We start from the raw sequence: 236551 nt of genomic DNA, 5'->3' as shown, positions 1-236551 counted from the left end.
ATTATTATTACCTTAAGTTTAAAGGTTTATTTTTGCTCCTGAGTGAAGGCTGTGGTTTCAATCTTTTCTCTGTTAGCAGCATTACATAAAAACGACCATGAAACGTCAGTGGAGAACCAATTCACTTTTTCAATTTTTCACCATTTCCTTAACATTATGAGATAGGGCATTTTGACATTGTCATTGATTTTAATATAAGAGAATAATTCATGGATCTTGATGTTCAAATATCAGACATGTTTAGAGAACTGATCTATCACAAGCTTTAGAATATAGTAAAGTAGCCCACCAACATTAAAGACATTACCCTGAACACTTGATTTACTAAAATGCCAAAGTGAATAATGTGTTGACATCATTTTTAATGTTGCAGCCGGATGAAGGTGAAGCTCATTTTGATTTCATTTTTGATCTCAATCATTTGTCTGAGGAAGTCAGGTCAACAGATTCAGTCAATTCTTATGATGCCCTTTTTAAGATGTAAGAGCATCTTTTTCTGATTTTACTTGAATTTAGATCCTTACTGAGCGATTTGAAGTTATAAAAAGCTTAAGAGGATAAAACAAGAAACATAAATAAAACAAATGACAAAAAATCTAGATTTCTTTAATTTGCTACTGATGAAAATTACATTAATATTAATACTGCATGTATCAGCAATCAAATAACAGCAAAATGTCACATCAATAAAACACTGCAATTATAGGCTATCAAAACGAGTGTAAAATCAACGATAGTAAAAACAAGACCATTGCAATAATTATTGATATCATCTTACTGCCCATCCCCAGGAGGACTAAATGACCCTGGTTGGTTTTGATGGGATTAAACCCACAACATCATTGACCACATCTGGATCCGTTTTTCCGTGTCTGTGGATGCGAGTGTTTCTGTTTTGCTGTGTGAGGCTCAGCTGCTCGACTGGAATGTAAAGCTGAGTCCATTAGATGGTGCAGTTGTAGGAGAAGAAGAGAGAAGAGGAGGGGTGGGGGGTGCAGCAGCAGCAGCAGCAGCCTGTGCGCTGACGTCAATAAAAACAGTCCTTTCCAACCAGTCTGCGCATCGAGCGACCATTCAAAACATTACGCACAGCACCGCGGCCGGACCACGCGACGACCCCTCCACGGAAACACGCTCGTTCCGGTTGTTTTTTGACGCGGAGCCCGGGGAGAGGAGGCGAAGCGGATCACCCCACTGCAGGTTTTTCACCGTTCAATGTTGTCTGGGTGTTTGCGCGCATTTCTTATCAGTGTCATGTCTCGTCATCTCCATCCCCGAGTCCGTTGCGCCGCTGCCCAATCCTGCGTCCTCATGTCTCCGCACGGAAAGAGCAGCGGCGCGCGTGTGCACGTTGATTGTCAATGCAAACGAAAAAGAATAACGAGCTGATTTTGGTTCATTATCTGTGAAAAGGAAACGTGCGTCGAGACGCGTCTGGAGGAAAACATCTCCGTCCTCCTGCAGCCTCCTGCACGTCCCTGCCTCCACCTTCATCCATCTGGGGCATTTGGAAGCAGCTTCATAATAAGAATGATGATAATAAGAATAATCCTTGTTCGTCTTATTTAAATATATATATTTTTCGATTGGTCCTGTTTTTCCACTCATAATGTGGACCCTCCAGCAGCTTACAGATGGGGGCGCAGTAAACCTGCACAGTTGGGGTCTGAGATTTTCATGCACCCCCCCACCACCCCTCCATCACCAGCCCGTGGTTAGAAAACCCACAGCCCCGTTACTTAGTCTTCTCCTGTGCGCAAAGCAAGAGAAACGGTGTGTGTGTGTGTGTGTGTAGCAGTGTAATCACATCCTTTTACCCATGCACAAAAACATAACCTCATTTGCCTGTGTGTGTGTGTGTGTGTGTGTTTTCGTTGTTGGCATTTAAGGACATTTTTCAGCATAAAGACCTCACAGGGACCAACTAATGAGGCGAGACCTAATTTCTAAGGTCCTGGTTAAGGTTAGGGTTAGACATGGTTAGACAATTGGTCATGGTGAATGGTTAATTGGTTAGGTTAGGTCTGTGTGTGTCTCTGTGTGTGTGTGTTTGTGTGTGTTACTGTTGCCTCTTTAGGATATTTTCCAGCATAACCACTGATCTTGGGAAAAGCCAAGTCCTAAAGAGGCAAAATGTCATTTCTGAGATCCTAGTTAATGTTATGGTTAAGGTTAGGTATGATTTGGTGATAGGTCAGGTAGGGCAAAAAAATATTTGGTCCACCTGGCCACAATGAATGGAAGTCAATGCAAGGTCCCCACAAGGAAGCACCACAAACCATAGTGTGTGCATATTAACATCTTTGTTAGGACCATAGACTGTTTACAAACACAGACCTTACAAAGTGAGGACATTTTGACCGGTCCTCACTATTCAATCGGCTGTTTGAGGGTTAATACTTGGCCTCAGGGGCAGGATTAGAGTTTAGGTTTAGGTCAGGCACAGAGGACACCTTGAGTGCAGAGAGGAGCCAAGCAACAAGGTTCACATTAAATATACCTTTTTAATTGTTTTAGGATTATGTTAACACCTACGGTAATGGTTGGGGTTAGGCATTTAGTTGTGATGGTTAAGGTTAGGGGCTAGGAAATGCACCATACCAATGAGTGTCCTCACAAAGATGTAAATGCAAGTGTATATGTGTATGTGTATGTGTGTGTGTGTGTGTGTGTGTGTAGAGTTTCTCTAAATGATCGATGTGGTTGTTATATCACAGGAGCCTCCAGAGCGATCCAGGCACAATGTGACGGCAGGAAAACTCCCCTTGTCGGATGAGCACCATCATCACCACCTCCCTGCTCTTCGCTTTTAGCCTCTTTACAGTGCTGCCTTGTCTTATCATGTTCAAGCAGCATTGTACAGGGCTATGACAGCGCAGAGAGCTGAGCTGCTCGGGCGCCGCGTCTCCCTGACCCCCTCGGATGGAAAGACACTGAATGACATCATCCGTTTAAAATCCCACGAAGTGACGAGGATTGCATGTGACCTGCAGGGATTGTGAGCAGTAGAGTGACTTGGATGGTGATTTTATATAGTTAAAAAAAACTGGAGCACATGAAGTTCTGGGCTGAATTATTCAGCGCAAACCTACATCCTTTAGCAGCCAATACATTATTGAACCAATTAATTACACTGCGCTGTGCTGCTTCTGGATTAGTCCCACTGTGTGCATGTATGAGCGTTGCATGTGAGTCACAGAGCAACACATCCCATTGAGCAAAAATTCTTCTTTCAACATCCAGATGAAATAAAAAATATCATATTTGCTCCACGTTAAAGTCGATTTTCAATCTATTTCCCAAATTGCAAAATTGAAGTTTCCTAATCCAAACAAAGATAGTTACCACAAATGTCATAGTGTCCCTTCATCTTTAATTTGTATTGAGTCATATTAGTTTATTATTAGTTAGGTTGTGTTATTGCTGCAACATCTCTGGGTTTGTAAATAAATAATTGACTATGATTATATGTACGTTTGTTAAAAAAACTGAAATATATAAAGTACAATTCAAACATTTGAGTCCTTTGATTTATTTGAAACTTCAAGTGTGTGTAAATGTTATATTTGATGTTCGGTCTGAATGAGCCACTGTGACGACATAGGTCCAGTTTCAGGCCATGTGCTGGCTGCAAATTGAGCCCTTGACTTTCCCTCTCTGTCCTGAGTGTCCGTTATCCTTAACTCTGTCTGATATGGGATTAGTAATGAGAGCATCTTTAATGAAGGAGCCTCCTCTCTAATTAACTAACACGCTTAAATTTGCCTGTGGTGAAACAAGTTCATCTGTGTCCACCGACCCAGAGAGAAACTTTTTGGGAGAGAATTTAAATCCAATGGGAGAAAACTGATGTTATTTGCTTTATATATATAAAAAAAAGAAATAAGGGAATTACAAGGATATCCAATACACTCATAGCATCAATACCAAATTCACAGATTTTATTACAAATTCCTTGTTTGTTTGACTAACAATGGCCATGGAAGAAGAGACCTGCTGTGTTTCACGTCACTGCCTGTGTTTCAGTCCAGTTCAGGGTCCTGTCTCAGGTCCCAGAGAAGTGAGCGAGGACGTAGGGTCAGGCACGTTACGTCCTCACCGGCTGCAGCTCACACAGGGCTGCAGGCCGTTCTCGTTGCAGGAAGTGCACTTGAGGGCTTTGAAGGAATCCGTGAAGCAGTTGCGAAATATGGACATCTTGCTGCCGTGGCACGTTGGGCATGGGATGAAGGCAAAGCCCCCACAGGTCTGGCACGTCTGGGGATGCTGTACCCTCTGTAGGGAAGTGGATAGATTACATGAAAATAAACACTTAATAATAGACATTTCACACTTGGATTTACAAGGTTTTAAATCAGCTTCATAGTCTGAATGACCGAAGAGATGAGAAGTTCGATGCTGCTACTATAAAATATAAGAATATAGCACAATGACTGAAAACAGGGGAAACAACAATCCTGGCTCTGTCCAAAATAACCAAATTCATCTACCAACACTTATAAAGCCAACCAAAGTATCACATGGTATCTAATTTAGTCTGTACAAAACCCAAGTGTAAAAACACAATGTAGCCTCTTCACCATGAAGCAGAAAGTATCACTTAAGATACATGTTATATCGTAAGGATCTTAACTATGAGCGATCACGTTAGATAAACTACCAACTCTGAGGTACTGATATTTTTAATCTTAGCTCCTACTTGAGAACATCATCTTGAAATGTCAACAAATGTGTTAAAATGGCTGCCAGTTACATCTATACAAAATATTGTTTCAACCATTGAATTAAAAATACAAGTCATTAGATATAACATATGCTAATCGGTGAGCTTCAGCGGTCCTGGTAGGTGTTTCCCTCCATTTCCAGTCTTTGTGCTAAGCTAGGCTAACCATCTCCTGTCTGTAGCTTCAATTTTAGCAGAGAGAAGATGATATCAATTTTCTTCTAATCGTATTTTACAAAATGTCAAACTGTTATTTCAGTGTACAGCTGCAGATATCTACTGTAAACACACAATAACATCATGTTGCTGGCTCTGGACTAATTAGTGAATGCATGACCTTTCAGAGCGGCATTCTTCAGTAACGGCCTGCAGTGACGGGGAGTTATGACGTAAATGTCATCACACTGCTCTCACTTACGAAGTCTAAACTCCAGATTAAAGCTAAAGCCTTTGAAAAGGCCAGTGGCTGCGTGAGCGACGTTGCTGCTGCAGCTCAACGTGAAAAATAGATTTGCACAATCTGGGTTCGCAGCTCAGAGCGATGTGCTCCGTGTCCATTTGTATGTTTGAACAAATGTGTTGGAGGCACAATCAATAACAAGCCCTCCATTACTGATGGTCACTTATTGATGTGCATGCATCTTTAACATTGCTCGTGTTTTATTGATGACACGACTAGTGATGGGGAACGACTGCTCCTGTTTGCATGTGTTCATCTAAATGGATTTGGACAAACACAGAGTGTTGATTTATTATCTCGACTCTATAATCACCTTTAATATTACATGTGCTGCAGAGTAAATCTAAATGTAGGAACGATTCAACGTCAGCATGTGTCAAACCAAGTGGTTGATCGTACATTTAACCACCATCAATTATTCAAAGTGTGATTTTCAAAGCAAAAAGTGAAAACCAACCTCGATTTTTATCAGAAGATCTTGAAGCTCTCCTGATTCATTCATACCGAGTATTTTCTCAGCACCCTGCAGAACAAGAAATGTCAAAATTCAATTTTTAATAAACTCAGTGTGGGATTTAGAGCATATTGATATCAGATATCATTAGGAAGAAGTACTGACCCCTAGGTAGTGTCCATCAATGAACACAACTGGTAACGAAGGAGGTTCTCCCACACGTTTGCACCGCTCCTCCAACTCCTTCCCGTACTCGCTGTTCAGGGCGATGTTCTTCTCCACGAACCTCACCCTGTGGTTCTGGAAAATCTTTCTGACCAGCTCGCAGCGCTCGAAGGTCGTCCTCACCACACGGAAACTGGTCGTGTAGATGACAATCCGCCCAAACTCAAGCAACAACTCCAACTACAAGGGAGGAAACACAAGGTTAATTTAATATATGAACATTTAACTAAACCCTCAGAGGCATGGAAAGAAGAAATCAAGTTTTCTAGGCAGCAGTAAGATAAAGATATAATAATTTGTTGTCTCCATTCTTATGTTTGACAAAGCGAAAATGAAATACTTCCTGTTATTGAATCAGTTTGAATACAGTTATGATCTTTAGGTCTTTCCTGATGGAGAAAACTTTGAAGTTTGCAAACAAAGACACAATTAGACAGAAGATACTGAACCGAAAGGACAAAGATTGTACAAATATTGATGGTGAACATAAATGTTCAGTATGAAGTCCTGTTAGAAATTCAACACAGTGTGTCGGTGAAACTTTGATCTTAAAATACTAACATAAATAGTTTTGTGAGACTATAATGTTGTACAAATTTGAAAACAAGAAATCATTATGTGGTGGTCAGTGTTGATATTGTGGCCTCAAACAAATAAACATATGGACACAGAAGCATAAGAAACAATGATTGATTCATTGTGAAACTGCAGCAGGTCAGAGGTCATCAGCTGAGTCGGCCGTTCTGTATTTGTGGCCCAGGAAGGATTTGAGTTCACACAGCAAAAAGAACATGGTCACATTATTCCCAGACCACCTCTGAATGTGGTCTGAGATGCGTTCAGGTCCCCTCTGGGTGCACTCAGACTTGAACTTGAGATCAGATCACTAAGGACGGATGTTAATGTCAAGTCTGAACGGGGTCAAAATGCAACGAGGATTCCACCAAATGACAAATACATTAGCTGCCATTCTCAAGCCTGCGTTTGTGGAAGTGTGTGTTGGGTTATGACTTATTCCCTTATTAGAAAGTGGTGCCACACTTTTTTAAAAAACACTTTACAACACATTATGTGTTATCTGAATGGCTTTCAGGAATTAAAACCACTTCAGAAAAGTACAGCACTGATTTTGAGACTTTAAATGTGTTGGTCCTCTCCTGCAGGCAGCTTCCTTTGGCCGGCATTTACTTTAGTGGAGTTTAGAAATCAATTCACTGTGCAGAGGCTGGAACATGATTGAAGATATTGTAGGTTGGTGCGCCCACTCAACCAGGTGAGCTACTGGGCTTCAGTTCTCCTGGAACGGCCGCAGGTTCCGTTCCGACTGTGCTGCATGTCTTCCTCGCTCTCTCTCCCACTTCCACACTTAAATCTGCTCTATCAATTTATGTATAATGCCCAAAAATATCTTTAAAAAAGAGAGATACTGTAGGTGGACAGTTCAAAGTAGCTACTGAATGTTATTGCAGATGAAAATGTGGATTGAGTTGAAAGCTCTGCACAGCATTACCATTCAATGACACATTATCAAAGCAACATGTCAAATCCCATAACTACCTCAAACAAGTGACAACAGAAACATTGCAAAATGTAATCAGAGTTGTCATGTTTTATATTATAACCGCTGACAATAAAACAAAGGAGTTTTTTTAAACAAAACAACGGCATCACTTAGATTTTCCTTCAGGACCCGGATCACACCGCTTCACCTTGATAAGCATTTAAACGTCACCCTTAAAGAAAGATTATCTCTCTTAATCACGGTGAGGAGCTTTATCTGCTCTGTCCTGTGTCTCCACCTAACATCACACAGCAGTTTCTTCCACACGACCTTCTGTGTCACCTCTGAATCAGCGTACGGGACGACCAAGACGTACATCAGAATAACAAACACTTCTTTGTGCCGGGACACTAGAAAGCGAAGTGCAGAGAATTCATTAACCTGATTAGTTTCTCTTGAAACACTTAACGAAATGCATCATCAATCTTTAATTGCTCTGCGACCTTGTCCTCTATTGTGAGCTTTTATCCCGGTCATACACCTACGTGGAGCTCATACCTGTAACTAGACTTGAGGACAGGGACTCGTACTGATGGGAACTGGAGCTAAAAAGAAAAGATGTGGTTTATGAAGCAGGTTATTTTGAATCAGATGAGTTCCAGCCGGATGTGGTCTACTTACACTGTTGCAATTGGGAAGGTTTTCAAACAGCGTCTGACCTGCGCTGACTTTGTGCTTGACCCCCCTCACAGTCCCATTTTTACTGAGTATGTTGACCCTCTTGGTGGTGAACGACCAGTCCTTGGTGGCCCCCGCATACATGAGCAGGTCATCGGGCTCGCTCTCGCTGTCGTCCAGCTCCGAGCCCATGTATCCATACAGGTGTCCGTGCGGTTCTCCACTTGTGGAGGGGGTGCTGGCTCTGTCGGCGTCAGAGCTGCTGGTGCAGTCTGACTCCAGGGAGTCCGAAGGCCCTTCATCCTTGAAAATCTCCTTCAGCACCCGGCCGCTGTTCCCAGAAGCCACTCGGAACCTCACCCGCTTCTGGGGCTTCTCCTGCCCCTCCGTCAGCATCGTCCCCTCCATTGCGAGCCCTCTGCTACATTACATGCTCCGCACAACACCGCAGCTCCCTGCCTCCCATTCAGAGGTAAACATGCAGCTCAGACACACTATTTTGTTTCCCATGGATTACTAGCAGGTTTAATCCTGGCTGCTGGAACAGATCTAAAAACGACTGAGCGTCTGTAAGCTGCCTTACAGTCACACTCACACTGCCAGTAAATAATACATGCATTTCCTCCATGGCAACCCAGCAAGCTAATCTCAAGTAAAATGATCGTTGTCTCTGAATTATTCATCACAGTTTACACAGTTTTCACCAAAGCTTTGACAGAAGACTTTTAATGGTCTGACTTGATATGCTTTAATCAAACAAACAAACATGTCTGCCTCTTGGGATAAACTGTGAGGCCAAAACAGCTTCTGCATCGGTCACATTAAAAAAACTTATTACTGTCATGTTTTTAATGTGGGTGAGATCTTTTAAAATTTAAAACAAAAATGACTGAATGATTAAGACGTTAAACAGCTGAACACACACAGCTACTCGGCTCAGCATAAACACACACAAAAATAACCCTGCACTGTAACACCTTGCATAACCTTTAGCTACTGGATGGATTTTCATGTCTTGAGCAATATCTCAACATTTATGCTACTAATTATGGAAGAGGCACTTGGAGACACTTATGGTTCCCAGAAAATGTTTCCCAACAACTTTTGTTGATCCTTTGACTTTTTATTCAGCGCCAAATTTTTGATTAGTCCAACATTTGGGTTTAAGACCATTTGCCGGGCATCCACTGCTGGCTGTAGAACTGTATCATGTGTACAAGGACATCAATATGTTTATTTCATCTTTTTTATTCTTCTATTTTGACTTTGTCTGAACATTCACAGATATTTTATAACACTTAAATATCTGTACCCTTTAAATGTTTTATGTTTTGGCTTGTTGCTTTTATTTTATCAGGACATTTTGTCAGTTTTTTTACACTTTAATTTAAATGGTTTTAAAATGTAGATCTTGCTTTATCTTTATTGTCATTGCATACACCACCAGTATGTGCAGTTAGCATCTTAATAGCACATAGCAAAAGTGTACATAGATATTCAGTATTTAATTTATTTACTTCTGCGTGTAGCTTATTTATTTATGTATTGTTGAGTCATTAATTGATTTGCTTATTTATTTTCAATTTTGTCGATTTTGATCTTCAATAAAGAAAAGCAAATATATACAGAATGACCAATTAACTAACAATGCAATGACAGTATAAAGGGATGTAATTGTTTGTACAAAAATATACAAAAACAATTCAGTATATCATTATGGCTCCAATTTCAGTAACAAACTGGAAGTTTCCTCAGGTGCAACAACTTTTCAGTTTTTATTATGAAGTAAAATCTCCTGTGACATCTTCCATGTGCATGAAAACATGACGTCAGTGTGTATTCCAATTGGCTCATTACTGTGTTACACCCAGAGTGGAGGTACAGGTGTTCACTGGGTGTCCTCACACAGCAGAAGGGGACCAGACCATATAATGTGTCACAGTGACACAATACCGCAGCGTGTCCACTGAGACGCCACCGCCAGTTCTTGTTTTTATGTGTCGTGTGTGTGTGTGTGTGTGTGTGTGCGTGTGTGTGTGTGTGTCACAGGTGATGAAGCAGCTTCCTGGAGATGTGACACATCAGCTCATAGCAATGACAGCACCACTCTGCTTGAGTGCTGCAGTTTGGCCCCTGAGGTACAAGCCTCTCTCTCACACACACACACACACACACACACACACACACACACACACACACACACACACACACACACACACACACACACACACACACACACACACACACACACACACACACACACACACACACACACACACACACACACACACACACAGCATACCACCACCTGTTTGTATCAGCTCGTGCTGATCATTAGAGAAAATCCATCTCTGTCTAATGTGTCACACTAAGATTTAATGTCGTCCTGAGGCTGTAGTAGTAATATGAGTCTGGCTGTTTTTCTGTCTTTTATTGATCCACACTGACTCTAATTCTCCTTTAAACTGTCTTTCATTCTGAGAGCTTCACAGCAGTTATTACAATGTGTCCTGTAAAGGCTCATTGCATATTATTGCTGCTGTTAGCCAATGTTAGAGGCCATTCAGGTGTCTAGACTTTCCCATTACTGTCTGAGCAGCTGAGGCTGGAAAATGCATCGAGTGTGTTTTCAACATCATCCTAGAACTTGACTCTGTTGAGTTTTTTCTTTACATCTTATTTAGCTCTAACTATGTGTGACCGACTGTATGTCTGAAAACCGTTGTCTTCTGTTGTTGGTGCATTTTTTCATGGTTTTGGTTTAGTGGTGCATTGCTCCATTACCCCTGTGGACACATGGAGTAGTTTGAAAAATAACTTTAATGACCTCAAAAAGTATAATTCTGTATTGTTGGTGTTTGGAAACAACAAACATGGAAGTGGGTAAAATATTTCTTCTTTCATCTTAACAATATTTTATTTTGTTGTAAATAAACTATATGTCAAGGACAGTGGATCATACTGGTTTAAGTAATGACCAGTTTGTGTTTCAATGTTTGATTGTGTTTCAGTGTTACATGACTGATGCTGTTTGTGCTTTGTGAATTGCTCAAAATGAAAGAGATACTTCACTATGATATGATATGATATGATATGATATGATATGATATGATATGATATTACAGTCGTCCTGGCTGGATTAGAAATTCTCAATTTTGGCCGTCAGTGTCTGGATAAAGCTGCTTATGCTATGAGCTGAACCTACCAGCTGAACATACTGTTCTTATAAATGGAATAAATCAGTCACGGTCTTTACATATCATTTTCATTTTAATTAGATTCTTTTTTTTTTTTAATCATGGAGGAACGTTTTCTCTATCACTGCTCCCCTCTCACACCCTGTAGCTTTCTGAGACATTATCCTCATTTGTCTTATTACAACAAAAAACCTCCCATGGACTCAGTTAAAGTGACACAACAGTCGATGAGTTGAGATAGAATATATATGAAAACAAGTGTCTCCACTACTGCAAAGACAGGATGGGGGGGACAGGCTTATCTGAAAACACACCCATGTCATGTTGAGTCAAGCAGCCATTTTATCTCACTTCAGCACATTTGGAACAGACACCGCTGAGATGGTGTCTATTCACGTCTGTTACACAAACCTAACATGCACTCTCAACCTGGAGAGCTTATCTCTGCGCTCCCTCATCAGTACTGCTAATGTCGCGTCGCCTGCCACCTCAGCCGCTGTTAAAAAAGCCATTTGAAAAGATGAATACTTCGGCGCTCTGTAATTCCACTGCTGTTTGTTTGCTCGGCTGTGACTGAGAGGGAAAAGTCAAACAGTGCGGGCTGATGAATGGCTTTCATTTGGTGCAGCCTGGATAAAGGATTGCCAGTGGGATCTTTGTGTCTACTCCACAATATGAGTGATTTGCATGATATTTTTGAATTTGTTGTAATGAGACAGAATCAGACTGATCTGTCCATTTGAACCAATCTCTTCCCTCCGTGAAATCTGTCGTTGCGTGATGCTGACGAGATGAGTCGCACATTAGTGATCAATAATTGTGAACAGGGCTTCCGGACAATGACTCCACAGTGATTCACCATTCGGGATTAGTTGGCCATCAAACCATCTCACGCTTCCCTGACTGCGGATCAACATCCACAAGGGGGCACAATGCAATTCAATTACAGCTATAAGCTTCATGCTGCCCAATCACTCCCTCAAGAGCTGTATGCAGGGGGATGAAGATGCAGGGGGATGAAGATGCAGGGGGATGAAGATGCTGCTGCGGCTGCTGTGGGCCTCATGCCTCATGGCTGCACCCATTGGCTGGGTTTGATCAGAGAAGTGACTTATAATCAAATCAATGATTCAAAGATTAATTTTTCCCATCAGACCCGCTCCGGTGTCAGTGAAATTGAGAAATAATCTAAAGCGCTGTCTTACTATGCATAAAATGAAGCATAAACTGAACCGTTCTGTGCCAAGCTAAATGTAAATGTCCCTGAAATACAATTAACGTATTAATAAAGCTGTTATTGATGAATTACTATGCATCTTTTAAGCACTACAGCATTGAGGTTACCTCCAGGAGTCGTTTCACTGCAGCAGCTTAAAGGACCATGGGAAAGATACTGGTGAGGGCACTTCATCCTCTATAGTTAACTGGATGCCTTTTTAAAATCATCCAGGAGCCACAGAGGCTTACATGCAGAGTTTAGGCTGAATTAGTTTTTCCCTATTTCTTACTCAACGGCAGCAAAGAGGCTCCAAGTGTTTGTCTGCAGAGACAAGAGGCTCCAACGTGGAGGGTTTCACTCATCATCATCAAACAGGCCATTCAACATCATCTTTGTTAACTGCAAAGTCACTGCAGTTTGATGTGGAGAAGCTGGCAAGAAGAACACATCAAAAAATTATAATTATTGTGATCATTAGGTCTGTAGATCAGTCGCAAGTTATCAGAATCAGAAATACTTTATTGATCCCGGGGGATTTGGGGGTTTCATTACAGTTCCTCCAGCCAAGATTAGAAATATATACAGACCACGATAATGAGAATAAAGAGAAATACAAAATACGAAATACAGATAAGAGTATAACATTAAGAGTTTGTACAAATATGTGCATCATAATACTATATATAAAAAGAAGCCAAATAAGTACATGAGTGTGTCTTTGCTACCAAATTAATTTAGGGCTCCAAATGGTTTTGAGTTTTGTATCACAACTGTGGTGACTACAGTGAAGGTAAAGCACTTTACAGCCATAAATTCTTCAGATAATTAAACTGAATTTTCTCAACCTATATAAGGGAAAACTTGGTTCTTTAGTTTGTCTGAAAAAAAAAAAAGCTAAATAGGAAGATTCTTCATTTTTTCCTGGAGGGTGGTGTTTTGAAAACTGGGTCAACCTGACTACAAATGATCAGACAGCATTCTTTGTAATTGAGTCATAAAAAATTAATCGATTTTGATACTTGAAAATTTTATAGGAATTGAAATGATGTCTCTGAATCTGGAACTGATCTTGAGCTTAAGCCTAAAATTAGTTAATGTATTTTCATTTTTGCCTCTATTATATAATTCAGGGACAACAACTAGGTCATCAGGACGCCCCATACAACTTTTGTTTTCGATTTGGAATGAATAATGCAACTGCTAATTTATTTTGTAGACAAAATGAAATAAAGAGCAACTGATTCTACATCAGTATCAGTTCACTGTTTGTCGTCTGGTTAGCTCTTTAGTATGCGCTGCAGTCACGTGCAGCCAAAGCACATATTTACAATGCAATATAGCAAATAAAAGCATATAATTGAACAAAAGTGTTTTCAGTTAAATGTTTTTAGGTCACACTGATAAGAAATAAAACAAACTGCTGCTGTGTGTAACTGACACAGATTTTTACAGTGGTAGAAACATGGTTTAACGACTCTTTGTTTGGGCTGGATTCGCTGCAAAACACAACACCAGTGCGTGCGCACACACACACGCACACACACACATACACACACACACACACACACACACACACACACACACACACACACACACACACACACACACATAATCGAAGAGGCAGGCTTCTTGTCACTGTTGCTTAGCAACGGCGAGAGCTACAGAGCCAAATCCCTGTGGTGGCGAGCTGATGTTGAATTAGGTGGAGTGGGGGGAAAGAAAGGAAATCTTTAGGAAAGATGTGTCTGTAGCAGGCGCAGGAGGAGGTGGAGATGTTCAGGTGCTCATGTCTTATTTTTGGATGTGCTGAATCTTTAACTCCAATGTAACACAATCTGTGTGAAGAGGACTGACAGCTGCACTAACATTTAAAGAAAAAGGAAAAACATGCTGATTATTAACATTGATTAATTTTGTAGTTACTGAATATCTCTGTTGAAAGAGGTGTGAACACTGATATGCCTTGTGTTGTTAAATTTGCTGTACTGCATAGCTCATGCACAAATACATTGTTTTCAGGAGCAGCAGCATAATCTCATTCCCCCCTAATCCTCCTCAACAATAAATACATTTCAATTTTCACAACAAATATGGAAATTATTACCATAGATTACCTGATTAGTTATTACGAAAGATCTTACATTGTGAGAAATGTGCAAAAAGTCTGGCATTAATCTTTCTTTAAATAAAAATGCACACACACAGGACTCATGAAAAATTATGAAGACACTGCCGCTGCATCACACACACATCAGACAAACTGTAGTGAGTCTGTAACACTGCAGTTCTCTCAGGCGACTGCAGTGGTGCTGCTGCTGTACAAATGCTGTCTCCAGTGTCATTTGCATTTCAACTGCAGTGGGGATGAGAACCTTACTGTGTGTGCAGCGAGCGAGCAGTCACAGCAGAGACACCGCTGTTGCAGCTTTCTTCTTCTTTTTTTTGATTTGCATGTATACCGCTTTTTTATGTGCCCTATATTTGGGAAGCGAGAGTCTCTGTGATGGAGCAGCTTGGTGACAGGAGAGTGACACACTGATGAGGGATGTAAAGCGAGCTGGAGTAAATCACCCTGGATTAGACCTTCTGCTGAGCTTGTCTCTGGACTATAATCACATAATAGCACAGTGACTGATACTAGTGTCTATTACAACTGCTTGATAACATTGTTTTGGGGAGTAGATGCTGAGGTCTGCCACTGCAAAAACATTACCTTTTACATATTTGTGAGTTCAGTTCTTCCCACACTTAAACTGCTTTTTTATGGATCAATCATTTGAGTTATTTGTCCGTATCCTGGAGAACAAAAAACACTATCCTGGCTAAGGAGAGAGATGACACAACCTCTGCCATATTGAACTATTGAACATACAAAAACCTATATCTGACATCAGGCAGTTTAAAGAGTAAAGTGAGCAGTCAATGAGAGATAGAGTGCTGTGAAGATGTTTTGTTTGTTATTATAGGCCTAGACACATGCTTATTTAGCATGCAATTCTTATCTGGCTCTGCAGGGTGCAAGAGCAAACTCCAAAGTTTGTTCTTTTTTTTATTTTTATATAGACTGCATAAGTGTGATATTAGTATAATCTTACTGTAATTTAATAATATACTTCCACTGGGTTATAGAATATATATAATAATTAGTGATGGAAGAAGTATTCATCGTTCACAGCTGAATAAAGTGCAGAAATATTCTCTTAAAATCTTGCATATAATACTGTATATAACATACATCATACTTTATTTGTTTATTGTGTTTTGTATTATATGTATCTGAATCTGCAAACTACATAATAAATAAAGCTGTAGAATAAATATGGGTTATCAGTATTTCCCTCAAGTGTAGTCGAGTAAAAGTGTGATAGCATAAAATGGAATTACTTATGTACTTCAAAATTGTACTTACTATAAGTATCGTATCCGACCGAATACACTTTGCTACTTTCCACTACTGCTAATAACAGCCTACATCATGCTTTTTGTTTCGTTTTTAAAATATATTCCAGAAATAAGTAAATCAACCATATATATATATGTGTGTATATTTGTACCTACAGATATGATTGTAATGATACTTATTACATGTGAGGATTAGTGCATGTCATATATTATATTCCCACTGAAAGAGATGCAGATATAAGGTCATATTGTCAAAACGAGTATATGTGGAGACTTTCCCTCAATGAGAAAACACTCACAGAGTATTAACTGTGGCGGAGGATATCTTTCTCCAGCACTGCAGTGAGTATTAATACATGAATACTTGTATTTTATATACAAAGAAGGCTGAGATGTGGTAACTCCCACCCACTGTACTATTGTTGTGTCTTCAACATGTGAACATCTACTGCAGAGGGGGGAGCACTCACACCAACAACTACGTCCTTGCCCTGTTGTATAACAGTATCTAAATATAAACAATGATTCTCTATACAGATTCAAAGAACTACTCTGTTATATTTTCTATTCCCAAAAAACTGTATTTTTTGCGAGTAATGTTTAAATGGCTGTCCTCATGTTTACTCACCCCCCCTCGCTGCGGCTAAAAGTGGTACGGTCCGTCCCCCTCACTTGACTGGATGGTAAATCCGACTCCGCTCCTCCAGACTGGCGGCGTGTGTCGACTCCTTAATCCGCCGTGCGAACCGGGATGCTGGGGGAGATCCGTGAGGCGGTGGGCTCCTGTTCACGGTCCTCTCACCACCGGGAAATGAATGTTGACTACCTCCCGTAAACACCTTCCACTGTGCTCGGCGGTACGCGCGCGTGAGAGCGACTCCTCCGCTGGTATTTCACCCGTTTTCTGTGAGTCTTCAACGGCAGAAGCAGCAGCGGCGGCGGGAGCAGAACTAACGGCCGCTTTGACAGGTGCCGTCGCCCGGCTCTGCGCGGAGAGATGCCGCCCGTCCAGAGAACCGTGTCGGATCTCCGCACCCGGTCTGAAGGTACGTAGAGACGTCTTGACTCCGCGGTGTGTGTCGGAGGAACGGTGCCGAGCAGCCCGGTCACCATTTCACGGGTGTTTCCTCGGCAGCGCCAGAGGGCCGGCCGGCAGGTTCAGTGGAAGTACAGTAAGTTGCTACTAGCTAAAAGCTGTGATGATCCACGGCCGGAGTTCAAGGAATCCCCCCCCCCCCCGAGGGCGGAGGCTCCAGAGAGGATCCAACCGTTTGATAACTAGTTCTAATGCAAGTTGTTCTCAGATAAACACGAACCCGAACACAAAGTGATGCTGAAGTGTGATGCTGTTGTGTCATGTCTGCAGAGGAAGACATGACACTTTGTCTAGGGTTTCCTAGACAAAGGCTCTTACCGTAGCTTCTTGCAGCTGTGGTAAGGTAACTGTGCCCCCCCCAACCCACCCAGCAAACCAGGCACCCACAAACACAGAGGGACACCCCCACCCTCCAGCACTGCTGTGTCCTGATCCTACCCTCCTCAGTGGAGTAATGCAAGCTCATGCTTAATGGTAGTGGCCACAAGTATGACAGCACAGAAATGTTGATTTAGAAATATGAGGGTTACAAGTAGAACAAGTCCCACTATGAGGACATTTACTATGTTACAGCTGCAAAAGAGAGGACAGTGGAATAAACACTGAGTTAAATCAACAAATTGGTTAAAGAAATACAATAATAAACATCAGGAAGGAACTTACAATGTTCAATGTAGACAGAATATATACGTGCAACAGTGTTGGACATAAAGAAGTAATGGTTTCAAAATGTACAATAAGCATAATTTAGTACTAAAAGTGAAATTACAGAATTTCAGAGCAATATATTGCATTACAATTATTGATGCATTCATGTGTGTATCACTTTAATGTGGCTAAACTTTTTCAAATAAATGCAGAGAGGTAAAAAGTGCAATATTTGCCTCTGGATTGTTGTCTAGCAGAAGTACAGCATCGCAATAATCAAGTGGAAATATGCGCATCAAAGTAAAGTGCATGAGGAAATGTTCATTCCACGTCTGACGATAACAAGTGTCCACCAAATGCCATCTCCAGCAGCGTGGGTCTAATAATACATCCATTGTGATTCGGCTGGGACCCTCGCTCCTTCACTGCACCAGTAACTTTCCACTGCATCTCCTCTGTGTTTGCCAGGGAAGGAGGATGCGGATACAAACACATTGCTGAAGTGATTTGAATACTTAAAAAGGGATCTGTTTATTTTAGTGCTGCTCAGTAGCTTCGGATGTCAAGGTGTGTTTGTTTAACCAGGGGAGTGCCTGTAGCTGCTGGACATGACACAGGCACATTACTGGCTGCAGGTGCACAGTCTGCGCCGGGTTATTTTATGACGTCTTTAAATTCGTCCTCTCACTGTTTTGTGGCTGTCCCTGACCCCTGACATCTCTGGAGAAGGAGAAATAATTTATCTGCAGGGATCAATAACATCACAATATTTATGATGCTTACTGCAGCTTCTGTTTCTCTGCACAGTAAATTCAGTGGGGCTTTCTCATTTTGATTTTAGGTAGTTCGAGTTTGATTAATCACTATAGGCTCAGGCTTATATCTCAATCTGACATACTGCTGTGGACTATATTTTCTGGTCACTAAAGCAAGCAAGCTGGCCTCTTAAAGTGAATTAGAAAGAACTGTAATTTATAGTTAATATAATTAAAGTCAAGCTGTTCTGTGTCTTAAAATATTGCGGTTAAGGGTGCATTAAACCTGCAAACCTGAAATGGGATTTTCATCAACATTACAACACAAATGCACCGTGTTCGTTTAGATTTACCCCAAGTGACGCTGAAACTTCTCCGTATGAGACAACTGTTGAGTGTCTGATCATACAGGAAGTCCTCAGGAGTTGCGTCCTTCATCCAAGTAGCGGGAACTGCAGAGAGAAATACATTTTTAAAGAGACATGCGACTCGATTTAAAAATTCAGTATTTGTGAACGTGCTGAACCTTCTGCAGGCTGCTGCGGACGAATACAAAAAATACTAAGATCAATCTCTAATATTCTCAAGATGTGGCTCTCAACATGAACTGCCATATATGAGTATTGGTCATACCATACCTTGTTATGGTACCTGCTCGTCATCTGTATTCCCAACATGTTGCCTTGATGTCATCATTCCTATGTCTTCCAATCAATGAAAATCCAGCAGTGCACTTTATCTGACAGAACCAGTTATGTGTCAGTGAGATTGTATTTCTGACTCATAGCTGCAGGCCAGATGGTTGGGTGTGGGATCAATAAGAAAATGCGCTGAAATTCAGCTTTACCCAAATTTAAATGATGAAATTACAGTAGATGCAAGTGCAGCAGTAAAAGCAATATCTGTGCTATAAAATTGAGTTTTTCCTTACATGAATTCTCTGTTTTGAAGTGTGGTGTCAGCACAGTGTGTCTCATAAAGGACATTTCACATCATCTTGTCATTGTACATGGTGGTAGTTAAGTCTTGGGTTTAAAATAGCTCTTAAGCCATATACACGATGAGTGATCTTTTCATCCCGTGCACCACGACAGGAAAGTCATGGCGGTTTTCCACTGAGGAACCATAGATCTTACTGGGAGAAATCTAAATAATTAAACACCAAGATAGATTTGATGGAAAACTGTTGATCAATGTGGCTGCTGCAAGAGCAAATACATGAATTATGCAGCAGCTAATGCTGTCATCCCCAACCCCCAACTACCCCACCACCTTTTTAGGTTACAAAGAGCAAACAATTCCACTGCTTTCCCAATCGGCTCCATAGCTATCATCCCCCTGCTTCACCAGGTTTTTCTTGTAAGCATCTCTCTGAATATAGGTTTCCATCACCTCCTGTAATATGCCTGGTTGCTGCTCCAAATGTCCAGCCTTATACAGCTTCCTATCCATATTTTGATTAATCTGTTTTGTGTCTGTTCTGCCGCATGTCTTTTTGGCTGTTTTAATGAGAACCCAAGGAACCTTCCCACCCTTCAGTTTTATTTTTTAATCACCACAGTGCATCAGGCAGGCGTCCATCTAGAAAGGGCAGCCCTCTGCCAGGCTTACCACCTAATCCATCAGCAGCCTGTCTTTCAGCTCTCCGCGCTGCACACTCCCCGGTCTTGCCGCTCCATTCCTTGTCACTCTTCTCGTCCATTCTGTGGAAACATCTGACATCACTGCCAGCCGGTTCCTGAATGTGTTGCCAAAATAATCTTATCTGGGACACTTGGGGTAGGCTACAGGTGACGTCAGCAGCTATCAGCATGTATAATGTGTGATCCTGCTGTGACAGACAGGCACCTTTTTAGACATTGATCTTTCTGATAGAAATTTCCATGATAGGCAGGAAGGTGCCTAACACCTGCTTCCACTGAAAGCTCATTGACAGGAGCCACTCGAGTTAAGGTTAGACACATAGCTACAAGCATCCCGTTTGCAGTCTTAGCTTGCGTGCTTATCCGCAGACCGACCAAATCCCTGCTCACAATTGACACTTAAGGTGAAAATAGGCAGGTAAGCCTGTCCTGTGTGGATGAATCTGTCCACACACCCAAAGCTTATATTTTTCTGATTTAGCTGACAGAAGGTGTTCTTGAGCTTCCCATCGCCCACCTGGTAGTTTTGTAAGACACAAAGTAGTCCGCTTCTACTTAAAGCATTATATCTCTGCCATTTATTCATGTGATTGTCGAGATGTTTTTTTTAATGTGTAAGTGAAGCAGGATGCTCCCCCCCATAACATTTCAGTAACACCAGCTAAGCCCAAGTCTGTCTAAATAGTGGTTACAGCATGGGTAGGGAGACTGGAGGGGGATAGACTGCTCCCTTCTGAAGGGATCGAGGGCTGCCCATGTGCCTGGCGGATCATTGCCTGATAATAATGTAGCACAAAAGCCCAACACGCCACTAAATCCCCTGTCTGGGGCCACTGGTGTGTAATATCAAGTCCCCTTAGGCCTCTCTTCTCTGTCTATGTGCCGGCATGGGACGTCTCCTCTGCTCCATTTTCCACTTCGTGTTCTGCCTCCATCACTAACCTGCAGCCAGTATAATATGTGTTTCTTTAGACACTCAATTTCCCCCACCTCAATGATTCTGCTCTGACTGCGAGGCAAAGTGGATGTGGCAGGTCACTTTAAGGAGGGGTAGATGTGAAAATGCTCATGTGCATGTGTTCATACAAAAGTCGGATTCAAAGACACACCAGTTCCTCAGAGAAAGACACTTTTCCAAACAAAAGCTACTGAACAGATTTCCATGAAACTTGGTAGAAGGATGGGACATGGGCCAGGAAAGAACTCATGGATCTTGATGAAAAAAAATCAGGCATATTTAGGAGACTGACATCTATGAGTGAGTGCAATTTGGTACAGCTTGCTTGATTGAATTGAAGGGGAATATTGGGCCTTGGCGGTGGAATGCACTCTACAGAGTGCCATTCTAGTTTCTTCTATGTTCATGTCTAATGTCTATTTTGAAGTGGTTTACAAAAATAATGTAAGGTTGTGAAAAGAAACTTCTTGTGTAGCCCTGAAATCAAATTCTGTAATGTCACCATGAGTCCTTGTACCATCCTTTCTCTGGAATTGATCCTCTGATGTGCTGCTCAAGTTTAGATCCTTGCTAGTTTCTCCTCAGATTTAACTTTCTCTTCCCTAAACAACAAATAATGAAAGCCTCAAACTATATATGCCATCCTGCATATGCCAGGAGATAGGCGATGTTATTGTGTCACAGTGGGATGACAAGGTCAGATGGAGAGTTGTTGGCAGGCGCTCAACGGGAAAGCAACACCATCAGTGGTTGGGAAGATGAAACTCTCATTGCCCTTGACCCCAACATCTAGTGCGTTTGATGTTCCCTTTCTTGTCTCAACTTGATGTCCAAGTAGGCCACAGCGCTGCATCCTCGGATTAATGGTTATGTCTTAATCCTTAAGAAGTAGTCAGGACAGATACAAAGCCTACATTACTGTGCTATTTCTTTACATCCTACTGAAACCCTGTCTTGTTATCATATAATATTTTACATATAGGGTGTTTTTCTTTAGATCATATAATATTTTACATACAGGGTCTTATTTTTTAGATGGTTGTGCTAATGAAACATGCTTTCATCAGGGCCGTCACGCCCTTCCACACAAGCAAAACTGCAATTGATCATGCTTTTAATAGTTGGTCAGAGCACATTAATGTTCAAGGAGGCCTTAATCAATAATGGACAATAATAGCACCCACATTATTATTTCCTCTACAGAGCTCAAAGAATGTGTGTGCTGTGCACATGTGATACTTTATGGTTCTGGGTGATGGAGGTGCCAGTTCTGCCTTTTTACACCAACACATAAAACATGTCAGATCAGGTCAGTGAGCATCACTGAAACACTGGGATGGATTAATTGTCATTGCTCAGCCATTTGGATATTTCCTCTATTTTTAGAAAACATATGATAGAAATGACTCTGGTTGTCCTTACTAAGTACAACCAACTACAATGAGCTGAAGTAGTTATTATTTTATTACTAGTATTATTATAATACTGAGTTTTATCAGATGTTGATTTTCTTAACAAATGCTGCTGCACATTGCCCACTCAATCAAACGAAGAGCTATGATAAAATTAGTAAAGCTGACATCGTTTAGAATGGTTTGACAGCCAGCAGGATAGATCTGCCTTCCTCACAGCAAGCAGGAGACAGATTTGGAGCAGATTTGGTAGGCCTCTCTTTATCTACATCTTCAAATAAGGACACTGATCCACCCCTTTAATGAAGGTATATTCAAGTGTGGGTGACTTATATCACATGATGCAGCCATAATGGTCGTCTGAATAAACAGCCAATCATTTACTTTCCTTCAGAGCAGAGTCTCAGTAAACCTGTCTAACAGGAAATGGCATATGTTGTCTCAACCAATTCATATGACCTTATAACAGTGAAACAAACAATCACTTACCCATGTGGCCTGTTGTGTCTATATTTGGAAAAACTTGATGAGAAGCTGTGCAACATGAAGCAACTGCTAAAAATGAGAAATGTTGACTTCTACAATGTATGATAATCCTCTACATGCTAAACATTTTAGTGTAGATAAGATTTCAAAATTTTTTTTTGTGTACAGTGGTTATATTTGCATCCTAAGAAAAAAGCAGGGCTCAAGTAAGGAACAGTTAAAAAAAGAGCCTTTAACAGTTAGTCATGATACAAAAGAGGATTTCATGCAGCAATGGCCACTGTTGATTAATGTGGTGATCATAAAACAAAAAAATTCATGAATCCTCACATTTGAGAGAGTAGAAATAAAAAATGTTTGGGCCATTTTAGTCACGCTAAAAAGCAGGTTGATATTTTAGATTTTAGGGTACTATTTCTGCGTGGTTTAGTATTCGTTGGTTATTAGATTCAGTAGAGACATTCATGTTTCTAACAACTTTTTATTCAATACCATGGCCAAAATTTGCATTTTCTAAAAGTTGATTGATAGATGTAGTATTTTTAAAGCAGCTCTCAAGGACCTCAAGCAAAATATACCTCAACAGTGGAACCTTTTATTTCTTACTTTCGACAGGGACAAGGGATGCTAGTTTGAGGTCAGACACAACACTGACATAACACTGAATGACTGGCTCTCACACAATCAATTTCCTGTTGCACAACAAATGCCCTTCCCTTTTACCATTCATAAAATCGCACACAGTGGAAAGGTTTCGTCCCCTGCATAATCTGTGCTAGGCAAGAATAGGCCTGCCCTGTGACGTCATAGCAAGTCCCAGCTGCTTGTGTCGTCCCTGGACTGTCCGTCCCACTGTAGCCCGCCTGAGCCTATGGGGAGCCAGACAGACCCAGTCTGACAGGGTGGGGGGATTAATTCTGCAGCTGCCCTGTTGTTGTGAGGGCTGGTTACAGAACTGTGATCTGATAAGCGACTTATTGATGCTACTGTTGCTTAGATTGAGGATGTATCTATATCCCCCTCCAGCTGGTCCCCCACAAACACAAATGGTGGAAGATAGGGGGAGCTTTCATCTCTGTGACTTTGATTCCCACGAGAAGACTGTGGCTGTTCTGTCTGCTTAAATATTTATCTGGCATAAATGAATCATGTACAGATCTTTCTTTGGGGGTGATGAACAGATATAAATGCCACATTAGGCTCAGTGGGTTGTGAGATCGAGAGATTCCAATGCCCAGGGATTTGGAACTTATTTGACCCGAATATCTATAGTGGCTAGCCTCGAGTTAAGGTGAACAATGAAGACTCACGACACTGAACTCCGTTTTACACCTATATCCTTCTGTCTTACTTGTTTTTAAGTACTTATTACATGGTGGTCTATGTGTGTGAAACATTTCTACTGCAGTCAAGTCACACATTTTTCAGCACATTATTTGATGTGGTTTTTCTTCACAAGCATCTTGACTATGGTTTGGCTGCCGTGCATTTGTTTGTTTTAGATCAATGTCAATAGCCCCGAGCTGTCTGCCCCCACCCACTCTGCTATTATTGAATGAATCGTGTGGCGGCAGAACTCTGGCCACATCACATGCCTCCTCATCAACACTTTATTGACCAGTCTTCCCTCACAGGCTCATTAGTGCTTGTTCTGTATTTCTACAGTTGGATGGACTCTGCTTGGACCTATTTCTGGAAGAACAAAAAGCCTCTGTACATCTTGATTAGCCAGAAGATGGATTTTATATTCTCCTAGGGTTGAATGATGGGCCTTTTCTGAAGAATCATAAGTCATAGATGCAATTGAATCCTCACTGTGTAATCGACTGTAGGTGCTGACTGAAATAAGTTGAAGAAAATGCAGCCAGGATGTGACATGGTATCTGTTATGATTTGATATAACAGCCCTATTTGAGGTCACATTAGTATCCAGAATAAGATGCTGTTGCTAAAAATACCCCGACCACAATGACTATTTCCAGTTGATCCTCTTATTTTAAAACAAGGATTAGTGCTGTTTTTGTGATGATAGGGAGCCAGTCTGCAAACCATATTTTGGGGATGCAGTTTCTAGTGCTCAGCTGTACATATTTGTTGGATTTTTAACCCTTTGGGTCATGCGCTGGGTATAGTATGCTTGAACATCAGATCATAATGTTTCCTTTTATTGCTGCCATTAGATGAGTTTAATCTTGCTTGGGTTGGCAGCAATAATTCTCCAACCCAAACCCCCCCTGCCAACCTGAGCAAATACATTACTACCTAGAATTTAATAAATCTGCAGCGGACGGGTTTGTTTTTTATCTATGATCTTTATATCACATGAGTATTGAGAAGCAATAATTTAGCGGGTCAAAATGGCAATTGATTGTGATTTTGCTTAAATTCAAATGCCTTAAGTGACTATGCTGGCCTTTTGTTGACATTCAAAAGTTAGCATTGAAATAAAAAAAAAAAAAGGTTCTAGTCTGATTTAAATAGCACCTTCACAGGGGTGTTTTAGAAGGGATTTTCCGATTGGCTCTGAAAGACAGACCGGGGAAGACCGGGATGCCTTGGCCAATGCCAAGCCACGCTGGGTCGAGTTTTTCCCATTGGGCCTTCGCTCCAAAATACGTGTCCCCTTGTGACTATTGTTCCACCTGTCCGTGTCTCTCTGTTGGCTGACACAAGCAATAATCCTGACATCTGGCCAGCATCCAAACCCATTACGACACTTGGTGGCATTGATCCTTTCCCTAGAGGCTTCCCCTCCAGAGCTGTGTGCTTCTGTTCTCTACTGCCACTGAGCTTGAATCTTCTAACTCTTTCCTGTCGTCTTTTTAAATGCATCTTACATTGTTTTGTACAGGCAGTATGGGTAATATGGTGTGTCCATTATTAGATTAAATGTGTTGTTATGTAGCCTAATAGAACACAGATTAAGAACTATGTCCTCAGGAAGTATCCACAGAGTTTCCCATTCTTGTCCCCTTTATTGACGTCAGGCTAGTTGAGCCGTGACACACCTGCAGTTAATGAAATTAGTGCAGAGGAAATGCACAGTATCCACCAGGGAACATTAACAGTTGTTGCCGCTGAGACATTTGTGGAAGTGGCCGAGTATATCATCCTAACACACAGTGTGTTAGAAAGGAAAGGAACTGGATATGGGGGAGGGAGATCCCTGAAATGCTTCTGTAGTAAAAGCTGCGAAAGGCTATTTTGATGACGGAACCTCCTCCACCTCTCAGCCCCTGCCCCTTGGAGTGTAGTGTTGACGCATCACGTGTGGCCTTGTGTGCTAATTTTAAATTTGTCTACAGTTACAGGAGGTTTCGTATGAATGTTTCCATTGTTGGTTTTGTTTTTAACCTTGACCTTAACTGTGCTAATATGAGTTGGAACTGTGAAATGATAGAGGGTAAATTTTTTCATCCTAGTCAACTGAAATTGTGGGATTGATGGAATGTTACACCAACTCCTCAAGCCCATCTGACTGAATTCTGTCTCTAGCTCTGCTTTTGCTTTTCAGATCCAATTAAAAAGTTCAATGTGTAGCCTTTTAATAGGATCATGTGTGCGAGAATAGTAGCCATAAAAACCTGGAGATCAGGAAGCTGTTAAAGAGTTGAGAGGCATAACTTGTGACTACCTTGTCATGAGAAGGTATTCCTGCTACCAAATTGTTGTGGTCAGAGTAGGTAACAGTATACACTCCTAATGAAAACCAAAGAGAGCAAATTGGCATATATAGCAACAAATTGTTGGTAAGGTACAAGTGCACGGCAAATTGTCCAAAAAATATATTTGAACTTTGCATACATACAAAGCAGGGTGAGCCCCAGGACTTGGTTAAACAGAAGCAGGTAATGTACTAGCTGCAACTGGTGCATTGCAGCACCTGGCCTACCCCAGCACAGAGTCTCCTGCTGCGAGGGCTCATTCAGAACACAGAGCAGCAACATCAATCACAGCTGCTCAGCCTGTTCCTCCGGCCTGTTATTTCACACAGGCCTAATGCCGCAGTCACCAGCTACGCCAGTCCCCTGTTATTGTTTTCTTTGTAGACACTAATCCCTTTATTAACAAAAGATTTAGTTTTTATGACTTACTTTTCTTTTCTGGCTTTGTCCCTTGGTGTGCAAACCGAGATCTCTCTAGGGCGTATAATCTATTATTACCCACATTGAACAGTGCAGAGGTTTGACTGTCACTTAATAGTCCGTTGGTATTTTTTCTAACTGCGATGCAAATTTCCCTTCAAATGCTTCATATCTTTAAAATCTGTACAACCTAAGCTAAAACGGTATTTATGTCAATAAAACATAGTAATAATAGCAATGAAACAGTGTTATAAATTCAAATATTGAATATTTATAGTATAATATATACATTTTATACCTGGCAGTTTTTTTCATCAGATTTTGCTGATATCAATTCAAAAAACACTTCTTAACACTTGATATGTTACTTTACATTATTTCTGCTCCTCTCCTGCTCCTCTCTGCCAACTATCGTCTTCACAAGTGTACAACATGTTGAGTCAGAGGACGGAGGCCTTGGCTTTCTGTTGCCAAAAGAATACATTTTCTAACTTTGATGGATTTTTGTAATTTTAGATTGATTTGACCAAGATAATGGAAGCAACAATCCCCTGCAGCCATTTTGGGTGGACTGCACATAACGAGACAGAATGATGTCATCACAAGTATATAACATGATAGGTATCCCCTACAAAAATAATGGACGTTTTAGCTATTTTGGTTTTTATTTTAGATACATTTAAACAGGATCATGCATACAACAATGTCCCACAGCCAGTCAGGGGCTGCCTGCGGGATGTCCAGTTTCAGAGGGTTAAACACTGGCCTGAAAAAAACAAAACAAACAAACCTGTCATTAGCTGTCATGATAAGTTTCTTTACTTAAGCACAAGTCACCACCCTTTAATCTCCGGAAGCTGCCTGGATCCTTTCAGCCTTTTGCCAACACGCTAATCCAATGAACCACCTATATCGATGTGATGTCTTGCATAACAAGGCTAGAATAGCCAACCCATGTTTTCCCCTGTGACCAAATTACCACAGGGGGTGGTTTAATTTTAGCCCTAGAGCACGTGCTAAGGAGAGGAACTGTCAAGAAATGATAGTTGGAAGAAGCAATGATTGGCAGTCACTCTCGTAATTCTGTATGAAGTCAAGTGGATCATTACATTAACCAGCACTGTAATTTAAGACTCCAGGTTTGTGTATAAAGAGTTAAAAAGTGCAGAGTAAGGCGAGAAAGAGAAGAGCAGATCGTGAGAAAGTGGGAAGTGTGACTTTGAAGATCGAGCCTGCCTACTACTTTATTTCCTCTTGACTTGACATGACAAGGAGGAAATACTGTCGGCAGGGGGATGGGGGCGCAGATTGCGACTGGGGCATCCGGTTGGGACTCTAGTTACAGTATCCCATGACACTGCGTTTTGTTGTTGTTGTTGATGTTTCAAGCCACCAGCTTCCCTTGCTCCCCCTCCCTCCGTGTCTTTGAACGGCACTTTCCATTTTTAAACTGTAGGGTTTATTTGCAGTCATGGAAGCTATGCTTTGCCTGCCCTTACCTCATATCCCCTAAAACCACCACTACGGGGGGCTAGGGAAGGCCATCCAGCACCTACTCGGTCACATGCATGCAATTTGAGAGTCTAGGAATACTGTTGAGTTATGCGTTTTACAGGAGTGCTCTCTTGGCAGTGCAAAGGACACTAATCTTGACACATCAATTAAAATAAGAATACAGGGAAATGTGAAACTCAGGAACTCTCATAAACATCTCTATAGGTTTGTCAGATATTTCAACTTAAAATGTTACTTTAGTTTGATAGAACTAGATTTATTTCCCAGCCTGTCCAACTCCACATCAGTTAAGGAGATGTCTGTCTCAAACATGAATTGACATATAAAGGAATAAGGCTTTTTGCATTATTTCTTCAGTTTTCAAAGTAAGGGAAAACAGTTGTCTTAACTGTTAGACTGCTAACTCTAACTCTATCATTTACTGAAGGTGTGCTGAGCATTTACCCAGAGTTGACACAAAATTATTTGACACCTTGTCAAAGAAGTAATGCATGTAGCTCTATTTTATGAAAATGGGCGACCAAATAGTTGAGTGTAAACTTTGTCAATAGCAGTTTTCTTATCACAGCTCAATAAGCAACCAATGACACATCATCTAATAACAGGGAGATAACTTGTATATGTTAGGATGCTCCATATGTTTGGCCCATTACTGATTTAATCTGCTGCGAATACAATCTTGAAAATATTATCTTCGATCAATTGATTGGCTGAAGAGTAGGTAGGATTTTAGCCCATATATGACTGTTAAGTTATCATTTTTACAGCCTTAAGTAACTTAAGGACAGCTTACTGGGTCATTAGGAAGATACTGTGGTTTTACATCCACTGGATCATGCCTGACTAGTCCTTGTGCATCTTTGCAAATCATTCTGTCCAAAAGATTGATTATTTGGTGTGTTTTCTATTTTGTATTCTGCACTGCAGTAAGCAGCTTCAAGCTACAGCAGAGGCTTGAGATATTCTTGACATATCCCAAGACATTATTTTTACACGACGCAGCACCTCTTCTGCATGGAGAACATGTCTGTGTTTTTAGTCCTACAACATCTGAGGGATGCCCTGTCCAGCTCAGTTACTCCGGTTAACAAAGTAGGAGGCAGAAACCAGTTGGTAAACAAAAACGATGGTGTGTGGTTGTTGAAGAAGATGGAAAAAATCTGTTACATGCGACCCACGTACAAAGCTGATTGGATGTGTTGATTTAGCCAACGCAGCTCCATCCTACTTTGTTGAACTTGGTGGGAGCAGAGCAGCGCCTTGATTTTCCAGGGTTGGAAAAGCTGAACTGTGCTGATTCGTGGCGACTATTATGCATTTTTTATCATCAAGAAGTCAGGATAAAATAGATTAATAAATGGAGGAATGAATGAGCTCAGTTGTCATCAAAACAAATTGGGTCTGAGGATTTGTTTTAGGATATTTATGTCAACCTAGTGATGTTGTATTTTAAGAATACACATTAAGAAAAATGCCTATTATTCAAAATCACAGCTGGGTAAAGGTTTTGCATGTATAGTTTCTGTCACCTCATGGCTGTGGCTGAACCACAGAGCTAAGCATTATCTACTGTTGCCAGCAGGATGTTACCCGTGACAGGAAATTCCCAGCTTTAATGGCAACACATTTCCAGCAACAAGGCTTCCTGGAAAATCCTCAAGGGGACAATCACTGAATTGTAAAATTCAAATGGACTACGGACATTTCCTGAATTTTCCACCAGGGTTTGTGTTGTTATCGTAACGCAGCTGTATTCACACATATTAAACCCAACTTGAATGTTGACAACTTGACAAACGTCCAAGTTTCACTTATCCTGCTCAGATAAATCTCTTTTTTGGTCTATTTGTAATACAGCAGGTGATTCCTTGCATTGATAGATGCAAGGGTTTAATTTGGCATTTTACTATGGAGGTGATAGTAAGAGATATATTGTCAGTGTCATATCATTTGGCAAGCCCACTGATCGCCCACTGACCTATTTTCCAAAGCACCTTCTCACTCTATTAAAACATGAAATTGAGCATTATATTAACATCAGATTATTGCTCCAGAGCAAGTGTCTCTGCAATGTGTTGTTTAGGCTGCTATCAACAGTTTGACTAATAAATTGTGTATTCCATTGTATATGCAGTGAAAATCAGAACACTATGAAAGATCACAAATCCTATAATAATGAATCTTTGTATAATATGTTGTATATCTAAAGCCTTTAAATGTTGACTCTATTCTTCATAGTTTTCCCTCTGTGTAGAAATGACTGACTTGCCTTTTACAGACTCATTACATTTTGACACGCACCGACTCAAGCATGTCACAACACTTTTTCATCTTAATTTTGGAATGCTCAAAGCAGATTCTTTTTTCCCTCACAGAGAATCTTTTCTCCCCTTTCTGCAGGATATGAAAAGACCGAGGACACAACAGAAAAGACGTCCTTAGCTGACCAAGAAGATGCCCGAATGATATACCTCAACCAGCCGCAGTTCACCAAGTTTTGCTGCAATCGAGTCAGGTAAGGAGATGTTGTGTTTATGGAAAATTAGGGAAATATTAATGTATCGTGTGAACTGAACAAATTAAATAAACACTGTTTGGTTAATAGCTTCAGTGTGTGGCCATAACCAGGGTATTAAGTATTATCGACTTTCCTGCATATCATGATACATTGGATGACAGTGTGCTTGGCAACTTAACTAACAGGGAAATGTTGATGCAAGTCTAGTGTTGGCGAAGCCCTTGTAGCAGCCCTTTGTATCCCCCTAGCAGTGGTAATGCTAGACCCTGATGAAAGTTCTCGGTCTGAGGTGGTCTGAGGTGGTCTGTGTGGTGGTTGGTACCCGCTAAAATGCATACTTGCCGTCTTCCATGCCACTTACTTACCTATTAGGCTGGACATAGTGCTATTTGTTGCCTTGTTTGTGTGCTGGGAAACATCGTTGGCGTGGTAATGGCGACCCAGAAGCCATCAGTGCTTTTCATGGTGACCTGCAGCATAACTTGCCGCTTTACCTTCAACCTCACATTAACCTTCAGAGTTACAGGCAAAACAGTATGCTTTGACTGTGAAGCAGCTCCTTAAATGTCAGCCTGAGGAGATTGCCTGGTAGCAAATTATTTTTATTTTTTATAGTTTGAACTCTTGCCTTCTCTGGTTTGACAACAAAGAGGAATTTAATGGCAGTCTGAACTGTATTTTACCATTTTAAAATAATCTCATATTCAACATACGACTTTTGAAGACATGACAGTCAGACAGTGTACACTGCAGTGTTTCTGATGTGGGTAGCCACTACTGCTCCACAGGTAACAGCCTCCTTAACCGTATGATATCTGATAAGTAGCTTTCAAGATTGGTATCACCAGCAGTGCATTAGTCCAGATCTTGCAGTCCGGCCTTTATCCTGTTGTTCCTCTCGGAGGCGTGCAGTGCTTTTAGCATTAAAGGTCAAGATTTTTGCATCAAGCCGTTCTGTCAAGGAACATTATTGTTAGTGTTCCTGCTGCATGAGCAGTTTGAGATATATACAGTACGTGCTTACACAAACACAGCCATAAACTGGATGGTATTAATAAATGAATAGAGACTATGAATGCAAGTGTGCTAATGGCCATTCCATTTGTTAAGCCAGCTTCATGTACGTAAAGAACGCAGATATCTTCTTTACTCCACTTTGTTTCCTGGAATTATTCAACTGTATGAAAACTGATGCTTATTCTACATTACTTTAGCTCTTCTTTTTAATATCTTGTTAATTAGTTAGTTAGGTAGAAACCCTGTGAGCATGATCTACTCAATACATGAGTTTTACTTCTAATTTGATCAATTATTAACGGACACTGATGACTTTGCTTCTGCAATCAAGACTTTATATGTGAGCATTATTCGCCTGTAGTAGATGGTTAATGGTTAAATTATATTGCACCAGAGGATAATAAGTCATAATACTTTTACTATCAAACAGCACCCCTGCCTTTTTTCGAAATAAAAGTTTAGTACATTTTTGCGACCTTACTAGAGACAGTCATTAATTCAATAGTTGATCTGCCCCAACGGAAAAATACAAACAAATACTACTCGAGTCTCATGCAACTGAAACTCATCTTGTTAACATGACAAACACAAAAAAGTAAGCCGGATGAAATTGAATATTCTGAACTTATTATGATAATAGAATATTATCACAAAGATATGATGACAGTTGTCCAATGAATGCTGGAGGGGGTGCATGTTAGCAGGAACGTCCCATGTTGATCATATTCAGATTCCCTGGACTTTTATTTGATTAACAAGCAATAACACTGAAATAATAAAGAGTTACTGTAATAAATTGTTTGATTGCTTGCAGCACAGCTTTTACAGATACAAATAATTACAGCAGGCACAGTTAACTGCATGCCAGCTTGTATGTTAATGTCTTTTCAAGCAGCTTTTGTTTCAAGACCCACCAGTTCTTGGATGTGACTATAATGCATTCACGCTGGGTCTTTTTAAATGATTTCAGAGAGTGTTACTGCAGTATTTCAGTACACAGATCGTAGATGACAAAGAGTTCCTCTTTCATTTGTCCTTGTAGTTCCGAATGTGCCCAAACATTCGCCGCAGCCCTTGAAAGTCTCAGGCTTTAGGGCTACTCTAAAGATCTAATTTGTTCAACAGGATTGGTTGCTGTCTCAAAGTGACCTGTGGAGACACCAACAGGAGCAGGGTCTGTGATAAATGGTGAATCTAATCTTACAAGAATACAAAGATCCCTCGCTGGTCTCCTCCTTTCATTTGATCCAATTCTCCCTCTGCAGCAGCATCAGACCTGCAGAACACAACACACATGCACACACGTGACTCCTGCCTTGTAACAGAGAGGCACCTTGGTCTTACTATTATGTCTAAGGACTGCTGTGTATTCAGATGTAGTGGTTTATGGCAGATGTAGTTGTAATGTAAATGTGAATATTGTCTATGTTTCCTGTGGTAAACAGGAATGGCTTTACAAACCATTTTGTTGTTGTGTAACCATGAAACGCTGATAAAGCATGTCTTGTTTGGAAACAATAGACAATTGAGATACGCATAGGCACAAACACGTGACCCACATTCTCATTTACTACACAAAACTAGTATATCGATATAGACTGGGTTTCTTAATACGCCTTTCTCCTAACCTTATCAACATTCCACTAAGTGGTGTATCTTCCTCACCTACTGGGTGGCCTTTAAAACACATTTAAGCTTTTCATTACAATGGCAAAGAACAAATACATACTAAACTGAACATGACGCACACCACATACTAAACTGTAGCTATAGTTACTTAGTGAAAGCAATACTTCTTCCAGACACATCTTGAAAGGAAGGACACGGCAGGTCATTCATCTTTAAACACGACTGGTTAAACCAGCTTTTTATACATGTGATAATCCTCATCTAGCAACAGCTGTTTTCCATTTCTTAGCTCCTCAAAGGAGGTCATGTTTTCAATGGTATTTGTTTGTCAGTTGGCAAGATAACTCAGTTATCCAAGATAACTCGGATTTGAATGAAACTTTCCCCAGGGGTGGAGCATGACCCATGGAAGAACCCTTAAAGCAATTTTTTTCTCTCTTTCTTCAGCACGGCAAGATAGGGTGCTAGCCTTGGCGGAGGAATGCGTTATCTGATTGCCCTTCTAGTTTCTTTCGAATCGTAGCCCTCTGCACTGGAATCTAATCGTGAGGCCTAGAGATTCCCACCCCTAGTGATGACAATGTTGATAGATAGTGTGACAAACATTTTCTGATCCCTGCTGCCTGGCTTTATAACCAGGCTAACTGTGAGTAACTGGAGGATGTGCTCCTCTTATATCGTCTTTATCCTTAGGGCACTGCCGGGAAATAAAATGCAAGATCCATTATCATCCATTAAGGAGAGTTAAATGAGCTCTTCATCTTGCCCCACCTCTGTGGAAAAAGTGAGTGTACTAGAAAGTACAGGACATGGCATGCTTTACACTTCTACCCCCATGAGTATAGAGGGAAGGGTGGAGGGAAGAAAATAAAAGTGTTGAGCAGAAACAGAGGGATGATCTCAAAGGCATGATGACAGAGGGATGATAAAGCCAGGGCTTTTAGGATAACCGGCAGGAGAGCTTCCCCGTTCCTTTTAATCTCCAGGGGTAGACTGAGCCGGTAGCTACACATTAGCACAACCAGGGTTTAATACCCAGGGGGGTCACACTTTATAAATGTGAGTGTACTGATATATGATATATAAGTATTTCACAAAAGGCTACTGTACGTAGATTATGACTACACATCAGAATGAAAAGGAAAAAAAAAGAACACCAGGTTTCATTAAAACGTTCTTAATGAAATATCTTCAGTTGTATTGGATTCGGCTGCCAAACTGTTTACCCCTGAAACTCCAGCAGTGTTCTTTGTGAACCTGAGAGAAACAAATATTTGTGTGAAATGGCTCGACTTGAAATTACCTTCATTCAACGCATGAATTCAGTAATATTTAATGCTACAGATCCAGTGTTTAAATTAAATAATTTCAAATGACAACCTCGTCCTCGTTTACAGATGACTCATACATAAGGGCTTTTTTCTTCTCGTTGACATAACCAGACCAAAGACTAGACCTTGTCGAATAACACGAAGCTGGTCCATTCTTGACCGTTGTCCTGACAGCGCTCTTCACCAGGCTCCTCTGTGACGCTGGTATTACATTGCACTGCTGTCAGAACAATGCCTGGCGCTTACTCACTTGGCTTTTTCTCTGTATCAGATGGCTCCGCTGTACCAGGCAGCCACGAGGACACTGAATGTATAACTCTTTTTCTTTAATTGACTTCAATACACTGCTAGCCCACTTGCATAATTTCACATTGTGCTCGTGGGATGAGCTGTAAGTGGAAAAATTCAGGATAAAAGTGCTCGTCAAGTAAGATTCAGTCCAACAGAAATAAAACTGTGGTATCCCTAATGTTAACCTCCATATGCTTTGGCCCTTTAGACGAGTTTGAGGCTACACTCTGTGATATTCTGCTTGTATATGTGTGACAGCTCTTGTGCGCGTGTGAGTAAGCAAAGCGCTGCCAGCGGCTTGGCATACATCATGGCATATATCTTCCCCCAAAGTGGCTGTTCTGACTGGCCCTTTAATGCAGCTGTAAATCAGACTGCTGGAGGTCTGGAGTGTGGTGCTGTTCAGGGCTCCACCAGCCTCAGTGTACCACCATCACCACCTAACCCACCTACCCCACCCAACGCCACTGCAGCACAGCCGACATCGCTCACGTCTGCTGGGAGCTCTTTACATCCCCCTTCCTCCCAATTATTCTTTATGATCACTGTGTCCACTCCTCCTGTCTTTCACTCAGTTGTATACACCCGCACACACCTCTCTCTCTCTCTCTCTCTCTCTCTCTCTCTCTCTCTCTCTCTCTCTCTCTCTCTCTCTCTCTCTCTCACCTGTGTCTGCAAAAAGGACCTTAATGATGAGTAGAAGGGGCAAGGCAATGGTTATGTTAAATATTTGCATTTTATTAAATCGTAAAAATGACTGTCTGTAACTAAGCCTTTTTTTCTCTCTTGTGTCCCCTCTCTCCTTCTTCCCCTTCCTCCACCCATCACCGTGTTTTCCGCTTGATCCGCTCTCCAGCACAGCAAAATACAATGTCCTCACCTTCCTTCCCCGGTTCCTCTACTCACAGTTCAGGAGGGCAGCCAACGCCTTCTTTCTCTTCATTGCACTCTTGCAGGTAAGATATAGTGCAGCTGCTTTTTTCCCCTGTGCTGCTGTGACACATATTTATATCATTCATTAATATTAAAACTGCTGCTCGTCCCAGCTTCATTTCTTTTTTTACTGTTTGTCATAACCTACACACCATTTCCAAAGGTCATATCTGTAATCTCATATGCACACAGTCAAGCTTATACACACATACACACACTAGTACTTTATATATCCTGATAATGAATAATACATGTAATACTATGTGTGCCTCCTTTATAGGAAACTAGATGTGCCTGCAGGCTCAGTACACTACACTACATACAGTACCACATGCTGTGGATAGATTTAATTTGGTCCATTGCTGTACCAATAACTCTACAGTGCATTGGACTGAGGAAACACATACAATTAGTCTAAAGCCAGAGTGGCTGTAGATGAGAATGCAAATGTCGGAGGCAATCGCTCTTCACATTTTGCAGAACTTTTGTGTTTAACAAGGACGCAAATCCAAGCAGGCAAACGAAGGCCCCAAAAAAAGATCCAAAACACATTTGCAGGCAAAGAACAGATAGCTGGAAAACTAAAGCTCGTACAAAGTCAATCTGGCACAGAGCAAGTGGAAACTGAATGATGTATACATATACCACTATGTGTGTCGTGACATACTAGGAAGCTAATGAGGGAAAGGGGTACAGGTGAGCAGGTCAGCTGACTCTAAAGGCAGTCAGGGGAGAGTCTCAGGGTCTGTAATGACGAGCAGAATTAAAACATCTATGCATAAACAATGAACTAGATAAATGAAAGGATAAATGAGCGGACTGAAATTCAAAACCACGACAGCAAAGGGCCCCTATCCAGTGACCTTGACGTAGCTGCTTTGAAAAGCAGCCAGTGTGAATCTTCATTACCTGCCCTGTCAATTCTGCGACCTTGAATAAAACATCCATGCAGATGAGGAAGAGAAAAGATCCATTTCGTTTGAGTTTCCTTTGAGCTGTGGCCCTGGCTCTGCATTAAACGGGACTCATTATGCTTCTCCATATCTTCTGTCATGTTGTGATGTCGGATGCCCAAATTAAACTTTGCCAAAGTTTGAAATAATGATGTAAACTTATTTGATGTAAGAGACAAAAGCTCAGGCGTCAAGTTTCAGTTGACACTAGTTGTTTTTTTATACTTAAGCTCGTCATGGATTTCTTTATACAGCCGTCCCCAGTGGGCACAGCTCCTGTAATACCATTTGAGTATTATAGGCATTAAGTGTTCTCCAACATACAAATATATTATGTGCAGGTTTACTTGCAGGTTAACAGTCGTTGGCGACATCAGAATAACATTTTTCCAGCAATGTTAGCTGTTGTATTTCCCGATAGCAGCCATTTGCCTCTTAAGTTTAGATTTCTGCCTGTATCCCATACTCACAACTTTTTGGTTTGTTTGTCTGATATATCCAATTCACAATCTTAAACCATTTCAGAAACCCTAAAATGAGCCAACAGGTCCATGCATTTAATTCTGTTATAATATTGCAAACGTATTTGCGTATTAGCTTGATTGGGTTTGGCACTGCTCGGTTCAGTTATTGTCTCCACCAACCTGGAAATTTGGCTTCTGGAGTTACTCTTATACGCAGAAAATAATGCAAGGACTTTACTTAATATTTCTTTATTGTGTCTCTTTCAGCAAATCCCAGATGTGTCTCCCACTGGTCGATGGACCACACTGGTGCCACTGCTCTTCATCCTGGTGGTGGCTGCTGTCAAGGAGATCATTGAGGATCTAGTAAGATAAACTTTAAATAATACTTGATTGTATCCATAAAGAGATGTTTGTTCTTATGAAGACTTTTTTATTAATATACAATGTTATGGCAATGTTTCCCATTAATTATCTTCACTGTAGTGGCCCTTCATATTCTAATTTGTCCCACTGAAGTTTCATAATGAAGAGAATTTTTATTTAAATTCCTTATAACAACATAAGAGATCACTAAGTTAGTGTTGCTCCTCCATGACTGCATTGTATAGCTGTGTGCGGTCCTATCTGCAGAGCTATTTGCTGCGTGCTTGCTCGTGCTATCGTCTAGAAGTTTCTACGTTATCCACGTTAACAATCAGACCTCATAGATTCAGCTGCAGTTGTGCACGTCCTTGTCCTGGCATGCGATGCAGTTCTCCCTCCCTCATGAGACCTTATTTTTCACTCTTTAGTCCTTGTACGTGTCACTCGGAATCTGTTCGTGCAACCCGTGCACGTGCAACCCTGCTGCCGACATTTCATTTATTCTATTGGAAACACTGTCTTGATGTAACCTGAGACCACTCATCTGGCCGCACATGTCAGTGAGACCCTGATTTAACAACAAGCTTTCGAAGACTCAATGTCCAATTGTCCAACAACTTTGAGATCTTACTCTTCTTTATATTTTCCAATCCATTTTTTCCATTGGCATCCTATGCCACCAATCAGTTAGCTAGTTGTGGTAGCCACCTATTGGATGAAAGGTATCTGAGTACATGAAGTTCATAACATAAAATTGAATTCCTCGTGAACTATTTTATTTGTAATGAAGGTCATTCTTACTCTCCTCAGTCAATTTACAGTACAACATACAGACTGTCCGCCTGTAGAAAGTGGGCTTTTGTTTAGTCTCTTACTGTACAGCATGTCCTGGACTGGTCCCTGTGGAGACAGGAGACAGTGATGGATACATGACCCCAGCAGGATGCTCCCCAACATATAGACACGGCATCAGACATAGACGTTCAAATGCATAAGCACATGCTGATTTTAGAGGTCACAGCTGTGACGACTGCACCAAGAGATCTCACTGAGTCAATTAAACAAAGGCAGTTAGTACTAACGAAACAAAACCACTAACTGTTTGCCCTGGAGCAAGGCTGAGCTGTTACACAGATGCTTGAAAAATAGACAAATGCAATTTATTTAACACAATGTTATACGGTTGAGTGTTTTTAGTATACGATCTCTTGTTTAGTTGCTTCAAAATGTGTTTTGTTACTCTTGGTCCACGAGTGATCCTCTCAAGTCCATCTGATCTAAGTCAGTGAGTGTTGCATTCTACTGTATTGCAGTGACCCTGCAATGCGATCCTCTGTGCAGGTCCCAGTGGACAGTTACTCTATACAATACGCTTCTATCTCACGCTGAAGGGACCAGCGCAGCACTTTTTTTTCCTCCCAGCCTGTTGTGAAAAACATGGGAACAGAGTGGTGATGACTCCGTCTTTATTGCTGAAGGTCACCTGCGCACACGTCTGCTCCCTGTACTGCGCTGTCCCTCACAAGTTGACCTGCCAGGGCAACATCGACCCCCTAACTTCATGAATCATGCACTAGGGACACACACACGCACACACACACACACACACACACACACACACACACACACACACACACACACACACACACACACCTTACCTTGTTGCCGGCTGTCTGTGCTGCAACACACTCCCACTGTTTGCTCTGTTTGTAGCTCTTAAAATGTTTAAATACTTATTTTTTACAATATGATACAAATATTAGAACGCTGTAATAAAACTACAGACAAGACCAACATGGAACTGAAAACTACAAACACCCTGGTCAGAATTCTCGGACTCTGATATTCCTTCATATCTGTCAAACCTTACAAAGGTCTTAAATTTAATTCATTATGGTCTTTAAAAGATAATTTAATCAAGGTAACATTGCAGATGCTCTAGCTTTTAACTCTCGCTGCTCGCTTCATTTCCCCCCTCCTCTATAGCTGAGGTCTACAGAGGCCTGATACTGCAGTATTCATGCATACGCTCTGTGCCCCACTCGCTCTCCACTGCACTGTGATTACACACATCATCTAAATACAGTACGTCTCCTTTGCTGCTTGTCCAACGGGACAGATGGAGCGAGAAGGGCGGAGACACACAGGATATGAGAAGGACGAATGACAGGAAAAGTTGTGGAGCAACTGATATAAATATATTAGAACTGTTTCTACACATTTATGAATAGAGGAAGGTCTGTACAGTGAGCACAGAGAGTATAAATGAATGAAAGTAGCTGACAGCTACAGCACGAGGGATGATGAATGAGCTGTGTAAAGGTCTTTACTAGCAAACTTTATTTCTGGGCATAGTGGTGCTGATAAAAAGCTCAAACTATGTGACACAACCAACCAATTCAGCAGATGCTATAGCATGTTGCAGGGATATTTAACCTAAATTTGATTCAACTGGAGCCTGAAGAAGAAGAAGAAGGGTGGGTGCAGATGGCAGGGGGAAAAGAGAGATGGAGCTGAAAGAGCGGATCAAACTAAAGTGGACTTCGGACCAGATTCAGTTTGTTTGATGCTCTAAAAGGGTTGTTGTTCAAAGGGCGTATACGCTTTAGGCTTTGATGGGTCTGAGATATAACAGCTCTAGCATTAGACGGATATATTTGAGATTGCAAGGCTGCTAATCTGCAGGTCACAGGTGAAATCTGGTCAAGGAGAGAGAAAACCCATCCTATTGATTGCTTCACCCTGAGCTGCTCTAGTTTCTCAGTGAGCGACTTGTAGTCTTTCTTTTTCTCCGGAAACGTATAGCACAGCGCTTCAGATTAACAGATTAGCTTTAAAGTCATTATAATTAGACCAAATTTGAGCAAATCTTCAAAGTAAACAGATAATTAGCAGGGATGCGAGTGGACATGTCCTCACCTCAGCAATCACTCAGAGATTATTTAAGTGAGACGGACTCAGCAACACATTATTACTCAGCGTGATGCTTGTTGACAGGCTGTCCCTTGGAATCAGCTGTTGAAGTCACAGCTGACTGCATGACTGTTCAGCAGACAAGGAGGACACGAGGGAATGTAATTCTGCTGATCTGGATGTTGATGTGGTCTCACTGAGGAAACACAATATAGTTAGTTTTTACTCTGTACTTGACTGTAAAATACTTTACGTACGCTATAAAAGCAATAAAGACAGGCACAAGAAAATGTATGCCAACCAGTTCCCTATTTTTGGTAATTCATGAATTTCATTAATAATTTGTAATCATTTGGAGCCAGAGTATTGGAAGTAGTGAGTAATGGTGCTGAGCCATGATCACAAGATCCTGCTGATACACAACCAACCACGAGTCAGTCTCGGCTGTCAATCCTGACATTTCACCCTGTTTTTATTGCATCAAAAAAAAATTAAGTAAAACAAAACATACAGGGAAAATGAGCACTTGAATGTATGTCAGTGTGATACTACATAAACTCACAGATACAATCTTTGGTAAAAATGTATTTGACGTGAGGTAGATCCGTGTGACGTGGTCCTGTTGGCTAACATTAAGAAGGCAGAACCAGCCACCAGGGGGTGATTGAGATGGTTTGGGTCATGGGGAGCTGTCATATTGTCCATCTTTATATAGACTTTATAAAGTCTATGTTTAATGAAATTAGTTTCTATCTATTACATATATTAAATGCTAAACTGAGTTCACCTAGTTGTCACCTAGTTGTTGGCGGAGGTACAAATCGGTTTAGCTGGACATTACCATTACTTGGATTTGGGGTCTCATTGGAAACAGCCATGCTACATCTCTGTGCTGTCATGTTACTGTAGGGGTTTTTTGGATAAAGGCCATACTGCATGACATCAACGTGTGAAAAGAGTGTGTGGCCACAGTGAGAATATTAACAGCCACTGTGCAGTCAGTGAAAAGGTGTTATCTTTCTTCAGCTTGTGACTGCAGACTTAAACCTCCCTCTCTCACTGTAGAAAGTAGAGCTGTACATTGCCACGGTCCTCATACCGTTTCCTGCTATAGAATCAGAAGTGGAGTATATATATTCTCCCTAGTTTGTTTTTAACACCCTGAGACTATAAATAAAGATGGATGACATGACAGCTCGCCAAAAGTGAAGCCAAATGATCTTGATTGTCCCCTGGTTGCTGGCTGGTTCTAAACTTATAGCCTCCTCCATGTTTGTAGATGGGACATGGATGTGACAAAAAAGTCAGAATACATGTCAAATAAATCTTTCCCAAAGATGGTGATACATACATTATATAAAGTCTTTACAAAAGATGGACGACCTAACGGCTCCCCGAAAGGAAGCCAAAGCGTCTCAGTCACCCTCTGGTGGCTGGTTGCGGTACACGTCCTCGCTCACCTCTTCCATGTTAGCCAATGGGACCAATCTACATCATGTCACCGAAATATTTATTTCATTTTCTGATGCTATAAAAACGGGGTGGAACATCATGATTGACAGCTGAGACTGACTTGCGATTGGTCGAGCATGTGTATGGGCAGGACTTCGATTCTCACGAATTCATCACGTCTGTGTAGACCATGGCTTCAGATAATGTCAAGATGGCGGCCTCTGTATTTACTCTTAATACATCTCTCACTCAGGTATAGTTCTCCTCCAGGACTATACCTGGGGAAATGATCTTATCTGGTTTTCTTTGTGACTGTACTTTTATCAAGTGGTGTGAATGTTGTTCTTTTTTCCCCCCCACACAGAAACGTCACATTGCTGACAATGTTGTCAACAAAAAGGAATGTCAAGGTATTGTAAACCATTAAACATGTTTTGAATAGAAAAGCCAGTGTGTTGTATATTAAGTGTACATGTATTTGATTTGCCAAAAGACAAGTAGACCTGGTTGTCTGCATGTTAACATCAGTATAATCATCAGTTTGTCATGTGTTTTTGATCCTTCCTCATTTCCATTTCTTCTTCTCTTTGTCTCTTTTCTCTTTTACTTTCACTTCCCTCATCTCTCTCACTGCCTACAACAGTGTTAAGGAATGGCGCCTGGGAAATTGTGCACTGGGAAAAGGTATGTAAGCACAACATGTCACTACATGTCATTTGTACCAGTTCCCTCATTTGCATCTGGAGCATAACACAAGTCATTCTTTCTACCAGCTCACCATTCATTGTTCTGTTGTCAATTAGAGAGATCTCACATACAGTCTATGTTACACACACACACACACACACACACACACACACACACACACACACACACACACACACACACACACACACACACACACACACACACACACACAGCTTCTGACCCCTCCAGTATTCAGCTACTCATTAATCCAGTGTTTCCATGTGGACGGTCATTACACAGCAATGCTGGAGGACAAAGAGCGGCTTCCACTCTTCCTTCATAATGAGACAATTTTATTACTGAGGGTGTGGAAGAGGAAAACACATCCGACAGTGCAGCAATGAGGTTGATTTTACTGTTGAATAATTAGTAATACTACCTCGTCCATTAGAGGGTAAATTGTACCACTGCAATATAAACTGAATGTTTCCTCCTGCTCTTGGGGAATATGAGAGGAACAGAAATCAGAAAAGATTTACTGCATGAAGTATTTGTTGGTTTGCTCTTGTGAATTAAATTAGCAGCAGGATAGTGATGTTGTCATCTCAACTCCGAGGCTGATAATTACACTCGCATTATTATATCGTAGTCAAAATGTTATAATTATTAGTATGAAGACCAAATGAACAAATACACCAAAGGATAAATGAGTTGAGACACGACATGCACCATAAAAACAGGCTAGAAATGTGTTGAATGTTACAGATGCTGAAGGGTTATGAGTTAATGGTGTATGTGTGGTTAGACTGACTGGAATAGAGATGTTCTAATACTGATACCAGAATCGGAAATGCTTCCGATCCTGACAAAAATGCCAGGTTGGGCATCGGTGAGTACGTTTCTCTAAGTAATGGTCCAATTTCCTGTCTTTAAAGTACATTAGTTTCACTCGGATAAAACTGCAAGTTTATTTTACCACAAATAACTTTTTATTTGCTGCTCCAAAACCCCTAGTTTCTCTGAGCTGCCACTGTACTGCTTTAAGAGCAGTGTAGAAGAATTGTTTTCTGGTAGTGTATCTGTTTTCAAAGGCTTTAACCTGAGCCACAAAACAATATAAATCATCACTTCTGTGAAGGGATAGTAGCATACAGCTGTTAAAATACGTTAAAAACACTATTTTTCATTTCCACATTTGCGATTTAGAGTACCAATTCGATACCAGTGCATTTACAAAAACAATGACAATTTATCAGAACGTCTCTTGACTGAAACAACACAACAGAGAGAACACACTCTGAAACAGAGTATTTCTGTGACTTTAGATATTCACTAACAAAATATTGGATTCATGTAATGACTTGATTCCAGCAGGAAGGAAATCACTGTTACTTGCTGCTCTGTTAATATCGCTCTCCTTTTATACACATAGAAATCTTCTCTAAAAAGCAAAGGTTTTTAAATAATTCAACTTTGTACATCTTCATCATGCATATTGTAACAGCAGCTTCTCTACCACAGTTCTGCTTGGTCGTAGCGACTCTTTCAGGACAACTTGAATAAGTTCAAATGCACCAACTTTAAATTTTCTTTACTTTTTACCAAATGTCGAGATCAGAATTATTAATAAAGAGGCTGATCATCATGGTTTTGGAAGCCATATTGTTTTGTCAAGATTCATGTTATATAATCCTGTTTTATTGTATGCAGACTAGCAATTAGGTTTTCACCTAATCTTGTTTTATAATGTGTGAAACAAAATGTTTGACTGTTGCTGACTAACCCCTATTTTCACACAATCAAATGTTTCACCTAAAGTCTTCATATACCATAGTACTTGTCATGTGAGTGACATAATGAACGTGTTAAGTTTTAACATGGTTCCTACTTGAAGTTTTCCCATACCACAAAGTAAATTCTAATGGCTTTCTCTTTAAATCTTTGATATTCGATTAACGCTATTTGTATTAATTCTGCCACAATTTTTATTATTATTATTTTAGGATTGACATCATTGGCTGAAAAAATAAATATGAAAGAGAGATTGTTTGTTCACGTAGAGCATGTTGTTGTATGGAATATATGAACGTCGTATCTAATTTCCTCTCAATACATTAATTATACCATTTTGGTGAATTATGATTATTGGCTAAGCGACTCCACTTGTTATGTAGCAGTAGTAGAATATAAACCTCCAGCTGTTTCCTCAGTGTGTCTCCTCATCAGAATTGTACAATATGTGCTGCTTTAATGTATTTAACCTTTTCTCTTTCCAGCTGTGCGTTTTAACTCATGAACTCATGTTTACTTTTCTGGTTTTTCATCGGCAGCGCACAGCAGTAAACATTTTATTTCCACAGGTTGATGTTGGCGATGTTATTAAAGTAAATGGCAGTGATTTCGTGCCTGCGGATGCTGTCATTTTATCGTCCAGGTATAGGAGTCCACCCTGATGCCAGACTGTGGGGAACTTCTCTTCCTTTCTCCTTCTCTCTCTCTCTCTCAGCTCTCCCTAAAAGAAGTGATGGTTACATGATAAACACTGAAAAATTCTGCATTTAAATATATCAGATTTTTTCTATATAGTCGAGAAAAAGTATGTGATGCTATTCATTTTAATGTGACACCCATCATTTCTGTAGGTGGGACAGTGGTAATGTCATTCTTGGATTAGAACTGACCAATCTACCTCCCTCCTTCACCTTTTTAAAAACCATTTGGATGTGCCGTGGCTCAGGCTTTGGAGCCTAATGGTTCTCAAGCTAAATTTGAAGAATCTCTTTTTTAGATTAAGTGCAAATTGTCGTGATATTTCTCTAAAAATGCAAAAACCTCGAAATCTTGATTGCGTTAGAAATTCTTTATTTGCTCTGTCTATTAAACTTCCTTTTAGTGTGGTTTATCTGAATGGTTTTGTGAAAAGGAGAACTGATGACCACACCGATCATACCCTCTAAACCACACAGGACTGATCATTGTGCTCTTCTCATCGCCCTAAAACTATAACAGTTGTCTCTCTCCCCTTCTGTGTTTTTTGTCTGTCTGTGTTTTATTCCTTTTTATCCCCTTCTCCATCCCTTTCCCCTCTCATCCTCTCCTCCCTTGCCCCTTGTGCGATCAACTGCCACACCTTCTCTATCTCGCCCCCTGCTTGTGTGTGGTAATATCAGGTGGCTGTTGGCGAAGTGGTCAGAGCTGCAAATGGGGATCACCTCCCGGCTGACCTCGTCATTCTGTCGTCCAGGTCAGCAAACCAGCAACATTACCAACAAAACAGCAGTGGGAGAGACAGGGGCAATGTGTACTGACTGGGACAAGACATCCTTAGCTCTTCTGTCACTCCTGACGCAAACACAAAATCATTTATTTTCCACACTTGGGGATATTAGTGGCCTCTGATCATTCTGGCAACAAGCAGATATACAAGTGCCACAGTCAATGATCACCTTGTTTTCTGCTACTTTGTGGTTTGCCTGCGACACTGTTGGCCTTTTATTCGGTCATTTTATCGACTTATACTTTGTTTTACAACATAACTTATACAATAGATCCTTTTCAATGTTGCTGAGGCTGATGTTGCTCAGGCTGAAACCTCCTAACACTGCAAGTGAATGGATACATTTAGTATCACAGCACAGAGATGCTGTCTTTTAGGTGTGAATAACGTGTCCATATCCCTGCCCTTGCATGGCTTGTACGGCACCATGAATGCCACAATTTATTTTGATGTGACAATTTGCATGCAGTCGCATCCCAAGATGAAAAGGTGAAACCCATCTTGGAATTATTGTTTGGCTAACTTTCCACGACTTGTTTCTGCTATTTAAGCCATATGTACGTAGTTAAGTAATGCAGAATGAGCTCTGAGGCAGTATTTTCCTGTTTTATGAATCCACTTCCTTCCCCATACCTGGCAGACATCTGCTCTTTTCAGTTTAACAAAACTCTCATTCAGAAGTTAATAGAAGCAGAATCCAAACCTCTCATTGATTGTGGTCGGGCTCCAGTGTCCAGATCTCTTTTTGATTTCCCCCTCCACCCTGTGTGCGTGTTTGGACTGGCTTTCCGTTTGAATAAATCACTCTATTAAAGGAGTAGCTAACCAGCAACCCAGCTCACCTTAAGCACCAGCATGCTCTAACTCTCTGTCCCGGTGCCCAGAGTCTGTTTGAGGCCCATTTGTCTGCTGTGATTGTTGTGCTCAGCGTGCCTGCTTGCTCACATCACCCCACCGTCTCTCGCTCTCTCTCCACTCTCCGTCCCTTTGCAGTATATTTCTCTTGAAAGGCCGTTAACCTCTGGGGTAACGTTAAACAAAGGTGCCATGCCAGCCCCAAGGATATACCCCACATTAAATGGCCAACTTCCACCCAGTAAAACTTTGATGTAGTTTTATGCTGCTGAGTGGCCTTTAGGCTGGCATGCAGCATCTTTGTTAACATTGCTCTGGTGTGATGCGGTTGTTCTGTTTTAGTCCCTGTTTCATATTCAAATTATTTTTGGGAAATAATCCGTATCCTCTGTGCTAGTGCTAGACAATATTTTGTGTAATTTTAGTCAAGATAATGAAAAACAGAGGTTAGATACACTATGATATGACTTTAAATTATTTTACTCCTGTTGTGTTGTAATACTATTCTAAGTACCTGTATCCTTTCTCTCCACCACAGTGAACCACAGGGTATGTGCTACATAGAAACATCTAACTTGGATGGAGAAACGAACCTTAAAATCAGACAGGTGATTTAATTTTGTATTCTTAATTCTACAGACAAGAACTGAGAGGAATCTTCTGCAGGTTTGCAACACAAATTAATTAAAAAATGTGGTTGTAACTGCATCCCCAGGGTCTCCAAATGACTGCAGAAATAAAGGACATCGACAGCCTGATGCGTCTGTCTGGACGGATGGAGTGCGAGAGCCCGAACCGCCATCTCTATGAGTTTGTTGGAAACATCCGGCTGGACAGACACAGGTCCGCTGCTGAGCTCCATCCCTGGCTCTCTGTCTCTCCTCTCAACTCAACAGACCATTAGGCAGCAGCACAGCCACTGTCGGTGCATTATGAGATTTTAGGGATTATTGAATCTTCCTGCTGAATAAATCAAAGCACCTGCTTCAGTTATATTTAATTATGAATTTGAGGTTTGATGTAGGTTAATCCACTGAGTTTGGAACAATATAACTCACCTGAATAAACACTCTGGCTGATATTGGAAGTTTTATATTAAACTTATGTTAAAAGTAAGAAAAGAAAAGTTTAAAAAGCAAGTATATTTTGTCGTGTCCAGATAAAATATTGGCTTAGTCAATTTTTTTAAGTTCATATCATAAAAGAAGCTTTCTCAGGGCACTCAATTATAGAGCAGGTCTAGTCTGTACTCGCTACGAGATGGTGAAATTTTATTCAAAGAGATGCAACATACTTCAATGGGCGAGACGGCGGTAGTTGGAAACCTGGACTCTATCTACCACAAGTGTAAATGCATCAGACATCGCTGTCAACCAAAGACAGACTTCTTTCCAGAGACATTGTCATTCTTTATTATCGTCCTCTTGTGAGATGAGTGACTATGATATACTCATGCCATTGATGTTCCTGTACAGCACAATGCCACTGGGTCCAGACCAGGTCTTACTGAGGGGAGCGCAGCTGAGGAACACCCAGTGGATCCATGGTGTGGTGGTTTACACTGGACATGACACAAAGCTCATGCAGGTAAAACATGCTTGTATAGTATGGAGTGTATTATATGCAGTTATAGAAATGTGTTGATCTAAGAGGAAACTCAATCAGTTGAACTGGTGATATTTTTAGGATGTTTTCACCGTCACTCTGAACATATTTTCTCCTGTCATTGTTTCGAGGCCACAGAAATAGAAAACCATCATCAGTCGTACTTGCTCATGTGTTTACCCAGAATTCCACTCGGCCTCCTCTGAAGCTCTCCAACGTGGAACGCATCACCAACTTTCAGATCCTCGTGCTGTTTGGCTGGCTGCTCGCCATCTCTCTGATCTGCTCCATCGGCCAAACCATCTGGAAGTACCAGTATGGCAATGATGCCTGGTACATGGATCTCAACTGTAAGAGTCCCAACAGCCCACGCTGCACCTCTTATTCCGCATACTTTGTCTCACTTGTCCATATCAGCTTATTTCTTTATCTTTTTAAGTTCGTAAATGCTGGTATGTGTCGTGTCATTTTTATTTTCCCTCAGTTAAACTATGTTTCGCATTACAAGTGAAATATGTGGCAATGTGGGAATAGGTAAATTCCCTGTTAACTGAGACAAGACAGCTGTGACATGCATAGATGTGTTGTGAATGAGTGAAAAAGAAATGGTTGAATATCACTGCGCTGCTGTACTTTTTTGTTCTTTTCTAATGTTCTGTTTGATTTTGTTGTTTTCTTTGTTGTCGTTTTTTTAACAGCTCCAGGTAACAACCATTTAAAAGCCTTGGCCATCCGTGAATGACCCTCCCTTACTAACCCCTTACTGAAGCTCTGCCTTTGCTAAGCAAATGAAGCCCCCTACCCTCGCCCCCTATATGGTTGCCCTACTTTGTATGGGCCCATGCCATGGACAAGCACATACCAGGGATCCAACAATAGGTTTTTCCCCTCCAGCTCTCTTATACCTTCTTCTAGTTATTTTCAGTGCCTGATGCAAACAGTGTCTCACTTTTCCTCCATTTTTTTTGTGCCGCGTTAAACGCTTTGCAGTTTCCAAGCTTCAGACCCTCATCTTATTTTTTTCCCCCCCTCATTCTTTATAACAAATGAGTAGCAGCATTTACTTTGACTGCGAGGGAGACGAGGTCGTACTCGGGAAGGTTTTCATAGCAGGAGGCTGATATGTGTTTATTGCTTGAACACAACATGTGGTGCACCCCAAGGGGCAGGAGCTGACATTTTCTAAATGCCTCTGCTGCCTTCTCTCCTGGTGTGGATTTTTTTAAAGGACAGACAAAGAGGGGAGGGACGGGGAGAATTGAAAACATGTTTCTTTTTTTACATGTATTTTTTTAGTCTTTGTAGACGGTAACTCTATTTAGGGTTTATAATTATATAATACAAAAAAAAAAAAAACACGGGCTGCTCAGTTACTGCAACAGATAATATGTGATGTGATGAAGCTCTGATTCTGGTATGCAAAGTGATTATCGTGACACTCTGGCCATTACTCTGTTCCCTGATAGGCCTGTGTAGGAGAGGTTGTGCCCTGGTCAATTAAAGCCTGCATTACGACTTACACTACCCCTCAGATATTAGATGTTGTATTGGCTTCCATTGGTTTTTTGCAAGGGATTGAAATGTTGTCCTCAGTGGCACTGAATCCCACATCTAAAACACCACCGACATTACACTGACGAGGGGAGTGCAAGTCATAAAGCAGGTGTCCATCTTGAGACTGACTGTACTTCCATAAGGAGCTGTTGAGACTCTGTCTAGCGCATATTATCCAACCTGTGACAAAAGAGAGAGGTGGGGAGATTGTCAAATCTTAAACATCAGAATTCAATGATGCCACATTAGTTCCTAAATTATCCTAAAGTCACTCTCAAACCTGCATTTGGACGATAAATGCTGACAGGAGCAGAAGCATCAACGTTACACCACCACACATCACACAGGCTCACATGTCACAGAAGCCTGCTATCATGCATGCCTGGTGAATAATTCATTTGACTTTGATCCCTTGTAAAATGCAGACACTGCTCATCGCTGGCATGAAGACCATATATTGTTCCAACTTAATTTCATGCAGATTGAGAGAAAAAAAAAAAATCACCTACGACAATTTATTCAATTACCACGGCTAGTTTTTGTAGGTAGTTGTGCAGTTATCTCCATATCATTGAATTTATGCTGACTATAAACTATACTGGCAGCATGCTGAATTTCTCTTTCCACTTCTGCTTTAAGCTCGATTTGGCCTCCGTGCTGTTCACTTATTTAATCATAAGAACAGTCCATGTCCTGCAACAACTTGATAAACTGTTATTAATTTGCTTGATAGTTCTATGGACTCTTGCTGTTACATTGCAGTGACACACACATAAGATAACAGGTGTACATCTGTACTTGTGTGACTTGTGCATGTCCTGGTTTCCTCTGATTTGAGATTCCTTTTTTTTTTTACGACTCACTTGATCCAGCATAGTTTCACCCTCTCATCTGACAATAATTCTCGCATAACGCCACATAACAAGCCGTCCTCTAGAAATGAGTGAAATAAGGTGATGTAGTGATCATCATTAACACCCAAACTGATCTGCTGGCATAATCCACCCACTCTTTTCCACTACTTGTTGGTTGAGAATGTGCCTTGGACTGACTCTCCCTCCTTTGTCTTGAGAGCATCCAGTACGTTTGTCTTCCTCCCCACATCTGATAAAAAAAAAAGGTGTTCCCTCCTCTATGTGTTGTTGTAGAAGTAGCTTCCATTCTGCCACTTTCTTTATGCCATCCAGTTTTTTTGTTTTGCAAATCGTTCTGTCATGGGGTAGGGCTCTCCATTTCAACTGCAATGCTAAGCTCAAGGCTTGGGTTGAGGAAAGTAGCATTTGCACCTCCTGCAAGCTGAGGAAAGGTAAATCACATCCCTCCTGTTTTCATGTTTGGTGTCAGTGGGGTTACATGTTGATCATTACCAATTGTTTGGGGCTTTTTGGGGACCAGCATCATTTTGCATAGTGCTTTGTGGAATTCATTGCCTGGATCATGCTGGATGCCAAGGCTGCTGCTGTGACACTAATGACATTTGAGATACTTCAGTCCCTGTTCGCAACTTTGAATCTTTGGGACATTAAATTGGACTGCTAATCAGTGCAGGATGAGGTTGGCTGGAAGAAAAGGTTAATTCCAGCTAATGCACAACGTTAGCCCAAAAACATTCCTCTGCATTGGGATAATGTTGATCATTGGCTGAAAGTAGCTTTGGGCATTTTCATTGAAACTAACCGATATTGCTGAACCATCACTGATGAGTCTCCTGTGTATCACTCCCCTCTGTCCAAAACTCGTCCCTGATAGATGGTGGGGCGGCTAACTTTGGCCTGAACTTTCTCACCTTCATCATCCTGTTCAACAACCTGATCCCCATCAGTCTCCTGGTCACACTGGAGGTCATCAAGTTCATCCAGGCCTTTTTCATTAACTGGGTGAGTTGAAGTCTGAACTAAACTTTAAATTTAAGATGGATGCACTCGCATACCTTTTGAATGTGTGTGTATTTTTGCTTAATGTTTACATGCATTACAAAAGTAGATACTCTTGCAGCACAATGCATGTAGCTTGATATTCTGTTGTACGCTATTTGCACGAAATGTCCCGGTGTCCTGTGACAGTTCCAATGCATTAGTCAGCATTCAAAGGAATTATATCATCAATGAATTACAGCAACGGTTTGTTATATCTTTTGATTCACTCTTGCTCCTCTCATTAACATGTGCTACCCGCTTAGCACCAAATGAAAGTTACCATCTTAATTATGAAAACAGTGCAGCATTCAGCAGCCAAAGAGACAGATATTTCCTTTAGGAACTGGTAGAGACCAAAACCAAGCAAAAATAAGTTTGAGTATTGAACTGTACTAATTAATGTTCTGTGTTTGCTTACTATCCTAAAAAGCCACTGATTGCTTAGAAATTCACTATATTACATTTATAACGTCACAATGTTATGTTTACAGCTTGTTGCTTTGCCGTCAGGTGGCCAGAAATTGGTTTAAGGTCCTGATGTCGAATGAATAGATGCTGCAGCAATAACATGGTCACCATCATTTACAGTGTATTTTTAGGAGAACACAAAAAGTTAAATTGAAATCAGTGAATTCTAAACATACATGAAACCTGAATGACAAAGTATATCAGGAAGCTGCCAGAATATTGTTCTCTTTTATCCATTGCAACTAGGTCAACCCCTCTGACTATCTCAGCTGAGGAATTGTACACTTTCTTTTTAGCCTGAAGTTATTCTGAGCCCCTTTCATTCATTAAACTTTAAATGAAAATCTTAGCGAGGAATTTTTAGCAACATTTAGGGCATTTCTCAGTTGGTCCCTCTTCTCGCAGCGTCTGCAGCCTTTTTTATTGGGTTTGTTTGTTATTTGAGGGGGAAATTGCGATGCAGCTGAGAAGGGTTTGTTTTTCCCGTTTTGGATTTTTGTTCTGGTTTTTTTGTTCTGGTTTTTTTGTTCTGGTATGAAGTTTACCTAAATGAAGAAGTGTTATTGCTACCAGAAATGTTGTTTATTGAGTGAAGTTACACTTAACCTTTTGTGATTGCTTTCAGGACACTGATATGCTCTATGAGCCCACAAACACACCTGCCATGGCTCGCACCTCCAATCTGAATGAAGAACTAGGCCAGGTAAACAATGTGGTTTGAATTCAGCTTTACATTCTGCTTACTCCCCTATCTATCAAACTGTGTATACCTGTGAAGTCACTGTTAATCTGTCCTTCTCTACACACACAGGTGAAGTACATCTTCTCTGACAAGACAGGGACACTGACCTGCAATGTCATGCAGTTCAAGAAGTGCACCATTGCGGGCGTGGCCTATGGGTGAGTTCCTGTTCCCTCCCCATATTTAATATTCTCTGCCCCTCCCCCTTTGCCCCCTGTACCGTTGCCTCCCCCATCACCTTCATTAAATGCAGAGTGTGCATCATAGTACATCTGGCGTTTCTCCCTCCTCCCTCGCCTTCTCATTAGCAGCTGCCTCAGTGCTCCTCTCAACATAAACTATAAATAAAAGGCGGACAGACATTTGCTAGCAAAGGCACTTTACTCTCTCCTTCACAGCCTTTCGTCCATCGTTTTTTCATGTTGAAGACGTTGACTGTGCTTTTCAGTTTTTCCTCAGCAAAGGTCCAGAGCTTGACAATATGTTGACATGAGTTGGAAAAATAATATTGGTATCATCTTTGAGGACACAAATACATTTTATTATTTCCCTCACCTCCACTGACATAAGAACGGATGCTGTTGCACATTTTAATAAATCAGCCCTTAATGTTTTCTTCCTGTGAAAATACTCTTGTTTCATTTTAGTGCACAGATAATTAGCCTCGTTGGATGCAAATCAAGTGGGAGAGCAGAGTATCTGTGCAGAACCAGAGCAAGTGCAGGTGTGACAGTACATGATTAATCCCATTAGGATTCAATTAAAAGCTGATTGATGAAGTGCAGACTGAAGGACAAAAGTAGAGTTCTCTGTACCAAAGCTTTCATCATGCTGTGATTTGCAGTATGAAAACATTTGACTGTTGTTCCCTGGTCAAAAATATAAAGTCACTTCAAGTAGTGATGTATACTGTACATGCTGCTGAAGACCTGTTAGTTTCACAGAGAGATATTTTTTCTTTGTAAACTAATCCTGCTGATAAAAGGCGAATGCATCATTTTTGTTGTTAAGATGTTAATTTGTTTGGTCTGTTTTTATTTGACAGTATTTGGGTCAAGCCTTCTGGTCACACACTCTCCTCCCTGCTTAGATTGAAGTTAGACATCAGTCTTTTTGCTCCCTTTGATTCTTTGAAACCAGGACTCCCTCTTATGCAATTGATTTATTAATATGGATGAATGTTTCATAGCAGAAGGAAAAAATACAAGTTCTAATGAGGCAAAGCTTCTTCGTTTTCCTCCTCACAAAATAAGAAACAGGAGGTTTAGTTTCAGAAGCTGTTTACAGTACATATTATTGTTCTTTGTTTATAATTCAACAGACAATTACAAGGTCAACTGTAATAGTACTGTAATCTATTTAATTTATTCACATCATAGAATATATCCTGACATTTCGAAGTAGTTGTAATTAGACCCTGCATTTCAAAATATGTCATCAATTTATCACAGCTGCGGTTTCACATATTTGCTCACAAATGGAAAATTGCCGTTTTCTGATGACTAACTTCAAAATACTCCCCAGCAGAAGAACCATCTACTCCTGTTGGACTTGTATCTTGTAAAAGCCGGAGCAACCAGCTGTTCAGCTGTTCCATTTGGAACTTATATATTTTCTTAGCCTATTTTTAAAAGACTTACATAATACATTCGTAGGAACCAGTGGTCTTGGGGCTGAGTGCCAAATGTAGGGATGGCAGAAAGTGCTGAGAGACAGAATTGATGGTTTTTAAATTATCAGTTAATTTAGTTTTATAAAAATATGTGCTGTATATTTAATTATATAAACACATGATATATTCCTTATCATCATATCTGTCCAACTCTAGAACAGCTGAAATCTGTTTGACGGCTGCTACATCCTTTTCATTTCCTACCACAGATCTGCTCTGGTTATATTCAGTTGTCAACTGTTCTATTATTAATGTAGTTTTCAGGTAGATATTTTAGTGATTATGTTATCAATTCTCTGTCAGTAACATGTCATCACTTCTGGAATAAATATACTGAAATCCTTTTTTCCAGCACGACACATTTTTAATTGTGTAACTCTACTTCAGATGTATCTGGGTATTCTTGATTATTTGAGTAAAAACAAACTCTTTTTTTGTTTAGTGTGTGCAGAGACTTGTAATTTGGTACACACACACACACACACACACACACACACACACACACACACACACACACACACACACACAGCCCCCCTGATAATGCCGCCTGCATGTGTTCCTCGCCACATATTAAGTGCTGCTGTAATTAATAAAGCCAACCCCAAGGGTGCAGACATTCATTAATTCCACTGGATTGGAGTCCAAATCTCAAAAAGAGATATTGTGCAGGTCAGAGAAGCTCCCAGAATCCTCCTGGGTGTTATTTTTTAGATGTCCTCGAGTGACAAAATTCACAAAAACATGTAATATTTTTTGGTAGCACAAATTTGCATTGTTGATTGGTTTAGTGTAGTGTAGGTCTTTGCATTTATACTGGATCCAGTTGTTATAGCTCTCTCATTTTCTCCTGAAAGATTTTTGGCAAAATGGCCTCATTGTAATATCTTTATTTTATCATAACTCTTATTATATTTAGTTACTTTTCACTATCAAATGTATTTATTGTTTTGTTAGTGCATTACAGCTCTTATCACTGCTGTCAACCTAACCCCTGCACCTCAGCTACAGTCCCTCCTGGCTGTCATACTCCTCATAAACTATCCTCATCTTTACTAAGATCCCGGCACCCACACAATCCCACCACATGTTAATGGTCGACTCTGTCAACAAGATGATTTTTTGTTCTCCACCTTCGCTCCTACAGTCACGTCCCTGAGGCAGAGGAGGGTAGTTTTGCGGAGGACGACTGGTAAGATGACCGGTTGTGAAATAGTGGTTGTTGTTGTTTTCCTTCACTCTCCGCTTCTGTGATGTAGTGCTGCCTTGCCTTGTGGAAATCGTGACTTTGAACACAATATTTCAATATATGTTCGCTGTGATTTTTCTTTGTATGTTCAGTGCACTTGGGATGTGTTGTATGTGACTGTGGCTCGTGATTCCGTGTGTGATCGAAGGGTCTCAAACAAATGTTCCAGGATCGTGACAGAATTATTATTGATTTGTTAAACTTCCTACTTTTAGCAGGTATAATAGGCAGAGCGTTCTAGTGTTCACTGTGTGTTGTGTAGGCTGAAGCTCTGCAGCACATCCTCCTTCTTCTTCAGTTAACATCAAGCTGACTTTGGAGATGCACCCTCTTATTCTCTGTCTGCACGCAACACACACACTCACACACTCACACACTCACACAGTCACACAGTCCTACTTCTGAGATCCATCTGCTGTAGTGTTGAGATACGCAGGAACAGCATGGGCGTGTCTCTTCAATTTTGCATGGGGCATTGGGGCCTGTTTGATAATGCCCATTGTGTCAAATTGTTGAACCTTGCTGCTTTAACAGAAATGATCTGCCTCAGTGAAAGCATGTTTCTACTGAGTTAGAGGCTTTATTCATACACTAAACAGGTTAAAGATCCAGGAGCAAATGAAAAGTCTGTTGCGTCGTTTGATGATCGATAGAAAGCCAAAAAAACAAATCAGTCTTATTCTTTTATTTTCTTTTAAAAACTCCTTTCAATGTAAACTAGGTTAAAAATGTCTACATGTTTTTTTTGTTGTATATATGATACAAAAAATACCACGAGCAAGTGGAATATTTCTACCTCGGAACTGCAGTATTTCAAAAAATAATTCAGACAATCAGGGTTTATTTGCAAGCTAAATTAGCTAAGGTTGCTAAGCTAGAGCTTTTCATCAGGACCAAGGTTGATCTACATTAGCAACACATTATTAGCTGTTTGGTAATGTTATATATATATATAGAGTCAGTTTCTGGTTTGAGCACATCTACCTGAATTACTCCTATATTACCTCTTTCCACTGTGTAGCGTACAGTAGCTAACAAAATAGAAAGCAAGCAGAGGTTTGTTTGATGTGTTGTGTCGGAGGGATGGGTGGAGATATGGATGGAGCTACTTTGTACATTCATAGATCTGTGAATACCAAGGAAAAGATGTAGAGTTATTAGAGTTAAAATGTGGAAACCATGAGAAGAACCTGTAAATAGAGGTCAATGTAAATCAAAGCTTATCTCAGTCCAGGGTCAAAACTGAGAAAACCTTTCCTCATCTTGACACAGGTCAGTTGTAAATGTGTTTCTTCCTCCTCCTAACCGAGCAACATGGTGTGTCATACGTTTGATCTGGAAGCGGTCCCCGGTTATTGACTGTGAACAGCCAGCACCCTTGTTCCCATAGTGACGGGACCTGTGTGTGCTGGCAGATAATCAATTACTGTCCGTCCTCCACTCCCGGCCTCGTGCCTCAGAAATCCACCATTGCAAGGGAGAAGAGATTCTGTCTCTTTGCTGTATTGGGATTACTACGTGTAATAATGACTCCATAGATCTTCTTAGCAGTTTCATCTTTGCTGCAGAATTTGCACGTTTGACGAATGAATACTGGAAACAGAAGAATAGCTTAGATCTGTAGAACCAGTGTGTGGTCATACAGGTTGCATAGAAAACAAACTGCTCTATAGATTTATTCTACCGTCTATGATGGAAAACAAAGCTATCTGTCCTCCTTAGTGTTTAGGCTCGTGGAGCATTTAGAAATGCAGACTTTGTTTTCCGATCCTCCCCTGACATATTTTAATAGAGCCTCTGAGTGTGATAAATTCCTCTCACCTCCAGTGTATGTCGTGGAACACAATATCGATTCCAGCCCTGGGTTTTAATTGCACCGCTGTCTTTTTCCCTGTATTTCCTTTCCTCCCAAACCTCTATTTGCCGCGCAGTAGATGGAGGTATTACTGGCCGGCTGGCTGCTCGGCTCTCGGGCTTCCGAACAGCGTATCCTGTGGGATTAGAAAGACTTAATGCCTGCTAATGGCGTCCTCGGTAACATTTCTATCAAGCCCTGGTGCCACTGACAAAGCTGCTGTCTACCTGATCTATAGGACTCTATTTATCACAGAATCATGAATCGATCTCTGCTGGGGAGCCAGTGAGCAGCTGGTGGCTACATAGAAAATCACTGGCCTCAGCCACTGTCGGAGATAAAATCACATCCTTATCTTTTATCAATTAAAAGCTCCTCTCTTCAATCTAATATCTTTTTTTTTTTACAGTTCAGCATGACGTTCTCCTGCAGATGATAGTTGAATGCGTGTTTTCTTTTGCATCTTGCCAATAACAAATGTAATTTCTGCTGCAAGTGTGAGAGACTAATTGTGTTTCCTGTAATGTATTAAGGGTGTTCTTTGAGTTATATGGTCTGTTTTGTCCCTGTAAGCATTTTCTCTTGCATTGTTTGATTTCTAACGCAAAGGGCAACATAATTTATTATTTATGGAAATGACAGAGGTGAATATGACGTGCAAAGGAGAAATTGAATGAGTGGGTTCTTTTGTGCTCAGTGAAATAATGTCCACATTGAACATCACAACAAGCTGAAGGGGGGGGGCTGCATTTTCAGTCTGTCTGCATTGCGGTTGATACTTTTCTCAACAAACATCAATACTATTGGCACACAGCATGGCTCTGTAAATACCTTTGTAAGACCTGGTCTGTTCAGTCTCACTGCAAAGTAAATTCATCAGGAGCTGAAATGGATCTGCAATTATTTTATCAGTTTGTTGAAAAGATAATTTAAAATAAAATTTACTCTTAGTTATTTTGATAATTTTCACCTTTATGTCATGTACAGTGCGATAGTAAAATAACTATCGTGCTTTGGTGACTTTGAATACATCATATTGGGCTCCGAACAATTAGAATGTGCACTTTTTTTTTTTTTGCATTTTGGTAATTTGACAAATTGTAAGTAGATGATTTTATTTTTAGGTTTTTGCTGGAATGCTGTGTGTCATTAGAACCCAGATTCAAGTCCTCTGCTAGACTGCAGAGTAACACACAGTTCATTATAAGACATAACATTTTCTATGCAGACTTCAAGAGGTTTTTTATTTTTGCTGTTGGTGCTTGAGAGATACTTTTAATCTGGTCTATTTTGTATTTGGAAAATCTGTCAGATGCTGCTACACAGTTGTACTTTTATTTAAAGGCCTGTCAGAATGTTCTCTGATTACGATGCAAATTATTTGTCTAATCTACAGTCACGACAACACGTTCTAGTCGGCTGTCAGCGCCGTCAGTGATGCTATCGACTCCTCCAACCCCTTATTTTGACTCCTTTGTCTCCTCTTTCCAGTCACAGCACACAGTCGTCAGAGGAGGCTGGATTTAATGACTCGAGTCTACTGGAAAACCTCCAAAGTAATCACGTAAGTAATGTCAGGGTTCCCCGCCGCTCGCCTGCAGTGACGGCTGCTGTTTAGGGACAAGCTCAATGTGTGTGGTTGCATATTGCCATTTTTACTGGATCTCAGTAATGTGGTGTAATCGTGTGTTGGTTCGTATGTTATGTTTTTGAAAATAGTGAAAAAGATGTGACTTTTCATGGCATGTGAACCTGAGGAGCTGGGGATCGATCCACCGACATTCTGATTGTGGACGGCCCACTATTCTGCCTCAGCCACAGCCACTTTAATATTAGTTTGATTAATATATCATCATGCTGAGCAGGTGGATTAGTGTTTCTTCACTAGACATGTAAACACAGGCAGGCAAACAAATACCCAATTAGTCTCTTCTGACTAGATAAACACCTTCGTATTTGCTTATCCACTATGGAGAAGTTTGCTGCTGTACAGTAATTACATTAGTCTGAACTTGTGAAAATGAAAACTGACGAACATGTAAAGTAATTAAAAATAGTGCCTCTGTGTCCACATTGGAACTCGGCGCATGCATTTGGCATCAGTCACAAGATGTCAGCGGGAGCATTATGGGTCACCTGTATTAATAAAGTGGGTGATTGATTGGCTGGTTGAGTACCTCAGCTGCGGATCAGCGTGGGGGAGGCAGAATGTCACATCTAATTACCAGCAGTCGCACCGCCCATGGGAAAGCAGTAATCCCACTGTGATGTTTGCTTTATTGTGACAGCCCAGTCTCTCCACACATTAAGTTTGTCTGGGATCTTCTTTAGCATCATGTTGATAGCCCCGCGCCCACCGCTAATTATTGTTCATGGCCAACTGCTGTTTAGAAACCACAGTCTCTCTACGGCTCTGGTGGGGATTCTGCTCATGATGAATCCGTCGGGCTGTAGTCGCACTAATGCTCTGCTGATGGTGGATGTCTCTGTTCTGTCACTTCTCTGATTCATACACTCACCTTCTTCCCTCTATAAGAAGAGGGTTATAAATATAGGAATTAAACATTTTTCAATACAGATACTGTCAGATACAAACTGGTAATAATTTTGCAGTGATTCCTAAGATGTTGTTATTACTCTTATGACCAAGAAATGTCATTGAGGTTTGATAGTTTACAGTTTAACCATACACTTTATTATAGATATCTATAAAAAAAACACAAATACAACCAAATATATACAACTTGGATTAAGGAAATAACAAATACTTAACACACGAATGTAAACATATAAATGTAAAACAAAAATTATCTTTTTTGCATTGTTCATACTGTAAAATATAAGTTTTCATATCAGATCATATTATCAAATTGAAACATAGATACCAATATGTCTGTGAAAGGCTCATAACAGGCTCTATTTTACCCTTCAGTTTTTATATGGATAGAAGAGACAAAATATAACATGTTGATTAATGGGCTCGAGGGTTCTCGTCCACTTTTAAATCTACAAGAGCAAAGGTATATTAACTCCACCCATTTCATTTGGAACCTTATTAATAACTATCAATGCTTCTACTATAGACGCTAAACGAAGTGATTCATTTTATTTAACACTTGTTTTCTCACAGTTCAAACACGTTGTCCTCATGGCCGTCAGAGCATTTCTGACTTGAATGTTACTAATCCTTGTCATCGACAGCAGTTTTGCGTGGCTACAGGCTGCTTGTAGGTCAGAGTAGTGTTGATACAATATTGAGGGGATGGCCGACCACAGGAGAGGGGAATTAACAGCACTGACAAAAATAAACATCCCCTGCGGTGCTTTTCGTGTTCTCTTGAGTCACTGGACATGTTCTCCGCCCTCAGAGCCTCAGCCTCGCTCACTCGCCCGGGCTCTCTGCTTTATTTTCTCTTGACCCCTCAACTTTTACCACACTGGCCACATCTGAAGTGATGAACGTCTGTCACTGTTGCCGTGACACTGATTACCCAGGAGTCAGTGGGGGTGATAGCTAGCAGCACGGCATTAGCTGTCACATCTAATTGTGCCATCAGAGCAAAGCTCGTAACATGGCCTGCAATCTGCTGAGGTTACCACCACCAGGGATCGCACACACGTTTGTCTGACTTGGCAAACAGGAATCAGGGGATGCAACTTATTTGGTTTTGTTCAAAGGTAGACAAATTCCTATTAGCACCTTGAACCTACCTGTGTGTATGAAAGCTGCTTTATTACAAAAATGTCCTTGCCTTGCCTATTAGCACCTTTTAAATCGTATTAATTAATAGAGCCAGACCGATTAATACAAATTTGCCAAAATGAAACCTTCAGTATCGGTATGTTATGCATTTATGTTTGAAGATATGAAAACATTTATTTTACAGAAATATATCTATGCAGAAGAGATGAATTAAAAATGATATAAATATTAAGTAAAGTTCTATATATTTGGTTGTACTTGTGTTTTCTCTTTATAATTAAGTTTAGGGTTGAACTGTAAAATGATTTTGAAGAAATTTTCAGAATCATTACCATCTAAAAAACTTCACCGCCATTAGATTCCCAGCCAATGAGCAGAGGCCTCTAAATCTCTCTTAATATGTCTCACACACACACACACACACACACACACACAGACACACACACACACACACACACACACACACACACACACACACACACACACAGACACACACACACACACACACGTCCTTCAGAGGATACCTGTCAAGCCCAGCCAGATTAGCATGCTGCTCGGAGGCAGAGGGGGCTGTCTCAGCCACCTGGACTGTAAGGGACTCTGTGTACTTTGATTTAAGAGACGCTCTTTGATTCGCCCTCTCTCCGAGCTCCTTTGTTTCCTGTTAGAGATCTCTCATCAGAGCAGCCATGGCCGACTGGAAGAGCAAATCTAATAAAACTGTGTGTGTGTGTGTGTGTGTACAGGTTTTGTTTTGTGTTTTTTTGAGAACTCAGCAGTCGGAAATTAATTCATCATACCATGTTGCATTAGTTACAGTTAAATCTGTATATTCTCTCTGTTACTTGAGAATCTTTCCAAAGCAGCTGTATTTATTATCGGTTGCTTCTAATGTTGCTGTTAGTGATGCGAGTTCGTCTGCCATTGATCTTATTGTTGGCAATCCAGTCTACAATCCACACTGCTGCTGTACTGTGTGATTCCGGCCTGTCGTAGCCCTGCAGGCTGCTGATCTCGGCCTCAGCTGGAGATTGGAGCTGGTGGTCCTGCAGTCTCAGACAGGAGCCTCAGCAGATGCCTGTCCGAGTGAACCCTGTGGCTAGTTAGTCATACGTTTCCCCTCATTACCGTAGAATGCCCTCAGTATGTAGGTTAAAGCTTTTTTTTCCCAGTTTGTGTTGTATGAACACACACAAGTAAATGTTTCAGCAGCTGGCGAGTTCTGTTGGATCCTACTGGCTTGTTACCAGCATCCGTTAGTCTGGCTGAATCTAACGGTTTCATACTGAAGCCACTTGTGATCCAGAAACCGAATTCAGTTGTAGTTGGAGCCGAGTTTCGTAGAAAATTTGTTAAGGGTTGGAAAAAAAACAATAAGTTTGAGAATTATTTTCAAATAGAGAGAAAATGTTAAATGTTTGTGGTACAAACAGTATCTCCAAATCATTTTTAATGTTTTATTCATCGCCTACTTGTTGCCCTGGATGATTTGAATTTCTGTTCAAGGTTGTTCGTTCCCACATGATTTACATTATTCGAAAAAATTTGTTTGATAAATTATGAATTCAATTTACAAAATGTTTGACTTTAAGAGAAAACCTTGTGACCTGATCTGAAATAAGTCCGTGAACATTCATGAATAGATGTTTTCTGTTCTGTTTGTGTGTGTCACATAAATGCAGTTTATCAGCACAGATTTAATGATTCCTGCAGGCAGATCCAATGTCCTTTAAATGTCCTTTCTGCAGTAACTTTAGGCCCCCACCGGTTGTTTTGTTTGTGCTTTGTTATGTTTTATTAAAGAACATTAAAAGTCAAAGTGCCCTTTCCTCTTCCTGTAGCCTACAGCTTCTGTCATCATGGAGTTCATGACCATGATGGCCATCTGTCACACTGCAGTCCCCGAGCGCACGGATGGAAATATCACCTACCAGGCTGCGTCTCCAGGTACATCACACCTACATGAACACATGTGCCCGTCAACATCCTAAATTTAAAAGTGTTGATTAGTGAGACTAGAAATTGTGGAAAGTTGCAGCTAATCAGATTTGAACTTTTATATTCAAAGCACATCAATGAAAGTGTTGGTCCCACATTCACCCTGTAGTGTAGTTTGAGCCATCTAGAACTGGAGATGTATTTGGTATCACACTCTGGCTCATAATGCACAAAATTGCTTCATATCTGGAGGCTATGAAGCCATCAGAAACAATTAAAACTCGCATTACTGATGCTTCAGAAAACGCTTTTTTAAAACGGGACATCATTAATACCAGTTTTTTAAAAATATGTTATTGAATAACATTATAGCTGATCAGTGTTTGTTCTGTCTCAAACCTGACACTACATGTAGTACAAGCTGTACACAGCAAACTCTCTGTCGTAGGCGTAGAGATCCTTGACAGAAAGATAATCAAATCAAGATCCTCGCTGTTTGCTTATCTGCCAGGACACAGTTCATCCTGATAATAGGAAGAAATAATGCTCAAAGGAAGAAAGTCCTTAAATTTTGCAGAGTTACAATGTGAAATTTTAAAACCTGAAACCCACCCACAAACCGACATCAACTGCAGTCCAAGCAGCAGCACCTGTTACTGTTCTCTTGTGAAAGGAGGCACGAGTCGCACAAGAGCTGCAGGTCTGAAACTGTGGGTGTTGGATTACAGTCGCTGCCTCTCTGCAGCTCTGGGTAGACCTTGGTCCGGGTGCTTTGCATCAGTGATGCCGTGTGTCCTTGATATTTCCCTTTGTTGAGACGTTTAATTTTCCATCTGGTGACGTCTGTGCCTCAGTGAATGGAACACACCGCCACAGCCTGCAGGCACCAGTATTTCACAAAGGCATTTATGTAATCATCAGTGCATGAGAGCCGGTAATCAAATAAAAGAATGAAATATCCTGTATACAAATTTCATGCTGTGTGTCACTTTGATTCTGGGATGCTCACTGTGATCTCTCAGTCTATCACATCCACAGCTGAATGTGATAGACCGAATCTCTCGCCAGTCAAGAAAACGCCCGAAAGCATGTTAGAGGAAGTGAAATTAACTGAGGAGACTTCACCATTCAGACACTGCATATGTAGTTGTTTCCTGAGTTTGAAGGAAAAGTCACAATGCTCGATCCATGGTCCAAATGTAAAAGAAGAAGTAGCTCTATTGGGAAATATTTCAAATGACTATTATTGCCAAATTGTCTGTCATCAAATAGACTGATTTCTTTTGCATTGATTAAAAAAGGAATGCCTTTAACACGTATAGATTGATGAACAAGGTCACTCATTTCTACAACTCAATTTTATTGCTTTTAAAAAGTGAAATTCCTTCCTTTTTTTGCCTGATTGCGTAAAACAATCATGGCCTCATGGAGCTTTGGGGTTTGAAGCAGAGCGGGGAAATTGCTGCAGAGAGAAAGCTCGGCAAGTGAACTGTAAAAAACAAGCGGAGAGCTTTTTTCTCGCCCTGCAGCAGCCTCATGCGAGCAGCCTCATGCGAGCTGTAGCATAAGTTACCTGGTCCACAGCTTTCACTTCTCTGCCCTCATTGTGGAAATGTGTCGACATGAAACAGTGTCACGTAACAAATATGACTGTGGGTTTAACCATGAATGTCAGGTTCAGTATGTGTGTTAGTACTGGTGTTGATGTGTTATTGGTATCTGTGACATTGTGGGTTTTGCTCCCTTTCTAGATGAAAGTGCTCTGGTGAAAGCGGCGCAGACCCTCGGCTTTGTGTTTTCTGGTCGAACCCCAGACACCGTCATCGCGGAAATGGTGAGTTGGACGAAACAGGTTTTATCAAAGGCGTTGAAGCTATTGCGCTGATGGATGGATTGACTTAATCTTAATGCTAGCACCTTGATCGTGTAGCATGACCTCAAACAAGAAATGAAAAAAAGCCTGTGTGCTCACACGCTGATTGATCAGGAGATTAACAACAAGGATATTTCTCTCATTGATGAATTAAACAAGAAGCTAGGGACATAAAAGACAATGTGACTGTGTGTTGAGGAGAAACATTGTCCAAAGTCATGGCTTATCTAGGTGAGATTATAATTCTCTGTTTTGCAAGAACCGCTCAGATTTGGTGATTGTAAAACAACTGTTAACTTTCAGTACACCACACCTGAGAATAAATACTTCTGCTTAAGACATCATCCATCAAACTTCACCCTCCGACATTTCCCTCACAGCCTCCCAAAAAACAAATATCTTGATGAAGAGCAATTTGCCAGACAACCAACAGAGTAACTGCACCTGAGCAAGAAATAGCCCCGCTCAGAATTGCCTGTAAAATATTAAATTGTGTTTACACCTACATTTTTATGTGGATGAAACAAACAAGATATAAGAGCTTTTGAGGTGCTGTGATGCTAGCTGTTAAGTTGTTATGCTAAGCTAAGCTAACAAGCTGGTGTTCACATGTACTTATTTACTGCCCAGACATGACATTTTAAGGATTTTCTCATCAAACTCTCAGCTTGAAGTTAATTTTAAGTAACTCTTTAACCTCACTGCACATTCTATTTATTCTTGTCCACGAAGCCATAGTAGAATACGCGATCTGTAGAATATCTCAAGGCTGTAAACGTGGTGATTAATTCACTATCGTAGTTGTTTTGCTCAGATATTCCAAAACAGACCTTGACCTGAAACTAATAAGCATAATACCAAAGAGAACTCAGCCTTCTGTATTCACGTGGGTCGCGCTAATGGGAAATAACAAATGGCACCTTGGCTGCGATTATATCCTGTGCTGATGCAGCGTGCGTCCTCTCCAGATTGTTCCTTTAATTGGCTAGCCTGATAATTGCTCTCAAAGAGGCACGAGGCTGAAAGGCCAGAGGCATTAACAAAATTTTCCACTGCTGAGACCATCTTGTCTCCAAGACGTTTGGCCATTTTCTTAACCTTTATTAGGCCCTCTAAAGCTCTCAGCGTCTATTTAATCACTCTGTCTTGTACCTAGCGCTCTCCACAATCAAGGAAGTTAATTGAATTTTACCTTGTTACTCTCCCTCCATCAGCTCAGTGCAGGCAACTGATAAACACATTTAAAGTGTAATCAGAGCTGATTGGAGCAGAGTAGCAGGGTTGTCTTGTGCTACTTAAGATAAGTTGTCGGAGAAGAAGACGCCTTAGGTTGAGATTTCTCCCTTTGGGCTGTGTTAACTTGTCTTTCTCTTTGGATTTAGCTCGGAACAGAAGAGAGGTACGAGCTGCTTCATGTGCTGGAGTTTACGAGGTACGTCTAAGACGCTAGCTTCTTTTTTTGTAATTGTTATATTTACGACTGTAGGGTAATTTGTCATGCATACAGAAGATATTTGCTATAACATGCTCAATAGAATCCCGTGCTATCAGACTTCATCATCTGACTTTAGCTCCTGTGATTTGCACTAATTAATTGTGATGGAGGTGTGATATCTTGTCACCCACCTCTTTGATTTCTAATTTCAGCAGACATATGCTAGCTCAAACAGTATGTGATAATTTGGTGTAGCAGCAGTAACACCTTGTAATGTGATTTCTCTCACTTGCCTCTGCTCTTTCTCTCTGACTCTTCTCTTTCTTTTGCCTTTTTCTATCTCAGTGTGAGGAAGAGGATGTCAGTCATCATGCGCACCGCATCTGGGAAGATCCGCCTTTACTGCAAAGGAGCTGTGAGTGTCTGTCTCTCTCCATGGCAACGCATGACAGCTCGTCACCATCACCATCTCCACCACAAACACAAATGTCGAACGCTCCGCACCCCTTATTACCTCTCGCTCTCTTGTCAGGAAATCTTTGTGATGAGCAGCGGCATTAAGCAAGAACAACACATTTCACACATGTGTACTGCTCTCAATTCACAGTAGCAGAAGTATCTAGAACGCTGCTGGATGTAGGTTTATAAGAAAACAATATTTTTGGTGCAATTGTAATGACTGTGGAGCATGTACTCAATATTCTGTTTGAGGATCTGATCAAATTGAGTCATATGAAGGAATTGGTGCATGTATAGTTACATAGCCTTGTCAAGGTTTATCGAAGGTTAGTAATGTTCATGTAATATCAATATAATAATATTATATAATCTTCTCATCAGAAGAAACGGACGAAAATGGTTTAAAAAACATAAAGAAAACATAAAGTGTAACTCACAGTATTTGTTTTGGAGGTTCTTCACTTTCCTCTGTGGTTGTCAGTAACCAGTGAGTGTTTGTTTCTGCTCAGGACACGGTGATCTATGACCGACTGGCAGACAGCTCCAGGTACAAAGAGATCACATTGAAGCACCTGGAACAGTTTGCCACTGAGGGTGAGTGGAATAACATTGCCCCCTGTCTGCTAAAAGTAAAATGTCTCAAATGTCTGCATTCCACCATTTCTTACCCTTACCTCATCACCACTTTGTCGCCGACTGCAGCAGAAGAAGTGGTTCTGTTTCCTCAGCTTATCTTCATGTGAAATTATTAACAATCAGTCTGAATGTGAGAGTAAACTGAAGGAATAGTCTGAGGCAGTGGAGCTGAGAGAAACTGCATCAGTCTTCCTTTTTCTGTGTCCATACTGCCCCCCTGTGAGACACATGCAAAATGATGTCATTGGGAATAGTTGATATAGGCTAAATATAGCATCCAGGACAGATTGTGAAGATCTTCAGTCCCAGTCATTTGAAGAGGCCTGAATAATACATTACAACTTTTAGCCTCAGCGTTACCACAGAGAACAGAGGAACAGAGTTATAATCACATACATTACAGAATCAATTTCAAAATTTGAAGTCATCGTCATAGACACATGATACATCTGTGTCTATAATGTTTGTAATTGCTTCATTAGCATATTACATTTTTTATCATATTGACTGTTGGGGAAGGAAATTAACCTCTGTTGTGGTTTTCCTCTTTAATATTTCAATCTATTGATGCACTGATCTAATCTAGTGATATAATCTCAGGAAAAAGGCTCCTTACTAATCAAGAATTGGTGTAAATGACTAATCTGTCAAATGTTGTCAATGCACTCTAAAGTAGAATAAAATGTATATTTTGAAATGAATATATATATATTACACACACAGTTAATGAATAAGCACAAGACCGCACACATGTTTAGTAGGAAAGTCAGGATATGTACAATAAAAACTTGTCTATTAATTTGTGTACATACACTGCACAGATCTGACTGACATGTTTGACATCTGCTCCATCCAGTTAGACATCAAGGGTTTGACATAGAAAATGATAAAAAAAAGAAAAAATCTAACATTTGACCTGGTGCTGTTTCCTTCATCCAGGGCTTCGCACTCTCTGCTTCGCGGTGGCTGACGTCAGTGAGTCAACCTATCAGAATTGGCTGGAGATCCACCACAGAGCCTGCACCTCCCTGCAGAACAGAGCCCTCAAAATGGAAGAGAGCTACGAACTGATAGAGAAGGTTTGTAAAGTGAAATACTGTGAGATGTATTTTACAGGCCTATAAAATCAGCTGAGTACACAAAGTGGATAAAGTTTGTGACATTATGCACTCTTTATTTGTGGCTGCATGCACTCTTTACCTCGTACACATCATACTTTGTATACATCTTTATAAACATACTTTATAGCCATCTGTGCATCTGCAGCAAAACAAACCTGAAATGACGACCTCTTTTTAATTAAAATTGTTTCGTAATCAAACCTTGAAACCTGTAAAACTTCACAAAAATATCTGCTTATTTGTGTGAGGGATTCAAGCTTTGAGCAGCAGGTAGGTTTGTTTTTCTGCGAGGTGGTTTCTATGTGGAAGCACGAGTCAAACACAGGAAGCCGCAGTCATAAATCAACCACTTGGCATGTTCACGGCCGCTCCTGGTCGTCCAAAACAAATGGAGGCAATCAATCATGAAACCAACACAAAAGCTCTCAGAGAGGTTAATGTAATGTGCAGTGCTTAATGGGCAGAGTGTGGCACCGATGCTATCGGGGGTTTCAGGGCGCGTCGCTCCTCAGGGCAGCTCATACTTAAACATGCACACAGTGAAGCCACAGGGGGGCACAATGGAGCTGCAGGGAAATTTGCATTCATCTGCAGTTACTCCTTCACAGACAAAATGTTCATGTATGATTATTTATTGAATAAAAATGTTATACATTACAGATTGGGCAGCCTTGATAGGAAATAGATGATCATTTAAAATAATCCCTTTTTTATAGTATTTTGTATTGAAAATCCGTTTCATTTATCTCCTTCAATTAATTATTATTCTCAAAAAATATATATTAATAATTTCCATTACTTTTACAGGGTTTCTACAGGGTCTTGAAATAGTTGAAAAAGTCTAAAATTTTATAATCTGAATTTTCGCCTTAAAAAGTAAATATGTTAAAATATTACACACTAGGTCTTGAATATGTTCGTGTAGGTCTTACCTATGTTAACGTTAATTTAACGCCACTTCCACTGTGTAAAACTACAAACAAAACCATCATGGAGGTGATAACTGAGTCTACAAACAACATGGTCAGACTTTATCTCAGTACACTCAGTTTGTCTGTGGGAAACACTGGATACCTAGTGTCTCTGTCTTTGTAAGCATTTCGAGGGTTATTCTCTACTAGGCGACTTCACCTTATCTTCAATTATTGGAAAGTAATTCTGGGACCATGACAAATCTGTTGTACAAGACATCGGTCTTAAAGTTAATTCATTGTGGTATTGTATAAGTCTTAAATTCAACTTATTAAAACCTGCAGAATCCCTGTTTTTACTTTAGGGAGCTCTAACATAGTCGGTTGGTGAATCATATCCCCTCGTCAATCATCAGACAGTGACTGTGGGTTTCCAGATTCCTAATTTGGCGTAGGTACATGTAAAGTAAACTACTCCAATCTTTGAAGGGAAAGTTTCTCATTAACTTGATGATTGACTGATTTGTTGAAGCTTGAATGGATTATGTCTGGACTGGACTTTCACTTTACCTCAGTCGACGAGCTGTAACTGGACAGTGTTGTTCAGGACAATCAAAAGAGCAGTGTTGAAAGCAGCAGGTAGAAACTACCAGTTCTTTAGTCTCCTATACTTCAGCCTCTGTTTGCAAAGTCAACTTTTATACAAGAAACAGAGAAACTAAACAGAAATTTTGGTGAACCTACCAACACCAGACAAAGTCTACCACTATTATGCTACTGATGTTATCGTTCCACCTTAGCTTGGGGCTTGAAATCCTGATCCAAGTGGTTTTTTGTATCATAATCCACAAAAAGTGCCTCTAACAACAACAGGAACAATAGAACAATTCACATCCAGCAAACAGCGAAAGAGGGCTCATCAGATATAGCCCATGTTCTTCCCCAGGCGCATTTTTTCTGTGCTGTGTGGTTCTCAATGATTAGAGAGGACAGAGCTACAGACGTACAGGCAGCAGGGCTCAGGTCACAACTTAAAGAGCTTCCCCTGCCTTTCCTTCTGCCGCTGGCTCCCGTCTCCCCTCCACCCCTGGGTCTCATCAAATCTCTGGCCCTGTGATGGGCCAATGCGAGGCCACAAGCAGCCCCAACGAACCGCCGGGTTTCCTGGGAAAAACACCAACTGTATTTTGTGGGTGCGCTTGTGTGGGAGAGATTTTGTCCACAGCTACACACACACATGTAAGGGCACGGTAACTGATCCAAAACCCCTTAAGCCTGTGGAGTTTTTTTTCTGGGTGATAAACAAGAGCAGCTGATGAGGGGGAGGCGGCAGGAGTGAGTGAGTGACACAATCCTGGTTCACATGTTTCTCTGACACATGACGTTTTAAAGGCCTTCCTCTGTTATGGTCACCACTCACGGACTTTATTTTTTTTTCCTGGTGTAGAACTTGCAGCTCCTGGGGGCCACGGCAATCGAGGACAAGCTTCAGGATAAAGTGCCCGAGACTATAGAGACTCTGATGAAGGCTGACATCAAGATCTGGATCCTGACTGGGGACAAACAGGAAACAGCCATCAATATTGGTGAGAAGGAACAGTAATATGTCGGATCTCTGTATTATATAAACTGTCATGCGTCTGTTTTATCACCAGAATTATTGGAGGCAATACCAACAATAATACACTTGCAGACCTGCAGGCTTGAATCTGCCTCTCCCACTTTTTAAGCACAGTGTGTTAAAAAGCCTTTTATGCTTAAACAAAACCTATTTTGAAGCTGGAAATAAGCTCAGTGCTCCACCCAGCTGTCACACAGCAGGCAGATGCTGGGAATGCAGATGAACTTGTGGTGTTGATACTGACAGATGAGCCTCCATACCATCACACAGTGGGCTTGAGTTAATAAATGTAGTCACGTTACTCAGAGGGACGATAATAATCCCTTGTTTTGTAAATGCAACAATGGCTGAAACTCTTTACAAGGGACCATGTGCGGCTGCAGATATATGATACTGTTGTGAGCAGAAAACCTACGTACATCTCTCTTAAATTTCTACTTCTTTCAAACCCTAAACCTCCAACTTGCAATGCAGACTTTCTGCAAAAAATACTCTGAGCATTGCACTCCTAAAACATTGCTGGACTCAAGATAGTCAGTTTAAAATGTATTAAAACTGATGCATCAGAAAAAAAATTGAAAGTCGAAGCTTTCGTCTTCTTTGTCAAAACCTGGTGCGCGATTTGCCCATAATGCAACTTGTTTGGCCCTGAGATTAAAGTGTGTTATACTAGTTAGCATTAGCTAATGCATCCTTGGGCATCCAGGCTCCAGCAGAGATCAATAGCTGCAGAGGTCTTTAATCATTTTCATACTTGTGATCTTCTGCCCAAACCAACTCTGATTCAAGCGTCATTCAGGACATTTAAGTTGAGGGCATCATCAAGCTTATTGTAGAAAGTCACAGAAGACATTACACAACAATTTATGATCACTAAACTAAACTTGTGTAAAAGTGGTGGAGTTTCCCTTTAATATAAAATCGCTATTAAGCATTTGCACCACATTTTCTCATTAAGCTTTGTGTGTAATTACACACTCTAGTCCTGTGTTTGCGCTTGGTCTCAAACCAGATGAAAAGTCCCTGGTAAACCTGATCCGTGCTGTGACAGGTTGTCCTTGAGCCTGTGACAGGTATTCCAGTCAGCCCTCTGGTCATTCTTCACCCAGCGAGACAAACTACTGACAAGCTGAGTGCTTGTCTGTCACACATATCTAGCAAAAGCATCTGTCGCAGAATGCAAGATGATGTATGAGCAAGCTGCACTGACATGAAAAGCACAACATGCGTATGTACACAAGCAGGCACCTCTCACGTATCCAGTTCCCCGAGAGGCTTTAACCCTGCAGATGTTATCAGAAAGGTGAAAGACTAATTCTGTTCTGCCAGTTGAGTTTTTATTCCTTTAATATATCTCCTTTCTTAGATCTGGCCAATTACCATGATGGGTCAATGTTGAAAACAGCTAAATTCACAACATAGATTTCAGAAAAATAGATATGAAAAGTACCTCCACTTGTGGCTTATACCTGCCACTGTGGCCTGACTGAATCGGCCCTTTGTGCCCACTGTGCCCAGATGTGAGGAGGCTCTGCAGAAGCACAGGCTCACTGCAAGTATTTTTACAAGTCCACCATTTGACAGAGTTGCTCAGTAAAATCGTCCTTCAATATTGACATTGTTTTTTACTGTTTTCCTCACTGAAAGATGATCCTCCATTTCCAGGGTTAATGGCGCACCGTTCTGACACATTGAACCGGTGAATTCAGCCGATCGTATTGAGATCTTTCTTCATTTCACGGTGGCCTGAACCACCCAGATGCCGAACTTGGCACGGAATGACGAACTCTTGGCACATAACACATACTGTATTTATTAAATTGAAGTACGGAAAGTCAGTCTGATCTGACGCTGTAAAGACTGTTATTGTTTCAGTCTGTTGTCTTTAATCCTGAACCATCATGACACAATGTACAGTACCTACTCTGACACCACATGTCTGGCTGCCCCAGGAAAGAGCAATGTTTGCTCTGGGACATGCTCCCAGTGCTGTGAGCTGTTTGAGGGGAGTTATGCGTACGTAATGCTCAGGACAGGTATGAGCCAGAATTCAATGAAAGGACAGTGGCTGCTGGTAAACTTGTTAGCGACTCACTTTCCTGGAGGTATGACTTAGGAGAAGTACACAAATAATGTGTGGATTTTGGCCAGAGGATACATCGTCCCCCTTAAGCAGTGACAAGTGAAAGAGTAAATCCAACTCCTTTATCTGCCTACAAGTATATATGTTGTTTAAATAGCAAATGCACTTGCACCCATCGTCTTAAAATGAGGTGTGATTTCTATCTCGAAGCAGTGGAAAGTGCACTGCATGAGAGAACCCGGTCTGAAGTCAATGGCTCAGCATTTAACTGTTATTTTGAGGGAGCATTATTAAGATAGTAAAGGGGCCTTTATAGCTGCTTGTTACACAGCATAGACTGTATAACTTACCATGAATACTTCAACACAAATGAAAGAAACTATCTTTGAGAAAAAAAATGTTGACAAACATTTGATTTGACTTGAGTTTCGTCCATGTCCCATACATTAACATGGGCGAGTGGGGATTTATGACCTATACTGCAGCCAGCCACCAGGTGGCGATAAAAACGCACCTCACTTTCAAAGGGAACGAGAGACGCACTCAAACATGAACATTTGAAGCATGTGCCAAGCACAGCAACTTTTATTACTTGTATTAAATTAGCAAAAGTAGAATTTGACACGTCCTAAATGCACTTCGTTAAATTCACTTTTAACTGGATTCCAATGTGCAATCCAGTTAAAATGCCTTCTGTGGCTATAGAATTTCTTCTTTTTAATTGTTGCTTGCGAGGCAACGTCCCTGTGACACCAGTGTCGTGATTACACATTCCTCATTTCCTGTGGGAGCAGTGTTTAGTTCCGCCTGAGGTGGAGAAAGACCAGGAATTCAACTTTCTCTGGTGAAATAAAAAAAGGGGCAGTTTGGCTGCAGTCAAATGAGCTTAAGGTAAACACATTAAGCGGAAGGGCTGTGGCAGGGGGAAGGGGTAAAGACAGTGTTCAGATCGGGAGACATGTTCCACACACTGGCAAATTTTTGGACTTTTGCACCTTTGCACTTAAGAAAACAATCTGCCAGACCCCCAGACCCCAACCCTGTTTGGTTTTGACTCTGGGGTGAAACCTACTCACTTCCTCAAGCAAGGCCCCCTGTGTGTGTGTGTGTGTGTGTGTGTGTGTGTGTGTGTGTGTGTGTGTGTGTGTGTGTGTTGTGTGTGTGTGTGTGTGTGTGTGTGTGTGTGTGTGTGTGTGTGTGTGTGTGTGTGTGTGTGTGTGTGTGCTGTGTGTACTGTGTGTACAACGGAGTCTGAGTGGTGCTGTGTGTTTTTTGCATAATCTTATCTCAGTTTAACTCACAGAAAATACCACCCGTATATTCACAGAACACAGACTTTGTGGTAACCACCTTAAAGAAACAAAAAATCTCTTTCCAGACAGAAGCAAAGTGTTGAAGCCCACAAATATTCATGTGGTTATGCCACAGACGGCAGCTTTTTCATGCAGCCACGGTTTGAAACTGAAGGCTTCGGTCCTGGTTTGAGAAACATTTTTGTTTTCCCCAATGAGCGGCTCGCTCTACCACCTTGCTGGTGACCCTGAGCATCTGTCCCAGCCAAGAGCTGAGGGGAACGCTCCCCAGAGAGCCATGTTGGGTAACTCAGAGTTGTAACTGCCTATTAAAACAGGAAACTGACAAACCCTTGTAAACCAAACTCATTAGTCATGTCCCGAGACACTGAGCTCTGAGCTGTAACATTTTAATTAGTATCCTTTAAAATGTATTGCTGCATCCTGAAGTATCCCTTATTTATCTGATCATGTTTATTTTTGTATCTTTTGTTGTTTGTCTGTTTGTCTTTGTGTCTTTGTTTGTCTGTGTGTCTGTGTGTCTGTGTGTTTTGTCCCCACACAGAGACGTGGACAGCTACAGGGAATTATTCAAACTAAAGTAAACTACAATTTGATGTAGTAACTGAAGAGTTGTTTAGCGGATTTAAAATATTTTCTTCCTGTCTCCAGGCTTAATGTCCAGTGTTTTGTTAATCTGATACATTTGCTCTTTACAACCTGATGTGTCATCCTCTGTTTTTCTCTTGTTCACTGCAGGACATTCCTGCAAGCTGCTGACCAAGAACATGGGAATGCTTGTGATCAACGAAGACACTCTTGATGTGAGTATTTAGCCTTTTTCTCTTTTAATGATCTGACCTACTTACATTAAAAACTAACAACCTAGCCATGTACATTAAGCTCACCATTGTCCGCTTCTTTCAATGGTGAGAAATAAACTAAGTAACCTGAATATGATTTAGATTATACACACATCCTGTAGCTTCCAGGAAAATGTTGAGAGTTAAGTGCATGTCTTAAAGCATCTTAACAGTAACAGACAAGATGGATTTATGCCAACGTAAAGGCAGATTTTAATCAGAATACAAAGCAATATACTGAATTAATTTCTGGCAGCCATTATATACAGTTCTAGTGGAAATGGAGATTTTCTATTCTCTCAAAAGTGCACACGAGTTAAAACAATAACCAACAAATATTTTCACATAATTGTTACTGTGATATTTAAGGCAAAAATGTAAAGGGGGGTCACTCATGAGAATAATAAGCCCCTCATCTCCTCGCCTAAGCCCCGTTTAGAAACTGAATAGATATGGCCACAGGAGCCTTATACACACACACACACACACACACACACACACACACACACACACACACACACACACACACACACACACACACTCACACTGAGCCAACACGCATCCCAAATCTGCCGTCAACATCTTTAAGACACCCAGCAGAGAAGTCTGTTGACCCCCTGGCAGGAGAGCCTTGTCTGTTGTTTCTAAGATTGAAAAGGGCGAGTCCCTGCACCTCCATTAGGGGGAACAACTGAGCAGAGGAACCGCAGATGGAAGAGAAACTTGACTGGGTTCAGTTTGTCGGGCGAGAAAGGGGGGAAACGGCGAGAAGAAGTGAATAAAGCAGGAGAAAGCAGCAGGGGGTGTTCAGAGTTGATGACGGATGGCCTTCACTCTGTCAGCCAGTCGTTAAGCTTGATAAATAGAGTCGAGGTAGAAGTCCGGGGTCGGTGCATTCATAAAGCACACGAACCGGCGCTTTGAAATGTCAGCTCCCATTCTCCTGTGGTTGAGCAGATGCTTACATAAGGCAGTTTGTTAGAAGGTGGAGGGAGAAAACCCTCCACCAGGACGACGGCGGCACAGGGAACAGAGGACCAGGCAGCAGCGCTGGTAATTCTGAGCGCTCTCATGCTACGAAACAGAGTAATTGGAGCATGTCTTCCCTCCTTGCTGTGTTTAGAAATACTGTAGTTATCAAAGGGGGGACAAAGTTTTCGACATCCCCTGTACTAAATCTTACTTGAACTTAAATTCCCAAAGTAAAACTCAGCCTCCAGGGGGGGATTAGGTCATTTTAAAAAGCGTTGTCTTACACTCAGTGTGTTTAATCATTTAGAGAACTTACAGCACTTATTGAGGATTTGTATATTAATCATCAGCCAGTCAGGCCTCTTTTTTTTTATTTTCACGTCATTTATTTCTCTAAAATTGGTTGTTTGTCTTTTTTATTACAAAAGAACATTGAAAAACAGATGTGAAAATGTATTCATAAAAAAATCCTATTTAAACTAAATATCATCCGTAGCACAGAGAGATTTTTAACTGTCGATGCTTTTGAATGTTTTCAATGAGATGTAATGGGAAACAGTTCATGTCCACTTACTTCCAACTATGGTGGAACATCCTCAGAGTCCAAGACAGATGATGACACTATGATCATACAAATGTCCAGATTCCACATCATGAGTGTCACGTCCTGTTGGCCATATCACTCAAGGCCTATATCAACAATGGAGCTCAGTCTTTATGGGAAAGCTCTTGTGGATTTTCTGAATGGACGCCACATACCCACTCCAAAACCAAACACTAGCTCGTCACATAGGCTGAACTGGTCATTATAGCCATAACAAAAAAGGTTTTAGGACGAGACATGTAGCATTAGAGCTAAAATTCCTCAGTGTAAATTGGGGGGGAAATGGCCGCTCTACTTGAGGAAATGGTAAACTCAGCTTATCACAGTATGTGATTAATAGATTGTGCCCCAAACAGAGCGAATCCTTTCTCATGCATTAGATTCACCAGCTCTCACACATGCACACATGCATGCACATGCAAACACACACTAAGACGTCATCTATCCCAGATAGAGCGGCTATAAATTTTGGCTTGTGGTTGATTATAGACATCAACTTTGACCTACTCTGACCTTTGCACACACACACACACACACACACACACTCTCTCAGTCGTATCTCCATGACACAAGACATTATATTGATTTACCTTCACCTCCTTGAGACCTCAACCATAACTGCGACTTGCTTGACCCAAACCCTTAACTTAAATATAACCCCACCATAACCTTAAAACATGTTTTCACCTCAACACTTTATAATTTACTCTATGAGGATTCGTCGCCATAATGTCACAGTGTAAACAGATTTAGGTCCTCACAACATGAGTAATACCTGGACCACACACACACACACACACACACACACACACACACACACACACACATATATAGACTGTGGCACTGGCCTGTCTGCTGCACACCATCTCGTGCTGTTTTACACACTCCATCAGGGATGGCTAAGTCTTCGCAGCTGCTTTCTGCTTGTATCCTCTTGCTCGGTTTCTCTCCTCTGTTAATCCATCATCTCTTTCTTTGCGTGTCTCTCACTCTCCGTCTCTGGCTTTGTGAAACGTAAAGCCCCTTTCTCCAAATATTTCCTTTAAGCTGGGGTTTCAAAGTTTTGTTATGCCAAGCGAATGTAGCATGGTCCCCTGGTACGATCTAAATGCTTTGACATATCTGACCTCAACACCAGGCTGTGCCCCCTCCCTCCACCATTCTCGTTAATGACCGCCATTTTTTTTAATGATTACAGCTGTTTGAGCATCTGCTTGGTACATTATGTTTGATACCAGGCATCGAATCTGCTCATTCAAGTCCGTCTTTCTCACTTTTTTAAGTAATTCAAGCCCTAAACTTCCTATTTTTCCTCTCCTTTAGAAAGCTTTAATATTGGGAAATCATCATTTTCTATGGTGACCGAAACTAAAACATGTACATTATATCGTGTGTCAGTTTGTTTGTAAGGTATTGAATCATGTGTACCGCAACATTTGCTGAATATTACCATGGCAACATTATAAACATTATTTCAAGTGCTTCTCTTGAGAATAAGTTTTAATTTTAAAGGAAAATATACATCTACCTCATCCACGTATCCCTCAGAAAATATTTCCATACAGAAATTGGTTTTATTGTCTAATGGCTTCACCATCTGTGGGGAAGATGACTGAATGATGAATACAATGATGATGATCTCACCAGGACACTAAATCCTCCTGTCAGTCTCATATTTATAGATTTTCATCATCAATCATCGTCATAGCTGTATTCAGTGAATAAGCAAACACTGTACATTTGCAGAGCTCGACTATGTTATCACCTCATGGCCGAGGTCTGACTGTGAGAATCATGGGAAATAGGATAAATATATAAAATATCAAGAGCAGCTGCTCTGCAGCATTTGGGGAATTGAAGTGGACAGATCCGCCTTATCTGTTTAAAACTAATGTTATTTTAAACTAGATGAACACTTTGGAGCCAAGACAATGATTTTCTGATTAGATATTAATGAACTTAAGTGTTTTGATGTAATAATATCCTTTAAATGTAAATGGCACCGTGGAATTCTTTGTGTTGCACTGCAAATTTTAGTTACACAAGTAGTAAAGCCTATCAGTGTAAGCCCTGTACAAATTATGTTTTATTATTAGACCTGAATTAATATCTATTTAAAAGGACAATTTAAAAAAGTAGTCAACAAGAATACCTCCACCAAGGCCTAACAGTCCCTTAAATTCAATCAAGACAAACCAAATTACACACACTCATAGATATCAGTCTGCTAAATATGCCTGATTGTTTTCATTCAGATCCATAAATTATTTGATGTTTTTTAAAAAGCCATAAGCTTGAAAGCATAATAAGTAAAAAATGAAATCTAATGAAATGTTTTCCATCACACAGGGAACAAGGGAACTACTCAGCCACCACTGTGGAATGCTGGGAGATGCCCTCTACAAGGAAAACGACTTTGCTCTCATTATTGATGGGAAGACTCTGAAATACGCCCTTTCGTTCGGAGTGCAGCAGTACTTCCTGGACCTCGCCCTCTCCTGTAAAGCTGTCATATGCTGCAGGTAAGATTTACCCCTGAAAAAAATTCAAATAAAACTCAAACAATTATTACACTTACCAGAGAAAGAACAAAGACACTGTTCTTGTTGCTTCCAGAATCTTTTTGCGGGTTTGAAAAACTCCTACACTACATATTTTTACAGAAAACAAATAATGTTTTAAATACCTGGACCATCAAAGCCGGGGAAACTGATATACAAATGTCATGAGTGGTCTTGAAAAACAGCAAAAACTTGAAGGAAAGTCCGAGCAAGCCAGAAACTCAAGCAGGGTTGCAACAAATGATCAATACATTAAATGGGTCGTCTTTAAGATGTCAGTAAATAGTAAAAGATTGTCCATCACACAACCTCAGAGACTGATGTCATCATCCCAAACCAGAGGGTGTTAATTTTACAGTGGAATAAAACAGAAAAGCAGCAAAATCTCACCTTCTATGAGAAGCTGGAAATGGGTTTGAGGTTTTAAATTAGTTTAAAAGCTATATGGTTGAACTATAAAATATAATGTCTTCGCTGCAAAGGTCAACTACGGTTTTTATGGCAGCGGTGTAAAAAGTGGGATAGTTTGAATTTAAATGGTAACTTTCAACATCATGAAGGTACACTCACTGTTGACTTGCCCGGGCCACATAAATAGTAAGAAGTGCTTACTCAAGCAACCATGACGGGGTCTGGGGCCAGAAGTCAGAAACCATGTTTTCAGAATAACATCGAAGTTTCAGATGCCGCACTATGACTCCAATTTGTATTTATTCTCCCCCACCCCCACCTCTACCTGCGTTTACCCTGTGCACAAACAATGGCTCCTGAGATGAATAACGCTTTTTAAAACACAGAGAAGATAAACATTAACAGTTGTACAGTTAAAGACAGACATGCAGTTAACAACATTGTCTCCAGAGACTGTCTGCACGGTAAATGTCCCTCAGTTTAGTGCACACAGAGGAAGCTCCTGCGTGGCTGCGGCCTCTAGTGTCAGGAGCTGCTTACATGAAGATTTCAGGTCAACTGTGTACATGGGATGGGATTAAATACAGTCTGGTGTTTACATGCACCAATGCATTTTATCAGAACAACTGCACAAATGAACATGTTAAATATGTGCGTTTGTGTTCATTGGCCATCTTACCTCCTAATCGTCTAGACATCCAATAATGTTCCATTCTTTGTATCAAAAGCAATATTTCTGCAGCAGGCCAGTTAAGCTTGTAAACCGCCATTTTGGGGAATTGGAGAATTGTATATCCCCATGCATTTATGTTAAAATAGACATAATGGTAGGCATGGCTTGAGCTACGCCTATGTCCTTTTCTATTGTGGTGGTCAAAAGAAAGTTATAACAAAACAGGAGGTTTTGCACAAAGACAAAAAGATTGACAATGCAAAAAGGAGACCGGTAATGGAGGCGACCAAGAGACCAATGAAGACTCAGCAGTTATAAGCCTCATAGTCTGACGGATCTGATGGTGAAGACATCTGAATACAGATAAAATAACAGCTGGCCAAGTTAAAGACTGTGATGAGTTTGATCATGAAGACCGTATATGTGCAGGGGTCCATTCTATTCGTAATATTCCTGGTGCTACTACTCTCTTCTTTAGGGTATCTCCTCTTCAGAAGTCAGAGGTGGTGGAGATGGTCAAGAAAAAGGTAAAGGTGATCACGCTGGCCATTGGTGATGGTGCTAACGACGTGGGAATGATCCAGACAGCTCACGTCGGCGTGGGAATCTCAGGCAACGAGGGTCTGCAGGCGGCAAACTCCTCCGACTACTCTATCGCCCAGGTGAGCAAGATGCCGGGCGCTTGCACCAACGGAAAAATCTTACAGTTTGATTGATTAGCTGCTTAAAGGCAAATAATATTCACATTACATTAACTACTATCTTAATCTGTAAAAAGTGGGATTCAATATTTTCATCCACTGACACTTAATGTAAAGTTATGTATGTTTAAAAAACTTAAAACTAGAACACTGTGTCAATGTTTGAATCAGATTTTAACTTGTTTGGTTTGAAGCCTGTGATTCACTGATATCCATCATGCCCATTTCTTTCCGCTCAAAGCCACATTCCTCACACTGTCAGTCCTGTCATTGTCTTCTCAAATGTAATATGTGTTAGTGATAGCCTGGCACATTGTTCTGAGTAACAAAAGATCTCATGTCTGCCACGGCATTAAAGCTTATACAGCGAAATAGTAACACCTGTAGAACAGACACCCAACTCCCGACATAACTCTCCAGAAAGAGATCCAAGCAGAACGCTACTTAAACACATGCTTATGTCCTAGTAACCAGTTTGTCTGAAACTCTGTAGTGTTATGTGATACTGGTAAGCAACAAAAAAAAGTCCTGTAACATGCTCTGTTTCTACACAGCACGCCACTCAGTACATCGTGTTTGTGTTACAGCCACAGGGTTTTCAGAACATGGGAAACCAATACTTCACTACAACACAGTACACTCTCCCTGCCGCAGTATGCAATTACCATTCAGGAGACTCGGGTTTGTCTTAAGTGCCCCCTTCAGTCCACACGACATGCAGAACGTGCACGTCTCTTAAAGACAGGTGGCCTCTTGTAATCCATTTAGGTTGTGTTCCCGCATCAAATCAAATTACACCTCCAGACTTCCAGTGGTGTTTTCCATGTATTGGCGTAACGGTACATTAACTGTAATTTGCAGACTGCAAACTGAAATCAATCCTGAGAAGTTGTGCAACGTTCCCATACGTGATTTATATTAATGCTGAGAACCAGATGAGCTCTTTGCTGGTGTAGATTATCAGGGAGCTGGTTTCTAAGATTTAAGACTTGAAAGCTCTGAGTTATCTGTTAAAGCAAGAGGTCGTTAAAGAGGCTCTGGGCTGAGGCACCTCTGCTGTCCATCTGTCATCGGCTGTGGTCAGTGTTAACTGATGTTTGAACCGACCAGTGGAGGGGTCAGACAAACTGGGTGCCGCCACTCCGCTTTCATTCTACTAAAAACAAACTCTCTTTCAAATTAACACTATTATGTTTCTCTCAAAAACTATACGTTTAAATCTATTCCCCCGTAAGGCAAGACGATAAGGTGAAGAATATCAAGATGAAATGTTTTATACTGGTTGATATTGATAACTATCAGGATAAATGTTACATTATGATCTATCTACTTCTGTATGTATGTGGTTTGCATATCTCAGCAACTGTTCATTTTATGTAGTTCACACTTGGCAATCGTAATATGAATCGCCCAAGGACGTGTTGTGTTGAAGTTGGTGCGTCTTGGACTCACATAACGTCCAATATTAATGAACTCTGTTCACAACCATGGCCGTGTTTACAACAATGTCAATAACAACTGATCCTCCAGTGCAGGGTTCTACATACTTAGTCGGGCTCCACCAAACTTTAAACAAACAGATGAACAGCTCTTTTTGCAGCAGCCATGGTGCAGCTTCAGGGTTCTAGGGGCTGAGTCCTGCAATCGGTCTTTACTTGCTGAGGCTCAATTACAGCAGGTAACTTTTAAAGTTTCAGAAACAAAGCTGCATCACTGCAGACCAAACAACAGCTTTAGAACACGCATGGCACTGCACTTTCTTTTGACTTTAAATTTCGCTATATATTGGACCTTTGTTATATTGCTTTTGAGGAAAACTCTATTGCAATAATTGTTGATATTGTTTTATTTTCCAAACACAACTCCTCCTATCTCCTACTCCACATTTTCTTTTGTCAAACAGCAAGAGTCTGTGGTGTCCATGCTCTTTGTTTTAGTCACGCACTGACAACTAAGACGAAGCACTTGCCTCAGAGCTCTGCTCCACTGTAATCACACTTATCAGCCAGAAATTGCGCTGGAATCGTAAGTTCACCACAGGCTCTAAATGGCGGCGTAATTATAAAGCCATTTAACTATTATTCCGAGCCCTCAGAGACCAATACCCCGTACGAACTCCTCCATTTGCAGCGACTCAAAGCTCTGCCTTAGAAATCTTTGAGTAGAAAATTCTGGAATGTCTTAGTGAGAGCTTTGACCAGAATGTCCCATCAGTCTTTTAACCCTCTGTTGGGCGACGACAAAAGACTGCTGCTTGCTTTAATCTTGAAGTGCCAGCAACTGCTTTAGTGTTCCAGCACTGATCTCTGATTATGAGCAGCCATTAGACGGCGTACTGTACACAGACCTCGACTATTCATTCATCTTCTCCTTTTTTCTTCCCTCCCACACAGTTTAAATACTTGAAGAATCTGCTGCTCGTCCACGGAGCCTGGAATTACAACCGCGTAGCCAAGTGTATCCTGTACTGCTTCTACAAGAACATCGTCCTCTATATCATCGAGGTAACTCTCACACTCTAGTTCTTGAGACTGAGCATCATGTAACGAACCAGATCTGAATGCAGAGCTTTGAGATTTTTTTTTTTTCACAAGACATGATTATATAAAGGCAACGATTCCTTGTTAGAGTTTCCATGTTTGGATTTCTCTTGACTGGCCCCTCACATTACCTGCCAGTTGGTGCAGCTCCTGGGTGAATGGTTTGAGTTCTGACATGCCTGGACAGAATATACACAAACAAACACACACACACAGACACACACACAGTAAGGAAGGGAAAATGATACCTATTTAACTAGAACTTTCCCTTCAGGAATTGAAGCATGATAATTTTAAACCACAAAACTCATTGAATTGATTAATTGTGCTGTAACTTCTATGATACCCGAGGATTCTGTTGGCAGCAGATACAGAGGCTTATGTACATTGAACATCCTGAAAATGAAATGCAGAAGCCTGGAGTGTGCCTAAAGTGGCTAATGACATATGAATCTTCTAATCGAGCTCAACAGTGTGGTTCTGGAAGTTGAAATCCCATTCATTTTCTGAATATACAGTAGATTTAGATCATCAGCCATCAACCATCTAAGGTAGATTTACCACAAGCAACGAGAATTTGAAACATTGTTATATGCTCCAATGTCAAGGAGAGGTTCTACACTACCCACAATCCTCAGGTGTAGTAGCGACGTCTGATTGTTGGAGCTCGTCCGTTACCATGGAAATGTTAACCACAACTGAAAATATATGAAATAAATCTATGAAATGCTATAAACATACATATGAGACACAAACTATAATATATTGCAACACGATATTAACAACAAGGTTAAATTCAAGAAGAAGTGCACATAATTATCTACACTGTCTTGTACCTTTGCCTTTTTTCAGTTTTTACTCTGAATCAAATGTTTTAAGGTCATGATTCAAGTCGTAGCTGGTTGGCCGGGCTTCAGGCTTGAAACTTGATTTTCTAAAACATCAATGGAGAAAATGTCACTGTCACTCTCCATTTGGATTATATTTATAGACAAATGATGATCTTTTATAATTTCTGCTCAGCCCCATGGTTTTTAAAGTCTTGTTTTACTGATGTGCTTGAACATCAGGTAGTGAGTGCTGTCCCTGTGGCATCTCACCCCTCTCCCTGCATATCGATGGTCTGCTGGTGTGCGGTGGGTTTGACGGTGTTTGACAGATACCAGGCCGGTCACTGATTGCAGGTTCAGAGCTTTAACCAAGAATGACCAGACAGGTTAAGTGCTTCCTATCAGCAGGAGCTTTATCACTGGTAGTGCTCAGATGTTTTAAACTAGCAGGAACTTTGGCTTCGCATCCATCAAATCCTCTGCATCAGAAGTCTCCACCGAGTGTTAAATCACACTTTGTCCCATGTTACATATCAGGAACTTCCCCTCCAGACAAATTTACCAGTTCTCTGCTATGATTAATATTTTTGTTTAACATAACAACCAACCAAAATCAAGTGGCTAGCAGACATATCAGAATGCTATATTAGGTTAGCGTCTTTGTTGCCGACATTAGTGATTGAGCTAATGCAAACTCTCGCCTTCTTTATTCACAAGTCCACTTTGCACTGGAGGTTTCAGATTTATTTTGGACCTACGTGCAACTTGACAGGATGAGTTACTTAGGCATGTGACGTATGAAACCCTGATTTTCAGAATCGCAATAAAGACATTATAACAATGTTAAAAACTTGTTTTTTAAAGTTGCTTGTTTTTGCAGTGCATGAGTCCAGTTAATTAGGTACGAATTTTATCACCAACAATGTGGGAACAATTCTTTGGCTAGAATTAACAGCATAACTTGTAAAAACTTTACGAGTCAGGGCCGACATGAAGAACATATGGTAACACAAGAAAGCAGAACAAAGGAAGAATAAATTACTGAGGCATTTTTTAATGGTCTCCCCTCTCCCTGCACTTGTTGCCTGAGGGGGTCCAATACCCATAGAGAGCAAATGATTTACAGTACACTCCTCTAGCCTCCCTCTGTGAAAACAGGACAATTTGCCGATAATTCCGTGGCGGTGCGATGCAGTGGCAGGGAAGGATCAGCCACATGTTTTTAAAGTATCATCACCACATAACCTGTCATGGATATATGAGCACTTTAAAATTCTCTTTTGTTCATCTTCTTTCTGTGACACTTGACCTCTGATCCCCCTCCTCATCCTCGATCTACTTTATATGCCATGGAGAATCAGTAGACTACCTTTTACATTCCAGCGTGTCTGCTTCTGGCTTATTGTGACCTTAAGTGAAAGAGGACGGTTGGTCTCTTGCCAGGCTATAGCTGCAGTTATAGGCGCCACAACCGTTTGATCATACTGTCATTTCCCAGATAAGAATTCAAGTTGAAAATGAAATTCAATTTGCAGCATACAAATTTTCTGTTGGAAAAAAATCCTGTTTTTAATCATGTGTCATATTTTCACTGTTTCACTGACTAGAAGTCGAAAAGAGGTGCCACGACTTCAAATTTAAGACGATGCAAACCTCTCTCTCTCTTTTCTTATCACTTTTCCTCTCTGCCCTTCATGGGAATCCTACATGGACCTGTGTGACACTTTCACATCTTAGCCATGGTCAAAAATGCTTTCAGTGTTGTTTATCCATTGTCTGTGTCTCCAGCTCCTCTTTGAAACATACCAGGTCCCTCTTTTTCAAAGCAGCTCTTTTCCTACAAGTGGAACTTAACATCTATAGTTGTGTCTGCAGGGCGAGCTGCTTTCTAGCACACCTTTTGTTACTCTCTGAAAACACAAGTCCCCCATCCCCCGCCCGTCCCGTCCTAAACTCCTTCAGGGGATTCAAGGGATTCAATAGGACGTTTCTTCACTGTTTGGCTGCTTCAATATTTCACATGTCCCTGTTTTGTAAGACCCTGACATCTAACACACCAGCAACCCCAGGGTATGGGTAAAAGCTGCATTTGTTACACTAATGGGTTTACTTTTGTGCTCGCATGTTTTTCTCGTCGACTCCCAAGCTGCCTTGCACAGAGAGAATCGAGGATGTTGACGGGTATCTTAACTTTTTGTTCACATTACCATTGTCACATACAGTGTGTGTTACAATTTGAATGCCAGTACTGGGTGACTGTGTTTCAGCCTCTTTTCATCTCCCATCTTTTTCCACGGGGTCTTTGGTTTCTTTTAAGAGACGTGGAGTAGGAGGGTAAAGGATTCTGACGCTTTTTTGGAAGATGTGACTGTGAACGCAACTTAGTCTGGAACAGTTGGGAGATAACTCAGGATTTCCTTTGACTCACTAAGGGTTAATTTAGCCTCAGACAGTGAGGTTGTCACTCCAGCTGATGACTGACTGGCAGCTGAAGCTACTTCCCAGTGTTTCTTTTGGCTTCCCCGATGCTTTTGACTACGGTTGGCATTCTTACGGCTAATCAGTTCCAGCATGATCATGGTTGAAGCATGACATTCTGTGTGTTTGGAAAAGGGACATTTTAAATACCTTTTAACAGTGTGGTCCTGTGCTTAATGAACTTTAAGCAGAATACATTATTATCGATTTTGTTCAAAGTTACGCCGCTAACTAAAGAACAGGAGTGAAAAAGGATTAAATCCAACCACATTCAAGCTAAGAGACCTTTTCAAAAGAATCCAAAGCAACTCAATTCAAATTAACGATCCAGCTGGCCACTCGTGTTTGACTGACACATTGCCAGGGCGCTACAGAGGGGCCTGATGGACAAGTGGCATTTATGAGGCAATTACATGAAAGCTCATTCAGTGCGGCTCCGAGCAAAGCTCGCCGACCAGTAGCGCTCTGAATGAAACCACAGAGACTGTGCCGGGCATTGTGAGACAGCTTGTGTTTGTAGCTCCACATATTTCCAGCATATTTATCAGCTCCTTCTTTACGTCTCCTCTTTATTCTGAACTTGCTTTGTGCATAAATTCCATTTGCAATTCCGCAAAGCTAAGCTTAAGAGTATCAGGATTCACATTGTTGGGGACAAATGTCATGCTCCGGCCCCTCTACCCCCATCCACCCCATTGCCGTGTCTACACAAGGCGTACAGAGCTGTTGAGCTGCCTTGGAATCAATGATTTTTGATTCACTGATGAATATGCAAGAAGTCTTCTTATCGGTTAGCCGCTGCCCAATCCCCCTTTTCTTAGCTCCGGCTTCCCTCCATTACTGGTTTTCACGATGTGCAGTCGGGGAGAGAGGCCAGCCACACCCCTCCGCTGAGTGGCACTCAATGAGGAGAAGAAAAGGGGAGGAAAAATCCTGCCTGGTACTTCCCCTAATGAGCAAATCAATGCATCTGTCCCTCAAGAGATGGGAGCGGGAGAAAGAGAGAGAAGCTATTGGGAGCCCGAGGACCAGGCCAAAACACTTACACAGAAGCAGTTACCACATGCTATGAATAGGAGCCTTTTTTAACTTAGCACAACAATATATCAGCCCAGAGCCTCTTATTGAGCAGAGCTGTAATTAATTCAGCAGTTTGACCTACCCGCTAGCCTCTCGTTACCCTTGCTTGAGCCACGCTAATGGTTGAACCTGCCTCATGGCTTGGGCTTGTTTTACCCATAACCCATAGCAACGGCATCTGAATGTATTTCTCCACAAGCCAAGACCCCAAAACACGCAAAACTATTATCACACTGCCAAAAGATGTACTGTTCACCTTGTGATTCTCATGGTCACACAGCCACAGGGTCCATCCCATGTGAAAAAAATAGGCCCCCCTCGCATAAAAGAAACAACATCATGGTAGAGTGCACCTGATGGAGTGGAGGGTGGGATCTGTTGTGGGTGGGTGTGGCAGGGAGGGGAGGTGAGGGGCAGGGTTTATGGGCACATTCATAAACACAGGCCTCATCTATAGGCACCCAGCCTCCCCTCGTCAACTGAGGGAATGAAGGCAGATGAAGGGGGGGTGACAGACATTTGTTTTCATGCATACGCTTACACGATTAAATGAGAATGGCCATTGGCAGATTGGTACTGGTCGTGCAGACAGTGGCAGAGGTGGGCGGGGCCTCCAAACTGGCTTTGTCCCAATCTGAGAATTTGTAGCAGTTCATGCCTTCATAATGAAGTTAAATGAAGCAAGCAAATGCTTGGTAGGCCACGGCCAAAACACAGCACCCCTGATGTTCCCCTGACAGATTCGCTGTGAGCAGGAGCCATTTCTGGAACATTAAAGTGTCAAATAGAAACAATGTGAGTGGCAATTTATGATTCACTCTCAGTTTGCAAGCAGTTTTCATATTGTTTCTGCAGAAAGTGTCAGGAAATTCAATTTTATATATATAATAATATGCCACTAGATATTAGATCTGTTGCTCTACTTGCATGTTCATATAACTTGTTCAGAATGCCTGGCAGCTGCTCTGATCTCAGAGGTATTATTTTGTTCACATGAGTCTGACTAAACAAGATATGGTGATAAGCTTCATCTCCACCCAGCATATGGCTTTCATTACTTCTGTCTCCCTTTTCTGACAAAATATATCAAAGTATCCATAATTCAGAGTCCCACAGGCCCGACTGCCCTTATGACTAACCTCGTCCGTCACCCACATGTCTGCAGGTAGACCATGAAGGGAAACGGTGGGCTTGATATATGTTTGTAGGTAATCCCGTGATGAATCAAGGGGACAATTTGCATCACGGAGGTGGCATCTGGAGGTCTTGGCTTTCCCACTGTCGCTCTTATTTTCTAATTTGGTCTGTTTTGGCCCCTCCGTCTTTTCCTGAGTTTGAAAACAGCAAAGTTAGACGAATGGCATGTTGATCACAGGTCAGCACTTCAAACAAATGTTCATCAGTTTCAGGATAATGAAGTTGTTGGTTTTTTTTACGTTGAAAGGAAACATTTATTTTTTCACATTTTACAAGATGCAGTTATATTTAGGATATATAAGCAGGAGCTGTTCTCTCTCTAAAAGATCTCACAGTCTTTCTCTGAGGTGTCTGTTGTCAATGAAAACAGTGACAGTGAAGAATGTAGTGTTACTGAAAAATGGATTGTTGGTCTGTAGACAGCTTGAGCCTGTCTCAAATCAGATAATGGTAACCGCACCCCTTATATCACTAATAGAATGCATACATAATAATACAAATGTATATAATACAATTACATAAAGGGCAATTTGAAATACTACAGAGATTTGGTAGTTTTCTCATCATCTAGTTTGAGAAAAGCCTATGATATCTATTTCTTTATTGGCTTAACATACCGTATATAGAAGGTGCCCTGGAAATTTGTGATTCATTTTTCCTGGCCTGGTTTTTGCTGTTCTTGCTTTAATTCCTGTATTTTTGTCTCCCTCAGATCTGGTTCGCGTTTGTCAATGGCTTCTCGGGTCAGATTCTTTTCGAGCGCTGGTGCATCGGCTTGTACAATGTGGTGAGTTGTTAATAAAATGTATTCTCCAAAGAGCCACCATTACCTCTGTCGCGCAGCACTGATTTGCCAAGGTACCCCAGAACTGATCCCTTCATTGCGTGAATATGTCATCAACATCCTGAAAAATGACTCCTTTATTTATGACCTGTTGTCAAGTCCTTATTCCCTCTGTGCTCCAAACTATGCACTGAATGTGAAAGAACAACAGCTTTGCCTGCCCCAAAGAGTTTAGTTAGCGAGGGCAGCTACGTTTGAATGATAAAAAGAATAAGAAGACTGGAGCCGCAACTGAGCTCGCTGCTGGTACAGGGAGTCCCACAGGGCTCTATTATAAGACCACTCCTAATGAACTCATATTTCATGTCTGTCATGAATTTAATGGAAGAGAAAAATGTACATCTGCAAATCTAATCTTTGTTACCACTCCGTTTAGCCCAAGAGGAGTTGATATGTACTTTTTAAACTGTTTATTAAAATCGACTCTATTCAATAAACAAAATAGAATGAGAGAAGTGCGAAGTGAAGTTTTTCCACTTCCTCAAATGGAAGTAATTTATGGGAGGTACAAACTGTTAGGTGAGAAGGACATTTCCAGAGCCCTGCTTTCAGCATTCATTTTATAATAAACCACCACCTTAAAGAACCAGTACTGCATTGCAGTGGTGGGAAGAGGGTTCAGTCTTTCACCTTATCCAAAAACTGGGCGAATTCCTCCGGCTCAGTGGGACTCTGTTGAAGGCAGTCGGCTGCATCCGCCCCTGAATAGAGATCCTCCTCGGCATGGCTGTGAATGAGGAAGGAGCCCAGTCGAGCATGTCCTGTGGCCCACTGGTCCTTTCGACCGAGGCCTGCAGACTCCCACTCCAGATGGGGCTGCAGGGAACTCGCACCAACTCACACCAACTGACCCGCTGAGCCCCTAAGCCACACAATACCATCACTGCTCTCTCAGCAGCTGCTACACAAAACAACATTACAACATCACTTAGAAATTACACTTCAGCCTGGCTTAAATACCTGCTTCTTAGTCAAGAGGATCGCAGATGTTCACTGGAGATGGGTTTTGCATATGAACAGACTTGAAGCATGACAAATCCAAATAAGTTACCCTGAAGGGTTTTAGGTCAATGGTCTTCAGTGATTTAAAATAGATAGAAGCAATTGGAGAACAGAATGAAACTTACAGATCCAAATGTTAACATATGGAGATGAGATTGTGGCAATGATGAAGATACATTTACAAGCAAGACATTAGATTAAACTATTTAGACTGCATCTACAGTACGTTTACTTGGTGATGTTATTTAAATATTTTCCATTGATATCCAGCTAATTTTTTGTTTGTGAGCTATGCTGCCCATATACGCTGTACATTTATCAGCTTTAGTAATAAACAGTACCTAGTTCTAGATAGTACTTTGAATGTTTTTACTCAGGACAAGAATTTTTACAAGAATTAATAATTTGTGCTGCTTTCATTGATTGGAAATTGAGGTATTTGTATCAAAACCTAAAATCATCTGGATGTATGTCTCTGATATTTCTCTGTGTGTGTTTTATATAGATCTTCACTGCCCTGCCTCCTCTCACACTGGGCATATTTGAGCGCTCCTGCAGGAAAGAGAACATGCTGAAATACCCAGAACTCTACAAAACCTCCCAGAATGCCATGGGTTTTAATACCAAGGTAACAATTTTTCCTATCACATGTTCTGCACATGGTTTAAATATTATTAGATGACTGTTCTCACCTTCGTCTTTTGTTTAATATATTTTCTAGTTTCTGTCTTGTTCTTTACTGCTACAGTAATTCTCAAGATTCTCCAAATCTAGTGCAATATAACAAGCAAATGTCCCTCGGGTCGCAGGGAACTAGTACTCACTTAGTATTTGGTAGTTTTCCAAACCAGTATTTGTCGCCATGGCCTAATTTACTGTGTACACACTGTATCTCGTTTCATCACCTCTGGAAGATGATTTTGTGATCAACCTCTAGGAGGGGAGTATTGTTACCGTCCATTTTGGTAACTTCATACAGCTCAACTAGCATCAGGTGTCAACAAACACTCTCACATTTGGTAATTTTCCATCGTATCATCTAAAATTGAAAAATAAGTTTGGGCTCCACCTCACTCACAAAAAGGTCAAATGTTCCACCTATTACAACCAATTAACATCACATTAATGAGACGAGATGTTCCTGTCATGTTGTTGCAAGCGACTGGCACTCCTCTGGTCTCAGTGACCTTGCAGCTGTTGTCAGTAGGTCTCCAGTTCCAGCCTGGTTTGACCTATTCTGTCTGGTTGCGGGGATTGTTTGTTAGCTTTCCCCTGCTGGTAATAAAGACGTCTCCTCCTTTCCCCATGCGGAGCCAGAGACTCCTGGACCCTCCTCATAGGCGTGGTGACCTGGTTAGCGCCGCATGGAGATGGATTAAAGGCGGATTGGCCATGGCGGTCAGGGGCAGGGAAGGTCAGATAGGTTCGGGGGGATGTAGCAGAAAGAATCAGAGAAAGGAGGGAATAGAGAGATCGTGCTGTCATTGTGTGATGGTATTTGTTGCGGGAATTTTCTGCAATTTGTTTAAGTGGGAGAGTTCATTTGTTCTCAGAGCAAGACTGTCAGATCACGTTTAACCCACGCATATGTGTTTATAAGACAACAGTAGATTTCCTCTAGTTTTACTGAGTCTGGAGTCACTTCTATTATTACAAACCTATTTAAGTCAAACACTTAAAATTCATTATAACAAACTTTATTTGTCACATTTTCTGACATTCTTCTCTGCAACTGCTGCAAAGTGTTGATTATTGGATCAATAGATAATTCATTAGCAAATATTTTGAGTTTTTTAGTCATCAACAGCTTTTTAAATATGAGGATTTGATACTTTTTTTCGTAAGTAGATATAAATGGAATTTATTTAGCTTTTCGAATGTTGGTTGAGAAATAAACAAGTAATTTCAACTCAACACCCTGAGCTGTTAGATATTATATTTTTGCACAATTTTTGATATTTAATAGAGCTTTTATACACAAAACAAATGGAGCACCTGTTCTATTTGGAGTAAAAAGGTGCGTAGCAAGTTACTACCAGAGCTAACAATGAAAAAAAACTTAGAGAACTATTTGGATTGTAAAGTCACATTTGATTGATAACTGAATGTTGGTAAATCCATGAAAAACCCGAGGGAAAAAAAGATCAGTAAAATCAGACTTGCTGCGCACAAAGTATTATTTATTGTCTGTGGATAAAAGTAATTTTTAACAGGGTTGATAGTATCAGGCCATCTCCTTACTCCATTAATTACACTTTAGATTACAGCTATTTATCCTCACAACTTCTTAGTTATTAGTTAATCATTCAACACTTTGGCAGAATTTTTGTTTTAGGGTGGATTTTCCCTTCATTAACCTTTTTCCTGGCTTCATTAACATCCTCACGCCAAGAAAGGATCACAAAAGTATGTGTTTGAAAGTTAGGAGAAAATGAACCTCAATTTTGTTTGGGCCACATTTTCCAAGACCCATAACTGATGACTCGGCCAGGTCAGCAGGTTGTTTTTGCTGGCTTGTCCACTCTTTTCCCGAGATATTTTCCTTGCAGCTGGCCTGAGGCAAGGCGAGAAAATCCAGCAGGAATTTGGCCCCTCGAAGCCTGTCTTTCTGCACGCCTGGCTCTTTTGTACACAACAGATACTGTCTTTGTGAATTAAAGCTGTTTGTGTTGAGGTGAGAGAAGGGAGTGACCGAGGGTGTTAGACACTCGGGGCGTGGCTTCGACAGTGGCCCGTTCACTTTTAATGATAAATTCCTGACAGTTAACTCACTGTGCTTGAACCCCCCGCTCCCCTTTTACGTGTTCGCAGTAATTACAGCTGTTTACCAGCAAACACCTCCTAAACTCTTTATTTCTTTATCCTTCGTTCCCTTTTTACCTCGCCGCTTCCCGTTTATTCAAAAAGACAGGGGGAGGGGGCGTGCGGGGCTGGAAATATTTGGCTGGATATTAATTACTGGCCTTCATGCAGTTTTTTTTTTTTGGCAATTAGGAGTTCCACAAAGGGCTGAATCTTTACAGGACAGACCGAGCATTCATTCAGATGGGCTCCTTTGCAACTTGCAGGGATACAAGGGGAAGAAAGAGAGCAGGGCGGCTGCCGGGGGTGAAAGGGAGGATCCCACTGTGACAAATGATTATGAACATTTATTGATTTCATTAGCATTCATTATAGCGGGGGGGATACTGGTGCTTGTTTGCACCCCGGGAATGTCTGGGGTCGAGGAGGAGGCTGATAAAGAGCTGAGCCTGTCAGTGGGAGGTTAATTGGCATAAATGTGTGATTGTTACATTAGTGATAATTTAGTTCACATTTGAGTTAGAGGAGTGGGGTTTGCTTTGGGCCACCCCGCGCTCCGTGTATTGGGTTTTGTGTACACAGTGTGGGGGGGGGGTGAGGTAATCCCGTTTGGGGGGTGGCTGCTACAGGACTTTGTTTGGTCTATAGGAAAGGTGAGGAGGTCACGCCACTGAGGCCAGGGTATATTATAAAGGCTCACAGTCCGAAACGAGACTTTTTCTTTCACTGTACTCTATTTTATACTTCTTTCCCTTCTTTTTTCACATCCTTTCCTGGCAGAAAACCTGTAATAACCCTACATAAAGAAGCACCAGTAGTTCATCCTGAGACGTTTTTCCTTTTCAGGGTGTCCAGGTTGTCACAAATAAGTCATGTTTAATGTTTTACTGACAGGTTTTACTGAAGTTGTTGAAAAAAGGTGTTTTTTAAGTATGAAGCCTCTAACTTCTCAGCTGCCAAGATGCAATGATTAAAAAGAAGTTCAGGATTAAAAAAGCAGTGTTTTTATTTTTCCTCCGTCAGCCGTGTACCCTACGAGTTTGACAAGTTTTCATCTCTCGGAATTAACACCAACGTCTGGGTCAGCAGAGAGGAGGAAGAGGGAGCACAAATGTGCAGTGGTTTTTGGCAGAATGGATTTCACGGCTCTTTCATGCTACATCGCCCATTAGTGTTTTGTTTGGCTCCGCTGTTGCATAAAGTAAATTTGAAACAAGGTGGTTTTGGAGTGGGAGTATTGATTTAAACAACTCATCCAAAGTCTGCGTGCTTCACACACAGACCAGACACACGCAGACTCTGTTCCGCACCACCTTTTTCCAGGCCCTTAATAATTACCATAAAAACAGTTTAATCTCTGTCGGAGCTGTCAGTCTCCCTGTGTGTGTTTCTAGACTGATTTCTGCTTGTTTAAATTTTCCTGTCACTTATTTCTACACCGTCTAAAATTCTCACTTGAAAGGGCTGATGCCTAATGCACTGTAATGAGAGGAAACCCTCACACTGACAGAACATATATTAATGCTGTATAATGTTCTTATTGTCAAGGGGAGGACGTTCATTTTGCAGGTTGTTGTACTTGCTCAATTTTGTTTAATTTGATTCTGCTAAATACGAAATAACCTAGAAGTTGCATGCCGACATTGTCCACTTCCCTTTCACTGCTCGTACACACACTCAGCAGCTTCTCTCTCCCACATAACACACACAGAGGATATACAGCGTGTCTGTCAGCGGGGTGGCATTCAGCGAGGAGGCCCCGACAAAACCTCCACTTAGCCTAGCACTGGGATGGCACAAAGGGCCCGGGTCAGGGGTCACTTGGAAGGCTGGAGCTCCCCACACCCTTTTCTAATGCTTTTTTTCCCTCCATCTCTCCCAACCTTTCTCTCTCTCTACTCTTGGAATCCCCTGCCGCCACCCACCCCCTTCTCTCTCCTCCTCCTCCTCCTCCTCATGCCTCCTTCCCCTCCATCCTTCTCCCCTCCTTTTTTTGCAGGTCTTCTGGGCCCATTGTCTGAACGGCCTCTTCCACTCCGTCATTCTCTTCTGGTTCCCCCTTAAAGCCTTCGAGCATGGTAAGTAGCTCCCAGAGACTTTCGGCTCTCGGCGGACTCACTGGAAGAAGAGGGAGGACAGTCAAACACACATACTTTGTCTTAATTAGTTCTCTCTTCAGCCGTCCAGTCATGAATTGCAAACATGTGTGTGCTCAGGCGAGAGCGACGCACACTAACAAGCGTGTATATATATATATATATTTTTGCACCAGTTCACGTGTGCACACTGTGAGCTGCTTAAATGCATTTACACGCAGTTGATACATTTTTCATAAACACACCACTTTCCAGGAGACTGTCCAGTTTAGAGGACTTTTATCCGCAAAGACAGATATTTGTCTTTTTTGTATGTGCTATCAAATTGACATTAAACTCACTGATGTTATGTAGCCGTATAAAGTCAGTTGTTTGTGCACATTGAGATGCAGGGTTTCTGTGGGCGAGAGCAGAGAGAATAGGGATCTTTGAGCTGGTGAGTCTTGGCTGGACGGAGCTGAGGACCACACAAGCTTGGGCCTGCTCTCCAAACAAAGGCACCAAGCCCCATCACTCTGACTGACAGGCTGTCAGCAAAGCCTCAGTGCACACAAGACATGTGACCAGCCGGAAGTAAATGGAAGGGAGCCTCTCTTTCTTTCTTCAATGGCAGTTGTATTTTTGCCCGAACCTATTTTGATATTCCTTTTTTTTTTGTTTATTTAAGATGTTTTTCTAACCTAAATTGCAGGAAAATAGTTTTCAAGAGCTTTGATTACTATTTAATGGTGAAATAAATCATAATTTTGTCAGAAAAACGATCTGTTCTGTTACAGTGGTGAATTAGGCAGAACCTTTCATTTCTGACTGTGATGAATTCACAGCAGTTCTGTTTCTCAGTCTTAACAGATGGATTTTCATACAGACACACTCTTAAAAGCTCCTGAAGAGACAGAATTAACATTCCAGCCTCCCTCAAAGGGAAGTAATGGAAGCAGCGTTTGAATGTGTCTTTCACTTCACGTTCCCATGTCCGCTTTTATATCCAACTCTTAAATAGGGACTTTCACACCCAAGTTCCCACTGAGGTATACTTAAAGTAATATCCTATGTGCTGTCTGTTTGTTTACTCTTTGGATCACCTAATGGAAGTCTGTGTGAAACCTTAGAGCTGAAAAGACACAGCTTTGGCCCTAAAAGCTCCTGTTGTTGATTCCCTTCACAGATACAGTTTTTGGCAGCGGAAAAACTCCCGACTATCTCCTCTTAGGCAACATGGTTTACACAGTAAGTGCAGCGATCTTTTTGGCAGGCAGCGCTTCTGCTGTGTTAAACAGTTCAGGTGTCTCCGCCAAGTGTTATCCAATTTCTGAGAATAAACATCGGTTATACTTGTCTTTCTTACATCTTCTGTTTTTCTGCTGAGCTCTTCCTGTTTTATACTGTATGTAAAACAAAAATCGGATCTTAATGAAAATTCAGATGTGTTGTGCACTTCCCATGACCGATTTTTAGTGCTGAAGGAGGACGTACTTTAATGTCAGCGTGATTTGTGTCTCCGCAGTTTGTGGTTATCACAGTTTGTCTTAAAGCCGGCCTTGAGACCTCATCCTGGACCATGGTAAGTTGATGGCTCTCTCCTCGCTCGCTAAAGTTCTGTTATCATGTTCCAGTTCCTCCATTTTATTTGACCACTGATACTTAGAGACAAATTTTACATCCTTTTTTTATCTCCAGGTCTCTTTATGGTTTGTTCTCTCTGGGCTCGTAACTGTAAACCTAGTGAAATGACATGCAGGGTATTTCAAGTTACAAGTAGCCACACATTAATAAAACCAAATTGTGAAAGTGGTTATAAAAAAGGCAGCAAATTTTTTTTGAAAATGCTGCCTAAATACAACTTTTGTTGCTAAATTGTAATAAAGTGCAAATGTAGAGTAAATGAAAAGCTAAAACACTTTCGTTTACCTTATTGTTTTTCTGATTCTTCACCAACAGTTCAGTCACATCGCCATCTGGGGAAGCATCGGCCTGTGGGTGGTGTTTTTCATTATCTACTCGTCCCTGTGGCCTCTCATTCCTCTGGCTCCCGACATGTCAGGCGAGGTAAACACCTGCATGCTAACATGTACACAAAGACATGGGTTCCTTCTTGAAAACGCTTGCATGATAGGAGTGTGCAGAATCTAGGAGGGACACGTCCTGACTGATGAGTCCCAATCAGGAAACGAATGAGGGCATCTGAAATCTCCAAGTTTTAGTCTGAACGGGCAGAAACAAGAGACTTGGAAACAATGACACAAACTAAAATGGGGCTAAAAGTTTCTTTTTTATGGGCTCAGAAACTGCGGCGTAGTGATGACACCATGCATAAAAAGAAAGAAAACGTAATGCATTTAAAACTGAACTGTATTAGAACGGATGTAACCATGCTTACACACCCACATATACAGGCGCTCTCTCTCGTGGAAACAACTTCCTCCAGCGCTAAAGGAAATTGATGATATAATTGTCTATCACCGACAGACCTGCTGGGCCTCGTAATTTATTTTCTACAGAGAGATGCTGGTGGGAAAATTCAGGGCTCAACTTGACACAGGTCTTTGTAAGGACTGCCAGAGGAGTGTAAACTGTCAGACCTCTGGCTTGTGTTGCATAATGACTTAATTGGGCCAATTAGCCCAATGTTTGTGTTACATTGCCCTCCCTCGGCTCTGAGTATCCACAGGTGACATGGAAACAGTGAAGCAGTCAGGAAGCTAAGCAAAGAAAGGTGAGAGTAAATCTGGTTTACACACTGATGCCAAAGAAACATCTACCCAACAATCGTCAGGATTAGAAATGGACTTCCTCGTATAAAAATAACCTTTAACATCTAAAAAATAGGCTCTTGATTTTCCAGTTTTTCTCTCTTTGAGCTGTTATTTGCATGTGAATGCGACTGCTGTCTGTATGGGTCACCACAGGTTGTCAGTGTGGCCTGTTAACCACAGGTCCCCAGTGCATTATGGGGATGAAAATGAGGCATCTTTTCATTAGAAGACAATAACACAGCAGGATGCTATTAAACACAAAGGACTGCACAGCCTGCAGAGGAGGAAAAGATCCACCCCTCACAGGCAGAACTGTGCGATTCTTTGTAAACACATTACTTCATACTGTAAATGTGATGTGATTCCACTTTGGTGCAGATCTTCAGTGGGACACATTGCACAGAAAACCCTTCAGAACAAGTTACAGTGTTTGATGCTCACTTCAAACTGTCCTACATATAAAAGAATAGATGGTCGGATCTGATGCTAAACTAGAACAGTACTCAGCCCATACCTCCACCAAGGCTACCCCCCTATCTCACCACGTTAAAGATGCCTGGATCTGCCCGTTTATTCGGATCAGCTCCGAAATTAGATGAGTTCTTCCTCGGGTCATTTTCAGTCCCAAACCTTCACCAAATTTCATGGAAATCGGTTCAATAGTAGTTGAGTAATCTTGCTGACAGACAGACAAATAAACAAAAAGCAGTGAGGACGTAACCTCCTCGCCGGAGGTAATGAAGAACATGCAGCATTGTCTGATAAACAACTGGAGCACAGAGTCATAGACGTGTGTGGACAGTTACATTTAGGTACATTGCCATTAAGCCATTAAGCTAATTTACTGGTTTACATGACGGGAACTGCGTTTGTTTGTTGTGATTTAAGTCAGTTGTTAATCTTTTCCATTTTTTTTCCTTTGGTCATTATATAATGATTTAAAGCAACAGGTCGTGATTTTGGGAAATACTCTTATATGCTGTCTGGTAGAGTAAGATGAGAGAGTTGATACCACTCACCAAGATAATATCAGTCTCTCAACATTATCGAGGCTACAGCTAACTGGTTCTGGCTCGGTCAAACGCCAACAGATCAAATTACCTGATCAAAACTCACTGCATATTATTTATTTAATCTGTACAAAATCAGAGCTGTCAAATTTGGATATGTGCCAGATTCATTCTTGGGCAGCATCATTCTCCAGACAACCAGCAGACACTCAAAGAGGCTAAAGGGATAGTCCACCGAAAAAGTTTAAATTCACTCATTATCTACTCACCACTATGCTGATGATGGGGGGGGTCCACAAAACACTTCTGGAGTTTCAGGGGTAAACTTAGTTGAATCTGAATAATATAATTGAAGTCAATGGTGAGTCCTTCTTCAGACGTAATAAAACAACAGAAAAAGCATAAAATGCCTCCTTACTGCTCGTGTGGTGTCATCCAAGTGTCCGCAAGCCCCGATGTTCCTATTCGACTCAAAACGAGGTCATTTACACGTGTTTTAAGCCTAAATGTCCTCTGATATTTTCCTACGTGGTGCATTCAGGGACCCTCGGACACACCATCGTGTGGCTACGGCCGCTAGCTTAGCCACTTCCTGTGGAGTTGTCAGGGCTTGCGGTCACCACACGAGCAGTATGGAGGCATGTTGTGTTTTTTCTGAAAAAGGACTCACCATTGACTTCAATTGTAGCTGCAACAAAGTTTACCCCTGAAACTTCAATTTAGTTTTTGTACACTTGAAACTAATGAGGAACAACCTGTTTTATATAATTAGGAAGATATTAGGTTTTTTTACATGTGTCGGTAGATGGATGGAAGAGCTGCACTTGTCCAAAAGTACCCCTGTGCCCCTTTTCCAGTTCTTATCCCAACGTTACGCCAACCATCTTCTGCTTATAGCTTCATATTTGCGGTACAGACATGAAGAGTGTATCAGTCTTCTCATCTAAATCTATCGAGTATATTTCCCAAAACATCAAACTGTTCCTTTCCAGATGACGTTCCTTGTTTCTGACCTGTTCTTATGGTTGAAAAACTTGAGTTGTGTTTTAGGAAGGAAATCTTTTTGTGGCACACACTCACACTGACACACACACAGGCGATGGGTGTATTAGCTTCATCCTATCCCTTGTCCATGGAGCCGGGTGCTTTCATCCACGCCCTGCAGCACTTGACTGACGACAGTAATGGTGTCCTGTGGGTACTTGGTAACCCTATGCCCCTGCCCCAACTCAGGGATGCCAGTACATCATCAAACGGGGACACATCTCTGTGAAACCTTAGAAGGCATCAGAGACCATCTCCACCTCTAAGACCTCGTAGCCTCTGAAGTGGAGGATTATTCTCGACCCCGACGCAGCCCCTCGTACTCCACCACCTCGGTGTTTACTCGAATCTTTAAATATTTTTCAACTTTCCATCTGTCCTTCCTACTATTTTCTTTTACTCCGTCTCTTTTTACTTGTTGAATCAGCCTTTTCCTCTTTGTTCTTTTTTTTGTTTAGCCCCCCCCTCCCCAGTAGAAAAACCGCCCGAGGGCCAACAACATTAACAGACACCAGAACTCCCTTCTCCTCCTGTTTCTGCTCTCACTCATTACCCAGCTCGGTGCCTTTAACAAGAGACATCAAGCAGGGCTCATGTGAACGCATTCATCACTGTCAGGTGAAATATTGTTTTGGACAACTGACAACACAGGTTCAGGGTCCATCCATAAAACGGCTAGTAGTGCTTTTCTCAGCTACTCCCATACTGGCTCGAACCCAAAACCGTATATATCTCATCATATTTTCACCTCACAAAAGTCTGACACAGATATCAAGAGAAAATGTCAGATTATTCCCTTGGAGCTGTGTAATCTGCCACAGAAAGCAGTTGAGGTTCACCTCAGGAGGTGTCTCATGTAGTCACACTGACCCGCTGTCTGCCAACTCGCCTCTGCTATCAACAGAGCTGTCTCCCGTACAGTTTATCCCCTTCTGCCTCCTTGCTTTTCACAACCACCTTTGCTGATTTCCGCTTTCTACTGCGAGCTGCAATAGAGGAGCTCTCACTCAGACTCAAGTGCTTGTCATCAGCACATCGATTTCACACTTGGCGAGTGTGCGTTGGATCCTTCCGCAGTTTCTTTTTGGCGATAAGAAACATTTCCTCAGAAAGGAATCATCAAACCAGAATGTTTGTTGATGCGTAGTCTGCCAGGAAAACACTCAGGGCTATCTATACTGGTCTATGAGATATTGATGAGATAAAGAGAAGGAATTATTTTTAGACATTTTGGAAGGATTGTTTATGTGGTAAAGTTGTACAAAAGTTTGTCATGAGAAACTATTAAAAAACAGGAATTCTTGCCTCCTTTTCAAAATACATCTTTCAGTGTGGGTTAGTGTTCAGTGCAACTGGCTTCATTTGAATCTAATCACAACTCACACTGGACTCATCGAACCAGGGGATCATGTGTTTTGTTGCAGTGACGCATCTCAGCTTAAGATGCTCAGCCATTTCTCTCACTTAATGCAGTTTTAAAGACTTACCTACCTACCGACCATAAATCGGCCCTAAACAGAGGTTATGGTCTTTCGGTGGAAGATGTAGGAGCTACTCGCTGTGGAGACTTGTATCAGCTTGGTCAATAATACAGAAGAAAACACAGCTATTAATAATTCAAATAATACAATGCAAACAAAAGTTGAAAATTCATTTAAAATTAATTTAACGCTACTTCCGTTGTGCTTTTAGGTTGAGGTTCTCTTAAGGTAATGTTTGGGCCGAATGCACAGTTTGTAATGTCTCTGTCTGCTGTAGTTCTTTCTCAATGATACAGATATTCGCTGGCTGTAACAAAACGACAAACGAGACCAACGTGGGAATTATAACTAATCATCTACATATACCTCGGTCAGAAAGACTTTGGATTCTGTCTCGGTCTGTAGATTGCGAGATGATGTGTCATTTCAAGGGTTATTCGCTTCCCACATGTTGTCCTGGACATAGTTCTTAATTTCATCCATTATGGTCTTAAAAACGTCTAAAATTGAACTTGTTAAAACCTGCAGAAACGCTGTAGGGTAAGTGTCTGAACCATGTGTGGTCCTCTGGTTCTGTAATTATTGTCATGAAATAGAAATCTTTAAAATGTTGACGTTACATATCATTTTCTCTTCAGAAATGATCACACTATTGACTTTGCATATTTTACTCCATTACTTTTGACAGTTCATCATTGTTATTTGTAATGTGATTTTACCTCAAGCCAGTTTCCACTCACTTCAGTGTGATTTAGAAAGTACCTTAGAGTGAAACTTGAAACTTCCTTAAGACAAGTAATCTATCAAAGTGAACAAGTGATTTATATTTTATGTTCAGTCAAGGTTGATTGTTGTTGTGTGCAACGTACCTTAAAGGCAGTTTGTTTTGAAACCTGTGGATGAATTAATGCGCTGCAACGTGCAAAATTTGAGTTGAGCTGCAAAAATCCCCCCAGCACAGAAAAAACTGCCTGATTGATGCTTTCTTTGAATATAGTCTTTAAAATGAAAACGTAAAGAGCAGGATCATGTATTTGTCCCTCTGCAGGCAGAGCTATTCCTCTTAAATCAGTAGAAAAGGAAACATGAAGGGTCTGGTTTTAAGGTCTGCCCATAAACTCTGGATTGTTAATCAGAATCTCACATTTCTGTGTGTCTTTGAGCTGCTGCATGATTGCTGAAATCTGTGGCTCATGTTTTTTTATGACTCCGGGAGTTGTAATTCTCCCAGTTTGGAGGAAAACAAGCTCCCAGTTACTTCTGCATCATAGGAATTGATTGTAATTTTTCTACTCTTAAAATTAATTATTCATCATTCATGCAATCAATACTGTGCTTTATCATCCATTTTACTCTATACTCAACCATAATTTACAAAGTGAACATCAGGATGTATTGAAGACTTGAAACGAGTGACGTGAGAATCATTTTTCAAATTGAATAGTCATTTTTTTGTTTATATTTTTTACAGGAAGTGAAGATATATACAGGTTTTAGATTGAGTGTGAAGCAGGGAGGAGAGGGGAGTAAGGAGGGGAGGTTAAGAAGGGGGGATAAGGAAAGGAGGGGAGTTGGGATGATGGGAAGGGAGACGGGGTTGAGGGATTGGAAGGATGGGAGAGGTGAAGGGGGTTAACAGGGGGAAGGGAGTTTAGGGGTTTAAAGAGAAATTCACTTATGTCTTCTCTTCTCCTTCTGTCTTTGCTTTTTCTCTCTCTTCTCCTGCTCTTTCTTCTCTTTCAGCTCCTTCTTCAGTCTCTTTTCTTCCTCCTTCTGTGCTTTTCTTTCATCCTTTTCTTTCTGGCCTTGTCGCAGTCTGACATGAGGACCAGCTCCTAAAAAGACAGAAAAGACACATCTGTCATTGTTTTCCCCCTCAAAGTCTAAATCTAAGACAAACTCACAATCCAACAAGTTATTCTTCAAATAAAACTGAGTTGAAGCTTAATATTCTTCATGTTGAGCTTGACATCCTCCTCCATCTCTTGAGCTTTGGTTTGAGAATCTTCCTCCTTGATGAGCCACCTCTCCTCAGAGGCTTCAACCAGACTCTCCAGCTCCATGATTTTTTAAACTCAGACTTCTTTCTCTGCCTGCTCACTCCTGAGCTGATCCTCCTGAGCTGATCCTTCACAGCGTTGACCTTAAGATGGAAGTCATCCTTTGCTCTGGAGGATCTCAGTCAGCATGGCCGTCAGTTTGGCCACGAGATATTGGTTAGGCTGTCCACAATGAATGGAGGTCAATAGAAAATCCTAATCAGGACAGCTTCACAAACGTGTGTGTGTGTGTGTGTGTGTGTGTGTGTGTGTGTGTGTGTGTGTGTGTGTGTGTGTGTGTGTGTGTGTGTGTGTGTGTGTGTGTGTGTGTGTGTGTGTGTGTGTGTGTGTGTGTGTGTCCGATTGCAATTGTGTGTCTGATTGCAATTGTGTGTGTGTGTGTGGCCATGAGCGGGGTCAGCGGCCTGTCAAAACACACCCCGTCATGCCAGGGGACACTACTGTCTGTCCAGCCAGACAAGTTTATTAGTTTGTCCTAAAACTACAGCCCCGCTCCCCTGGACCTCACTCACCCTGTCAAGCTCCCAGGGGCCCCCTGGTATGAGACACCGCTAGCATCCACCAACACTGCTGGCCCCTGCTTATATCATCATGGAGCCTGTCCAGATGCCTGAAGACAAACATTTGTTGATTGTAGCAGGGCGGATTTGTTTGGGTTCTGAAACTTTGACGTCAAATTAAAGAACTAACAGTGAATTAATGAAGTTTATTTCTGTGGAGCTTTGATAGATCTACCTCATGTTATTTGTATGTATGACAATATATAAATATTGTTCATAGATGGAACTTGTGAAAGACTAAGACGGTTTATTTTTTTTAGCTCATTTGACTTTAATTTAATATGCACCACACACATCCCTGGTTTATTTTCAAAAGACTTTCAAGACAGCTTAAATGCGCCCATTAAAATGCATGATACACTGGATGAAAATGAAAATAATTAAACTTATGTAGAAAAATAGAAAAAAAGGGTTTCCACAGTAAACGTTTCCTCCAAGGCTGCATAATTTCAAAAATTGAAGTGAAAATATCACATGCTTTGATGCAATTTTCCCTCATGTCATACATTCTCAGCTTCAGGGCGACACAGAAAAGCTCCATTCATCCACGTTCCATCTCAGACTGTAGGAAAAGGCCATTTTTTGATTTCCTGTCATTTGGGATTTCCTCTTTTCCCAGTGTTTTGTCAGACATCAAAGTCAATTTGCAGGTAATGGTGAACAGATTAGCTAATTTGAGCAAACCTGAGCGCTTTGATAGTTTTGACACTGATCTGTGTGTGTGTGTGTGTGTGTGTGTGTGTGTGTGTGTGTGTGTGTGTGTGTGTGTGTGTGCGCGTGGGTGCGCGCGTGCATGCGTCCTAAGGGCCCGGCCTGTGTCACATTACAGGAAGGACACTGTTGAGGGGCCCCAGCAGTTTAAACAAGGGGCGCATTACAATGCAAGGAGCGCAAGTTTTGCACTCTGACATGTAATGACAGATAGTTTCAGTGCACTGAGCCAAAGCAAACATTGTCCTCACACAGAGCTGAAAGGTCCCAGGATGATCCACTGTCTCCTCACAACTCTCAACCCAAAAACAGCCTCTCGACACAACCGCTGCTCTGGGACTTTTAATTTCAGTCATTACGAGTCACTATCTGCTCATAATGAATCCTATTTTTCCAACCGAGAAGAGGCTCTTTTTTTTCTTGCTGCGCCTGACGTGATGTTAATCTGCATTGGATCACATCCAAACCTGTTTTTTCTTCCAGCATGATGGATGAGTGTCATTGAGGTTCACATCTGTCGCATTTGTAGATTTATTTTGCTCATGAGCTCAATGTGAACATTGTGTAAAAAGCTACAGCTTTTTTTTTTTGTGATCACAAAGAAATACTGAATTATAGTCGAATATGTTCAAATATAGAATAATGTCTGGTAAATGGACTGTATATATCGCTTTTCCAGTCTTATTGACTACTCAAGTCACCTTACGATACAAGTCACATACACACACACACACACACACACACACACACACACACACACACACACACACACACACCCTTCATACAGTACTTTTTCTGTCATAGCCATTCATACACTGTCGACACAGCCATCCGCAACAATTTGGGGTTCATAATTTTTCCTAGTGACACTTTTGAATGCAGATGGGATCGAACCAATGACGTTCTGGTTAGTGGACGACCACCTCTTCCTCCTTAGCAAAAGTTAAACAGAAGAAAAAATCTTTCAAAATAAAGAGCCCTGGGATTTCGAGTTGTTTCTGCTGCTCATTTAAAATGAATCATTTAAAAAGGATCAAATAGGAACTTATGAGTTTGAAGCTTAATTAAAAATGTAATTACAGCGCTGATGCTTCACTTACACCCACACACCGAGGTGTTATTGTGTGGATGGTATCTCCGGCAGCAGCTCAGATCATGGTCCCGTGTCTCCTGTGATGTATTGACAGGACAGTACACAGCACACAGTGGGCCTGTTTTCCCTGTGAAAGAGATACCACTGTCCTAGTACTTCACAGGTATTTCCTCTGCCTTGAGGGGCACAGAGATGGAGGGGATCCAAACACAAACATGGGATCATTTAGTCACGGAGGATTAACCCACTTTGACCAAGTTATTTAGACCCATCTCCTCTTTATTTCCACAATATAACTGTTTGTTTTGGGCGTCTTTTGTCATGCATTGTTTTTGACGATGTGGCACCACAGAGGAAGATAAGGGCTGTTCTTTATCAGGTGTTTCTTCTTTTCAAGAGCTCTTCTTTTTATCTGCTCTGCTGATGCACTTTGAATTGTCTCGAGTGACCTGAGAGTAAGTGTATCTCTGTCTGTCTGTGTGTGTGTGTGTGTGTGTGTGGCAGGCGAGCATGATGTTCAGTTCGGGCGTCTTCTGGATGGGCCTGGTCTTCATCCCAATCACCTCGCTGGCCTTTGACGTGGCCTACAAAGTGTGAGTCCTCTCTTTGCTCTCCTCGCTCATCACTCCAATACACATCTGATACGGGAAGGGCTTGTTGTTCGGACTTCCAAAGAAGCGCAGCGTTTCCATTCCGTGAACACTCCACTGGAGACGTTTCTCTCTGCCCTGCGTCTGGTCGACATCAGCTCACAGCCGATTCAAGGCGTCAGGAGCAATTTGCAAAGCTAGAAGTTATAATTCCTGATGTGTTCAAAGTCGTTTGATTCTGTCTGTGGGGTATTTCGGTGTCAGTCGATGAAGGGTTCAGTCATGTGAAGGCATCTGTCATGTTATTATGTTTGTGTGTTTTTTAAATATGATCTAATTCACAGGGTGAAAAAAGTGTGTTTCAAGACTCTGGTAGATGAGGTGCAGGAGCTCGAGGCTTTATCCAAAGATCCTGGAGCTGTGGTGCATGGAAAGAGGTACAGTCCCACAGCACTTCACCACTCCTGTCTTCACTCCAAGACTTCATCAATTTATTTATCTGAAGCTTTGCCTAGGAATGGACCCAAAACAAATTGTGTTTGATGAAAGTTATTTTTGGGAAAATGAACCTATCAATACATGAATGAACACCACACTTTATATTACAAACAAAAAGACCATCTGCCTCTGCCTAGGATGAGCGCCTTCTCTCTTCGTCAGACCAAGTCTTCCTCTGAAAGTTTTCCCTTATCTAAAAAGCCCACACACTGTTTGCTGGACACCACCTCAACAGCCATCTCATCACTGGTCAGAATTGGTCCAGAGAAAACTATGGAGTATGATATTTGCATCTACCCAACTTTAAACACTGACTCAACAAATTCTCAAGAACAGCTTGGAGCATAATCATCTATAACCTCGTAAATAGCCCCTATTACTCGCAGTGTCTCTGCCAACAGTATTCCTGTGTGGAGGAGAGAAATCTTAAAATTGCTGATAAATTGCAGGAGTTTGACTCTAATGTCAGTAATCATGTCATAAGACGAGATGTCCCCGTAGTTTTTTTTACTCCACAAATAGAGTAGGTCTCCCTTTAGATCAGCAGACTTCCTGTATTAAAGCCGTATATTATAAAAAAGGACGGTATTAGGCTGAAGCAGGTCTGCTCTGCTCTCTGGGGTCTGAGGCCTGCAGCAGGAATCAACACCGGGCAGATCAGTGTGAGATCTCCTGCTGGCTGAAAGTGATCCTGCTGCCTGGCTTCTGTCCCAGACTCACACACACACACTCTCTCTCTGACACCTACAGAAATAAAACACAGACACATGTGTGATTTTGCATATATGCTTGTAACGACACGTATGTATGCGCCCAAGACTCTTTTACATGTTAGCTTTACTGTACATGAATACCTTCTGGCCAACATGCTGACACACACACACACACACACACACACACACACACACACACACACACACACACACACACACACACACACACACACACACACACACACACACACACACACACTTAGTTCTTCCCCTCGTGTCTCCAGGGTTTTGTCTCCCTACATGGTGTTTGTACCAGCAGGTAGAGCAGTTGGCAGGTCCTTCAGCTCCGGAGGTGCTTGGACAGAGTCATGATGTATGGGTCATTAAATCTGCCTGTGGTGCTCAGCATGCTGCTAACACACTGCCCCGTTCTGTTTCTTTCTCTCTCTCTTTCTGTGTGTGTGTGCACGTGTAGTTTGACGGAGAGGGCCCAGCTCCTGAAGAACGTCTTTAAGAAGAGCACAGTCAGTCTGTACCGGTCCGACTCCATGCAGCAGAACCTGCTCCGTAAGTCTCACCAAACTTTGCCCCCTTTCTGTCTTTCTGTCTTTCTTCCTTTCTTTCTTTCTTTCTTTTCTCATGGTGGAGGCTGTTAGTTTATCCACATTAAATTCGTTCCCTTGTCAGGGGAGCAGTTCACACAGCACTTCTCCTCCTCTGACACACACTGTATCTCCAGAAAAGCTCAAGCTTCGGCCGTAGCGCTCTGCTCATCCCACCTCTCTTAATAAATACTCTGCGTTTTCTCATAACAATTTATTGTTTAGGTGAAGTGAAAAAAATATGGGGTTAAGGATAATATGCATATCCACAAAAATAATAAGTGCTGGATTGTCTGTAGTGATGTTTTGAGCTCAAACCTTTTCCTCTGGCTCTTCGTCCGACTTCTGAAGATTACAGACTTGCCATCTTTAAAATGGCGACCACCTTTAATATAGTGACTCTGTGACTGTCACAATTCAGGGGCCTTTGAAATTAGACAGTCTGGTCTACAGAGGAGGACGGATTTGTCGGCCACATTTGAAGGAGCCAGCCTGATCACGTCGCTGTGACGCTGTTGGTCTTCAAAGGCATCTTCCGAAAATAGCTTGTATAGTATCGTACAGTGTAATTCTGAGGGTGATTAAAGACAAACAAATATCACAGATCAGCACAGTTGACTTAAGAATCCTTTACATCCGATTAGTAAGTCTATTGTAAAGCATTAAAAAGTATAACTCTAATATCAGGAGCAAAACTCGGGTGTCACACAGGAACTTAAAGATCATTAACAGAGGATGGGTTTGTTTTTGGTTTTCTGTTTTTATTTTTCTCTTTTCTGTTGTGTCTTTTGTCTGATCAGTTTGTTTTTTGTTTGTCTCATAGGTGGGGATGAGACCGTTGTTCTGTGATACTTTTTTCCTTTATTCAATCCTCACCCCTTTGTTTAAAATCCCCCTTCCCCCCCGTAGCTCACAGATAGATGCCTCTCTCTCCTCTGTCTGTTTCCCCTGTCCACTTCCTGTCCCTCCACTCGTGTGCCCTGAGTTGAGTTCAGTACAGCCAGATAACGGTGAAATGATGAAATGTTGCACTGTTATTCCCCCACAATGCACTCGTCTCAGCGGGGTCCTTTGAACTTGCCCGCTGGCCTCCAGGTACTGACCGAGTCATTTGACACCTGAAGGTGAGTCAGGGGTCAAAGGTCAGAGAGGAACCCAGTGTGAGAGTTTAGGTGATAGATCCTAGGGCAGTGTGATCATCTGTTGTTTAGCTTCATTTTCTGTATTATTTTATTTATTTCATTTATTTAAAAAAAAAAAAGGTAAAATTGCTTATTTGTTTTCTTTCATTACATTAGAGGACTGACATCACTCTCATGTGTTCAAAGTTCTTAGCACGTGGCTTTCTCAGTAGTCTGTGGTTTGTGTATTAGCATTAATGTTACATTCACGTCATTGAGCTAAATGTCATTTTTCTGGGGGGGAGAAGTCAATACAAACATCTAAAATGGCTCATTCCTTTAAACAGATGGTAACTCGTGGCTACCGGCACAGGAAACTGTCACAACCTGGGAAATGATTTGATTTTTTTTTTTTTTACAGTGCAGCAGACTCTGTTTTTATTTTTCATCCAGATGTTTAGACGCGTTTACTCGATGTTGTTAAACGACCATCTGGGTTTTTTCTATCATGTTCCGATATTTATCTCTCAGAGAAACAGATGCTCAGCTCTGTGGCTGGCATGTCCACAAGAGAGGAGCCAACTGGGATCAGCTAAAGCTAGCAATTAGTTAGCTTAGCTTAGCATAAAGACGGGAAACAGAAGGAATAATTAGTCACAGACACACACACGCAACTTCAACCATGAATTGTTGTGTGTATTAAAACAAAATGCATTGTGGTAATTGCTGAGATTTCCAGGTGCTTGTTGGCTGAGTTTTGTCCCTTTGGATAGAGCCAGTTAGCTTAGCTTAGCATAAAGAGGAGAAACAATCCAAAGCTAACTTGATCCTGCCCACTTCTAAAGCTCAGTATATTTTGTTCATTGTATACAAAAGCCCAATTGTACAAACATTATAGTTTTGACGAGACAGAGACTTAGATTATATTTAAAATACAATCCAGCAAGCAAATAAGCATATTTTCCAAAAATGTTTAACCGATAAGTCATTTGTTTTTGTTAATTCTTTATTGTTAATTAAGTTGTTTTGATGATGTTTTTATACATATTTTTTATATTTTTAATTTAGCTAATCACTGATCTGAATGAGCTTGGTTGTAACTGCTCCGAACCTTTTTCCAGATGGCTACGCCTTCTCTCAAGACGAGAACGGAGTGGTGTCTCAGTCGGAGGTCATCAGAGCGTACGACACCACCAAACAGAGGACCAACGAGTGGTGAGCCGCCGGCCTCCTCGTTCCCGGCTGGCCAATCCAGAGCCACCACAAGCCGTTTGTAGTGGGCGGTATTTGAAGCTTAACGGGAGGAGAAGCCGAGGTGCGAGCATGTGCCCCCCCCTCACAACAATGACGGGGGGGATTTTGGACATGATCATGAAAAGGACTGAGGAAAGTGACATTGGGTAATCTCTGAAAACGGGGAGAGAGGAAAAAAAAAAAAAACAAGGAACAAAACAAACCGTGTTCGCTATCAGCTGTAGTTGTGTGTCCAGCAGACATGATGAGCACTGTGCTTTCTTAGCAGTCTGTGGTCTGAAGTTTTTCACTGTTCTCGCTCAGTTTGTCGGACAGAACGTGTCCCAACTATTGATTTAAGGACGCTCGCCGGCACGCAGCTCAAAATCGTATTGAATCGAATCAAACTCCTAAAACACTGTTATTATAAAAGTTTAAACACTGGACGATGATTAGCTTTTAGATGTTTTGAACTTGTGACAGATTGCCAAAGAGCAGTCGTATATACAATCTATCCAAGTACTAGTGAATTCGGAAAACTCTAAACCAAATGTAATTACACTGCTGAGTGTATTCCAGCACTGAACCGACCACTTCAGAGCAGATTTGTAATAATTTAATTTTCTGTTTTGCACTTAAGGAAGCATCTCTTGTGTAAAGCCTTACATTTGCTCATGCCTTCATCTTTATTTGTTGTAAACCAGATTGTTTTTTTGTTTTTGTTTTTAAAGTATGTTAGATATTGTGCCAGGTGTTGTTTATTTTCATTTTAAGTTTTAGGAAGTTGCCTCCAGCAACTCACTATAGTCCCACCGTTTTTACAGCAGAAGCATTGCTCTTGACGAATAACGGCATTCCACACATCACTTCCTGTCTCAACGATCACGACGGTGCCTACGTAGAAACCTTTCCCTCTTTAGAAGAAAATCGATAGCCAAGAATAGTTTAACCAGCTAGCTTAGAGCCGTGCTGCACACACACCTACTGAAGACAAAATCACTGTCTCCCCCACCACAGTGTTGCACTCGCACAGCGTGAAAGCTGCAGTCTTGTGTCGAGTGGCACATGTAAACCTGAAGAAATGTCCCTGCGGGGGTGAGCGGGTGATGATGGTCTTGTTGAAGCTGAAGGTGGTGCCAGTGTTTTCCCTTAAAATGGAGATTTTATCCTTATAACATAAGTGCCATTAGCTTAAGGGAGAGAGAAATATTAGCCAGAAAAACTCCACAACATTATCAAAACTACTTTGTCTCTATAGTTATTTTGTGGATTTGTATTTTTATATTGGAGATGTATGACTTTTGCATTGACCGGCTTTGTAACGACTCGTCTGTAACTTTTTTGTTTCTTCTGATAAACTGGCAGGATAGAATAGATCGAATGAGACGACTGAGCTTTCTTAAATGTCTTGTTATTATTGATATTAATATTGTTATCGCTTGATTTATTTATGATTGACTCTCTAATGTCTGTGCGGTTGCGTTCTTCTCCCTATGGGAGATCAGATTTCCGACAGTGCGAGTGTGTGTGTCAGTTTATTGCCTGCATGTGCACGTGCTGTGTGTGTGTCTGCGTTTGTGCGTCGCCTCGACAGAGGACATCTTCTATGTATGCACTGCATGTCTGTATCTTCCACGTGAGAGCGGGAGATCACTTCTCCTGGTGGGTTTCTTTTAATGTTGTGTGTTTGTGTGTGTGTGTGTTTGTGTGCATCAGTGTGTATGACAGAGACGCTTGCTTGTCCGTCTGCACGACTCCAGGTATAGCTATGGTGTACTACTGTGTGCTGATGCATGGCTCGTATGGGACGGTGTGAGTGTCCGTGTGTGTTATGAATGAGCGTGTGTGTGTGTGTGTGTGTGTGTGTTTGTGAGTCAGACTCTTGACTGTGCGAGTTTTTTGATGTTCAGCTCTGCTTTGACAGGAGATGTTGCACAATACACTCAATGTACCTTTCCAGTAGTGGACATCTGGTGTTCTCTGGTTGCGGTAAACGATTTCTTCTGAGTGTTACTTGACAGGAAAGCTTGTTTGTGTTTCTCAGTTTATTGAGGGTTAATGGTTTCTTTTTTCTCCCTCTGCTGGTCTTTAATGTTAAAACTTTAATCGGTCGTCATCTTGTCGAAACTTTCCAAACCGCTGAATGTGGATGTTGTCGTTGTGGAAGGCTTGGACTGTTGCTTACTTTTTCCCAGAAAACATAAAACACACACGTTGTTGTCTGTGAAAGTCGTGAGCTGCATGAATGGAAAACACAAACTGTTCTCTGACGTGTTAACTGTACTTTTAATTCTTTCTCGAGTGTTGATCACTTTACAAAAGAGGAAAAAACTGCACCTTTTATTATTTTCAATATTCTTTTCTGTTATTTTGTTCAATGATTGTTCTGCATGTTGGGACTGCAAACTTATAAGTGTTGTCTTTTACTGCCATGAAGGACTACTGAAATAAACTTTACAACGATGGAGGAACATTGTGAACTTCTGATTTTTCTTGTGTGTATTTGCATGTTTGTAATCGCTGTCATCTTGTGCCTGTGTGTGTCTGTGTGTGGCGACAAACAGGACAGAGAACTTAAACAGGAAGGGGCAGAAGGAAACATCAGCCTGCATCCAGGAAAACTAATTATATTGATATATAGTCCTTATTTATTATTGTGATGGTGGTTTGATTCTGCTTGTGTCCCTGATCCCAAAAAGACAGAAACATGTTCCTCGAACAGACGATTAAAACCGACCTACGTAGATTTTTACTTCAGGTCCATGAGGTTCTGTTTGTAAAAATCAACACAAGTTTAGTATTTTAGCAGCATTCTGGGGGAACTACAGCTTCCAGATGCTGTGAAAACTTTACGCCAAGATAATTACTCATTTACCTCAACGTTAACAAAAAACAACTGAGAAAAAGAAAATCTTTTTCAGTCCAGGTCAATTTGATGACACTCGTGGATCAGTGGGGGTACAAATAAAAGTACATTTACCTTGTTATTGTACTTAAACTGTCCATTATTCAGACAGAAGAGCCTCTGCTGTGTCTGTTTACACTGGAGTCGAACAAACTTAACAATGACGTCATGTCAAAACCTTGAGCAGCTGTTTGATCTCTTTGTCTGATCCATGTTATTCCACTGGCCCTGGAAAGTGGGCGTTTCCTTGTTTTGTCGACACATTTATGATGAACATCGTGGTCCCTGCTAACTCTGTGCTTCCTGTGTCTGCTTCACAATAAAAGCCACCCCGTGTTTGGCCAGTTCACAGCTTTTAATGTGAAGCAGCGGCAGCACAGAGATTTCCAGTTTGCATGTTAATGAATATTCTGATATTAACCTGATTAATTAACACAATAGTCTGAATACAACACTGCCATGTAAACAACATTGTCTGATTAACCTGAATAAGTTATAATCGAAAGAAGGCCTGTGGAGTTTCCCGATCTTAGTCGCATTATATAGACGTGTGTACGTCGTCTTAATCACATTTTAACGTCCTATTTGTGTTTTCCCAGTGATATACGACAGTTACCAACTGTGTTATGGCACGTGACCTGAGTTCAAGTCTAAACAAACAGAACATAATATTGATGTGAGTCATAAATCCGACAATGCTCTGTAACATGTTAACAGGAAAATGAACTGAACTTTCTATTAGCAACTCGTGTAAAACGTCACAATCAAAACAATCTCTTTTTCAGAATAAGGTCAGGAGCCAGAACTTGTGAACATAGTCTGACTCAGAGTGAAGAGAGCGAACACTGAGATCAAATCACAAACTGTGACACTGAACCACTTGATGTATCGTCTCCTGTGAATCACTTGTGTCTGAGAGCCATTTGAATCCAGGCAGGAATGTGCAGCCTGACACCGACAATAAAAAAACTACTATAATTATCGATAATTAATTATTAATTGAGGATAAATGTTACATTAATATTTATATTTTAAGTTAAAAGACAGATTTTTGCTCCTGGGAGAAGTTTGTAGTTTTATACTCTTCTTTGTGAACAGAGAATAACAAACACTTCATAAACAGCAAAACATTTTATGAATCTGAGGTTGAAAAATTATGTGTTTCATAAGCATTAAATCATAATATATTGAACTTTGGTTATTTTGCTATTAATGAAAATTGTATTGGGATAATTACTGATATTGTACAGGATACAGGATGAATACATTGAATGGGTGTTAAATTATATCAAAAACATACTTTCATTTGTGATGATTGTGAGGAATCTGCTGTATATTTAAAATGTTCTTGATCTTACGACCACAGTGATTTGTCAGCGTTTATCTGAGAGGAATCAGAGTTTAGGTTTAGACTCATTCCAATTAAACCCATGAGACGGAAAGAAGTTTCAGTGGGAAGAAAAATAATCGGAGAAACTTCCACCTTCCTGAATCACTTGGAAAAGGGAAATCTGAAACTTTTTCCAAGGCCCCGACGAAGACAAAAGACAACACGTCTCCGAGAGATTCAGGAAATGTCCCCGAAAACGTGTTCACAACTTAACTTGTGTTTTCCTCTTATAAGCAAAGTGTGAAATGGGACCCAGACATCCGAGGTGACGACTGCCAGTATTAACAAGAGCCGAGGAAGTGAATCGGATACACACTAATCATCGAGTGTGTGTTTTGAGTTAGAAACAGTGGATGGATAATAACAGATTTTAGAGGAACCCTGAACACACAGAAGATTTCATGAGACACTGATGCCAAACCTGTTTCACGGTCAGACAGCCGGCGAACAGAAGCCTCTTTGTGGAGGTTGTCTTCATACCTGTTGGTGCAACCTAAACCTCTACTTCTGGGCCCAGTTGTTTTTAACACTGTGACCATGCCATGCTCATTGAACACTGACAATGACTCATCTCAGCGCCGCATTCCTGCTGTGAAGTCTGGCGCGGGAATGAGCGACAGGTAGGAGCTGCAGCGCCGACCCGGCCGCTCCGGTTTCCACCGCTGTCTGAGCGACGACGAAGCTTCGCTCCGGACGAAAAAGTGTAACGCGACAGACTTTTCTTTACAGGAGCTACTGAGAGACAACATTTTATTTAGCTGTAAATTGTACCTGCACCACATTGTATAAAAGTCCACATTTCCTCCACGACCAAATGACGGCTGTGTATCTGCTCCTCTCCTTCAGAGGTGTCTGCGATTGTCAAAGATCCTAATTCCCTGGTTTCCAACATGTACAGTGGAAATTATCTCTAATCACGTCAGAGGAGCCTGAACTTCTTCTGCTGCAGAGGAGGGTGTGTGATGAAACTGGCAAGATTTCACTCTCACATTTCCACCTTGAGAAGCATTGTGTATAAAAAAATAAAACGTCGACCACAGAAATCTGTTTACAACATGATATGAAAGTGCATAAGATTCAGAATCGTTGGGTCTGTTGAACTTTGCAGCTGCAGAGCAGGAAGAGCTTCGGGCCTCAGTGTCAAACCACAGCAGCTACTTCATCACTGTCGCTCTCTGTCCGTTCCGTTCGGCCCGCGCTCTCAACCCAGACGCCGCCAGCTGTGCTGCAGTGTATTCACCTCGCCAGCTCACACCCACCGTCCAGTAATCTTGTAATCCCTCTACTTCCCCTCCTGGGAGCCGTGTCAGCTCTGTCCGAAGTCAGCGAAGCTCTTGGCCGCTGTGAAGGCGTCGGGCTGCAGGGGGAAGAAGTACTGCTGCGGCAACAGGAACCCGGCGCTCTGGGAGGGGTGAGAGGGGTGGGAGTGGTGGGAGGAGATGGAGGTCTGGTGGAGCTGCAGCTGGGTGTGGGTGGGGGGCAGCGAATGTTGCATGGGTGGGGATGTGTAGGGGGGAGGTGGAAGAGGCAGAGTCTGAGGGGTCTGGGTGGGGGTGGAGGCTGACGAGGACATGGTGGCAGACACCAGGCAGCTGTGCTGCTGCTGCCCCCCCTGACCCCCGAGAGAAAACCTCCGCATGGAGCTTCCTCCTCCGGCCGAGCTGGAGCTGGTGGTGGCCGTGCTGGACTGTCGCGACGGGGCCCGCAGGCTGGGCGGGGCCGTGGTGAGGATCATGGGGATGGTCTCGCCCTGGCAGCTGCGCAGGGAGAAGCGGATGGGCTGCTGGGTCGGCTGCTTGGGCCGCAGGCAGGTGCAGCAGTAGACGGCCACCAGAGAGCCGACCACGACGAAGGCGACGAAGATGCTTCCCACCATCAGGAAGGGGACGTAGATGGGCTCTGAGGGCGGAGACACAGGCGGGTTACAATCAAACATGGTCAGAGAGTTCACAGGTTTGAAAAATGTTTCTACAACATAACAGCTTTAAAAACTGAGTCAATCAAAGCAGTTATTTCTCACTGTAACACTTTACTTCGAAATCCTCAATTACGAATTTTCCTATGAGGACAATTTTTATACTATTACTAGTGTGTTTTACTACATTATTGTTAATCATCAATTCATACAACAGCCTCCACTTGTGAGTGTCCACATGAGGAGTTTAAATATGAATAAACACTTGTAATGACCTGATAGTGTCTTAAAAGACGTAAACATAGTGATCATTAATCTAAATTAAAGAGTCACCATGTCCTGTGCTGCTATAAGCGACTAAAACAGTGAAAATAAAACTATTTAATTGGGTCTTGTTAAAAAGAAAAATCCTTCATCGTATTAATTTAAAAAACATAAGAGCAGCTGCCTCCCGCTGAAAACACAAACAGCTCATGTTACGCTTCATGAAGCCTTTTGCTCTGACAGGAAGCCAGCGACTGTTTATTTATTTTGACGGGACAAAATTAGGAAATTGTGCAGCTCACAGACACAGTCCAGTCAGTTCTAAACCGGTGAGCTCAGCCGCTCGGGGAAATTGAAAGAAAACTGACGAAGCCTCTGAGTTAAAGTGACCGATTGTCAGAATAAAGTAAAGTCACAACACAAAATGTTGTTGGTCACTTAAGCTGAGTGAGCTTTATATTAGGCAGCGAAGAAGTTCAGCTCTGTGAGGGAGAGATTGTTGCAGCAGCACTGAGACGAATCTCATGTCGATTAAGTTTAGTTGAAGAATAAGAATAAGTCTTGTTTTTTTAAGTGTCGTTAAAAACTCATCTAGTTTCACACTGACAGCAATCTGCAGGAAACTGGAAACTGGAGACAGTGATTGATTGATGGACTGATTGAGTGATTGGTTGATTGATTGATTGATTGATTGATTGATACTGGATGAACAGTTCCAAACAGTATAAAACAGTGTCAGCAGAAATAAAAAGTCCAGTCCTGTGAAACAGAGCTCATCTGAAATATTCAGTTTCCCAACAGATAAAGTTATTTACACGTTGTTTTGCAAAATAAGCCAAAGGTAAAGATGCTCTTCTCCCTCAGAAGTTTTAGTTATCTTCACTTGAGAAAGCCAAAGTGTGATGGAGAATGTGCTGAGGTGCCAATGAGCAAGGCACTAAACCCCTCAGGCTACTTGCAGTGTCTTTATCAGGGTTTTGTAGATGACCTCTGACCTCAGGGTGGAAGACAACTTTCCTTCACTTCCAACCAGAATGAATAAGACATATACTAGTTGGTGCATGTTGGTGACAATTCAACTATTTTATCTCGTTTTTACCCAAACTAACAGAACTGCATTTATAAGAGTTGGTTAAAAAGATGCACTTGATGAAAACCTGAGCAGTTTTAAGAGCAGATCTTTAAAACTAAGACCCAGAGGAAGAGTTTGTTTAAATCACTGAACATACGCGCTGCGAACTCGGTGTTCTCCACCTCCCGGTCGTTGGTGCAGCCGCCCTGGTCCAGTCGTGCGTCCGCGGCCGCGCAGCAGTAGCGCAGCGAGCAGGAGCCGCAGCACACGGTCGCGTCCATGGTGTCAAAGTCCTCCGGACACTGGAAGCCCTCGTGGTAGTTCCCGTTCGCGTCCAGCCAGCCGTGGCAGTACTCCCCCTGCGCGTCCGATATCCGCAGGTTCCAGGTCAGATACCCGAGCAGCAGGCAGCTCAGCAGGCGCACCATCCCGGCAGAGGGAGCCGCAGCGGGGGCCTCGCGGTTCCCTGAGTCCGGCCGAGGGGGCTTCAGCTCCGGACTGAGTCAGCCCGGGTCACTCGCTCCTCATGGGGGGGTGAGTCTGAGCGAATGGATCCAGAAGATGCAGAGTTATGTGACCCTCATCCTCCCGGGTCTCAGGCCGCCTTCACACCGCAGTCAGCAGATCAGCAGAGAGAGAAGCTCCTTCATTAAGTCCTCGGGTCTGCACCTTCTCCTCCCTGCAGGGCTGATCTGAGCTCAGATCCTCTCTCACCCGGACTCTGGCTCCGCGCACAACTTGTGTGAACTCTTCTCTGCGCGGCCGCTGCTTTTGTGACTCTCTCCGGGTCCTAACGCGCGCACGTACCCCCCCCATTAACATGACGTGCGCGCTCACGGGGTCCCGAGGCATAGTGATGCTTCTACCTGAAGACGTGAACGAGCTCAGATAATATCTTGATTAAACAGAGAGAGATGACGTCATGTTTCTAGATATATTATTATAATATTTATACATTTCTATCTCTCTCTCTCTCTCTCTCTCTCTCTCTCTTTATCTCTCTATCTGTATATCTGTCTACCTGTCTATATCTTGATCTATCTCTATCTATCTAACTATCAATCTATCTTATCTTTCTCATCTCTCTATCTCTCTATCTATCTATCAATCTATCTATCTATCTAACTATCAATCTATCAATCTATCTATCTATCTATCTATCTATCTATCTATCTATCTATCTATCTCTCTATCTATATCTATACAAACTCAATACAACATTTACACACATGCATATATAGTTAAATTAGCTGTACATGGTTTATTCTACACTTCATTTAAATCTCTGTATTATATACAATGGATGACACACATAGTCCAACTATAAATATAAAATATAATACATATGTAATTTAGATCAGATATATGATGTGAGATGACTGAAATCTAAATTAAGTTTGTGCCTCTTCTGTGATTTAATTATTGTTTTCACTTTCTTAAGTGCAAATCTAATATAAACTCAGGAAGCATAAAGGAACATTCAGAGAAAACCCACAAGAAAATATTACATATTAATATATGGAAATCAGTCTTCCAACTTAGAAAATACAGCAATTGGTAACACACGAATGAATTCAGTTTGTTAAAATCAAAGCAAATACAAAATAAAACCAAACTAAATCAGTATCTTGTAAATGTCTTTTTGTGGATGTTCAGTAAAAGTTACACAGGCTCTTAAAAGCTTTAATTGGATTTATAGTTAATTCACTAAAGTTCAAACATTTCAAAGCCGTGCACCTTCACATGAAAACATCTTCATGAGGAATAATCACCATCTAAAGTTTTGTATTTTCACGATATTTATTTACATTTTCAGCCTCGATAACTTTTATTTTTGGCTCGTGGCCACGTCCAGTTCAGTGTCCAGAGAAAATATTGACCGAGCTCCAGAAATGTGTAAAAACAACAGACATGTCTGACTTGTTGAAAAGAAGAAAAAGCCACAGACTCTGACAGCAGCAGGTCTTTTTCTCCTCCATCCATTAGACCCTGTGTAGTGCCTGTGGGTGTGGCGCCCCCTTGTGGCGCTGCAAGCTTTCAGGCCTGCAGGCAACAGGACAGATGTTCACCTGCTGTTTCCAAAGGTTTTCACACAGAAGGTAAGTTCACACTGAAGTTTGAGAGTTTGAGTCATTTCATGAAGACTAAATATAATTAAACATTTTGATCCAACAATAACATCTTTATATCCAGTACTATGGAAAGAAAATAAAGACTAATTACATTTTTTTATAATGTTAGTTTATTTTAATATATTGAGGGTTTTAAAGAAGGCAACTAGAGATTAAAATAGTTAATTTCTTAAATTCTATAGCTTATTTGATTCTATTCATGGGAGCATGGAAGGCAAATAGAGACTTAAACTATTGTTATGGAGACTCAAATTATTATTTTATTTTATAATGGTAGTTTATTTTGTTGTAATGAGTGAGATTAACGTTATTTTTTATTATGGTGGTTTATATTATTCTATTATGGGAGTATGGAAGGCAAATGGAGATTAAAATGACATTTTTTTATTATAAAGTTAGTTTATTTTATCCATTTAGGAAGGTGCATTGAAGGCAAAGAGAGAGTAAAATGAAAAACCTCTTTATAATGTTGGTTTTAATCTAATCAGGGAGTATGGAAGGCAAAGAGAGAATAACATGACTGATTTCTATCTTGTTATCGTTGTATTGTTGTTATTTTTAGTCAGTCTATAATTAAAATCAGTCAAAAATATCTCTAAATGTAAATCTGCAGTGTGTCTGATGTTTGGATGTGATCTGAAGCTCCTCTGTCATTTGTCCTTTGCTTTGAGCTTCAGGAGCAAAATGGCCTCTGCCTCTTCATTTGTGGGATTTGTCTGTTTTCTGTTTTTTCTCCAGTCGGATGTCTGAGCGGCTGAAGCCCCTGTTGTTCTCTGGATGCGGGCTGCGAAGGAGGCAGGTCCCTGAGTCCCGCTGGAGGAGGCTCAGTGTCGGAGCAGCCGGGTGGGGATTGGAGCGGCGCCGCGTCAGTATCTGGATCAGCCTCCGCCTCCTGCGCGCGGTGTGTGCGAGTGGAAAGTGATCCAGACGGTGACGGAGCTTCCCCTCCCGCTCCTCAGCTGCCCGTCACACCGGCACCGCGAGACACCCGAGCCCCGCAGCCGCGCACCTGTGCCCGGGATGGAGGGAGAGATGCAGCCCGCGGACGAGGGGCCCTGCGCGCCCAAGATGTGCCGCCAGGAGCGGGGTCCGTACAGCAGCCTGAAGCCCTTCCAGAGCAAGCGCTCGGCGGGCAAGTCGCGCTTTGACAGGTCGGCTGCGGTGGTGGAGGTGCCTCTGTTTGGCGACGGACATCACTTCACTTTTCACCCCGAGCAGCCTCATCATTTCCAGGCGCACCACAACCACCTCAACCACCAGCAGCACCAGCAGCGTGTGCAGCCGCTCCACCAGACCCCCGTCGCCATCAGCAGCAGCAGCAGCATCCAGCAGCAGCAGCAGCAGCATCATCACCCGATGCCCCAGCAGCAGCAGCAGCAGCATCAGCAGCAGCATCGCTTCCCATGTGAGAGCAGGCCCAGCAGCAGGGTCCCCACATCCACAGCCCCTCTCGGTGCGCAACAGCGGCGCGTCGGCGGAGCGGAGCCCAGATTGTCTCCAGACTGCAGCTACAGCATCAGTTCAGGTGGGTCTCAAACTTCTCCACAGTGCAGGTCTGCTCCTCGTTGAGACTTCACTCATCCACATGTCTCCACACTGGTCCCACTGCTGGGTATTCTGGGGTGTTTTTCACAAGTCAATGGGGAACACAACGCTGTCCAATTAAAGGACAGAGACTCTTTTGTTTGCTCTTCATCACCTGAGCTTCATGTTGTTGCTCCCACCTCTTCCTCCTCTGCCTCCTGTCAGCAGTGATTGATTTGCTGCTGTAATGAGAGCAGTCATGATTGAATCTCCAGTGGGCCTGTGCTAAAAATTACATTGGGTAATTGTCTGTCCATGAGTGTGTGTGCGTGTTTACGTGTGTGTGTGTGTGGGTCTCCTGTTGAAACACATTGTTCCCAGCTCATTTTCCTCCTCAGCTCCTGAGCTCTACAGGCTCAGGAAGAAGAAATGTTGGCTCCCAGGGCGGGTCCATGGGAACCAACATTTCAGATGAAAGCGTTGAACCCAATCCTGGCAGTTCTGAAATTAAACAGATTATAGTTCCGTCATCATCATCCTCTCATCAGATATGAATCTCTTTATCGCCGTCGGCAGCCGAGGCTCAATTGGCTGCTGGTTATTGTTGCTTTACAGGCAATCAAGTGTTCAGAGTGAGCTCAGGTTGCACGTCGCCCTTTATTAACACTTACACGTGAAATCTCTTTAAGCCCCCCCCCCACAGACACACACACACACACACTCTGGAGATAATGACCCATTGTTTGCATCCATTCTTAGGTGCACGTGTTCCTGATTTCACCTGTGAAACAATAACACAAATCCATATTGCCCTGCTCTAATGAATCTGCTGATATCACACAAGAGTCCCTGAGTATCTTGCTTTGTTCTTACTGACAATGACATGTGAATGAGTTTTTATCTGCGGGATGGGATCAGCATAACATCACATCTGAAAGAAAAACTAACATTGATGTTATTATATTTGTACCCAGGTGTTTGTTGCCAACAATGTTATTTGCACCTGAGGTGGATGGCCAATTTTGTTCTGAGTGTATATTTGCACCCAGGTGAGAAGTCACATAGCAGCTAAGTGGATATTTACACCTGTTGACTTAATGGCTCCATATGTGCCTTGTTTTCTCACATCACACTTTCAGTTGCAGTTTGATTTAAGCAACAACATTTCTTGGTTTGTTTTAGGGAGAGATGATGGTTTTGGTGAAAACAGACACAATCACAAATTAAACCATGTGTTAGAAAACCTTCCTGCCAGAACTTCTCCCTCGTGGCTCGTTGAAATGTTGCACCAGTGCCTGAAAACTGGGTGTAAATCTCCACCATCACCAACCACCCCGGGTGTAAATAGCATTATTGGCCACACACACCTGGGTTCAAACAGCGTCTGCCAAACCAACAGAAAAAAACTTGATGCCCTTCTCGTGGAGAGAAGCACCAGAGAGCCGGGGACTGAGCGACCGCTTCGGCGCACAATAACACAAATTGCATTGAAAAGCCTTTTCCCAAAGAGTTGTGATTAAAATAAATGGGGCTCATAAATTTGCCTCTGCCGAGCGTGTTGTTTTTAATGAAATTTTATGAGGCTCTCAGCTCGCAGTGCCACAGAGGAGGGGAGGGGGGGTGCAGGGTGAAGGCGAATGATATCAGATACATCTCGACGGGTAAACAGAGACAGCACGCATATTAATAAATGCGACACATCTGCACCAGGCTGATAGACACGTCTGAGCGAGTGGCAACGCAGCAGTGGCCATCTAGAACTCATTTTATCTGTGTGTGTGTGTGTGTGTGTGTGTGTGTGTGTGTGTGTGTGTGTGTGTGTGTGTGTGCGTGTGGCCAGTGGACTCTTAATCATTGCATGGAGGTATGTGTGAGATCATCTCACCCAGACGTGCCTCGACTACCAGCGAAACTATACACTGACTGAGGCGTGTTCCTGGACAATAGCTCCGTGCTGATTTTCTCTGCTCGGCCGGGTTCGGTCACAGCCGACACTGTGACTTCAGAGTTTATTGATATCTGAATAAATCAGCATAATCAAGCTGACATTTGTATCAACAGAGGAGCCGACTGTACGCTACAGTAATGGAAATGTTTGGCTCGACGAGGCTCGATTAAAAAGGAGAGAGGAAGCAAAAGCAGTGAAGCATAAAAGAACAGAGAATCACTCATATTGTCTCCATCACTGAGGAGCAGTGTTCTGCTTCCCTTTAGTAACTAAGTATATCTACTCAAGTATTTTCACCCTCCACTACTTTCTACCCTGCTTCATTTCAGAGGGAAATATAAATCTTCTGCTGGATTAAATCTTAGATTGAGATCATGCAATAAAAAACACAACGTCATGCATTATTCAAAAATGAGATATCTCTTCAAATAATCAGGTGAGAGGGACGACCTGAAGCTTAAATTGATCATAAATTATTCCCCATCATATGATGTCAGACGATAAGTGACATCATGAAGTCAGAAAATTATACAATTCAAAACTGCATGTTTCAAGGTTTCTCTGCATCCTGTAGACGCAACCTGAAGCTTATTTAGATCAAAAAATAATTCCTGATCATATTTTAGGAATGATGTCATCATTACGTCACTGTGAAGTCCGAACATTATGTCATATGAGGAAGTAATGCATTAACTTTTGCAACCAATAAGATAAGAGACAGGATCTACATCTTATTTACATTGACCAATCATTTGTCGTCATTATGAAATGTCATTATTACAATATGAAAATGTCTGGCCCGACTGGAGTGTTTCCGCTGCTCCATCGTCTCATCACCCCTCAGATTTAACCGTGTCCCCGTCCTCATTAACACACAGTTTACTTAATTACCATGAAACTTTAGATGAGGATATTCATTTTTCACAGTTAGGAAACAATATGAGGGAGTTCTTTCTTTTTACTTCTCATTCCCTCTCCTGTGAATTGAGAAAAACTCAATCTGCTGATGAGGACCTTGTGATGTGGTTAAAGCTCTAGAAGAGCTACTCAATGGACCCTGGGGTGAATGTTTCTCTCTCCTGTGAGGACATAACAGTGACTGACGCTTAGATGAAAAACCACTTCAGCCCTTTGACATTGTGATTTCTCCTCTGCCGCAGAAAACCGTCTCATCTTGGATGCCTTCGCTCAGCAGTGCAGCCGAGTCCTCAGCCTCCTCAACAACGGTCGTCTCCTGGAGCCTTCGTCCTCCTTCGGCTCCAACATCAAGCTGGAGGACGCTCAGGGGCTTCACTGCTCCTCACTGGGGAAGCCCAAACCCGAAGAAAGCTCGTCGACCACGGACCCAGAAGAGGAGGCTCAACAAAGCCATCTGAACCAACAACAGACCTCTGCTGTTCTCCGCATCTTCACAGACTCCCTCCAGAGCTATCTCCTCTCAGGGCCTCAGCAGCAGCAGCATCCGGCTGCAGGTCTGGAGGACGAGCGGTGTCCGGCGGCAGAGCCCGGTTCAGGGGTCTCTCCTCAGAGACACACCCTGGGAGGCTGGGGCTCGCCCACTCCGTCGGAGTCGTACGGCCACCCGTCGTCCACGCTGCCCGAGGAGGAAGAGGAGGAGGAGAACTGCTGTCCACGCTGCCTGGAGCTGGAGCAGGAGGTTTTGTCTCTGCAGCAGGAGAACGAGGAGCTCCGCAACAAGCTGGAGAACATTCCAGGTGGAGTAAAGAAAGGAAAGACCTCACACTGCTCCAAAGGAGTTCTAGTTTGTTATGTGGCGACTGCAATGGCCACAGCTCATGATTCATTTCCACACTAAATAACACAACACGTGAGCCGTTATTCCATGTGTGGAAACATTGGATTTCATTGTTTCTACACTCTCAGGTTGCAAGTAGCCTAATTAATATTTCTTTATTGATTAATCTGCCTGTTAGTTCTTTGTTTAATGCTAATGTAGCTGCACACACAGATGATTGATTTCACCACTGTCTGTGTGTATGTGGACTGAATAACTCAACATACATTCTAAAGCTTATATTGGTTATAACATTATAACCCATCATATGACATCAGAAAATGGCATAATGCTTATTTTTAAAATGTATTTTTCCTGGTATATCTAAACTATTACTAGATTATCAAAATTATGTCTCATCTCATAAATTAATTGAGTAATTGTTTAGATTTAAATATAGATTTACTATTGTCTCGTTTCAGTTTTTGAAATTTTGGAGGATTTAAAGTTCATCATGTTTTCTTACATGTTAACATGAAATAGCATAAAAATGTCCACAATGTACAAATGCAATATTACATATTGTACTAAACATACATTCTGGAGCCGAGCAACCATGTAGATAATCATTACAGCTATTTTTAGACCAGAATACGTTAGAGGATAAAGATTATTTTTGTCAATAAATCCCCTGAAAAGACCAAAACAGCCAAACCATTTATCTGTCAGTTTTTCTTCATTTCACTCAGCTCCACTTGTTCCTACTAACCACGTAAATCTTTTTAAACTGATCATAAATATACTTTTGAATTGAAAACCAAAGGCAGCTGTAATTTTAAAATAACACACATTACTCAAACAGGACTAAATAGTGTATTTGTGGAGACAGTTTTCAATCACACGTTAATCTTCTGTGTTTTCACTTTTCAAGCGAGCCACATGTTATTTAATGTTTAACAGTTTGCAACAACAGTTTTAATAGCAGTTATTTTTCTGAACTTTCCTGCTCCCCAGAGACTCACTAACGTAATTTACATGAAACTGCTCATTCCGTAGCTGCACATTAAACACTGATACAACACCGTCTCACCCTGATCAGTAAATTACCAGACATTAGAGTCAGAATGAGTTTTTAAGGAGGGAAGAAAATAATGCACGATTATTATTCTTTAATTATTCAGCAGATGTGTCGTCTCTTTGTTTTGACAGTGTGTTTGTATAACTGCTCACATTAGCTTGTGTTTTTTTATCGATGCAGTTCCCTGTCAAAATGTTCTCGACTACTTCAAGACTGTTCTGGAGTTTCACAACCAGCTGATCCAGCCGCTGCCGGAGGAGCAGCTCACAGAGGTGAGGAGACAGTTTCCTTCACATCAGCCCTTTAAAGAGTTATTATTAGCATCATGATGAAGTCTAAAAATAACAGATCACTTCCGCCCTGCGATGAAAATGTTTTTATTCATTTTAATTGTACAAATAAGTGAAAGAAAACTGTCTCCGCAGGAAGAAGAACGGCAAACGGTCTTTGAGGTTGGTGTTTTTTGTTTAAACCCTTTTTATTATTACTTCCACCGAGGAGGTTATGTTTTCATAAAAACAGTTTGTTTGTTTGTGAGCATGTTGATGCAAAAACTACTGAACCGATTTCAATGACATTTTTTTTGGGGGGGGGGGCATCTTGATCAGGGGCCAGATCCAGGCATTTTTCCACTTTCTCAAACATTGCAGGCCATTTTTCAACATTTCCATTAATTTCTCACAGATTATTTAATGGATCTTGATGGAAAATCTAAGACATGTTAAGGGGACTGATATTGTGTGAAGTTTAGTGCAGACCCCCCCAAAAAATGTTGGAGCTAGTAAATTTAAATGTGGTCTTCATATGGGGACAGTTGTAACCTGGTGGATGTGTGCACTCTCTGAGTACCATTCTGTTTGTTACTGTAACGATGACATGAGATTCACACCGTGAAGAACAGCCACCTTTTATTTGTAAAATGATGCATCGTTCAAGTTGAAGTATTTAAACCTTAATATACTGCACTCAGGAATAAAAGTCAATAACTATGTGAGGCTGCATTGTTAATTCACATTAGTGGGTAAAGACCACAGACATCCCTGAACTCCCCCCTTTACTTACTGTATCTCCGTCCTCCCTGCAGGGCAGTAAACAGCTCCTGGAGAACTACCCTCTGTTCATCACTAACAAGCAGTGGGATGAAGCCGTCAACTCCTCCAAGAAAGATGGCCGCCGGCTGCTGCGCTACCTGATACGCTACGTCTTCACCACGGACGAGCTGAAGTTCTCCTGTGGTCTGGGGAAGAGGAAGCGTTCAGTCCACTCAGGGGAGCCGGGCCTGGAGAGACGACCGCTCAACCCCGTCAAAGTCAGCTGCCTCAGAGGTACAACTTCTGACTGAGTGCTTGTGTTACACTTCAAGAAAATAAAACTGATTGTTTTAATTTAATTGAAAGATCCTCTTCTATGATCCATGTTTCAGATTTGACAAGTTATTGCTCTCTGTTTATGAGATCATTAACTTTGTGAAACTATGAAACACAGGGAGCAGAATATTATGTTTTTTGAGGAAACCATATATTTTGATGTTTTCTTTTTTAATTTGCAATCTCTGTGTCAGAGTTCATCCGAATGCACTGTGCCTCAAACCCGGACTGGTGGATGCCGTCAGAGGAGCAGATCAACAAAGTGTTCAGTGACGCCGTCGGCCACGCTCGCCAGGGCCGGGCCGTCGGCACGTTCCTCGGCAGCAGCGGCAGCAGCACCAGCAGCCTCTACATGGACAGCTTTGAAGGACACCTGTCGCAGGACGAACTGTATTTAAAAGGCTGCCAGAACGGCCAATCAGATTGAAGGTGAACGGGAGGAGCGAAAAGACAAAATGGCAGAGATGTAGCTGTACGACAACACATATCCCACAACACTGACCTTATCCTGTCACTTTACACAGTGAAGAAAACATTCCAGAAGTTTCTCATACAGAAAATAACGACTTTCCTCTTTTCAAATAGTTTTCTAGCTTTTTGCCATTTTTATACCTAAACTTTTGTTTAGTGAAAATCTGACTCTTGAGGTGCATTTTAAATTGAACAGATTTTTAGTCTTCCATTTACTGCTTTGTCTATGGTTTGAATTTTGAGCAGTTGTGTGACTTTCAATGGGAAATCTCTGTTTATTTCATTTGGAGGGAGTGGAGGTTGTTTTGCGCACACAGGTTGTTTAATTTTTCAGGAAGCTGTTTGTGTTAAGACTCGTTACGTCCCTCAGTGACATTTCACCCTCCATCACCTCCGTCATGGTAAGTAGCATTTAATACTTTCACGCAAACTTCTGCGTCATCTGCGAAGCACTTTTACTTTACCCCTCTACAGGAGTGCCTCTGAGAAAGTTCTGTTCTGTTGCCTGTAGTTTTGCACTTTGCATCCACATGTTTGTCTTCATTTGAGCCACTTCTGACATGTACAAGTTTATTTCTAAAACAGAAAAATGCAGTATTTTACGAATGCAATTTCCCCTGGGCTGAAAAAAACTTCCTACGACTGTACAATGTTTTTTATTTGCTTTCCAGAATAACTTCACACAAAAGTTTTATAATTTGCTTCTGAGAATTCCTCCCTTCTGCAAAGGCATCACGACGTCTGCTGAATCAGTTTGTGTTTGTAAGTGATGTAACGCTGATATTTGCTCCTTATTATGATCAACTTCTTATTCGTTAAATTAGATGAAGAAAACTGTTGAAAACCAAAAGAAAAAACAAAACTTTATTGCTTTATTTATCATTTACATCGGGACACACTAAGGTTTGAAGGAATACAACTGAAGTCTGAGCAGAATTTACTATATTTTAGAAACACTCCCTTCTTACCTTGTTGCAGCGCCCTGATAAAACTCGGGATTGTCGAACGTTAAATTTTGGTTTAAAGCAGCTGCCATATTAATAATGCTCTAAACCTCCACAAACAACAAAAAACATCCACGTCTGAACGATTACATGTTGAAAAACTGAGCACCTCTTTCTTCCTGATGCTCTCATTTGCACTTTTATGCGTCTCATTGTCCATGAGCAGAATTGTAGCATTTCATTTGTTTCTTTACGTTCATTTTTAGTTTTCTCCCTCAGTAACATTGTTTTCTACGTTTTGAATGTAGCTGATTTCTCGGGTCAGTTTGCCACGTTGACAGTGCTGTGTACAATGTGTATTATAAAGTACAGTTCTTGTGTGAGGTGTCTCTCTCTCTCTTTAATAAGCCAAGTAGAAAAGTGCCACAGAAACCTTAAAGCAGTTGGATTCTGTTGTTGTGTTGCTGTGCTGAATGTGAGCGTTTCTTTGTATTTACTCCTCAAAGTTTAACAACACTGTGAAACATCATTTTTACAGATATGATACTTTGTTTTTTTTATTTATGATAAATAAAATGAATTATGAAGCTGGAAACTGGTGATGGTTCACTTATCTGTCTGTCTGTCTGTCTGTTATCTGTCTGTCTGTCTGATGCCATATGATGATCCATTTGCTGGTTAAATTAAATGCTGACTCGTGATATTAGTATCACGCCAAATGAACGAGTCATGATGGGATGTGTGGGTTTGTGATTTTGATCCATGAACAATGATATTGTGTCTTTTAAAAGCAGGACCACCGCTGAGTAGAAAACTTGTGAGTCATGAGTAAGAGACCTATAAATTTCACTTAGTAAAACTAATATAATGCTCATGTATCAACACTTACATTCAGCTCAGTTTTACTGTCATTTTTGCCTTTTTTTGGTAAATGTTTTGTATTTTAAATTCTAATCTGCAAAGTGACTGCAGCTGGAATAAGAACTACAATATCTCGTCATAAATGTGCGAGAATGAGCTGCATGAAATGGAAATGTTTCATGTTTAATAAAAAGTCACCAATCTAGATTTCATTGAACCATTTGTTGAATGAGTGAAGAAAGAGATGAGAGGATGTGACCACAGCTCCTCCACTTAGGAAGAGCTTTACTTCCCTACTGATCAGTCTCAGCTCTGAAATGTTTTCTCTTTTGTGCTCATTCTTCTCACGTATCTCCACTAGAGGGCGTTATAGTTGAGGGAATGACAGTAACCTGATGTGGTCAAACTTACAAACATTACAAGCTTTACTGTGATTCACCTTGAGACACAGACATGTCCAGGGAAAGGAGCAGAGGAAGACACAATAATGTTTCTGTATTGAAACTCTCAATTGAAAATAACTAATCAGCCTTAAGAGGTCATATCATTGAAATTCAAAAGATAACATTTCTAAATACTTTTAGGTTTTCTGAAAGATTTTTGTGCAACATTAGTGAACGTTGCAGGTCGGTTTAACAAGACATTGTTTGAAATCATAATAATAAACAGTATTTTTTAAAGCACCTTTCAAAACAATTAAAATGTGCTTTAAACGATAAAAAGTGTAATTGAAGGCAAACAATAGGAAACAGTTAAAAACAAACACTGCAGTTTCATACAGTCAAGTAATTAATATTATATAATTTTTTTCACAGAAAGATCTGCACAGAAATTTTGGACACATCATCATTTTCTGCTGTTTGAGGATCAGGACCAGCTGTTTGTGTGTGTGTGTGTGTGTGTGTGTGTGTGTGTGTGTGTGTGTGTGTGTGTGTGTGTGTGTGTGTGTGTGTGTGTGGGTGTGTGTGTGTGTGTGTGTGTGTGTGAGTGTGTGGGTGTGGTTGTGTGTGTCTGTACTTATGTAGTTGTGAGGACCATGAGCATAGACCTTACAGAGTGAGGACATTTCTGCACAAGTGAGGACCAGACAAAATGTCCTCACACGCCAAAGCTTGTTTGAGGGTTAAGATTTGGTTTCAGGGTTAGAATTGGGTTTAGGTTTAGTTTGGAGGCTGCCTGCATTCTGCCAACCAGTGATCTGTCCAGTGTGTGTGTGTGTGTGTGTGTGTTTCTCTTTAAACTCTGCGGCATCCCTGTCTGTGTCTGCGGCCCTGCTGCTGGAGGAGGGCGGGTCGTCATCACCGCTCAGCAGCAGCAGCAGATTTCGGACGGTGCGACATGTCTGGCTGCAGCGGCTCTAACCCGGTTTGCACTAAGTGAATTTGCGGATGACCCGCGGAGCCTCGAGCTGAACCAAGGCCGCCGTGCGGACACTGACCTCGGGGAAACTCCCACTGGACCCGCGCACGTTGGAGATTTCCTGCAGAGGCGCCTTTTGTTTTTGCGCAGAGCGGACACTGGCGCACGGTGGGGGGGGAATGATCCCGACCATCGAGTGACACGACACCGGGATTCTTTCACTGCCACGTTCCCGTGCATCGGTGCAAACATGATGTCACTGATCGACCTGGACGACGACCAGCGCTGGGTGCCCACCCACGTGAATGTCACCGTGCTCCGGGCGAGGGGGCTGCGCACCAAGGGCAAGCACGGCAGCCGCTACCTGTACACCATCATCCAGGTGGGGAAGGAGAAGTACACCACGGGGCTGGTGGAGAAGGCGGCGCTGCCCGAGTGGAGCGAGGAGTGCTGCTTCGAGCTGCTGCCCGGGATCCTGGAGGACGGCGGCCGTAGCGCGTACCCGCCGGGCAGCGGGGACCTGGTGCTCACCGTCATGCACCGGGTCCTGATCGGACTGGATGTGTTCCTCGGTCAAACCATCATCCCGCTGGACCAGATCTTCCAGGAGGGCATGTGTCCCAGAGACGAGTAGGTGCTGTTTGATGCCTGGGAGTCTGATGCCTGCATGACAACATGTTTATCAGTGTCCTGATCACACAAGTGATTTGTGATGATTGCATCTGCTCATGTTAATCAGTAAAGTTTGCAAAGGGGGGGTATGACATGCCAGTGGCGGATCTAGGATTTTTCTGAATCAGGGGCCGATTATATGTCCAACATCAGTGCACAATCCCTGAGTCTGTAAGGTGCACATCTACGTGTCTCTTTGATTTAAAACCACACCTCAGTGAATATATCTTAATAATTGTTCCTTGTCCAATCAAATTATGTTCTTCAGAAAACTTGGGACAAAAACATTCTTAAAAAACAGGACTGGGGCACTTGAAGGGGCCAATCAGATTTCAGCTTTGCCCAGTGCCCCCCTGGCCCCCCCACCTCTGGATCCGCCCCTGTGACATGCATATGTTCATGCATGTCAACATTTAAAGGACGTAGAAGCCTACCCCCCAATTTGTTTTGATGTATGTAGTATTTAACTTCTTTTCCACTCACATCTTTCCTGCTCGATCTGCCTCTGACTGATGGGGACACGTGGTCAATTTAGAAAATTGACAAAGCTTGATCCCTAAATGCATCATTGAATTCTCCTCTCCTAGACTGATATACACTCCAGCAGCAGTACCCACAATGCACTGCAAATCCACATGATGAGACACAGATTCCACTGGGTGACTTAATTTCCCCACATGCACTTACTATTACATTTTTAATGGTATAGCTAATATACTCTATCTATATGTGTACTTTTAAGTATCTGTTGATGGATCACCTACGATCGTATATGACACTGTGTCCTTCCTGTCTTCTAACAACATCATCACCCCACTCTGTGCTCCTGTATGCAGCTGTGGCTTTAGAAAGTGAGATAGAAACCCACCGTTGGTGCCTGAGCTCAGATTTAACAGTACAGAGATGTGGTCTGAGAGGTTCAGCTCTGAAAACTGCAGGGAGACAGAGAATAACAGCTAAATATGTTCATGCAAAGTCAGAGTTCCCTGAAATTCTTGAAATGAATGCTGAGCCAGTGCTGCAGCTGGGTGCTTGTACATCTCAGACTGATGATGTGTAGTTTAGTCTGTGTCGTTTACAGGGTTCAGTAGGTTTTTGTTTTAGATCGGCGGCTTTCTCAGCTGCTTTGAGGGCAGTTAGAATGCTTTTCAGAATAGTATTTACCTTGGTTACCAGGATTTGAAGTGAAGTGACTGAAACACTACGTCGCCCAACTGAACGTAGTGTTAAAAACTTTTATTTGACATTTTTTTATTGAGCAATTTCCGTCAGGGAAGCTCCCGTTACATTTTGGTGCAGATCGGGATCAGGGGGTGGATCCTGGAATTTGTTTATCAGGGCCTTTTTTTTTTGCTGAATTCTCAGAGTAATTCATGGATCTGGATGAAAAATAATCAGGCATGTTAAGGGGACTGACACAAAGGTACATGAAGAACACAAACGTTTTTCATGTATCTTTGTGTTTTTTTTGCCTTTACCAACAGACCAGACCATCAGTCAAAAGATCGAGATGCAGTTCTCTCAGTGCTGTTCCAGTTTTATTTATGATTTAGTTATCACAGCAACTTCTTCTCATCCAGACAAATGAAAACCTCCTGACCACCAGTTGGACACATGAGGGTTTAAGGTCATTAAAACTGAATATTTGTCAAATTTCGCTCAGTGAATATAACAAATCCTCTCTGTTGTTACTATCACCATCTGTGACTGAGCTACACACTGAACAATACGTTCTTTTGTTGCTTTTATTGAAAACGTTCTCCAATTTATCTTATTATGAGTCTTTGTGGAACTCCGCTGTGCCACATGGTGACGTAACAGGACTCGGCAGTAATATGTGAAACATCTCCACATACACACTCTGGAGCGGAGCGTTCAACACATCTGGATTGAATTGTGGCTTCTCCGCCCTCTCTCTCTCTCTCTCTCCCTCCACGCTCGGTGAAACTCACACTGAAGTCCTGCTGTTAGTTTTGGCTCTGAAACACTTTCTCTGGTCCACACAGAGGGCGCGGGAGGCACCATTTCATTGGCTGGCTCCTCATATTGTTCATGTTTCACATACACACGTTCATACCGCGTGTAGGCGGGTGGACACAGAGGAATTTGGGTCGTGTTTTCCTGCTCTGAGACGTGTCAGAGAGATTTTTGAAAAGTGTAATCCCCAAGCATTATTTCCAGATTATGTAACATGTGGAAAACACTGCCAAAAGAAATCAGTGCTTTTTGTTGTTGCTTGTTTTGTCCCAGCGAATGGTCAAATAACACAATGCTTTAAAGGGATAGTTCACCCAGAAATGAAAATTCCCTCATTATCTACTCACCACTATGCCGATGGAGGGGTGGGTGAAGTGTTTGAGTCCATAAGAGACTCTTGGAGTTTCAGGGGTAAACAGTGTTGCAGCCAAATCCAATGCTTTGTATCACATATTCTGCCAAAGTGATGTATTCATATGGGATTGTCTCTTTTCTGTTATTTATCCAGATGGTTCAAGCTCAACTCCAAGGCAGGAAGGAAGGAGAAGGAGCGTGGTGAACTTCAGGTGACGGTGCAGTTCACCCGCAACAACATGACAGCCAGTATGTTCGACCTCACCATCAAGGACAAACCTCGCTCTGCCTTTGGGAAGCTGAAGGATCGCGTCACGGGGAGGAAGAGGGGGGATGTGGAGTCTTCCTCGGCCATCGTGCCGGGCCGCTTCGCTGCCCTGTCCGGATCCCTGGGGCAGCCGTTCGGAGAGGGGGGCGGAGGAGTGGTGGTGATGGAGTCTCGAGACGTGGCGGTAGCAGAGGAGAAGAGGAGCAAGGTGAAGGATTTCTTCAAAGGGAAGCTGCGCAAGTCGTCCGACACCAGGTCGTGCTCATCGCTGGCTTCAGACAGCAGTTTGTCTTCCATGGCCAGTGACAACCCCGGCCCCCCACCCAGTCTGGATCTGCTGTCGGACCCCCCCAGCTCGCCCATCTACACAAGCAAAGTGAGAGTGGACGCCCACTATGGAGAGGCAGACTTAGCTAAAAAAGGTGAGCGCTGACATCATATACACGTGTATGAAAGAGAGGCTGGTAACTGTTTTATTAATGATCACTTCGACCAACATCAATCCTCTAAATGTGGTTATTGTGACCAAAATACTTTATTAATGGACATTACACAGAAGAAAAATACTCATCAGCTCATCCGTAGACTGAATATAAAGATGGACGACTTGTCTCCAGTTCTTCCTGGATACAGGTGCCGCCATTTTGCACTGTACGTCTAATGCAAGCACCCGACCAATCATAAGGCAGACTTACCTGTCAATCATAATGTTTATAGTAAAGAAGGTGTAATCCTGAAGCATTTAATTTATTTTCATGTTCTGTCTTTGTTCCCACAGTTCTCACCAGTCAACACACCACAAAGGTTCTCACACACAAGCGAGCCCTGAGCGACGAAGCCAGCAAAATCACAACGGCCCTCTCTCGATCAAACGTTGCGATGGAGTCTCTCAGGGGTCAGACCATGACTCAGTCCAAGTCGTCCTTGTGTATAAATGGAAGCCACGTCTACGACTCCGAGCCATCGACTCCAAAGAGCTCGGGAGCGCTGCCGTCCAAGCTGGTGCTGCAGGAGAAGTGCTCCCCGCTGTCTCGCTCCCTGCAGAACCTCACCAAGAGGAGCGAGGACAAAGGCTCCTTTGCCGAGGGCCGCCGCTGGTCATTCGACAAGACGAGGAAAGAGGAAGAAAAGGAAGCTCGGGCGTCGTTTCCTCCAACTCAGCCAGCTCAGTCAGACGGTCGCACCACGCAGGCGGCAGCGCCGACCGTCTCCTCTGCGTCCAGTTCACCTGAAAAAGGGAGGAAGCTGAGGAAGACGTTGTTCTCTGGAGGGAGGAGTGAGTCTCTTCCCGCCAAGTCGGACCTGAACCAGGCTGCTTCATCATCGGAGGGGAGGCTCAGAGGCTGGTTTGGCTCCGGCGACTCCCAGAACAAGCCGAGGTGAGTTGTTTACAGGCGCCACAGTGTCTGATGAATGTAGCTCGTATCCAGGAACAACAGCAGGCTCACGGCAGGCCTGTGTTCAGTTGGGTGTCCTGAGTTCTGCGTTTTCTCTCCTCTTTGCTCATCTGAAAATTGATTTCATAGTTTTTAGGACCATGCTGTATCATCACCTCATACTATATTTTCCACCAGCAGCGCTGCAGCATCTCCATTTCTCTATGGTGTGTGTTTCCAGATGAAAAGATGCAGCATCACTGTGGTTTAGAAAACTGCTCCTGGAAAATGACGCCAACAAAATCATTTCCTGTCAATATGAGCTCACCCGATCAACAGAACAACTGCCGAGGCAGATGATCTTTGAATGGCTACGATGCATTATTTATTTTCCTTTTTTGCCTGATCATTTTGCAGATGTGCTTTGCTTTTTTTGATTTAATTTGCATTACTGTTTCCATGATTCTATCATTTGGCTAATTTAATATCTGCAGATCTTTAGTGGCTAAACATAGTCGAGCTAAACTCTTTGCTGCGGGATATGAGCCAGTGTTTTGGTGGTGGTGAGTGTTTTGTGTAAGATATTCGCCGTGTGGTCACGTGGCACATCATTAACTAAGAGGACTATTTTCCTTCACAGGCTGGAAGTTTCTCCTAAGGTAGAAAGCAGCTCAGACGTACCCCCTCCCCTCCCTCCTCTCTCCCCCGCTCCCCCTCAGTACTCCTCCCCCTCTGGTCACATCTCACCCGACGACCGCACTCAGTCTCGCCCGCTCACTCCCTCCACCTCACCCTCCTCGGCTCCCATCTCCCCCTCCAACCCTTTCCTCCCCCAAATGCAGCGCAACCCCTTCTTTGAGGAGCTCCTAGCCGAGGAGTCGCAGACGTCCCCTCCTCTTGCACCTTGCTCCCCCTCCTCCGGCTTGTCCCCCTTCCATTACACCACTCTGCCCTGCGCACCCAGCCCCGCTCACGATGCTCATGCTACAAAGATGGCTTCCATAAGGCGGGAGCGACCCCGGCCGGTGGGCAGACAGATATCTCTCCCTGCGTTGTTACCCAAAGCAGCCACACCGAACTCCCATAACCACGCCTCTCGCTCCATGTCCGAGAGCGCAGGAGAGTGGGATGACTTTTTTGATGCTCTTGCCTCGAGCAGGCTGAACTCGCCTACAGGAAGTGTTCCTCAGAAACGGCTGAGAACCAGCCCGTCATTTGATACATGTAGCTATGCAGTTAATAATCATGCACAAGGGCTGCAGACGTGTGAAGAGCAGCCTCCGCCTTTGCCTCCGAGGAGGTTGTTAAGAACTACACTCAGTGAGATTTACTCTGACGGCTGGCTGCACAGAGGTCAGGAGCTGGCCGTCCACAAAGAGGCCTACCTCCTCTCACAGACCGGCGTGGCCTCGCTACAACATGGACGAGAGGCCGAGTGCAAAAGAAACGGTTCATCTCCGGACCCTCAGACGAGCAGCGAGACCTCCGACTCCCCCAGCGTTCCCTCCGAGCAGCGAGCAGACGCCACGTCACCGGGATTAGTCCCCGAAGAGAAGCAGAAAAAGTTCAAATACGAGCCTTTGGAATACGACGCTGACTGCTGGGGAGGGATGCTGTTCGAGCAAGATCTGTACGGACGCATGTGCAGAGGAAACTACGGAAAACTCACAGCGAACAATCATCGTTTGCCATTGAACGCTGAGGAAAGTGATGGGACTAACATCACGTTTAAGATCTCTGCACCTGAAATGCTTCTTGACAGTGAAATCTCTGTGAAAGACGTCATGAACTTGCCAACTACGACTTCCCCAGGCCCAGACGTGAAGATGGATGGTCCCTCTGCTCCGGTAGAGGCGGTAGCAGAGTCTAAAACAAACGATACCACTTGCACCAACAATAACGTGTCTTTCTTGTCAGGAGACCTGAACATGAATGTGAACAACTTAGACTTCACTTTTATTGACTCTGACGGCTCCTCTCAATCAGAGGCGGTCGATACTCTCAAAGGCGTCAGTAGTTTAGGAGCCATTTCCCCACAACAGACAGAAGATTCACTGACTGTTTACCACGCGGAGACGGCACCTGAGGATTTATTCACTTTAAAGGACACCTACATACCTGAGATGAACTCTTCGTTTGAAATAAACGCTTCCAGTAAACGGTGCAAAGTGTCTCCAGCTCTCCAGGACTGCCACTGGGAGCTGAACAACTTGTTACCACGTGATCAGTCCAGGGCAAACGACAGCGGAGAGATCGCTGCGCTGTCGTCGCAAAATCAAACATCATCCGATCTTCACGTTGAATTCAGAGACGATAAAACAAGAAACAACGGTAATTCTCAGAAGACTCAGAAGGACATTGATGATAATGGTAACCCAGAAGCTCAGCTGGCCTCACATCAGCAGACCGAGGTGTTTTCCGGAGTGGTCAGCGCACGTTTTAGACCCAAAGGTTTGTCCCGACAGAGCAGCTGCAGCAGCCCGAGCAGCCAAAGCCAAAGTGGAGACAGAGAGTTTGAACAGTTGTTGTCTCTCGTTCAAAACATCTCACAAGTCGGTAACGGACAATTGTTGTATCAGCCCAGTAAATCTTCCACAGATTTGCCAGTAAATAGCACCGGTCGGCCGAAAACATCAAAAGTCAACAAAATGTCCCTCCTCACCAAGTACTGTGTCACAGGTATTCCCTCTGAGGTCAGTTTCGAAGACCTCCACGCTAAAGTAGCACCAAGCTCAAGATCCCCTACTAAGCCTGATCCCTCTCCTTACTCCATCCCCTTTGCACCGTCCCTGTCCAACGCCACCACCACCGCCAATGACACACAGGCTAAGCTCCACCCCACCCCTCTCTGTTGCCCCCCCATACATCTCTCAAGCATGGGGCCCGGTGCTGGAGCCAGCACTACGCTGGTTGTGGCCCCCTACACCTCCACCACCTCTTCCTCCTTCTCTACCACCTTCGCCACTGACCCGCCCCTGGTCGATGCACGCCACTCACTTTTCCCTGAGGAGACACAGCCAGCTAACAACCTGCCCCGTCAGGAGAGCAGGTGAGAATCCTACTTGGGTGTTCAGTGACTTGTAGCTTTAGTAACTTGGAATATTAGAGACATGATTTCTACACGTACAGTCATTTTATTTTGTTGCTATGTTCAGACTTGGCCTGGCTTGTTTGCTGTTAAATGCATTTATGTATCTATGAGTTCTGCTTGTTCATCCAAACGTTGGTTGGATGATAACTGCTGTGCACTGCTCTCAGCTTCGCTTCACATTTACGTTTTTCATCTCACGATTCAGTTTCTTGTTGGCTGCTGTAAGTTCTTCCATGTTGTTCCGCTTGGACTTGGCTACGTTCACTGCTACTCATCCACCTGCTAACGAGCGCTAAACATTCATATCCGGATAATAGTCATGTCAGTTTTATTTATTTATGTAGCACATCGAAAACAACAGGAGTTGAGCTGCTTTGTGAAGGAAAAACAATGCAAGTAAATGGATAAAAGAGAAAGAAACAATAAGATACACACAAGAAAGAAGAGAGAGAGAGATTAGCAGAGTCATACAACTGAAACAGGCTGAATTAAAAGGAAGATTTAAAAGGTAGGATTTTAAATCAGATTTCAAACTGTTGATTGTAGAAAAAGACTTAATTTGGGACAGGATTGAAAGAAGTTGTGAAGAAGACATAAGGGACCTGGGGCAGAAAATGGGATCAATGATATAATGAATGAGCTTTGTAGACACACAGTAGTATTTTAATATAAGATCATGTCCAGTGAGTCTCTCAAGAGGAGAGAAAAGTGTGGACATGACTTTAATTCAGATGTAATTCTTCAATGGTAAAAGCTGCTTTGTCACAACACTACAAACCTGTTAATTAAAATTAAGAGACCTACATTAATTAGTCTAAGTTAGTGTGTAATTTTAGACCCCTAGCAAATAAGGATAATACAAAGTGAAACCTGTCCATGATATTTACACAAGAATGAGTCGAGGACAAAGGAGAATGATTCACGATTTTACGATATTTACAACAAATACAGAAGATAAAACCTAATAATTGGAAAAGAAAGATGCTTTTGCAGAAGGATTGATAAAATCACCTCCTTTTTAGATGATATCAAAAACAAAACACAATAGTTATCCACAGTATTTCTTCTGATGTAATCACAAAGTAGCTTTAAATAAAATTCTAGTTTTACTCTCATTTTCCATTTCTAAATGTTCCCTGTGTCTCCCAAAGATGATTTTACCACAAGTGAGTGCAGTTGGATTTTATAGCAAATTCAGCGATTCAGCTTCGTGTTTCCTCTCAAAGAGCAGAAGATGGTGTTTAACTGTCTCCTCCAGTTCTGTGGACTCCTTCACAATCAGATTTGTCTTAATATGTTCAGCTTTTTTCAGGAAAAACTGCAGAATAAAATGAAATCAAACAATAACCTGCCATCATTTGTCCATGAATGATGAGTCCTTTAGAATCTGTTCTTCATACATTCAATATACCCGTGTAGACGAGTGAGTGCTGACCTCTTCCCAATGCAGACCCCACCCAGTGAAGCCATTAACCTCCAGCCAATCAGAGAAGAAGGAGGGGCGTTCGGTTCTGGAGAAGCTCAAGTCCACGATCCACCCTGGACGCGGCGCCGCCCACCAGGCCGCAGCTGAAGCTGAGAGGAGTCAGGTAGTGAGGAACAAACCCCCAACAACACTAACACTGTATAAACATTCATGTAGATCCATATAGTTCATTAAGACAGATGTGTTTCCCCTTTACAGAAATGTTGAGTCATATTTCCTCATGGGCCTGAAGTTGTGAGATGAAACGTTTGCAGCAGTAGAAAGAATAAAAGCATGAAAGTGTGCAGCTGCTCTACCTTCCAGCTCGGTGTTAGACTGAGGTTGCTTTGAACTCTGTGGAGAGAAATGCTGATCCCATTACTCCTCTCCAGCGTGACATCATTTTTTGGCCCAGATAAGAGTTTTCAGGTCCTAAATTAATGTTCTCGTCCTCGTCTGTAACACGTTGGAGGAGGATGTTATATATATATATGCTGTCAAGTGTGTGGGGGGGTGTTCCAGGTTTCACTCTAACCTGAAAATGAACACTAGTGACGGATGGTTAATAATCTTTAACTACTTCTTATAATAACATTGAGCACATTAAACATTGAGGTAGATTCTGATGAGGGCTGAAAACCCCAGACTATAAAAAGATGGACGACACAGCTCCTCTTTCTCCAGACGTCCGTGATCGAACGCTGCAATCTTGCACATTTGGATCCGGAGTCTGAGCAGTATAGTGATCAGAGGATGGAGCTGCCAATACGAGCATTCGACCAATCGCGTGCAGGTCTCAGCCGTCAATCATGTTGTTTCACCATGTTTTTATAGCTTCAAATAACTAATTAAAAACAGAAACCATTATGAGAAGAATGTATTTTGTACTTTGACTCTTTAGTTGGGTCCATTTCACTTCCCATCTGTAAACATAGAGGAGGTGGGTTTATAACCTATACTGCAGCTAGCCAGCAGGGGGCGATCAAAATGATTTGGCTTCACTTTTAGGCAGCTCTCATGTATTCATATACAGACCATGGTCTTTCTGGCTGTAGTTACACACAGACGTATACAGATATTCTCATCTACTGTATTTCCCGACAAGAAAGTGAATAAATATCAAACTATTCCCACAATTGTGATACTGACCAGCCTCCGTATGACTTCCTACATCTTTTCTCTTCCTATCTCGTCTCCTGCAGGAGGTGCCTGTGGACAACTCAGCTCAGTACCAGCACCTGACCAACATGGAGCTGATCTCCCTGCTGCTGCAGCAGGAGATGGACATGCAGAAGCAGCAGGCGGCCTCCGAGCGGCAGGAGGCGCAGCTGGGGAAATGTGAGGGCGAGCTGAAAAAGGTCAAGGCACAGATGCGAGACCTGGAGGACTACATCGATAATCTGCTGCTGCGGATCATGGAGCAGACGCCCACGTTGCTGCAAGTTCGAACCAGACACAAGTGACCGCGGCGCTGAGAGCGTGTGCACGGTGTATTGCACATGCCATGCGATGGTCTAGACTGCAGTTTCCTCAATAGAGGGTTTAAACACAGGGTTATTATTGAAGGTTGGGAATCGCTGTTCTAGAGTCAGTTACAGTCAAATGCACCACAAATCATCCAGGTCTTCTCACTGCTGATACTGCCCTGTTGATGTAGACACAATATTACCCAACATGCATGCTGATTACTATCTTCAATTTGGCACGGACAAAGACGGATTAGCTTCAATACCCATGCTTATTAGAATAAGTTAAAGTAGTCAGCTTTTTTCCAGTTTTCACTTTAACCACACTGCTTCCATAAGGGTAGAAAGAAAGTACTGTCCCTGCTCTTCAGGGATTGTGTTCAGTATTTCTGCCGGTAAAATATGAAATTAGTTCAAGTTAAAAATGCAGCAAAAGCAACATTTTGACTCAAGATCTTCATCTCAAATAGTTTGACGAGATGCAAAGTGCACAAATGTTAACTTGACCTAATTGCATATTTAGTAGTATTTAGGAAATGCTACAAAGATGCATCAAAATGCTGCTCTGCAATGTGAATACTACCAAAAGATGTTCTGCATTAACATTGTTGTATGATAAGCAAAAAAACCATTATTCATATCTGTGGCAGAAAAGGCTTCAGAGGACGAAGACTTACTGTTTGCAATCTGTGTTTTTTCTTTTAATTTCTCAATTCCTTAATTTCTTTTTATTATTTGTTCTTATTTTGTATAAAACTAAAACTGAGAGTTTTTTTAATATATTTTATGTTTTTTATGTCCATTGTGCATTTTTATTTTGTTGAAAAATCTGCATTTGAACAAGAAATAACAGCATCAGTGCAGTAAATAAGAATATAAGTTATTTCTATCAGATACTTTTGTCATGATATTGTCTAATACCACTCCAGTACCACTGTAGCTACTTGCAATGCTTAAAATGGCCACAGTACTGTACTGTAATAAGAATAAAGTGCACATGAATCAGAGGCTCTGACTTGTGATTGATCTGATTTGTTGAGTTTGCTGTAATGTTTGTTTATCTCCACTAGAGGGCGCCCCTGTCCTGAGTTCAGGGTGGAGACCTGGTTCTGCACAAACATTTGCTTTGTGATTATTTTCATGAACAGGTTCACAGAACATGTGTCTGCACCATAGACTGTTTATACAGAGGTCTGCACCCACCTGATGTATCACAGGTAATGTTGTGTATTTTTCATTTACAACAAATGTTGACAATTTCCCCCAGAACTGCTTCACCACTATACCTGCAGCAGTGATTTTAGATGGTTTAAGTAAAATACAACAGACTATGTTGTGTTTGTATTTCAGATGCAGGAGATGTGGTGCATTTCCTGTTTGGACTGGACATTCTGCACAGTCTCAGAAAAACCGGGGTTGTTTACATCTTCCCATCCCCTTACGAGTAAAGATATAAGAATAGAAAAATTGTCAATATGATACTTTTCTTAAAGCAAAAGGAGCAACATCACCTTGGAAGAACTCCATCACAAGTTAAAGTCCTGTGTTCAAAAGTGTACTCAAGTAAAAGTACAAATGGTTGTATGAGCAAAGGATTAAAGCTAATGCTCACTAAGCAGCAGAATGTCAGTGTAATATTATTAAAGATAAAGATTCATTAAACAATATCATGTACTGTATAATAAAAACATATATGCTTACAATGCAACCGGTTAAGGAGAAGTAACTACTGTCAGTTATCAGGTCTATGCATCAAAGGCTATTTGATTTATTCATCATGTTATATCTTAATTTGAAAACGTAAATACTTTATTTGAAAAAAACATTACTTTAAATGTGTATTATTATTGATTATTTTACCAGGCACATCACAAACAAGACCTTCTGTTTGATTAACGTATATAAAACACATTTACTGTTAAACTTAAGTCAATTAAAAAGCATCAGTCTCTTGCTCTCGGGCCACAGTGTGATAATGAAAGTGTCCAGTGAGATAACACATCATGTTTCTATCGCTCCAGGTTCTTTAGAAAGTCACATATGACTAGTGAAGCAGGTCTGATCGTTACACACACACACACACACACACACACACACACACGATGAATTGGGTCTGTTATCTCTCCGCAGATCAATGGGAACACTTATATAATATCCATCACCGTATCGATTGATTGGGATGTGTAGTCATGCGCCTCAACTTTCCCAGCGTCAACCCAAACCGGAGGACTACACTTCCCGGCAGCCCCCGCGGCCTCACTAGTTCCACACTGTAGTTGGGTTCACTTGAGAATCCGCTCATGATTCACTTCATTAATAAATACACTGCTGGGTGTCATGGCGGAGTCCGCAGCGTGTCCCGTGTTCCAGCTCGGGAGATCCCGCTACGATCAGGTGAGTCTTCCCCCTTCATCACGTTTTCTGTTTTTTGGGGGTTTTGGAAGGTTTGTTCATCCTCCTCCTCTTCATCCTCTTCATCCTCCTGCTCACTCTCTGCACAAAGTTCCCTCTGATCCTCGGTTTCATAACAACACCAACTTCCAGCTGCGAGCAGCTCGGACTTTCTTCCACTTTGACAGGAAGCAGAAATAACCGCGCGTCTCATCGCAGGTCTGCTCGTTCCCCCCCCTCGTCTCGGCGCAGCTCCGCGGGTCCGTGCTCAGATCTGCAGCCTCCAGCTCTTTGTCTCCTCGTTCTGCAACTTTATCGCGAATGCATGCGTTTATTTCACTTTTACAGCTGTTGAGAGATTTTCTCACTCAAAATCTCCACGTTTCTCACAAGATTCACGCACGAGTTTCTCCCAGGATCTCGTGCAAATCTCACCCCCAGCACCCCGAGGTGTCGCCCCCCCGGGATGCTGCTCCCTGCAGAGCGACTGCCTCCCCACTTCTGATCCAGATTAATGGCCCGTGCGTCCTTATCTGCAGACGGACACTTACTCCATTTTCCCTCCGCGCAAATGCATTTGCATCGGTCAGCCCTGAAAGATAATGCGACCTTCACGTCAGCTCGGGTGGTACATGAGCTGCGGTGGTCGCTCCTTTGTGCAGACAGACAGCTACAGACAGAGAGACAGATACAGACAGAGAGACACAGACAGAGAGATACAGACAGAGAGACACAGACAGAGAGATACAGACAGACAGACTTGCAGGAAAATGATCTACCTGATACTGTTGCTCAGAGCAAAGTCCACATTCAGTCTGTGTAAATAAGTCACTGTATGTTATTCATCTGTAGTTTGCAGTGTGCAGGAAACATGGAAACACTGAGGAACCTTGAAGTAGTTTATCTTCAATGTGGATTCATCTTCTCGTCTGGGACAGAATTCCATTACTCAACGTGTCAGCTGGCCCCAGGCTGAGTGGCCCCCTGGGGTCAAACAACAACAGCTGAGTTATGCACAGAAAGACTCAATATAACTGATCGATTTGTCGGTTGGCCAATAAAAATCGACTGGTACCAGACTTTCACTGAAGCATTGGTATCAGCATTTCTGTTGCTGAGATGAGAACTTTAATTTTTCAGAATAAACGACGCAGAAAAGATGCGTCTTTACTTTCTACTTCCTGTCCGTGCCGCGATGCATTATGTGCTTTATCGTCTATTTCACACTAAATGTGACCTAAATTTACTAAATTAACATTATGCTGTATTGAAGAAGACTTGAATCTACAAATTAAGACCTTTAACTCATCAGGAAAATGTTTACTGGAGTCATGAATAAAGTGAGAAGTACACTTATTTTTGCTGCCAGTGGAGTCGCCCTCTGCTGGTCATTTGTGAGAATACAGCTGTCAGTCACTTCCTCATTGGCTTCACTTTCTTCCGTGGTCTACGTCCATGTTTATATATAGACTACGCATCTAGCTAACCAGTTGTATATATGTGGTTCTATTTGTGTTTTCTCTTATCGCTATAACCATATATAGTTTTTTTTATAGCATACATTGATCGACAAAATCATTATTGGAAATATTTTAGTCACTAATATCGGCATTGGCCCCTAAAAATCCATATTTGTCCGGCTCTAAAAATAAATGTAAAACAACAACATAAAAACACAAGGAACCTTGAAATGCAGTGTAAATATAAAACAATTACACAGATGGGAGTCTTCCTCCCATGAGGAAGGTGTTGGGGACTTTTCACATTTCTGTGCCCGTGGATGATTTCATTATCGCTGCAGATAATTTATTAACACCCTTTGTCTCGTGTGATTTACCATCGCAAAGTCACTCCGAGATCATTTTCAGGAAGTGAGTAATTCTTTCACGCTTGGTCCCCGGCTCCGTATCATCGATGCACCGCTCACACACAGGAAGTCTTTTCAACACGAGCCCTGTAAAGCTTTTTTTGTTTCTCCATCAGCAGCCGGCTCAGTTCACGTCGGGCTGATAAAGGTGCTGCAATACTTTCAGTTCTTTGCATCAAAGCAGTTCAAATTAGGCCAGTCCTTGAATCAGCATAAATCTTGCTTGGTTTGTGTCTCTCTGTGTGTCTGTGTGTGTGTCTCTCTGTGTGTGTGTCTCTCTGTGTGTGTCTGTGTGTGTTTTCTGCCGCGCTCCATCTCTGCTAGCCTTGTTGTGTACTCTCCAGGGAGCTGAAACTCATGCATAATTAAAGCCGGCTCCTCACATGGATCCTCTCTCCACCCGACTCTTACAAAACAGCACTGCAGCACATGCGGCCTGTCAGAGGAGGAGACGTGTGATGGAGGCGGGAGAGGAACCCAGCGACGCGGCGCAGGAAGACGTGCGCCGTCTTTAGCAGAACCAGAGGTCGTTTCCAGTCATCTCAATCATCTCAAGAGATAATTAAAATAGAGACTCATCCGCTCCACAGTCGTTCCACTGTGTTTTCTGCCCCTTCATAGCTGATAAATGTCTCCGAGGGAATCTGATAGAAGCTGCCATGTTTTCACCCCATCTGTCTTGCCAAAGAGACTCTTGGCATAAACTGCCATTGGGCCTTTTCAGACTGCTGGCACACACTCTTAGTAATTGGCATGCTGGGGTAGACAGCAGAAAACAGAGAGCTCCACCGGCAGCTCTCAGCCTCACTCAGAGGAATGTGTTTGTTCGGTGTAAACTCACATTTAGTCTCAAACTGCAGATTCTGCTCTCACTCTTCAGCTTTATTTTGTTCCCTTGTGCAGTTACGGCAACATTCATCTTTATACTTTTAATTGGTTTATTTTTTTCCTCTAATATTTCATTTCTGAGCATTTAACACTCCAGTTTTCTTATATTGGGATTTGACAGTATCCATTTATTAATTATTTCACAAACATATCAATGTTTTTTTGTGCGAAAGTTCAGTCTTGACCTTCGGGAGCAACGAACCCTGAAGAGGCTCAACTCAAATGTCCTGATACACGTTATTTTAAGCTCTCAGCTTTGGCTCAAGGATTCATTGTGCTGCATGGGAACTTAAACCCAAAGGAATACTCTGTCATTTTGAGAAATCCACTTATTTGCAGGACGGCACTTTCGGCGTGTAATTGGCATCTTCTCCCCGTGTCTGAGTGGCTGAATCCTGCAGTCCAGAGACATGCAGAATGGGGTTAGGTTAATTAGAGACTGTGATTTGACCGTATGTGAGGGTGAGTTGGTTTAGCAACCCGTCCAAAGTGAACCCTGAAAGTCTCTGCGGAGTTGAAACAGTAAATGACAGTGGGCCTGAGCTTTACAGACTCTGGGAGGTGGATTTTCCTTTTGTCGTTGAGGCTCGAGCTATTTAAACTTGTGTCCAGACTTTTGCATCAAGCCAAGTGAGAACCACTGTGACGTGACCCGGTGGTTTGTGAGCTGCTGTTTGTCAAGTGTGATCTTTTGAAACCAGAAGTAACCATATATGGGAAAGCAGGGCTGAAACTGACTGAGGCCACACCCACATACACCTGCGACCTGCACCTATTGGACGGTACCAGCTGTCAATCACACAGTATCCACGCCTCTAAACATACAGTGCCTTCTTTGTCTGTTTGCCTCTAACTGGGACAAGAATGGAGTCACCCTCTGCTGGTCATTTCCGAGAATACAAGTTTCAGGCACTTCCATATTGGATTCACATGGTTTACATGCACTTTTATACCAAGTCTATGCATTAAGCCAATCAGCTGCTGTCCATAGCTACATATGTACCATACACACATTAAAGTGGGATCATCGAATGAAACTCTCTGTAAAAAAAGCTAATTTGGAAAAATAATTTGTCAACACTGACAAGATGGGAACAATACTGACTCTAAGCTCCACTTACTAATGATTCAGTGCTTTCAGCTGCATTTCATGGTCTTCATCCTGTGAACAAGTGAGAGAGCAATAATTAATTGTGCCGCAGGGGAAACTTAATGAATCATAGCTGACAGATGGTGTCCAGGGCCGTGCAGCACATCACTGTGGTCGTGGGGTGGCCGCGGGAACTCGAGTATTTCAACGACCTTCATATTTCATTGTTTTCAAGAATGAGTGTGACTTTGAATGTGTACATTTTAGGACATAAAGAATGAAATGAAACAGGATTTTTGTTTGCAGAATTATTTAAAACAGAATTTAAATCATGTCAGAGGCAGCTGAAATAAAACCGAGCAGTTAAATTAATCAATATAATGAGATTTATTCGTTCTACAGTGTATCTGAAATCCTGGCTGTGGCCGTGTGGATGTGAAACAATGAACTGTAATTGCATGTGATTCTATAAGAACACAGATGACCTCATAGGTTCAGTTTCACAGCGGCTGTGGGACCCAGATAAAACCAGGTTCTGCAGCAGTGAGCAGCAATAAATCAGCTCACAGGACTTGTGGGAGAAATATTCATTAAAGGAGGGAGGGTGGTCTGCTGACACTAAGGGTTTGACTTTGTCTCTTCCAGGGTTCCTTCCTCGGTCGTCTGAGACACGTCGTGGACATCATTGACCCCAGCACCCTGTTTGTGTCCGAGGTAAACTCTCCTGTAAACCTGGGATTATGTTGCTGATGCACATTATGCAACTTAAAATCAATCATTTTAGTAATGTTTTAAGCAAATATTCAAAGAGTTTCCTGATTCCAGCCTCTCATAACTTTCTCTTTCTTGCTTTAATTAGTCTTTTATTTAATATCTTTTGATTTTGACACACTGTTGTGACAAAACTTTGCATTTAAGAAAAAAACATACTGAGCTTGATTTTCAGTGTTTTTTGACATTGTAAAACCCAAACAATTAAATGATAACTTAGCATCAGTATTTGTCAGATTAATAGATATATTGATAATGTAAATAACTGTGAGAACTTTGGCTTCTTATGTTAGAGCAAAAAGTGGTTTGTTGATTAAAAACATTTTATTTCTAAAAGTAATTTTTTATTCCTTCAATGTGTGTTTGTCTTTGTTTTCATACGTCTTACAGTCACGTCATTGATTTATTAATTATTCATGTGAACTGTCTGTGTACATACTGTGCTTTTTATATATGTGTCTATATGTTATTGTTTTGTACCATCAACCTGCAGATGAAGCCTGCCAGGCTTAATCTAGCAAATTTACATGTTGGATGAAAGTATGCTTGTTATTTGAATTACATTGTCCCTTTTAAATAAATAAATATAAAGTTAAATTCCAAAGATGTATTAAAACTACTTTGTAACATTCAAATTTCATACATTCTGAGTATAATAAGTCCCATTTTGTCCTTTTCTGTTGTTCGTAGAAACGACTGAAGGAATGCATGAAACTCCTGGATGACTATAAATGCGGCAGTCTTCCACCTGGAGTGTCCGATCTTCAGGTGACTGTTGCAGTTTGATAAATCTGCTCTTGAAGGAAATTTTGATTTGATACAACTGAAAGGAAAGAAAAGTCTGTGTGATGGAAAAGTGGAAATGTTTAACTGTAGTTTTCCTTTGTTTCTTCCTCTTGGACCCGTGCAGCTTTGGGAGGCCCAGAAGATCAAACAGGTAAGTGACCGACGAGTCGTAAGTGAGCCCAGGTTAACTGCACCCCCATACATTCAAGCCTCTGGGCTCCTGGCAGCATGAGGATGATGCCATGCTCTCTGCACGCAGGCCATCATTCATCCTGACACAGGGGAGAAGATCTTCATGCCATTTCGAATGTCAGGTACGACCTCAGATGAAGATCTTTGCTCAAGTTGTTCAAGTTGCCTCATTGAGTCATGTTTTTTTTACACGGAGAATCATGTCTTCACTGTGCAGGTTATGTACCATTCGGAACACCAATTGTAAGTCCCTCGTGAAAAAACACATCGCACATTTTGATCATGCATTTCATGGAAGTGAACTTGGCTTTGCAGACGTCCATTCTCACGCTCATGTTTTGGGGACAGATGAAATGAGACTGGACTTATTTTCTCCAGAAATAAGCTCTTATTCCCTGGTTTCATCTAGGTCATTGGCCTCCTTCTCCCAAATCAGACTGTGGTGTCTACCATTATATGGCAGGTACTGTAAATAACATACATACTGTAAAACCATTGCTTTCAGCAAATTGTACGTTTATGAAAGTACTGTAAACAGCTTTTTGGCGATTGGCTACAAATCTATCTACCTACCTTCCTTTCTATCTATCTATCTATCTATCTATCTATCTATCTATCTATCTATCTATCTATCTACCTACCTACCTACCTACCTACCTACCTACCTACCTACCTACCTACCTACCTACCTCCATATCAATCTCTCTCTCCATTCTCCTCTGTCATACCTACATTCTTTTAACCCCCATCCCTCCTTATGTCCTTCCTTCTTTCCCACAGTGGCTAAACCAGAGTCACAATGCTTGTGTGAACTACGCCAACCGCAACGCCACAAAGGTAAGAACTACCCCCACCCAGACTGCTAGGAACCTTGGTGTGACACTCGACAGTCAACTCTCCCTGCCCACATTACTGCAACAACACGTTCCTGTAGATACATGCTGCACAACATCAGGAGAATACGTCCCCTTCTCACTCAGAAGGCGGCCTTAGTCTGAGTGTAAACAATGTGTCAAACTATATTTTATGTTAATTTACTTTTGAAGGTCTTCTGCACAATAGCAGTAAAAAGCTGCAACACAGTATTTTCTTTTGTCCCTCTTCAGCCTACACCAACATCCAAGTTTCTTCAAGGCTATGCAGGAGCTGTGACGAGTGCCGTCTCCATTGCAGTGAGTTTTCTTTCATGGTAGAGACATGCTTTATGTTTTTCATCAACATCGATGTATTTATTCTCTTTCTTCAAGCTAAACTAAACCTTTCAATGCAAATTACATAAGTTATTGTTATTGTTTGTTAGTTTTTTAATAATATTTTTAGGAGACATCCCTAATGTCTGAGGTCTTAGATGTTTCTTTTTGTTTATGTACATTAATTTGTTGTATTTAAGTTGATTTTGTATTTTATAGGTGGGGCTGAATGTGCTGATTCAGAAAGCCAATAAGCTGAGTCCTGCCACCAGAATGATCATACAGAGACTTGTCCCATTCCCAGCTGTTGGTAGGTGTTCCCTGTGTGGAATAGTGCACCAATTATAATTTATGTTACTGAAGTTTTATAGGGTTTTACCTCAGTAAACTGTTCAATAACACAACAGTACTTCAAGGTCGCAGTATTACAAGTTTTGTGATGTAGAAGAAATTCCTCTGATCTGTGACGTTATTTATTTATTGTTTCAACATCTGCTCAGATTTTGTGGAGCTGTATTTAAAAACGATATGAATAAATTCTATCTCCTCAGCGAGTGCAAACATCTGTAATGTGGGTCTGATGCGACACAATGAGCTGTCTGAAGGCATCGCTGTGCTGGACAACAATGGGAACGTGGTGGGATCCTCCAAAATCGCTGCGAGACACGTGAGGGGCTTTTTAACATACTCTGTGTACATGATATATGTTTGTCGTCTTGAAAATGTGATGGTGGCTGACAATAGTGAAAGTGCATCATTTCCTTCTCGGCTCCTGTAGTTCAGCTGCCATCTGATCTCAGGAGAAGGAAATCCAACTCGTTGCAGTATTTGAAATGAAGCGTGTGCACAATGTTCTCGTCTTTTCCCCCAGGCGATCACGGAGACAGCCTTCACACGTGTGGTTCTCCCGATGCCGATCTTCGTCCTGCCGCCCATCATCATGTCCTACGTAGAGAGGTTTGTGCAGAAATATATTATTGGCTTTTTTTTAAACTAACTTAGATTGAAATGAATATTTTCTCAATATTCGATCACTTTCCACAATCTTAAATTCCCAAAACCCAATGTAACACATTTGAATGTAATATGAAATACGATAATTTTAAGCTTCAACATTTCCCATCCTGAAACGCTGCTCCTAAGAGAGAGCTTCACTTTCTTATTCTTTTCTGTCAACTGTGTCAGAGAATTTACTTTGATTTGATCTATGCTTATTATCAATTGTGGATCTTGATGATTTTATATCCTATAGAAATGACACAGTAGCCAAATCCAACCAGGACAGAAACTATAATACTGGATTAGTTTACGTTAAATAATAAGTAAATATTTGTGTGTACTCAGAAAAGTGATTTCCTCCAACATTCATTCATTCAGTCGCACATGTAGGAGAATGTAAATTAAAATGTAACAGCGTATATATATCTGTTTTGAGAGTTTCTTTTTCTATTGTGCTATGAAACAAAAGAAGATCTCTGCAGTCTGACTCACAAACCCTCAGTAGGAACTTTCACTCAGACAGAAATATCTCCCGCCCACTAATTGTGTGAAATGGCTCCCCGGAATCTGCCCGTGATGCTTTTCTCCGGATCTAAAAATAACGATCGATCGGCACAGGCTCACGTTTCCTCTTTTATCGCCGTCTTGACTCGTGCAGGCTCCGATTCCTGCAGAGCAACCGCAGACTGTTGCTGCCCATCCACGGCGCCGTGTGCCTGGTTATCTTCGGCCTCTCCCTGCCCGTGGCCATCAGCCTGTTCCCGCAGATGTCTCAGGTACAGTGTGCGCTGTCAGACGACCTTCCTCTGGTGCTCATTCCAAGGCCAGATGGGTTGAGGGGAGCAGCTGGGAAAAATTCTAATTACATATGCATCCCTTCACATGCACAGCCTACATACTTACCTTTTATTCCAGCTGTCTCCTCCCCCGTCTAATTACAAGTCACATTGATTTCAGGGTTTAAAGACAAGAGATTGTGGAGCTAAATCTAGTTTTTTCTTTTTCGCTTTTTCTGCAGATTGAGGTGTCTCGCCTTGAGCCAGAGATTGCCATGGCAACAGATTGCAAGGTGGTGACCTACAACAAGGGTTTATGATGAAGAGGAGAAGAGGAGAAGTGGAGAGGAGAGAAGAGAAGAGAGAAGAGAGGAGAGGAGAGGAGAGGAGAAGAGGAGAAGAGGAGAAGAGGAGAGTTGAAATGAGGGAGAACCCACTGTAGGGTTCCTCCTGTTGTCGGGTTTGGGAACTAAATCTGCTGCAGAATCATAGCAGCAGATCATCGTGTACTAACCCAGGGTTTCTTAACCTTTTTATTCCACGTGATCCTAGTCGTGGTTTCTTCCGAGTTTGAAAATGGGACAATTTTCTTTTTCGTCCTCGCTGTTTTCAACAACATAGAAGCAGCTCTGTATATAGAAATGATTATATATTTACTGTAAAATTACTTTTTAGCATTACTAAAACTATTTTAATATATACTTTAATATAAAATGCAGTTTGAGCCTGCAGCCCTGTCCACTTTGTAGCCGTGGAAGAAAGCTATAAACAGAACACTCACAAAAGTCACTCTGGTTTTGGTCTCCACCACCTCCTCAGAGAAATTCTCTAGCTTTGTACACCAGGTAGTTTTCTATCATTTTCTCCTGAGCAGGCAGAGAGTTTATCACAGACTTTTCTCTCAAAACAACTGCAGCCAAGAACAGATGAATCTGAGCCAAAACAGCAAAGTAGTGCGAGTCGAAAAAGGCCATAAAGCTCCGAACAGCTGAGATGAACAGCACAGACTCTGTTCACGTACAAGTAAACATGTGACCCATTGTTAATATAAGAATATTGATTTTTAGCAGATATGCTGCAAGCAACACGTACATGTACATATCAAAAAAACGTTTGACTGTAATAATCAGGACTGGACTCTGTTCACTCCGGCCTGAAGAGGCTGTGTTGTCAATAGGCAAAGTGTGTGGCAATAAACAGGAGCTCGTCCACAGGTCAGCCACTGAAAGTCAATAAGCTAATGGGTTTGTCTTTATCTCTGAATCAGTGTTTTATAACCTTTCTACAATGTGGTCCATAAAAATGAAAGTATGTCGATGTGTAACCCTTTTTCTCCTGGTGCATATCTTGTGATCAGTTCAGAAATAGACAGATTTTTCTTCTGGTAAACTTGATAGATTTTTTGTTTTGAGTGCAGCAGAGGTAAAATATTCTTAAATTGTATGATCCCTTGCAGGTGTGTTGACTGTCAAGTCATAGAAAAATAGGAACTGATCTGCGGCACCTTACTTTTTGTTTGGTCCATGTCCGATCTGCTGAAGTGGAGCAAGCGTGGGTTAGACTGCAGCCACAAGGGGGCGATCCAGATGTTTTGGTTTCACTTTGACCAATACTGGATGTCCTTGGCTGATAATGATAAGAATTTATTAGCCAACTTTAATATTTACCCACATTAAGTATTTGTCTTTAAGGTCCTTAAAATGTGATACTACTGAATTGAGGCCAAGGCTTGTTTAAGTTGAACAATGTACGGTTATAAAAGAAACAATTTATCTGTGACCATCCTGTATGGAAAATTCTTCTTATTTCTTCTGACTCTCAGGCGTCAAAATACACTGATACATCTGCAATAAGCTGATACAGACGATGTATGTGTTGTATTAGTATGATGGAGATGTGGAGCTTTGAGTTGAAGCTTCCTTCCAAGTAAATATTTCTTAATATGTTGATTGGAGAAACTCACTGTGGTGCTGATTAACTTTGTATGTACAGTATATGCATACACATATATGAATGAGAGAATGAAAAACGAATTGATCCCTATGGAAGGATATTAATGTGAAGCCTCTGTCAGTAGCTCTGTGTGAGGGCATGTGGAGACTGGACTGTAGATGTACATTAATATAAGTGACTTTATATATAATGTTGCATATTTTAACCCGAATAATGTGACACAACATTCAGCTCCTCACTGTCTTTACAATGTTTTTCTCTCAGTAGCCAAATACTGTATATGCACTTGTATGAGGGCATTTGACTCCACGACTCGTTAAACCTCTGCTGTATTCCTACTGAATGACTTCTTTTGTATTTTAAAAGTATAACCTACAGTATATATTATACTCCTGATGAACTAGTATTTTTAATTCTTTGTATAGTAGTTTTGCTGCTACTACAAGTTTATTAAATGTTTGCTAGTCAAACAATGTGAAACTCTTATCAATAATATTTAAAAAGTATATAATAAATACTCTTTCTCTCCATTCACCTTCTTTTGTGAGGACTTTGTTTCTTGAGTTGTTAGATGTTTTTCTTCTGCACCATATTATTTAGTGTTTCTATAATTTGCATTAGTTTGTATTTACATTTTAAACTGGTGCTCAGTTAGTTGTCACATCTTTTTCATTACATAAAAAGACGTTTATGTGTTTTTACCTTGGAATAATGTCTCTGAGGTTCAGAAAATTGTAACTTGGATTTTTACTATTTTCTTAACTTTCATTGATAGCACAATTTAAGATGAGACAAGACAAGATAAAATAAAATAAGACAATATATTGATTTATTAGTCTCAATTTGGGGACATTTGCTGTATTACAGCAAAGGGAAAGTAGAAAAAAGAAACATCAGTATAAAAGTAAAAGATAATTTAACATGCCACAAATATATAAACATAATAATATATACAAATATAAATAAAATACATTTAGATATATAGATATATACAGTGTAAACAGGATTGCCTATATAGTATTTAGTTAATCAAGGTAAAAGACATATTGTTATTTGCAGCCTCATAGTGTTTTTAGCTGCAGGCTGTGACCAGTGAAGGGAAACAGGTTTATTAGTTAGTGTGAATGTGATTAGAACTGATGAATCCACTGTTTTATTTATTTGATTCATATTATTTTCTCCTGTTTACTTGATTTGATGTGTAATGTTGAGGCTCCTGCAGCTCTGACCAGCAGAGGTCGCTGTTGGCGCTGCGTCTCTCCGCAGCAGGTTGAGGGTTGAAAGGTGAAAGGTCGTCTCCAACATGGCGGCTCCCGTGGATGACATGTTTTCTCTGTGCGTGGACCCCGGTAAAGCAGCCGGCAGCGTGGAGGTCCGGTTTATAGACAATGTGAAGGTAAGAGCGGCCGCGTCATGTCTCGATGAACCGGTTTGAACGAACCGGAGGCTGAGAGAGCGGCGGTAGCGGCGCAGCTGCGGCCGCATGTGGGCTCCCTGCGGCGGGCAGCTGCAGAGCAGACACCGCTGGGTTCAGAAAGAACCAGATCAACTTTATTATAAATGATTTGATCTGCTGACACAAGCAGAGAATAATGATCCAACTGTCACTGATCCAAACTACAAGAAACCGTCTCATCTGTTTCTGTCGTTCTGAGAAAACTGCAGCCACGTGTTCATAACAAGTATTCAATCGTATTATAAAATATATTTACTGATAGAATATGAAGGACCACAAGTGTCCCAGCAATGTTGATAAGGAATAACTTATCATTTCATATTAAATTGATTAATGTATCTTTAAACTAGGAGCTCAGGGCTGGGTGATAAAATAATCATAATTATTGCAATATAACTGTCATCAATAGGAAAATAATACATTTAAATGTATATATATATATTATGGTTATACATCGTGCAATCATGGTAATGAGATATATTGTATAACAGGTTTTAATATTCTGCCTCAGATCTGTCAAATATCTTGAGTTTAAGAATCAGTCTTTAAACTTGAATGAAATAATGTTTATAGATGAAAAACGTTATCCTGGTAATATTCATTTCAGGCCTCGATGCACTTCTTCACTGTGTAATGTTGTTTTTATAAACACCACTTTAATAAGAACAACTTAATGATGGACTAATATTACATTTGTAAATTATTTCAGTAATTTATTTTTATTGCCCATTAAAATGTCAATAAACGAATACAGTTTTAGTGTATAACTAATACATTTATAAACAAATTCATTTATGCTTATTGTTATTGTATTAAATCAATAAAATGCTTAAATACTTTCAAGTGCTTCAGTCAAGGGGAATCAGAAATCAACATTGAAATGTCAAAGCAGAAGCTGCCGTGTTTGAGGACTCGATGCTTCACGTATCCTGATCTACATCGATAATGACTTTTCTCCATGTTTCAGGGCAAAGGTCTGTTTGCTAGAAGGAGCATCAAGAAGGGAGACAGCATTTTCATTGAGCGGCCCCTCGTCTCTAGTCAGTTCCTGTGGAATTCTTTGTACAAATATAAAGGTGAGTGAAGCTAACGATAACAGAAGAAATTCAAATCAGATGTTCACATGTTTCACACAATTAGAGAACAGACATTTGAGCTGCATCTCACACCGATAATAATTATAAATCTAGTTTATTAGGTAGAGCTCACTGGAAGTAATGAAGTCTCATAACCTTCTTCAAATCTTCAGTTTGTGTTGAAACGGTTTCAGAGAGACTTCACTTCAACTGTGTAATAACTTAAAAAGATGTAGTTTGAGGTGTTGAACTGTTATATTATACACATCATTGTTTCTGTTATTCACACAAACCCCATGGATGTAAAAGAGGTGGATAGAATAGACACCTCAAAGTATTTTTGGTTGAGTTGTTTTTATGTCGTCGTTTTAGCTCAGATGTTCTCGATGTTGAAACAGGAATAAGAACAATGACCTTTCAGACTCTGCTGGGAGAGGTTGTTACAGACAAACAGAAACTAGAGCTCTGTGTTGTTACTTGGTTGTAGAACATGAACTTTACACATTCTGTATAAATCCGGGTTTTAGTTTTCTGCTCGTCACTGTCACTCTGTGTCCTCCTCCAGCCTGTGAGTTCTGCCTACGTGCTCTGGAGACGGCGGAGGACAATGCGAGGAGACTCAGCGGAATCCCCGGGCTGAACCTTCCTCACCCTGAGCTGTGCCGGGTCCGACCAGAGCTGCACCAGACCTGCCCCCAGTGCCAGGTCTGAATTTCCCACTGCTGTTGAAGAACTAACCTTTTTTTTTTGTCCGATCAATATTTAGCGAAACAAGAAAGCTATTGATTTTGAACGAGTTGTGGTTCGGGACAGAACCACCTCAGTGTCGGCGCTAGAGAACTTGACCACCTCTTCCAGGCTGGTGGTGTTCCTGTGGATCAATAAGTCACTCCACACTTTTTCATTCACCCGAGTGACAAACTGAGTAAACTGTTTTATCCTTGGGGTTTTCTTTGCATTTGCAGTATCACACACATGCAGACATGCTGTGTTTTAACTGCAAAAGGTGACTGTAATTTAAATTTATTAAGTTCATCAGGATAGTATTCAAACCCCTTCACCCTTTTTTCACTTTTTGTTATGTTACAGCCTTATGTTTAATAATTAAAACAACATTTTCTCTCATTACTCCACACTCAGTTCCACACAATGATGAGGAAAAGACAGATTTTTAGATTCCACCCATCACACATTAGATGTTTCTGAGTGATGAAGACCTGTGGTTTTCAGTTGTTCAGTGTGAATTTGTCGCCCTCTGCAGGTGATGTATTGTAGCAGCGAGTGTCGACAAGCTGCAGCAGGTCAGTACCATCGAGTTCTGTGTCTGGGTTCGTCCCAGGAGGATCCAGATCATCCACTCAACAAGCTGAAAGACGCCTGGAGGTGAGGGGGCACTGACACACACTCAGTGACCACTTTATTAGGTACAACTGTAGAATATACAAAACAACAGCTCTGCCATAACGTCCACCTCATTATAATGTTTATAATGTTAAGTTTTTTGTTGTGATTTGATTCCCATTCTAAGTTTGTTACCTAGTTCATAGTTAGAAGTGTTGTACTAGAACAAATTATACTCAGAAGTGTTTCCATTTTTTGTCCTCCCTATTTACATATGTGTGGGATGAGAGATTGCAAAGATGCATCAAACAAATTGGCCACTGAAAGTGTTTTTGACTGAAAACCCATGTGAGTTCCCTGGTTTCTTCTTAAAATGTCCATATGCCTCTAAAAAGATGACGTGTCTCCTCCTCAGGAGTTTGCATTATCCTCCAGAGACCTCCAGCATCATGCTCATGGCCAGAATGGTTGCTCTCGTCAAACAGGTGAGTCTCAGATCACTATTAACATTATCTGGTATGAATTATTCAGGGTTGCCTTGCAGATATCCAAACAAATTAAAAAAGGCAAATATTAAAAAAACAATACCTTAATGCATGAAATTGCCCAATCCCCATTTTTTATTTTTAAGTTTATGGTAAAGCTTTATCGGGAATATTACTAATATTTATTTTTTAAACAGCTTGTCACCTGGCTGACAGTAAACAAATTATAATGTGATGCACTGCGAGTTTAAATGAACAGAAACTAAATATATACCATGGAAGTTAAGATGAGGTCATTTTCACATTCGTGGAAGTTGTGATTCTCACTGTAAATGAGTGTTAACATTAAAAAGAGCAGAATGGAACCAAGGAAAATGTTTAAAAAAGTGATTCCTGGATCAGAATCTGCACCAAAATGTAATTTATTCCCCCCTGACCCATATCGCATCCTTCCAACAAATTTTGTGGTAATTCGTCCTTTAATATTTGCATTTTCTGCTTATAAAAATCAGTCATACCTAGATTAAGATTTCCCAGATCTCATTTGATTATTAGCCATAGTAAAGCACTCAGAATACTGTCATCAGTATTGTAGTATCCCCACGGTGACAGAGTATTTGTATTGGTTGTGTTTGTGCAGGATAAAGACAAAGCACACTGGCAGAAGCTGTTCTCTCACTTCTGTAGCCGGACAGCGAACGAGGAGGAGGAGATCGCCCATAAGCTCCTGGGAGAAAAGTTCAGAGTGAGTCACCGTCACCTTATTTCTGCAAAATGTTTTACGTCCGGCTCCTTCAGAGAACAGAGAGAAAAGCATCGTCCTCTTATGGAAACTGGAATAAAGAACGTGTCACTAAGCAAAAGGTTCCACAGAGGAACTGTCCCCTGACGCAGTTCGATTCCCTCTGAGGCCACTGATGCTCGTGATGTACGTTTGCTCTCATGTAAAATGTAATATTTGTTTATTTCACATTGTTTCTTTAGGGACAGTTGGCCTCGTTACACGGCTTTTTCAGAGCAGCACTTTACGATGAGCATCTCAGTCGGGTGAGTACGTCTCAAATGGTGCCAACACACGTGTTTTCTTTAATTTTCATTTATTCTTTCACCAAACACAATATTCACCTTGGCTTCAGAAAAATATTGATGTGATGTTTTTCATTATTTTCATCTAATAGAAACTATTCATTGCAGATTAATTATCTACTTGTTTTCTAATTTAGTTGTAAAATTCCTAGTAGAGTGTAAATGATCAACCGTTTATATGGATCAAAAAGCTTAGGAAATGCTGTTTAAATATTTTGGTTGTAGTGTAATCCTCAGTACAAAAGGGTTAAAAAAGATGAGGAATTGTCCCAGCATGCATCAGTAAGGGTGTGATGATGTTGCAGTGGTTTGCTCCTGAGGGTTTCCGCTCTCTGTTCGCTCTGGTGGGGACTAACGGACAAGGCATCGGCACCAGGTAAACGCTCGTCTCTCCTGCTCCTCACTTCAACTCATTCACTTCACGTTCAATGTCTCATGAATTTGTTCTCGTCTGTTCGATTTCCAGCTCCCTGAGTCAGTGGGTTCATGGCTGCGATGCACTGGAGCTTCCTGCCCAGCAGAGGGAGCAGTTGGACTCCTTTATCGACCAGCTGTACAAGGACATTGAGAAAGGTCACAGTTTTATCTCAGTCTTGCAGTATTTCATTTATTTTTGAGTAAATTATTGTTGTCTGAACCGAGCAGAATTGTAATGCTCGTATTATATGACTGTTTATTATGGTCTGTGTGTTGCAGTTGTGACCCAATGACTTTGCTGTGGTTGTTACACAAAGTGTGTGTGTGGATCCCAATGAGAGGTCAGGAATGTGTCTTTTTGTCTCTGTGTAGAAACGGGAGACTTTCTGAACTGTGAGGGCTCCGGACTCTTTCTGCTCCAGAGCTCATGTAAGTGCAGATGACGATTTGAAGCGCTCAGTGTTACGATCACTGTCACTTCAGAGATGTTGTTCTGGTCAAGAGCTCGTCTGACGTCTTCATCCCCCCCCTGTGTTGCCTTTTTGACCTCTGCAGGTAACCACAGCTGCTCGCCCAACGCCGAGGCGTCCTTCCCCGACAACAATTTCCTGCTTCACCTCCGTGCCCTCGGGGACATCCACCCAGGAGAGGTCAGCTGACACCACTGGTTTCTGGGTGATAAATTCTGGCCTGGGATAGACGGGACAGAACATCCCTCCCTAGCTCTGTGCGCGCCGTTGTCAGACAGTATTAGACGGCAGAGACTTTGAGGATTGGAGTGGGTTTGTCAAGCTGTCAGAAAGATTGAGAAGCCTTGCATCTGCGCGGCACAGTAACGTCAGGGCAGCCGCGCCGCGCTCGCCGCAAAGCTCCAGCTTGAATGCTGAGAAAGACAGAAACGCTTTGTGTAACATTTCTCCAGGAGAGTGAGGGAGAGTGAGGGAGAGTGAGGGAGAGTGAGGGAGAGAGGGAGAGAGAGAGCGAGTGAGAGAGAGAGAGAGAGAGAGAGAGAGGGACAGAGCTACTTTGAAAAATACCAGTATTGTGTTTGTTGGATTTTTAGACTGAGTTACTTCATTCTGGCCTTTGGTTTGTTTGTTTTTCAGCAAGATTATACCAAAACTACTGGATGTATTTCCACAAAACTTGGTGGAAGGATGGGACGTGGGCTGAGAAAGAACCCTGTAAAATACCTTTAATGTTGCAAGAGGGCGGTTTTTGACATTTTCAGATTTTCCAGGGAATAAGTCATGGATCTTGCTGAAGAAAAAAAAAAAGCCATATTTAGGGAACTGATATCTACGAGTGTGCAATTTGATGCAGCATCATTTAATTTGAGGTGACTGTTGGGCCTTGGCTGAGGTGTGTGCTCGACCGAGTGCCATTTTAGTTACCTCCGCAAAAGAGGTTATGTTTTCGTCTGCGAGTTTGTTAGATTAAGCGAAAACTACTCAAGCGATTTGCATGTCATTTTGTTTAGGGGTGAGACCGGATCCAAGGAAGAACCCATACAAATGTTTTGTGTGGATCTGGATCAAGGTCTGGATCCAGGACATTTTCTTTTTCTAAACATAGCGAGATAGAGCATTTATCTACATTTTTATAGAGTAATTTAAGGATCTTGATGAAAAAAAATCTGACGTGTTAAGGAGATATTTATGAGTGTGTGCAGATCCAAATAATAATTCAGATTTAATGAATTTAAAGGTGATTTCAGAAGTGGACTGTTAGCAGAGGTATGAGCTCTAGTGTCGTTCCAGATCAAGATGCTGCAAAGTTGCCGAAATTTGTCGTTGTGAAATTCGCACAAATACTTTGGAGACAGTGTAGGAGCTCAGCTGAAAGGGGAGGAGGGGTCTGGAAGTTGTACACGTTCAAATTCTCTTTCTCTCGTCTATTTTTCTAAATCCTATCGACTTGCAGCTTTAATGTCGAGCTTCTCCAGCCAGTTCAACCGTTTGTTTTCTCCAATCTTCAGGAGATCTGCATCAGTTACTTGGACTGCTGTCAGCGGGACCGAAGCCGCCACAGCAGACACAAAACCCTAAGGTAAACATTTGTACTCTCTCGGATGAATCACCGGAATGGGGCTCACACTGTTGCAAATTCCATGTGGATCAATAAAAAAGCCCCCGGGCGTTAATGGGCGGTCTTGTGGCCGCGATGCGTGGGGGTCTGATGGCTGCCCCTCCGCTCACGCTCCTCATTGATCAACATGATGTCATTTCATATTTGAGTTACCCCCCACTGCTCCGGGCGGGTTTGTTTAGCGAGTCTCTCTGGGATGCATAAAGTTTCTTTACTGCATCCTGTGATAATTCTCAGCCTGCCACTGGGAGAAGTGGGCACCTCCCTGTGTCCCCCCCCATCTTCTTCCAGCTGGATGTATTAATTGCACCACAAGTGTTAATTACAGTGTTAAACATTCATTTGCTCCGGTGCACAGCGGCTGCTGAACGGCACCAGACTTTCTCAACAGCAGAGTGTAAAAATGCCTCTTGATTAATTCGGCTCTTGTTAGAGGTGCAACAATGTGACCGGTGGGACATTTCTCTTCCCAGGGAGAACTACCTGTTCGTCTGCTCGTGTCCAAAGTGCGTCTCCCAGATGGACGAGCTGGACGTGACATCAGAGGAGGAAGAGGAAGAAGAAGGCGAGGCAGAAGGTGAAACAGAGGGGGACGAGATAGAGGATGAGATGACAGATGTCTGATGAAAGACTTGCCCATATTGTTCTCAGCCGCTCCTGCCACCACGCTAAGCAGCCACGAAGCCCCGGAAGAATAAAGACCAGTTCAAACCATGATCTGCATTTCAACAGAACTGCTCGAGCTTCCTGTTATCAACACATTTCAGTCACTTTGTTTAGTTTCTGAGGGCAGCAACACAACGGTACATGTAAGTGTGTGTCAGTGTTGGGATTCCCGCCCTGCTTAAACACACTGGGGTTTTAAATACTGCAGAGGTCATGAGATGCAGACTTTCAAGTTTCAGGGTTTTTGAAGTTCACATCCACTTTGGGTTAATAGTATCAGATTATATGTGTAAAAGGAAGACAAAAATCTCAGATTCCACTGGCTATTGTCTGAATAGCCAGTGGAAGAATTCGCCTCTTGGGGCGATGGCCAATATTTTGTTTCTTCCGGTGAAGACAGCGGGGCCGAGACTCCGTCTTCTATTCGCCGTACACTGTTTACAGTCCTATTATTTTTCTTATATCACACGAATCAAATGTTTCCCCACAAACTGTTATTTTGTTTAGGTCAATACAGCATTTTGGCTCATAACCCCTAACCTTAAAGCTAATTAAAAAGCCAACAGCTGACTCATCTCTTGCTCTCCACACGGACTGTTGACCTGTGGGAGACCAAAGCCTGCTCAAGCATCACTGGTCAAACTAGAAGGAAACCAGAAGGATTCCTGCCCTAAGATTTTGACCCTCACCTTCAGATTCTGCATCTTCACAATCTGCTTATAGACACATCACATATCCCCCCAGATCCATTTGCATTAGTAGATGCATGAATGGGATGAACCTACAACAAATCCCAGCAACTAGACGTGCGACGTAGCATATCAACTAATGCAAGTACAAAAATAATACTGTCCAGTTTGTGGGAGGCATGTAAATCAGTCTGAACGGGAGGAGGGAGGAGGGGGGGGAGTGGAACCCATCTGTGAGAGCAAATAAACGAGATAAACGATCGGTCTGGTTTCCAGGTTGTGGAACTGCAGTGGTGTGTTAACATGAGTCTGTCACATCGAACGACCCGTTATATTACAGCCACTCATGGTTAGTAAATACGATGGAGATTTAGAGCAGCTTTAAAGTTTAAAGTCACCACCCCCCCACCCCCACATATGTTATTGTGTCATTTGAAATCCAGCGTGCAGGAGAACAGAACCCGACTCCCTGCCTCCCCCATGTCTGACGTCCAGCTCCACTCAACACACCTCAGAAGAACGGCGATCATTTCCTGTTCCTGAGAACTCGTAAACAAAGCCACAAAGAGAATTTGGTTCTCAGGTGTTTTGTCTTTTGCTCAACTTGTAATAAGTTTCCTAGCAGACTATGCACATTGTTCTGAGGAGGCTTTTAATTTATATTCCGATGTAATTACAGTCCTGTCACATGAGTTATCCAGCCACTAAAATATACTTTGATTTTCATTCCATGATCTATGGAGGCGAAGTAAAACCTTACTTGATGCATTATGGAGACCTTGAGTGGAAAATTGCTTTGTCAGTAACTGTTTGCCCTTTGTTGAGAACTGTATTTCAAGCCGCGGTTCCACGCGGGTGAAACTGCTGCTGCCGCCCGCACATGAATCAATATCACAAAAATGACTGTAATCACAAATCCCAGTGTTTTCAGTTACTCCGCAAAGATTGGAAATATCGAAAGAGCAATCCCAATTCCTCTCACTCTGCATTCCGCTCGATGGCAAAAGGGGCGGCGTGGCATTGTAAGTCACACAAGTATAATTTAAATATTATAACAGCAGCAAACAGAAGCCTTGCAGTTGTCGTTTTTACTACTCTGGCATAAACCATTGAAATTGGATGTCTGTTGAGTCGTTTATCTGGTTTACACACCTCCTGCCTTTTCCACACAAGATTGTACTGGTTAAATATTTGCTCAGTCCGTTCAGTCTTAGTCAAATTGTCTTCCTGAACGGTGGTTTGAGTCTTAACTAATCATTCCTTTTCTTTGGTAGTTTTTAGTTTTTTGCTTCACTAAAGAGATTGTTTTGTCTATTGTTTGTTTGTTTGTTTGTTTGTTTGTTTGTTAGTTAGTTAGCAGGATGATGCAAAGGCTACTCAACCAATTTCCATGTAATGTTGTGGAAATTACGAAGAAGGTGGGACAAGGAAGAACCCATTCAATTTTAGTGTGGATCCAGATTGGGGGCGAATCCAGAAATTTCCAAAAAAGGCGTGATTTTCAACATTTTTGTTGATTTCTTATATTTGTGATATTTTTGCCACATTGCACACACTCAATATCAGTCCCCTTTTATAAGCTTAATTCTTTTCATCAAGATCCATGAATTCTTCTCTGAGAAATCAACAAAAATGTTGAAAAAACGCTCTCTCTCTCTCGCGCAGCGGTAAAGAAAGTGTGGAAAAAAGCCTGGATCGGCCCCTGATCAGGATCAAAGGTTCTTCCTCCTCTTTGATGCTTCACTCTTCCACTAAATTGTATGGAGAATGGTTGAGTAGTTTTTGCTTAATCCTGCTAAAAAACAAATGGAGAAGAAAACATCCTCCTTGGTGAAGGCAAAAGGTTAAAAGAATAAATGAGGTGATCTCCTGCCCGTCAGTTATTGTTCATACTCATATTAAATAGTGTAATCTAGTGTTTGGAGATATTAGATAAGAATGAGTCTACAACAATAACGTCTTTATAGAGTTAAGCATAATCCTGTGGTTTTCCCCAGTACCCCCTATCGTCTATGGTGGAAATTTCTCCATTATCCTTCTCAGTTTACTCCACTTCAGTCCCCTGTCATTTCTGCACTCGCTTCTAATGCTAATGTGCCCAGGCTGCACAGAAGAGAAATGTAAAAATGAACACATTATGTCCATGAAAGGACGCACACCTGGGACCCAGCATGGCAGGAGGTTGGACCTCTGGACGTATCCTCGAGCTGAGGCTCTCCCACCAGCGGTTAGCATCCTCTGAAGCGGTGCCAGGACTGCTGCTGGAGCTCTGGAGCTCTGGAACGTGGACTCTGGCGCAGCAGCCCGCTGCAGGGGTCGAGCTCATGCAGGCACATATAGTGGAGGCCTTCACATCACACAGCATGGCTGTTCCAGTGGGGGAGGCAGAGAGGTCACAGAGGGCACCCTGGCAGAAATGGGCCAGAGAGGCACTCACTTGAGGACTGAGACAGGAAGTGAGGGAGTGTTTGATGAGAGGAAAAGGGAAATTTTACAAAGGGCTGTTATTGCTATGCAGAGAAAGAGTCTTTTATTCTGGCAAACAAGTACGAAATCCAAAATATACATTTCAAAGACGACTGTGATCATCTTATTATGCAGAGGGTTAAATCTATTCAAGGAGATTTAACCCTCTGCATAATAAGATGATCACAGTCGTCTATCTAATCTATTCAAGGAGATAAAAGATGGAATATTTATTTACAATATGTTAAGTGCAGAAAATATGCAGTTTTATTAATGTCTGTCTTAAACATTTCTTCTATCTGCTCCAGAATCTAGACTGTGTTGATAAGACATTGGAGAATATCTGGGGTTTTCACTCCAGGGCTGAAATATGTGGATTCATTCAAATTATATTCTGAGCAATATATGAGTCGTCTTACAACCGAACTCATAGATGCACATTTTAGGGCTGGAACCAATATTAACTTTTATTATTGATTAATCAAAGTTAAATCTAGAAAAGTCTAAACCCTCAAATACTTGTTGAACAATGATTTAAAACAGGACATTTTCCCATAGGAGAAGCTTGAGGAATGGAACTTAATCAATTAGACCATTAGGTGTGGATGTGGATCAGGAATTCTTTTAATTCACTTTCTAACATTGTGTGATTTTCAAACATTAGGATTTTCCCAGGGAATAATTCATAAATCTTGGTGAAAAAAATCAGACACATTTAGGGAGCTGATACATGAGTGAATAATATTTGGTTTTGCTTGGTTGAATTTAAACTGACTGTCGGGGCCCTGGCAAATCTGTGCGTTTGTATCCACATGTATAAGATGTTCTTCCATTTCTGATTCTTGTCCATCTCCTTTAAAATCCCTTGTTTTTGAGAAGCTGTCCAAAAGTTTAGCTTTATTTTTTGTAAATGATTAATTATAAACAATGTACCAACCGGTGATATAAATAATTAGTCAGGTACTTTGACCCTGACTTACTGAACTTTGTCTCCTGAGAATCTCCAGCAACCTGCCGGTGATTTATTCACGCAGGTTAAAGGTGGACAGTGTTGTTTACGGCTGCTAGTGTGAAAGTTGTCTAACTGCTTGAAGCGGGCGAGCATGAAATGAAAGCTGGTTTTCTAGACCCACGCAAAGCGACTCTGCTGGAAACAGTCGTCATATGGAAACAATCTCCAACCTGCATTAGCAGTGTCCAGATTGGTTACCACAGCGAATCCCGCCACCGCCTCGGAGGGCGACTGCGGAGCCGGAGTGATGAACGACTGCTTCATGTGAAATCAGCCGACCTTAAGTCAGGTTATTGCACTTTAGCTCACCCTGCATGAAAATAAACAGCAGAGAAAAGCACGGTTTCATAAACATGGCTGCTGAGTGAGACGCTGGATTTGATCAATGTGGTCGAGTTCAGCTCCAATAATTTCCTTGGTTAAAATCCCAATGGTACAAATTGTCAACAGTTCCTCTGCCACGTAGTCATCGGGGATCCTTTTGAAACACTATGGGCAGCCCAGTAACCTCGCATTCATCTTCAGGGAGAAACGTTTAAGACCTCGGTGGCGTCGTATAAATCTTGTGGCGCTGCCTGAGCCACTGGAACAGAACGTGAAGAATTGAGTTGTGAATCATCCAAAGAAAGCTCGAGCATCGCAAACGTTACAACACAGGCTCTACAGTGGAAACGCTGTGTTCGAAGCCGAATCTGACAGAGAGGACTCTGGAGAAAAGGGTGTTTCTGACGCCGGAATTAGATAAAAAAGGTAAAAAAGTGACAACTATTAAAGTGACTTTCTTTTTATTTGATGACCAAAAGCTTGTTAATTTGGTCGTTTTTCCGTACCACAACTGGGCACTTACAGATGTTTAGCCACGGTAGCTGCTCTAACGATGGCAATATAGGTTTATCCTTCCACTTTGTTCCACACAGAAATATGTTAACTGTGGATTAAATTGATCAAACATGGTCATTGTCCCCAGAGGATGAAACCAACTGAATTCATCCCTGACTTTTCATCTTATGCCAGCGGCAGATCAAAATCTTTCACTCTCCTTTCCCTTTCACTTGTATCTCCACATCTACATAATGGGTTCACACAACATTTTACACAGTCATTGACGGTCCCCAGAGGATGAATTCTATATGGTCATTCTCTGACTCTACCTTTAATGCCACATGTGGTTTTAAATATTAGCTGTTATGAAAGTCCAATGTCCATCTCAAGCTGAATGATGACAACTTTTGTGATCGACTAAATTTCGACCTATACCGCCACCATCAGGCCAACATTTTCATTTTACTGGTTTTGGGAGCAAATACCTGCAAAACTAATTTGATTTCCACCACTGCCTGTTTACATTGTGCTCAAAAAGCTAATTTCAGCATGCTTAACTAAGATGGTCAACATTATACACACTAACACCACGGTAGCATGCAAAAGATTAACGGACAGATGAGCAAACATCACTGCTTGTATTCTTGCTTGTATTTGTATTATTTGGTGAGTTCTTGTTCTTTTCAGAGCTGGTTTAAGACCAAGGACGTGTACATTTCATTTTCTCAACCCATTCAGTTGGAGGCTCGGACAATTAAAGTAAGACCATTGTTCCTTATGTTAAAGGGGCCAACTGTGATCGACTGTGAGCGGCTAGATGAATTCTTTCTCTAAGGTCAAGCCAGACATTCCCACTGAGACCAAACATGGTCTGACTCATGTAGTGCAAATGAGGCATTTCAAACACTCCGGCTATTCAGCTTTATCTGCCTCTATCTGATTTTCACATCTCTTGCAGGACATTCAGCACACAATCCTTTCTGGATGACGCTGATGCTTTCCTTTGGCTCTGGCATTTCAAAGTCCAGGATGCAAGCGGAGCAACACTGTCCAATTATGCTCTGCTTATTCTTGCTGGTCAGAATCATGAGCATGCTGCCAAGATAGCCCGGCCTGATAAGACACTTTTCAATATCGAGAAATTCTGGTTGACGGAGTAAAAGGTCACATTCATGAGCCAATTACAACAGGAACAGAAAAAAAGAGATGTGAATGAGATGTTTTCATGTAGTTCGGTGAAAGCTGGATGAGACGGACACGGCTGCATTCACAACAAACGGACAAAATATAAAAATAACTCTTTATGTTTCAAAGCCACTTTCCTAACATTAAAGTATTTGGGCTGAGCGACGTCATTCAGCAAAATCCAAAGATTCAATGACAATTTGCTGACGACGATGTTCAGTCAACCTGAGTAAAGAGGCTTTTCAAACTGCAAACCAGTAAAGTCAATCTAGCACCTGATAATAGATGCTGATCATTTTGAAGTTGAATGTGTCAAGGAGCAACTATTTCATAAGGAAGCAGAGACAGAACTCCACTAAGAAAGAAAACAGTTTGGAGAGAACGGAGCTGAGACACTAAGATGAAGATATTTTAAGTTCTGATTTAAAAAAAACTCTGACGTTAAAGTTGTTGATTTTCTTTCTTCAAATCGCAGCAAACAATGACGCCTGCAGTGACGCAGTCATAATTAATGCATTTAACTGAATGCGACCTCTATTGCATTGTCGGCAGTAGGCCTATTTGAATGGATAATGTTAGTTCACATATCTTTCAGAATTGAGGCCACAGCTAACAGCTAATTATAGATTGTTATTTCAGTTATTTTCTTGTTAAAATTAACTCCTTACTTTAATGTACTAACTCTTTATATATTTACTGAATATAAAACGCTGGTTATGTTCTGATCATTAGTGAAAATCTAGTTGCAAAAGGTTGTATGTTAATATGGATTGTCTCGGAGGAACTCTGTGAAAATATATACAAAGAAATTGTACAATTAGTACAAAACATAATCTTCTTTAATATAATCATCAAATTCTCACATCAGCAAATGATTAAATGTTAAAGAACAAAACAATAAATCTGACAAATTGATGAATTGTTCCAGCTGAAGGAAAGGAACAATACATGTAGACTGAAGAAATGGAAATTTTATCCCTTTGGCTTTTACATATTGATCACTACATTGGGCCCCTGTTTTGTGGGCCCCCAGAGAGTTTGGCCATCCCATTAATTTGATGAAAATGCCTGCGAGAGACAGGAGCCTCTGTGAAGAGAATTCAAAAGAAAATGATCCTTCATTTGAAATTTTACAGCTCCTTCCCAAATGAAATGGCGTTCGTGTGAAAGTGAGACCTCCCCCCCCCCTGACTAATCACCATATACCCTCAGGACACACTTTGACCAGTGTGAGGGGGGGGGGAAGGAAGCCCAGGCATAATGCTTTGTGCAGTTATTGGAAGTCCTGACAACATCTACTGATTACACATAAAAAAGACCACATAGGTTTCACAAGGCTCCTCCATTATGCTTTCATGGTGAGACAGACCAGGAACCATGAGCCTCCTGTTTGTAAAAAGCCTTTCATCAAATGTTAATGCGCTGCCTCTTCTTATTGAAGATAGGAAATAAACACACCTTGTTTTTTACCAGCAAAGAGAATTTCTGTTATCGATTCATGAATTTTAACCCACTCTTGAGATCACTTCAGATCTGACCACAGATTTCCAATGGAGACGGTGAGGGTCGTTTCCTGAGGTGCTCATGGGAGGTTTTGATCATTGGATCATTGTGTTGCTGGAGTTGTTGTTTCTTGACTAACTGTTATTTAATGGAATCCACCCTTCACTCAGTCTGCTTCCTGTGCCACTGGCTGCCACACAACCCAAACATACCTCTGGTTATTGTGGTCAAAGATTTTTAATTTGAACCTCATGAAGATGTGATGTGCAGGGAAGTTAATGACATTTCTTAAATAAAGAGACGACTGAGGCTGTGGTATCTGCCAAAGTAGGGTGGTTACTGACTTGTAAGGGTGTTTAATCTTTTCCACATGCCAAAATCCCTGTATATGTATTTATTTGAATTGATTAAATAAAAAACAACTGTACATTAACATTTGAAGAACGTTTTTTCTTCAATGTCTTTTTGCTTTTACTCAATTCACTTCAAAAGAATCAATAAATCGATAAAATATGTAAATTACCCGGGGAAGCCAAACTTCTGCAAACTATAAATCCAAAATACTCTTATGGATCATTTCTGACTTAAGACCCAGATTAGTTTAACGCCGTCATTCACAGAAAAACAATATTAGGTATGCACAGGTAGACCTTTTGATTAGTTTTTCAGTGCAGTCATTATCCTTGAACGAATAATTATCAGACTTTATTGCACATCATAATCCTCGTGCTCCAGGCAGGGCCCCCTTTTATTGGTGAAAATATCATCAGTCGTCAAACATTGTTAGTCGTCAATATCGCCTCAGGACGTCTCATTAGTAAGCAAAGTCGTGGCTGGAACCAACAATGAGGATATTTGTCTCGTCCCGGCCTCCTTTTCAACGTCTGTTCACGAAATGTACAGATAAAACATTTACTTGAGACCATTTTCAACCCAGTTTCCCAGAAGACTAAGTATTTAGTTACATACATAAAACCGTCCAGCCCAGTCCAGATGAATCACAGCATCAGGTGCTTGTGTCTGTGCGCTGACACAGTGAATGACTCCAGATGGAGGCTCCTCTGAAGCACCCCCTCCGCTGTAAGAACCCGAAATGTTTTCAAAAAGTTTCAAGATTGAGCTTCGAGGTGCAAAATCCACCAGGACAGAAAGTTGGATCCAAGCACAAGCTGGAAATGTGATTAAGGCCTGAACCTCTGTGGTGGGGGATCCACACTACAAATCCCACACCCGACACCATGATTCTGCCGCGGCTCCTCAGGAGACATTTAGCATTTTGTTAACATAAACCTGTTTAGTGTGACATGGGATGAAGTCCCCTGAAGTGACAGATGTTTCTCTTTAATGTGATGGGAAGTCATTTTTTGGCGGGTGGAGGGTATTTTGTGGGGTTGAGTGAGAGATGCTCCGGTGGCTTCGGGCTGTTTCAAATCCTGGGCCAATGCTTTTTCTCGTGCAAAGGTTTCCCGGACGATGTGGAAAACACCTTCTCGGTTTCAAAGAGCAGATGCAACGCTCCATCTCTTCTTTCCTCTCATCAGTCCACAACTTGAGAAAATGGAGAATTAAGGTTATTTCCAATACGCGGGAGTTAAGGGTCGTTTTGGCCTCGAGCAAACTACCCTCAAAATGAAATTGTTTCACATATTAAGTAAAAGAGTGAGCACTTCCAAAAAGAGCTCTAATGTGCACACTGAAATGGGTTTTATGTTCATACTGGTAATTTCTGATTAAAGATAATTGCTTCTGGGATTTGTGAAAACACTTTCTCGCTATTGAACCGCCTGGAATGGAAATAGCCTCGCTACCACGTTTCAGGTGACAGTCCATCTTCATCTGCTGACTGGAGGAAGCGTATATATATGACAGATTTTGCAACTCCGTCGTGTTTGTTCTGCGGTAATGGGACGACTCAGGCATTGTGGAGGAAAGAGGACGGAAACAAAGGCTTCTCTCACGGAGCTGTCGGTTTGTGCGGCTGGTTGAAGAGCCTTGAGACTCCGGAGGGAAATCCAGCAGACCTTCAAAGCCCAGCGCAGCGGGGAGTGTTGGCGGGCGGCTGGTTTGGACAGCTTGCATACCTTACCACCCAACCGCAGTTAACAGATGAGCACACGTAAACACAGTGTAACCCACCACTCTGCATGAGCCTGTTAACATATTTACACTAAGAGGAGGGATTCCCAAACACGGGGGGGGTTCATACATTTGTTAGAGGGGAAATAATAATAATAAAAAAAGATTTTTAAATCATTGATAGGACAGAATCTAAGCTTGAATAAAACTATAGTGAAGGATTTGGCAAATGTAGTTTCTGCCGTTCCAAAACTTTTATTACATCAATAGTGTTAAATGATGTTCAGTTTAAAGTCTATTAAAATTAACACATTTGGTCCTTGGTGTTGAGTTGTCGGAAACCACTGACTTACAAAGAGTTTGATTATCTGATTATAACTGCATATATGAAGCATGACGCAGACGTGAGGTCTTTTTCCATTAACGCTCACAGGAAGCCACTGAATTATAGATGCAGAAACAGGAAATTCCTCCCTCTACCCTCTGTCACTCAGGCTCCGACCTTGCACTAAATCAATTAGCAGTGCTGCAGGCAATCAGCAGACCTCCCCGGAGACGCTATGAATGTACCCTTAATTCACAAGGGCCTCTTGGACCACTCTCCACAGTGCCTACCTGATGGGTGGCCTTCCGCTACTGCTCACTCAAACACGACACAGTCATTTCACGCTGCGCAAATCAGAGAGCATGCAGGGGTTGGGATCGCTTTCTTGTAACATCCTGTCCTGTCCATAAAGGGTGTTTCCGGTGAGGTCAGGTGACCCGCTGACCACTGTGAAGGTCCCTCGCTGTGTTCTTTGTGATTTGTTCTCTCTCCCTTCAGGTGGTGTGTTTTTCTATAGTGCTGCTTCATGGGAAGTCCTGACATAATAAGAGTTTATGGTGTGATTATCCTGGCTGAAATTTCCTTGACGTTTATATAATATTGATTATTATCAATATTATAAGTCGAAATAGAATTGAAGATAAAATCCATATTGTTTTTAATTGATTAGTTGTAAGACAATTAATAGCAAATTAAGCAAAAACATAAAATGTAACCCTGAAATGAAAAATTCTTTACATTTCTAAAAGTCAGGGCGGGGCCTGTTATGTGATGAAAGATTTAATTGGTAGTTGGCATGATTCTATATTCTACTTCTTTATATTTTAATTTATTTCACCTCCACTGTCAACATGTGATTAAATGTGGATTTAATCCAATAAATAATCCCATGACGGCCACATTGAAACTCATATGATATTTGGCTTGAAAAGCAACAAAATATTTATATTTGATGAACTGAAACCAGAGAATAATTAATGCGATCAATCAACAAATAATCAATAAATGGACTAATCACTTCAGCTCCGGTGCTGTCAATCAAGTAAATATTTGATGTCGTCCTAATGTTATTGCTCAAGACGCTCGTGAGAGAAGACCACACACTGCACAGGAAAAGCCACATTAGTTCAACCTGTCTCATATTAAGTTCATGTTTCCATCCATTACGTCGCAATGGGAGAATTATGTTAATTATTGGCAATAGCCCACATTAGTTGTGCTAATTGCACATATCTGCAAATCATGCACTGCTCAGAACTTCATCCCGGCCGTCTCGGCATTTCCGTCTGTGGAACCTGACTCTCGCTCGAGCTTCCAGCCATTCACTGATTATCAGCAGGATCAATGCAGCATTTGTGCGTTTCCTCCCAAGAGACCCCGGGTATATAATCCTTATCTAACCGAGCGGATCCTGAATCTTCCCATTCACTGCCGTTCCCAAGTGGACCAAAGGGCACATTTCCCATGGACCTGAATAACTGTGCATAGTATTTGTGCAATGTATTGCAGGACGGCTGCGCCATAGAATGTGTAGAATGCATGTGGGTCAGATTGTAGTTAAACTATTCACATATTATGACCCTCTGTGAAAAAAACTAAACGAAGACATGAACGTTTGCCCTTAAATTACCTTGAAACCTACGATACTCCACAGTGGGGAAATACAATCGAGCTCAGATCAAATTAGAACGGTCCTCAGTGGAGCACATTCCTCCACCAGGACAATCCTACACATTATTGTCAAGTTTCTGCCTGAAAATATGTCCTATTAGTTTCTTTACACTTTTAAAAGTATGAACGATTCGTCAAAGCTTTTTCACTTTTCTGAAGCTCCATTATCTCAGCTACACTTCAGCAGTTGTTGCACATTTCAGATTATGATTTATATTTATATGTGGACAGCCTACTACAGAGGCTGCTCGCTGGTAGCTAGCTATGTGCTCTCTATGTTAACTGTTGGATTAAGTTTACAGTTCAAAATACTTTGTGTTGCTCTACAAGCTGCATTTCCTCCCTTCACGGTTAGAATCTTCCATGTTGATGACTCATCAGTGTGCAGTTGTGTCTGTGCCACTTTCTGCTGAGTGCAAATCGTCCTGTGGAGCATGAATTAAACATTTTTACAGCAATCGAACATATCTGGGACATATAGGATGTTCACCAGTCATGGCTGATCAAGCTAATAACGGTTAGTTCACCGGCTGATTGATTATCATCTTTTCTTTCCACTGATTTCCCTGCAGGGGTCATATTTTCCCTACAATCATCAATATGCATCTGAGGTGAGCAAATCCCCAGGGAATGACACAGTCTACCGGGAAATAACTAGAGTGGTGTTTGGAAGAAATTAACCCAATTACCATCTGAGATTTAATACAGCAAATGATTTAATTTCATTCAATTTAACAGTTTGAACAAGCTTACAACTACATACTGCACAAAGGACAGCACATTGAGAAATAAGTTATTCCTTCTCCAAGTAAAAACACGAGGTGGTGGGATGCAATTACGTGTCGTTTGCAAATTAAACTTGGCAGTAATTTTTATTTCTTTATGTAACTTGCAACATTTCATTTGACCTGGTACAGTCACCAACCTTCTTTCAATTCTCAACAGCATAATGAGACCAATTATCATGTGAGTCAAAGGATATTAATTTAATCAGCTCTGATTGTACCTCCACTTTATCAGCACTTCTGTAAAACAGCGCCTGTGTTCTTTTGAGGTAAAGATGAAAAGAAAAAACTGGAGTGTCATGAATTTTCTATTTTGCTAGTTTGAAAAAAAAATATATATATATCTTAAAAGCTGCAGTTGTTACTGAACGGGACGTGTTTTACTGATTTAACCGACTTTGCAATCAGGTCAAACAGCAGCGGTTCAGATTGTATAGAACAAAAGTGGTTGACACCTAAAGAGTCAGATCTGAAATGAAGTAATTGTAATTGACATCCTGCTCTATCCTTCACTGGTTTTCAGTGGATTGTCCTGATAAGGTTTCCACAAAGCATGATTGCACCTGAGCAACCCAGACACAGTGGCATATCAATTACATTTGTCGTCACTCTAAAGCAGCTTGAATACACATGAAGACCTGGTAGCCAATGGAAGTGATAATCTTAAGTCGCGATGAGGAAAGGACGTCCACATAACCGGCTGAGTTTGAATATGTTTTGACGACTGATCAGATTAGTTCTGTTCCAGTCAGGCTCCGGTGGTGTTTACAGTTGGCCGATAAACTAGCGTGTGATAAAAAGATTATGATCTTCAAGTAGTTGAAACCCACAAACCAGATTGGACAAACCGCACGTAAAGATTGTTTTCACTAACGACAACTCGACACGCTGAATGACAGATCAGTAACGACTGCAGCTCTCGGGGAAACAATTCTGCAAATCCTGTGTACGTTCTCCTACCAAAACAAACAGCATGGCCACCAGCAGCTTCTACTGTTTATGTGCAGTGACATTTGCACTGAAAAGGTCAAAAAAAGGAGGAAAAAGTTTGGATGACATCCTGGAGGAGGAGGCGGGTGGACTGCAGGATTCAGAGGTGAGTGAACATAAAAATGAAATTGTGAAATGAAGCTAAATTCAGGTAAAGTTGTTTATTTACTGGTATGGCTCCTCGGGAAAAACACAAATGAAGCCGAAATTAGTTGCAAAAATATCAAATTTGCCGAAAAAATCTTGACCAGGTTGCCAACAACTAAAATTCCAACTCAACTAGAAGAGCATATATCTCCGCCAAGGCCCAACAGTCCCAATGAATCCAGTCAAGCTGCATTAAACCGAACACAGTCATAGACATCAGTCCCCCAGATACGCCAGATTTTGTTTTCTCCTGGATCCACGAATTCATTATTTTCTGTGAGATTGGAGAAAACGTCAAAAAAAGGAATCTCGCAATTTTAAAGAAAAATTCCAGGATCTGCCCTCTGATCCGGATGTGCACCAACATTTTATGGGTTCTCCCTTGGCCTACACCTACCAATATATCCTACCACCAAATGTCATGGTAATCCGACCAGTAGTTTTTTGAGTTATCCTGCTAACAAACAGACAGACAGGGGTGAAAACATAACTTTGGTGTAGGTATCTAAGAGAGAATCTAAGAGAGATTCAAACACATTGTGTGATTCCAAGCTAAATTCACCAACTGGTATCAGCTCACCATCAATCCTGCTGCCACAGTGGAAAACCCAAAGAGCTCGACAATCCACCAGGTCACACTCTGTTAAACATTTAGTTGAACATGACATTTTTGATGAGGCGCATCATACTGCACCTAACACTCAATCTGTCTGCTCTTTCAACGAGGGAACACTCATGACACGCTCCACATCTACTGTAAATGCATGAATCTGACCAAAAAAAAAGAAGAAGGAATATACGCTGCTTTCTACTCAGTGAATTATGCTGAGGTAACAAGCCTCCAGAGAAATGAGTCTGTGGGGACACGGGAAGACAAAGAAGAAATAAATAGCTCTACGTTCCTCGTGTCTGTGAGAGGACGGACTAAAGCGTGTTATATTGCAGTGATTTCCAGCTTAACTATGAAGTGAAGGCACTGTGAGATCTGGGGACCTGAAGCAGGAGCAGTTATTTTTTAAAGCAGGCGGGGATGACATCTACAGCAGATTGCCTTATTATTTATTATGCTCGCTGCACGTTATGTGAGAGGTTTTACAATGACAGCTTATAAGAGAAGCCGCTGTGAAGAGAGTTCAGTTAAAATCATGACACAACCTCTCTTGTGGCAGCCATTGACAGGCAATTTATTTAGAGGCTGTTATTAGTTTAGAGTTCTTAAAGTGAAGTGTGTAAGTTACTCTGTAAGTGATTCTTCTGGATTTAACACACTGAAAAGAATTAGACATTAACGTTTAAAGAATCTTTCTTCATATGTAGGGGAATTAAATTCAGACACCATATGTTGATTTAGAAAGTGATGGGACCAAACGCTTTCTAGTTAATGATAATCAAAGAGATGTATTTTTAAACCAAGTACTAAAATAAGTAAATGTCCATGCATAATTCACAAGTAGCGGCTAGTCTCACCCCCCCTCAATAAAGCTAGGGCGACATTTCTTACACAGTCTGGAAATGGTTAACCAATCTCAACAGAGTGGGGCAGCTGGCCAATCAGAGCAGACTGGGCTTCATCAGGGGCCTTAAAGAGACAGAAGCAATTCTTTCAGACAGAGGCTGAGAAGAGGAGCTGCAGCAATGGACACTGTGAGGAATGGTTTCTGAACATTAGAGCAGGTAAAGCATGTACGAGTAATAACAGAAATTATGAACCTGAATATGAGCATAATATGTGTCCTTTAACCTTTACTCATTTACATAATCATACTGCCCTGACTCAGCATGAAATCATATCTTTAGCCATGTTAATGCTTATGCAAAACCTCCATGCAGGTTTTCTCATTTTGGAGTTTTTGACCAACTCGAATTTAAATAGCTACCTATGGCCACAGTAAAGTAAAAGTTATAATCATAGTTTTTTTCAAGCAAAGCTGAAAAACGATACGCCTGCTTTTGTTTTTCTCCCTGAAAAAACTTTTCAAAAAGGTTTGTGGTTAATCTGCCACTGTTATCATTGTGAAGAGCATATTTATAGCTGTTGGATAGAATAACTGATAGATACAGTAACTAAGAGTCGAGCCTTGTGAATAATTAATTATTGTATATTCATTTCTAAAATTCTAACGAAACAATCCTAGAAACATTTAGGTGTATGGACATGGTGGGAGGTTTACACATTTTAAAGTGAAACATTAGAAAAAACACTGACATCTAATAATTGGTGCTTGGCATCTGGAATCAGTATTTGAGGGGAAATATGATCACTCTGCCGTGACGTTCATCTATAATTCACCAAGTAATGGGATACACTGCACACAACGTGGACTTCACCATAGAGCACAGTCTAGTGTAAAATTCATGCAAACCTCAGGCTGTATGTGCAATAAATGTGCACATAAGCAATGCGAGGCAGTGTGAGAAAACCTATAGAGCTGAATAGTGCATGAGTCGATGGATCAAATCACTTTGCCTAAGGGGGCAGAATGTTTTTAGAATAGAGGACAAGATGGTGATTATTCCTTGAATGTTTGAAGGTCTTCTGCACTTATTAAGTTACCAACCAGTAGATGTCAGCAGGTGTTAGCGGCCACCAGGGGATGTTAGAAACATAACTTCAGTTGCTCACCTTAGCATCTTCAAGGGTTTTGGCCTTGTTACCAACGATACAGGCCGATCTTGAGGGTACGCTGAGGCTAAAGGTAAATCGGACTGGCTCCAGGCTTGCATGGCAGTACTATGAAAGTCAGACATCATTACCTCTATGCCTTTTTAAACTCAACACAACCAAACTAACCCATTTTAGAACATAGAATAAGATGGAGAATATCCCTTGTATCTTATACCGCACTAATGGTTTGTGTTATCACCTGACACACACCATGTGCCTAACACACCTCACACATATAACTGGAACTGTATATGAGAACCATGAAATAATCAGCCTCTAACACTAAATCCCTTCACGTCTCCTCCTCAACACATAATAAGTAGCTGCTGGATTTCCTGTTCACAGGAATCAACAAGTGGCATAATCATACCCACAAAGAATAAAGACAAAGATAGCTCAGGAATTCATTGTGTGAATTTTCACAGTCGCATCTAGCAGCGCTGCCAAACAGCTAATTTCATGTAGAACTTCTTGGATGGAAGCGGAGCTCATTACAAGGTGCTAATTCGTTCTCCTGCCGGAGACAGACACCCTGACTTCAACCACTCACTCTGCAGCCTATTCCATTAAGACACAAGGTTTTTTTTGGAGCAGAAATGAAAGTGATGATGACTTCAAAGAATTTGATGGAAAGCATCTTGTGAATTATAGAAAACTCCCCATGAAAACAACAATTATGCAGGATAGAAACATACGCACTTAAGCATTCTCAAATGTGCTCATGAACATTTGTGTCGTAAAACCGTGTTCACGCTAAGTGAGATAACAGCCATAGTAACAGGTTTCTACTTTCCTGTGTTAGAAATAACACGGCTGCTGAGCTGTTTGCTTTACATCCAGTATGGAAAACAGCAGCGGTTCCCCTTTCGACCCCTGGCCTCACCAGATTTCGCCTTCTAATTTGGCTAATTGTGTTTTTCCCATGGGAATTACATACACGACCGGCATGGAGAACATCAATGAAGAGGTGTCCGGGTCAGGTCAGCGCTGAAACATACCAAAAACTAAAAAATGGTCACCCATCTCTCACTGTCAATGCACCGGCACAACGTTATTACAGCTGGCGGTTGACTGGAAACTCCTACTGTTAAGTTTTCTCATAAAAACACGGATGTCCGAGGGGAGACGGGACTTTCTAGACACCCGTCAGGTTTTCCAACTGTACATCTCCCCAGAACAGAAGCACTTTCATCTTAGCCCAACGCTGCTGACAACACTTTACTCCACATTCTTTTACTTTCAGACGGACTGAAATGTCTCTCTGTGCTCAATGTCTACATTTCCAGGAGCCAGACGCAGAGTTGTGATGTGCCGTCAGTGTAGGAGTTGGTTAATATGGCGAGGCTGGCTGTTTGAATGGACTACATTTATTTTGTGCTTTTCTAGTCTTATCGACCTCTCAAAGCGCTTTACACTATGATTCACATTTACCCATCGCACACATTCACACAGCGCAACTCTTTTTTTCTATCTCACATCATCCACACGCTGACAGAGCAGCTGGTTAGTGGACGACCCGCTCTCCCTCCCGAGCCACAGCCACGCAGCTTCAGCTCTAACCACTTCTGTCGCGCTGTGAGGGATTGCAGGGTTTCTCTCTGGGGATGTTGGGTTTTAGATTTTCTGACTTCTGTTAACACTAACCAGTGTGCACTAATTACCTAAACATAGCTGCTTAATTAACCCTAACATAAACCCGAGGTTACGTATAACAGCCCTGGTTCTAAGTCATGCGCAGCCCTTTAATAGGTCCAGAAGGCAGAAATGTAGTTAATGAACCTGACAGCCAATTAGAACAAGGCTACATATAACTGTCAAAACCACAGACTGTATGTTTAAAGATGGAGGACATGATGAATCCCCAAAAGTAATAAACTCGCCTCCTCCAGGTTAGTGAACGGGACATGGACCAAACTACACATTTTTAAATATCAAGCTTTGATATTTCCGTAAAAAAAAAAGCTGACAGCACTTGTATCTGGAACATTATAGCTTCATTTTTGTATGATGAGAGAAAGTGGAGACTCTGTGTCCATCTTTGTTTAATCTATGGTGAAAACTGTACACAAGACCTGAACCTGAACCAAAGTCTGGCTACACTCAGTCCGATCAGGTTCTGTTATATGGCTGATGGCATTAAAACTCAACGTAATATGAGAGTAGCTCAGAATGAACCTGCTGTCAGCCTCTGTTCTTTGGGGAGTGATAATCGTCTCAGGGGAAAATATGTTTTATGAGGCAAACTGGGAATTTCAGGGGTATAGTGACAAATATTACACTCCTGTTCACCAAAGCCGCTGCTGCTCTTCTCTTTGTTTGGGTCTCTTTAGATCAACCATATTTTGGATTGAGTCTAATCCTCTGCGGGTCCCTTCAGATCAGGTATAACTATCCAAAGGTCCTTTTTGATTCGGATCCAACTTTCTTTAATAGTAAGTTACGGGGCTGTACCTGTTCTTCACACCGGTCGCCCTCTTAAACTGACTCTTTAGGATCAGTGGGTTTAGCCACAACTCAATATTACCTATAGGCAAAGTGCTAATCACAGAAGCCTTTAGGGGCTACAAGCTCAAAAAGTGAGCACATTTAAATGAGCCACACAATTTTCCGTTAACAATATAGCACCAACAATGCACTGCAGCTCGGCCCAATCAATGCGGAAGAATGTGAACATCATGATATCAAAGAAGTTTTAAAAGACGAGAATTTGGGCCCTTAAAAGCTTCTTTAGCACAAGGCTCTTCTTTAACTTTTAGATGTATGAGCTCTCATATGGACACAGGTATGCAGAGACACTGAACACAGACAGGAACAGAGAAATTCACAAAGACAATAGTTTGACATGACAAACAATTGAAAACGACGAAAAGTAAATTTCACACGGCTACCAATTACACTAAGTGGTTGTAGGGCATAATTTGTATCCATGACGTTGCATCGCTGCACAGACTTTGTGCTCATTTAACAGATTATGCAGGATCCGAAAAAAAATACTTACGACTTTAAGTACAAGTCCTAAAAGCGGAAAATATTTCAGCTTTCAGTCAAATGTGGTTTTCAACGGCAGCATCGCTTCCCATGAACATCTGCTCGGCGCTCCCAGCTTAAAAAGACACGTGGGGAAAAGCATAAATTCTCATCAAAATGTCAGAGACAGGGGCCGAATAGCCATTTATAAACAAACCCCAAATCTGCAGACACACACTTGCGCTCACCCACACATATTTTCGGCGTGTGCTCTCACATTCACAAAATCCCAGGAGATGAGTTATGGATCTCGAGGCGTAGAGCTGTTGATCCAGGTGCCATCTGATTATTTTTGGCCACCAGGAGTGTCAGGAAATCAGTGATAGATGTTCTGGGATAACCTTTTCACCTCCCCAAGCCTACCACAGAGACACCCATAGAGAAAGAGAGAGAGCCTCTTCTGGAGAAAAAAGAAAGCTTTCATGAATTTATCATCCGTCAACGCCGGCGTAACCTGATCTCTTTTTTTGCTCTTCTTTAAAAAAAATCTCTGACTAATCTTTAATTACCAAAGTGAGAATGGCCGAAACGTGAGGTGAAACTAAAGAGAGCGATAGAGCAGATACATGTGTTTCTATATTCAGCTGTTGAAGAAAGGAAGGATTGAGGGAATAGGAGAAACAAACAACCCGAAACATTACAACTGTGTTGGTGTTGCAGCATGTGGAGCCGCCCTCCACTGTGTGACCATTAGAAAACTATTAACGTCATCTTTCTCAAAATCTACCGCTTCCTCTCTGCATATGTCTTGGCATGCATGTGCGTGTGTGTGTGTGCATGTGCGTGGTCCAAATTAGGTTTAAGACACAACCAGCATCCGCAGAGCAGTAACATAACCTTCCGAGAGACACACCATCTGCTGTGTAGTGAGAGGGTGAGAGAGAGTCGCCGTCTGTACGAGCGGCCGCCGTGCAGTCTTGCACCATGTGAGCGCTGCTGTATTTGGCACGTCGCTGGCTGTGAAACACCCTTCACAGTTTGCGGTGACTGCAGGCGCCAGAAAAACCTCCCAGCGTGTGTTGTCAAATACCGGGAGTCCCTCTTTTGTCACACACTTGGAGATGACAAGTTAGATTTCCTCGTCTGACATTTAAAAAAGGGAGAGATCACCGGCGATATTGGCTGTCCAGCGGGGATTAAAGCTTAATTACACCACGTTAAGCCCTGTTCAAATATTCAACGATGAGACAGTGACACTTCTGGCGCGGAGAAGAAGTTTCTAAAGTGGTCTGTCCTGTACTGACCCACTGAAAGAAGAAGTGTCCCTGGAGGTTCACACAGAACAACTACCACTCTGTTCGCAATCAACCACAAACATTACGTCACTGCCCTGGAACCAGCATGTATGCATGGCCTCCTTTTTAGTCAACCCTGAATGTGTGGGGGTGTGGAATGAGGTCCTGAAGCACATGTCACCAGACTCATTGTGGCTCGCTGCAACATGAACTCTCCTCTCCATCTCTAACCTGCCTGTCGCCATTAAAACAGGAACGTGGGTGTCCGTCTGTCTTGGCCGACAAAGATGCCTGAAATATAATCACAATGATCAGGGTGACGTGCTTTACAATTATTCCCTCCTGCAGACTTGTTCTTTCTAAAACCTTAGCGTCCCCCAGAGAGGCCGTGTACTTCTGTGGACGTCAGCTGATTGGCAGGAGACGAAACTTCTCGACGTGGGCAGTTTAGAAACGCCATTAAAATGAGGATTTCGTGTTTACTCTTGATGGATTATGCATCCGGGGGAAACGCCGGGGTCTGAAACTTGTTTACCGTGAGAAGGAATGGCAGCAAATGGCTTCTGAAAGAAAGACAGAGAGCTCTGATATCTCAAATTATGGTAATAAGTACAGGAGAGAAGCGAGACTACTGCCACATAATTAAAACTTTTCACTTGATTAGACCCCCGCTGAGGTTTGCGTGGGTGCGACAGCTTGACTGACGTCTCCCTGACTCGGCTGTTTTGTGCAAAAGTCAAAGCAGGACAACAAAAACTTTGTCATTACCAAGCCAGAGAGTGGCAGAGTGAAGTTTAAACATGTGGCCTGGAGCTGGTGCTAGAAGCTTGGTTACTACTCGCAGGGCTACACCGACCAAGCTGGGATTCAAACCGCGAACCTTCTTTCTGTGAGGAGACTGTGCTAAACCCATGTTAGCATTACCATCTGTGAACCAAGCTGATATTTTGAAAGTTACTTATGTCTCCTGTGGTGGTAAACAACTTTTATCACAAGACAGGACGTATTATAAACACAAACTGCAATAAAAGCTGAAGCACTTGGAAAGTGACCATTACCCCCCACCATCAACACCACCGGCTCCCAGCAAGAATCCATATTCAGCAGCATAGAACATGTTGAGTAGATGTAGGGGATGACCTGGTCTTTATTTAGCTAAACTCCATTTAGCTGTGTGAGCTCAGACATGTGTTACTGTGCATGTCGATCATAACTGAGACACTTAAATATGACGGAGCCTTTGTTTCATGTTATAAATTAAATTTCTGGTTGTCCTACTAGAGCCTGACCAATGTATCAGCTGCCTGATAAAAATTTCCTGATATCATAGCTTTATATATTTGGTAGTTTATGTTAAACTGTGAAATATCGAGCCTACATTACATTTCTTTGTCACAATTATTTGATAACGACACCTTAGGAATCTTTGCCAATTTTTTTAATATGTATATCTGCAGATATATTGCATTTAAAAATTGTACTCCCCGATATCAGTATTGGCCGCCACAAAGTCCATATTGGTTCGGCTGTATTTCCTGTTATTTGAAGCCAAAACATCTGCCATTGAAGAGGTCTCTCTTTCTCTCTCTCTCTATCTACAAGGCATTGGGTGTCCTCACATGAATCCCACACGGCCTTCCCCCCAACTTCAACCTGAATGAGGTCTAATCAGGCAAAATAAATGAAAGCACTTGTGTGGCTGTGCCAACGACGTGGACGCGCAGGAGCTTTGAAATCTCCCTGAACGAGACAAAAAATAAAAAAATCCCCCCCCCAAACCAACGAAGAGAACATAGGCATGCATCAAATGGGACACTGTACTTTGAACAAAGGGAAATGAGGTCACTCCGCTTTGGTTCATCATGCAGAAAAGTTAGAAGTCTGCGTTTGGCAGCAAGTAAAACGCTGTAAAAATGTTAAAGCTGCTCCAACAAATATTTACAAAGCCGCTCTTCATCACCCAGTTCAGGCGCTTTGACACAACAACTAATCTCTCATTAATGTTGGGCCTGTCCACGTTGCTGCAGCTCACAAAGATAGGAAATCAATAAACCTTTGCCTGAAGCAACAGCTGAGAGTTGTCCATCTTCCATGTTTCAACAGCACCTGCTCTCCATATTGAAAGATTGCTGTAGAAGGAAGAGATCCTGAACCTAATGACGGAAGCTTAGTTTCCCTGAATCATGTTTTATGACAGCCGGCACTGGTGTAAGAGACGGATACATTTCTACCGGAGAAATCAGAGCTGAGGCGATTCAGATCACGTCAGGTTAGCGTTTGTCAATTTGCGGGTTGTGAGAGACGAACCCCTCGGCTCCCACACTCCACTGAGACGGAGCCAGAGACTTAAATGGTTTTGAAGAAAATAAACATTTTCCATCTCATTCTCCCTAAACCGTTGTTGGGGATTTTTCATTCTCGCAGAATTTGATGTTGATTTGAATTACAAATGCAGGAGCACATTGCAAATATGTACTTTACCCAAAAGATCCCCATGGCACAGAGTCACTCTTTAAGGATTCATAAAGCATTTTCTGAGCCCATCTCCCGACGTTTAAGTACTCCAACTCCCAATAGAGATGGCAATGCATTGTTTCAAATATTCTCATTGCAAGCTTGTTAGGGAGTTAAAATTACAATCGCTGAGGCGTAAAGATATTCTACAGTTACAGTCTTTCCAATCTGAGGCCTCGGCAGAAGGAAAACAAAAAACACAGCTTAATAAGAATGGCTCAGAAAAACGCTTGGATGAATATTGCAGTTGCTCATGTAAGTCCAGTGAACGGCTGTAGAGCAGCACAGATAAACACAAGCAGGCAGAACTGGCTCTTCAGAGGTCTTCATTCTGTCTTCGGGACACAGCTGGATCATCCTTTTGGACCCCTGGGTTGCTTTACAGACACTGTCACACATGTACAGTAAAGCACACACACTGCGTCCCGCCGATCCAAACATGGTGACCCTTTTGTTATCTGCTCCTCACCAGCTTTGTTTGCGCGGATCATCTGGAAACTCCATTTGTTGTTGACGTTTTGGAGACGTACGTCAACAAACTCCAAATGCACAACCTGGCCCACTGACGTTCTCTGCTGAACCATAAAATGAACAGATGGTGTGAACGTTGAATTCTTAACGCTGAAGAATCAATAGCAGCCTGTTTCCAAACAGTGAGCAGCTCAGAAAATGTGGCTGTGCAGCTCCGGTAGTCGGTTGTGACCAGAAACTGGATCCACGCTTCTCCCCGGGGACCAAATGTTTTTTTTTTTTATTGAACAGAAGAAAAACCGTTGCAGTTTCTGAAAAAGAAAATGTATTTTTTTTTATTCAAAATGAATTCAGAGACTTCCGCCTACACACAGGATCTCCAGGTGACTTTCTGTATCTCGCATCCCAAAGCTTCCAGGCTGAGGGAGGAATGTGAGGGACGGCCGGTCTGGATCTTATTGTGTAACATTTCGAGGTGTGCTGTCCACATGAATTTAGACCAACGTTTGTGCACAGAAAAATAAAATGAGGGATTCCTGTGAGTGCCCCAAATCTGCCTCTTCTAAGAGTTGTGATTTCTTCCCTTGATACTGAAAACTGCTGAACATGACTATAAAATAACTCAGATTCAGGCCTTAAACATATGCGATCTTGATAACTCGTCCAAAAAAATGATAGTGACATACAGGAGCCATAATTAATGATAACTTGTGAGATTTTTGGTGCTTCAGAGTAAAACAAGAGGTAATAACAGATTCTACATGAGAATATGCAAATTCTGTTGGCGAGGGTCGGATTTTGGTCGGAAGCCTTTTGGTTTGACCAATGATGTTTGAGCAGGCTTTGGACGCCCGCAGGTAAAAAGTCAGCGTGGAGAGAATAAGAGGAGGAACACACTGAACAATAATGCACCAGCTTATTAATTTATTTATCTGCATTCATATGCAGATAGTTGTTAATATAGATTAGCTAAAATACTGTCTGGATCTAAAACCCCAAAGTCAAAACGTTTGACATGTGTGATAAAACTTGTTGGACTGTAAACATTGTACGACAAACAGAAGCAGGAGTCTTTGCCTGAATATCCACTTTTTATACGGGAAGCTCCAAAATATTGGTCGTTGACCCCTAGGGGCTAATTTGCCGATGGGCCCCCGAGATCGAACAAAAGGCCCCGAACTAAGGTTCTCAACACTTTACCCTTTGGCCTCAGATCAAACTCGCAACTCAATTTTATCTTCAACACTGCTAAAACTTGTTATATTATATAAGCAATGATAAGTGTTAGATTTTGGAATAAATATAAATGAGAATAAATGACATGAAAGATAAAAAGATGAGCCTTTATCTAACACCCCCATACACACACACACACACACACACTAGAAATCAAGTACAGTACAAAGCAGAAGTTATTATGAGAGAGATTATATGCAAATGCAAATATGTACAGGAAATATTATAAATATGACATAAGAGCATCAGTAGTAGATGTAAAAATAAAACAAAGCAGGTTAAGATTACTATAATCTCCCTCACACACACTATAAGTCCCTGTGGGAAAAGCATAATAAGGTTTCTGCTGCAGAATAAACATCATGTCACACTTTATTAGCGCTACAGAATCCCTGACCATGAGAGCAGGCTGTTTAATGTCCTCCTGCACAAACTGTTTTCTCTCTCTCTCTCTCTCTCTCTCTCTCTCTCTCTCTCTCTCTCTCTCTCTCTCTCTCTCTCTCTCTCTCTCTCTCTCTCTCTCTCTCTCTCTCTTCTTCCCGGCAGCACTCAGCATCTCTCCAGCAGCTCACAGCACTGGAGGACTGGTGCGACCACAGCGACGCGCAACAGACCCACACACACACACACACACACGCGTTACTGGACCGTACAGCGCGCAGGAGCAACTTTGACTCGCATCATTTTACGCATGGCTCCGGCTTTGCGCAAAAGCGCGGCTGTGACGACGTCCTGGGAGAAACTGGTGGGATTCTAAGTACAATTCTGAGACAGCAACAAGCTGAGTAGACGCTCTGAGGATTTTTTGTTTTAGTTGTTCAGAGATTATCGCCCCTGTGCCAATAATGATCTCCACATGCAGAACAGGATACCCTCCTCTGGTAGTGTAATTGCGCAGCTGTAGTTGCAGATCCGACGCGTAACCTGACTTCTCGTTTCACACAGAGATGCATCTGTGGGGAGTTTATCTGTTCCATCTCATAACTTTGGGTAAGTGAAGGCTTTTTCTGTTTGAAATCATCTGTCAGGAGAGGAGAATAATCCAGAGCAGTGCAAATGGAGGGAGTTTTTCCTGTCGCTCCTTCCTACAGCATTTTGTTATATGATTGTATGGGTATTGCTGACAACTGGTTATATTATATTCCAAATCTCAATGTAAAAAAGGTGCCTTTTTGTTTTTTACATTTCAGTTGTTAAGAACATTTTTCTTCCTGTTTTAAATTGGCTGATTTGTGTGGTGAGCTGCAGAAAGGAGCTTACATGCTTCCATGTGTGCGTGTGAGCGTGCATGTGCATGTGTGTGCCATAAAATGCAGTTTTTCTCTACTACATGTGTGGATTATATGTTTAGCTTCACAGTTATATATTTCAGGTCACTGCAACCATATCCCAGGTCCACATTTCAGTCCATTATATATTATAGATATTCATGCATCATGCAGAATTTATACTCTGTAGGCTACTGCCCCATCATTTCAGCCATTTACCTGCTACGTGCCTGCAAAGTTTTATTCTGGTGGAGCCTCCCAGTAAATTGAGCATCCTCAGCAGTACATCTGTCATTGCAGTGAGTGTCACTGAGCCACCTCCTCTCCATGTAATTGAAGGAAGCTGGAATATTGATTTCTGTGGCAACTATCCACAGTCTTGTGAGAGCGGGGCCGCGTGTTGTTGCCTCTCAGCGTCTCTTTGTCACCAGACACAAATGTGTCAATCCGGCTGCTGCCTCCAAAGAGCGAACAAACATCAATACACCCGCTAATGACCATGACAATGGGTCATCACTTTAATTTAATTTCCATCAGCTCTCCTGCTTTAGCAAGGGGTGGGAATATGAATTATATCACCTCTTTATTCATTATGAATATCAGCCTCTTTGAAGGTCTTCATCGGTGAAATGAAAGGAGATGCCATAGTGACGTATGTGTTGAAAAGAAAAGAACAGTTTGCTTTTTGAATCGGCTTCTCTCTCCGTCGTGACCTTTGGCGGTGAACAATTTGGTTCGTAATGGCTGATTAGAGATCGACAGAGGCAGTGATGTACTTCTTCATACTGCTGCATCCAGGATAAATTACTGATGGCATACATATTGTTCTAGACAGATTAAAAAAGGTTTGGATGTCGATTCCAAAGGCAGCTTCGGTGATCTGCCCAAATTAATTAGCCGAGACCAAACTGCGAAAAGGTCAGAAACTATAATGGACCTTTTTGATGACTCAACCCAATTTATGTAGCATTCTGGGCAGTTTCTGTGACATTGATGGCTTATTTGGTGAGCAAGCCGGGATCACACATTACACAGCTCCCCCCCTAACTGCCCCAGATACCTGCGAGCCAACACAGAGGGATCCTGAAATCACCACAGTTTTGCAGAAGAAGCTCTCGGAGCAAACATTATAGGAGCAATATTTCTCAGCTGGGAAAAGTGGCCATTAAAGAGATGGCATTTGGAGATTCTTTTTCTTTCGTTGTCGGATGAAATCATGTCTCAAGGGTAAAAAAATTCTGTTTACTTCATCATGTTCACTTTATGTAGAAAAGATTCAGTTTACGTGCCTGTAAATCTTGAGGTTTTTAATTGTAAATCAGATGGTGAAACATTTTGAGGCCTAGTTTTAATTGTAGGAACTTTTGTCATTCAAAATATCTACTTTTACTGGTCCACATGGATACCATAGAAACCCTAGTGATGAATACTTTAAAACTGACAAGATTAGTCAATTAATTGATTGAACAAAAATGGCCCAGGCCCAACAGTCCCCTTCAATTCAATTCAGCTGTCAGTACTGTCAGTTATCAGTTCCCTAGATATGCCTGATTTTTAAATTAAGATCAATTAATTATTCCCTGTTCCCTGTAATCAGTGAAAATCTCAAAAACGCCTAATCTTGCAATATTAACGAAAGTAAAAAATGTTTTTCCTGGATCCGCCCCTTGATCCGGATCGGCACCAACATTTTGTGAGATCTTCCTTGACCCATATCGCATCCTTCCACCAAGTTTCGTGATAATCCGTCCAGTAGATTTTGCGTAATCCGGCTAACTAACATACAAACCAACCAACAAACATACAAAGGCTGGGGGCAATTTTCTTTCAGGGACAAACGCTTAACATTCACATTGATGCTGCAAACTAAATGCCTTTTATCGCAGATTGCTAGTGAGACAGAACGAGACTTTCAAAAATGTTAACTTTGGCCCTGGGAATGTGAATCAACCCTTATTTCCGGCGCCAGGCTCGGTTTATTAAGGCTTGGTGGTTGGCTGTCTGACATGTTGGTCTGAGCTGAGACGTGATCCTGGAGCAGCGATGATGTTCAGTCCAGGCCTGCGGGTCCCGAGGAAGACATCCATCTCACACAGGGTCAGTTTATTCATTCACAGGAGTTGCGGAGTTCAAGCCGAATCCCTGTTGCCTCCACTGTTATGAAAGATAAAAACTAAATCCAAGGCAAGTAGTCGACTGTCCAAGCTTTGATCTTATCTGCATGATAAATGTGCAGCGGAGCTCATTTTGACAGATCCACGCAGAGGCTTGAAATGAGATAGAATTAAGCACAATTGCCTAGTCCAGGTCTTTTTTCCCCATTTTCCTGCTGCAATAAATGGCAAAAGCTGCAACAACAGGCCCATGATGACAGTTTCATATCAAGGTGCAAGTCCCATTTGTAGGTGATTGACTTTAATATTAATGGATCAAGCTGGAAGCGTAAGCAAAGATCTCCAGAGGCTTTCAAACTGGAAATGGTTGCACCGGAAATCAGGTGACAAGGATCCATAAATTCACCATAACGTTTATAATAATTAAAAAGCTTTGACAGACCTTAATTGGAATCATTTCAATTATTATAAACATTTCTATTATCATAATGTTTATTATTGAAATGATTCTGATTATAGTCTGTCAAAGCTTTTTAGTTTGTCCTCAGATTTTTTTTTTTTGACTGTACGAGATAAACTATTTTTAATCGCCCTCCTTCGACAGAGCTGCTTTTTAACTGCAACAGTGCCCAGCACCAGCCGGTGATCAGGCTATATTTTTTGATTTAATGGTTTTGACATTGTGGGATATGACCTGTGTCTTTAATGGAGACAGATAAGTACTGCCAAGCATGCTATTACCAAGCATATTGGCTGGCCCCTTGTAGTGGATTTGTCATGAATCTCATTTGGAGCACAGGTAGTACCCAAGGTGAACAGACAACTCATCACACGTCCGCGCCTTCCTCACGTGGCACGAGAAGACAGGTCAGTTATTAAATCCCTGTAAAATGGTGAGAGGAGATGGTGCAGTGAGTTACACCCAGACGTTAATACCACGTTAACGCAGAACACCCAATGTATGACGGGATAATACCTGCATTAGATTTGAAGACTAATACTTGCTGTGTGTCAGGGTTGATCATTAAAGTTCAGCTCCACACATGTCACTGTTAAACAGCACCTTGTGTGATTTAGTGTGCTTCATAGGCGCAGCAGAGTTTCAGCTACAATAAGTTGCCATCTTTGCACCGGAGATTCAAAATAGTTGTAATTGTTCATAAATGGTTAAAGCTCTATGATAGTTACCTTCCCCAAGAAGTCAATGTTTCATGGCTGTTAATTTGTTTGTCAGCAGGATTACGTAAAAAGAAAAAACAGGTTTGCACAAAATTTGGTTGAAGAGGCTAAGACAGAAGCCATTAAGTTTTTAAATCTGGACAAAGGGGCGGATGCAGGATTTTTTTCCCCCTAAAGTGAAAGTCCAGTTTTTTAACATGTCTCCTTTGTGCCTCTTATATAATAAAAATACATATTTTGAGCCAAATATGGAGTCAACGCCATGGCTGAGTATTTTCACCTGAAAACTGCAGTAAAGGAGTCCCAGTGTAAAAAAAAAGATTCAAACAGTCTTGAGTGATGTCACAAACCTAAGAAACCAATCCTGCCAACTTGTGGGTGGGGCTCAGTGGCTGGAAAAGGCTCCTGAACTGTGATGGCGGCAGGGCGGGGCCACATCAGCAAAATCATAGATCCCAGTCACTAAATAACGAAGAGAGTTTAGAGTTACATTTAGGTCATTTTAAAGCCATGAAGGGAATTTTTTCATTACAAACTACTACTACTGGAGTGGGACTTTAACATTGTGAGACATTGTGGGCTTTTTTTGGACATTTCCACCAATTTTTCCGAGAACAATGCATGGATCCTGATGAAAAGGGCCTGAAAAGAGTTTGCAATCTGGTGCAGATTCAAATAAAAATCTGGATCTAGTGGGTTTAAATGTGGCTTCATAAGGCAGTAGGCTTACATTTTTGCTATTCTTTTTATCAACCCATCATTGTTCTGCAATGGAGATTATAATTTCATGTTCTGCTGTAAGGCTTGATTGAACTTAACGGGACTGTCGGCGGAGGTATGTGCCATTCAAGTTCAATTTTCTTGTCAAATTATGAAAAGTTAATTCAACAAATTACTTTCTATGGCCATTTCTAAGTGTTTCTGTGACTGAGCAGGAGCGGGCCGAGGTTCGTGTCTGAGAGGGACAGAAGAAACAATGGCTTTGTGGCACTTTGTTTTATGGGCCCTGCGCTCCCCAAATAAGTTCCAAGGGGGGAACAATTTAACTTCCTTTATTTCCTGGGGACTGTCCTCTAACGGAGTACACAGATTGGGATTGAACGTAACCTTGTTCCAGACCTCTGAATTGCATCCCACATCCCAGGGATTCAAAAGACTTAGGTAACACAAAATGGCAACTGAGTCTGATTATCGGGGGGAGACAATGAAGTGTTCGTTTAGTGCCCTCTGCACACTTTCCATTTAATCATTTTTTTTGTCAGTTGTTTGCAGTTCAGGTAAACACAGGAAATATAAAAGAAAGTAAAACTTTCTGAGTTATTTTATAAACAGGGTACAAATACAATCAGCCAGATCAACAAACAGAGAATACACTTGCCGACTATGCTCACAAAGATCTTTTGTTATTGTTTTGATTGAGAGAGCCCTAGTGGCTGGAGATACACATTATGTATTTAAATTTATTAAAGTCTGACTGCATTTGTTTTAGCTCGATGCACTGGACCTAATAAACTGGAAACTGTGTGTATATATGTGTATATAATCATGTTAACAAATTGATTTCTTTCAGTATTTATACTTATTACGAATCCTGCAGTTCTTTCAAGAAAAAAATAATAAATCTGGAGATTAACGGTACAACAATAGAGGAGATTTACAACATTTTGTTTTTGGAAAATTGAATGAATCCTAAAATAATTTCAGGAAAAATTCTGCTAATATTTGTAATAGAGTTACTGTAATTGTTTAGTTATAGAAATCCAAAGTTCTCCTTCAATAAAATGCAGGTGAGGAGACTGGTTATCAAACCTCAAGAGTCCGAGCTGCATCTCCTCAGCGTCATGGTCTACAGGAAATAAAACTCTATACAGGAAAAGAGTTTCCCATCTAAACCCCATCAATACATTTGAGTAACATTTACTCGCTGACGGATCTGAGGTTTAAAAGCTTCACAGACAGAAAGGCTGTGAAGCTTTTCCTGTGGGCTGCTTCTCTTCTCCAGCCAATGTCAGAGCCCTTAAAAAAACGTCTTTGTGTTGCGTTTAAAAATCTGGCACGTTAATCTGATATCAGTCAGCCCGACAGCTCTGACCTCTAATGGTGACTTTATTCAATTTTCACAAATAACCGCCTGTGACATTAAACCGTAATAACTTGAAACAGTTACACAGAGTTTGGAGTAAAAGTGCTGAAAGACGGGGGCCTCGCTGCACGAGGGTTAATACCTGAGACGTGCCATTGATTAGCTGAGATGTATGTGGGGGAAAAATAAACGAGTCTGAGTTTAACGCTCTGATCCATAATGAAGTGCCTCCAGATAAATCACTGTGCACTCGTTACAGAACGTGTTTACCCGTGGAGATTTATGTGATTGAAGGGGTTTTGTTGTTACCAGCAGCAAGTAATGAGGAAAAACAGTGTCAGATTCTATTTTACTGTTGTATTCATGTTGTAAGAGGCTTATTGTGCTATTAAGAACGGGATAGAAGCTAATTTGGTAGAAACTGTCAAAGAGCTTATTTGTGGATTCAGTCATATTTTCCCACTCCCATCCTTAATCTTTCTTCATGTTGGCAAATGCAACAAAATGTGTGAAGCAATTCTATTTTCATGTCATCAGATTATTTGTTACACTGGATCAAAAATTGTTTTCACGACTTGTTTCTGCAGCCTCCAAGTGGCTAAAAATTCACTTCTGCAAATGTAAGAGTTCAGATGTAAACAGGATATTCATTTAGCAAAATGCTGAGGGATTTATTTTAACCACCATCCATGTTTTTCTACAATGTTTGTCTGAAAACATCCCTACATGTTTCCGTTTTCATATTATAAACTGTCCTAACTATCAATATAACTCTGAAATATAACAGAGTGAGACCGACACTGCTATTAAAGGAATACTCCACTTTTTTATCAGAGCACTTTGTGGGATTTCTAACTCATCAGATTTAAATTTATTAAGCAGAGTTAGAGATTCATTGCACACATTCTTCCTCCTGATTGAACCGATCCTCATCACTTCCGTCTAACTCAATACCCTCCGATTTTTTTCATCTTCACAGTTTTCAGCCCGAGGTGATTTCACAGAGATCAAGTGTCTGTGAGCAGACTTTGGTGTGAAAAATTTACAACTTTAATTGCTAATTACGATTACTGCCAGTCGACTAATGCTAATAATGTGTATATAATGATAATATGAACCCCAGAGGTGATATTAAACAGAATTATGGAAAATTATCAAAATGCTTTGACAGAATAGAAAGGTTAGGCACAAACCTTCATTGGCCAGATGAATATTTTCATTTGCCTTCTTCTCTTGGTTTACACCTGAGTAAACATTGAAATTCAGTCCGTGTAACAGTAACACTGACAAAAGGCTTTTTGGGAAAATCCCCACCGTGTTTAAAATTGGACGAACAATCAGGCTCATTGTTAAACGTTTTGTTTTGGGAGAACAACTTGATGCTTTGTGGTTGTAGCTCAATCTTCCCACCAGTGCACTGGGTTTGGTTTGATTTAAATGTGTTCAGTGAAACGCTGAGCAAGCAGTTTCTTTACCTCGCTCTGAACTAGTTGAACTGTTGGATGAATAGTTTGTTGAGAAAGAGCATGATACGTTCCAATATAGACAGATGACGCTGCTCCGTTCCTCTGAGAAGCTCCAGGATAAATCTCTAAAAACCGATCCTGCGAGTGAATGTGCAGATTCTGTGGGTGAGGGGACAAGATTTTGGGAACTGGATTATCTCTGGTTTCTGTTTCTAGTTTGACCAATCAAATTTGAGCAGGCTTTGGTTGCCCACATGTAAAAAGTCCATGTGGCGAGTAAATGAGGCGCAACACTTTGACTGAAGGGCATCAGCTATCAGCCTTTTTCATTTACCAGCATTCATATGCAGATACCTGTTAATAGAGTTTGGCAAAAATGTCGTCTGGACCTAAAACCTACAAAAGGTTTAGCTCTCTGTGTTTTGTGTGGAGAAACATTCGACTTTCGATATATGACACCAGTCGGAGTGTAAACAGTGTGCAGCGAATGGAAAACCGAGTCTTGCCCTGGATATCCGCTGTCTACACTGGAAGCACCAAAATATTGGCCGTGGTCCCCAGAGGCTACTTTGTCGTCAGTCAATAGCCAATGGGCTCCAGGATTCCTCCAGGATTAACTCAGTGAAACGTGGGATGGACATGCTATACACAACTTCAATATCCTGCAGGATCTGCTTTCACTCAACCCTCAATTGTCACCTTTCAGGTCAGGGTCCGAGATCTCAGCTTCGATTGTCCGCTAAACGTAAGGAGGCGTCTTCTGTTACACTGGTTGGTTACAGCTCAGAAGCAGGTGAAAGGAAAAAGCAGCAGTGGTCATTGTCCTAACTCAAGTGACAGTGATATTTCCCAGAGAACGATTCCTTTAATGGACTTAACCCGTCTGTTTAAACCTGCTGTTGATCACCAAGTTTATACATCGAGGGTGGAACTGTCCTTAAGTCGAGCTCCTGATCAGATAAAAAGTGGAATCTCTCTTCTTTGTGCCTGTTCACAGAACGGCTCTGAGGTTACTGACATACAGTGGCCTCTAAGGGCCAAACACAGGCTCATTAACTCGGTCTCTCTCGGTGGTTTATCCAGAGAGAAAGACCGTTCCAGACAAGTAGGCACAGCCCCATTGTGACACACTTTCAAACGCAGGGCTTAGGCTCCACTTCCTGCCTTCTTGTTGAATTTCTGGGACGCTGCTAAATCTATCTGGGGTGAGCAAAGTTTCGTGAAGATTGATGGAAGCAAATCTTGGAAGAACATGTGCGTCAAAAGGTCCAAGAACATATTTCTTGGTCTACCAACCCCCAGTTAGCTAACTGTGAAATTTGTATTTTCATTGCCACAATATGCCAGTGAGTGAGGCATAAGTTATTTTACTCGTCATATTCAGACCGTCGCAGATTTAAACGCCAAATTTATGTCAGCAAAAACTTGCAAGACTACACTTTTCGAGACTTTAGTGAGATCCAGACAGTTGTAATCCTCTTAAAAATAATACTTCTTGCATGAATAACATCTCTCTCTCTCTTATTCCAATAAACCTTCTGTCAATTTTGACCTTTTTTAAATCAATATATGCCGAGCTTTCTGTTTCCTCTTTGACTTGCTGGCATTAATAACCACTGATTGAGGGGCTTTATGACGAACCCGTCATCAGAACTGTTTTTCCCTTCTCAAATCGAGATGACAGCTGCTAATAATCATTCCCCTTTCCCTCTTTCCAGTTTCCCTGCGGTAAAGAGCTACTGTATCATAATGTGGTCAGCTTTTTGGGCAGCTGTGTGTAACAGTATCTTCCACAGTAGCAGCACTAATTACTGCTTGGACACAAGATTTACAGTCCTATGAAAATATTTGAATCTGTAGAATTCCTCCAATGTAATTATTTTCGATAAACACTGGCCTATTATCTCACCTCGGAGATATTCCAGTGTGTGGAAGAGTCTGAGGCAGAAACTAAAGAAAACTTTAGGAGCCAACCTTAAACTTCGACTACAACATTGCTTGCGAATGATGAATGTAGATGCCTTGTATCGTTGTGGCCCCAGCGCAGGTTTTATGACAGGCACGATGAATGAGCTCCCCAACTGAATTTTTTAGATATCTGTAGCTGTGCATGTGCGCTATATGCTTTTATCACTGCTGTTATTTAATTAAAAATAGGTGCAGCCACAAACCTTTTAGTATTTAATTACTGTTTCATTGTTTGTTTACATGCACCGAGTGAATTACACTGCAGTTCAGCCGGCAAATGGAATAGTTTCTTATCAGCGTTCCCAGACTAGACCATATACCAGCTGAGCTATGGCACCGCACGGTTTTTCAGGGAAAATTAATTTGGCTTCTTTTATGCCCAGGAGGAGCTCTTCAGTTAATCAAATCGGTGAAATCAGTTTGTGGCCTCGTCGTAGCCACAATAAAAAGGAATGACTGGAAATGCTTGTTTGTGCAAATTGAATTAATGTCTAGACTGAGATGTATGAAATGTATAATAGAGAGAATGGCAGAGCAGGAATACGATCGTAACCCTTGCAGCAGTTCACGAACCCTCACAGGCCAACTGTCCTCCCTCTAAAACACATCACTTGAACTACATCCCTGGAGACAAGAGGAGAATATACAAACTGCATGAGAGCTTTTTGTTGGACAGACTGAATGAATACATGTCTGATCCTTGTTCAGGCTCCCTGAGGTGATATGTACCTAAAACAACTTTTCTCCTGTTCCTCTGTACGTGAAGTTTGGATGTTCTCCTTTCACTTCTTCACACAATTTCAAAAAACATGCAGGACAAGTGAACTAAAACTCCATTGCCCCCAGGACTGAATGCAAATACCTGCATGACACAGCCTGTACCCTGTGGGCACAGATGATGGATGATTGAATATCGTCTTAACACAATGTTACACGTTTGATATTGTAGCCACCATCAAATGATGCATGTCAGTAGAATAGTAGGAGTATGTGTGTCAACATTAACTATCGTCACCAAAGCTTAGCTGCAATGATTTAACACCTAGATGACGATGAAAGCCCATTTGCATTGACAAGAGACTGAAACGCTGTTTAGTTCAAGCAGTTTATACGTCTACAGAGTATAATCTTTCCATATTCAAAATGTACATATTCTGTATTTTGTTCCACCAAACACCATCTTGCGGTGATTAGTCAACTTGGTTTTGCTGCTGTCGAAATCTCGAAATGTGATGATTACAGAGGCTGGACTGAGCACTGCTCGATTCCTCCAGTGTCCCAGGAAAGGAAACACACCATTACCAAGGCAGCAGACAGGAACCGGCTGGAGGGCACCTGTCTGTGTGAGCTGCAGTGGATTTACAACATCTGCTCCACGCGGAGGAGAGGATGCCACCTCCGCTCGCCACCGCTTGATTAATTATTTCAGACCTCGGAGAATGACGCAGCCAACAAATTGTACGCGCAGGAGATGCTCATCTCGCACAGAGGTCAAAGATAGCTTGTCCGTCTGGGAAACTCCTGGGTGTCGCCAATGATTTCCCGAATTGATTCAACTCTGATTGCCAAAGTCTCAATTCGATTACCGATTTAATTAAATTTCGATTCAGTCAGGGATACTTCAGTAACCCTAACCCTAACCCAATTTTGCTTGGATATGAAATAGATTGTTAGAGATCTATTGCTGTAAACTGGGAAAGGAAACCTCTTACCTGGTGCATTATTAGAAATGTATTCAACACGACTAACATGTCCAACTCTTCTTTGTCTTTGTAATTCTGAAATCTTGGCTGTGCCTTCAGTGGAGGAGCTCCCGCCATGTTTTGACGTTCACAATTCCCTCTCAAGATCTCACAAAGGCATATATAAGAGGATCAATCTCGCAATTTTATGAATCGATCTCAGATCATTCAAATGAAGATCCATTTTAATCTGAGAATCGATTTTTTTAACCCAGCCCTACTCAGAAATATCAGATATTCAAACTGCCTTTTCTACATGTCAGCATGTGGTTGGAAACCTCGTCAGTCACAGTCACAACTTTCTTTGACATATGTGCTTCACATGTCTCGTTAATGGACAGTGTGTAACGAGATATTGGCCTCGTTTGTCGAGGCCTTTGACTCTGTCGCCACCCCGTAGATCTGAATCCCTTCCCTTTCCATGCCTTGTTAGGCCCTAATTAATTGGATCAAGAGAACGCCGCTAAGCGTTTGACAGCTCTGTGTGAGTGATAACTGTGAAACCAGAGCCACATTCCCATGGATATGCCCCTGGAGAAGAATCACTCCATATTAGGTCCATTGACTCTCTGCCACACGCTTCCTGGGGGATTTGACACTGCTGCTGTGATAAGATGCAGGGAGACCCTCGGTTGAAAGCTGCTGTACAGTGTGTGCCCTGATAAATATATCTCCGTACTGTTTATCATAATGCTACGATTCATGAACGTGTACAGAATGTACTCAGAAGTGTAAAAATATAACCGTGACGATCCTAATGATTTTCATTAAAGAGTGATTCACATCGGCATCACATTGTATCAGAACAGTATTTATCGACTGCTCATGCCAAATGTTTCCTGCTGCTTCACATAGATAATGTTCATCTGTTGAAACACTTTTATGGTAAAGTAGCAACACAACATGCAATATATTCGACTCTGCGATCTTTCAAACAGCATCCACACAATATGACAACCGTAAATTATTTTTTTTACAACTACATTATTTTATTACTTGTTTATTTTTTTACATTTTCATCGCTAAAATTATTATTAGAGCTGAGGGGAGCTGCAGAGTTTAGTGACGTTTCTAAAGCTGCATCTTTCACATTACACTTGATAATTTGACAACATAAATTTTAAGTATTGATTAGTGCAAATTTAAATACTTAATTCTTCCTATTTAAAATCTTTCTCTAATTATAATTTCCTATAATAAGTGTTGTTTAAAACCAACTACTCAGTCAGGAACTAAACGAACTAAACTATTTAAATGGTGGTTTTGTTGAGATTCGTGAGCAATGAGCTGTATTATAAAGGGTCTATACATTCTGCCTGGTGGCTAATAAGCCAGTAAAGACAATAAGACAGAACATCTGAAGGGTCCGGGTTGTTATTTCATGTGTTGAAGTTTCTTTTGCCAAATGACCCATTAAAGCTGAAAAAAAAAAAGAGCCGAGGAGAAGTTTGGGAAGCGGAGAAATCTCTGCTCAAACTTTTCTGCAGCATTGTTATTGCTTTTGAGATGTTGATCCGTTGCCCCGCAGTTCTCATGGCCTGCATCGTAATGAGAGCCAGATTGAGATCTCTTGCAGCATCACATGTTCGGCCTACAGAAAAGTTATGGGCCTTTGAGCCAGGTTGAAAGGGGGTGGGAGGCGGGGGGAGGCATCTTCGTGGGTTAGCGGAGCAAAGCTGCTGCCAGCTTTTACCTGCCTCTGAAGTTTGCCCTTCGATCCTGGGAGCAGCACCTGTTTTGGGGACGCGACATATTGTGATGTTGTAGAAAACAAAAGGTCGAGATAAAGCTGACTTTGCTCTTAGAGGCCACCCTTTTTTTAAGCCTGGCCTTAGAAAGGAAAATGTCGCCTCAGGATTAATATCCCGCCCTAAGTATTTCATGAATGCTGTTGAAAAGGTTATGCAGAGAGACAAGACAATGGTGTTTCATGCGATGAGAATGTAACTGAGCAACCTTTTGTGAGACGACAAATTCAGCATGACATTTTGAAGAGCAAATATTGTAAATTTAGAAAAAGTAATATCCGTCAGCAGGTAATAGATCATGTGTGCTTCATTTCTCTCCTGAATATTGTGTCATCACATTGTCATGGTTTTGGTTTCTATCGTTAAATGAGCTTTCTTGAGTTTGGACTGTCAGTGGCGAAGAGTTTGTATTTCCCATTATCATTATTAAGCAGGTTAATCACATAATGTGTCTATATGCACTCATTTTGAGCAGATTAACACATCAGGAATCCTTGAGCAGGCTGTTGGGAAGGGACACATGTTGCATTCATAATGAGCTACAGCCCTGACAGTCTTGGTATTCAGGGACAAATGAAAGTAAGAGAAGCGATCTATGTGATTATCATACAAATGGCACTGGAGCACACAACCCATGTAACCTAGTGTTGCTGAATAGGTTCATACGCTTTATTCAAAGTATAATAGCAGCTTAAAAGCATTGTGATGACATGGAGGGAAACAGCCGGGTACATTTCTCTTTCTTCTCAATATTCTTGTCTTTTTGCACCTCCATTGTTTCTTTTTGCAGTCACTGTTACGCTTTCATGCTGAAAATCTGCTTATGATGTTGGTCTGGACCGGCTCACATAAAACAGCTGTTAGAGGTTTATCAGTTAGAGCAGAAACTCCAGTCTGCAGGTTTGCATTTCATCTCTAAAGCCTAAAGAAGTATCCTCAAATGCATGTTCATCGGATCGAATAGACACGATAGAGTTTCAGAGTCACCTGACCCCTTCATCTGGGATACAGCTTTGAGTCAGCTAACGTCATGTATGGAGAGAATGAATGAGACTTTTATTTCTGGAGCCTAATGTGCATCAGTCAGCCGTGAAGTGTTATGATGAGGAGACATATGTTTATGTTTCAAAGCCCTTGTGTTTGTATATATTCCAGCTTTAAGACACTTAGTTAGCAGCATACAGTCAATGTGTTATACTGAAACATCTTTTACAAGCTGCTATCTGTTGAAATGCTGGAGGCTGCACTAAACCTGTCTTTATACCTGTTATACCTCAGACATGTGAAATGTTTTGCAGTTAAGTGAGTATATTTAATTTCCTGTTAACGAAGACGAGTTTAAAACCACATTGAACTGTCTGGTTTCTTCAAATTTCATTCAGCAACAAAGTAAAGTTCAGAAAGTAATTACTCTTCGTCATTTTTGTGATGATTATTAATATCGAATGACATGAAATATAATCCTTAACTGGATTGATGTGGAAATTACAGCAGCCCTCATGTACTATGTCATATTTTAGGTTTGCACAGGATTTCATATTCATCATATTAATTTTGTCATTCTAGAAACACACAGCTCTGTAGTTTGCCTGAAGGTTTAGAGATTCTTTATCATCACCTTTACAGAAACACAGCAAACATGGTTAATGAACCCTCTCATTCAATTGTGCCTCAGCTTTAGTTGTGTTTGGCCCTGCGAGCTACAGTCCACGCCATCTGTTTGACTGAGTAACTATGAATTTCAGAGCTGAAATTAATTAGAAATTGTTATGGTTTATTGCAAGTTAAAGTGAAACGACTGAAAAAGAAAATTGTAATCATTTCATGAGCAGTATTGCATTTGTTCTACAAACTGTGACAGAAATGCCTAATGGGTTTTATTTGTCTGAATAATGAATAACTGTTTCAAGTGAGACTCAATGCTGCTGTTTACTACAAACATGAATACGGGTAAGGCTGTAAAAGTCAAAAAGCAAAATTCACCATAGGATTTGAAGAGAAATAAACAATTAATTGTTCATTTAGTCTAATATTCTAAATAAATGAAGGAGAACAAATTATCTCAATATACATATAGTGTTTTGAAAATGCACTATACATAAATAAATAACTACCAGATTGGTTATATGACTCAGAGAAGAGCAGGACCATGGACTGTATTGGCACAATGGAAAAAAACAAGCAGTGTTTACCCCAAAGCCCAATAAATAAATGAACAAAGCAAAAAACGCTCCAGTCTGACTTATTAATGTTGATGAATGATGAGTAACAAAACAATCACGTTCCTCAAATAAGTATTTGAGCCGCATTAAAATACACCTTGAGCTCACCATGGAAAACAGAAGAGAGCTAGCTTGGCAGCTCAGTAGCAAACCTGCCAACATGGTTACACCCATGTTAAACTAGCGATCTATTGAGCTAACTCCACCTGTGTTCATAAAAGTAGAAACTTCAACTGAAGTAGAACAAAGAGTGCACAATATCTTAAACCTAATGTTATCAATCGATTAATCACATTTGATTTGTATCGCCCATATTCACAAATCACAATTTGTCTCATAGAGCTCAACAAGGTGCAAAATCCTCTGTTCTTAACCCTCAACAAGAGTAAAACTACAAAAAAATGAAAGTATTAACAGATAAAAAAAACTGTAGATAGAGAGAGAGACTCATGTGAGGATCCCTCTACCAGGACGGACAGATATCCAATAGATTCTGTGTGTAACTGGACACATCAAGAAAATAACTGTATTTACAACATTGATTAGAAGACACAGTTTGTAACATAATGGAAAAGTGTGTCAATGTTTAAAGTATTTGTACTTGAGGAAATGTCTGATAGAGATGAAGGGAGCAGCAATGACAAATGAATTCAGGAGTTATTGTCAGTTATGGTACAGTATGTGAGTAGGCGTATTGTATGTCAAGTTTTAATCATAGTCCACGATCAGCTGCCAACACAATCAGATGCCACCATGATCTACAATCCATCAGCATAATCCACCACCACGGTCACGATCCACGACCCTCATACCGTTAATAGGAAGTGGACAGACTGTCCAAAGACGAGCTCTGGTTTATTGAAGGCACTAAACCCAAAGGGGGAGGATTTCAATTGGATGAGCCCAGTGTCAATTAAGAAAAAAACAACGTCTACCTGTTTTATGGGCCACGCACACAAATAATGAAAAGACAGTTGTGTTGTCCCATGTGGGCTCACCGGTCTGCCAGATGGACAGAACAGCCTTGACTAAAAGCTTCTCTACCAACATGCAAGGCCACATGTCATGTTATGAATCACTCCTGTGATATGCTAATGAGGAGAGGAATATGCTAGGGCTCCCCTGTCATCCTATCCTCTGTGAGTTCCTGGTATTTTTTTAAATCTTGGCTGTAGATTTCATTTATCAGCAGCAGTGATGTAAGCTTGACTGACAGCTCCGAAGATGACAAATAGGTGCCCGGGTGTCAGAGCTTTGACAAACGACTTTCACGTAACCTCAACAATCGTGTTCAGAGGTTGCAAAACTGCCAAACATGACACACACTGAAGCACTAGATGAGAGATTTGGGAGGAAACCGCTCATGTAGCGGTGGTCGGTGTGCGACTCGTCGGGATTCAGACACATGAGGACTTCTGTTCCCTTTGATCTCCAGACCATGCCTTTTGGTGTCTCTGATCCACTTGTGACCTTTCGTTTGAGGCTTTAAAACAGTGAATCACGAAGGAGTCAAAAGAAGTCGTGTAACTGAGCTACCGCAGATCACTCGCTGTGTCCCATGGGTCCCGCATGATTGACAGAGTCCTCTAGTCTGGAGTCTACCTTAATAGGCCAACATCTGGTCATGCTGACCCACATTTCACTTTTTGTCATCTAATGTTGGCTCTAGGTGAATGATAATTTCCCTGCACTAAGATGATTTTACAAAGAGGCTTTGAAACCAACTGCAAATCATGGAGGCAAACGGAGACACATAATCAAACAAAGATCTAAGACATTGGCTCCTGCAACACGTTTAAATAATGTGCAGCTGAAACAGACTAGACTATTGTTATACATCACCGGTGTAATGTGCATCTGGACCCATAAAACTGAGAAAACAGCAAAAGCCTCCAGATTTATTACCTTAAAACACAACGCACTATGGAAATTGCCATGTTGCAACTCTTTATCGCAGCGGGGGCAAGTGGAGGCAATCAGCTGAGAAGCCCTATCTGAAGATTCATGTTTAAGCTGCTCTCACTGCGGCGGTTTGTGCTGCTTTGTAAAACAAAAGACGGGTCCGGGGACTGGAAGCGTCTGAACAACACACAGGACGCTGCTGTTAAACAGCCTCATCAGTAAAAGTGCCCATCAATCACTGTTCTGGAATGTATGGCTCCTCCTCCTGTGGTGACCACTGAGTGACAGCCACAGCTGGCAGGTATTATGACCTTGCCACAACATCAGACCCAACAGAGGGTTAAACACTTCATCACTTCATTAAGGCAGCGGAGACTGCAACTGCTCTGTAAATACTTTTCCATGAATTAGAATAGAAGTTGTGGTAAGTGTAGCTCACAGCTTCTTAATTAAGGAGCTGATACAAGGCCAAAAGAAGAGTTGTTTTAAAGTATTGGTTTTGTCTGTTCCCTAATAGACTGCTGCAGGCAGGATTCCTTTCTGAAGGCCGAGTTGGCCTGCACCCTGGTTCCCTCAACAAAAAGGCCATTAGAGTTTTCCATCGGCTTTTGGTCAACAACACCCGAGTCAAGTGTTTTGAGGACTCTGTTCTGTACTTTTGTGGCTTTCCTTCGCACATTCTCTTCATTTGACATGACTCTTGTGTAGGTGGTAAAAGGGGTAAGCAGTATTTGAGTTTGTTGTGGGGACCTGTCTACGGCATAGGCCTAATTTGCATAGGGCATGGCAAAGTATGTCCATGAAACGAAACTTGGCCGTCTTAAAGATACAAGCTCCTCTTTTCCTGTCCGCATTTGTGCCGTCTGGAAGAAAGCAAAGTGTCGTCTAAATGACAAAGAATATTGTTGTAAAGAGCAATTTGCAGCACAGCAAAATAAATCACAGCACACAATATGAAACAATAGACATTTTTCTAGCGTTTCATTATATATCATCATTTGGCACAGCTATAAAGTGAGGTAAAGCTCGCTTAGCTAGCTAACTACAGCTCATTATACCTGTCAAGAAATGAGAAAACTGTGTTAAACCATTTCTGGAGCTGACGATGAAATTCTTACCCAATTCATGCAGTGACTGGCCGACTGTGTGACGGTAAGACAAGAGCCGTGGATTGAACTTCACTTTGTAGCTGCGTTTTTGTTAGTTACAACTATTTGTGGTGCTTGTCGTGTTTCAAATACACCATGAACATCATCCAGGAAAGACTATTTGACAATGTGTACAATTAGTTCCCGTATTTAAATGATATGATGCCTCCCTCCTCTCAGCAACAGTGTTTAGTTTAACAAATCAAATCAGGTATAAACACTTTCTGACACAGTTTCACATCATGTCTTACAAATGAGTTGAACCATAAACTGACTCCGCCGGGTTTCAAGCTAGAACATGGTTTGAAATTGATGTTTAAAGGAAGGAGGTGAGTCTGTCATAGTTACTGTTATATACTGCATTCGTGCAATGCTTGAGTAGAATGATAACCAAGGGTTACTGTTGCTATCGACAGGCTTTGCTATAGACAACAGGAAGAATCTAATCACAATGAGATTGAGATTATTAATAGAAATGTTAACGGGGTTGGTGTCTTGTTTATGAGGCATTCTGCTCTTTTTATACCACCCAGATAATTGGCAATCATCCTGCAGTGTGACAGACACATTTGAATGACTCAGGATCAGCATTTGCCCGCGTTCCAAACCCAATATTAGAGACGAAGGCCTATCATTTGTCGACCCTGGTGGCTGACGGGAGTCGTGTTTGGTTCCGCAGACAGCCGGCACTTTCACATTTAGAGATAAACATGATGTGTCACAACTCAGCCCCCTTTTGCAAGCAAAGGACGATATGCTGATAAGTTAATTGCAGCCATTACACACCAATAGTCAACGCACTCATAATGTCACAATGTCCAAGTGAAGATAAAGCAGTCTTTGTTGTGTGACATTGAGACTGAACTTGACAGGCTGTCACACAGATACACACACACACAAAATACTTTGTCTCTTCAGTCTTGCACCTGACGCCCTGCAAAGCCTTTATTTTACTCACATCTGGGAAAATGAATTAAATCTAACTTTTCAGAGTCAGTGATGGAAACTGTTCTGCATAACAAAGGAAAAACCTTCATCATTTGCTTTCTCATTAACTGAAACAAGTTGCATCTCCTCCTTCCATACAAATGTTCAACACCGCCTGCTTGCTTGTGACAGGAATAAAGCGAATAAGTGAGGTATGAAGAAGTACTTTCACATTCACAGTGAGAATAAATTCGTGGATAGCTTCAATAATCACATCTTTTAATAAAAACAAAATAACAGTTAAGCCATATTTTTATTTGTATTTGCCTGAAGCACTGTTCTGTTTCTCTAATGCAGACAGGATATATTCCAGAGCACGGCCACACTTTTCAAGTCATTTCCCATCCCTGGAAAAGTGTTTTTATGAAGTAAAGTGAATAAACTTAAAAACACTGTAAACAAGTTTAGTGTTGAGACAGTCGACTGGTTTTCAGCAAAAAACCTCTCTTGTCATGTTTTACTTTCTGTCACAATCCCTTGTTTTAAATGATCACAAAGTACACGTGTTGTCAATAGTGATTTGATCATTTCTGTCCAAATTGAATCATTAAAGATCTTAAAGATGAATCCCTTCTTTCTATTGATACAACAAAAAGACAATTATTTAAATAACAACAGTTCAATTTAAGCGTAACTACATTTTGAAACACATTGTTGTGTATGCCAACAGCAAAAGGAGGAAAAGAAGAAGTTTAATGTGGACGATATGAACCTTTTCAAAGCTATAAAACAACAGTGTGAAAAGATGTTGCTCTCACACTAAACCTATATTTTGAGATTTAGCTGCATGGCTTAGTATAAATGTACATGTGGTCTCAGGTCACCCAGAGAGAAAGGCCTGTGTGACGATGCTAATCCACTCACCTAATCCTCCAGAGATGATCTTAATTGTTGCTGCTTGTTATCAATGTCAGTTTGGTCCCACTGAGTCTGCACGTCTTGTGATTTCCTGAGTGGGGGGGGGGGGACTGTTTTCCGTCGAGATCTGATACCCGTTGGCCCCAACAAAACAACTATGCCAGTATCTGATCACGCTTCCAGGTAGCAAATTGTCTGCCATTAATTATGGATTGCCAGCAGAGGCAGCCTCTTCCGACAGAGTCTTTGTCCTTTAGTCTTTCTTATGGCTCAGTAGGAACAAAACAGGCTGTAGTTGTGTTCATGTCTGTGTCGGCAGGTGGGTGGTGTTCAGCTGGTTAGAATTCTGGAGCCTGGCCCAGAGTTTTAAGACTACTTCAGCCTTCCAGTGATTCGGTACGAGCCGCAGGTGGTTCAGAAAGCCTGTAGAAACCGCCTGAGTTGGAACAGTGAAGGCTTTTGCTGAAAACACACACAACAGTGGAGAATGACGCTTTTGTTTCACTTCAGCACCAATTATACAGTGAAGGATGAAGTTTTCAGGCAGCATGTTTGCAGTTTGGGTTGAATTTCAGTATTAATACTTATGCAACATCTGTTGGAACTTGATGTTCTTGCCTCTACGCGGGTTTTTGCATCAGAGTTGAACCTTCAAATGTTTCTTTGTGTTTTATCAACCAAGTGCAAGACCCATGTCCGTCTGATCCATAAATTATATTAAAAGATGGACAACATGGCAGTTCCTCCATGACTGAAGCCAAAGCCTCTCAATCGCCCCCTGGTGGCTGGCTGCTGCAGTATAGGTCATTAATCCCACCTCCTCCATGTTAGCAGATGAGACATGTGCCAAACTAAAAACTCAAACTCGTCAAAGATGCTTTTCTTATATATTAAACCACATATGTACCTCAGACACTATCAAACATCACCATCAAAGTGAAAAGTAATAATGATTTGATGATGATTTACATTGAAAATAAGGTTTATAAAATATATGCAAATAGGCAGTATGCAAATAGAGGTTCTGTTAAGAGAGATTATCTTCACTTAAAGTCTCTTGCATGTTTTTTTCTTAGCCTGTGGCAATGAGAGCACTTCATCCTGCCAGTGATATGATCTCATGTGACTTTTACTGAACACCACTGCCTGAGTCCTGTCAAAGCTGCTGCTGATAGAAGCTGATTAATGTCACAAATTAATTCATGCTCCTTTAAATCCCAAACTCCTTAACCTCCCCGCTCACAGTGCACACGTGTTCTCATTCAAGGTCTACAAACACCAACCGGCTCTCCGAGGGATAGCACAACAAACACACACACACACACACACACACACACACACACACACACACACACACACACACACACACACACACACACTCTCTCTCGTTGATATCAGTCAGTGCTCACACCAACTACGAGACCAGTCAGTCTTACAGCACACAGCCCTCGGATCAAGCTGACACGAGCGTTCACCCGAAACAGAGACACGAATAACAACCTTCCTCTGCGGTGCGTGCAGATATCATCTTTTGTTTACAACTAGCTGCCTCCACGCGGCAGCCCTTGCATTATGGGATCAATTTGTGTGTTTGTTTTTTCAAACTGCACAGTGTATTGTTTGCAAAATTCAAAGGTATGGGTGGCATGTCATGGGAACAGTGGCATGTTTGAAAAGATCATGCTCCTGCCTCCAGTAATGGAGGGCGATTAATAATTAAAATAGTTGTCAATGGAAGTTCCTCTGGGCTGAGACGTAAGCACGCGCAGAATAATTAGGAAGAGGCAGCTGAGGGAGTGAGGCCGGTGACATTGGGTTTATTACCAATTCATTACAGAGCCTTTAAAGTAGCACATAAAGTAATGTTTGTTTTGAGGAGTTGAGTGATGCTTGGCAGTGATTGGGATTATGCACTGTATCATTTGTTTTTTAGAGAGGTACAAGCAGTAGGAGATAGGCTCGGCTTACCGCAGACAGAACAGGACCATCTGCTTTCCAGCCTGAGCTCCCCTGGAGGAAGGCATCGATAAAGGCGGCGGTGGTCGTAATGGTTGGTGATGCTAATCAAGGATTTAAATGGTTTCTATGCAGTGGCAAACCCTATCTTGGAGATGTGAGACTTCCCTGAGGGGAATACAGTTTCTCCAAGCTTCTCTCCATCTGTGTCACTGTCAAATGAGATGTTTACGTGCATATGGCTGCTTTTGTTTGAATTATCTTGAGTGTACATGTGATTTTAGACAGATGTTGGTAAAGTTTAGGAGTTTTGCATGAGGACGTTTCTATGGACGATGTTTTGCCTGTGAGACAAATATACGTTTAAAGTCTATGAGGTAGTTTGTTATGTATAGTTCCTAAATATTTACTTTTCATAATCTGAATTTGTGCTTTAGTTGTTTTGAGTATATGTCACCTCTTGACAGCTTGTAAGATTTAGACATCTGCAACAACAGAGTTTTTGATTTGAATGTTTTGTCAATGCTAAAATCTAATTTGAAATGAATTAGATTTAGGTTTGTTGAAATAAAATATACAGTGCTCGGCCTTTTGAAGCTAGCATAAGAATGTAACATAGGAAACAGTCAGTTTACTTAAAGCTCTGTTCAGGACCGTGTTAAAACATCAAACCCCCTTATACATTTTGAGGATGGGCTGCTGAAGCAGACGGCTCTGGCAAAATAAAATGAATGAAAAAGCAGAACAGCACTCAGTCGAGAACATAATGCCCAACAGTCCCCTTAAATTCAATCAAGCCACACCAAGTGAAACACACTAATAGATATCAGTTCCATAAATATGCCAGATTTTATTAAGATCCATGACGTATCGCCTGGGGAATTGGTGCAGATGTAAAAAAAAAAAAACACCCTTTCTCACAATGTTGAAGAAAGTTGTTCCTGGATCTGCCAATGTCCAGATGTGCATTAAAATGTAATGGGTTCCCTCTTGGCCCATGTCCCGTCCTTCCACCGAGTTTCATGGAGGTTCATAGAGTAATTTATTTGTAAAAAAACAGACACACAAACCAACGGACGAGGGTGAAAACATGGTGGAGGTTCAAAAAATGATCCTGCTTAAATGTTGAACCTCATCTTTTGCCACAATACAATATGCAGTGTAGTTTCAACTGGTGAAATGGCAAACCGAATAAAGACAACCATACATGGTTTTGATGCTTTACCAGAACGCTTCTCTGAGATCGTTTGTTAATGTGTCAACTCTTGCTTTCTGAATTTCTGGGTAAATATGTGACAATCGTACAGGCAACATTTCTCTCTGTGAAAGAGGAAAAACCTGCCGTTGAAAAGGGATCAACTGAATGTACGATTTTTCTAAGAAAATTAAGAAATTCAGTGTACCCCAAATTTAGGTTATTTATTATGTTCTGCTTGGAAGTCTCCTCTGTAAACTTTGAAGCTAAATTGCTGCACTTTTCCAGGTCTCTATGAGCTCTTTGTTTGAAGTACAAGTACGAGTGGAGCTGACGCTGCTTTATTGTGAATGCAGATGGATAATTTGCTGTGTCATTTTGCCAAATTCAATCTACTCAGCTTTGATGTCTAAAGTTGTTAATTTTATGCCATAGAAGCAAACAATGTCTCAAGCATCTGACGGCAACAGAAAACAATACAGGCTACATCTCTGCAAATATGATTCATGCCTTGAACAATCTGCATTCACTTAGGCCTGAAACATAAATCCTTTTTTTTCCCAGCTACTAATAAATGAACAATATAGGACACATTGGAATATACAGAGGAACAGAAGAAGTATTTTTACAACTTGATAAAAACTTCACTTTTCTCTCAAAAGCAAATTGCTAAACTTTAAGAACATTAATGTGACCAGAAGAGATCAATAAAGAATAAAGGTCCAAATTTAACCCATTTACATGTTCATGATGAATGTATTAAAAAGCAGATGTACCAGTCTGAACCAGTACCAGTCTTAATAATATATAGATATTATCTTAAATCATTTATTTTATTTTAATAAAACTAACTAAAAATAAACAATTGATCCGATAAAGATTATTTTTTTTGGCTACCAAGCATGTGGTAAAATACAAAACATGAACTGTAGGAAGGTTTGTAGAATAACAAGTGGGCTGAGAGAAAAAAAATATATTCAACATGTGTGAGAGCCAACTTTACTTGTTGACTTTCCAAGACCTTCAACCAAAAAAAACCAAAAAAACAGTCACAGCTGAACTGTTTCGTTCATTTTTTTCATTCTGCATTAAACCAAACACAGCTGGATAAACTTCTGATGAAGGAGCAGCTGCTGGAGCATATACTGTCACAGGAATACTGATATTATAAGTTCTTGTGGAAAAACACAATGGGCTGAGAAACTAAGGAGAGGTGTGTTACAGGCAGATTATGAAATATGGTTGAAATAACGCAGTAAAAATATAGTAAGTAGACCTTGAGGAAAGATTTCGATCAGCTACTGAGCTGCTGTTGATCCCGTTCTGTTCTCAGAGCAGGGATCCTGGAGACACTGCTCAAAACAAATGCTCATATTTAACACATATATATGACTTGAATTATTTAGGTTGTTTAAATATTTACATTGTAAACAACAGTATGCCGAACACATGGATATTTTATATGCCTACAAATTATTATAATAATTTTAAAGACTTAAGGGTATGTAAAACAATGTGTATGTAGTCAATTGAGTTTAAAAAAAAAACATCTGATCTACAACCAGAAGAAGAAAACTTCCTTTTCTTATGTGGTCATAACTTTTACACGAGTGAAAGACAACATTGCTTATTATTTGTATACATGTATATAAAGAAGGAAGAATCAAGTTCTCTTGTATAAGTTGATTGCTTTGTTTGTTTGTCTGCAGGATTTCGCAAAAATTACAGGATATATTTCCACAAAAGTTAGTGGCAAGATGGGACATGGGCCAAGAAAGAACCCACTGAAATGTGACAGATCCTAACGCAGGATTGGATCCAGTAATTTCTTTCTAAATCTTTCTTTAACATTGCAAGACAGGGCATTTATGATATTTCATAGATTTCCCCAGCAATAACTCATGGATTTTGACAGGAAAAATCGGGTGTGTGAAATTTAAAGAGGACCAAAATAAATATACAGTTCGGGCAGATTAAAATGTTGTTTAATTGGCTTTTTTTAGCCGCTGTATGGTAACAAATTAACTGTAACTACGACCAATGTGAAGCTAAGATTATGTGGATTGGAAGGGGACTATTGGGGCTTGGCGGAGCCGTGTGTTCTACTGAGTGCCTTTTAATATAGAAAGGTATGAAAGACATAGGTTATTGCTATATCTTACATTAATTCAACATGTGGACGTTTGAATTTAAGTTCTCACTGCTAATAACAGACCAGAATAACTACGAAAAGACAAAGGCTTGTTTTAACTTGCTCAAGATTCTGAGTGGGAGGCGGCTCGCCTTAAAGCGAGGCTGTTTGCTTTAATCCAACCATCCAGGATACATTTCTAAACTTAAGTGCAGTGTAACAAAGGTGATACCCATTAAGTGCATCAATACATAACAATACCCCTTCCTTCCGCAGCCCTCACTGCTTTGTAGGTATAGAGGAGTGAGGCTGACAATCCAGCTGACTTCATTAAGTTTCATTTTCCATTTTATCTCTCCTGAAGTGGACCATTAAGCCGCTGCGCGAGGGTAACTGATCAGCTAATCTGCCGGTGATTTATGTGACAGGGAAACAGAGAACTTAACCGAGCCTCCGAACACATTGATTACTGACATGGTTAATTGGCTAAACCCACTGGTACATTGAGACGGGCTTATTGGAAATGTCAAATCAAGCGGCTCATTTGCATTCATGATGTATGGTGTCTATTCCAGCTTCTGCCCCGGCAGCACAAACTGACACACATAGCCATAGAGTAAAGGATCCCAGCCTTGAATATGCAACGGACCATCTGGCTTTCCAGAACATTGGCGTTGGTTGGCATTCACGCGTCTGTCCAGTGCGCTGAACGGAGGATGAGGGCTGGGACGAATCCTGATGTGACGCAGACTCAATGCACCTATGAGGGTTTCAGCCCGATGAGATTGATGGAACAGTCTTGACAGAATGGAAAAGATGTTGTGTTGTGTCTTTCATTCTTTCTTCCTGTGTGTCTGTTTATCTGAGATCAAAACAATGGCTGGTTGTTTGTTTTTTTTGCCGCAGAATTACCAGTGTAAACAGATGAAAGCCGCATGAAATTGAAATGGTTTGATTCAAGTGGATTGGGGGGAGGGACATTAAGAGAAAAAACAAGAGGTGGTGTGAATTTACATTGTTTGAATCAAAGGATCCACTGGCGTTATTGCAGATCATGCCTTGGAATATGTTCTTAGAATAATCAAAGTCCTCTGTGTGAAGCACAAGTTGTTGTCAGACTAGAGTTGAACACCGACAGTAATGAAAGGAGTGGGTAGAGAGAGAGAAAACATTTCTTTAATAGAAGTCATTGTACAGAGTGGCAGTGCTTTTTAAATATTCACCACCTCCACTGCAATTAACTCCAGCAAGGTTCTGCATTGAACTTTGAGCACTGGGACTTTTTTGTCAACTTTTATTCTTGCATTTTAAAGAGCTCCAACTGCTTTATGCTATTGTATATGAAGATGAACATGGCAGAGAGTGAAAAGCATCTTGATCGCCACCTAATGGCAAGCTGCAGTATAAGTCATAAATCCGGCCTCCTCTGTGTTAGCTAACAAAAAAGTCAAAGTACACGTCAAATAAAGATAATTTCTTGAGGTCACTTTAGTTTGTTTTTATCAAACTGACGTTTGTTCAAGTGTAAATTTTTCCGGTGAGATTGGTTTAAATCAGTGATTTGATGCTATAAAAAAGGATAGAATGTCATGATTGACAGCTGAGACTGACTCATGATTGGTCGAGTGAGCATATCCGTGCCCCGCCATCGCTACTCCGCAGACTCTGGTTCACATCCTGTGTATTTTGGCATCATTTGGTGGAGGAAATTGAGATGCGTCGCCCATCTTTACATTCAGTCTATGATACAGTAAAGATCTGTTTCCTCACAATAGTTAATTTTGTATTCATCTGTGCCGCTCTGATGATTCATGTAAATTGTTATAATACCAGTTTCTGATCATTATTAAGCTCCAGAAACATCCCTGTACAATGAGTGACTCTGACTGTGTGAGACCACGTTAAAGAACATTTGATTTAAACTCAAGGCATGTAGCTGGATGTAAAGGGCACAGCAGTAAATTACATTAGAATTCCATATTAACATGCCTCCCAGGTATAGCCAATGATATAATTAACAACTATGTTATAGCTGTGCACTTGGTATAAATCTTACTTTTTCTGTTCATCCCTCACTTTTACCAAAAGTTCTTCGCCCGCCAACCCTGCAAAGCAAAAGTAAAACATCATCCACCATTTTACCAACTGTTAGATATAAAGCTTCAGTAAATTGACAGAGCGCTGCATAGATGTTTCACCACTGATGAATATCTAAGGTTATTTCACTTGTGAGGGTTCTGTTTATATTCAATACATGTCACAAACATATTATTCAAGTCCCCTGGCTCGTTGAATAGGCCTGAGTCATGAGGTAGAAGTAAAAGTGTCAAACCAACCGAGGACAAGGTTTGCAGGGAATCGACGAGGGCACAGATTAGCATCTGTATAACTCTGCCACTCAGGAAAATATGATATTACATAACTTATACACCCGAGTGATTCAGCCTGGAGGCTGGTCTCTTCACAATAAAGCTGTGAATGCTGTGGCCTGCAGGCCCAGTTATAAGATCCTGGAGAGTCACAAAGCAAGTGAGCTGGTGTAACTATAACGAGGGAAGTTAGTTATAAACTAAAAACAGCTCATACAAAAACGTACGTAGGTCTGGAGGGACTTTCTCTATTTTACTTTAGCTCGACTCTGCCATTGTATTGTGTCATTTCAAAGTAAAACAGAAGCTTTGTTAAATGCCAAAATGTGATGATGATGATGCTGACGTGCTGATGTGTAGCAGACGTGTTTGCCATGATGACTTGTTTGGATTATTAGCACAGATCATTCGATAACTGACTCTAAACACAAAATACGCCTGAACCTGAAGGGGCTTTCATTAGTGTTGCAGGTATTTATGGATCATCAAAGTCAGTGGGGTTCATCCTCAGGGGACCATGAATGTCCTGTTCAGACTTTCACCAAACTCATGATGCTTGATGCATCTCAACTTTTGAAGCAACAGAGCAAAGAGAAGCACAAACTACATCCATTAAAATTTCACTGGCTGGTATTGTGCTGTATTGATATTGACCTCTGCCTTCTCATGTTTGCAGAATTACACAATTAGCCCACCCCCACACCCCACCCCCATCTACTGTAATGTTTAATAGTCTCTTATAACTCTTTATATCTCCCCTGCATAATATTCTTTACTTTCTCCTCCTACCTTATCTGTGTCATTTGGGTTTTATATTTCACCATTTCAGTTTTTCTTTATTCTTAACTCCCCATCTCGTTTAATAACCTTATACCTCGATTACGATCTCCAATCCTCTTATCGCTCACGCTCCCTGTTGTGCTCTGATGTCTTCCCTCGCAGCCCTGTTGGAGGTTATACTGGCCGGCAGAGACTGCTTGGTGTCCGGGGACTCGTGCTCGAGCGACGAGGCGTGTAGTCCACGTCTGCGGACTTTGCGTCAGTGTGTGGCGGGCAACGGCAACATGAAGCTGGGCCCTGGTGCCAAAAGCCAGTGTGCCAACGCCGTGTCCGCCCTGATGTCCAGCCCCTTACATGGCTGCCAGTGCAAGCGAGGCATGAAGAAAGAGAAGAACTGCCTGAGCATCTACTGGAGCCTTCATCAGGCCATCATACACGGTCAGTGGTCACTTTAGAGCAGCTTTCTGAGCTGCTTAAATACACACTTTTCTCTATAATGCTGCAAGTCAAATATCAATTTTATATAGGAGCATAAAAAATAATGAATAACCTGCAGACTCTGTATGATTTATGATTTAGTCGACCGAAGCTTTGGTGGCTAAATGAAAACGACTACATGGGAGCAGTGTTTGTGTTAAGATGAATTAAGGTGTTACAACATTCAAGCCAATGTTTCTATCTAATTATCTCAGGACTCAACCTGGTGGAGCGTTACCCCTACGAGACGGTGCAGAGGGATTACGACTACGTCCGCTTGGCCTCTATTTCAGCCGGCAAGTTCAATTTCATCTGTTCACATTTCATTTCACTTTATACCGTTGTAAACTTTGAAGATGTTTTGTTCTAGCTAGAATAGATGAGTCCAGTTAAGTTTTCCTGGAAGCACGCCCAAGGCAAATGGAGCTCCCTTATGTTCCTGAGACACACTTACACAAGCATTACCATTCATCTGAACACAATCCACACTGCCAGCATCCAAAATTATATCTTTGTGTTCAAGTTGCTGGACGGCAAACTCATTTATATCCCAGACTCAGCTGAAAAAACATAATCCGCAGATGTCAATGAATACTAATGTTATTTTTTATACCGCTGCCTTAAAATGATGGAATATCCCATATCCTGCATTGTTTCTATGTATTACAGCCACAGGCTCAGGAAAGTATGCAATCTTATTAAATGTATCAAAACAAGCCAAAACTCTGAAAAGCAGAGTACGCAAAATGCAAATGTGTTAAATGGCATACACGTACATTAAACCAAATATTCATATACATGTATATCTATATATTTGCACGTTCCCCATGTGAAACATTTATTGAAGAGCCTACATGTAAAACAGAATAAGATAAAAGTTAGGCTAAGGCAACTAAAACATATAGAGGGCTGAAATTAAAGATTAGGAATCTGACAATTATTTTTTCAATAGATGGATTAGGAAACATTAATCAATCACATGTTGTCAGTCTGTGGTCCTTTGATTTCATCGAATTTAGTAAAGAAAGTCCACAGAAAAGAGCTCACTGGTGCTAATCTGAAATCAGGAATTTACTTTAATAATAAACTGATTAGTTGCTTATTCATTTTCTATTGATTTACTAATTGAGTTATTGCTGCAGTTTCAAAACTTGGCCTGGGCCTTTTAGGAAAACCGACTTTATTTCAAGAAATAAAACAGTCAACCAAAGATGTATTTGCATGATTTTATCTGAAGCCGCTGGAGTCAGAGCCACATGTACAGTATATATGAATCTAACCCAACCAGAACCGCTGGCAGAATCACAACACTACAAACACAGTGCAGGAGGCCGATGACTCATCCCTGAGACAAAGAGCTCAGTTCAGCGACCTGCTCATTTTTCAGGCAACATGTTCACAAAGGGTTCATTCAGAAGACGCCACACAAAGTGCCGAGGCTTCACTCACACACCAAACATGACCATTCATAAATTAAAAACAGCTTCATTCACTGGTGCACGATATAGAAGTCGTCTTGATGTTTTTTGGTGCAGTTTGTGTTTTCCTAGGCTGCAGACGACGACGCTGACACGCGCTCTAGTTACACTCGTCTTCCGATCTGTGATCTTCAGATAATTGGTTATTAAATATTTTATGCATTTCCTGAATATTGTTTAAATCAACGTCTTCTTTGCTTCCTCTCGCTCTCAGTCTCTTTCTGGATCACTGGCTACATTGATCTGTGACGTGAGGACAGTACCACTCTCAGTTACTCCCTTAATAACACAGACGTCAGTGAGCCATTCTATAACGGGCACAAAAATGACTCATCTGTCATTTCACGTGCAAATGGTCAAAATAATCAATGGGAGGTAATAAAAAGAAGAGAAACACACATTGAAGCCTGATGGTCGGTGTTAATAGGCTTTTAGACAGTCGCATTGAAAACCTGTAGAATTATGATCTTATTTTTAAAAAACAAAATTGATTGTCACGGGTGATTGGCTGTTAAAGGCTGTAACCTTGAAATAACAAACAAAGGGAATAGCCACAGTAACTTAAGCAGGTTTAACAGACGCAGGACAGCGGTGAGGGCAGTGTACAGACGTCACTCGACTGAATAACAACATGTAGCCTGTGTTTCTGTAACATGACACTCAGCAGGTTGTGTGGTCTTGCAATATGCCAGCAAACCCTGAACGTTTTAATTGGTCGTATAGAGAGACGTGGAGCCTGGACCTGGTTCTTGTGCTAACGTTGTAAAAAAAGGGGAAAAGGAAAGCAGAACCAACATTTTGACACTTTTTTGAGGTTTTGAAAAAGTACAGATTCAGCACCAAGTTGAATTTGGGGTTAACCTACGTCCTTATTCTCATTTTATGAAATTGTCAGTTTCATAATGTTTTAACAGACACCAGGCCGCTCTCTGTTTTCCTGCACGTCAGTTAATGAGCCTGTTTGTTGTTGATACACAGACACTTCCACCTTCAAGCTGAACTTTAATTCCAAAACTACTAACTTTTCAAACTTTTGACAAGATGAGACTGTATCGGAGCATGTGGAATAATAAACTGAATGCATTCCACAGGTCACAGACGCTCCTATTCACACAAACACACAATGTCTTTGTTCTACTGCTATTATTTCTCTGCTCGTATCTAAACCCGTCTTTGACCTTACTTCCATCCACAGACTCGGATGTTGGCATGACAACTGTGAATCGCTGCCTCGATGCAGCCAAGGCGTGCAACGTGGACGACTTGTGCCAGAAGCTCCGCACAGAATACGTCTCGGCTTGTATCAAACCCACGGCCAAGTCGGGTCTGTGCAACCGGCCCAAATGCAACAAGGCTCTGCGGAGGTTCTTTGACCGCGTCCCCGCTGATTACACGCACGAGCTGCTCTTCTGCCCCTGCACGGACACAGCCTGCTCAGAGCGTCGGAGGCAGACCATCGTGCCCAGCTGCTCTTTCGAAAGCCCGGAGAAACCCAACTGCCTCACACAGATGAGGATCTGCAAAGCTGACTACGTCTGCAGGTTAGGAAAGAGACGCTTTCAATTGGTTTCCATTTATTTCAAATACAGCCTTTCTTTCATTTCCACGACTGTACCCTTAGTCTCGTAAGGATGTAATAACATATCGCACTAATATAATCGTAATCCCCAAGTTTGTTGTGTTTAATGATGCAGCTTTTTACTCGCGGCCTCTCAAATCAGCAAAGAAGGTTTTTCATTATACCCACTTTAGTTCAAGTATTCCTTGGATATAGATTCTATATTTATTCACCATACATATTTGGGCCAGTGTCGCTCTGTATTATGGCTCTTTGAAACCAAATAAACAGCCATTCAATCAACAAAATGGCCTGCTGTTTTACCCTAAAGCTTTCTACCCCCATTGGTTAGAACACCCCAGAGAGCCTGTTGGAATAACACATTAAATATTTAGCACAGATAAAGAGCCAGATGGATCAGAGTTATCGCTCATTGCTATCTCTGGTCATGGCCATTATTTTTCACAGCCCCATTACACTCAGAGGGCTTTGCTAATGATCCCAGGTCTGGGGGATGAAATATATTACTCTTTCTATCACTTTCACATTACAGTCCAATGCTTTCAGTCTTCACCACAGCCGACAATATTTCTTCATGTCAGACGGGCAAACTCTTAATTAAATGGCCGAGTTATAGTGCGAGTAATGCATGAAAAAAATTATCTTTTTTTTTTTTTCTTGAAACAACACTGATCTACCATGTTCTTGCAGGTCTCGTCTGGCACAGTTTCTGTACGACTGCGAATCCTCCGAAACGTCCGCCAACGGCTGCAATCAGGGAAACTACGGGGCATGTCTCCTCGCCTACACTGGGCTCATAGGTAAGTGCACACCGGAACGGTATCACACAGACAGGAAACATACAGTATATAGGGGAGGGGAAAAATAATATGTAATGAGCAGGTGGAGAAGGAACGAGTCAACATGAGAAAGAAGATATGCGCCATATGCTAGAGCACGAGCTGGAGGGTGAGTGAATAAAGATCAGGTTATAGGAGGGAGTGAGAGAACGAAATATACGTTATTGTAAACAAATAGGTTTTATTACACAAATGCCTGAAAATTGAATTGAATTCAAATTTAATTGTATAGCACCAAACCACGACAAACATTATCTCACAGCACTTGACATCGATCGAGACAATATCTTAGAGAAACCTAACAGTTGCCACAACAAGCAAACACTTTTCTCCCCCTTATTAGGTAGAAGTGAGGGGTGAGTGGAGAAAAATGGGGGGGAGAGGAAAAGTGGGTGAGGAGAGGTATGCAGAAAAGAGAGAGAGGGGGAAAACCAGGAACATACATTCATATTTGAGCTCTGTCAGACTGGTTGTTATAATGAAAATAATAATAGTGATACTAATAGATAACAGGGGTATGAATGATTGCAGCGACAGTCAATAATAATAATAATAATAATAATAGTTGGGTTGTGTCAGATTTGGATCCTGCAGCTCTGGAGTCAGAGATACGTGCAGAATGTAAAAATGTCTCATAACAGAAAAATAAAGGCTCAAATGCAAGGTGTTTAATTTATGTTGATAACAGACTATTTGAATAAAAGAACAGCCACTTCTGTTCCCACACACTGCAGAGAGGTGCTAATGTAATGCACTTCAAGAACCTTGAATGTTGCCCCTCAGCACAAACAGGCATTTGGCATTTTCATCCCTGTCTCGTATTTATCAAACCACTTGAACTGCCACCTCCACTATGTTGAAAAAAAGGCTACGAATCATTGCAATGCCAGATACCTGTGTGACCTAGAACAGAGAATATTGTAGTATTTCTCACAATGTCTCTATTACACCATACGGGTCTGTGGGCAGTCTAATCAGCAACGCTAGATTGTCATCCTCCCTTTACATCAGGGCAGGAAATGCAGTGTCCATTAATGTTTCAGATAATAAAGCACTATGAACACAGTGTAACAACTCAAAGAGGAATGAATATTTTATACTGATTGAGGCCTGGTGCGGTGTCTCCCTGCAGGAAGCACGATAACTCCCAACTATGTTGACAACTCCACGTCCAGCGTGGCTCCATGGTGCTCCTGCTCAGCCAGCGGGAGCCAGAGGGACGAGTGCGATGCTTTCCTGGGATCCTTCACCGACAACATCTGTCTCCGTGAGTCTCCCTTTGTCCACAGTGTACTGGAATGTTGTGACTCGGGATTTTGGGGCAAGAGGTTGAGTTTACTTTGAGGTATTTGCTTTCATAGTACAGGAGGGGGAAACCTTTGGCTGCTGTTTTAGTGTCTTGTTTAACCGGTATCTGTTTTTGCTGTATTTTATTACTCACTCTCTCCTTAGACAACTTGATGTTAGACATTTTACCCAAGCCCCAACCATGTGTGTTTCCAGTCTTGACAGCTGAGATACACTGAGTCTATTTCCAGGAAAACTAGGCCAGCCAGAGTTGCACGTCGCACAGTTTAAAGCCTCTTTCATGCTGCCTTCACGTATAAAAACAGACATTTCAAATGATGTAATCGTCCCTGAACGTATGCTTCCATGCATCCCTTACGTTGGTTGTTAAGCAATAGATCCAATAGAGGGCAGCGCAGAGTCGAGAGTTTCTGACAACAACAAACATGGCGACTGGAATAGGTTGTGACAACTCATGGAAACCTTCCTCATAAAACTGGTTATTTTGGACTCTAGTGATAACAGGCACAAGATCTCAATGCAATTGAACACCTGAGCAAAAATCTACTTTATCGTGATTAGCCAGTGAGCCCAGTCCCAGCACGAGCACACAGCACGCTCTCATGTACACCCTGTAGGACAAGTACACATCTAGTATAGTGGGCTCCAAAGAACAAAACTACTTTCAGTGAGCCCTAACTTGGCAAATATTCAACTATCGACCAACCATTTTAAAAGTTTGAGACAAATCATAGTGTTGAACAATCCCTGGAAATCCAAGTTTGTAGCATGAATAGCGTAAAAGTAATGACTTACATTTTTTTGAGTTAAGTTTGAAAGTTTATTAGGGCTCTGACCCCCTTTTCCCCCCCACTTAAAGGCTCTATACACCCCCCCAACACCAGGTGCTGGAGGAAAAGTCAGGGGATCACACATGTTAGTCGGGGTTGCCATCTGGGACCCATGAACGATTGTATAAAAGTTAATGGTAAGCCATTGAGTATTGCCATGGACCCACATGACCTACAAATACACTCAGGAGTTCAGGGCGTACTTGATATAATAACTTTAATCAACCTGCTGTTGTATCAGGGTTCTGCGAATGCAAATCACGAAAAGAAATATCAGTAGCCTACACAAAACATAAAACTGCATAAATAAATAGAACAACAACATGGATTACAGGTGAGCATATGAGATCATCTTATATCAGGAGGTTACATCAGCCTCAATCCAGTGGTCCCACATGTGTGTTTTATAATTTATTGTGTCCTATGTTCTTCTGCCGAGTTTCCATATGCTAATTCTCAACCTAACACCTTTTCTCTTATTACATCCGCTCTGTGTGAATGAGTAAGTTCCTTATTAATGCCCTCAGTGAGAATGGCATATATGCTGTATATGGGGAGATTAAGATATTCATTGTAGCCTGTGACAGACAGATAAAGTTTGAACTTTTATTACAAATATATATATATGTACAAATATACACATATATGTAAATAAGACTGAACCTGTACACACTATGAGTATCTTTGCCGGGTGAATCTTTGGCCAGTCCTTCCTCGGGCCCCCAGCCTAGAGGAGATACAGAGACGTCTCAGAGTTGTTTGGCCGGAGCAAATGGTCCAAGAGTTAATGAGGTCGATGTGGAGAGGCAGGTGCAGTTTGGTTACTTGAAGAGAATACTGATTATTTTCTACTTCTTCTCTCTGCTGCTGCTGAGTAAATCCAAAACTCGATCTGGCCTCGCAAAGGCTCTCATGCAAAATGCACAATTCGGAACCAAAGGCCATGATTGAATAAGACATGAGTGGACCTGGAAAAACATATCAAGACAATGTTGCTGAGGTCTAATAACATTCTTTCACCGGTTTTGTCTCGTGTTTCAGGGAACGCTCTCGTGACGTTTGGAAGCGAGTCAGAGCAGCAGCCGACTCTCAGCCAGCCCAGCGCCCCCAGCCCCGGCCTCAGCAGCACAGAGAACAGGAGCACCACTTCTCCGCCACAGACCGTAGAGACTGTGAGGAACCTTCTGGACACAATCATCCCCACACAGGTGGGCAGTTTTCCGTCATGGTCGGCGGTCGCCATCAGCGGCTTCACACATTCACACATCCAGCAGTGAGACCTTTTCTGACACCAGGAGAAAACACTGCTCAGAAGTGCAGAGATGATATACTGCCACTTTAAAATATTAAAGCCACCATGTATGGAATCTGAGCACAGGGATAAAGTTGTGCAGTGTGTGTAATGATTGCAGCTGGATGAATCAGCAGGAAGAGGAGAAGTGTATTTCTATGATTCAACACATAGTGGCTTTATATCGCTTTTTATTTACTTTGTCACTGCAATAGTTGCAAAAATGTCGACTATGATGTTTTAGTGTACAAACTATTAACACTTGGATGATTGGACCACTACAATGCTGAGATTAGCACTTCACAACCCCGCCAAGATAACAGACATAGAGGGGTGAGGACAATGAGTGGGAGTGTTTGTAATGTCCTTATGAAAAGTTTAAAGGCTAAACAGCGTTACAATTGAAGTAAATGGGGATCAATTCTTCAAATGTTTAAAAACGTGTCTGTAAGCCCCCGACATTCAAATTCCTCTCGAAACAGCGTCATTTACACTGAACTATCCCTTTAAAGTCCAAATGTATTCCTCAGTTTGACTAATCTGCTGAGATTTTCCATTAAGTCCATCGCGGAGCACAATGCACATGGAGAATCACACGAGGAGTAAATAATCAAACATAATTACACGTGTAAATATTTGTTGGAACGACGAAGCTGGTCTTTGGCATTTAATAGATCATCTGTGTAAATCTTGCAAGCTGTGAAAGACAGAGAGCAATGATTGTTTAAAGGATCAATGTGCCTTTAGTGATGGCATAGAAGGAATTTATGACTTGCCTGAAGTGACACAGTGACCATTTCATTAGGCAACTACATGTGTGCTCAGATGGCACATTCCTCCACCATGGTCAACACCATATCTCCCCATGTTGAAAGTGTTATGAGATCTTCCTCGGGTCATGTCCCAGCCCGTCACAAAATTTCATGAGAATCGGGTCAGTAGTTTTTGCGTCATTGTGCTGACAGACGGGAGAAATACAGGTCCCGAGGGTCTTCTGACTGATTTAACAATAGCACTAACCTCCACAGCAGCCTAGCCACGGTCCTTGCTTTTACCCTAACCGCAGTATTAATCCTGACCTCCAGTTGGAAGATTAACCCTAAAAGACAATGTTTGTAGCCTGCTTTGGCAAGATAAGGCCTGCACTGGGCTGTTCAAGAAAGGCGAGTCATAAACTGATCTCTCTCTTTCTCTCCTTCCAGGCCCTGGGAAATGAACTGCTGGTGGGCCAGGCCACCCTTTCACCCAACAGCCTCCCAAACTCTGCGTCACCTCCCCGCCTAATGCTCCAAGCTGCCTTCATCCCTCTGTTGCTCCTTCATCTTCTAAACAATGGACTCTAAAGACTGCGGGGGGGGGGGGAAGGTCAGAGGACCCTGCTAACACCAAGGAGATGGGAGGACCAGTGCAGTTGAGAGGAAAATGGACCATGTGCTGTTCCTCCTGCCTAAATATGTACAGCAGTTCTTGTTTTCTCTAATTTTGTGTCTCAGTGGTCCAGGTCCGCCCGCTCGGGTTCTCACTCACGAGAGCGTGAGATCAAAGCCAGTCTGTACATTTGTACATTGTCATTGCGATCAAGTCGAGGCCAAAACGAAGCCCCGAGTACCGCTTTTGTGGACTAACCCAGCTCACAGCTATACCACAACTGTATCCATTTTCCAGAGTTATATATGAAAAAACATAAAGCAGATATGTGTGATACAAAGACATGGAGTAGGCCAGTAACCGTGTAGATTTTGTATTATCAGCAGAAGCTCTTATACTGCAACAGAAAATGGGGTTTACCGGTGGATTCTGTGTGCGAGCTCGACCTCGGCGCACGGTGATTAGGGAGCTGCTGGTGTATACGGGGGCTTTAACGCCACTCTCCTCAAGCAACTGAGAGAGGACCATTATTTCTGATCAATACTGGGATAGTGGAGTGAAGGAGAGACAATGGAGAGACATTTTGCCACAGACATCCCAGACAAAGCCCTGATTCTAAAATGTCCAGCAGCGCCGTCTAGAAGAGATGCGGCAAACCGGAGTGTCTAAGATCCACCCTGACAAAATAATCGTCCTCTCCATCAAACTGTTCTGCCCTTTGTCAAACTCTCTCACATCACCTTGTTTGTTATTGCTAAAGCTGCAGCAGCTATTCAGAAAACACAAGTCCTTGGTCTTCATCAGCAAAGTGGTTGAGCCTGAAAGGAAATAATCAGAAAAGCAGCAACTCTTTACCTGCAGCTGCTTTACTATGTGGTTTGTGAACGTAACACACTTTTATTTCTCACTGTGTATATGAACATTGTTAAATGAGGCTCTGAGTTCTGGTCCCAGAGAGGAACGGGAATGGTCTGATGCCACAACCAGTCCAGAGCCTGTGCGAGATCAAACCATTATGAGTGATTCAGAATCGTCTGTTCTGGGAACATGCCAGTGAATTCTGAACAGGACCAGAGGTGCTGCAAATAAATGTTCTCGGATCATTATGTTTACTCATTTGCATCATTGTTTTTTGTTTTAAAGGACAAATGCTTCGGTTGGTTCTGTTGAAGCGAACACTTAGTTTCTACTTATGAGGAGATCGAAGCAACACAAATTCTAAACTCACACGACCTCCAGTGGTCCTCTCGAGTGTATTATTTTAAATGAGAATATAACGGGATTTACAGAATAACAAATTGTGACCTCAAGCCAGCTTCTTCACTTCAGTGTTGTACTTATACTGTATATATCTTGTATTTTTCTTGAATTTAAGGCCCAAATTTCCACCATAAAGACATTACGACATGCTACCATACAAGTACTGTATTTGTTATTTTTTATTTATCCGTTACCTGACCATTACTTCCACCGTTTAATCTTTAATCACTGTAATTACCGCGATGAGTTGGTTGATACTGTCCAGCTTCTATGAGGGATAGTTCGGGGTTCAGTATCTTGCTCAAGGACACTTCAGCACACAGATGGGGACGTCTGGGACCGCCGACCTTCTGGTTAGAGGACGACCTCTCTACCCCCTCAGCCACATGACAAGTTGCTGTGTTTGTTCAGAATTCAATATTATTTAAAAAAAAGATCAAGACATGAAAATAGCTTGAATTATACTCTGAGGGAAAAGTGACGACTCTAAGTGATGTCTGCTGACAATAACCCAGAACTTTCCACTGTGTCACAGTTGACATTTTGCCTTTAGTTTGCTGGAAACAGAAAATTATACCAGTAATCAAGTCACAACAGCCCACATGATTAACACCTGACTGTGACACAGGGTGATGTTATTATCCTGTTAGTCAAATGTGAGGTAGAAGCAATCAGCGCCGTCAGGGAGCATGAATGTGTGCGGCAAGAGGAAAAAACATACTGACAGAAAAACCAATGAAAAGCTGCAGCTATTGCGATCAAAATAAAAAAACAAACATATTTGGAAATCATAGACTTAAACAATGTCTGTGTGATTAGACATTATGCTCTTCTTCTACTGTATCCACTTAGTATTTAAGGTGTTGGACATATTAAGATTTTGATCTGATGATGATATGCAAAATTAACAATTCATCCTGAAGGTAACATGAATTCTGTTTCTAATTTAATGCCAATCCATCCAACAGTTGGTGAGAAAGTAGAGTCTGGACCAAAGTGAGGGACCAACCGATCATCAGACCAACACTGACATCCTCCAGCCATGCACCTAGCAAGGCTGGGGACTGGAAACATTTATCACATTTGCAAACACCACAACAATTGTGGTTCGTTGCAACATTAATAAAATGTCCGATGGTTATATTCAGTTTCAGACTAAAGTTCCTATTTGGTGATGTACATCAGGTTGTTTGTGTTTTGTTAAAGTCTTCTCCTTGAAGCACTGAACAAATATTCAGTTATTGAATTGATATCTTTCAAAATTCATACTAATGAGTCGAGAGCCACACATTTTAAATAAGAAATGAACAATTGCAATGGGATTTGTTTTAATACAAACCACCTATGGCTGTTTTTAGGGATAATTACTTCCTTTGCTGATTATGTTTTTAACAACTCATTTATCATTCGATATATGAAAAGTCCACAAAATAGTGAAAAATGGCCCAAGGTGCTGGTTTACTTAGTATAATTAACAGCCCCAAAGCCCTAAAGATATTTTTATTCCAACAAGTAAATGTTTGTGCTTCTCTTTTCTTTGTTTGTTTTTTACTTGGTGTAATAATTTAAATAGTTAATCAATCAAAACTGTTGCAGATTAATCGTCTGTCGTTATTAACTCATTGTTTCAGGTCTGATTCCACCTCTGCAGCAGAGTTTGTAACTTAATGATTCATGTACATACAGTTTGGTTCCTTTTCTATATCACACTATGGTCACATTTTGACTACAACCTTTATTTTGTATGCTTTACTATAAACAATCACACAAAAACCAAAGTTTATTTTTGTTCGTAGCAAAGCTGATCTCAAAGTAAACAACACTTTTCAGTTAAAGCAGAAAAATAAACACTCGGGAAACTGTGATATAAAAGTTATCAAGCTCTGCTCAGGAAGAAAAACTTAGTCGGGTGGATCCAAGTTGTCAGAGGCTCAGAGTTATGACGCCTGTAGAAATTCTTCACTCAGAAATAGAACCTGATTGATATGGATTTATGGGGGTCGATGCCGATACTGACATTAGGGGGCAAAATGATGTACAATACCAATAGATATATATTAAAAACAATTGCTAATTATTCTTAAGATGTTGTTATTAAACCCTTATATAATGAAATGTAATTGAGGCTAGATATTTTACTTAATTTACATCTAGAAACTTAATTTACATTTACATACACATTAAATGTAAACTCACACTATCAAAACTCTGTGAAGACTGCACCTTGTCTGCATCCTGTAGATACTGCACCATGGGCATTGACAATGAAGTCAGCTCGAGCAGTAAGTTCAAAAAACCCCTAGCACTGCAGGGAGGAACTGGGCTCATTATACTACAAGAGCAGATGAGGAACAGGTTGCTGCGATGAATCTGAATGCTCAGAATACGATCTGCTAAGCTGATTTATCCCAGACTCATCACTCCACGAGTGATGCAGTTTCATTTTCCGTGTGCAGCGTTCTGGAAAAAACAAACATAGTTTAGACTCATATCTTACCGCTGATGACCCGTGACACAATTTATAAAGCCGGAGCCTCACTTCCATAAAACCTGTAATTATAAGCAGAGTGCGTGTGGAGATTGAGAATCTCCCACAGAAAACTTCCCGGAGCTCATGAAATATGTAAATAAGAAGGAATTTAATCTGAACGCGTCTGATGAAGGTGAAATGCACATCTATCGTAGAGAAAGCATTTCGTTTTCCTGTGTTAGTCACATCTCATCTTTGCCAACGTAATGTCCTTCTGTGGTTCAGCTCATTCGCACAGATTATGGTTGATTACATCCTGTATCACATTATACAAGAGGAGGCTATTTGTGTTTCATAAATGTTTGTGTTAATGAAACTAAATACAAACAGGCTGATATAAAGACTTTATGAATGACAACAGAAAATTAGGGAAATGAGGCTGCCTAAATGACAAGAAATTAACAATTCAATTCATACTTAAAATGCTCCATGACTTTAATTCAGCGAGACAGTTTGGCACAGCCGATACATATTTAAAGCCGAATGTGACCCAGTGGACACATTTTCACATCATTCTGTCCTGGAAAGTTGCACATCCATTACAAACGGCCGCCTTGGCAAACACAGGTTGTTTTTTATTACATGGTGAACCAATAAAATTCAAGAAAGCTTCTTTTCCAACATTGTCCTGTTGAAAAAATATGTTTGTGCACAATTCGGCATTTTGGAGGAAATGAAATTGCCACCTAAGATTATTTCCTGTATGTTATGTTGTTAAAATACATAAATTTGAGAGCGTTATATTTGTTGCAACCCCTTGAAAGTTATGTAAACCATTTTTCTGTTTGAGGTCAGAAATATGAATGAATAAATCACATATATGTTAGTGTTTTGTAATATCTACGTGACAGTTTCCTACAATATTGCGAGTGTCAAAGCTACTTATCCTCTTGGATGCATGAGCTGTCAGTAATGTTTGTGAACAAGAAACTCATCAATAAGGATAAATGCTTCTATTATTTTGTTCACCCTAAGGATATAATGTTGTATAACATATTACAATATTCATATTTCCTGCAGCACCTCAAACTACATCCTCCAAATGATTTTATAATTACATAGTTAAATCTACTCTATAAAACAGATTCAATAAAACTTGTAAATCATCACCTCCATGAATGAGGATTTACTACAGGGCAGTTTTATTAGGCTGCATTATAGTGAGATGTATTTAATGTACATAAAACACCAGACAGTAGGTGGGAGCCGATAAACATTACACCTTGTGATTAGTCCGACTCTGAAGAACTTTGCCTTTGACATTTTATGTACAAATAACAGCAGCCATTAGAGATGCTGTAACCTGCACCGCTTGAATAACAATGTGCAGGAATGGAAAGTCATTACGTGCGAGACCTAATGAATTATTTACAAATTAATTGTCACCTTTATTAACCAGGGGTTTCAAATCATATCCATTATTGAACGAGACAGTTACTGCGAGAATTAATGCATCCAAACTCTGTCCTGAATAAAACTTTACGCATCACTGAAGTGAAGCTTTTTCAGGACTCAACATACATGAATCATCAGCTGTCACGTCCACCAGACTGTCGAGGGCTAAAGCTTCATGTTTTAATCCACTGGATGGATATTTGTACATCTACCTTCACTGGGTATTTCATGGGATGATGCTGGTATGGACTCATACTTCGAGGTGCAGGATTTTCAAATATTTATGACAACAACCTGCGCAGAATTTGACAGGGCTCTCAAGAAATCTTGTATGATTCAGTGTTAACGTTTGTCCATTAAACTCAATTGAAGTTAAAAAAAGATATAATGTCATTTTGAAGCAATGACGGCTCACTTTGTATGTAGGTTTACTCGTTTATTTGCGTTTTCCTGAAACACAAAACAAGGAACGTGACGTCATCCACTGCTTCTTTCTTTTGTAAAGTGCCCTCTATTTTTCTATAGATTCCATTTGTGTGCTGGAGACCATCACTGGGATTAATTCGCCCCCTTGCCCCTCCATTCACCGCACTCTCAAGCCAACGGAGGCTCTGAATCCAGCACCGATCAATAGCAACAATCAAATGTTGCTCTGGGGTGTTGACGCCTCCTGCCATTTACCACTGGATCATTTTACCTGCAACACATCCAAGACATTTTCACCGCTGTGGTATTTTCAGACTCCATTCAGTCTCTATGTTTTTTTTCCCGCATCTTGTGTTTGGGAGGAAGAATTGAAATTGATTCCTCCTGCTAATTGCTTTAAACAATGCAACAAAGTAAAGCCGAGGCTTGTATGTCAACTTCATTTGCTCACCACTTTTCCTCACCGCCGTGATGACTCGTTAGCAGCCGCCGCATGATTTTACTTCCAATGACGAACGTGATTAAAACTCACTGCAATCACCAACAAAGCCCATTCAAAGCTCATCCTCAGAACACAGCGCGGGCTGTGAATCAAGCTGTACAGAGGGAGAGCGGGTAACGAATTAAAGAGCAGAGAAACGGGAGGGTTTGAACGGTGCACTCCAAGTTCTCATCTGAAGCAAAACAAATTGTAGTGTGATATATGTGATTAGGATGCCAATCTTTTTTGGGGGGGGATCATGATGTCTTACTTAAAATGAAAATAAAGCATGACTGTAATATGGTTTAAATACGCATCTCCTTCAGCATAAATATTAGTTAAAAAAAGACAAACTATAATGTGACGTAGGTTATAAGTGTTGGAAAACAAATACCCACAGTATGTAACAGGGTTTCTGTGGATTTCCAGTTAAATTGTGGATGTTTTTCACAACCTAACGAATACAATTTAACATCTTTGTCAAGTACGACAGATGAATATCGGAGTGACAGAATTACTTGATAATTGAAGATAAGGTGAGATAGCGTAGGTGAGAATAACCCTTAAAGTGGGACGTTACCTTGCAAGATAAAATAATTTCAGTTTTCCACTAATTGGTAGTTGTATTAATTAACTCATTTCTGTATCGTTGAAAAATAAATACTTATGGACACATTCCAAACTACAATGGCCCTCAGCAGAGAGCAAACCTCCACTAAGGCCCAACAGTCCCCCAATGAAAACACATTTACATTTTCAAGATCAAGATTTTTATTTGGATCTGCACCAAAATCATAAATTCTATTCTCCGAGAAATCAATGAAAATGCTGAAGAACGACCCATCTGACAATGCTTAAGAAAGTTAAAATACAATTCCTGGATACGGACCCTTGTGGTAATCCAGAAACATGGAAGAAAGAACAAAAGAAGTAGCATTAAATGAATGTTAATAAAATCTAAACGTAGTTAAGACCTAGTACATAATATGTTAACATATTTAAGACTTTTTGAGGCCTACATATTAAATGATGACTTTTTTTCTAGACTATTGAAGAACCAGCAGAAGCCCTGATGTAGAATGACTCCAAACTGTGTGTCCACACCACGTCCTCTGTCTTGAAGTCTGTAATCCCCACAAAGGGGCTTGTTTACTCAGTGTGGCTTTTAATCAGCGTAACCCAGTACTAATAATCTGTTTGAAGGTCATCAACATGTTTCCCTGCACGAGTCCCATCCTGCTGCTGTCCAGTCCTCGCAGTGAGGCAGATCTAATGCAAAGTCATTATCACTCTGTGACAGTGTGACACTTGTAATCCTTTCCTCTAAAGCACGGATATCCTAAAGTGAGGATCACGCGTTGTGTGGTTTTCGTCGACTTCTCCCAGGTTAATGTGTAATTATGATTTGTTTGATATAATCATAAAACCTCATTGGCTCCATTTCTACCTCCCTCTCTCCATTTGTGGATCTACTCTTCATGTGCAGTGGGGAATATATTTGTAGGACAAATCTGTCTACCTGTCTCCATGAGCTGAAAACTGTTTTGCATATTCCGCTGCAGATACACTCCTCCAGATGTACAAGGACGTTCACATTTGTGTGCAGTGTCTGTAGGCAAATCTGTCTTTTCATGCATATGTGTGTGTGAGGCATGTAGGCGTACGTCTGCGGACATCTGTTTTTGTGTCTGTGATCTGTGTGTATCCATGCATATCTCTGTCTTTGTGTGTTTGCATGAACGCACATGCACACATCTGTCTTGTAAAGGTACATTTTCTGTTCTCATCCCACAGCGAGGCGCTCAG

The 236551-nt window shown here is 41.5% G+C and overlaps 8 protein-coding genes across 15 annotated transcripts; 6 read left to right on the top strand and 2 right to left on the bottom strand.

Moving 5' to 3' along the window:
* Window positions 1-3926: 3926 nt before the first annotated feature.
* On the bottom strand, window positions 3927-10051 carry grxcr1a (glutaredoxin and cysteine rich domain containing 1 a). The gene is made up of 4 exons (XM_035161587.2): window positions 8045-10051; window positions 5803-6042; window positions 5641-5706; window positions 3927-4275 (listed from the first exon to the last, which is right to left on the bottom strand). The coding sequence occupies exons 1-4, from the start codon at window positions 8447-8449 to the stop codon at window positions 4096-4098; spliced, it is 891 nt and encodes a 296-aa protein (XP_035017478.1). The 5' UTR covers window positions 8450-10051; the 3' UTR covers window positions 3927-4095.
* Window positions 10052-16570: 6519 nt separating this feature from the next.
* On the top strand, window positions 16571-114864 carry atp8a1 (ATPase phospholipid transporting 8A1). 8 transcript variants are annotated; one of them, XR_004697199.2, is made up of 39 exons: window positions 16571-16905; window positions 30858-30972; window positions 36100-36199; window positions 37861-37959; window positions 42689-42734; window positions 42968-43008; window positions 46182-46255; window positions 47682-47751; window positions 47859-47986; window positions 48619-48730; window positions 48933-49098; window positions 49447-49452; window positions 52052-52179; window positions 53312-53389; window positions 53498-53586; window positions 56245-56289; window positions 59693-59765; window positions 63746-63851; window positions 65594-65676; window positions 67098-67147; window positions 67496-67565; window positions 68119-68203; window positions 69185-69324; window positions 71725-71863; window positions 76033-76097; window positions 80062-80234; window positions 81836-82019; window positions 84452-84562; window positions 90896-90970; window positions 92535-92657; window positions 96831-96909; window positions 98093-98154; window positions 98432-98488; window positions 98866-98973; window positions 108144-108232; window positions 108574-108666; window positions 109916-110007; window positions 110866-111166; window positions 112285-112372. XR_004697199.2 is itself a non-coding variant. In XM_035161584.2 (39 exons), exons 1-38 carry the CDS (start codon window positions 16857-16859, stop codon window positions 111155-111157), a joined length of 3456 nt encoding a protein of 1151 aa, XP_035017475.1. In that variant the 5' UTR covers window positions 16571-16856; the 3' UTR covers window positions 111158-111166; window positions 112285-114864. The 8 variants fall into 8 exon arrangements, 7 of the variants coding, with proteins under 7 accessions (XP_035017475.1, XP_035017471.1, XP_035017473.1 ...); XM_035161584.2 differs by having other exon boundaries at window positions 111105-111166; window positions 112285-114864; XM_035161580.2 differs by lacking the exons at window positions 46182-46255; window positions 110866-111166 and adding an exon at window positions 45372-45445 and having other exon boundaries at window positions 112285-114864.
* A 2544-nt stretch (window positions 114865-117408) lies between these two features.
* On the bottom strand, window positions 117409-120711 carry shisa3 (shisa family member 3). Its single transcript, XM_035161589.2, has 2 exons — window positions 120100-120711; window positions 117409-118590 (listed from the first exon to the last, which is right to left on the bottom strand). The coding sequence occupies exons 1-2, from the start codon at window positions 120368-120370 to the stop codon at window positions 117998-118000; spliced, it is 864 nt and encodes a 287-aa protein (XP_035017480.1). The 5' UTR covers window positions 120371-120711; the 3' UTR covers window positions 117409-117997.
* A 2089-nt stretch (window positions 120712-122800) lies between these two features.
* LOC118112344 (BEN domain-containing protein 4) lies at window positions 122801-131736 on the top strand. Its single transcript, XM_035161586.2, has 6 exons — window positions 122801-123599; window positions 126707-127261; window positions 128540-128631; window positions 128785-128811; window positions 129444-129684; window positions 129921-131736. Exons 1-6 carry the CDS (start codon window positions 123095-123097, stop codon window positions 130151-130153), a joined length of 1653 nt encoding a protein of 550 aa, XP_035017477.2. The 5' UTR covers window positions 122801-123094; the 3' UTR covers window positions 130154-131736.
* Window positions 131737-131965: 229 nt separating this feature from the next.
* On the top strand, window positions 131966-145038 carry LOC118112543. The gene is made up of 7 exons (XM_047340679.1): window positions 131966-131969; window positions 133124-133991; window positions 136519-137054; window positions 137411-138011; window positions 138649-141057; window positions 142550-142688; window positions 143767-145038. Exons 1-7 carry the CDS (start codon window positions 131966-131968, stop codon window positions 144025-144027), a joined length of 4818 nt encoding a protein of 1605 aa, XP_047196635.1. The 3' UTR covers window positions 144028-145038.
* A 1230-nt stretch (window positions 145039-146268) lies between these two features.
* On the top strand, window positions 146269-157467 carry sfxn5b (sideroflexin 5b). Its single transcript, XM_035161916.2, has 14 exons — window positions 146269-146424; window positions 150912-150980; window positions 151728-151805; window positions 151948-151974; window positions 152083-152137; window positions 152233-152258; window positions 152425-152478; window positions 152796-152852; window positions 153122-153187; window positions 153425-153515; window positions 153757-153872; window positions 154077-154162; window positions 154863-154980; window positions 155223-157467. The coding sequence occupies exons 1-14, from the start codon at window positions 146368-146370 to the stop codon at window positions 155298-155300; spliced, it is 978 nt and encodes a 325-aa protein (XP_035017807.1). The 5' UTR covers window positions 146269-146367; the 3' UTR covers window positions 155301-157467.
* A 720-nt stretch (window positions 157468-158187) lies between these two features.
* Window positions 158188-167355, top strand: smyd5 (SMYD family member 5). Its single transcript, XM_035161943.2, has 13 exons — window positions 158188-158329; window positions 159357-159465; window positions 160031-160170; window positions 160727-160848; window positions 161222-161291; window positions 161932-162036; window positions 162276-162338; window positions 162683-162753; window positions 162844-162950; window positions 163167-163223; window positions 163350-163444; window positions 164773-164843; window positions 165356-167355. Exons 1-13 carry the CDS (start codon window positions 158237-158239, stop codon window positions 165504-165506), a joined length of 1254 nt encoding a protein of 417 aa, XP_035017834.1. The 5' UTR covers window positions 158188-158236; the 3' UTR covers window positions 165507-167355.
* A 23584-nt stretch (window positions 167356-190939) lies between these two features.
* Window positions 190940-230070, top strand: gfra4b (GDNF family receptor alpha 4b). Its single transcript, XM_035160531.2, has 8 exons — window positions 190940-191357; window positions 219646-219921; window positions 220176-220256; window positions 222634-222979; window positions 223708-223817; window positions 224989-225123; window positions 227036-227202; window positions 228488-230070. The coding sequence occupies exons 1-8, from the start codon at window positions 191315-191317 to the stop codon at window positions 228626-228628; spliced, it is 1299 nt and encodes a 432-aa protein (XP_035016422.1). The 5' UTR covers window positions 190940-191314; the 3' UTR covers window positions 228629-230070.
* Window positions 230071-236551: the final 6481 nt, after the last annotated feature.

This window comes from Hippoglossus stenolepis, chromosome 7 (assembly GCF_022539355.2).
Source record: "Hippoglossus stenolepis isolate QCI-W04-F060 chromosome 7, HSTE1.2, whole genome shotgun sequence".
NCBI lineage: Eukaryota > Metazoa > Chordata > Actinopteri > Pleuronectiformes > Pleuronectidae > Hippoglossus > Hippoglossus stenolepis.
The sequence above is the reverse complement of the archived record's forward strand: the minus strand, read 5'-3'. Positions and strand labels throughout refer to the sequence as shown.

What these genes read in the sequence shown, in the direction of transcription:
- grxcr1a (XM_035161587.2), bottom strand. Translation starts at nt 8,449, where the DNA reads ATGGAGGGGACGATGCTGACGGAGGGGCAGGAGAAGCCCCAGAAGCGG. An exon ending in TTGATGGACACTACCTAGGG is followed by an intron (nt 5,707 to 5,802) that starts GTCAGTACTTCT and finishes CTTGTTCTGCAG; the next exon opens with GGTGCTGAGAAAATACTCGG. An exon ending in ATCTTCTGATAAAAATCGAG is followed by an intron (nt 4,276 to 5,640) that starts GTTGGTTTTCAC and finishes ACTTCCCTACAG; the next exon opens with AGGGTACAGCATCCCCAGAC.
- atp8a1 (XM_035161580.2), top strand. Translation starts at nt 16,857, where the DNA reads ATGCCGCCCGTCCAGAGAACCGTGTCGGATCTCCGCACCCGGTCTGAA. An exon ending in CCATGGGTTTTAATACCAAG is followed by an intron (nt 92,658 to 96,830) that starts GTAACAATTTTT and finishes CTTTTTTTGCAG; the next exon opens with GTCTTCTGGGCCCATTGTCT. An exon ending in GCTGTGGTGCATGGAAAGAG is followed by an intron (nt 108,667 to 109,915) that starts GTACAGTCCCAC and finishes GTGCACGTGTAG; the next exon opens with TTTGACGGAGAGGGCCCAGC.
- shisa3 (XM_035161589.2), bottom strand. Translation starts at nt 120,370, where the DNA reads ATGGTGCGCCTGCTGAGCTGCCTGCTGCTCGGGTATCTGACCTGGAAC. An exon ending in GAACACCGAGTTCGCAGCGC is followed by an intron (nt 118,591 to 120,099) that starts GTATGTTCAGTG and finishes CTCCGCCCTCAG; the next exon opens with AGCCCATCTACGTCCCCTTC.
- LOC118112344 (XM_035161586.2), top strand. Translation starts at nt 123,095, where the DNA reads ATGGAGGGAGAGATGCAGCCCGCGGACGAGGGGCCCTGCGCGCCCAAG. An exon ending in CAAGCTGGAGAACATTCCAG is followed by an intron (nt 127,262 to 128,539) that starts GTGGAGTAAAGA and finishes TTATCGATGCAG; the next exon opens with TTCCCTGTCAAAATGTTCTC. An exon ending in CGGAGGAGCAGCTCACAGAG is followed by an intron (nt 128,632 to 128,784) that starts GTGAGGAGACAG and finishes CTGTCTCCGCAG; the next exon opens with GAAGAAGAACGGCAAACGGT.
- LOC118112543 (XM_047340679.1), top strand. An exon ending in GGCAGACTTAGCTAAAAAAG is followed by an intron (nt 137,055 to 137,410) that starts GTGAGCGCTGAC and finishes TTGTTCCCACAG; the next exon opens with TTCTCACCAGTCAACACACC. An exon ending in CTGAAGCTGAGAGGAGTCAG is followed by an intron (nt 142,689 to 143,766) that starts GTAGTGAGGAAC and finishes CGTCTCCTGCAG; the next exon opens with GAGGTGCCTGTGGACAACTC.
- sfxn5b (XM_035161916.2), top strand. Translation starts at nt 146,368, where the DNA reads ATGGCGGAGTCCGCAGCGTGTCCCGTGTTCCAGCTCGGGAGATCCCGC. An exon ending in GGAGATCCCGCTACGATCAG is followed by an intron (nt 146,425 to 150,911) that starts GTGAGTCTTCCC and finishes TGTCTCTTCCAG; the next exon opens with GGTTCCTTCCTCGGTCGTCT. An exon ending in CATGCCATTTCGAATGTCAG is followed by an intron (nt 152,138 to 152,232) that starts GTACGACCTCAG and finishes TTCACTGTGCAG; the next exon opens with GTTATGTACCATTCGGAACA.
- smyd5 (XM_035161943.2), top strand. Translation starts at nt 158,237, where the DNA reads ATGGCGGCTCCCGTGGATGACATGTTTTCTCTGTGCGTGGACCCCGGT. An exon ending in GGTTTATAGACAATGTGAAG is followed by an intron (nt 158,330 to 159,356) that starts GTAAGAGCGGCC and finishes TCCATGTTTCAG; the next exon opens with GGCAAAGGTCTGTTTGCTAG. An exon ending in TTCTTTGTACAAATATAAAG is followed by an intron (nt 159,466 to 160,030) that starts GTGAGTGAAGCT and finishes GTCCTCCTCCAG; the next exon opens with CCTGTGAGTTCTGCCTACGT.
- gfra4b (XM_035160531.2), top strand. Translation starts at nt 191,315, where the DNA reads ATGCATCTGTGGGGAGTTTATCTGTTCCATCTCATAACTTTGG. An exon ending in AAAGCTGACTACGTCTGCAG is followed by an intron (nt 222,980 to 223,707) that starts GTTAGGAAAGAG and finishes ATGTTCTTGCAG; the next exon opens with GTCTCGTCTGGCACAGTTTC. An exon ending in ACACAATCATCCCCACACAG is followed by an intron (nt 227,203 to 228,487) that starts GTGGGCAGTTTT and finishes CTCTCCTTCCAG; the next exon opens with GCCCTGGGAAATGAACTGCT.